General features: G+C 45.3%; 1 protein-coding gene across 1 annotated transcript; it reads right to left on the bottom strand.

Annotated features, from left to right (window-relative positions):
• Nucleotides 1-106,189: 106,189 nt before the first annotated feature.
• Nucleotides 106,190-240,704, bottom strand: LOC147596556 (transcription factor RFX3-like). The gene is made up of 16 exons (XM_086769576.1): nucleotides 240,588-240,704; nucleotides 229,149-229,246; nucleotides 194,943-195,198; nucleotides 154,975-155,049; nucleotides 148,593-148,774; nucleotides 147,240-147,359; nucleotides 133,948-134,069; nucleotides 132,553-132,665; nucleotides 131,612-131,727; nucleotides 130,963-131,117; nucleotides 116,551-116,648; nucleotides 116,088-116,237; nucleotides 112,725-112,933; nucleotides 111,553-111,706; nucleotides 107,195-107,234; nucleotides 106,190-106,431 (listed from the first exon to the last, which is right to left on the bottom strand). Exons 1-16 carry the CDS (start codon nucleotides 240,702-240,704, stop codon nucleotides 106,190-106,192), a joined length of 2,247 nt encoding a protein of 748 aa, XP_086625702.1.
• Between the last annotated feature and the right edge of the window lie 47,654 nt (nucleotides 240,705-288,358).

Below are 288,358 nucleotides of genomic sequence, written 5' to 3'. Positions count from 1 at the left end.
ATGGGATCCACCCGAGGGTACTGAGAGAGCTGGCGGAGGAGCTTGCCAAGCCACTCTCCATCATGTATCAGCAGTCCTGGTTAACAGGGGAGGTCCCAGACAACTGGAGGCTTGCCAATGTGACGCCCATCTACAAGAAAGGCCAGAAGGAGGATCTGGGGAACTACAGGCCTGTCAGCCTGGCCTCGGTGCCGAGGAAGATTATGGAGCAGTTCATCTTGAGTGCGCTCACCAGGCATGTGCAGGACAAGCAGGGCATCAGGCCCAGCCAGCATGGATTCATGAAGGACAGGTCCTGCTTGCCCAACCTGATCTCCTTCTATGACCAGGTGACCCGCCTAGTGGATGAAGGAAAGGCTGTGGATGTTATCTACCTGGACTTCAGCAAAGCCCTTGATACCGTCCCCCATGGCATTCTCCTAGAGAAGCTGGTGGCTCATGGCTTGGACAGGTGTACCCTGTGATGGGTTAAAAACTGGCTGGATGGCTGAGTCCAGAGAGTTGTGGTGAGCGGAGTTAAATCCAGTTGGCGGCCGGTCACAAGCGGTGTTCCCCAGGGCTCAGTGCTGGGGCCAGTTCTGTTTAATATCTTTATCAATGGTCTGGATGAGGGGATTGAGTGCTCCCTCAGTAAGTTTGCAGATCACACCAAACTGGGTGGGACTGTCGATCTGCTTGAGAGTAGGAAGGCTCTGCAGAGGGATCTGGACAGGCTGGACTGATGGGCCAAGGTGAACTGTATGAGGTTCAACAAGGCCAAGTGCTGGGTCCTGCACTTGGGTCACAACAGCCCCATGCAACACTACAGGCTTGGGGAAGAGTGGCTGGAAAGCTGCCCGGTGGAAAGGGACCTGGGGGTGCTGGTAGACAGCTGGCTGAATATGAGCCAGCAGTATGCCCAGGTGGCCAAGAAGGCCAACAGCATCCTGGCTTGCATCAGGAACAGTGTGGCCAGCAGGAGTAGGGAAGTGATTGTCCCTTTGTACTCGGCACTGGTGAGGCCGCACCTTGAATACTGTGTGCAGTTTTGGGCCCCTCAGTACAAGAAGGACATTGAGTTGCTGGAGCATGTCCAGAGAAGGGCAACGAAGCTGGTGAGGGGTCTGGAGCACAAGTCTTATGAGGAGCGGCTGAGGGAACTGGGATTGTTTAGTCTGGAGAAGAGGAGGCTGAGGGGAGACCTCATTGCTCTCTACAACTACCTGAAAGGAGGATGTAGGGAGGCTGGTGTTGGTCTCTTCTCCCAAATAACTAGTGATAGCAGGAGAGGAAACGGCCTCAAGTTGCAGCAGGGGAGGTTTAGGTTGAATATTAGGAAACACTTCTTTACTGAAAGAGTGATCAGACACTGGAACAGGCTGCCCAGGGAAGTGGTGGAGTCACCATCCCTGGAGGTGTTCAAAGAATGTGTAGGTGTGGCACTCCAGGACATGGTTTAGTAGGCATGGTGGTGTTAGGTTGATGGTTGGACTTGATGATTTTGGAGGTCTCTTCCAACCTTAAGATTCTATGATTCTAGGATTCTAATAGAAAATAATAAGGTCAGGCATTCAACTTCTTCCTCCTCATCTCTTCATCTTTGCTTTAGACCATTGCTTTTAAATCTCTCAAGTCTATTCCTGCTCTTCTTTTAATTTCACTTGAATACTTGTTCATAGGGCCCAGAGATAACGCTTATTATTGCAGCTATCTTGTTGGATGCAACATAGAGTCAGGTGAAGAGACAGTTCCTTAATAAAGGAAGGCTGGAAAGATTCATCTGTTGCCTCCTGAGTCTAAAACTTGCTCACAGTAAAAGCTCAGTATAAAATCTCATGTTATAGATTGCATTAATTATGGTCTGTTGAGTAATCCAGTAGCTATGTTTGGCTTACTCTGTAGGAATATATGTAAACAGCTTGATCTCATCCACAGTGCTGAATTGTACTTGTAAGACTATAAAATGAAAAAGACCTAAAATGGAATGTGATTTAAACAAAAAATACACAAGGGAGTCCATTGCAGCCTGGAGAGAGCAGTTGCAATTCCCAGGGAAGTCTGTGAATGATATAAATGTGTTGGACATTACGAAAGGGGATAAGTTGGCCAGAAAACTGATGCAAGAGGCAAATTTATTTAAGTCAAACCACTTGGACCTTGCATATGTGGGCAAAATGGATGTGCCAGAGTTGCTGAGTGCATGGAAAGTTGAATGAGGTATGAAAATCAAATAACAGGAAGGCATTAAATAAAACAACTTTCCTACTTTAACAGATGTCCACACTTTCAGAGTATTCTGGTAGCTAAATTCAACCCCCTCTGTGTGGATACTGAGCCTATAGGCTAGTGATTTTTCTGCATTTGTTTTCCATAGAATACAAAAGTGGAATGAGCCTTTTTCATTGTACATATGTGAGGATGCCAAAGGGATGGAAATTATATTATTTTGCTGCTTTCAATCATTTCCTTTCTACAGTGATCCAAGGAGAAAAAAATAAACCACTATTTATACTGCTGCTGAAGCTGTGCCCCTATCAGTCCTCTATAACACTGACTACTAGAACTTTGTTTATTCATGGGCAATCTGTTTACTATTAAATTGGTTTGCAAATTGCCTTTGCTGGCATCACAGTTTGGAAACTTTTTGTCCAAGGCAACTGTGAAAAATATAGCAGAACAGGAGGGTAGTTGATTTTTTAGAAGTTTTATAGGCTATGGATTGTTTAAGCCCCAGTGGTAACCACATTCCTTGATGGAGGGACATGGTTCAGGTGAGGATGATAATGCAGCATTTTCTCTTTGGTCTTTGGTCTTTTCCCTTGTCCTGTTGTCCTTTTCCAGTAACCTCCAGCAAGAACTCCTGAGTATTTTCTCTGCTCTACTCTGGAGCTCTGCAAAAGTCCTCCCATAAACATCGTGTTGGGTTCCTTGAAGGAAGGCACTGAACTTCAAAATCCTTTTGTGGTTTCCCTCTATCTCTTTTTGTTTTTAACTAAACTTTCTTTCTTTGTAATTTACCACTATGAGTTTGGAGTTGAAAGCTAGTATACTGAAAACATTGGTTCTCTGGTCCCACTGGTGAGTAGAGACTCTAACGGGATGTATATTTTGCATTCCAATGTTATAGATTTGACATTGCCTACTTAGAACCACTGGGCTTGTTGTGACAATGTAATATCAAGGAGGGATCTTAGTCCATGCATTCATGTACACTCCCTTTTCCTATAACTATGAGGAAAGAGGGTGGCTATGTCTTTCACTTTATGGACCTTGATAAGCCAAACAACAATGTAGAAGCTATTTGGATTTACTGATTATTGTCTACATATAAATCAGACAACAGTAATATTTGTATTTAGAAAAATTATTATTCGGTTTGCTTGTTTTTACTGAATGTCAGTCTCAATGGTAACGTCACTTTGATTTTTAAAAATAAATCTTAAACCCCAGAAGTAGCCATGATTTACACTGCAAAGGCTGGATAGCTACATATATGAGCATGTAAGTTAGGTACATGTGCAGATACTCAAATACCAGGGAGACATGCATGTGCCTCTGTAAACTCAGCCATTTTCTTCAGCTCATACAAGCAAAATGGTGCTTTAATGCAACATTAAAGTTTACATAGTAGTAAATACATACAAAAGGGACTAAGTGGTATTTGTTGCCAGATGTATAACTTCTAACATCTTGGCTTTTTCTTTTGCATTTCAACAGTAATGTTGCATTTAACATTTAATGTAACATCCCTGCCATATTATGTACATGTAATGTGACCAAGGGACAGAGGCTGTCACACAAGGACACACTTGGACAAGGAAGATAAAAGAATATGTGGATATAGAGCAAAATATAGAAAGATCACAGTTTTAATCATGACTATTACATTTTGAACATACCATCCCTATTATAGCAAGCCTTTTTTGAGGATCTCAAGGTATTGAACACTTTTTGTTACCTTAAAAAAACCTCCCTCCTTTGCAACTAGTTAAGAATCATCACCCTCTGTATTTACTACAAATGAGGCACACAGGTGTAGGATAGTTTTGCTGTTGGAGTGAGAGCTCAGAGAAATACAAGCAATATATAATCTAGTAGAAGAGGAAGAGTCTAATCCCCAACCCTGGAGGGCTATGCAGAGGATTTGATTCAGTAAGGCACTGATATCTAGGTCAGATGAAAATGCTAATCTGTAAAAAAATACAAATAAATTTGCAGTGATTTCACTGGCCAAACCAAAGACATTGAGTCAAGAACATGCTAGCAAAACATAGAAAGAACACATCAATGTCTCTCACCATTTTCCCAATCATCATAACATATGGTCCCAAGTACTTGTTTACTCCAAAGATGTCTAACAACCGTATATACACCAGTAAATGATGTTAACTCAGTATATTATTTGACTATTGCTCCAATGTTCTGGTTTTGTTAGTGAGGGGGGGGCCCTAAGGTGGCAGCTTCTGTAGGAAACTGCTAGAAGTCACTCCCCTTTGTTTAGTGGACTCGGCCAGGCCTAGGGCAGACCCACTGCTGGCCAAGGCTGAGCCAATTGGTAGCAGACTGTCCCGTGATAACACCTCTGCGATAACGTATTTAAGTAGGGGAAAACAGAAAAAAAAAGAGAAGGAGAAGATGTGAAGCAGCTGAGTGGGGGGCAGAGAGGGGGAGGTGCGAGCCTTGTGGGCCTTGCAGGCCTCACCCTCTGGCCTCCCCCCGTGCTAACAGCTGGGGTTAATTTACCCAAATTAGCCAAAGGGCTATTCCATCCCATCTGACATCATGCTCAGTATATAAGTGAGGAGGGTGCTAAAGGGAGGCCTCCTGCTATTTGGAAGAGACTGGCTGTGGAGATCTGTTGAGCTATTGTACTGTATTTGTGTTCTATCACTGTTTTGTTTTCTTCTGTCATTATTGTTAAATTTATTTTTTGTTCAATCTCAACCCATGTGTTTGTTTTTTTTTTTTCTGGTTTTCTTTTGTTTGCCAAATCTCCTCCTATTCTCTCGGAGAGTGGGGGGAGTAAGAGAGAGACTGTGTAGTCTGGTCCCCATCAGGGCTGAACTACGACATCCAGCATGGCAGATCTTGCAGACAGAGCACCATCCCAATGTGTTGGGGATGACGAGTATCAGAAGCCATGAGAATAAGAAACAAGAAGCCATGGGAATGAGAAACAAGGGACTTTCTGAGACAAGGAAAACAAGATAAAGGACACCTGGTGGTGGTTGGGCGATCAGAGGGTATATAAGCACATAAGCTGTAACAATAAATGATTTTTGCTTAGCATGCAGCGGGGGTCCATGACTACATTCCTACAAATGGTGCCTGAACAGGGACTTGTTAGAAGTAGTGAAGATTAGAAGACTGTGATTCTGGTGGGAACGCCTGGCCGATTGGTAGGAAGCCTGCGCAGCGAATTTGTTACCTCAAGGAAGGGAGGTAAGCGGCCGGGAACAAGGGGGAGCGCTGCTTCAAAAAGAAACCTAGCTGAACTGGGGAAGTCTGCGCAGTATCCGTTACCTCGACTAAGGGAGGTAACATGGCTAGGAACGATGAGAAGCACTGCTTCAAAGGAACATAAATCAGTTTTAACGAGTCTAACAAAAGTGTTAGAGGAACAGAACTGTGCTATTAATAACACTGATCTGAAGAGCTTGTTGGTTTGGGTGTCCACCCATGTATTGGATGCTAACACCTCTAATATATATACGGCGGGCACCTGGGACAGTTTAAGTGTTGAACTATGGGACTGTGCAACGTGGGGTGACCCTGCTGCTCAAAGGTTGTTACCAGCGTGGCGTGTAATGTTTGAAGCCTTAAAGAATCACATGCAGAAAGGGGATCCGACAGCACCTGTTACCCCGTCCGCTCCTCTGCCCGTGGAAACAAAGACTAACAGCGAGCCAGGAAAATCCCTTTGATCCAGGTCCCATAGATCCGGAAAAGGAGCCTTCAGTCTTTGGAGCTTCCTCGTTATAGAGGTGGTGTGTTTGTGTGTGTGTCCTTTGTGTCGATGGTGTCATATTTTTTCTTGTGTGTTTGTGTGTCCTTTGTGTCAACAGTGTCATATTTTTGTTACTGTTTGGTGTTGTTGGTGTGGACGTAAGCTCGTTCCAGCTGATCTGTATTTGTGCTATAGCTGAGTGTTCTGGTGTGTGCGGTGTCGCAGGTCGACCCCGTTAGATCAAGTGATACATCCAGGTTGGTATTGTTGCCGTGTAAGGCGCAGCGTTAAGTTATAAGATGTTTAAGTGGAAACGGACAGGCAGTGCGAACAGATGAATTAACAGATTATAGTCCGGAGGAAATTAAAATTTTCCTAGACAGGTATAGGCAGTCTGTGTGTGTGTGTGTCATGGAGTGAATGGTATGGAATAAGGGGTGAATACTGTCTTGGTTTTAGCAGGGATGGAGTTAATTTTCCTCTCAGAAGCTTTGGATTTTGTATGTGAAGAAAGTTGATAAAAATGCTCTGATGATACCAGTTGTTGTGAATGAGACCAAGGACACTGTCTGGCTTTCCAAGTCTCGCTAACGTGCAGGTGCAGGAAGCTGGGCCAAAGACAGACAGAGTATCGGTCATTTGGACATCGGGTGGTGAGAGATTGTACATTGTTCATTTTGTATATATTAATGTCCTTATATTTTGTTGTTATTGTAGGTTTCCTCTTAGTAAACTGCAGCATAAGGCAACGTGTGATTGGCTGACCGTGGCCCTCATTCCCTCTTCCCGCCCCCCCCCCACCCTGTCCAGCTCAGGGGGCGGGGGAAGGAGGTGGAGATGGTGTTAAGCCCGGGAAGAGGGAGGGGGAGGTTATCTTGTTCCCTTTCTCATTATCCTGCTTTGGTTTTAGTAATGAATGAATAGTTTTCCCCAGGTCGAGTCTGTTTTACCTGTAACGGTAGCTTTAAGAATCTCTTCTCCCTGTTCTTGTCTCAAACCTCAGGCCTTTTTTTTTCTTTTTTTCCTCTTATGTGCCCGGGACCGCGGCCGCCGCCAGGCGCCCCCCCATCCGGCGGGGCGGGGGCAGCTTACCCCAAAACTGCCATGGTTACAGATACTCCCGTCTGGGTCGACCAGTGGCCTTTAGCAAGAGAAGCTGCACCATTTGAATGAGTGAGTTGACGAGCGATTACAACTTGGACACATACAGCCTCTGGAATACACCTGTGTTTGTAATACAGAAAAAATCAGGATGCTCCATGAGTCACATTTTCTGTGCCTTCAATCAATGCGGGAGAACCTAATCGGTGGTATCATTGGATGGTACTTCCGCAAGGTGTGAAAAATAGTCCAACCATCTGCCAATGGTACATTACACAAGTCATAGCACCAGTAAGGCGCTTGCATAAGAATAGCCTCATTTATCATTATATGAATGATATCTTGATTGCAGCACCCGATGATTCTCTGGTGGACAGAGTTCTTAATGATATCACCAGTGCATTATCCAGATTTAAATTGGTTATTGCTCAAGAATAAATTCAAAAGGTATGTCCCTAGGAGTATTTTGGCTGGCAAATTATGGAAAGAACAATTGTGCTGCAAAAGTTAAAAATCCCTCAAACAGTGTTTACCTTAAATGATTTGCAGAAATTGCTGGGAGCTATCAACTGGGTATGCCTGGCTCTAGGCCTCTCTACTGAATTCCTTTATCCATTATTCCAAATACTTAAAGGAGACTCAGATTTAACCTCTCCTAGGAGACTGACTCCAGAAGCACAAACGGCATTACAAACAGTTTTGCTACAGATCTCCATTCATTGGCCTAAGCAACCAATGCTGCAATTTTTAGGAGAACTAATGTTGTATCCAGCAACTCATCTAAGTTACACTCCCATAGAAAATGCCTTAACAATATTTACAGATGGATCAGGAAAGATGCACAAATCTGTCATTGTTTGGAAGCAAGATGGTGAGTGGCATCATGACGTACAATTGGTAAAAGGTTAAACCCAAATTGTAGAACTTGTGGCAGTGGTATGAGCTTTGTATAAGTGGAAAGATTAATCCCTCAATATTGTCTCTGAATCTGCCTATGTGGTCAATGTAACACAATGCGCAGAACGGGCAATGTTAAAGGAAATTAATAACCCTTTGTTGTATGACCAGTTTCAACAGCTATTATCGGTATTACAAGTGCGGGATCATCCTTACCTTATTGTACATTTGAGAGCTCACACCCCGCTTCCAGGACCTGTCACAGAAGGTAACATGAGAGCAGATGCTCTCACTAATGTGGCCCTCGTTGCAAACACACTCATGCAAGCTAAGCTATCCCATGAATTTTATCACCAAAACTCTACAGCCCTTCAGTGACAATTTAAGCTGACACGGGAACAAGCTCGGGCAATTGTGTGTTCCTGTAGCAGCTGCCATAACACAATATGCCACTTCTATATGGGATTAATCCGCACAGTTTGTGCTCTCAAGAATTATGGCAGTCTAATATAACTCATGTCCCGTCATTTGGCCGATACAAATATGTGCATGTAACTACTGATACCTATTCCAGCTTATTGTTTGCCTCTGCTCATACAGGAGAATGTGCCCGAGATGTTTGCCAACATTGGATGTCAGTGTTTGCTTTCATGGGGGTTCCCATGCGTATAAAAACAGATAATGGGCCAGCGTATGCTTCTCGCGCATTCCAAACCTTCCTTGCTCTTTGGGGCATCGAGCATGTTACTGGTATTCCACATAACCCCCCTGGATGGGCCATCATTGAGCACGCCCATGGTACACTTTAAAATATCTTGTTAAAACAAGAAGGGGGAATGGAAGGGAAATCTGCAAACAAAAAGTTAGCGAAAGAAATGTATGTGCTCAATTTTCTAAATCGATGGAGTGACAATTCTTCCCCAATACAGAAGCATTTTGGATCATCTACTGTACATGAGGCCATCCAAGGGCAAGCTCTGGTGATGGTTAAGGACCTGGAAACAGGTAATTGGGAAGGACCATTCCCTCTTATGATGTGGGGAAAGGATATGCTTGTGTCTCTACAGGAGCAGTGAACAAGTGGATCCCTGCATAGAATCATAGAATGGTTAGGGTTGGAAGGGACCTTCAAAGGTCATCTAGTCCAACTCCCCTGCAAGAAGCAGGGACATCCCTGACTAGATCAGGTTGCTCAGAGCCTCATCCAGCCTGGCCTTGAATGTTTCCAGGGATGGGGCCTCCACCACCTTTCTGGGCAACCTGTTCCAGTGTTCTATAACTCGCATCGTAAAAAATTTTTTCCTAATTTCTAATCTAAATCTACCCCCCTCTATTTTAAAACCATTACCTCTCGTCCTATCGCAACAGGCCCTACTAAACAGCCTTTCCCCATCTTTCTTGTAGGCCCCCTTGAGGTACTGGAAGACTGCTATCAGGTCTTCCTGGAGCCTCCTCTTCTCCAGGCTGAACAGCCCCAACTCTCTCAGCCTGTCCTCATAGGAGAGGTGCTCCAGCCCTTTTATCATCTTCGTGGCCCTCCTCTGGACCTTCTCCAACTGGTCCATGTCCTTCTTGTGCTGGGGGCTCCAGAACTGGACACAGTACTCCAGGTGGGGTCTCACCAGGGCACAGTAGAGGGGGAGAATCACCTCCCTCGACCTGCTGGCCACGCTTCTCTTGATGCAGCCCAGGATGCGGTTGGCCTTCTGGGCCGCAAGGGCGCATTGCCTGCTCATGTTGAGCTTCTCATCCACCAGCACTCCCAAGTCCTTCTCCTCAGGGCTGCTCTCAATCCATTCCCCCCCAGCCTGTATTTGTGCCTGGGATTGCCGTGACCCAGGTGCAGGACCTTGCACTTGGCCTGGTTGAACTTCATGAGGTTGGCACGGGCCCACCTCTCCAGCCTGTCAAGGTCCCTCTGGATGGCATCCCTCCCTTCCAGCGTGTCGACGGCACCACACAGCTTGGTGTCGTCGGCGAACTTGCTGAGGGTGCACTCTATCCCACTGTCCATGTCGCCGACAAAGATGTTGAACAGGGCCGGGCCCAGCACGGACCCCTGAGGGACGCCACTTGTGACCGGTCTCCACCTGGACATTGAGCCATTGACCACCACTCTCTGAGTGCGGCCATCCAGCCAACTCCTTATCCACCGAGTGGTCCGTCCATCAAACCCATGTCTCTCTAGTTTAGAGAGAAGGATGTAGTGCGGGACAGTGTCAAAAGCTTTGCACAAGTCCAGGTAGATGATGTCAGTTGCTCGTCCCTTGTCCACCGATGCTGTCACCCCGTCATAAAAGGCCACCAAATTGGTCAGGTATGATCTGCCCTTGGTGAAGCCATGTTGGCTGTCACCAACCACCTCCTTGCTCACCATGTGCCTTAGCATGGTTTCCAGGAGAATTTGCTCCATGACCTTGCCAGGCACAGAGGTGAGGCTGACCGGCCTGGAGTTACCTGGGTCTTCCTTATTCCCCTTTTTAAAAATTGGGGTTATGTTCCCCCTCTTCCAGTCATTGGGGACCTCACCAGACCGCCATGACTTCTCAAATATGATGGCCAGTGGCTTGGCAACTTCATCCGCCAGTTCCCTCAGGACCCGAGGATGGATCTCATCAGGACCCATGGACTTGTGCACCTTCAGGTTCCTTAGATGATCCCGAACCTGCTCTTTGAGTACAATGGGCAGTTCTTCATTCTCGCAGTCCCTGCTTGCACCTTCTACAGCTTGGGCGGTGGGACAGGAACTCTTGTCGGTGAAGACTGAGGCAAAAAAGTCATTGAGAACCTCAGCCTTCTCCATGTCCTGGGTAACCAGGACACCAGTTCCCTTCCAGAGGGGGCCTACATTTTCCCTGGACTTTCTTTTGTCCCCTACGTACCTATAAAAGCTCTTCCTGTTACATTTTATATCCCTGGCCAGATTCAGTTCTGCCAGGGCTTTGGCCTTCCTTACCTTATCCATGGCCACTCGCGCAGCCTCTTTGTAGTCCTCCCAGGCTACCTGTCCCCACTTCCACCCTCTATAGGCTTCCTTTTTCACTTTCAGTTGGTCCAGGAGCTCCTTGCTCATCCATGCCAGCCTCCTGGCCTTTTTGCCTGACTTGTTTTTCATCGGGATGCACCTGTGCTGAGCTTGGAGGAGGTGCTCCTTGAATATAGACCAACTTTCCTGGGCCCCTCTTCCCTCCAGGGCCGCCTCCCATGGCACTTGGCCCATCAGGTCCCTGAAGAGGCCGAAGTCCGCCTTCCTGAAGTCTAGGGCAGAGAGCTTGCCGTGTATTTTCCTTGCTGCCCCGTGGATCTTGAACTCCACCATGTCATGGTCGCTGCAGCCAAGGCTGTCCTTTAGTTTCACATCCCCGACCAGTCCCTCCCTGTTGGTGAGCACAAGGTCGAGCATGGCACCCCTCCTTGTTGGCTCCTCTATCGCCTGCAGGAGGAAGTTGTCATCCACGCATTCCAGGAACCTCCTGGACTGCCTGTGCCCTGCCGTGTTGTCTCTCCAACAGATGTCAGGGTGGTTCAAGTCTCCCATGAGGACCAGGGCCTGTGACCGTGAGGCTGCTCCTATCTGCCTATAGAGCACTTCGTCCGCTCTATCCTCCTGGCCAGGCGGCCTGTAACAGATCCCTACCGTGACGTCCCCTGTCCATCCCCATCCTCTAATCTTGACCCATAAGCTCTCTGTCAGCTCCTCCTCCATCCCCAGGCGGAGCTCCACACACTCCAGCCGGTTGCTGACGTAGAGAGAGCGACACCCCCTCCTCATCTCCCCTTCCTGTCTTTTCTAAAAAGCCTATACCCCTCCATGTTGACGCTCCAGTCGTATGTGTCATCCCACCAAGTCTCTGTGATGCCAATGAGGTCGTAGCCCTGCTCGTGTGCGCGCATCTCCAGCTCTTCCTGTTTATTCCCCATGCTGCGTGCATTGGTATAGAGACACTTCAGCTGGGCCCCCAACAAAGCCGACTTGCTGGCTGGAGCTACAGGGGTGCTATTGCACCGCAGTTTAGGTTTATTTGCACTTATCTGTGATCCCTCCTCAGCTTCTGGACCCTCGGTGCTGGCACTGGCGCCATGCTGACAGCAGTGGGCTGAACTGTGCTCCCCCTCCCCCAGCAACACTAGTTTAAAGCCCTCCGGACGAGCCTGGCAAGCCTTTGTCCAAGGACACTCTTCCCCCTCTTGGTTAGGTGCACGCCATCCGCCCCTAGCAGCCTGGGCTTCTCAAAGCACGCCCCATGGTCTAGATACCCAAAGCCCTGGCTGTAGCACCACTCCCTGAGCCAAGAGTTAACCTGCCAGATACCTCTGGCCCTTTCAGGTCCCTGCCCTTCCACTGGGAGGATTGACGAGAATACCACCTGCGCCTCAGAGCCTTTGACTGTTGAACCCAGAGCCCTGAAATCCCTTTTGATGTTTTTTAGACTGCTGCCAGCTGTGTCGCTGGCCCCCACATGAAACACCAGCAGTGGATAATAGTCTGTGGGCCCTATGAGGCTAGGTAGTCTCTCGGTGACATCCCTGATACAAGCCCCCGGGAGACAGCACACCTCCCGAGAGAGCGCATCGGGGCGGCAGATGGGTGCCTCCGTACCTGTCAGGAGGGAGTCACCCACTACTACCACTTGTCTCTTTTTCTTGGTAGCGCTAGTTATTACATGAGCCGGGCGCGCTACCTCGCACGGCTCCTGTGCCTCCCCCGAGGTGCTGGGTCTTACTTCCTCAGTTTGCAGAGCAGCAAAGCGGTTCTGCAGGGGCACCTCGGGGTTCTGGGGAAGCTGCTGCTTCTTCCTCCTGCGCCTTGCCCTTGCAGCTTTCCATTCAGTGGCATCTTCTGCCTGCTTGCTTACGTCGTGTGTCACTGCGGGGGGGGGTTGATTGGTTCACTGGGTGCTGCGGTTCCGGTGCAGACTGTGCCTGGAACCAAGCATCCAGTTCCCTCTCAGCCTCCCTGATGTCCCACAGCCTCCTGACTGCCTCCTGCAGCTCAGCCACCTGCCGCAGGAGCTGCTCCACCTGGGCACACCTTCTGCAGCCAGGGCTGCCGCCTGCCCCTGCCCCGGGAGCAGGGTCCAGGCACTGCCTGCAGCCCGAGGTCTGCACCGCAGCCTCCCCCCTCGGCTGCTCCGTCTGCACGGAGGCATCGACCGCCGCAGGGGGTGCCGGTGCAGACCTCCCGGCCGGAGGTGCAGCCTTTGTTCTCAGGCGGGTGTTGGCCACGTCGCCCTGACAGGCGTGAATCACCAAGTGCCCCGGGGCAGCGCCCTCGCTGACGCGGACTGCCGCGCTAACTGCCGTGCCGCACTCCAGGTCGCTGGCGCTCCCTAGGCCCTGCTTTATATGGGGAGAGGGGCCGGACCGCCGGTGCCCCCTGGCTCCGCCCACGTCTCGTCAGCCGCTCTCGCGCGAGCTGCAGGCTCCTGGCGCCTCGCTTGGCTCCCCCCTGAGCTTCCCTGCCTCGGGAATCCCCTGGCTGCGCTGCGCTGTGCCGCGCCGCTGCGAATCGTGCCGAGTCCGAAGCTGTTGCCTCGGCCCACTGTCCATATCGCCGACAAAGATGTTGAACAGGGCCGGGCCCAGCACGGACCCCTGAGGGACGCCACTCGTGACCGGTCTCCACCTGGACATCAAGCCGCTGACCACCACTCTCTGAGTGCGGCCATCCAGCCAACTCCTTATCCACCGAGTGGTCCGTCTATCAAACCCATGTCTCTCTAGTTTAGAGAGAAGGATGTCGTGCAGGACAGTGTCAGAAGCTTTGCACAAGTCCAAGTAGATGATGTCAGTTGCTTGTCCCTTGTCCATGATGGGTACGACCAGTGCTCCAAGCTGTCTTGCATTCATCAGACTGTTAATAAGCTGTATGGCAGCTCCATGGACATCAGTCATGGAAAGAAGAAGTGTGTGGGTAACTATGGCTAATGCCACAGGACAGTACACCATTTGTCTGTATGTAAATAACCCTTTTAGAACATGCTTGGCCGACCTGCCAGATAACGGTGGGGCGGTGACTCTGTGTAAAACAACATCAGCCGCAAACGCTGAGCGCTGAACCACAAGAGATAGAACGTTTGGGATCAGTAAAGATGGACGTCTGTCTATTTTTTTAACTGTTCTGAAGCTAATGTTACTAGAGGGGTAGTGATTGTAAATGCTTCATACATTGCAATGACACAGTGTGGTGTAATCATGCGAGCACTAACCTATCAAAATCCAGCACTGCTCCAGTGGCCTCCCTGATGGTGTGTTTTTCATATATGGAGACCGTGCGTGGGCAGGGATACCCTCCCATATAAAAGGGGGCCCCTACACCATGGGAACCTTGGAGATGTTTATACCAAATAATACAGTGATTTTACAGCATAAAAGACCTAAATGAAGTACACATAGCTTTGAATCTGACTGCCAAGATAATATAGAGTTTTGGAAACCAAGTGAAATTATTGCCGCTTCAATCTTTGCACCTGATGTGGCAAGTGCCCAGGCGTTAGCTACGCTAAATAAATTGGGCTGTTGGCTTCCTAAGCAAACAAACGCAACTGCATTGGCACTATCAATGCTGCTAACTGATGTAGATTCTGTACGCTATGCTACTTTACAAAACAGAACTGCTGTTTGCCTGCAGAGCACATATTTGACAGGCCTTGTTGCGTGCGCTGGCCACGCGTGCAGCAACGTCTAGTCAGTACTCTTTCACTGAATCTGCTGAGGGATAAACAGAGGTGGCTCGGAGCAGGGAGAAGGGATCCAGAGCGCATGCTGCAAACAACAGGGGATGCCCTGAAGGTGCTGCGCCTGCCTCCTTTCTCTGCTCTGACCCGGCTGATAATCATCCTCTTGCTCAGCAGTGTCTTTGGCGTAGTCGGGTTGGTAACAGAATAGATCAGTAGTAGATTTTTTATTATTAGCACAAAATCATGGTTGTCAGGATTTTGATGGGCTTTGCTGCATGAATCTGTCTGATCATTCGGAATCTATTCACAAAAGTATTCAAAACTTGCAAAAAAGAGTGCAGAAACTGCAACAAAGTGATGGTTTTGATATATTCAGAAATCTTTTTGGTGGATTGATAAAAGCTTGTTACTAATAGCTGCAGGATGCTTATTCATTCCTTTTATATATGTATTTTGATCTGTATTCTGTGTGTGTGTTGAAATGTGTGCAAACTTTAATAGATAAAGCATTGAAACAAGCCTCTTCTCATAAACAAAAAAGGGGGAGATGTGGGTATTTTGCTGAGCCAGTACGGTGTCAGTGAAAGCAAACTGACCTCGGGAGAGGGATACAATCATGCTTGTTGGAAGAAAGCCATGGAATGAGAAGGGAAGCTTTAAGATACAAGACATTGTTAGCAGAATTTATGGCTTGTTTCAACAGAGGCCTGCAAAAAACTAGTCACTGGCTTTGTAGATAAGAAGGTTGCTGGAGTTGTTATGTCTGTAATAGGAGAAGAATGCTGTAGTAGAAAATTACTAGAAGGTAGTGAAACTTAGTTTTGCTTAGCAATCATGAATATGTATAACATGTGATCAGTAATTTTATTGGCTAAGCTTGTGTGTGGCATAACTGTTGATTGGACAAGAATGAAATAAGGATGGATTATGTTACTCTTGAAAGAAGCCATTATTATAATTATAGCATTGTTGACCATGGCATGTGTTCTCCCTTGTATTTCACGATGTCTACAAGAAGCCCTCACAAGAGCTTTTGATAGAAGCGCATACGCTGTGCTGTTAAAACAAGAAGGGGGAATTGTTGGGGACAACAAGTATCAGAAGCCATGAGAATGAGAAACAAGAAGCCATGGGAATGAGAAACAAGGGACTTTCCAAGAGAAGGAAAACAAGATAAAAGACACCTGGTGGTGGTTGGGTGATCAGAGGGTATATAAGCACATAAGCTGTAACAATAAATGATTTTCGCTTAGTATGTAGCGGGGGTCCGTGACTACATTCCCACATACCAATGAAAAACAGGAGAATACCTATGAGATTAGTAACATTCCAGTACTCCCGGAGTCAAACTTTTACTTTCTATAAGAGTTTCTCAGGCTCCAACATCAGTATCTAAAGGACACAGGACATGGAGAGGAAAGCAGCTGAGTTATCTTAATTAAAGCCTAAAGTATAGTAAATAGATATAAGCCACCCAGGCCAAAAGCAAAGCTGATAGACTTCTATCACATAAACACTTCATGTACTCTGATTTCATTGACAAGTCTTTCATTTTAGCCAGTCTTAGTCTGTATCTATTTGCAAGATACTTAAATAAAAGAGAAAAAAACCTTCTCTCTGTCACTCTGAAATCCCTGTGAAATTAGAAGAAATGCAATAAATTCTTTGTTTTCCAAATTTACTGATTTTGCTTAAAATTTTGTGATAGAGGGAGAAAGATAGAAAAGTAGTTAATACATTTAAAGACAACTGTCCCAAAATGTGTATCAAAGTGCCAAGAAATATTTAATGACCGTAAAGACCTTGATTTAGCATTTAATCCAGAAAAATACTTGCTACTACTCGAACATACATTTGGAAGTTCAGATCCACAGCTGAGAAGATAATCCATAAAAAATAAGTAATCTTACCTTATGAATTTATCATCATTCTATTTGCAAGATCATTTGGTAGACCTGATTGTTTTCCTGAATTACTGTTGAAACTATTTTTCAAGTGATTTCTATGAATAATTCCTGTCTTTTAGATAGCTAACAAGCTGTTTGTTATTTTAGTTTTCTATTTTTAGCCTGAGAACATTTGAGCAGACTCATACAGTTCCTTAAAAAGGTAAGTGCCATTCTTATAATTTGCTTATAATTTATTCTCAGAATGAATTTTAGGCTTGTCTTCTATGAAAAATCTCCAACATCTGCTTAGAAATCCATCACCACAAATGTTCTTGACTTTTTGGAAAGGACAATTTAGAGTGAGTGATTAGATAAAAATGGCACAAAGATTCCTGCCAGCAGTCTCCTACCTACTGAGCCAGCAGTGCTGCAGAGCCCTCCTGTGGCTACCACCTCTGTTTTCCTTGTTCTTTTGGTTAGTGAAATATAGTCATTATAGACCACACAATTAGTGCCTTTTCCTCTGTTCCTTTTATTTGTAATGTAGAGTTTCTGGTAGCATTTGAAAACTATCTTCAAAGTCTAACTCACTGTTGTAAGAGCATTTTTCCTCTAGTCCTCAAAAGCAGTTAAAAGTACATTTGCTGTGGAAAATACAAATGTAGATGGTAACAAATTTAGCCCAGGAGTACAAATGTGCTGGTTTAGCAGAAGTCAATAGGACTCATACCCACTCACATCAGGGCTGAATTTGGCCTCTAGTGTCATTGTGGAATAAATGCCTATTTGGTCAAGTGAAAAGGGTGCACTGGCAGTTAGGAATGGGAGAGACCATGAGGGAGATCCCTTGGGAGACCTCTAGGGAGTGCTAGCAACCAGGAGCACAACGAACAGGGTGGGCAAACAGGGCATGGCATCTCAACAATGGGCATGGCACAGCAGTTTGCACAGCAGTTTGAGTGGAAGGGCATGCAGGAAGGGCACTGCAACTCTGTCAGCTCAATCAGGGACCAATGGTATCCACCCAGCAGAAGGCTATGTCCTCTCTAAAATTTGCACCCGCCACAACTGACACAACTTAGCAGACAGAGCTCCTATGGGAACATGCTGCTACCCAGGTGTCAGGCTGCAGGGTGTGCCCTACTCTTATGCCAGTACTGGATGGCAGTAGTGAGTACACCTGTGGGAGGTGTGCCCAGGTAGAGGAACTCCTCAGCTTAGTGGCAGAGCTCCAGGAGGAGGTAAGTAGTTTGAGGAGTATCAGGGAGTCTGAGAAGGAAATAGACTACTGGAACCACACCCTTCCTTCCCTGGGACAGACCTGTCAGGTAGACAGGACACATGATACAGTGGAACCCCTATCCTCTCTCCACCCAGCAGAATGCAGTGACTTAAGGGACAGAGAGGAATGGTGACAAGTTCCTGCCTGGCACAGCAGGCGTGTCTCCTCTGTGACTACCCCACCTTCTCTAGGTGCCCTTGTATAATAGGTATGAGGCAAGTGTAACCAAATAATTATGAGGATGATGATTCATCCAGTTTGTAGGTGTTGCCAAGGTTAAGTTGGCCTATGCCCTGCACCAAAACCACTTGCATTAAGGAAAAAAAGATGAGTTACTGTGATAGGAGACTCTCTACTGAGGTGAACAGAAGGCCCAATATGCAGATCAGACTCACTCTTTTAGGGAAGTCTGCTGCCCTCCCTGGGCCCTGGGTTAAAGATGTGACGAGGAAACTTCATACCCTGGTACGGCCCTCAGATTATTATCCATTATTGCTATTTCATATAGGCAGTGATGAAGTTGCAATAAGAATTCCAAGGGCAATCAAAAGAGACTTCAGGGCCTTGGGACGACTGGTGAAGGGATCAGGAGCACAAGTGGGTTTTTCCTCTACTTGACTACATGACTGATATCACCAGCAGAATTTCTGTTTCTTTGATCATGGATCAGTCTACATGACACCAGGACTGCTAGCAACAGATGAGGTACATCTGTCTCAAAGGAGGAAAGGAATCTTTGCACAAGAGTTAGCAGGGCTTATTGAAAGAGCTTTAAACTAGATCTGAAGGGGTGTGATGGTTTAGCCCTCATCACCACACAGTTTCTTGCTCACCCTCCCCCTCCCCAGCACGAATGGGGGAGAGAAATTGGGAAGAAAGGAAATCTCGTGGGTTGAGATGAAGACAGTTTACTAGAATAGCAAAGGAAAACTACAATAATAGCAGAATATAAGGATATGAAAATACACAAAATGAACAATGCACGATTTCTCACCACCTGTCCCAATGACCGATACAGCCTGTCCCGAGCAGCAAGCAAAGGGGCGAAAGTGAGCCAGCAAGGTAGAGGGAATTATGTCAGCAAGCGAGAGATGGAAGAAGAATAGGATGTCCCCACCATGGGCAACCCCCACTTATATACTGAGCATGATGTTTATGGCATGGAATACTCTCTTTGGCCAGTTTGGGTCAATTATTCTGTCTGTCTTTCGCCCAGCTTCCTGCATCTGCATATTAGCGAGACTTGGAAAGCAGGACAGTGTCCTTGGTCTCATTCACAACAACTGGTATCATCAGAGTGTTTTTATCAACATTCTTTACATACAAAATCCAAAACACACTGACTACTGAGAGAAAAATTAACTCCATCCCTGCTGAAACCAGGACAAGGGGGAAAGGAATAAAACCAGACTCACTAGTAATAAACCTAGGGACAACACACCAGTGTTTGAGGAACAGTGTGCTAGCGAGGTCCTTCGGTCTGCTCCACAATGTGCTGGGTACACTGGAGCACATTTGCAATGTCTCTGTACTAATGCGTGCAGCACCTTAGCCATCTCAGTGGGGGTAGGAGGTGGAGATCCATGCAGCAGTAAAGACATAAGTTTTGTTGATGTGTTAGAAACCATGGAAGCATCTGAGAACAGTCACATAGGAATTAGGGCTTCTCCCCCAAAAAAGGTGGCAGGATCAATGGCCCGACTGAAGTGCATCTATACTAATGCATGCAGCATGGGCAACAAACAGGACGAGCTGAAGTCATTGTGCAACTGGAAAACTATGATATAGTTGCAAACACAGAAACATGGTGGGATGACTCACACAACTGGAGTGATGTAATGGATGGCTATAAACTCTTGAGAAGGGACAGACAAGGAAGGAGAGGTGGTGAGATAGCCGTGTCTGTTAGGGAGTGTTTTGACTGATGGCAATGAAAGGGTTGAGTGTTTATGGGTAAGAATCAGCGGGAAGGCCAACAAGGCAGATATGATGGTGGGAGTCTGTTATAGACCACCCAATCAGGATGACGAGGCAGATGAAATATTCTATAAGCAGCTGGGAGAAGTCTCACGATTGCTAGCCCTTGGTCTCATGGGGGACTTAAACTTACCAGATTTCTGCTGGAAATGCAATACAGCAGAAAGGAAACAGTCTAGGAGGTTCCTGGACAGTGTGGAAGATAACTTCCTGATACAGTTTGTGAGTGAGCAAATGAGGGAAGGCGCCTCGCTGGATATAGAATCATAGAATAGTTTGGTGTCGTAGTTCAGCCCCGATCGGGACCAGACTACGCAGTCTCTCACTCACTCCCCCCACCCTCTGAGAGAATAGGGAGAGATAATATAAGAAAAAAGGCTCAAGGTTTGAGATAAGGACGGGGAGAAATCCTTAAAGTTACTATCACGGGCAAAACAGACTCAACTTGAGGAAAACTATTCATTTATTTCTAAAACCAGCAGGAGAATGAGACAGGGAACAAGATAACCTCCCCCCACCCCTCCCTCTTCCTGGGCTTAACATTATCTCTACCACCTTCACCCCACCCCAAGCGGCAGAGTGGGGAAGAGGGAATGGGGGTTACGGTCAGTTCATCATGCATTGTTTTACGCCACTGCTTCATCGTCGAGGGAAGATCTCCTCACATTCCTCCTCTGCTCCATCATGGGGTCCCTCCCACAGGCCACAGTCCTTCGTGAAACTGCTCTGGTGGGGGTCATTTCTTCCACAGGGTGCAGTCCCTCCAGAACAGCTGCCCCAGCACAGGCACTCCACAGGCCACAGCCGCCTTCAGACTTCCACCTGCCCTGGTGTGGGGTCTTCCACGGGCTGCAGGTGGATCTCTGCTCCTCTGTGGACTTCCATGGGCTGCAGGGGGACAACCTGCTTCACCATGGTCATCACCACAGGCTGCAGGGGAATCTTGGCCAGGAGCTGCATTACTCCTTCTTCTTCACTGACCTTGGCATCTGCAGCCGTTCCTCTCACAAGAAAAATTCTTCACAACAGGCTGGCAGACGCCTCTCAGAATCTCTTCACATCATCCATCTCATCTCCTCTCCACTTCTTGCAGCCAGGCCGGGCCGAGCTGGGCCCAGTCGGCTGCCCGGCGGGAGGCCAGAGGGTGAGGCCTGCAAGGCCCACGAGGCTCGCGCCTCCCCCTCTCTGCCCACGCTCAGCTTCTTCACATCTTTTCCTTTTTTTTTTTTTTCTGTTTTCCCCTTCTTAAATACGTTATCGCAGAGACATTATCAGGGAACATTCTGCCACCAATTGGCTCGGCCCTGGCCAGCAGCGGGTCCGCCCTAGGCCCAGCCGAGTCCACTGAACAAAGGGGAGCAACTTCTAGCAGTTTCCTACAGAAGCTACCACCTTAGGCCCCCCCTCACCAAACAAAACCACAACATTTGGGTTGGCAGGGACATTTAAAGGTCATCTAGTCCAACCCCCCTGCAAAGAGCAGGGACATCCCTGACTAGATCAGATTGCTCAGAGCCTCATCCAATCTGACCTTGAATGTTTCCACAGATGGGACATCCACCACCTCTCTGGGTAACCTGTTCCAGTGTTTCTTCACAGTAAAGAATTTCTTCCTTATATCCAGTCTGAATCTACCTCCCTCTATTTTAAAGCCATTACCCCTTGTCCTATCACAACAGGCCCTGCTAAAGAGTTTCTCCCCATCTTTCCTGTAGGCCCCCTTTAGGTACTGGAAGACTGCTATAAGATCTCCCTGGAGCCTTCTCTTCTCCAGGCTGACCAGCCCCAACTCTCTCAGCCTGTCCTCATAGGAGAGGTGCTCCAGCCCTCTGATCATCTTCGTGGCCCTCCCCTGGACCCTCTCCAACTGGTCCATGTCCTTCTTATGTTGGGGGCTCCAGAGCTGGACGCAGTACTCCAGGTGGGGTCTCACGAGAGCAGAGTAGAGGGGAAGAATCACCTCCCTCGACCTGCTGGCCACACTCCTCTTGATGCAGCCCAGGATGCAGTTGGCTTTCTGGGCCCCAAGCACGCACATTGCTGGCTCATGTTGAGCTTCTCGTCCAACAGCATTCCCAAGTCCTTTTCCTCAGGGCTGCTCACAATCCATCCTCTGCCCAGCCTGTGTTTGTGCCGACCCGTGTGCAGGACCTTGCACTTGGCCTGGTTGAACTTCGTGTGTGTAGCGGATTTTGTCACTCACTGCGGTGGTGGCCCAACTCTGAGTTGCTGTGATTAAAGAGCATACCTAGTGTTACCCTGCATGTGAAATTTCCTTTTACAGTCATCGACGAACTTGCTGAGGGTGCACTCAATACCACTGTCCATGTCGACAACAAAGATGTTAAGATGTTTTGCACAAGTCCAGATAGATGTTGTCAGTTGGTCATCCCTTATCCACCGATGCTGTAATCCCGTTGTAGAAGGCCACCAAATTGGTCAGGCATGATCTGCCCTTAGTGAAGCCGTGTTGGTTGTCACCAATCACCTCCTTATTTTCCATGTGCCTTAGCATGGTTTCCAGGAGGATCTGCTCCATGACCTTGCCAGGCACTGAGGTGAGGCTGACTGGCCTGTAGTTCCCCAGGTCTTCCTTGTTTCCCTTTTTAAAAATGAGGGTTATGTTTTCCCTTTTCCAGTCAGTGGGAACCTCACTGGATTGCAATGACTTCTCAAATATGATGGATGTTGGCGTGGCAACTTAATCCTGCAGTACCTCAATCTTCTCCATGTTCTGGGTAACCAGATCTCCTTTTTCCTTCCGGAGAGGGCCTACGTTCTCCCTGGTCTTTTTATCCCCGACGTACCTATAGAAGCTTTTCTTGTTGCTCTTGACATGCCTGGCCAGATTTAATTCTGTCAGGGCTTTAGCCTTCCTAGCCTGATCCCTGGCTGCTCAGACAATCTCTCTATATTCCTCCCAGGCTACCTGTCCTTGCTTCCACCTTTTGTAGGCTTCCTTTTTGTGTTTGAGTTTGTCCAGGAGCTCCTTGTTCATCCATGCAGGCTGCCTGGTGTTTTTGCCTGACTTCCTCTTTGTTGGGATGCATCACTCCTGAGCTCGGAGGAGGTGGTCCTTGAACATTAACCAGCTTTCTTGGGACTCTCTTCCTTCCAGGGCTTTATCCCATGGTACTCTGCTCAGTAGATCCCTGAAGAGGCCAAAGTCTGCTCTCCTGAAGTCCAGGGTAGAGAGCTTGCTGCACTCCCTCCTCGCTGCCCTAAGGATCTTGAATTCGACCATCTCATGGTCACTGCAGCCAAGGCTGCCCTTGAGCTCCATATTCCCCACCAACCCCTTCTTGTTGGTGAGAACAAGATCCAGCATAGCACCTCTCCTCGTTGGCTCCTCTATCACTTGCAGGAGGAAGTTATCATCCATACATTCCAGGAACCTCCTGGATTGCTTATGCCCTGCTGTGTTGTCCTTCCAGCAGATGTCAAGGTGGTTGATAAGCTTAACTTGGTTTTTCTTTGTTCTGGCAGATTTACGGCATCATCCTGCTCTTTCAGGACCGTGTCTGCTGTGTTACTCTTTGCTTATCTTGGTTCTCCCTTTCCCATGCAGATCCTTGCTAACTTCATGTTGCTTTGACAATCATCCAGTTTTCGATACCTTCTGGGGCAAGTTGTTTCTTTTTTATCTGTCTCTCAGTTCAAGTGTTTAGTCGTTAGCAGGTGTCTTGGTTTCGGCTAGGATGGAGTTAATTTTCTTCTCAGTAGCTGGTGTGTTTTGGATTTCTTATGTGAAGAATGTTGATAAACACACTGATGATATGAGTTGTTGTGAATGAGACCATGGACACTGTCCTGCTTTCCAAGTCTCGCTAATGTGCAGCTGCAGGAAGCTGGGAGAAAGACAGACAGAATAATTGCCCCAAACTGGCCAAAGAGAGTATTCCATGCCATAAACGTCATGCTCAGTATATAAGTGGGGCTTGCCAGCGGGGCAAGGGGGGCATCTCCGGCATCCCTTTCTCTGTCCCTCTCACTCCTTTGCTTGCTGCTTGTTTTCGTTTCCATGATCACTGCTTGGGATGGGCTATATTGGTCATTGGGACATCGAGTGGTGAGAAATCATGCAGTGTTCATTTTATATATTTTAGTATCCTTATATTCTGCTATTATTGTAGTTTTCCTTTGCTATTCTAGTAAACTGTCTTCATCTCAACCCACGAGTTTTCCTTTCTTCCCAATTTCTCTCCCCTATTCCCGCTGGGTAAGGGGAGGGTGAGTGAGAAACTGTGTGGTGACTAGGGCTAAGCCATAACAGACGAGTAACTTGGGAGGAATAGACAGACATTGTCTGAGCATCCAGGAACACAGTTTGGAAAGCTAAAGCCCAAATGGAATTGAATCTGGCCAGGGATGTAAGAGGTAAGAAGGACTTCCATAAGTACATAGGTGACAAAAGAAAGACAGGGAAAAAAATGAGCCTATTGCTGAATGAGAATGACGATCTGGTTACACAGGACATGGAAGAAGTGAAAGTACTGAATGCCTCCCTCACTTCAGTCTTTACTAGTGTAGGGTGCAAGACTTTGTCACAGTAAACCAGGATAGTTCACCTCCTCCATACTTGTATGCGGAGTCCCAAGCACATCTTAACTTGTTGTCACAGTAACCCAGGATAGTTCACTTCCCTCCGTCTGCACATACCCTTGCACGAACATCAACATGGCGGCCAGCTGCGGATCTCAGAATTTGGACAACAGGACCCACATTACATCAGCAAGTTTGCTAATGGGCCAAACAAGACATTGCATAGGTAAGACATGTTAATTAGCGCAAGTTTTATTATCCACCCCTGTGGTGCTTTCCCTCAAGTTTCAGCCCTGAGCAGTGCTCTGCTGAGTCAGGTCCCCATATTTACTAGTATCAGTGTCCCGGAGCTCTCACCATGGAAACACTATGCTTTCAATAAAGCCAAATTTTTTACTTGCTGAGTGTTATGCGTCATCTCTGAAGGATCTGCACCTGCTTTTCGCCCATAACAACTAGTAAGACTGACCTTCAGGAATCCCATTTCCCAGAGACCAGGGAAAAAGTCTGGAGCAAGGAAGACGTGCCCATAGTGGAAGAGAATCAGGTCAGAGAATACTTAAGCAATCTGGACATTCATAAATCCATGGGGCCCTGATGGGATGCTGATACAGGGAATTAACAGTCTGCTAAATATTGCTTGATTTAGGAGACTAACTGTCTGCTAGAGAATGCCTAACAATCCTGTTTGCCTTGAAACTCACTTAAGCTTATCAGGGACTGGTATTTGTCAAGAAACTGGTATTTGTCAAGGACTAATATGTCAAGCAAAGGACGGAATGTTAGTTCCACCACAAATTCGGTCAGAAGTCGGGAAACTGCTGAAATCCCCAAGTGAAAGGAGAGCATGGGTGAATGGCTAAAGTTCATCTAGAGGAAGATCAGACCCCTGAAGAAGTAAACGACCACCAGAGACAGATCTGAAATGCTAACGCAAGTGTTTTTTTAATAACCCCGCCTCACTTATGCATATGTATGTCTGTATTGTGCAATCCTATGAATATGTACACCTGCACCGGATAAATTTTTGGTAAAATGTGCTGTCGGTGTGCGTGCTTTTGAAGGAGCGATCCCCCACGCACCCGACGTTGAATAAACATGCCTGCTTTATAACTCTCTCCGAGTTGTAGAGTTTGATCCACGCGTCAATTTGGCGACCCAGATGGGACCCTCTCTGCTCGACCGCAGGACCGGCTGAGAGTGGGACGTCTTTGGCGTGCCCCGAGAGCCTTCCTCGGAAGAACTCCCTCCCTCGCCCGATCACTGCGGGAGTTGACAAGGACCATCAGTGGACCAGGTATGTCGGAGAATGGGTACCTGTAAGTCGTGAGGAGACGTCTTACGCGAGGGAAAGGAGCTGTTGCTCTCCCCTGGGTAGTCCGGACCGAGGGGACTTTGCAGGAATCCCTGAGGGCAGTATGTGGGTCCCTGTAGTGAATTGAGTGCTTCTCACTGGAATAGTGGGAGCACTGTGTGGGATAGCTATCGTTTGTCTGTTGTAACCCATGGGAATTGGAATTTATATCATTGCAGCTATAATTGATTTATGATGGTCGTTACAAGCTGTATGCTTAAGAAGTTTTGTGTCCGGTACCACGGGTTGTGGGATAAGTGTTTTATTGTATTGTTAATGTTTTATGTTGCTGTCTGAAGTAAGCTGGGTGAGTGTTTGAGTGAGTGAGACGCAGTCTGACTGCGGAGCGAGCGTGGAGTCCTGATCCGCGGTTCCGTGTTCCCCGTGAGGAGAGCGCCCAGAGAGGGATGAAGCGTATGACAGACTTTGAGATCATGTTAGTCGAACCGATTGTTAACCCCTTATTGTCCTGTACATGTGCATCAGGATTTTTCATGCAATCCAATATATGTTTTTGAATGCTTTGGTTGTAAACAGAACGTTGAGGTACGGTTTGGGGATGACTTTTGTGTGGTGAATGTCAAGGGAACTGGTCCGACTGAGATAGGATTGAGTGTTCAGGCCAGCTTAAGCAGGTATTTGGTGGGAACTTAAAAGGTGTAAGGAATCAGTAAGAACGCCACTGGTATGTGGGAGGAAGTGTAGAGCGGAGTAGTGCTGGGTTCATTTGGTGTGGAGCACGGACGAGTGCCTGCCCGCTATTGCTTGTTTGTTCATGCTAAGTGTTTGAAGTGTCATAAGTACGTTATTTCTTTTAACGGGAAACAGGAATTTCGTCTTGAATTGAGGTGCGTTCGCTGTGGGGTGAGTACGCCCTTGTATCTTTGGCCTTGGCTAAGGTATTATTGTTGTCAATTTAATCAGGTTGTATTCTTTGGCTGAAGAATAAGCAGAGTGTCTGTTATGGGAGGCAAACAAAGCAGCGGAGTAGTGAAAAGGAGCCCTCTGGGCTGCATTTTAGCTCACTGGAAGGAGACAGGAGAGCCGCCAGGGGGAAGTACAAACAAAAAGACTTTATTAAAGTCTTTTTATTTATTCTATTTATTTATTTATTTATTTGTTTATTTGTTTATTTATTCTATTTATTTATTCTATTTATTCTATTAAAGTATTGCAATCAATGGTGGCCTTTGTATAAATTAGATGATGAGGAGAAATGGCCCTTTAACGGAACATTGAATTATAATACCTTGTTGCAATTGATGTCGTTTTTTGAGGAGAGAAGGGAAATGGGATGAGGTCTCGTATGCGGACATGTTTTTCACCCTCCAAAATCATCCCGAATATCACATGGATTGTGGATTAGCACCCCCACAGGACCCAATGGTGAGGGCTTTGGAAAAGGAAAATAAGAAAGAGGGAAAAGGAAAGCGAGGTACAGAGTTGGGGAAAATAAGGGGTCCTGGGATAGGAGACCTGCCGGAGCATCATAAACCACTGGTAGGAGCACAACAAGGAGGAAATGAAGGTTCCAATTCGGAAAACCCTCCCGATAGTCCAGTATCCTCTCACACCCGAAGTAAGAAAGAACAGATAGTGGTGCAGGCACCCCTCAGGGAGGCGGTGGGGCCAGAGGGAGGCCCTGTTTTAATAAAGGTCCCCTTTTCCTCATTTGATCTTGAAGCACGGAAAGCAGTAGCAAAAACCTACAGGAGTGATTCTGTAGGGGTCACTAAACATTTCCAGTTTCTAATAAAACAACATAATCCCGACTGGAATGATATCCAATTGCTACTGGAACACATAACAGAAACTGAAAAACAACTGATATTAAAGACGGCCCAGGACTTAGCTAGTGACCAAATTAAGAACACAGGGGAGGACATAAAAGATCACTTCCCCTTACAAGACCCACATTGGGACCCTAATAGAAGTGCCCATATGGAATTACTGAATAAATATAGGGATTGGGTCGCAAGAGGAATGGAATGTGCCATCCCAAAAACAATTAATTGGTCAGCCTTATATGCTGTTCGACGGCCTGAAGGAAACCCCCCCTCAGAATTCTTGAACAAGTTACGGGACACTATGAGGCGACACACTCCTCTGGACCCAGGGTCGGAAATAGGAATACAGCAGTTAGCATCTCTGTTTATAGGACAGTTGGCAAGTGATATTCGGAGGAAGTTGCAGAAATTAAGACTGACAGAGAGCAGAAATTTGGAGACTCTGTTAGATGAAGCTTGGAGAGTGTTTAGCAGTAGAGAAGAGGAGGATCAGAGGAAGGATAAACAGATGCTGGTAGCAGCATTACAAGAGAGTCAGGGATCTAGAGGTGTGGGACCCGGGAGACCTTTGGAAAAGGACCAGTGTGCGTGATGTAAACAAAGGGGACATTGGAAAAGTGAATGTCCAAAGAGAAAAGGGAGAGGAAGGATACAGGCCCACATCAAAGAAGATTGATGGGGAGCTGGGGAATCTACCCTAGCAGATCCACTGGTTATGTTGAACCTAGGGAAACAACAAGACAATATAGAATTTCTAGTTGATACCAGGGCAACATTTTCGGTTTTAAACCAAGCTTTAACACCTATGGATGATGACTTTGTAATGGTAAGGGGAGCTACTGGCCAAAGTGAGAAGGCGTACTTTTTGAAACCTCTTAAATTTAAATTGGGAAAACAACTGGGAATACACAAATTCTTATATATGCCTAACTCGCCAAAACCCCTATTAGGGCGAGACCTATTGGAAGAGCTAAAGCCAGAAATAAAATCTGAAAAAGGAAAAGTGGAACTCCGAGTGGGACATGACCAGCTAATTGAACTTTTGAGTCTGGCCCTCATAGATATAGATACTCCTGTTAACTCAGGAATACCTGAGGAAGTCCAGAACCAAGTATATCCAGGCATATGGGCCTCAGAAATACCAGGAAAAGCGAAAAATGCCTCCCCAGTAGCAGTCAGACTCAAACCAGGGGCGTGGCCTGTAAGAATCAGGCAATATCCCCTCAGAACAGAGGATAGGGAAGGAATCCGACCAATAATCAGCTGATTTATCAAACATGGGCTGTTAACAGAGTGTGAGTCGGAGCATAACACTCCCATTCAACCAGTCAAAAAGTCGGATGGTAGTTACAGAACAGTACAAGATCTCAGAGCTATTAATAGAATTGTTGAAGATCTGTATCCTGTCGTAGCACTTGAATTGGCCTGGTTTACCGTACTGGACCTGAAAGATGCCTTCTTTTGCCTACCCTTGAGCCCAGAAAGCCAGTTGCTGTTTGCATTTGAATGGGAAAACCCTGATTCTGGAAGAAGGACACAACTGACATGGACTGTGTTACCACAGGGGTTTAAGAATAGCCCCACTCTTTTCGGAAATCAATTAGCTAAAGACTTGGAACGGTGGGAGCGACCACATGGAAATGGAATAATATTACAGTATGTAGATGATCTATTGATAGCCACTGAAACAAAAGAACTGTGTATAATATGGACAGTCAGTCTGCTAAATTTCCTTGGACTTAATGGCTATCGAGTCTCTCCACAGAAAGCACAAGTGGCTCAGTGGCAGGTGACTTACCTCGGATACGAGATAACTGCTGGCCAAAGGACCCTAGAACAGCAAGAAAGGAGGCCATCTGTCAGACTCCTCGACCACAGACAGCTCGCCTATGGATATATAACTATGGACTCTTGGTAAGGCCACTCTATGAACTGTTGAAATCTAATCCAAAGAACCTCACCTGGAATGGAGAGGCAGAAAAAGCATTCCAGCAACTGAAGAGGAAAGTAATGGCTGCCCCTGCCTTGGGGTTACCAGATACTACTAAGCCATTCTGGCTGTTCTCTCACGAGAAGCAGGGAATAGCCCTGGGAATCCTAGCCCAAAACTTGGGGCCATATAGAAGGGCAGTGGTGTACTTCTCCAAACAACTTGATGAAGTAAGTAAAGGTTGGCCTAGCTGCCTAAGGGCGATAGCAGCATTGGTGTTAAACATCCAAGAAATATGTAAATTTACATTAGGCCAAAAGATGACGGTGTTGATATCTCATACTGTATCCACAGTATTAGAGATAAAAGGAGGGCACTGGCTCTCACCACAAAGGTTCCTTAAATACCAGGCCATTCTGGTGGAACAGGATGATGTGGAAATAGTGGTTACTAAGATTGTCAACCCAGTGTCTTTCCTCAGCAGAACCGCTATCGCATGACTGCCTGGAAACGATTGAAGCAGTCTATTCCAGCCGACCGAACCTGAAAGAGGAGCCGCTGGAAGATGCTGAAGACTCTTGGTACACAGATGGAAGCAGCTTTGTTCGACAAGGCGTCCGCAAAGCAGGGTATGCAGTAACCACTATGGATCAGGTAATAGAATCTGCAGCTCTTGCCCCAAATACCTCCGCACAAAAGGCAGAAAGAATAGCTTTAACCCGAGCGTTGGAACTAGCTAAAGACAAGAAGATTAATGTCTGGACAGACTCCAAATACGCTTTTGGGGTAGTCCATTCCCATGGGGTGATATGGAAAGAAAGGGGACTCCTATCCACCCAAGGGAAACATATAAAACATGCTGAAGAAATTCTTAGGCTCCTGGAAGCAGTGCAGCTACCCGAAAAAGTGGCTATCATGCATTGCAAGGCTCATCAGAAAGGAAATAACACTCAGGAACTGGGCAATGCTATGGATCAGAAGCCAAATAGCGGCTGAGAGGGGCGAATTAGAGGTGCAGTCTTTGGTCCCAGATGGTAAAATACAAATTGATTGTGAACCCAAGTATTCCAAAGAGGATCGAAAATCAGTTGAAGATTTAGGTGGAGAAATAGAGAAGGGTGGGTGGGCAAAGACTCCGCGAGGCAGAATAATAATTCCATTTGCATTGTTGTGGGCCGTAGTTATGGCAGAACACAGAAAATCCCATTGGGGAGCTGAAGCATTATATAAATACTTGAATAAGTGTATAGCTGCCTGGAACCTCTACACCACTGTTACACAAGTGACACAGCAGTGTGAAATATGTTTGCAGAATAATCTTAAGACAAGGCCTAAAGCCCAACTCGGACAAATAAGGAAAGGAAACTATCCAGGGCAGCAATGGCAAATTGATTCCTCAGAACTCCCAAGAAAAGGGGGGTGCCGATATCTGTTAGTCCTGACTGACACCTTTTCAGACTGGCCAGAAGCATTTCCTTGCTGAACCAATAAAGCTAGAGAGGTAACTAAAGCATTACTAGAAGAAATTGTACCGAGATTCGTGGTTCCTGCAACAATGTCCTCAGATAGAGGACCACATTTTATTGTAAAAATTGTTATAATGAATTAATTGTAGATGCATTAAACCTAGTTCAATCTAATGTTTCTAAAGCACTCAGTTGTATCCAGGCCCAATTATGGATACAGTCAATAGCAGCTGCAATCATCAGGGAAGGAGAGGACGGAATCCTGCCAAGAGAAATCCGAAAGGTAATTTGGGATAATGCAACTGAATTTGAAAGGAAATTCCAATCCTGGTGGCAGTTAGTTAATTTTACCGTTGACCCTACTAGCAACACAGCCACAGCTTTTGTACTAACTGTATCTAAAGCCTTGTTGTATAACATATATCTGATTGTTGCATTAGGATTAAATCACCATGGAACTGTACTTTATCCTGTAGAACATAGGGTATGGGCTATGAAAAATGGGAAGAAATGGCAAACCATTGATGTGGAGGCCTGTGCTGTGTGAGACCAGCAGGGATTTACTTGTGAAGGTAATACCATAAAAGCGCAGGATATTTGTCTGTATACGGAACAAAATGTTAATCACTTTGAGATACACCCCAGTGAAACCCTAGAAACCATTGTAATTGTTGTAATTTACAAGGATATGGGATGTGTTTGTTTAAGGACTCTGTGTGATTCTGTACAAGTTGATGACCTAATAGTGGACACGAGTAACCATTCAAATATTTGCATCTGTAATTTTGTTAGTCTCACAGGATGTGATTTTAATTATACTGCTCCTGTCATTACCTATCAATTGATACGATCTAGTAATGAACTGATTCAAGATTTGCAGCCCACCCCTATTGGAATGAATCTTGCTCTGGTAAGGGAGCTTCTGCATCATGAGAATTTAAAGAGGTTGATAAAGCAAGTCCAAGAAAGTGGCCAAAAGACTTTAATTGCTATCCAACATGATGCAGAAAGAACGCACCAAATAATGGAACGAGTGAAGTCAGAAAGAGAGCACTATTGGTGGCATGTATTCATGGGTTATTCCCCATCTGCTACCAAGATCTTAAACATACTGACCCACCCGATAGTGATACTACTGATAGTCATGGCAATGTTAATGGTAGTAAATCTTATCTTTTGGTATAAATTGAAGAAGCTTGCTGGACAAATATGGGCCTTAAAAACAGTAATGAAATATAATGAACCACTTTTAACAGCAAAAGAATTTGCTTAGGAGAAAGAAAAGGGGGGAATTGATACAGGGAACTAACGGTCTGCTAAATATTGCTTGATTTAGGAGACTAACTGTCTGCTAGAGAATGCCTAACAATCCTGTTTGCCTTGAAACTCACTTAAGCTTATCAGGGACTGGTATTTGTCAAAAAAACTGGTATTTGTCAAGGACTAATATGTCTAGCAAAGGACAGAATGTTAGTTCCACCACAAATTCAGTCAGAAGTCGGGAAACTGCTGAAATCACCAAGCGAAAGGAGAGCATGGGTGAAAGACTAAAGTTCATCTAGAGGAAGATCAGACCCCTGAAGAAGTAAACGACCACCAGAGACAGATCTGAAATGCTAACGCAAGTGTTTTTTTAATAACCCCGCCTCACTTATGTATATGTATGTCTGTATTGTGCAATCCTATGAATACGTATACCTGCACCATATAAATTTTTGGTAAAATGTGCTGTTGGTGTGCATGCTTTTGGAGGAGCGATCCCCCATGCACCCAGCGCCAAATAAACATGCCTGCTTTATAACTCTTTCCGAGTTGTAGAGTTTGATCCGTGCGTCAATGCATCCACAAGTGCTGAGGGAGCTGCGAGGCCACTCTGAATAATCTTTGATCAATCATGGCGACTGGAAGAAGTGCCTGAAGACTGGTCGAAAGCAAATGTCACCCTCATCTTCAAGAAGGTCAAGAAGGAGGACTAGATGACCTTTGAAGGTCCCTTCCAACTCTAACCATTCTATGATTCTATGATTCTAAGTATGGGCTGCATGAGCAGACAGTGAGGTGCATTGAAAATGGACTGAATGGTCAGGCCCAGAGAGTGGTGATCAGTGGCACAAAGTCTAATTGGAGGCCAGTAACTGGCAGGTTACCCCAGGAGTCAATACTGGGTCATGATCAACATCTTCATTAATGATCTGGATGTTAGGGCAGAGTGCACTCTCAGCAACTTTGCAGACAGCACCAAAACTGGGAGGAGTTAAGTATGCCAGATGGTGGTGCTGCCATCCAGAGGGACCTCAACAGGCTGGAGTATTGGGCCCTGCAAGGCAGCAACAAGGCTACAAGTGGGACTGCACATACACAGGAAGAACGGACTGCAACGATTCGCGTGCTTGCTGACACAATGCCTCGTGCTAGGCGCGGATAGGTACATGGCCGTAGGGGGCGGGTGCGTTCGCATGTGTAGCAGGTGTACGGGCTTGCGTAGCGGGCATATGGGTATATATTGTGATGTGACGCAGCAGTAAATTGAGAGCTGACTCCACGGCATCCGTGTCTGTGTCTCTCTCCCCGGGATGGGATCCCGGTGGGGGGGGGTCGGTTTGTTGTTGCGTGGCGACACTGGAGAAATGGGCTGACAGGAACTTAATGAAGTTCAGCAAGAGGAAGTACCAAGCCCTGCACCTGGGGAAGAACAACCTCAAGCACCAATATATGCTGGTGGCATCCACCTTGAAAGCAGCTTTTTAGAAAAGGACCTGGGGTCCTGGTGGAAACCAGGTTGAACAAGAGGCAGCAATGTGCCCTTGCAGCAAAGAAGGCTAATGGTATCCTGGGCTGCATCAGGCAAAGTATTGCCAGCAGGTCGAGGGAGGTGATTCTTCCCCTCTGTTCAGCACTGGTGAGGCCATATCTGGAGTCCTGTGTCCTGTTCTGGGCTCTCCAGTACAAGAGAGACATGGACATACTAAAGATGGTCCAGCAAAGGGCCACAAAGATGATTAAGGATCTGAAGCACCTCACATATGAGGAAAGTCTGAGAGAGCTGGGACTGTTTAGCACAGAGAACAGGCAACTCAGGGGGGATCTTATCAATGTATATAAATATCTGAAGGGAGGGTGCAAATAAGATGGAGTAAAGCACAAATGGAAACACAGGATGTTCCCTCTGAACATCAGGAAACACTTTTTAACTGTGAAGGGTTACTGAGCAACAGAATAGGTTGCCTGGGGAGATTGTGGAGTCTCCCTCCTTAGAAATAGACATGGTCCTGGACAACTGGCTCTAGGTGACCCTGCTTGAGCAGAGGGGCTTAAATCAAATGACCAATGATACTGGTAGTATGCTACCTAGCAGATATTTTAAAAAACCCAACAAACTAAAGTTGTCCATTCAAAGTAAAGGTGATGTTTTAACAATGCATGAGAAAGTAACTTTTCAAAAGAAACTTGTTCTATGGAGAAAGCATTTTGAAAATGGACGTGTGGAAATATTTCCAACGTTATATGATTTTGTTGCTCAAAATGGTGCAAGACCTCTAGAAGTCCCTCCCAACCTCAACCATTCTGTGATTCTGTGGTATGGTACAATGTAATTAATTCTGCCTTGGCACTATGGTCTTTCCCAGATATATTTTCAATCATTCTGCTGGATGCAAAGCAGTCCAGCCTTAGCAAATCACAAAGAATGTCCCTTCTTCTGTAGATGACTTCTTAATGGAAAAATTATATTGCTGAGATTTGGACAATACATCTACAAATGCAAGATATGTGTCCACGCTCATGGCAATTATATGCCATTTAAAATAATTTTATAATTCTAAATCCACCTATTTCCTATTAGGATAGATAGACAGGATATTTCAGCCCAGCTAGCTCAGCCGGTAGAGTATGACACTCTTAATCTCAGGGTCGTGGGTTCGGGCCCCAAGGTGTGTGCCAAAATAACTGTCGTAGTTTAGTCAAGCTTGAGACCAAGCTACACAGTCTCTCACTCACTCCCCCCACCTTCCAAGGGTATAGGGAGAGATAATATAAGAAAAACGGCTCGAGGTTTGAGATAAGGACAGGGAGAAATCCTTAAAGTTACCATTATGGGCAAAACAGACTCGACTTGGGGAAAGCTATTTATTTATTACTATTAATAAAACCAAAGCAGAATAATGAGGAAGAGAACAAAACAACTTCCCCTCACCCTTCCCTCTTCCCAGGCTTAACTTCATTTCAATTATCTCTATCTCCTTCTCCTCCCCAAGCGGCACAGGGAGGAATAGGGGTTATGGTAAGTTCATCACATGTCACTTTTCATTGCTCCTTCCTCCTTCTTCCTCAGGGGAAGAACTCCTCATATTTCTCCCCTGCTCCAGCGTGGGGTCCCTCCCATGGGCTACAGTCCTTCATGAACTGCTCTGGTGGTGGTCATTTTTCCACGGGGTGCAGTCCCTCAGGAACAGGCTGCCCCAGCGTGGGCCCTCCATGGGCCACAGCCTCCTTCAGGCCTCCACCTGCCCCGGTGTGGGGTCCTCCACAGGCTGCAGGTGGATCTCTGCTCCTCCATGGGCCTCCATGGGCTGCAGGGGGACAACCTGCTCCACCATGGTCATCACCACAGGCTGCAGAGGAATCTCTGCCAGGAGCAGCATTACTCCTCCCCCTCCTTCTTCACTGACCTTGGTGTCTGCAGCCATTTCTCTCACCAGAAATTCTTCACAATCAGGCTCAGGCAGACACCTCTCAGGTTCTCTTCACATCTCCTCTCTTCACTTCTTGCAGCTGGACTGGGCCGAGTCGGGCCCAGAGAGTCACTCAGTGGGAGGCCAGAGGGTGAGGCCTGCAAGGCCCGCAAGGCTCGCGCCTCCTCCTCTCTGTCCCCTGCTTCTGCTTCTTCACTTCTTCCTTTTTTTTTTTTTTTTACTTTTCCCCTTCTTAAATAAATTGTCACAGAAGCATTATTACTGAACATTACATCACCAATTGGCTCGACTCTGGCCAGCGGTGAGTCTGCCCTAGACCCGGTCAAGTCCATTGCACAAAGGGGAAATTTCTAGCAGCTTCTTGTAGAAGCTGCCAACGTAGCCCTCCTCCCCACTAAACAAAGCCAACACACCATGAGATGGTGGAGTTCAAGATCCTTAGGGCAGCAAGGAGGGCACACAGCAAGCTCACTACCTTGGCCTCCAGGATCTGCTTGGCAGAGTACCATGGGATAAAGCCCTGGAGAGAAGAGAGGCCCAAGGAAGCTCATTAATGTTCAAGGATCACCTCCTCCAAGCTCAGGAGTGATGCATCCCAACAAAGAGGAAGTCAGGTAAAAATGCCAGGAGGCCTGCATAGATGAACAGGGAGCTTTTGGACCAACTCAAATACAAAATGAAGCCTACAAAGGGTGGAAGCAAGGACAGGTAGCCTGGGAGGAATATAGAGAAATTGTCCAAGCAGCCAGGCAGGGATCAGGTTAGGAAAATCAAAGCCCTGACAGAAATAAATCTGGCCAGGGACATCAAGGGCAACAAAAAAAGCTTCTATAGATATGTCAGAGATAAAAGGAATACGAGAGAGAATGTGAGTCCTCTCCGGAAGGAAATGGGAGACCTGGTTACCTGGGACATGGAGAAGGCTGAGGTACTCAATTACTTCTTTGCCTCAGTCTTAATCGACAAAGGCTCTAGTCACATTGCTCAAGTCGCAGAAGGCAAAAGCAGGGACTGGGAGAATGAAGAACTGCCCAGTGTAAAAGAGCAGATTCGAGACCATCTAAGGAACATGAAGGTGCACAAGTCCATGGGACCTGATGAGATCCATCCGCGGGTCCTGAGGGAACTGGCAGATGAAGTTGCCAAGCCAATATCCATCATATTTGAGAAGTCATGGCAGTCTGGTGAGGTTCCCACTGACTGGAAAAGGGGTAACATAACCCCCATTTTTAAAAAGAGAAGCAAGGAAGATGCGGAGAACCACAGGCCAGTCAGTCTCACCTCTGTGCCTGGTAAGATGATGGAGTAGATCCTCCTGGAAACTATGCTAAGGCTCATGGAAAATAAGGAGGTGATTGGTGACAGCCAATATAGTTTCACTAAGGGCAGGTCATGCCTGACCAATTTGGTGGTCTCCTATGACAGCATTACATCGGTGGACAAGGGAAGAGCAACTGATGTCATCTACCTGGACTTGTGCAAGGCATTTGACACTGTCTCACACAACATCCTTCTCTCTAGACTGGAGAGACATGGATTTGAGGAATGGACCACTCGGTGGATAAGGAATTGGCTGGATGGCCACACTCAAAGATTTGTGGTCAACGGTTCAGTGCTCAAGTGGAGACAGGTGACGAGTGGCATTCCTCAGGGATCGATATTGGTACTGGCCCTGTTCAACATCTTTGTCAGTGACATGGACAGTGGGATAGAGTGCACCCTCAGCAAGTTTGCCAATGACACCAAGTTGTGTGCTGTTGTCGACATGCTGGAGGGGAAGGATGCTATCCAGAGCGACCTTGACAGGCTGGAGAGGTGGGCCCGTGCCAACTTCATGATGTTCAACCAGGCCAAGTGCAAGGTCCTGCACCTGGGTCGGGGCAATCCCAGGCACAAATACAGGCTGGGCAGAGAATGGGTTGACAGTAGTCCTGAGGAGAAGGACTTGGGGAGTGCTGATGGACAGGAAGCTCAACATGAGCAGGCAATGCGCCCTTGTGGCCCAGAAGGCCAACCGCATCCTGGGTTGCATCAAGAGGAGTGTGTCCAGCAGGTCGAGGGAGGTGATTCTTCCCCTCTACTCTGCTCTCGTGAGACCCCACCTGGAGTACTACGTCAAGCTCTGGAGCCCCCAACATAAGAAGAACATTGATCTGTTGGAGCGAGTCCAGAGGAGGGCCACGAAGATGATCAGAGGGCTGGAGCACCTCTCCTATGAGGACAGGCTGAGAGAGTTGGGGCTGTTCCTTCTGGAGAAGAGGAGGCTCCAGGGAGACCTTATAGTGGCCTTCCAGTACCTAAAGTGGGCCTACAAGAAAACTGAGGAGGGACTTTTGACAAGGACATGTAGTGATAGAACAAGGGGTAAAGGCGTTAAACTGGTAGAGGGTAGATTTAGATTAGAAATAAGGAAGAATTTTTTTACGATGAGGGTGGTGAGACACTGGAACAGGTTGCCCAGAGAAATTGTGAATGCCCCATCGCTGGAAATGTTCAAGGCTAGGTTGTATGGGGCTTTGAGTGCCCTGCTCTAGTGGAAGGTGTCCCTGCCCAGGGCAGAGGAATTGGAACTAGATAGCCTTTAAAGGTCCCTTCCAACTCAAATCATTCTATGATTCTATGGTTTATATCCACCTACACTCTTAAAATATACAAGAGTGGGTTAAATGTAGGGATGTTTGAGCAAGTAATATTTTGGCTCTGCAGTTGCGCCCAAATAAACAGTTTTTTCTCACCAACAAACTTTCACCTTTTTCTGTGGACATCCAATAGTTTCCAAAAACAATTACTTTTTTTTTTGTTCTGTGGCTGTTGCATTGAAAACTGTGACAAAGATTTCATGTCACAGACTGCCAGTGAAGAAAAAGATAGTCTGCCCTTTTCAACTACTAGCCTTTGGTTGCTAGCAGAATGTAAGTGGCCACATTGCTACTTCCTCCTCTGGTCAGGAGCTATGGAGGGAATTGAATCCCCATAAAAGCCATCTCCTAAATATCAGAGTGGCTTTTCCAGATTTTTTTTCCTTTTGGAATCACTTTATGATCATTTAATTATTGCAGTCAGTGAGAAAAGGGGAGTGTAGTCTTGCTGTTGAAGAGTTTACCTACTGCTACAATTTCCAGGCCTTGCCTTAATGAGTGTTCAAGTATATTTTATTTAGAGTGTGTTCTGCTTTTGTTAGTGGGGGGGGGCCTAAGGTGGCAGCTTCTGTAGGAAACTGCTAGAAGTTGCTCCCCTTTGTTTAGTGGACTCGGCTGGGCCTAGGGCAGACCCACTGCTGGCCAAGGCCGAGCCAATTGGTAGCAGACTGTCCCATGATAACACCTCTGCGATAACGTATTTAAGTAGGGGAAAACAGAAAAAAAAAGAGAAGGAGAAGAAGATGTGAAGAAGCTGAGCGGGGGGCAGAGAGGGGGAGGTGCGAGCCTTGTGGGCCTTGCAGGCCTCACCCTCTGGCCTCCCGCCAGGCAGCAGACTGGGCCCAACTCGGCCCGGCCTGGCTGCAAGAAGTGGAGAGGAGATGAGAAGTGAATAAGATGTAAAAAGGATCCTGAGAGGCATCTGCCAGCCTGTTGTGAGGAACGGCTGCAGACGCCAAGGTCAATGAAGAAGGAGGGGGAGGAGTAACGCGGCTCCTGGCCAAGATTCCTCTGCAACTCGTGGTGAAGACCATGGTGGAGCAGGTTGTCCCCCTGCAGCCCATGGAGGTCCACGGAGGGGCAGAGATCCACCTGCACCCTGTGGAGGACCCCACGCCAGAGCAGGTGGAGGCCTGAAGGAGGCTGTGGCCCGTGGAGGGCCCGCTGGGACAGCTGTTCTAGAGGGACTGCACCCCGTGGAAGAGATGACCCACGCCGGAGCAGTTTCACGAAGGACTGTGGCCCGTGGGAGGGACCCCACGCTGGAGCAGAGGAGGAATGCGAGGAGTTCTTCCCCCGACGATGATACAGCGGCGTAAAACAACGCGTGATAAACTGACCGCAACCCCCATTCCCTTTTCCACCCGCCCCGTGCCGCTCGGGAGGGGAGGTAGTATAGATAACGTTAAGCCCGGGAAGAGGGAGGGGTGGGGGGAGGTTATCTTGTTCCCTGTCTCATTCTCCTGCTAATTTTAGAAATAAATGAGTGTTTTTCCCCAAGTCGAGTCTGTTTTGCCCATAACGGTAACTTTAAGGATTCTCTCCCCGTCCTTATCTCAAACCTTGAGCCGTTTTCCTTATATCATCTCCTCCTATTCTCTCGGAGGGTGGGGGGAGTGAGAGAGAGACTGCGTAGTCTGGTCCCGATCAGGGCTGAACTACGACAGAGTGGTACAGCATCCATAGGAGGACCCAGACTATAAACTTCTTAGCAGTCATCCCTGTGCTTTGTTTCTTCAGGTACTGCCCTCAAGGGTGAAAACAGCAGCCCCTAGCGCTTTGCCAAGCCATGCAAAAGTATTAAGCTACTTGTGTAGCAGTACTTTTGAAGAAGCTTGTGTACTAGCATGGGCAGTTGTACTAAGATTTGACAGCAGTGTGGGACTGAGATGTGCTCCTGAAAGGGTGAAGTTACAGGTTCAGAGAGGGAAAGGGAGGATGTCACCTGTGGTCCAAAGGGCTGGTCTCTCGGGTGAAAGGGGTGCGGTTTCAGCATCATTTGATCTTTTTTTTTTTGTCAATTGAAAATTTTCAGGAATTTTCAGGACACTTGGATTGACAAAAAAAACCCCTCAAAATAAAATTAAGAAAAAAACATAAGCCCCTAGTTACACTGAGGGTTTTGTGGTTTCTATCATCTGAATATCCCTATCATTTTGCCATATTAACCACAAATGTTCAGTGAATGCTGCTGAGTCAAACCAAATTAATAAAATTTGCTGCTAATTAGTTATAAATAAGATCTAATAAAGAAATTCCAAAAAGGACATTAGATGACACTATCACTTGGCTTTTTGCAGTATAGTAGAAGGGATTCTTTCAGCTAGGGAGGCGTGTATCCAGTTCTGCCTGTCCAATAGGGTTTCTGCTGACTCAGCCGATACCCTAGAGGCTGACATAACTCAATATTGCTCTTAGTTTCCTTCAGGAGTGCTAAGGAAAGATCAGTATAGCTCTAGACCTGAACATTGCAATCCATTGTCACGCACAAACAGAAAAACAAATGCAATAATTTCCTTCTCTGTTTTCAGTAGATGAGAAGCAGTGATATGACTGGTTGTCTTACCTGTGCTGATAGTTATGGTCAATTTAATTAATTCTCTGGAGTATCCTTTAAATTAGCAACTGAAAGTAAAACCAGAATCCTGTGGCTTTTACACAGTGCAGAAATATTTTTCTATAGCAAATAGAACAAGACTAGAGATCCTGTTCTGTGAGGTGCTGAACACTGGAATAATTCTACCCAAAAGTCCCGAGCCCCTCTATGATTGCTTCATCTTGAGTCTTATACTGAGCACATAATTGTGTGCAATATGCAATTGAGAGATAAAAACTTCTGCTTGAAATACACATGTATGCAATAATCTCTCTGCAACAATGGAAGCTATGATTAAAATGTCCATGCATAAGATTGAATCATATTTTCTCTGATTTAAAATTTACTTGATGCAAGAAGTGGAGAGGAGATGTTAGAAGAACTTGAGAGGCATCTGCCTGCCGATTGTGAAGAATTTCTTGTGAGAGGAATGACTGCAGACATCAAGGTCAGTGAAGAAGGAGGGGGAGGAGTAATGCTGCTCCCGGCAGAGATTCTCCTGCAGCCCACGATGAAGACCATGGTGAAGCAGGCTGTCCCCCTGCAGCCCATGGAGGACCCCACGCCGGGGCAGGCAGATGCCTGAAGGAGGCTGTGGCCCGTGGAGGGCCCGCTGGGGCAGCCATTCTGGAGGGACTACACCCCGTGGAAAAAATGACCCATGCTGGAGCAGTTCATGAAGGACTGTAGCCCGTGGGAGGGACCCCACGCTAGAGCAGGGGAGGAATGTGAAGAGTTCTTCCCCCAACGACAAAGCAGCAGTGTAAAGCAACAAGTGATGAACTGACCATAACACCCATTCCCTCTTCCCCCTGTGCCACTCGGGGTGGGAGGAGGAAGGAGGTAGAGATAATGTTAAGCTCGGGAAGAGGGAGGGGTGGGGGGAGGTTATCTTGTTCTCTTTCTCATTATCCTGCTTTGGTTTTAGTAATAAATGAATAGTTTTCTCCAAGTCGAGACTGTTTTGCCCATAATGGTAACTTTAAGGATCTCTCCCTATCCTTATATCAAATCTCGAGCCGTTTTTCTTATATTATCTCTCCCTATTCTCTTGGAGGGTGAGGGGAATGAGAGAGAGACTGCATAGGTTGGTCCCGAGTGGGGCTAAACTACAACATGGTCATTGGGACATCAGGTGGTGAGAAATTGTGCATCGTTCATTTTGTATATTTTAGTATCCCTATATTTTGTTATTATTGTAGTTTTCCTTTGCTATTCTAGTAAACTGTCTTCATCTGAACCCATGAGTTTTCCTTTCTTCCCAATTCTCTCCCCCATTCTGCTGGAGAAGAAGAGGGAGAGTGAGAAACTGTGTGGTGACTAAGTCTAAACCACAACAGACCCTTAAAATTGAGTGCAACCATTAACCGAACACTGCCAAGTCCACCTCTAAACCATATCCCTAAGCACCACGTCTACATGTCTTTTAAATACCTCCAGGGATGGTGACTCAACCACTTCCCCGGGCAGCCTGTTCCAATGCTTGACAACCCTTTCACTGAAGAAATATTTCATAATATTCAATTTAAACTTCCCCTGGCGCAACTTGAGGCCATTTCCTCTCATCCTGTCACTTGCTACTTGGGAAAAGAGATCGACATCCACCTCGCTACAAGCTCCTTTTAGGTATTTGTAGAGAGCGATAAGGTCTCCCTTCAGCCTCCTTTTCTCCAGACTAAACAACCTCTTTTCCTTCATCTGCTCCTCATAAGACTTGTTCTCTAGACACTTCACCAGCTTCATTGCTCTTCTTTGGACGCACTCCAGCAACTCAATGTCTTTCCTGTAGTGAGGGGACCAAAACTGAACACAGTAACTCACCAGTGCTGAATACAGGGGGACGATCACTTCACTAGTCCTGCTGGCCACACTGTTCCTGATAGAAGCCAGGATGCTATTGGCCTTCTTGGCTGCCTGGGCACACTGCCAGCTCATATTCAGCCAGTTGTTGACCAACACCCCCAGGTCCCTTTCCGCTGGGTGACTTTCTAGTCACTCTTCCCCAAGCCTACCACGTTGCATGGGGTTGTTATGACCCAAGTGCAGGACCTGGCATTTAGTCTTGTTGAATCTCATACAATTGGCCTTGAGCCATCAATCGGGTCTGTCCAGATCCCTCTGCAGAGCCTTCCTGCCCTCGAGCAGATCAACACTCCTGCCCAACTTGGTGTGATTGGCAAACTTACTGAGGGAGCACTCAATCCCCTCATCCACATCGTTGATAAAGATATTAAACAAGACTGGCCCCAGCACTGAGCCCTGGGGAACACCGCTTGTGACCGGCCGCCAACTGGATTTAACTCCGCTCACCACAACTCTTTGGGCCCGGCCATCCAGCCAGTTTTTCACCCAGCGAAGAGTACACCCGTCCAAGCCATGAGGAGGCAGTTACTCCAGGAGAATGCTGTGGGAAACGGTGTCAAAGGCTTTGCTAAAGTCCAGGTAGATAACATCCACAGCCTTTCCCTCATCCACTAAGTGGGTCACCTTGTCATAGAAGGAGATCAGGTTAGTCAAGCAGGACCTGCCCTTCATGAAACCATGCTGACTGGGTTTGATCATCTGGTTGTCCTGTTATGTGCCATGTGATGGCACTCAAGATGATCTGCTCCATAACCTTCCCTGGCACTGAGGTCAGGCTGACAGGCCTGTAGTTCCCTGGCTCCTCCTTCTGGCCCTTCTTGCATCACATGTGCTAACCTCCAGTCATCTGGGACCTCCCTGGTTAGCCAGGACTGCTGATAAATGATGGAGAGTGGCTTGGTGAGCACTTCTGCCAGCTCCCTCTGTGCCCTTGGATGGATTCCATCTGGCCCCATAGACTTGTGTGTGTCTAAGTGGTGTAGCAGGTCACTAACCATTTCCCCTTGGATTATGGGGGTTTCATTCTGCTTCCTGTCCCTGTCTTCCAGCTCAGGGGCCTGGGTGTCCTGAGAAGAACTGATCTTACTATTAAAGACTGAGGCAAAGAATGAATTAAGTATCTCAGCCTTTTCCTCATCCTTTGTCACTATGTTTTCCCCTGCATCCAATAAAGGCTGCATATTCTCCTTAGTCCTCCTTTTGTTGTTAATGTATTTATAGAAACATTTTTACTGTCTTTTACTGCAGTAGTCAGATTAAGTTCTAGTTGGGCTTTGGCCCTTCTAATTTTCTCCCTGCATAACCTCACAACATCCTTATAGTCTTCCTGAGTTGTCTGCCCATTCTTCCAAAGGTCATAAACTTTCTTTTTCTTTCTGAGTTCCAGTCAAAGCTGTCTGTTCAGCCAGGTCAATCTTCTTCTGCACTGGCTCGTCTTTCAGCACTTAAGGACAACGCACTCCTGCACCTTTAAAATTTTCTTCTTGAAGAATGTTCAGCCTTCCTGGACTCCTTTGCTCTTCAGGACTGCCTCCCAAGGGACTCTGTCAACCAGGCCCCTAAAGAGGCCAAAGTCTGCCCTCCAGAAGTCCAGAGTAGCAGTTCTGCTAAACTCCCTCCTTACTTTTCCAAGAACTGAAAACTATCATTTAATGATTGCTATGCTTAAGACAGCCTCCAATCATCACATCACCCACAAGACCTTCTCTGTTTGCAAACAACAAGTTTCATTGGGAGCCCAACTTAAATGCCTCTATGCAAACACACATAGCATGGGGAATAAACAAGAAGAGTTAGAGACACGTGCAAGCCTGCAGGGCTATGATCTTATCGGCATCATGAAGATGTGGTGGGATTGGAGTGTTGGAATGGAAGGATACAGGCTCTTTAGGAAGGATAGGCAGGGGAGATGAGGAGGGGGTATCGCCCTCTATGTCAATGACCAGCTGGACCGCATGGAGCTTTGCCTGGGGATGGAGAAGGAGCTCAGAGAGAGCTTATGGATCAGGATTAAAGGGAGGGCAGGGACAGGTGACATTATAGTGGAGGATCCGCTACAGGTCACCTGACCAGGAGGATCAAGCAGATGAGGCCCTCTATAGAAAGACAGGAGCAGCCTCACAGTCACAAGTCCTGGTCCTTATAAGGGTCTTCAACCACCCCGATGTCTGTGGGAGGGACAACACAGCAGGGTATAAGAAATACAGGAGGTTCCTAGAATGTATGGATGATAACTTCCTCCTGCAAGTGATAGAGGAGCCAACGAGGAGAGGTGCTATGCTGGACCAGGTTCTCACCAACAGGGAGGGGCTGGTGAGGAAGGTGGAGCTCAAGGGCAGCCTTGGCTGCAGTGACCATGAGATGGTCGAATTCAAGATCCTTAGGGCAGCGAGGAGGGAGTGCAGCAAGCTCTCTACCCTGGACTTCAGGAGAGCAGACTTTGGCCTCTTCAGGGATCTACTGAGCAGAGTACCATGGGATAAAGCCCTGGAAGGAAGAGAGTCCCAAGAAAGCTGGTTAATGTTCAAGGACCACCTCCTCCGAGCTCAGGAGTGATGCATCCCAACAAAGAGGAAGTCAGGCAAAAACACCAGGCAGCCTGCATGGATGAACAAGGAGCTCCTGGACAAACTCAAACACAAAAAGGAAGCCTACAAAAGGTGGAAGCAAGGACAGGTAGCCTGGGAGGAATATAGAGAGATTGTCTGAGCAGCCAGGGATCAGGCTAGGAAGGCTAAAGCCCTGACAGAATTAAATCTGGCCAGGCATGTCAAGAGCAACAAGAAAAGCTTCTATAGGTACGTCGGGGATAAAAAGACCAGGGAGAACGTAGGCCCTCTCCGGAAGGAAAAAGGAGATCTGGTTACCCAGAACATGGAGAAGATTGAGGTACTGCAGGATTAAGTTGCCACGCCAACATCCATCATATTTGAGAAGTCATTGCAATCCAGTGAGGTTCCCACTGACTGGAAAAGGGAAAACATAACCCTCATTTTTAAAAAGGGAAACAAGGAAGACCTGGGGAACTACAGGCCAGTCAGCCTCACCTCAGTGCCTGGCAAGGTCATGGAGCAGATCCTCCTGGAAACCATGCTAAGGCACATGGAAAATAAGGAGGTGATTGGTGACAACCAACACGGCTTCACTAAGGGCAGATCATGCCTGACCAATTTGGTGGCCTTCTACAACGGGATTACAGCATCGGTGGATAAGGGATGACCAACTGACAACATCTATCTGGACTTGTGCAAAACATCTTAACATCTTTGTTGTCGACATGGACAGTGGTATTGAGTGCACCCTCAGCAAGTTCGTCGATGACTGTAAAAGGAAATTTCACATGCAGGGTAACACTAGGTATGCTCTTTAATCACAGCAACTCAGAGTTGGGCCACCACCGCAGTGAGTGACAAAATCCGCTACACACACGAAGTTCAACCAGGCCAAGTGCAAGGTCCTGCACACGGGTCGGCACAAACACAGGCTGGGCAGAGGATGGATTGTGAGCAGCCCTGAGGAAAAGGACTTGGGAATGCTGTTGGACGAGAAGCTCAACATGAGCCAGCAATGTGCGTGCTTGGGGCCCAGAAAGCCAACTGCATCCTGGGCTGCATCAAGAGGAGTGTGGCCAGCAGGTCGAGGGAGGTGATTCTTCCCCTCTACTCTGCTCTCGTGAGACCCCACCTGGAGTACTGCGTCCAGCTCTGGAGCCCCCAACATAAGAAGGACATGGACCAGTTGGAGAGGGTCCAGGGGAGGGCCACGAAGATGATCAGAGGGCTGGAGCACCTCTCCTATGAGGACAGGCTGAGAGAGTTGGGGCTGGTCAGCCTGGAGAAGAGAAGGCTCCAGGGAGATCTTATAGCAGTCTTCCAGTACCTAAAGGGGGCCTACAGGAAAGATGGGGAGAAACTCTTTAGCAGGGCCTGTTGTGATAGGACAAGGGGTAATGGCTTTAAAATAGAGGGAGGTAGATTCAGACTGGATATAAGGAAGAAATTCTTTACTGTGAAGAAACACTGGAACAGGTTACCCAGAGAGGTGGTGGATGTCCCATCTGTGGAAACATTCAAGGTCAGATTGGATGAGGCTCTGAGCAATCTGATCTAGTCAGGGATGTCCCTGCTCTTTGCAGGGGGGTTGGACTAGATGACCTTTAAATGTCCCTGCCAACCCAAATGTTGTGGTTTTGTTTGGTGAGGGGGGGCCTAAGGTGGTAGCTTCTGTAGGAAACTGCTAGAAGTTGCTCCCCTTTGTTCAGTGGACTCGGCTGGGCCTAGGGCGGACCCGCTGCTGGCCAGGGCCGAGCCAATTGGTGGCAGAATGTTCCCTGATAATGTCTCTGCGATAACGTATTTAAGAAGGGGAAAACAGAAAAAAAAAAAAAAGGAAAAGATGTGAAGAAGCTGAGCGTGGGCAGAGAGGGGGAGGCGCGAGCCTCGTGGGCCTTGCAGGCCTCACCCTCTGGCCTCCCGCCGGGCAGCCGACTGGGCCCAGCTCGGCCCGGCCTGGCTGCAAGAAGTGGAGAGGAGATGAGATGGATGATGTGAAGAGATTCTGAGAGGCGTCTGCCAGCCTGTTGTGAAGAATTTTTCTTGTGAGAGGAACGGCTGCAGATGCCAAGGTCAGTGAAGAAGAAGGAGTAATGCAGCTCCTGGCCAAGATTCCCCTGCAGCCTGTGGTGATGACCATGGTGAAGCAGGTTGTCCCCCTGCAGCCCATGGAAGTCCACAGAGGAGCAGAGATCCACCTGCAGCCCGTGGAAGACCCCACACCAGGGCAGGTGGAAGTCTGAAGGCGGCTGTGGCCTGTGGAGTGCCTGTGCTGGGGCAGCTGTTCTGGAGGGACTGCACCCTGTGGAAGAAATGACCCCCACCAGAGCAGTTTCACGAAGGACTGTGGCCTGTGGGAGGGACCCCATGATGGAGCAGAGGAGGAATGTGAGGAGATCTTCCCTCGACGATGAAGCAGTGGCGTAAAACAATGCATGATGAACTGACCGTAACCCCCATTCCCTCTTCCCCACTCTGCCGCTTGGGGTGGGGTGAAGGTGGTAGAGATAATGTTAAGCCCAGGAAGAGGGAGGGGTGGGGGGAGGTTATCTTGTTCCCTGTCTCATTCTCCTGCTGGTTTTAGAAATAAATGAATAGTTTTCCTCAAGTTGAGTCTGTTTTGCCCGTGATAGTAACTTTAAGGATTTCTCCCCGTCCTTATCTCAAACCTTGAGCCTTTTTTCTTATATTATCTCTCCCTATTCTCTCAGAGGGTGGGGGGAGTGAGTGAGAGACTGCGTAGTCTGGTCCCGATCGGGGCTGAACTACGACACCAAACTATTCTATGATTCTATATCCAGCGAGGCGCCTTCCCTCATTTGCTCACTCACAAACTGTATCAGGAAGTTATCTTCCACACTGTCCAGGAACCTCCTAGACTGTTTCCTTTCTGCTGTATTGCATTTCCAGCAGAAATCTGGTAAGTTTAAGTCCCCCATGAGACCAAGGGCTAGCAATCGTGAGACTTCTCCCAGCTGCTTATAGAATATTTCATCTGCCTCGTCATCCTGATTGGGTGGTCTATAACAGACTCCCACCATCATATCTGCCTTGTTGGCCTTCCCGCTGATTCTTACCCATAAACACTCAACCCTTTCATTGCCATCAGTCAAAACACTCCCTAACAGACACGGCTATCTCACCACCTCTCCTTCCTTGTCTGTCCCTTCTCAAGAGTTTATAGCCATCCATTACATCACTCCAGTTGTGTGAGTCATCCCACCATGTTTCTGTGTTTGCAACTATATCATAGTTTTCCAGTTGCACAATGACTTCAGCTCGTCCTGTTTGTTGCCCATGCTGCATGCATTAGTATAGATGCACTTCAGTCGGGCCATTGATCCTGCCACCTTTTTTGGGGGAGAAGCCCTAATTCCTATGTGACTGTTCTCAGATGCTTCCATGGTTTCTAACACATCAACAAAACTTATGTCTTTACTGCTGCATGGATCTCCACCTCCTACCCCCACTGAGATGGCTAAGGTGCTGCACGCATTAGTACAGAGACATTGCAAATGTGCTCCAGTGTACCCAGCACATTGTGGAGCAGACCGAAGGACCTCGCTAGCACACTGTTCCTCAAACACTGGTGTGTTGTCCCTAGGTTTATTACTAGTGAGTCTGGTTTTATTCCTTTCCCCCTTGTCCTGGTTTCAGCAGGGATGGAGTTAATTTTTCTCTCAGTAGTCAGTGTGTTTTGGATTTTGTATGTAAAGAATGTTGATAAAAACACTCTGATGATACCAGTTGTTGTGAATGAGACCAAGGACACTGTCCTGCTTTCCAAGTCTCGCTAATATGCAGATGCAGGAAGCTGGGCGAAAGACAGACAGAATAATTGACCCAAACTGGCCAAAGAGAGTATTCCATGCCATAAACATCATGCTCAGTATATAAGTGGGGGTTGCCCATGGTGGGGACATCCTATTCTTCTTCCATCTCTCGCTTGCTGACATAATTCCCTCTACCTTGCTGGCTCACTTTCGCCCCTTTGCTTGCTGCTCGGGACAGGCTGTATCGGTCATTGGGACAGGTGGTGAGAAATCGTGCATTGTTCATTTTGTGTATTTTCATATCCTTATATTCTGCTATTATTGTAGTTTTCCTTTGCTATTCTAGTAAACTGTCTTCATCTCAACCCACGAGATTTCCTTTCTTCCCAATTTCTCTCCCCCATTCGTGCTGGGGAGGGGGAGGGTGAGCAAGAAACTGTGTGGTGATGAGGGCTAAACCATCACACCCCTTCAGATCTAGTTTAAAGCTCTTTCAATAAGCCCTGCTAACTCTTGTGCAAAGATTCCTTTCCTCCTTTGAGACAGATGTACCTCATCTGTTGCTAGCAGTCCTGGTGTCATGTAGACTGATCCATGATCAAAGAAACAGAAATTCTGCTGGTGATATCAGTCATGTAGTCAAGTAGAGGAAAAACCCACTTGTGCTCCTGATCCCTTCACCAGTCGTCCCAAGGCCCTGAAGTCTCTTTTGATTGCCCTTGGAATTCTTATTGCAACTTCATCACTGCCTATATGAAATAGCAATAATGGATAATAATCTGAGGGCCGTACCAGGGTATGAAGTTTCCTCGTCACATCTTTAACCCAGGGCCCAGGGAGGGCAGCAGACTTCCCTAAAAGAGTGAGTCTGATCTGCATATTGGGCCTTCTGTTCACCTCAGTAGAGAGTCTCCTATCACAGTAACTCATCTTTTTTTCCTTAATGCAAGTGGTTTTGGTGCAGGGCATAGGCCAACTTAACCTTGGCAACACCTACAAACTGGATGAATCATCATCCTCATAATTATTTGGTTACACTTGCCTCATACCTATTATACAAGGGCACCTAGAGAAGGTGGGGTAGTCACAGAGGAGACACGCCTGCTGTGCCAGGCAGGAACTTGTCACCATTCCTCTCTGTCCCTTAAGTCACTGCATTCTGCTGGGTGGAGAGAGGATAGGGGTTCCACTGTATCATGTGTCCTGTCTACCTGACAGGTCTGTCCCAGGGAAGGAAGGGTGTGGTTCCAGTAGTCTATTTCCTTCTCAGACTCCCTGATACTCCTCAAACTACTTACCTCCTCCTGGAGCTCTGCCACTAAGCTGAGGAGTTCCTCTACCTGGGCACACCTCCCACAGGTGTACTCACTACTGCCATCCAGTACTGGCATAAGAGTAGGGCACACCCTGCAGCCTGACACCTGGGTAGCAGCATGTTCCCATAGGAGCTCTGTCTGCTAAGTTGTGTCAGTTGTGGCGGGTGCAAATTTTAGAGAGGACATAGCCTTCTGCTGGGTGGATACCATTGGTCCCTGATTGAGCTGACAGAGTTGCAGTGCCCTTCCTGCATGCCCTTCCACTCAAACTGCTGTGCAAACTGCTGTGCCATGCCCATTGTTGAGATGCCATGCCCTGTTTGCCCACCCTGTTCGTTGTGCTCCTGGTTGCTAGCACTCCCTAGAGGTCTCCCAAGGGATCTCCCTCATGGTCTCTCCCATTCCTAACTGCCAGTGCACCCTTTTCACTTGACCAAATAGGCATTTATTCCACAATGACACTAGAGGCCAAATTCAGCCCTGATGTGAGTGGGTATGAGTCCTATTGACTTCTGCTAAACCAGCACATTTGTACTCCTGGGCTAAATTTGTTACCATCTACATTTGTATTTTCCACAGCAAATGTACTTTTAACTGCTTTTGAGGACTAGAGGAAAAATGCTCTTACAACAGTGAGTTAGACTTTGAAGATAGTTTTCAAATGCTACCAGAAACTCTACATTACAAATAAAAGGAACAGAGGAAAAGGCACTAATTGTGTGGTCTATAATGACTATATTTCACTAACCAAAAGAACAAGGAAAACAGAGGTGGTAGCCACAGGAGGGCTCTGCAGCACTGCTGGCTCAGTAGGTAGGAGACTGCTGGCAGGAATCTTTGTGCCATTTTTATCTAATCACTCACTCTAAATTGTCCTTTCCAAAAAGTCAAGAACATTTGTGGTGATGGATTTCTAAGCAGATGTTGGAGATTTTTCATAGAAGACAAGCCTAAAATTCATTCTGAGAATAAATTATAAGCAAATTATAAGAATGGCACTTACCTTTTTAAGGAACTGTATGAGTCTGCTCAAATGTTCTCAGGCTAAAAATAGAAAACTAAAATAACAAACAGCTTGTTAGCTATCTAAAAGACAGGAATTATTCATAGAAATCACTTGAAAAATAGTTTCAACAGTAATTCAGGAAAACAATCAGGTCTACCAAATGATCTTGCAAATAGAATGATGATAAATTCATAAGGTAAGATTACTTATTTTTTATGGATTATCTTCTCAGCTGTGGATCTGAACTTCCAAATGTATGTTCGAGTAGTAGCAAGTATTTTTCTGGATTAAATGCTAAATCAAGGTCTTTACGGTCATTAAATATTTCTTGGCACTTTGATACACATTTTGGGACAGTTGTCTTTAAATGTATTAACTACTTTTCTATCTTTCTCCCTCTATCACAAAATTTTAAGCAAAATCAGTAAATTTGGAAAACAAAGAATTTATTGCATTTCTTCTAATTTCACAGGGATTTCAGAGTGACAGAGAGAAGGTTTTTTTCTCTTTTATTTAAGTATCTTGCAAATAGATACAGACTAAGACTGGCTAAAATGAAAGACTTGTCAATGAAATCAGAGTACATGAAGTGTTTATGTGATAGAAGTCTATCAGCTTTGCTTTTGGCCTGGGTGGCTTATATCTATTTACTATACTTTAGGCTTTAATTAAGATAACTCAGCTGCTTTCCTCTCCATGTCCTGTGTCCTTTAGATACTGATGTTGGAGCCTGAGAAACTCTTATAGAAAGTAAAAGTTTGACTCCGGGAGTACTGGAATGTTACTAATCTCATAGGTATTCTCCTGTTTTTCATTGGTATGTGGGAATGTAGTCACGGACCCCCGCTACATACTAAGCGAAAATCATTTATTGTTACAGCTTATGTGCTTATATACCCTCTGATCACCCAACCACCACCAGGTGTCTTTTATCTTGTTTTCCTTCTCTTGGAAAGTCCCTTGTTTCTCATTCCCATGGCTTCTTGTTTCTCATTCTCATGGCTTCTGATACTTGTTGTCCCCAACAATTCCCCCTTCTTGTTTTAACAGCACAGCGTATGCGCTTCTATCAAAAGCTCTTGTGAGGGCTTCTTGTAGACATCGTGAAATACAAGGGAGAACACATGCCATGGTCAACAATGCTATAATTATAATAATGGCTTCTTTCAAGAGTAACATAATCCATCCTTATTTCATTCTTGTCCAATCAACAGTTATGCCACACACAAGCTTAGCCAATAAAATTACTGATCACATGTTATACATATTCATGATTGCTAAGCAAAACTAAGTTTCACTACCTTCTAGTAATTTTCTACTACAGCATTCTTCTCCTATTACAGACATAACAACTCCAGCAACCTTCTTATCTACAAAGCCAGTGACTAGTTTTTTGCAGGCCTCTGTTGAAACAAGCCATAAATTCTGCTAACAATGTCTTGTATCTTAAAGCTTCCCTTCTCATTCCATGGCTTTCTTCCAACAAGCATGATTGTATCCCTCTCCCGAGGTCAGTTTGCTTTCACTGACACCGTACTGGCTCAGCAAAATACCCACATCTCCCCCTTTTTTGTTTATGAGAAGAGGCTTGTTTCAATGCTTTATCTATTAAAGTTTGCACACATTTCAACACACACACAGAATACAGATCAAAATACATATATAAAAGGAATGAATAAGCATCCTGCAGCTATTAGTAACAAGCTTTTATCAATCCACCAAAAAGATTTCTGAATATATCAAAACCATCACTTTGTTGCAGTTTCTGCACTCTTTTTTGCAAGTTTTGAATACTTTTGTGAATAGATTCCGAATGATCAGACAGATTCATGCAGCAAAGCCCATCAAAATCCTGACAACCATGATTTTGTGCTAATAATAAAAAATCTACTACTGATCTATTCTGTTACCAACCCGACTACGCCAAAGACACTGCTGAGCAAGAGGATGATTATCAGCCGGGTCAGAGCAGAGAAAGGAGGCAGGCGCAGCACCTTCAGGGCATCCCCTGTTGTTTGCAGCATGCGCCCTGGATCCCTTCTCCCTGCTCCGAGCCACCTCTGTTTATCCCTCAGCAGATTCAGTGAAAGAGTACTGACTAGACGTTGCTGCACGCGTGGCCAGCGCACGCAACAAGGCCTGTCAAATATGTGCTCTGCAGGCAAACAGCAGTTCTGTTTTGTAAAGTAGCATAGCGTACAGAATCTACATCAGTTAGCAGCATTGATAGTGCCAATGCAGTTGCGTTTGTTTGCTTAGGAAGCCAACAGCCCAATTTATTTAGCGTAGCTAACGCCTGGGCACTTGCCACATCAGGTGCAAAGATTGAAGCGGCAATAATTTCACTTGGTTTCCAAAACTCTATATTATCTTGGCAGTCAGATTCAAAGCTATGTGTACTTCATTTAGGTCTTTTATGCTGTAAAATCACTGTATTATTTGGTATAAACATCTCCAAGGTTCCCATGGTGTAGGGGCCCCCTTTTATATGGGAGGGTATCCCTGCCCACGCACGGTCTCCATATATGAAAAACACACCATCAGGGAGGCCACTGGAGCAGTGCTGGATTTTGATAGGTTAGTGCTCGCATGATTACACCACACTGTGTCATTGCAATGTATGAAGCATTTACAATCACTACCCCTCTAGTAACATTAGCTTCAGAACAGTTAAAAAAATAGACAGACGTCCATCTTTACTGATCCCAAACGTTCTATCTCTTGTGGTTCAGCGCTCAGCGTTTGCGGCTGATGTTGTTTTACACAGAGTCACCGCCCCACCGTTATCTGGCAGGTCGGCCAAGCATGTTCTAAAAGGGTTATTTACATACAGACAAATGGTGTACTGTCCTGTGGCATTAGCCATAGTTACCCACACACTTCTTCTTTCCATGACTGATGTCCATGGAGCTGCCATAGGGGTAATGGTCTTAAAATAGAAGGAAGCAGATTCAGACTTAATATAAGGAAAGAATTTTTTTTACAGTGAGGGTGGTGGAACACTGGAACAGGTTGCCCAGATTGGTGGATGCCCCATCCCTGGAAACATTCAAGGCCAGGTTGGATGGGGCTCTGAGCAACCTGATCTGGTTGGAGATGTCCCTGCTCCTCGCAGGGGGGTTGGACTGGATGACCCTTAAAGGTCCCTTCCAACCCAAAGTATTCTATGATTCTATGATAAAGCATGGGTCATTTTTCCCTTTCAGCAATATCTAAAGTCAGCTGTATGTCTTTCACCTCTGCAAACTGACTTGATTCACCTTGGCCTTCGGTGGCTTTTGCAACTCATTGTGTAGGACTCCACATAGCTGCTGTCCACTTTCGATGTTTTCCTGCAATACGACAGGACCCATCAGTGAACGGAGCATATCATCTCTCATTTTCTGGTAGATTATTATACGGTGGGGCCTCTCCAGTACGCGTCACCTCTTCCTCTGGTGGCATTCCAAAATCTTTGCCTTCTGGCCAGTCCATGATCACTTCCAAGATCCCTGGTCGATTGGGGTTTACTATTCAAGAGCAATGTGTAATCAGTGCAACTCCACGTAGCATCAGTTGCATGATGTGTAGAGGGAACCTTCCCTTTGAACATCCAGCCCAGCACTGGCAGTCGGGGTGCCAGGAGGAGCTGTGCTTCAGTACCAACCACCTCTGAAGCAGCTCCAACTCCTTCGTATGCTGCCAGTATTTCTTTTTCAGTTGGAGTATAGCAGGCCTCGGATCCTCTATATCCCCGGCTCCAAAAGCCTAGGGGTCGACCTTGAATCTCCCCCGATGTTCTCTGCCAAAGATTCCAGGTAGGGCCATTCTTTCCAGCTGCGGTGTAGAGGATGTTTTTCACATCTTGTCCTGTCAGGACTGGCCCAAGGGCTACTGCATGAACAATCTCCTGTTTAATTTGGTCAAAGGCTTGTCGTTGTTCAGGGCCCCATTTAAAATCGTTCCTCTTTCAGGTCACTTCATAGAGAGGGCTTACAACCACACTGTAATTTGGAATATGCATCCTCCAGAAACCCACAATGCCCAAGAAGGCTTGTCTTTCCTTTTTGTTAGTTGGTGGAGACATGGCTGTTATTTTGTTGACCACATCCATTGGAATGTGATGATGCCCATCTAGCCATTTTACTCCTAAAAACTGGATCTCTTGTGCAGGCCCTTTGACTTTGCTTTGTTTTATTGCAAAAACGGCTTTCAGAAGGATTTTGATTATTTTCTCTACTTTCTCAAAAACTTCTGCTGCTGTGTTGCCCCATACGATGATGTCATCAGTGTATTGCAGGTGTTCTGGAGCTCCACCCTTTTCCAGTGCAGTCTGGATCGGTCCACGGCAAATGGTGGGGCTGTGTTTCCACCCTGGGGCAGTCGATTCCAGGTGTACTGGACACCCCTCCAAGTGAAAGCAAACTGTGGCCTGCATTCTGCTGCCAAAGGGGTTGAGAAGAATGCATTGGCAATATCAATGGTGGAGTACCACTTGGCTGCCTTGGATTCCATTTCATACTGAAGTTCCAACATGTCTGGCACAGCAGCACTCAGTGGTGGTGTAACTTCATTCAGGCAAGGGTAGTCCACTGTTAACCTCCACTCTCCACTAGATTTTTGCACTCGCCATATGAGACTGTGAAAGGGTGAGCGAGTCTTGCTGATCACTCCCTGGCTCTCCAGTCAACAAATCAGCTTGTGGATGGGGATCCACTACCAGACTTCCCTACCCTCTAATTCCAGACTATTGGTCCCACTGTCCCAGCATCGGAGCAACCAGGTGACAAGTTGCTCACCTTGATTACAGCTGAAATATTTTTGCATATCTCGCAGCTCACTCAGGGATAGGGACCGGGTGACTGCCTCTGCTTCTGCCTCTCCCTGTTCTTGTGACGTCCCTGGTTCCTCATCATCTTTCAGTATGCCAACTGATTTTTTTGTGTGTATTTCTTCTGTACAGGGGCAACTGATACTGGCACGGGTTTTTTTTTTTTTTTTTTTGGTTTATTTGCGGTACTGCTTGCTGGGGTTTGAGTAGCCACAGTGCCTGTCATGGGGGCTGAGGTAACCGCAGTGCCCGTAGTGGGAATTGGGGTAGCTGTGGTGCCTGTCGTGGGGTCTGATGTGACTGCAGCATCTGTAGAAGGGATTGGAGTAGCCACAGTGTCTGTAGTGGGGACTGGAGTATCAGCAGTGCCTGCTGCCAGAGTTATGGCAGACATAGTATTCTTAAATAGTTGTTTAAACTTAATCAAGATCAAGATCTGAGATTCTGGCTTGCATCAGGAACAGTGTGGCCATCAGGAGTAGGGAAGTGATGGTGCCCCTGTACTCAGCACTGGTGAGGCCACACCTCGAATACTGTGTGCACTTTTGGGCCCCTCAGTACAAGAAAGACGTTGAGTTGCTGGAGCGTGTCCAGAGAAGAGCAACGAAGCTGGTGAGGGGTCTGCATCACAAATCTGATGGGAAGCAGCTGAGGGAACTGGGATTGTTTAGTCTGGAGAAGAGGAGGCTGATGGGAGACCTCATTGCTCTCTACAGCTACCTGAAAGGAGGATGTAGGGAGGCTGGTGTTGGTCTCTTCTCCCAAATAACTAGTGATAGCAGGAGAGGAAATGGCCTCAAGTTGTGGCAGGGGAGGTTTAGGTTGGATATAAAATATAAATAAAACCATAACAGACTGCTACAGGCATCACCTGTGGCAACTCAAATGGTACACCAACAGTAATATTGGACCAAAAGGGATTTGCTCCGTCCCATATACATCTTATCAAAGAGCTTGAAAGTCAAGGGGTGGTTACTTGAACCCATTCATCCTTCAACATCCCCGCCTGGCCAGTGTGGAAATCCAACAGGGAGATCAACCATAGACTACTGATGTTTGAATGAAGTAACACCACCCTTGAGTGCAGCAGTAGCAGATATGCTAGACCTACAGTATGAACCCGAAGTGAAGAATGCTGCCTGGCATGAGACCATTAACATGTTAACATGTTTTTCCTCAATTCCCCTGACACCTGAATATAAATGAGAGTTTGCCTATACTGGGAAAGGAGTACAATACACCTGGAACTGTCTGCCACAAGGATGGAAGCGTAGTCCCATGTGGTAGGTTGACCTTGGCTTCATTCTATGGTTCCCAACTCCTCTACCTCCCCTTCCCTTCCCCTGCCCCCCCAACCCCCACCCCACAGAGCAGCGCAGGGGGGATGAGGAACAGGAGGTTCATAACAGTAACTCTTGATAGAGTTGGCTCCAATTTAATGTAATCCTTGTGTGAAAATGTAAACTAATCTTGAGAGAAAGAATAGCAGCAACATATATTCTCTGTGATTTTGCCTGTTCGTTGGAGCAGTCATGGTGGAGCGATCCCCAGTGCTGCCCACTGCTGCTAATAAAGAATACCTGCTTAACAGTCATATTGGATTCTGACTGTTGAGTGAACTTCTTTGTTTCACTCTCTGCCACTCCTTCCTCCTCACACTTCCCCTGCTTCAGCATGAATCCTCTCCACGGGCTGCAGATCTTCAGGAAAAAAATCTGCTCCAACATGTTTTCTCCATGGGCCACAGTTCCTGCCAGGAGAACCTGATCCTGCATAGGCTCTTCCATGGGCTGCAGTTCCTGTGAGGAAAACCTGCTCCAGCATGGGCTTGCCACGGGCCACAGTTCCTTCAGGAAATATCCACTTGCTCTGGTGTGGTCCTCTCCATGCGCTACAAGGATACATCTACTCCATTTTGGTCTCTTCCACAGGCTGCAGGGGAATATCTTCTCTGGTGCCTGGAGCACCTCCTCCCCCTCTTTCTTCACTGACCTTGGTATTTGCAGTGTTGTTTCTCACACTTTTTTCCTCGCTACTCTCACACTGCCATGTGGTGTTTTACCCTTTCTTATGTGTTTTCACAGAGATGCCACCAGCTTCACTGATTGGCCTAGCTTTGGTCTGCAGTGGGTCTGTTGCCAAGCTGGCTGGAACAGGGCAGCCCCTTGCCTCTTCTCACAAAGACCACCCCTGCAGGCCTCCCACTACCAAAACTTTAACATGTAAACCCAATACACGTCACCATCTCTCACAGACTTATACAAAAGGTTTTAGAGAGGGCAATGCCCCAGATCACTTACAGTACATTGATGACATCATAGTATGGGGAAACACCACGCAAGTGGTGTATAGCAAAGGCAAACAGGTCACTGAAATTTTACTAAATGCAGGATTTGCGATAGAGAGGAATAAGAACCTGCACCAAGAAATAAATGCTCTAGGTGTCAAATGGCAAGATGAGTGCCATCTCATTCCTATTGACGTGATTGACAAGATTGTGACAATGGCACCACCAACCAATAAAAAGGAAACGCAATTATTTCTTGGAATGGTAGCATTTTGACAAATGCACATCTGCAGATACCAGTCAGCTTGTGAACCCACTGTACCAAGTCACCAGAAAAGATAACTCATTTGAGCGGGGAATCAAGCAACAAGAAGCCTTTGACCAGGTAAAACAAGAAGCAGCACATACAGTTGCCCTGGGACCCATCAGAACCAGCCCAAATGTCCAAAACATATTTACACATCAGCAGGGGACAAAACAAGCTAGTGGCAGAAAGCACTAGGAGAAACTAGAGGAAGACCCCTTGGATTCTGGAGCTGAGGCTACCAAGCTACTGACAAAAACTATGTCCCGACAGAAAAAGAAATATTAGCCGCCTATGAGGGAATGTGGGCAGCATCTGAAGCAGTGAGCACAGAACCACAATTTCTGCTGACACCTCAGCTACCAGTATTTCACTGGATGCTGAAAGGAGAAATGCCCTCGACTCATCATGTGGCAAGCGCTATCTGGAGTAAATGGACAGCCCTGATTACCCAGTGGGCTCAGAAACGTCCGGGTCTGATAGAAGAGCTGATGGAATGGCCTGAAAAATCGTTATTTTGGGGTCTCACCCAGGGTACTAACACATGCTCAAGAAGCTTCAGGATATGAAAAGCTATCTAAAGAAGAGCGCCAATATGCCCTGTTCAGACAGCTCTTGACGAATTATTGGCAACCAGAGAAGACAGAAACCTGCCATTTGGAATCCTATCCAATAGGTGATAAAAATGGATGAAGGTGAAGAATTGAGTCAGTTCGCTGAGGTCCAAGCCATAAGAATGGCCATGGATGTAGCATTAGAGAGGAAATAGCCTAGGTTATACCTGTATACTGACTCCAGGATGGTGGCCAATGCACTCTGGGGCTGATTCACACAGTGGAAACAGAGGAAGTGGCAGAGACAAGGAAAACCCATTTAGATGGCTAACTTGAGGGGAAACATCACACAGGATTTGGAAAAATTTCATGTGCCAGTGTGACACATTGATGTGTGTATTGGGTCTAGCTGGGATGGAGTTAATTTTCTTCATAGCAGCCCCTATGGTGCTGTGCTTTACATTTGTGACTAAAACAGCGTTGATAACACACTGATGTTTTAGCTACTGCTGAACAGTGTCAAGGTCTTCTTTGTTTCTCACTCTGCCCCCCTCCAGGAAGTAGGAGTAGGCTGGGGGTGGGCAAGAGGCTGGGAGGGGACACAGCTGGGACAGCTGACTGGAATTGACCAAAGAGTTATTCCATACTATATAACAACATGCTCAGCAGTAAAAGGCAGGGGGGAGGGGGTGGTGGTGTGAGGCTTTCTAAAGTAGCCGTTGCTTGGGAACTGGCTGGGCATTGGTCTGCTGGTGGTGAGTGATTGCTTTTGCATCACTTCTAATTTTTTTTACTTTCTCTCCCTGCCCCTTATTAAACTTTCTTTATTTTGACCCAGAAATTTTCTCACTTTGGCCTTTCCAATTATTTCCCCCAACACTTGGGGGAGTTGGGAAGTGAGCGAGCAACTGGGTAGGGACTTACCTGCCAGCTGGGGTCAACCCACCACAGTCCTTTTTGGCACCCAATGTGGAGCTTGAGGGATTTGAGATAACAACAGATTTGACTGTAGCATGCTAGATGGAATTTACAGTTGTTACATCTGTTTAGTTGTTGCTTGACAAATTGTTACTTGCTGTTGCTGGTCGCCATGTTGGCTTAATTGTTTTTGACACCGGTTTATTTATTCCCTTACCTGCTCCATGGCATACTTCCTCTCTTGCTGTACATCAAATTTGAGGGCTTGTTAAAGGATGGTTTTGGCTTCTGCAGTTTCCTGTGCTGTTCATCACTTTGTTGTGTTTTGCCTGGCAGAGTTATGATAAAAGCACTGGCCTTGAGCCTAATCAGTTATTTGGGCCCTGCATTGCTGCTGTCCCAGTACTTCGGGAGCCATCTGGTGGAGAGAATTAACAATTACACCTTTTTCCTCTTCTCCAAGAGACAATTTGTGGAGGAAACAAAAAATGGCACCTTCTTCTTCTCCTGTGGGGTAGATATTTTCTGCCTTGTTACAATGGCTCTTCAGTTTCTTGAACATCCTTGGGTAATCAGAATGCTCATATTGGTGCATGTCAATGTGATGGTTTAACCCTGTCTGGCAACCAAGCACCACACAGCTGCTCACTCACTTCCCCTCCAGTGGGGTGAGGGAGAGAATCAGAAAGGTAAATGTAAGAAAACTCATGGGTTGAGATAAGAACAGTTTAAGAGGTAAAGTAAAACCTGTGTAAAGCTGTGTGTGCAAGCAATCAAAATAAGGAATTAATTTACTACTTCCCATCGGCAGGCAGGTGTTTAGGGTCATCTCCAAGAAAGCAGGGCTCTATCACACATAATGGTTACTTGAGAAGATAAATGCCATCATTCCAAACATCTCCTCTTCCTACTTCTTCCCCCCAGCTTTTATTGCTGAGCATGACGTCATATGGTATGGAATATGCCTTTGGTCAGCTGGAGTCAGCTGTCCCAGCTGTATCCCCTCCCAACTTTTTGTGCACCTCCAGCCTACTCACTGGTGGGGAGGTGTAAGTTGTGGTGGATTGACCCTGGCTGGATGCCAGGTGTCCACCAAAGCCACTCTATCACTCATGTTTCTCCCCTGCTCCAGCGTGGGGTCCCTCCCACGGGAGACAGCTCTCCATAAACTTCCCACGGGCTGCAGCTCTTCACAAACTGCTCCAGCGTGGGTCTTTTCCATGGGATGCAGTCCATCAGGAACAGACTGCTCCAGCATGGGTCTCCCATGGGGTCACAAGTCCTGCCAGCAAACCTGATACAGCATGGCATTCTCTCTCTCTCTCTCTCTCTCTCTCTCTCTCTCTCTCTCTCTCCATGGGTTCCCAGGTCCTGCCAGGAGCCTGCTCCAGTGCAAGCTTCCCACAGGGTCACAGCCTCCTTCAGGCACACCCACCAGCTCTGGTGTGGGGTCCTCCATGGGCTGCAAGTGGATACCTGCTCCAATATTAACCTCCATGGGCTGCAGGGTAATCTCTGCTCTGATGCCTAGAGCATCTCCTCCCCCTCCTTCTTCACTGACCTTGGTATTTGCATAGTTGTTTCTCACACATATTCTCCCTCCTGTCTTCTGACTGCTGCTGGTGTTGCACAGATTGGGTTCCCCCCCCTTCTTAAATATGTTATTGCAGAGGCGCAACCACTGTAACTGATTGGCTTGGCCTTGGCCAGCAGCGGGTCCGTCTTGGAGCCGACTGGCATTGGCTCTATCATACATAGAGGAATCTTATAGCAGCTTCTCACAGAAGCCACCCTTGTGGCACCACTGCTACCAAAACATTGCCATGCAAGCCCAATACAGTAAGAAGCAGAAAAGGCCTTGACGCTGTGTAAGCACTGCTCAGCAGTAACTACAACATCCCTGTATTATCAAGACTGTTTTCAGCACTGTCACAGTCCACTTGGGACTCGTGATGGATCTTTTACTGCAATCTCAAAGTGCAAAATTACGGCGAACACGCCAAAGGGGTTGCTTTCAATCAAACAGCACAAACTTTATTATTTTTTCCGTAAAGCGGCACGCAATAGATAAAAGGGAGTGAAAAGGAAAGATAAGTAAAGATAGGAAAAAGGATAATAGCTACGGGTCCAAGGTGTCCCTATGGTCCCAGATCCAGGCAGCCTCCCACTGGTCTTCACGATCGATGTTGATGTCAATCCCTGGTGGGGAGAATTCTCAGGGGTCTCGTTTTTAGGGGTTGACCTTTTATGCCAAGTGGCAAACCTTGCTCCTCCTTTGCTTCAGTGATCTCTGCCTTTTCTCGGAACTCATTATCCTATCTCCACCTCTCCCAGGTGACACTGTTGTGCATGCCCTGAGGGGAGTGTCCAGGGCGTGGTTTACATCAGAGGCAGGTAGCCTTTAGGATGAAGGTGTGGTTTTGTATCATAATGACATTACAATGAGCAAAGTTCAGTTAAAGGGCACTTTCTCACCATTGTTATTGAGACAGCAGTTGTGATTCATCCTCCTCGATAGCAGCTGTGTGGTTATCTTTGCCAGTCTTGATAGCAGGGATGAGCCATGGCACCTCCACACCACTCTGTGCCCCGTTTCAAGGATGCCATACATTTTGTTATGCCAGAGTCAGCCTTGTCCATAGCAATCCCATTCTGTTCCCAGGAGCAGCAACTGCGTCTCGGGCAGACTGCTCACAGCAACTCATGTCAAATTGTGAGCCTAACTTTTAGGTCACATCAAATCCATAGTCTAACTGGAGGTGTCGTGTCCTTGATGAAAAGGTTGAGATAATACTGATCTTCTGACCGACACTTACACCACCCCATAGCTCAACATTGTCGTCAGGACCGCATGGTGGTAGTATAGTCCTCAAAGGGAGGCAGAAAAGAGAGAGAGAGAAAAAGAAAAAAGAAGAGAAAGAGAGAGAGAAAAGTAACAGCAGAATAATCACCATACAATTTGTAAAAGGTTAAATTGTTTCTTTAACATACACCAAAATCTTCTCATTTTATATAATTTTTCCTAGGCAATCTGCCTTGCATCAGCAGATTTAAGAATATCTATGTTGGGTGGAACAGATTGTGTGCATCAAGTACAGAAGTCAAATGTGTCAACTGATTCACCATTTTCCAAATTTTGACATACAGTATTGCTGATAAAACAAAACTTATTAAGAGCAGTATTAAGAGAACAACAATGGGGTGACACAATTTGTTCAAGATGCCTGTAGCAGTAGGTGACCACCCAAAAACTGTGTCCCACTATCTATGTTCTGCAACTTTTTCTACCCTTTCCAAAACACGGTGTATTTCGTCCACATCATGATGAACCGTTACTAAGGTTTTTTGTCCGTTTTCCCTGATCTTTCCCAGGATCTTGATCAAATCCTGGTGTTGTAATAATTTCTTTACCAAAGTGAGATTCATTCCAATTGGTGCAGGTAGCAGTTTGTGAATCAGTGTGTAATTAGATTGCAAGAGTTTGTGAGAGGTCACCGGTGCTGAGTAAGAAAAGTCACATCCAGTGATTTTAGTAAAATTACAAACACAAAAATTTGAGTGGTTCCTAGTATCTACAACTACATCACCTACGGATATGGAATCACAGTCCATAGGCATGCACAACCTTTGCCAATATATACAAGTATTGTCTCAGGGTTTTCGTCAGGACAAATCTTGAAATGGCAAATGTTTTGTTCAGTGTCAAGACAAATGTCTTGGGCTCTGATGGTATTGCTTTCACAAATGAATCCTTGTTGTTCCTGCACAATACATGCATCAACATCAATACTTTGCCATTTATCCCCGTTTTTCCGGGCCCATACTCTATGCTCTAGAGGATAGAGTACAGTTCCGTTGTGGTTCAGTCCTAGCGCAATGATTGGGTATATTGTATGTACTGAAGCATTGTGTATTAACACAAAAGCTGTGGCCATGCTGTTGATGGAGTTATAGGTAAAATTAACCAGATACCACCAGGATTGGAATTTCCTTTCGAAGTCAGTGGCACTGTCCCAAACTATTTTCCGAATTTCAGTGGGGAAAGTGCCGCCTTCACCTTCTCTTATAATTGATGCGGCTACTGATTGCATCCACAACTGAGCTTGGATACAACTGAGAGCCAGGGAGAGGTTGTTTTGGACCACACTGAGTGCATCTATAACCAATTCGTGGTCCTTTTCATTCACCTTCTCCCATTTTGGTAATATGTTTGATAACATCCATTGGTTAGTTCCCAAAGCCAATAGGGAAGATCGTAAAGGACGTTGCAATTTAGTCAGGTCACTAGTTGTGGTAGCCAATTTGTTCATCAATACCTCTGAATCAATAATATTTAGAACTCCCAATCCTGTTCCCAGAACACCAGTTAGGTCTCTCTTTGTTCATTTCTCGGAAGGGGTCTGTTTTTGCAGCCAGGTTGTCCATCCCTCATAAGAGGTTTTTAGGAAAGGTGAGCAAGCTGGCTGAATTTCCAAAGCATTATTTTTGCATCGACAGTTCAACTTGTTTGAGAGATCATGATGGATTGAATAACATCTGTTGCTGGCCCATATTTCTGATTACATATGGTCCAATTCCAAAAATTTTCGGGTTCAGTACAATAATTGGTTCGGTGGTAGGTGTTGCAACATTTATTCTGAGTTCCCCCAGTATCTCATGTTATCTTTGCCACACATGACCCTATGAGAGTCCTGTACAGTGGTTAAATTTAGCCAATAATCTTGGTTTTGACTTTTACATAACATGGTAGGGCCGTGTGGTCCAGTTCCATAACCGGTTAGGGGTTCAACGAGGGATTCAGTAATCAATCTGTATCATATTGTGATGTCGTCACCATGTACCACCGTAAAAGAGGGTATAACTTCATTTTTATCCATTTGGGTAAAGAGGATATCCGTGCCATTGTATGTGACAGGGGCATCCATTTACACCCCATCTGTCATTTACACCTTTGACAGCTTCCCACAGGCAAACATCCCAATTTCCTTCCTGTGGTTTCAAAAGTCGTTTTAACAGACCATTGGTTCTTTCTACAATACCATTAGCTTGTGGGTAATAAGGAGTGTGAAAAATCCATTTAATCCCTTAGCTTTGTGCCCAATCTTGTACTATTCTAGCAGTGAAGTGGGAACCGTTATCAGGATGTATTTCTTGTGGTTTTTGGAAAAGTTCCAAACCACTGTTGCAATGTTTTTACAGTGCTTTCTCCCGTATATAATATACGGGTCCAATATAATCTGCCTGCCACACATCCCACAAACCTTTACCCTCTCTTAGATGCAGGGGATCATCTTCTAAAGGGTGCCTTTCCAGTTGCCTACGACATTGCTTGCAGGCAGATATGCAGGTCTTGCATGTCGCTCTGGTGACAGGCCAGCCTCAAGCAAGGGCTTCACAATACAGATCTTTAGCTCCTGTGTGTTTACGCTTTACATGCAACCATTCCAACAAGCATTCCCGATCTTCTGTGATTTGGTCCTTTTGTACAGGGGCTAGCCTTTCTAACTCATCAGCTCTATTGTTCCATTCATCTGCTGAGCCCTCATCTACCTGATGAGAAGCTACCTATCCCACAGCAAAGTTCCCCTGGTTAGTGATGTTTAAGCTTTCTTGCCATTTTTCCTTTTGCCACACTGGGATTCTATTGACCTCCCATTCATTTTGTTCCCAAAAAGGGAGCCATTCAGTACAACCCTTAAACACAGCGTAGGAATCAGTATAAATGTGGACAGGAGAAGTGGCTTGGGCTTCACGCTGGAAAACACTCCACACTGCAATTAATTCTTCCACTTGGGCACTATCTACTTCCCCTGTAATAATTTGTTCATCGGAGGACGTATGGAGTGCTACTGCTCGGTATTTCCATACTTTCCCTTCTCTCTTTGCAGAAGCATCGGCAAACCAGGCACTCACTGCTTGATCCGGGGCAAAAAGGAGGGGCCACTTGGATGACAGAGGCAGGTTTATCTTGGCTGCCATCCAAGTTTTCCATTTCTTGTATAGCCAAGTGTTTTAAAGCTCCTTCAGTCACTGAGAAAATGTTACAATAGTGTTCAATCTGGGCATACAATTTTCGTACCGAGGCTTTCTGGGCCACCCCATTGGTGGGGGGGCGATCCCCAGTAGTAACTGCCTTTATCACTTTAAATGGGCCTCTCAGTACGATTGGTTGTTGGTGTGCAATTTTCTCTACTTCTATGAGAGCCAGGCTAACCACAAACAAACCTTTCTCCCAAGCAGTGTATCTCCTCTCGGCATCTTTATAGCCGCAAGAATAAAATCCCACAGGCCGAGTTGGACCCCCAGGGCCCCGTTGCCATATGTGTACTGATAATCCTGATATGGCAAATCCCCATTCCACCTGAAAAGGGTCTGTAGGGTGGATGGGGCCGAGAGCCTGGTGAGCTGTTGCTTCAAAAATTAACAATTGCATAGCTTCTTCCTGAGACGGGGTCCATTCCCATTTGACCCCTTTCCTCAGCAAATCATAGAGAGGTCTAGCAATAATGGAGAAGTCTGGAATATGTTTTCTCCAGAACACCAATAGTCCTAAAGCATGTTGTAAATCCTTTTTGATTCCAGCATTTTAATCTGATCTAAAGAAGTGAGAGTGTCCAGTGGGATACATGTCATTCCCCCTTTCCACCAGATTCCCAAAAACTTTACTTCTTGTGACAGCTTTTGGACCTTTTTGGGAGGAATTTGCAAACCCAAATTCTCCAAGTGAGAAATTATATTCTGGTGGGTTGTTTCCACCTCCTCTATTTCTTTCCCCCTCATGAGGATATCATCAATATATTGGTAAACAGCTACGTCTTGATGACAAGGTTGAGACAATGCTGATGATCTGACTGACTCTTACAAGAACAAATCCAAAATATAGCCCCATACAAGCTACTATGAAGAAAATTAACTCTTTGCAGACAAAATCAGCACAGTCAAGAATCTGTTTCTGACTTTTCTGGAAAAAGCAAAGTTAACTAACTATTTAGGAATATCACACACAGGGATGTGCCCTGACACAGTCTGATCATGGGTAGCAAGGCGCATGGGAGAATACAGGCAGGTAGCTAGAGCAGTTTTCAGCTCTGATGATCTGGGACTTCACTCCCAAACAAGTGCAGGAATCCTGATGAAGTAACAGAACACTTGAAAAAAGGATGCTCTGGCTATGCCAAAGAGATACAGCTTCTTGCACTGTGCTGGGGCCTGGCCTATGCCTAACGAGCCACTGTTCAGCACCCTCAAGGGAGCGAGAGGGTCTCTGGATCTGAAGACATATAAACGGACACTGTAGCTAAACCAGAGACCCAACCCTCAACTGTATCAGTCACCCGATAGTCAAGAAGAAACAGTGGAATTGGAAGTCAACTTGTTTAGTAAGGGAGGAAGAAGCTTTTTCTAAGAGGGAGTAGAAGAGAAAGAATCAGAAGAGGCAGCCTGTTCTGCAGCAGAGCAGTCACAAGAACAGGAGAGGGAAGAGACAGAAATCATAAACTAGTCAGAAACCACACAGTCTCTATCCCTGAGTGAGCTGCAAGATATGAAGAAAGATTCTGATCATCATCCAGGTGAGCAAATTATCACCTAGTTGCTCCGATGATGGGATAATGGGGCCAAAAGTAGGGATTAGAAGGTAAGGAAGCCCAGCAGCTGGGATCCTTTGCAAGGGACCGGGATATTGACAAAGGGATTGGAAGAGGGACACCAACTGTGGCTAGACTGGCCTGCCCTTTCTCTTCTCAAGGGATACTGTGGGCACACGCCTCATGCCACTCTGTGGTTCTATCTGTGCGACCACAGGGAGGACATGAGGAAGTGGGATGGTGCACCTACCTCGAACCTAGAAGATCAGATAAGTGACTTGCGAGGAAAAACAGCAGCCAAAAAGGGTCCATTCAGGAAGATTACTGCTCTGGTTGCTGTTGAGCAATTCCCCGGGCAGAGTAGAAGGACTGATCCTCCTTCTGATCCTAATGAAGGGATTTCTGGTTTGCAGTTACAGGAGTCAGGTAATGAATACTTCAAACAGGAATAGAAGAGTCCTGCCTCCAGCCAGGTGGAGGAAAGGGACAATTGGGTGTCAAGCTCCTATTTCGGATGAGAGGAAGGCCCCTTGCGTTCTAGCTGCCCTCAGACGAGTCTGGGAGGCTAGGGGCGGCTGGACCAACCTCTCACACACTGGAGCGTGGTTTTGGTCGTATTCTCAGGAACAGAATTAAGACTCAAAACGGAGTCAAGCACCACGTAACTTTATTTACCTGAGAACAAGTTCACAAATGCAGGAGAAAAGAGAGAAAGATAGGAAAGAGGGAAAAGAGTTTCGGTTGCAATAGCTACCACCACGGAGCTGCGGCGTCCTGACAGTCCAGTTCACTCGGTTGGGGAATGTTCCGTCCGATTTTGATTCCGATGTTGGTGCCGTCGATGTTGGTTCTGTCGATGTTGGTTCCCTTGATGTTTGTTCCCCCCGATTTTGGTTGGTTTTGTCCTTTTATTTTTCGTTTCATTGCATATTAATTGTATTCCAAGAGCTGGTTTGCCTAGCCGCACCCCTCACCTGGCAGTGATATGCATGCCCAATACCGTCTCCGGGCCCCTCTGTTTTTCTGGCCTCGGGTCTGGGCGCATGCCAGAGGGTAGGGCTAAATTTCTCAGAATCAGCTCTGCATTCAGGTTCGCAGGACAACAGGAGTTGGCTTGCAAGACAACGGGAATTGGCTTGCAAGATAACAGGAAGAGTAGTCCTATGGTTTAACTGAAGTTCCATTGTTCGGGTGGTGGTTTGATGTTTCGACAATGTTGAGACAAATATTCGACACAGTCTCTTACATCGGGTTTATTGGCCTGTATGGATTTGATGGCCTGGCACATCGGACCCATGGGAGTATAAGGCTCTGGTGGACGCCAGTGCACAGCGTACCCTAATGTCATCAGGGTACAAGGGAGCAGAATCCATCTGGACTTCTGGAGTGACAGGAGGATCCCAACAGTTGTCTGTATTGAAGGCTGGGGTGAGCCTAACAGGGGACAAGTGGCAGAAGCATCTTATTGTGACCAGCCTGGAGTCTCCATGCTTCCTTGGCATAGACTACCTCAGGAGTGGGTACTTCAAAGAACCAAAAGGGTACCAGTGGGCCTTTGGTGTAGCTGCCATGGGTACAGAGAAGATTAAACAGGTGTCTACCTTGCTTGGCCTCTTGGAGGATCCCTCCGTTGTGGGCTTGCTGTGGGTCGAAGAATAGCATGTGTTGATTGCTAACATGACAGCGCACCGGGAGAAATATTGCACCAACTGAGACTCCCTGGTTCCCATTCATGAGTTTTTTTTGCCATTGACTGGAGAACTAAGGAGTGACCAGCAAGACTCGCTCACCCTTTAACAGTCCCATATGGCCAGTGCGAAAATCTGACAGAGAGTGGAGGCTGACAGTAGACTACAGTGGCCTGAAAAAAGTCACACTGTCATCGAGTGCAGCCATACCAGACATGCTAGAACTTCAATATGAACTAGAGTCCAAGGCAGCCAAGTGGTATGCCACCATTGATATTCCCAATGTGTTTTTCTCAATCCCTTTGGCAGCAGAATGCAGGACACAGTTTGCTTTCACATGGAGGGGGGTCCAGTATACCTGGAATCGACTGCCCCAGGGTGGAAACACAGCCCCACCATTTGCCGTGGACCGATCCAGACTGCACTGGAACAGGGTGCAGCCACTCAACACCTGCAATACATCGATGACATCATCGTGTGGTGCAACACAGCAGAGGAAGCATTTGTGTTTCCTTCTGAAAGCTGGTTTTGCCGTAAAACAAAGTAAGGTCAAAGGACCTGCACAGGAGACCTAGTTTTTAGGAATAAAATGGCAAGATAGGCACTGTCATATCCCAATGGATGTGACCAATTGTCGTAGTTCAGCCCCGATCGGACCAGACTACGCAGTCTCTCTCTCACTCCCCCCACCTTCCGAGAGAACAGGGAGAGAAAATATAAGGAAAAACGGCTCGAGGTTTGAGATAAGGACAGGGAGAAATCCTTAAAGTTACCGTCATGGGCAAAACAGACTCAACTTGGGGAAAACTATTCATTTATTACTACAAACAGCAGGATAATGAGACAGAGAACAAGATAACCTCCATCCACCCCTCCCTCTTCCCAAGCTTAACATTATCTCTACTACCTTCCCTCCCCGAGCGGCACAGGGGGAAAGAGGGAATGGGGGTTGCAGTCAGTTCATCATATGTTGTTTTACGCCGCTGCTTCATGGTCGGGGGAAGAACTCCTCACATTCCTCCCCTGCTCCAGCGTGGGGTCCCTCCCACAGGCCACAGTCCTTTGTGGAACTGCTCCGGCGTGGGTGATCTCTTCCACGGAGTTCAGTCTCTCCAGAACAGCTGTCCCAGCGGGCCCTCCACGGGCCACAGCTGCCTTCAGGCATCCACCTCCCCCGGTGCGGGGTCCTTCACGGGCTCCAAGTGGATCTCTGCCCCTCCGTGGACCTCCATGGGCTGCAGGGGGACAACCTGCTCCACCATGGTCGTCACCACAGGCTGCAGGGGAATCTTGGCCAGGAGCCGCATTACTCCTCCCCCTCCTTCTGAACTGACCTTGGTGTCTGCAGCCGTTCCTCACAACAGGCTGGTAGGTGTCTCTCAGGATCTTTTTTACATCTCATTCACTTCTCATCTCCTCTCCACTTCTTGCAGCCAGGCTGGACCAAGTCGGGCCCAATCGGCTGCCTGGCAAGAGGCCAGAGGGTGAGGCCTGCAAGGCCCATGAGGCCTGCGCCTCCCCCTCTGCGCCTCTGCCCCCGCTCAGCTTCTTCACATCTTCTCTCCTCTCTCTCTTTTTTTTTCTGCTTTCCCATTCTTAAATACGTTATCGCAGAGGCGTTATCACGAGACATTCTGCTACCAATCGGCTCGGCCTTGGCCAGCAGTGGGTCCGCCCTAGGCCTGGCCAAGTCCCCTGAACAAAGGGGAGCGACTTCTAGCAGTTTCCTACAGAAGCTACCACCTTAGGCCCCCCCTTACTAACAAAACCACGACATTCCACCCCTCGCCTCTGCGAATTACGTATTTAAGAATTCTAATTAAAATACACACACATCAACATAAAAGAAAACAAGAACTCCCTGCACCAAGAATCAAAATAATATCCTCAAAACACCAATAGTGAATATACCATGCAATTTACACACAATTCACCACTTATCCCTTCACCACAATCAGAACATAAATTTCCCCTAATCATTTTGCTCTTTTGTCAAGTTCAATCCCTGTTTTGCCCGTTACCGCTCCCAATTAAACTCAATCCTTATCTCAGATTCCTCGAGCCCCACGTTGGGCGCCAAAATAACTGTCGTAGTTCAGCCCCGATCGGACCAGACTACGCAGTCTCTCTCTCACTCCCCCCACCTTCCGAGAGAACAGGGAGAGAAAATATAAGGAAAAACGGCTCGAGGTTTGAGATAAGGACAGGGAGAAATCCTTAAAGTTACCGTCACGGGCAAAACAGACTCAACTTGGGGAAAACTATTCATTTATTACTACAAACAGCAGGATAATGAGACAGAGAACAAGATAACCTCCATCCACCCCTCCCTCTTCCCAAGCTTAACATTATCTCTACTACCTTCCCTCCCCGAGCGGCACAGGGGGAAAGAGGGAATGGGGGTTGCAGTCAGTTCATCATATGTTGTTTTACGCCGCTGCTTCATGGTTGGGGGAAGAACTCCTCACATTCCTCCCCTGCTCCAGCGTGGGGTCCCTCCCACGGGCCACAGTCCTTTGTGGAACTGCTCCGGCATGGGTGATCTCTTCCACGGAGTTCAGTCTCTCCAGAACAGCTGTCCCAGCGGGCCCTCCACGGGCCACAGCTGCCTTCAGGCATCCACCTCCCCCGGTGCGGGGTCCTTCACGGGCTCCAAGTGGATCTCTGCTCCTCCGTGGACCTCCATGGGCTGCAGGGGGACAACCTGCTCCACCATGGTCGTCACCACAGGCTGCAGGGGAATCTTGGCCAGGAGCCGCATTACTCCTCCCCCTCCTTCTGAACTGACCTTGGTGTCTGCAGCCGTTCCTCACAACAGGCTGGTAGGTGTCTCTCAGGATCTTTTTTACATCTCATTCACTTCTCATCTCCTCTCCACTTCTTGCAGCCGGGCTGGACCAAGTCGGGCCCAATCGGCTGCCTGGCAAGAGGCCAGAGGGTGAGGCCTGCAAGGCCCATGAGGCCTGCGCCTCCCCCTCTGCGCCTCTGCCCCCGCTCAGCTTCTTCACATCTTCTCTCCTCTCTCTCTTTTTTTTTTCTGCTTTCCCATTCTTAAATACGTTATCGCAGAGGCGTTATCACGAGACATTCTGCTACCAATCGGCTCGGCCTTGGCCAGCAGTGGGTCCGCCCTAGGCCTGGCCAAGTCCCCTGAACAAAGGGGAGCGACTTCTAGCAGTTTCCTACAGAAGCTACCACCTTAGGCCCCCCCTTACTAACAAAACCACGACACCAATAAGATAACAGCTATGTCCCCACCAGATAACAAAAGAGAAACACAAGCTTTCCTGTTGACGCGGAAGTAACGGACACTGCTGACGACCAATATGATCAAGCAAATGCCGATTTATTGTTGATACATCCCGGTTAATATAGCCCTTCTAATTCTGTATCATGCGCAAGCTCTCTACTAATTGGTTAACTATATCATGCACGCGCTCCTAGCTAAAATATGATTCGTTAAGTCTCTATGTTCACGCGCACGGCTCTCTCCACCTGCACCCTGCTTCACGTTCAGCCCCCAGTCACGTATGCCAGCTGTTTTCCTTCTTCTCAAGGTTGCTTCATTTACTTTCTCACAGGAAGCTTCATTACTTTCTCACAGGCGGCTTCATTACTTTCTCACAGGTGGCCTCATTATTTTCTCACAGGTGGCTTCAGTACTTTCTTACAGGCAGCTTCAGTACTTTCTCACAAGAGGCTTCAGTGATGTCCTTGAGGCCTGCTGCTCACAAACATAACAATTCCATTCGGTCTGGATTGTTCACTAAGTGCCCCTGGTACTCCAGGTATCCAACAAATCCCCCTTTTTGTTTTGAACAATCCAGACCCACTTTCATCATACGTTCCATAGCTTTCACAAAGCATTTTAAAATATACCCCAAAATCATCAGTGTCAACAGCAAACCTGTCAATAATACCAACCCATAAACTATCAAATCTTTTAGCCAGCCTGTGACCCCCAAGGATTTCAACCAGTCTGTTAACCTGCTTTCCCCTTGTATTGCATGCATGTTGCATCATAACTCTGCCAACTGATAGTGTATCGACTTAGAGTGATCAGAAACATTCATGCAACACATACCTTCAAAATCTTCACATCCATGTCCATGCGCTAATAACAAAAAATCAATGGCTGCTAGATTCTGCAAAAATATCATGATGCATGCTATCCATGTCTTCTAATAATCCTGATAACATGCTAGAGGTTAAATTCATTTGCTTTTGTGCCCAACAAGCTAATTTATTTAAGTTAGCTAAAGTTTTTGCAGTTGCTGCCCAAGGAACAAATAAAGATAATGCTATCCGCTCAGCTGTACCCAACAGGGTTAAATTGCCGTCACAATGGGGAGTCAATACTTTTAGCGATCTTCTTGCTCGAGTATGATACCGTAATGTTCTCATAGGTGGAGCAAACACTATCAATTTTCCAAAATAACATGGTCCTCCTATAGCCCTTTTTTGGTACTCCTGACCTTATTTTACTACAATATCAACTAGGTTCATGGTTGTTTGGGTTTTGGGGGTGTTTTATTTTTATTTTATTTTTGTTTGTTTGTTTGTTGGTTTTTTTTTTTTTTTTTTTTTTGAGCCAGATTGTCTGTACTGACTTGTTAATCATTTTTTGCAAGCATGGTATGTTAATGATTATGCCTAGTATGATGCCTAGTATCACAATTCCGATTTTAACCAAGGACAGCAACCACCCAGTTATGCCACACACAAGCTTAGTTAATAAAATTACTGATCACACGTTATACATATTCATGATTATGAAGCAAAGCTAAGTTTCACTACCTTCTAGTAATTTTCTACTATAACATTTTTCTACTATTATAGATATAACAACTCCAGTAACTTTCTTATCTACAAGAGCAATTACTAGTTTTCTGCAGGCCTCTGTTGAAACAAGCCATAAATTCTGCTAACAATGTTTTGTATCTTAAAGCTTCCCTTCTCATTCCATGGCTTTCTTCCTGAGAGCATGATTGCATTCCTCCCCCAAGGTCGGTGTGCTTTCACTGACACCGTACTGGCTCAGCGAAATACCACATCTCCCCCTTCTTTGTTTATGAGAAGAGGCTTGTTTCAACGCTTTATCTATTAAAGTCTGCACACATTTTAAGACACAGAATATAGATCAAAATACATATATAAAAGGAATGAATAAGCATCCTACAGCTACTAGCAACAAGCTTATATCAAGTCACCAAAAGATTTGTGAATATATCAAAACCATCACTTTGTTGCTGTTTTTGTACTCCTTTTTGCAAGTTTTGAATACTTTTGTGAATAGATTCTGAATGATCAGACAGATTCATGCAGCAAAGCCCATCAAAATCCTGACAATCATGATTTTGTGCTAATAATAAAAAAAAAAAAATCTATTGATGATCTATTCTGTTACTAACCCAACTACGCCAAAGACACCGCTGAGCAAGAGGATGATGATCAGCTGGGTCAGAGCAGAGAAGGGAGACAGGCGCAGCACCTTCAGGGCATCCCCTGTTGTAAATAAAGTGTGCTCTGGGTCCGTCCTCTCCCCCCCGCTCCAAGCCATCTCTGTTTATACCCTCAGCAGATTCAGTGAAAGAGTCCTGACTAGGTGTTGCTGCATGCGTGGCCAGCGCATACAACAAGGCCTGACCAGACGTTGCTGCATGCGTGGCCAGCACATGCAACAAGGCCTGTCAAAATATGTGCTCTGCAGGCTAACAGCGGTTCTGTTTTGTAAAGTAGCATAGTATATAGAATCTACATCAGTTAACAGCGTTGATAGTGCCGATGAAGTTATATTTATTTGCTTAGCAAGCCAACAGTCCAATTTATTTAGCATAGTTAATGCCTAGGCACTTGCCACACCAGGTGTAAAGACTGAAGCAGCAATAATTTTACTTAGTTTCCAAAACTCTGTATTATCTTGGCAATCAGATTCAATGCTATGTATGCTTCGTTTAGGTCTTTTATGCTGTCTGGATTTTGATATGTGCTCGCATGATTACGTCATGCTGTGTCATTGCAATGTATAGATCTTAAAGCATTTACAATCATTACCCCTCTAGAAACATTAGCTCTTGAATAGTTAAAAAATAGACAGAAGTCCATCTTTACTGATCCCAAAAATTTCCATCTTTTGTAGTTTTAGCACTCAGCACTCGTGGTTGCTGCTGTTTTACACAGAGTTGCCGTCCTACCGGTATCTGGCAGGTCAACCAAACATGTTCTGAAATACCCGCAGACGATACAGACAGGGATCCACTTGTTTACTGCTCCTGTAAAGACATGAGCGTATCCCTTCCCCCATGTTATAAGAGGGAACGGTCCTTCCACTTATACAAAGCTCGACTCAGACAGGAGTATCTGTTAACCATGTCAGGGGCGGGGGGTGGGGGCGCCTGGCGGCGGCTGTGGCCCCGGGCATATAGGAGGAAAGAAAACTAAAACCCGAGGTTTAAGACAAAAATAGGGAGGGATCCTTAAAGCCACCGCTACAAGCAAAACAGACCATCACTAAAACCAAGGCAGGATAATGAAAAAAGGAACAAGACAACCTCCCCCCACCCCTCCCTCTTCCCAGGCTTAACACCATCTCTACCTCCCTCCCCTGCCCCCTGAGCGGGACAGGGATGGGGGGCGGGCGGGAAGAGGGAATGGGGGTTACAGACAGTTAATCACACGCCACTTTATTGATATCAATGGTTTAACTGCTGCACCTACAGCAGCAGCCATGACTGTAGCCTTTTCTTGTTCTAACATTCGCTCGGCAGCTTCCAGCAGTTGCCCTGTACTAGATCCTTTTGGCAGCACACTAAGGGCTCTCTTAGTTTTTTGGGGTTTTTTTTTTTTTTTTTTCCATTAGCATTATTAAAGGCAAGCATATCTAAGAACTTTGCTTTCATGTCATCATCCAGATCAGGGTGAACCATAATTGCAGTGTGCAACCGATCAATAAATTTCCCATATGGTTCTGTGGGACCTTGCCTTACTGACATAAAGGCAGGTCCGGACTTTTCATCGTACACCCTAGCAAGCGCTCTATAAGCCAAATCTTGGCCCAGTTGTAACACTTCAGTAGCAAATTGCGCTTGCCAATCAGATCGTGTGTAGGGTCCCACTCCCATCAGCATTTGAGTTTGCACCCCGAAAAATGGATCACCCTGTTGTCGAGGAGTTGCAGTCTGCCAGTCTGCTGAAAGAACTGCAGCTGCTGTGACGGTAGCAAAAGCATCGGGACAATCATTCTAATATCATAAGGAGTTAACAACTGTGACAAAAAAATATGCTGCAACACAGATTGAGTATATGATGATTTTAGCCCATACTGAGTAACTGCATTTTTAGCTTCCTTCAATATTTTCCAATCTAATGTCTGCCACACACCTCTCCCAGTATTATTGGTCACAACTGGAAATGCCATGGGCAAAGGCTCTCCTTCTATCAAAGCATCTCGAATCACCTCTTTCCACTGCACTATCGGATTCAAAACCCCGGCCCCTCCCACCGGCGTCCCTTGCAAAGGTGCAAAAAGACTGATCTCACCCGATGCTCCGTTCGGAACGACGCTGGCAGGTCTCGATGTGGCACAGGCGAAGGAGTTGACAAGTTTCCCAGCGACGCTTCTAGGCGAACCTCTAGGGCTTCTAGCCTTTTTAGTGTCTCTTGCAGCTGTGCATCCTTCAAGCCGGATGAATGTTCATCCCCCTCTTCCTCACGCCGTGGTGGCAGGGAAGAAGGTGGTAACGGGGGATAAACCGGAGCTGTTGGCGCCAGTGAAAAGGCTCGTGACTCTGAGCCTGCACTGGCGCAGTGTGGCGGGGTGCCTGGTGGTGGTACAACTGATGGTGGTGAAAAGCCTTTGGCAGTTTTTCCCTCTGGTGCCCGCATATCTATAGTTATAGGGGCTGTGGCTGCATTTCCTGGAGTCCTTGCTGGGACTCGAACGCCCCCACCCTCAGCACTAGCCGGGGCGGCGGCAGGGCTCGTTAAACCCGAGAACAGCATGCTGGTAGCGGAGGTGGACCCGCCGGCTGGAGTTAAGGCCGCGAAAGCAGACGCGACGACTGAACGTTCGGCTTTCATGCTTATCAATGTTTCATTAATTAGCCTCCACACGGTGGAGAGTTTGCTCGCCTCCTTTGATCCCTTACTTATTTCATCCCACAGCTCTTTTCCTATCTTTTCCCATGTCAGGAGTTCAAAAACATCATCAACTGTGGAGATTAATTCCCTTTTCTTTGCCCACTGCAGCAAAGCTTCTAGGATGGTCGAGTCACAAATCAGTCCTCTCATAGAGAGCATATGTTGGAGGAGCTTAACCACTGCTGACTCCTCTTTGGTCAGTGTGGACCCCATCTCCTCCCCGGCCGCTCGCCTGGCCAAGACGAGATTCCCTCCGTACCTTTTGTACCTTTTTGCGCTATAGCGACTTCCCGAGTGCCGGGGCAGCACTCGCCTTCGACCGGCTTCCACCCCCTCTTCTTTTCCTATTTCGGTTCCGTTGGGATGTCCAACGCCAATCTGAGGGTCCCTGTTCGGGCGCCACCTGTTGACGCGGAAGTAACGGACACTGCTGACGACCAATATGACCAAGCAAATGCCAATTTATTGTTGATACATCCCGGTTAATATAGCCCTTCTAATTCCGTATCATGCGCAAGCTCTCTACTAATTGGCTAACTATATCATGCACGCGCTCCTAGCTAAAATATGATTCGTTAAGTCTCTATGTTCACGCGCACGGCTCTCTCCACCTGCACCCTGCTTCACGTTCAGCCCCCAGTCACGTATGCCAGCTGTTTTCCTTCTTCTCAAGGTTGCTTCGTTTACTTTCTCACAGGAAGCTTCATTACTTTCTCACAGGCGGCCTCATTATTTTCTCACAGGTGGCTTCAGTACTTTCTTACAGGCAGCTTCAGTACTTTCTCACAAGAGGCTTCAGTGATGTCCTTGAGGCCTGCTGCTCACAAACATAACAATTCCATTCGGTCTGGATTGTTCACTAAGTGCCCCTGGTACTCCAGGTATCCAACACTTTCCTAGGCATTGTGAGTTTCTGAAGAATGCATATTCTGGGTTACAGTCAGATTGTGAGCCCTTTCTATTGAGTGACCTGAAAGAAGAACAGTTTTGGATGGGGCCCTGAGCAGGGACAAGCCTTTGATCAGATTAAACAGGAAATTGTTCATGCGGTAGCCCCTGGGACGGTCCAGACAGGACAAGCTGTGAGAACTTTCTAGAAAACTCCCCAGCCTTATCCGCCCCTCTGATTATTACCCTTTATTGATAGTTCAGGCTGGCAGCGATGGGATTGCTGATAGAAGCCTGAGGATTATAAAACATGATTTTAGGAGGCTGGTGAAGTTAGTTGATGGAGCGGGCATACAAGTAGTGTTTGCCAGTATTCCTTTGGTGGCAGGGACAAACACTGAGATAAGCAGAAAAAGCCATCTTATAAATGCATGGCTGAGAGGCTGGTGCAAACGCAAAAATTTTGGATTCTTTGATCACGGGGCGGTCTACTCGGCACCTGGCCTGAGGTCGGCTGATGGGAATTGCCTGTCTCCAAAAGGGAAACGGATACTTGCCCAGGAGCTGGCGGGACTTATAGAGAGAGCTTTAAACTAGATAGGAAGAGGGAAGGGGATAAAGCCAGGCCTGCTAGAGATCAGCCTGGGGAAGTGGTATTGGGATTAGGAGAGAGGCGAGGGGCTCAGCTGAGGTGCGTCTACACTAATGCATGCAGCATGGGGAACAAGCAAGAAGAGTTGGAAGCCATAGTGCGGCAGGCAAACTATGACCTAGTTTCCATAACAGAAACGTGGTGGGATTGCTCCCATGACTGGAGCGCTGCAATGGATGGCTACAAACTCTTCAGGAGGGACAGGCAAGGAAGGAGGGGTGGTGGTGTGGCTCTCTACGTTAGGGAATCCTTTTCTGCTACTGAGATTGTGACTGGGGATGATAACATTGAATCCCTATGGGTAAAGATCAGAGGAAGGGCTGACAAGGCAGACATCCTGGTGGGCGTCTGTTATAGACCGCCAAACCAGGATGAAGAGACAGATGAGGTATTCTACAAGCAGCTGGCACGAGCTGCACGGTCGTCAGCCCTTGTCCTCATGGGGGACTTCAACTTCCCTGACATATGCTGGGAGTACAGCACAGCACAGAAGAAGCAGTCTAGGAGGTTTTTGGAGTGCATAGAGGATGCCTTCCTAATGCAGTTGGTCAGAGAGCCCACGAGAGGAACTGCCCCGCTAGACCTGCTGTTCGCAAACAGGGAAGGTCTGGTGGGAGATGTGGAGGTTGGGGGCTGCCTTGGACAGAGTGACCATGAAATGATAAATTTCTCAATTCATGGTGGAGCTTGGAGGGGGAATAGTAAAACTGCTACCTTGGACTTCCGGAGGGCGGACTTTGAATTGTTCAAGAGACTAGTAGGGGGAGTCCCCTGGCATTCAGTCTTAGCGAACAAAGGGGTCCAAGAGAGCTGGTTGCTCTTCAAGAAGGGAGTCTTAAGGGCGCAGGAGCAGGCGGTCACCCTGAGCCGCAAAATGAGCCGGCGGGGAAGAAGACCGGCGTGGATGAATAGGGAGCTATTCTTGAGGCTCCGGGAGAAAAAGAGAATCTACTGCCTGTGGAAGGAGGGATGGGCAACTGAGAATGAATACAAGGAAGTCGTTAGGATGTGTAGAGGTGAAATCAGAAAGGCAAAAGCCCAGATTGAATTTAACCTGGCCACTGGGGTGAAAAGGAATAAGAAACTCTTTTATAAATACATTAACAGTAAGAGGAGGACAAAGGAGAATATCCACTCTTTGCTGGATGAGGCTGGGAATGTGACCACTGAGGATAAGGAAAAGGCGGAGGTTCTGAATGCCTTCTTTACGTCTGTCTTTAAAGGTCAGACCAGTTATCCTCAGGGTACTCCTCTCTCTGACCTGGTAGTCTCGGCTGGGGAGCACGCTAACCCCCCTGTGATTCTGGAAGAAATGGTCAGAGACTTACTACTCCAACTGGACTGCCACAAGTCCATGGGGCCGGATGAGATCCACCCAAGAGTGCTGAGGGAACTGGCGGAGGTGATAGCCGAGCCGCTTTCCATCATCTATCAGCGCTCCTTGTTGACTGGTGAGGTCCCGGAAGACTGGAGGATTGCCAACGTGACTCCCATTTACAAGAAAGGTTGTAAGGAGGATCCGGGGAACTACAGGCCTGTTAGCCTGACCTCGGTTACAGGGAAGGTTATGGAACAGATAGTCTTGAGGGAGATCATGCGGCATGTGCGGGATGGCCGGGGGATCAGGCCTAGCCAGCATGGGTTCATGAAGGGCGGGTCCTGTTTGACCAACCTGATCTCCTTTTATGATCAAGTGACCCATCTGCTGGATGAGGGAAAGGCTGTTGATGTGGTCTACCTAGACTTCAGCAAAGCCTTTGACACTGTCTCCCACGGTATTCTCCTGCAGAAGCTGGCAGCCCATGGCTTGGATGGGTACACTCTTGGCTGGGTAAGGAGCTGGCTGGAGGGCCGGGCTCAGAGAGTGGTGGTGAATGGAGTTAAATCCAGCTGGCTACCGGTCACAAGTGGTGTTCCCCAGGGGTCGGTGCTGGGGCCTGTCCTCTTCAATATCTTTATTGATGATCTGGATGAGGGCATTGAGTGCACCCTCAGTAAGTTCGCAGATGACACCAAATTGGCTGGGAGTGTGGATCTGCCTGGGGGTAGCGAGGCCCTACAGAGGGATCTGGACAGGCTGGAGAGCTGGGCTGAAGCCAATGGGATGAGGTTTAACAAGACCAAATGCCGAGTCCTGCACTTTGGCCACAACAACCCCAGGCAGCGCTATAGGCTTGGGGCGGAGTGGCTGGAGGACTGTGTGGAGGAAACGGACCTGGGGGTGCTGATTGATGCTCGGCTGAGCATGAGCCGACAGTGTGCCCGGGTGGCCAAGAAGGCCAACGGCATCCTGGCTTGCATCAAAAACAGTGTTACTAGCAGGAACAGGGAGGTAATTGTCCCCCTGTACTCGGCACTGGTGAGGCCGCACCTCGAGTACTGTGTTCAGTTTTGGGCCCCTCACTGCAAGAAAGACATTGAGGCCCTGGAACGCATTCAGAGGAGGGCTACGAAGCTGGTGAGGGGTCTGGAGCACAGGCCTTATGAGGAGCGGCTGAGGGAGCTGGGATTGTTCAGTCTGGAGAAGAGGAGGCTCAGGGGAGACCTTATAGCTCTCTATAACTTCCTGAAGGGAGGTTGTAGTGAGCTAGGGGTCGGCCTTTTCTCTCGTGTAGACAGTGATAGAACTAGAGGCAATGGTTTCAAGCTGCGCCAGGGGAGATTCAGGCTGGACATTAGGAAATATTACTTCTCGGAAAGGGTAGTCAGGCACTGGAATGCACTGCCCAGGAAGGTGGTGGAGTCACCGACCACGGGGGTGTTCAAGAAACGTTTGGATGTTGTGTTGAGGGATATGATTTAGCTGAGAAGTATTGGTGATGGTTGGACTGGATGATCTTTTAGGTCTTTTCCAATCTTGATAATTCTGTGATTCTGTGATTCTGTGATTCTGTGAACTGTGCTTTACAGCACAGCCAGGCAGCATGGCCCCACCTGGAGCTTCTCAAGGTCGACCTCTAGGGTTTTGGAGCTGAGGATATAGAGGATCTGAGGCCTGCTACACCTCAACTGAAAAAGAGATACTATCAGCCTATGAAGGGGGTTCAAGTCTATGTCCCACAGTGCCCCTGTCCCAAAGGGAAGTGCCACTGAAGTGCCACATCAAGTGGACCAAGCTGTTCAGGTTGCCACAATCGACAAAGACCTGGACTGGGAACATAAAAGGGGAGCTATTTGTAGCTCGATGGGCTCATGACACGTCAGGACATATAGGATGTCACCTATAGGAGGTCACCTATAACTGGCCAAGAAACCGAGGGATGGACTTGTCTAAAGATTCTATTATACAAATAACAAAGGACTGAAATTTGTGCATTAGTGAAAAAGCTAAACAACAAAAAAAATTGAGGCATGGAAGATGACATTTAAACCACCAATTTGGAGATGCGTGGCAAGTAGACTACATTGGACCTTTGTGCAGGACTACTAGGGGACATTGATAGGTCCTAGCCATGGTAGAAATGACTACAGGCTGGCTGGTCACCTAGTGACCCATGTCACCGCTAAAAGCACAGTAGTAGGTCTCGAAAACAAATTTTGTGGAGACATGGTACACCTGAAAGAGTCTGATGATGGCTGTCATTTAAAAAATGAAATGATAAAGTTAGGAAGAGCTGAACATGGAATTGACTCAGTATCTCATATTCCCTATTATCCCCATGCCTCGGAAAAGGTGGTGAGTGATTGCCTTTGCATCACTTGTTTTGTTTTGTTTTCTTTGTTTAGAATGCATCCTAAAGAATTGGCGTAAATTTGGAGGGTATCCCATGACTGAAGATAAATTAAAATGATATTGTAATCAATGATGGCTACAATATCAATTGGAGAATGGTGAAAAGTAGCCTGAAAATGGGTCTTTGAAATACAACACTATATTACAGTTAATGTTATTCTGACAGAGAAATGACAAATGGGAGGAGATACTTTATGTTGATTTGTTCTTTGCTTTATGAAATAATTGAGAAGTTAGAAAGAAATGTGGACTGGTGAATTCTAAACATCAAAATAGTATTTATTTTGTCAAAAAGAAAAATAGTTATTCTTGTTGTTTACAAGCTGTAAACCAAAAGGGAATGATATAGAGGAAAATGATGAAGAAATTCAGTTGTTAGTTGCACCTCCTGAAACTATGCCTCTGGTTCCAGTTAAGCTGGGGAATGAACAATAGATTTTCTAATTGATAGTGGGGCCACCCACTCTGTAGTAACTAGTTGTAAGGGACCATTAAGCAAGACTAAGATACGTGCTATTGGTGCGATAGGAAAAAGAACTTTAAGACCATTTTTGCAGCCTATGGAGCTCTCAATTGGAGACACTAAATTAACACATAAATTCCTCTATATGCCAGAGTGGCCCTTACCATTACTTGGACAAGATTTGCTTTGCAAGTTAAACACACAATTAACCCTCTCTGAAGATTCTGTTCAGCTACATATTCTCCCAGAAAACGTGTGGAGAGCCCAGATATGCTTGTTAACTGAAAAAGATCCTGCAAAAGAAGAAAATATTCCAGACAAAGTATTGGCTGCAGTAATACCTTTAGTATGTGCATCGGGAACGCCAGGAAAAGCCAGGAACATCAATCCAGTAAAGATCAAAATAAAACCGGGAGCACAGCCAATAAGAAAGAAACAATAGCCTATTAAATTGGAAGTTCGAAAGGGACAACAACCAGTAATAAACTCCTTTTAAAAACATGGGCAATTAAGGGAATATCAATTGGAATTTAATACTCCAATTCTGCCTGTAAAGAAACCTCACTCTCAGGAATATAGACTGGTACAGGACTTACAAGAGGTTAATGCAAGAATTGTAGACGTGCACCCTGTGGTTCCAAATCCATATAACCTCCTTGTCTCCATTCCTGATAGCAATACTTATTTTACAGTGCTGGACCTGAAAGACGCTTTCTTTTGCATACCAGTGGATGAACAGAGCCAGACCATTTTTGCTTTTGAATGGGAAAACCCGACTACAGGATGGAAGATGCAACTCTGTTGGACTGTCCTTCCCCAAGGATTCAAAAATAGCCCCACATTGTTTGGTAACGTATTGGCTGGAGCAATGGCACAGCAAATGCAACACTGTAACATTGTTACAGCATGTGGATGACTTGTTGATTGGATCAGATACCTATGAGGAATGTTTAGAAGCCACAATAAGCTTACTCAATTTTCTGGGTTTAGCAGGCTACCGGTTCTCTAAAAAGAAAGCCCAGATAAGAAAAGAGAGGGTCCAATATATGGGATTTGAAGTTACATAAGGACAAAGAGAATTAAGTGCTGAAAGAAAGGAGGCCATTTGCTGAATTGCTGTACCTACATCAAAGAAACAATTAAGAGGATTTTTGGGAATGGCTGGGTGATGTCGACTATGGATTCCTAATTTCGGACTGATTGCTAAACAGTTGTATGCTGCTATAAGAGGAACCAAAGGGGTTTTAGGCTGGACAACAGTGTCATAAAAGTCTTGATGAAATTAAGAGAAAATTGATGGGAGCCCCTACCTTGGAACTCCTGAATTGGAGAAAACCCTTTCAATTATATGTACATGAAAGACAGCAAGTGGCATTGGGAGTGCTGACACAAAAGTTGGGAACCTGGAAGAGAACACTGGGAGACTTTTCTAAACAACTAGATGAGGTCAGTAAAGGTTGGCCTGCCTGCTTGAGGACAGTAGCAGCAACTATAACCCTAATTGAGGAATCTCGAAAACTGACACTGTGTTCGTACCTCATGCTGTATCATCTCACCTTGAAAATAAGGGACACCACTGGATTTCCCCAAATAGTTGTCGTAGTTCAGCCCCGATCGGGAACAGACTACGCAGTCTCTCTCTCGCTCCCCCACCCTCCGAGAGAATAGGAGGAGATGATATAAGAAAAACGGCTCAAGGTTTGAGATAAGGACAGGGAGAAATCCTTAAAGTTACCGTTACGGGCAAAACAGACTCGACTTGGGGAAAAAAAACCACTCAGTTATTTCTAAAACTAGCAGGAGAATGAAACAGGGAACAAGATATCCTTCCCCCCACCCCTCTCTCTTCCCAAGCTTAACATTATCTCTACTACCTCCCCTCCCGAGCGGCACAGGGGGGAAAAGGGAATGGGGGTCGCGGTCAGTTCATCACGCGTTGTTTTACGCCGCTGCTTCATAGTCGGGGGAAGAACTCCTCGCATTCCTCCCCTGCTCCATCGTGGGGTCCCTCCCACGGACCACAGTCCTTCGTGAAACTGCTCCGGCGTGGGTCATCTCTTCCACGGGGTGCAGTCCCTCTAGAACAGCTGTCCCAGCAGGCCCTCCACGGGCCACAGCCTCCTTCAGGCCTCCACCTGCTCTGGCGTGGGGTCCTCCACGGGCTGCAGGTGGATCTCTGCCCCTCCGTGGACCTCCATGGGCTGCAGGGGGACAACCTGCTCCACCATGGTCATCACCACAGGCTGCAGGGGAATCTTGGCCAGGAGCCGCATTACTCCTCCCCCTCCTTCTTCACTGACCTTGGCGTCTGCAGCCGTTCCTCACAACAGGCTGGTAGATGTCTCTCAGGATCCTTTTTACATCTTATTCACTTCTCATCTCCTCTCCACTTCTTGCAGCCAGGCTGGGCCGAGTTTGGCCCAGTCTACTTCCCGGCGGGAGGCCAGAGGGTGAGGCCTGCAAGGCCCACAAGGCTCGCGCCTCCCCCTCTCTGCCCCCCACTCAGCTGCTTCACATCTTCTCTTCTCTTTTTTTTTTTCTGTTTTCCCCTTCTTAAATACGTTATCACAGAGGCGTTATCATGGAACATTCTGCTACCAATCGGCTCAGCCTTGGCCAGCAGTGGGTCCGCCCTAGGCCTGGCCAAGTCCCCTGAACAAAGGGGAGCAACTTCTAGCAGTTTCCTACAGAAGCTGCCACCTTAGGCCCCCCCCCCCAACAAAACCAGAACAATAGGTTAGCTAAATATCAAGCTGTGTTACTAGAACAGGATGATGTCACACTTTCTTTGACCTCCACCTTGAATCCTGCTACCTTGCTCCCAATCTCCGAGTTTGATGAACTGCAGCGTGATTGTCTAACCACTATTGAACAAGTATATTCCAGCAGGCCAGATCTGGCAGGGCTCTTCACTGACGGTAGTAGCTACATGTTGGAGGGAAAACGAAGAGCCAGATACACTGTGATAACAAATACCCAAACCTTAGAAACTGGGGCATTGCCTAGTAATACATCTGCTCAAAAGGTGGAATTGATAGCACTGACCCGAGCTTTAGAACTAAGCCATGGGAAAAGAGTCTCTCTCTCTATATATATACTGATTCCAAATATGCGTTTGGAGTGGTGCATGCACATGGGGCAATTTGGAAAGAAAGAGGACTATTAACCTCACAAGGGACCCCAACAAAATATGGAGTAGAAATTATGAAACTCTTACAAGCAGCTCTTCAACAAAAGAGGTTGCAATAATGGATTGTAAAGCTCATCAGAAGGGAAACAGTGAAGTTTTAAAAGGAAATTGAAAAGCAGATCGACTAGTTAAAGAGGCAACCCTAAAGGAGTCAAGCCTAGAAGAAGCCTTAATTCCAGGATCCCATTTAGAATTATTACCACCAAAATACACTGAGAAAGAAAAAAAGTTGGTGGAACAGTTAGAGTGCTTCAAAAATGATCAAGGTTTGTGGGTAACGCCACTAAAACAATTATTAGTTCCCAAGAGAATGATGGAAGTTCTGCTTAAAAGACTACATCAAGAAACGCATACAGGAGTGGATGCGTTAGAATTGACTGCTAAGAGAAACTTGAGAAACTTCTTTGGGCCAAAAATGCAGAGTATGGTAAATATTGTAGTTATGTAGATGTGATCAAAAGGTGGAACTGTTATTCTGAATTGTATAAATATGTAATGCTATTATAACCGGGTGTGCTAGCTTTGTGGATTTAACCCAGCACCCATCTCTGCACAGAAATGAAATAAACAAATACCTCTGGTCTGTGTGCATACTGCACACCGGGTAAACGAACCCAGATTTGGGACAACAGTCTCTTCTTCCACTTCTCCTTTGCTTATTAATTTTTATCTCAACCCATGAGTTTTCTTGCTTTTACTCTTCTTTTCCTCTTCCCCCATCCCACTGTGTGGTGTTTATCTGACTACCGGGGTCAACCCACAACAACTCCCTTCTAACTCTATGGTCCATGCTGGTAATATTTCATTTCCATTATATGCTTTTTGGACAGATTTATCTTACTTTAGCCTTGATACCCCTACCTACTCCTAATTAAGCACAAGCCATTTGCATACCAGAGCAACGACATAACCCAGTTAGTGCTCACACCATACTTCTGCCCTTGAAGAGTTTTCATCACACCTCTGGTTCCCATCAGAGGCCTTGGCTAGTTTTGAAGTCTAATATTCCAGTGGGACATCTTGCTCACAGCCTGTCAGAACAGTAGCTGAAGATAAGGTTCCAATTGTCAGGCCATGATTGGATGGGAAACATGATTTTTTGGGCTTAGGGAAAGGGAAAACACAAGGGGGGGGGGGGGATGGTAGTGTTTGCACATGGACTGGGACATACAGCATGAGTAATATTACAAAACAGAGGATTTAAATGTGCACCTACACACACACACTGACTGTCATTAACCCCCTGTGAACCTCATTATACACAGGAAGATGAACCCTATTTTGGTATGGACAGCAGTCTGGACTTTGATTTTAACAGTGGCACGAACAGCCACCCCCCAGTGCTGGTCACAAGCTACTACACCACTGTAGAATGAGAGGGAATCATATGAAATGAATTGTAACAAAAAATAAAAAAAAAAAAAAATTGGAGGATTCACAGTATGGTAGGAAATTGAAGGGGGATATGTTACTGTATAATAATCCATAATGATAATACAAGCCAGTTAAACTCAGAAGAGCAGCCAGAGCAGAGCAGGTAAAAATGAAGCCTGGTATGTAGGCTATATTAGTGAACATAAAGGACTTCTCACCAGTATGATGTCTAGACTTAATTGGACCACCAACTTCACAAGTATTTATAAATGTGCTCAAAACAATCTAAGATTAGAATTTAAATATGAGACCCTATCTAATGGAAGCAACACAAACCAACACTAGTGAATTAACCTCAATATTATCTTGGCAAAGAACATAGTGAACCCCACGATTTGTAACATCACCCTCCAATATGTTTACCATAGGCAAGTGGCAAATTTTACTTGGAGTAATCCAATAAGAGAAAGAGTACCATATCAAGTGGGACTGGAATATAAGTTGACACAATACCACCTGTGCACCTTTTATTATAAGGATTCAACATGCCATGGTCCCTGAACAAGGCATCCACAGAAGAACTAAAAGAGACATATCGAGAATACTAGGACTTGGAGGAGTTGCCCTAAACACCATGGATATCCAAGCCCTCCAAGCCCAGCTGCAACTGGTTGGATAACTAACCTCTCAGCACCTTGAGGAGCTAGCTAAAGCTGCTATCTGATTAGAAATGGCCCACCTCCACTTGCATTGAATAGAAAGACAGACCTAGGGAGTCATTAAAAATGTAACTAAGACTATTTCTACCGGTGTTCAGAATGACTCTTTGGACACTACTTGCCAAAGTATGCAACTGACCATTTTACTAATAATGAACAAGTATGGTTAATCCGTGAAGGAAAACATTGGGATAGCGGAGCACATATGTTACATCTTCCTAATACTTCAATAGGAGAAGTACTTAGCTGTGAGCTGCATACCTAAGATGCGAGGGCATTTCTAAGAATTAGGTGGAAAAAACAACCTGTGTGGGCTATATATGTCCAAGGAGTGGAATTACCAGTCATAATGGCTGGTCAGTTATGGATGCATAGCTTGACTTTTCCATGGCTATGAATAGACAGTGAACAAAACAAAATTGTCCCTGTAGATATTTGAGATAGGGTTCTATGCATTAATAATCACTCTTTCACAGAGGCAATAAATTGCCAAACTCCTTTATGTGGATACAATTATTGTATAGTAATTGATGTGTGTGTTTATTCTGTCCTGACCTAAACCATGACATTGCCTCTCTCTCTCTCTGTCTTTCTTTCTCTGCCCCTCCTTTCCCCCTCTCTTTATCTTCCTCTTCTCTCCCCCACCCTTCCCTCTCTCTCTCTGTCCCCGATGTTAGGGATTTCTGAATCCAACAGCCTGAGAGAAGTGAGGCTGTCACAGCTCCATGTCCCCAGGTCCAACCAGTAGTGAGGCTAACCATGTATTCCCAGTAGGCACACAAACAAACAGAGGTATACAATACAAATAAACATACAGACTGTGGTGGGTTGACCTTGGCTGGCTGCCAGACCCCCACCTAGTCACTCTTTCACTCCCTCTCCTCAGCAGGACAAGGGGGAAAATAAGATGGAAAAGCTCATGAGTCGAGACAAGAACAGGAAGATCACTCACCAATTACCATGATGGGCAAAACAGACTTGACTTGGGGAAAAATCATGTAATTTGTTGCCAATTAAAAATAGAGTAGGATGGTGAGAAACAAAGACAAAACTAAAAACACCTTCCCCCATCCTTCCCAGACTCAACTTCACTCCTTTGTTCCTGACTCTTCTACCTCCTGCCCCCATGGGGGGGCGGGGGGGGGAAGTGGTGGGGAATGAGGGGTTGTGGTCAGTACATAGCAGTTCATCTCTGCCACTCCTTCCTCACACTTTTTCCCTTGCTCCAATGTGGATCCTTTCCATGGGGTACAGTCCTTCAGGAATAGACTGCTCCATCATGGGTTCCCCACAGGCTGATCGTCCTGCTCTGGCATTGTTTTCTCAACATTTGCCACCCTTAAATATGTTTTTGCAGAGATGCTGTGAAGTCATCTGAGTGGTTCAGTACTGGTGCGCAGTCAGTCCGTTTTGTCTGTTGCTGAGCTGGCTGGAACTGGTTACATCCAGCACAGGGCAGTCCATGACCTCCTCCTACACAGGTCATCCCTGCAGCCTGCCCCTGCTACCAAAATCTTGCCAATTATGCCCAATACATGTTTCCAGCCCTTCCTCTATGCGCTAACCCCTCCAATCTCAACCCTCACCTCAACCGCAAATCCTCCACCCTACCCACTAACCCCTCCAAGCCCAACCCCTAGCATAACCTTCAAGGCCTTTAACTCCCAAACATACCCCAATTGCCAACTCATTCAAGCCCAAAACTTACACTAATAACCAATCACAACTCTTCCTCTACCCACCAACCTCTTCCATGCCCTGACAAATCCCCTAATTGCCAACCCCTCACCCTACCCATGAAGGAGTTCAAAGCCCAATACATCCAGGCTCATCAATCCCTCCAAGCCCAACCCTTACTCTGCCTACCAACCCTTCCAAACCCAAACCCTCAAAGCCCAACCCTTAACCTGTCTATCCATCCCTCCAATCCTAACCCCTACCCTATCCACCAAGCCCTCCAAGCTCAACCCATATCCAGAGGGTTAAGCCCTCAAAGATCTACCCTTAAACCTAGCTGCTCACCCCTCTAAGCTCAACCCTTCCAGGCCCATCCCCTAACCCTAAGTACCAAGCACTCTAAGCCCAAACCTTACCATATCCACTGTTCTGGTTTTATTTAGTGGGGGGGGGGGGGGGCTATGGTGGTAGCTTCTATAAGAAGCTGCTAGAAGTTGTTCCCCTTTGTCCAGTGGACTCGGCCGGGCCTAAGGCAGACCGGCTGCTGGCCAGGGCAGAGCCAATTGGTGACAGAATGTTCCCTAATAACATCTCTGCAATAACGTATTTAAGAAGGGGAAAAACAGAAAAAAAAGGGAGAAGATGTGAAGACGTTTAGCGGGGGCAGAGAGAGGGAGGCACGAGCCTTGCCGGTCTTGCGACTCTCGCCCTCTGGCCTCCTGCTAGGCAGCCATCTGGGCCCGACTCGGCCCAGCCTGGCTGCAAGAAGTGAAGAGGAGATGTGAGGAGAACCTGAGAGGCGTCTGGCTGAGATGATTGTGAAGAATTTCTTGTGAGAGGAACGGCTGCAGATGCAAAGGTCAGTGAAGAAGGAGGGGAAGGACTAATGCTGCTCCTGGCCAAGATTCCCCTGCAGTCCATGGTGCAGACCATGGTGAAACAGGCTGTCCCCCTGCAGCCCATGGAGGACCCCACGCCGGGGCAGGCGGATGCCTGAAGGAGGCTGTGGCCCATGGAGGGCCCACTGTGGCAGCCATTCTGGAGGGATTGCACCTCGTGGAAAAGATGACCCACACCGGAGTAGTTTCACAAAGGACTGTGGCCCGTGGGAGGGACCCCATGATGGAGCAGGGGAGGAATGTGAGGAGTTCTTCCGTCAACAAGGAAGCAGCGGCGTAAAGCCACGTGTGATGAACTGACCATAACCCCCCTTCCCTCTTTCCCTCTGTGCCGTTAGGAGGGGGAAGGAGGTAGAGAAAATGTTAAGCCCGGGAAGAGGGAGGGGTGGGGGGAGGTTATCTTGTTCTCTTTCTCATTATCCTGCTTTGGTTTTAGTAATAAATGAATAATTTTCCCCAAGTCGAGTCTGTTTTGCCCGTAATGGTAAATTTAAGAATCTCTCCCTGTCCTTATCTCAAACCTCAAGCCTTTTTTTTCTTATATCATCTCTCCCTGTTCTCTCGGAGAGTGGGGAGAGTGAGAGAGAGACTACATAGTCTGATCTCAATCAGGGCTAAACTACGACATCCACCAAACCCCTCTCAGCCCAACCTCTAGGCTAAACCCCAACTCCTCTAACTGCCAACACCTCTAACCACCAACCCTTTTAAGCCCATGGCCTAGCCACCTGCCAACTCCTCCAAGCCCAACCTGTACCCCTAGCTTAAAATCCAATCACTCTAACCCCAACTGAAAGCAGCTCAAACCCAACCCTCAGCCTAACACCCAACCCCTCTAAACACAAGGCCTAGTCTAACCACCAAATTTGCTAATACCAATGCCCTACCCTAACCGCATCCCTCTAACCAAAATCCTTACCCTAACTGCTGACCCCTCTGAGCTCAGCCCTCAGCCTGACCCCCCAACTCCTTTACCCAACCCAAATGCCAGCCTCTCTTACCCTGACCCTTCCCCAACCATCAAACCTTCCAAGCTCAATGCTTCCAAGTCCTGCTGCCAATCCCTCAAGCTCAACCCTTACCCTGCCCAGCAACTCCTCCAAGCCTAACCCTTACCCTGTCCCTCAGTGCCCAGTCCTTATCCTGCCTGTCAACCTGTCAAAGCCCAACACTTTCCCTAACCCTAAATACTCCAAGCTCAACCCTTTCCATGCTTGCCAACTCCTTCAACTCCACTCCTTCCAAGTACAGCCCTTCTCCTACCCACCAGTCTCTGCCCATCAAACCCTCCAAGCTCAAACCCAAATAGCTCAACCCTTACCCTAACCCCAAATCCCTCAAGCCCAATCCTTACCCTTCCCACCAACCCCTCCAAGCCCATTCCTCCCCAGCCCATTAACCATTCCACATCCAACCTCTCAAAGGAAGCCAAATCTCTCCAAGACCATCCACTCCAAATCCAATCTGTACTCTACCCAAGCCCTCCAGCTTCAACCCTTCTCCTACTCACCCACCCTTCTAAGTCCAGTCCTTTCCCTACTCACCAACCCAAACTCATAACCTACCAGCAACCCCTCTAAGATGAATCCTTATCCTACCCACCAAATTTTCCAAGCCCAACTGTGCTGGTTTTGCACAGCAAGAGGGGGATGGGTGGGGAGGAGGTTACAAGTGTCAGCTTCTGCAAGAAGCTGCTAGAAGTTTCCCCTTTGTCTGGTGTCAGCCAGGTCTAGGGTGGACCTGCCGCTGGCCAGGGCCAAGTCAATTGGTGACAGTGATAACACCTCTGTGATCATGTATTTAAGAAGGGGAAAATTAGAAAAAAAAAAGAAGAAGAGAAGAAGCAGAAGCATGGGGAGAGAGGGGGAGGCACGAGCATTGTAGGCCTTGTGGCCCTCACCCTCTGGCCTCCTGCTGGGTGGCTATCTGGGCCTGACTCAGCCCAGATGGCCTGGCCCAGCCAAGAGAAGAGAGGATATGTGAAGAGAATATGAGAGGCATCTGCCTGAGCCTGTTTGTGAAGAATTTCTTGTGAGAGGAATGGCTGTGGACGCCAAGCTCAGTGAAGAAGGAGGGGGAGGAGTAAAGTTGCTCCTGGCAAGATTCCCCATGGTCCATGGTGCAGACCATGATGAGGAAGGCTGTCCCCCTGCAGCCCATGGAGGTCCATGGAGGAGCAGAGATCCATCTGCAGCTCATGGAGAACCCCACACCAGAGCAGGCAGATGTGCCTGAAGGAGGCTGTGGCCCATGGAGGGCCTGCACTGGAGCAGCCTGTTCCGGAGGGATTGCATCCTGTGGAAAAGGACTCCACACTGGAGCAGTTCATGAAGGACTGTAGCCTGTGGAAGGGACTCCACGATGGAGCAGGGGAGGAATGTGAGGAGTTCTTCCCCCAAGGAGGAAGGAGCAGCGTAAAGTGACATGTGGTGAACTGACCACAACCCCCATTCCCTATTCCTCCTTATACCGCTTGGCGGGAAGGGGAAAGGAGGTGTGGATAACTTGAAATGAAGTTAAGCCTGGGAAGAGGGGAGGGGTGGAGGGAAGTTGTTTTTGTTCTCTCTCATTATCCTGCTTTGGTTTTATTAATAACAAACTGAAGAATAGAATAGAATAGAATAGAATAGAATAGAATAGAATAGAATAGAATAGAATAGAATAGAATGGAATGGAATAGAATGGAATGGTTAGGGTTGGAAGGGACCTTCAAAGGTCATCTAGTCCAACCCCCCTGCGAGGAGCAGGGACATCTTCAACTAGATCAGGTTGCTCAGAGCCTCATCCAACCTGGCCTTGAATGTTTCCAGGGATGGGGCATCCACCACCTCTCTGGGCAACCTGGGCCAGTGTTCTACCACCCTCAGTGTAAAAATTTTTTTCCTAATATCTAATCTAAATCTACCTCCCTCTATTTTAAAACCATTACCCCTCGTCCTATCACAACAGGCCCTGCTGAATAGTCCCCCCATCTTTCCTGTAGGTCCCCTTGAGGTACTGGAAGACCGCTATAATGTCTCCCCATGTGGAGGCAGAGAGTGCAGTACAGCTGTTTGATATTGACAAATTTGAGCTATGTCCTTGAACACCACTTGCTCAATAACAAAAAACAGCAACTAGAACAAGATAATGAAATACCAAAGGCAAAAATAGTAAAGACAACCAAAAACCTATTACCAATCCAAATGAAGCATAAGGCGCGTGAACAGTATATGGCTACCAATCAAATTAGATGATTAAGTGTGTGCACTTTGCGTGTAACTTAGGTAGACTATAAAAGACTATGATGACTAACAATAAAGGTCTCTGGAACACCATCCACGGAGTCCGTGTTTTTACTGCAACATCCCCGGAGCCTCCTCTTTTCCAGGCTGAACAGCCCCAACTCTCTCAGCCTGTCCTCATAGGAGAGGTGCTCCAGCCCTTTTATCATCTTTGTGGCCCTCCCCTGGACCCTCTCCAACTGGTCCATGTCCTTCTTATGTTGGGGGCTTCAGAGCTGGACACAGTACTCCAGATGGGGTCTCACCAGGGCAGAGTAGAGGGGCAGAATCACCTCCCTCGACCTGCTGGCCACACTCCTCTTGATGCAGCCCAGGATATGGTTGGCCTTCTGGGCCACAAGGGCGCATTGCTGGCTCATGTTGAGCTTCTCGTCCACCAGCACTCCCAAGTCCTTCTCCTCAGGGCTGCTCTCAATCCATTCTCCACCCAGCCTATATTTGTGCCTGGGATTGCCACGACCCAGGTGCAGGACCTTGCACTTGGCCTGGTTGAACTTCATGAGGTTGGCAGGGGCCACCTCTCCAGCCTGTCAAGGTCCCTCTGGATGGCATCCCTCCCTTCAGGCATGTCAACATCTTACTTGCTGAGGGTGCACTCTATCCCACTGTCCATGTTGCTGACAAAGATGTTAAACAGGGCTGGGCCCAATACCCACCCTTGAGGAATGCCATTCGTCACCGGTCTCCACTTGAACATTGAGCCGTTGACCACCACTCTCTGAGTGCGGCCATCCAGCCAATTCCTTATCCACCGAGTGGTCCGTCCATCAAATCCATGTCTCTCCAGTTTAGAGAGAAGGATGTTGTGCAGGACAGTGTCAAATGCCTTGCACAAGTCCAGGTAGATGATAACAGTTGCTCGTCCCTTGTCCACTGATGCCGTCACCCCGTCATAGAAGGCCACTAAATTGGTCAAGCACGATCTGCCCTTGGTGAAGCCATGTTGGCTGTCACCAACCACCTCCTTGCTCTCCATGTGCCTTAGCATGGTTTCCAGGAGAATCTGCTCCATGAACTTGCCAGGCACAGAGGTGAGGCTGACCGGCCTGTAGTTGCCTGGGTCCTCCTTGTTCCCTTTTTTAAAATTGAGGGTTATGTTCCCTCTCTTCCAGTCATCGGGGACCTCACCAGACTGCCGTGACTTCTCAAATATGATGGCCATTGGCTTGGCAACTTCATCCACCAGTTCCCTCAGGACCCGCGGATGCATCTCATCAGGTCCCATGGACTTGTGCACCTTCAGGTTCCTCAGATGTTCCCAAACCTGCTCTTCTGCTACAGTGGTCATCCCATGGTTTCCAGGAGAATCTGCTCCATGACCTTGCCAAGCACAGAGGTGAGAATGATGGACCTGTAGTTCACCGGGTCTTCCTTGTTCCTTCTTAAAGGGGATCATCATCCATTTGTTTTCTTGTTCCTCTAACTAAGCTACGACAACAGCTTCGGAAGCTTTAAGGACTTCCTAAGCTATGGAACAAAGATATTAGCACAAACTACTCTCAGCTAATTTGAGAAAAGGTGTTTGGTTTTGTCTCAGAAATATGCTAGTTGTACTCAGATCATCTATATTCACATGCCACTCACTATGGGGTATAGCAACTTCCAGCTGGAAAGAGAGGACAGCTTGGGACAGCATCTTTTTTAACACCACTACAGCTAGATCTGTGAAAGTATGTCTGACTATGCCCTAAACTTCAGTAGTGAAGACAGCTCCAGATTTTGGGTGCATAGTATTTCCTTGGAAAAACAGTTCTTTTCATAAAATTGTTCAGAATAAACTGTCAACAGCACCACATTGTAGTCAAGATTTTTTTTCTGTTAATTTATTTTTAATACTGTTAGGCTAGTTCAGTTATTGTGGAAGAATACATACAATGGTATTTAGTGAAATCTGGAATAAGATCAGAGATAACAGCATCAAGTCAACACAGCAACAATATTTGGCATACTATTAACAGTGCCAGAAATGGATAAAGGTTTGTTTGTCTTGGTTCCTTTCTGGAATAATAATTGGCTTTATATTTGTGATGACTTTTGTCACAGTTTAGATTATTGTGGTCTATATGATTTTTTACACATTAGAAGTGATTGCCTGAGGTGAGGCAAATTAAATACATTTAAAATAGTTTACTATAGAATGTAACTTACTTGATAATATCAACACTATGAAGAAAAACCACCTTGCAGAAGTAAGAAAAATGGTAGTTTGATATGTAACTGTCATAGTTTAGCCCTGCTTGGGACCAAGCTATGTAGTCTCTCTCTCACTCCCCTCACCCTACGAGGGAACAGGGAGAGATAATATAAGAGAAAAGGCTCGAGGTTTGAGATAAGGACAGGGAGAGATCCTTAAAGTTACTGTTACGGCCAAACCAGACTCAACTTGAGGAAAACTATTTATTTATTATTAAAACCAAAGCAGGATAATGTGGAAGAGAAAAAGACAACTCCCTCTCTCCCACTCCTCCCTTTTCCCGGGGTTAAACTTAATGTCAATTAAGGGGTTATGGTCAGTTCATCACTTGTTGCTTTATGCTGCTCCTTCCTCCTTGGGGGAAGAACTCCTCACATTCCTCCCCTGCTCCAGCATGGGGTCCCGCCCATGGGCTACAGTCCTTCATGAACTGCTCCAGCATGGGTTGTTTTTCCACAGGATGCAGTCCCTCTGGAACGGCTGCCCCAGCGTGGGCCCTCCACGGGCCACAGCATCCTTCAGGCATCCACCTGCCCCAACGTGGGGTCCTCCATGGGCTGCAGGTGGATCTCTGCTCCTCTGTGGACCTCCATGGGCTGCAGGGGGACAGCCTGCTTCACCATGGTCATCACCACAGGCTGCAGGGGAATCTCAGCCAGGAGCCGCATTACTTCTCCCTCCCTTCTCCACTGACCTTGCAGTCCCTCCTCTCAAAAGAAATTATTCACAATTGGCTCAGACAGACACGTCTCAAGTTCTCTTCATATCTCCTCTCTTCACTTCTTGCAGCCGGGCTGGGCCGAGTCGGGCCCAGACGGCCGCCTGGCAGGAGGCCAGAGGGTGAGAGTCTCAAGGCCCACAAGGCTTGCACCTCCCCCTCTCTGCCCCTGCTCCAGCTTCTTCACATTTTTTTTTTATTTATTTTTTATTTTTCCCCTTCTTAAATATGTTATCGCAGAGGTGTTATCAGGGAACTTTCTGCCACCAATTGGCTCAGCCCTGGCCAGCAGAGGATCCGCCCTAAACCCAGCTGAGTCCACAGGACAAAGGGAAAACTTCTAGCAGCTTCTTGCAGAAGCTGCTCCTGCGGCCCCCCCCCCCCAAGCAAAACCAACACAGTAACCCATATTATTCTGCTGTCTTCTTACAATACCTTGCATTTCCCTGAATTTCCAACATTTCTGCCATATTTTATGCTATGGGCTCTATATCACAGCACTGTGGGGCAGTGGAACTAAACTTTCATTTATTATTTAAATGATTAAGCTATTTTAATTAATATTAACAATAATAGTGACTGAATCTTAAACATTCTTTCTGGTAACACTGTTGCTGAAAAAGAATATAATAATATGACCAAATACTGTCAGTCAGGATGAAAGAAGATGTTTTTTACAGCTCCTTATCTACCAGATGTGTGCTGAACTTAACCCACTCAATCTCAACCAAAGCACCAGCTAGGACAGGAAGTCTCGGTCTTCAAACCAATTAGGAGGATTTTGTAAACATCAATCTGACTTGTCATCAGGGTATAAAGATTTATAATCTTGTCTGGTAGGAGTCAGTATTGTATTTTTAATAAGCTTTTGGACCTTAGTTGAAATAAACTGTATGAGATAGGCAACTGTGTTTGAATAAATTCAAACTCTAGGCAGCTTTCCTAACTTTTTTCTAAGTTTTATATGAAATATCTGTTTTGATCCTGGTATTCCAAAGTCATTTCAATGTTCTAGCATTCTGTTACTTGGTGAGTCTTTCCCAATTAAAATGGCATTCTACATTTTTAGATGCAGTCTGGAACACATATTAGAGATCCATGAGAAGCATGACTCGGTATGATAGAGACTTTATTCTTTGTTTTCAGATTAAGTACACTGAAATAAGTTAACGCTGCAAATATTTTCACAATTTTACTAAAGCAAAACTTGCAGTAGTAGGCTTTGGTGGTCATAACTTAACAGCAATGAAGTTCAGATGCCAAAGTCTTCTTGCTCCTAACAATCCCATTTTATCTAGCTAAATTTAGAATGGAAACTTATTCTTGATATTTAAATTAACTTATTATATTCTGCAGTTATTAGAAGCATGAACAGCTATTTAATCAAGTTGACACCTCAAATAGTAATAATCTCTTTTGCAGTCTGAGAAAGTGTTACTTTTTTACTCCTAACACTGCTACATAAATATTAACTGTCTTGTTTAAAAAGCAGAAGTTGAAATAATTTTTCTTTCAAAATCAATAGCATTGCATTTTAAAATATTTAATTATATAAACCCCAAAATAATTCAAATGTCAAATATTTGCAACAGGAAAACAAATGTATTTATTTCAGAAGACAATACACAATTTTGTTTTGAAAAACACAAGAAAACTAGCCTGAGTTCATGTCTGAAATATTCAGAAAAATCCTACTGTCTTTAGTATGTTCCAGTCATTATTTTTAAACAACACACTAAAAGTTAAGATATATTTTTATAATTATAAAAGTTTCCTAGTTGTTGTACAGTACACAATACAAATTGCCCACAAACTATTATTTAGCTCCTTCCAGTTTTGAGAGGACATGAGATACTACAAGATTTAGCATTTCTCACAAAAAAAAAAAAAAAAAAAAAATCACATCAGGAAATACATATTTACAAAATCAAATACATTATACAAAAAAAAAAATCTATCAAATTATTCTCTAAAGATATTTTCCTTAAATAATTAAAAAGTATGTTCAACTAATTCAAGAACTGCAAAACAACATTACATTATGCCACATGTACAGTCTACAAAAAAGTTGCTTTCTTAATTTACATAATGTATGCAGTAAATAGGAAAACAAAAGTTCAGTTTCTTCTAGTGTTATTACATTTCTGTGCCTGTGGGACTGAATAATGTAATCTGCCACTTACTAAGTGAAATTTAAATGATGGTGCTTTAAAAAAAAAAAAAAAATACAGTAGAAAATAAATGGAACCAACTAAGTTTCTTAGAAGGTGAGAAAGCCCTGAGTGATGACAGAATTATTGATTGGCAAGCTCTAGAATTTAGCTAACTACAGTTTACCACCTGAGGCAAAATTTCCCATTTCAAAGGCACTCAAAGTTTATTCAATAGCCTCATTGGTTATTACTGTAAATCCAAATTTCCAGTGAAGATGAGAAACTTGCTTTGGTAAAAAAAATTATATTTTTCTGACATTTTAAATTGCTTTATTGGGCTACTGTAATATGATATTTAATGTTTAAATACAAAACAATCTATTTAACAATGTATTTGGGAACCTTTTAGTATTCTTTGTGAAAAAAAAACAACAACAAAAACAAACAAACAAACAAAACAAAACAAAATAAAAAACCCCTCTTGTTGATATCAGTGATTCAAAAGATACTGGATTAGGTCCCTGGTAAACACCAATCAAGGTGAGGCTGTCCCTCCACAGTCTTAATTATTTTAAAATTGTTATTATTTTAGAGTAAAGTTCACCCAGTGTTGAAGATTCTTGCAAGACATTTGTACCACAATCAAGGAAGCACTTAAGAACAGAAGAGCATTTCCCCGATTCATATTTAAGTGAAAATCATTTTGATGCTCCTAGTCTTGTTATGGGCTTTCTTTTCTACAATTAATTTCAGCCTTAATGATCAATTTACAAGAATGATTTTTACCAAATGTTTAATTACTCAGGGCTTGCAATCCCAACATTTTAATTGCTGGGTTTCTTTTTTAAAAAGAAAAAAAAAAATCAGAATAAACCAAGAGAATTTAAATGATCAAACTAAGGCATATTTTGTTCAAACAAAAACTAGGCAGTCACTTTGTAAGTGGCTTTTACTATTTCTTAAGTAAAATGGGTAAATTAAACTCAGATCTGCTGGCATATAAAATCACTAGCAGCAATGTTCAAGGCATGCAAAGTGGAAGCATTTACAGTAAATCATGAATAAAATATTGTTAAATTAATACCCTTTGAGTATTGTGTTTTAATTATGCATGAATTTGTATTAACTGACTAAAAATCTTTGCAACTCACTTGTACTATACTATTGATGAAATTCCACTAGACAATGTAATGAGACTTTATGAGACTTTTTTTTTTTCCACTCAGCTAAATTTGAATAAATACATCTGCACCTAGTATTGCTGATTGCTACTGCAAGGAACCAGTAGAAAAGCTCAGTAAGTTGGTATTTCTATCTATAATTTTCAACAACTCTTTACTAGTTTCTTGAACTTGTTCTCTTGTTCTGGTGAGTACTATTTTTAAGAACAAAGGACTTTTTCAGCATAGCAGAAGGCAGGTGCAATTTATAAGTGTGTGTTTTTTTCTTTCTTTCTAAATTCTGACATTCAGTAAGAGTCATACAAACTGCATCCCTGTAGAGGATGCTGAATCTAGTACCTCTGTCTTTCCGTTACTTCACATCACAGTGACTGAATGTTAAAAGTAATATGAATGCAACAGTGTCCTTTTTCTCTATTTATCAGATGGACTGCAAGAAGTTTGATTGCAAACATACCAAGGGTTCTGTAAAATTAATTCTCTTGTTAACTAAGCAGTTTTGGATTTAAAGATTTTAATTTACAGTATCAGAGTATTTTAATATTACCCTAAAGAGATTTTCAAAATAGTACTAATATATTTTCTTTTCTAAACCTCCATCTTGTAAAGGCATCTTAAAGTAAACAACTGTGATGGTTTAGCCTGAATTACCACACAGTTTCTTGCTCACCCTCCCCCTCCCCAGCACGAATGGGGGAGAGAATTGGGAAAGGAAAACTCGTGGGTTGAGATGAAGACAGTTTACTAGAATAGCAAAGGAAAACTACAATAATAACAGAATATAAGGATACTGAAATATACAAAATGAACAATGTACGATTTCTCACCACCCAATGTCCCAATGACCGATACAGCCCGTCCCGGGCAGCGATCACGGAAACAAAACCGAGTGGCAAGCAAAGGAGCAAAAGGGAGCCAGCAAGGTAGGGGGAATTATGCCAGCGAATGAGGGAGAAAGATGAATGCCAGGAAGGCAGATACCTGCCCTGGCCAACCCCCACTTATATACTGAGAATGACGTTTATGGCATGGAATACTCTCTTTGGCCAGTTTGGGTCAATTATTCTGTCTGTCTTTCTCCCAGCTTCCTGCATCTGCACATTAGTAAGACTTGGAAAGCAGGACAGTGTCCTTGGTCTCATTAACAACAGCTCATATCATCAGAGTGTTTTTACCAACAATCTTCACATCTGAAATCCAAAACACACCAGCTACTGAGAGGAAAATTAACTCTATCCCTTCCAAAACCAGGACAACAACGTACGTCTGTAGAGACAAATATTTGATTTCTACAGATATTTATGCAATTATGAAAACAAAATAGCAGTAGTGTTTTGAACCAGACAGCACATGTTGATGGCAGTGAATAATTTAACCTAAATCTATTGAGCCTTCTGTAACAAAACAATTTCTGTCTAGTATGCAAGTATTTAATTCAGAAATTTAAAAAAAAATTCTACAAGTCAATCAGCTACTTAAATCTATAGAATATTTTCAGTGGTCTAATTAAATTACTTAAAAATTGTATCCTTACAATGCTCAAAGGGTTAATGCATTACATTAAATTAATTTTCTAAGGCTAAAACTAAGCACTTTGTATTTATGCTTCTATTCTTGTTTTTTTTTTTTTTTTTCTTTTTATCACCAAAGTAGCAAAGATACTAGAATATAATTCATTGACCTGTTTTTAAACCACAGATACGATAGTTTTCCTGTTCTACAGACACGGATGCAATTTTCAGAAATTTATACTGATATCTCAATTGAATGTTTTAAACTCTGAAATCATTGTCACATGAAGTACCAAAAATACTTACATTATTAAAAAAGTTAATTTTTCATCAATTTTTTTTTCATGACTATAAAAGGTTATTTTATTTTGTAAAACCACTCTATAAATTAAGTTAGATTGTAATGTAGCTCTAACTAATATAAATGTTTTTCTAAACAATGCTGATATAATTTGGTAAGAAACACAAACATATCAGCTCAGGTGTCCTCCCATGGAAAATATTTTGAACAGAAGCAGTGTTTCAGACATTTAAAAATGCTTCAGTTTACATTAAAATGTTTTGTAGACCTATACATTCTTCAGTGACAGTACACCAGCACATTATTTTACACCTTTGTGAACTAAAGGCAGAAATGCTGCACATCATCATTTTGTAAGTAAACAATTTAAAGAATATTCTCCAAATTTTTAAATGGAACATTAAAAAAAAGGTGCACAAAACATGCTACAGTACAATAATAAAACACAGAAATAGATAACTGAAAAGAGGAATTTTTTTAAACTGATTTACAATAAGAAATATGAAAATGTACCAACAACTTCTGATAAATATAAAACTTGTGAAAATTGGGCCCCATGTTTTGAAAAAGTAATTCAACAATATCCATTCTGCCACAGTGTTCACTAAGTTGTTTGTGCTAGTAGGGGAAGTGTCTCTAAAGTAATTATTTTGAATTTCACATCAAGATCAGTTAAAATCCACTACATAATTTGGACTGAGGTATCCATGTCTGTTCTTAAATCATTAACAATACCCATCTATTAACAAATATCAAAAGTGTGTAAATGGTTTCATATGTGTACATTTGATCAAAATTGCAGTAAATTTAAAAGCAAAGCACAAAAATCTCAAATCTGTAAGTATACACAGCAGCTTACAGCAACTTAATTCCTTTAACTATTTGTTGAAGTGGGGAAAATATTATTTCAAAATTTGAGAGAATAATCACTGGATAAGCATAGAAATACAAACTCCATTAAGTTATCTGAATCTGGGATAGTTCCAATTTGTTTTGATAACTGCTATTAGAATCCATGATATACATTCTATCTTTGTATGCATATATTTTGTTTTCTTTTTACACTACATGAACAGTGATCAACTGTTCAAAATATCAGTAAAAAGATATTCAGGTCTCACCTCTCCTTAGCAATCTAGATTTACATGTTACGACCATACTTTTCTCTCAGCAACAACAAATCCAACATTCTACCAATAAAGGACAATGACAAGAAAACATTTAAGGTTTGTCAACACAAAATTTGAAACCAGACAATACAGACCATCAGTACAGCATAGAACACCCTATGTTAAAATGAAAAATGCTGAATATTTCATTTTATTTTACTTGTTGAAATCTTATAATACAAAATAAAAGGGAGTAAGTATTTATCATAGGTTAGTTTTTATGAATTTTGTTGAAGGATGCTGATTTCTAAGGGAAAAAAAAAGGATGCAATGATATTTGGGAGAACAAAATCTGTGAGGATTCAGTGCACAGGTGAATTTAGAGATAAATGAACATAAACCTCATTTGCACTTTTTGCTGAGACAAAAAACATCTATTGACATCAGTAGGAATTGTGCCTACATAGAATGGAGCAGGATGAATTGGCCTCCAAATTCTGCTAAGCAATTTACAAATGATTTTGTACACTAAAAAAATGTTAGGACATCTTAGTTGATCTGTAACCATTCTTGGAGCATATGAAAGCTCTAGCAACAAATTTCTTTGCTAAAAATACACTGTTCATTTCACATGCTGTTCACTCATTTGGTATATATGACTTAAAAAAAAAAAAAAAAAATCAATCCACAGTCACACTAGATAAGAGACTCCCTAATTTTTTTATAGTCCTTTCTATAAAATTGATTTTTTATTCTCTTCTTCACTTTTTTGCTTTTATTTATTTTCACTATTTTAGCTTAGCAAATCCACGTGTCTAATTTAAAAAGAATGAAAATGCTTAAAATAATCAGAAAAGATCAGAGATATTTAATGTCAATTAATATGGACTGTATAAACTATCACTATAAGATGTAATCATCAAAACATAGCATCAGGGTGACACCCTACCACCTATACAAATTGAAAATATGTGCTGCATTATGTACCTGCTCATTTATATAGTCTGACTTTTAAAACTTAAAATCTAGCAAGGATTTAAAAATATATAACCATGCTTATGACTAGGGTCCATTTACTTTGTTAACAGCATTTGAAGTTGGTATTAAAGCTAGTTTTACTTTTCAAGTTCCCAAGCAAATTTTATTTCTAATAAAGTGAAATTCAGCTAGAAACAAGAAAAAAATATTTTTATTATAAATTTTAAGAGGGATATTAAAATCACTTAATAATAAAACCTCCTTTTATTTCATCGAAGACTATGTAACCTGCCGTTAATACTTAGGAAATTTGAAAGTCACAGGCACACCTTGTTGAATAAATTTTAAGAGTTATTAAGAATAACAAAAAATACTGAATCTTAGCTTCAGTTCTGTTTAAGGCACCATGTAATAGCCGAGGTATGATGATCCCTGATGTACATTCTTAAATGGCAACGGTCCATCTAGCCACCTATTCAAATTCAATGCAATTGGGAATAAGTACAAGTGAGGTGTGCCAGTTACACTACCTTATTAAATTTTTGTAAAAATTTAAATTCACTTTAATAATCAGGAAATATATTTTGAAAAGAAAATTATGCAGGTTGCTATATTACTTACATTCTATAAGTTATCATTTATGAAAGCAGTAGATTGAACTAGTAGTAGGAAGAGACCTGGAATAGAAGAAAGTCATCCAAAAGAAATGTTTTTCTGTATGTCCAGTTCAGCATAAGTAGCATGTACACTTAAAAAAAAAATCAAGTAACTTCTTTTTCTGATTCAGTTTCTATCAACTATAGTACCACTCAACAACCAAAAGCATCTGTGCAGTGGTCTCAAATATAGAATTAGTAGTCTCCAAAACCAGAGGAACTGGCATGCAAATAAAATCTGGAGCTGTTGACTTTAAAGGAAGCTTGTATTGTTTACATGATGATCAGATAATTAGGTATGCCTACAGTGTACACATTACCACATTGGTGCAATTCTATCACTCATTCTGCATTCGTAAATGCAGCGAAACACTTTTTCCTTACAGAAAGAAAACAGTAGATCTTCCCAACTCTCTAACATTATGATGAAAATACCTCCTGAATGCTCACAATTTCATCAAAATAGTATCTTCCAGTTCTATTCAATAAAAAGCACCTTTTATAACAAATTTGATGCATCTGCTGTCAAATGAGTATGTCAACAAAAGCATTTCTTTTTAATATTTCACAGAGGTGCATCTAATTAAAAACCTATGTATATGAAATCATTATGGCAAATAATTAACATTAAAATATTTTTAAATTATGAAAAAATAAATTATTTTAATTTTAAGAGGACAAAAGCATTAACATTAAAAGCATGGCAAAAATCTTCCTTGACACTTGAAACTAGGAAAACTCATAATATCGAGTAACCAATGTAAAATGATTTTGCTTACAAGTTTTTTTTTAAACATCTGGCAAAATGTGTACACTCATTTAATTTCACAACTCCAATAAAAGGTAATGTTCAGCACAGCTAAATTTGATACGTCAACTTTCAGACCTATTCTCTCTCCTCCCCACGTTAAGTCCAGCATCAACAGGGCTAATGTAGTTGGGGGAGTGCTTCCATATTAGACTGCAGTATATGTATTTCCAGTAGCACTGCATTGTCTGATAGTCTGAGTACTTGTAACAATGTGCTCATTATTAAGTGGGTTCAGGAGGCTCTGCTCTACTCCTCTCTCAAGCACTGGCTGCTGCATGCAGCCCACCTGAAATGCCTGGTTTAGTTCCGTTTTCTCCCTCTTGGCTTGTGGCTCTCCGTTTTCATCCAGCTCTTCTTCTATTTCGCTTTCAACTTCACTGACTTCATCTGCACAAAAAAAAAACAACCAAGAAAAAATAGCACAAAGGGCCTTTATTTTGCAAATAGCATGAAATAGGAAAACACAGGGAAGTGTAGCAACCTGATAAAATAAAAACTGAGAGCTCAACATTTTATTGGGAAAAGTCAATAAATACTACAGATAAATAGGGTAATGAACTCTCTCTAATGTTATCTCATTTTGTTAATAAGGAAATTGAACTGAAGAGAGGTTGACTTGCTCGTAATCATACAACCAGTGTAAGAATGGAGAACAAATTAAGCCTTCAATCTCAAAACAGGACATAAACTCATTTCTTACTATACCCTTCAGTAACAATTAGCTTATTTGGCAAGTGCTTGGACCCAATTTTGCCATTTTCACTTATCAAATCCATCATGAACTACAAATATAGATATATGTACATGCTCATCATATCTTCCCTTTTTCCAGCTGTCTATCCCCTTCAACTCTCTCACCAGGATATACAGCTAAATTCTGGGTGAAATTTTGAAAATTTCTTGTGGAAATAATAAACATTTAAAAAATATTTTCCTATTAAGAACCGAGAGTATTCTAGTCATAATTATATACTATATATCATGTATAGCATAGTGTACCCATATAATAGTAATATACACATAATTTAAATTATGATACAGCTTTAGATTCCACTGTACTATATTTTTTAAAAAATAAGGACTTGTTTTGCTCTAAGAGATACATTAGTTTTATAAAAAAATTATATATTGGAGAGATTTTACTACTTACCTTTATCCATTCCAGGGGATACAGCATTTAAATCACCAAACTGCAAAATAAACAATAAAAAGTGTGGACACAGTCCTACACAAACATGACCTTAGATTATCTATGATGAAGCCAGTACTATGCTCCAATGGCTTGTAGCTAGTATGAATGTGCATGCATGTGACTGCAGTCATGTCCATAGCACACCAGTTCATTTTCCATTCCATCATATTTGTGTTCATATTAAGGAAATTAACATTAAAATACAAAATCCTCAACAATTAAAACTATGGAACATAAACTTAAGCATATGTTTTTGCTTTTTTTAGGGTGATTTATGTCAAGGCCTTTGTTGCCTTGAGTGAGATATTTCTGATGCCTGAAAATATGACTGGTGTCCATTTTTAAACTGCAATATTTTAACAAAAATCTCTTTTAAAAGTTCCCCTGAGAAGGTGTGTCACTAAAGGCAGTTATAGTGTAGCAAAACTATATGTAAGGTAAATAAATGTCACTGCTGAAAATAGAGTTTATGGTTATTACAGCATATTCTGCTAACTAATTTACTTATACAGAAAACAAAGTGAAAGGTTGCTCACAAGTAAAAAACGCAACCTTCCTTCCTTCTTTTCCTTGTCTGAGTCATCTACTCTTCTCTTAAATGAGAAGCAGCAGAGCATAATTTGATGAGTGAATATCAAATGAAAGGAGTACAATATTTAGATAAATATATTTCTAACCATACCTGATTCAGTCCATTTCAGAAATACAGAAAGATAAAACTTCAGTGAACAATAAACCAGCATAAGCAGCAGCAGCCCTATCCTTCCAGGTTCCCTCACACATACTCCGTCCTCACCTCCTCATACCCATCTTTTCACCTTAAGTGTTCACATGGCCATGCAAAAAAACACGACAGAACTGACCCAAGAAAAACCCCCACAATTTTAATGGGGTTATTTTGCACAGAATGAGTTCTCTGATACAATTAACCACAGGACTGCCTAAATATTTGTGCCAGCATCAATGTCCAAAGCTAAGGGGATGGGAGAGAAGGAGACAGTGTTTTTCTCAGCTGCAAAGTCAGTTTATAATGGCTTCAAGTGTTTATCAAACTAGCCTTAGTCTTTCCCATTTTATTTCAGCCACAGTCAGTAAATGCAGAGAAACACAAGAAGCCATGCATTTAATAAATATTTACATCATCTTCCCCATTCCCCTCTCACCTCTAAAAGCTTTAGATTACATATTTTCTCTCTAAGATCATATTCATCTTAAATTTACCAAAACATTATAGGAAGTCCCACAGTACACCAAAAACATTACATTTAACATATACCATGTCTGTCAAGAAAACAAGAACGTAGTAATACTACGCTTTAGCAATACTTTACTATAAATGTAATGACAGAGTTGAATAAAATATCTAATCAGAAACAGTAATTTATTTTTTCTAAAACATGTCCTATCAATCCAACTACAAATTAAGCCAAGACTCCCCATCTGTAGCCGGTTCATAGGACTCCTATGCACAAAGTTCACCCAGCATATGATATTTAAAAGTACAACAGTATTTATTGCTCTATTATAGCCTTGCATAAGCAGTTCCTAGCATAAGCAGTTACAGTTCCTAGCATAAGCAGTTACAGTTCCTAGCATAAGCAGTTACCAGCGTATTGTTTTCCCTTTATGAGAGTCTTACCAACCCGACTATGCCAGAGACACCGCCAAGCAGGAGGATGATGATCAGCGGGGTCAGAGCAGAGAAGGGAGGTAGGCACAGCACCTTCAGGGCATCCCCTGTTGTTCACAGAGTGTGCTCTGGGTCCTTTCTCTCCTTCTCTGTGCTGAGCCGCCTCTGTTTATCCCCTCAGCAGATTCAGTAGCAGAGTACTGACCAGGTGTTGATGCACGCGTGGCCAGCGCATGCAACAAGGCCTGCCAAGTACGTGCCCTGCTGGCTAACAGCGGTTCCCGGATAGCAGCAACATCCTGCTCAATAACAACCCTCCTAGCTCCCCTCTCTGAGATAACACCCCTCCTAGCTCCCCTCTCCAAGGTCGCGTTCTCACAGCTGTGTGCAGCTTGTAATTTCCCACAGACCATCACTGAAATCCCTCACACACTATCTCTATGAAAAAGTACATATTTTTACAATAGTTAATGATACTATTTAATATATCCTGAGAGAAGAACGATATATCAAGTCATGCAAGGTTACTTACAACTTATCAGTAAGATAAAACATGATATAAGGATCATCAAGCATGAAAACATTAAGTTTCACTCTAGTCAACCATCTATCATATGTCCACATCTATCCATTTTCTAGCACTTTAAAAGTACAATTCCTTGATGATAATTCCCAAAAGAATGTAAATTCTTAAGCAACTCACATCAAATTAACTGTTAGGTGAGCTACTGAAATAAGAGGTTGTCCTGGTTCTGGCTAGGATAGAGTTAATATTTACCTGAGCTGGGTGGAGAACTGAAGCTGGTAGCCCCTATGGCTGGGATAGTTAACTAATTAGCTAACAGCTGGGGTTAATTTACCCAAATTAGCCAAAGGGCTATTCCATCCCATCTGACATCATGCTCAGTATATAAGTGAGGAGGGTGCTGAAGGGAGGCTCCCTGCTATTTGGAAGAGACTGGCTGTGGAGATTTGTTGTAAGGCGTTATACTGTATTTGTGTTCCATCACTGTTTTGTTTTCTTCTATTATTGCTGTTAAATTTACTTTTTGTTCAATCTCAACCTGCGTGTTTGGTTTTTTTCCTGGTTTTCTTTTGTTTACCAAATCTCCCCCTGTTCTCTCGGAGGGTGGGGGGGGAGTGAGAGAGAGACTGCGTAGTCTGGTCCCGATCGGGGCTGAACTATGACAGAGGTCTGAGGTGAACTTCAGTTTGCAAATACCATGGACACATAAAAACACAGTGGTTCTGAATTAAGACTTTTGCTCTGTTTATTTTAAACAAAAGACATTGAAATATAGGCATGAAAATATGCCATGTCCCAATCCTGCAAGTACTTCTGTCCTACTTTTATTTCATTCATGTTGTTGTCGGTTGGCCCTGGTTAATAGCCAAGCACTCATCTAGCTGTTTGCTTACTTCCCCACCCCTCATCCAGAGGGATGGGGGAGAAAATAGTAAGAACTGGAGTGAGAAAGTTGATGGATGAAGATAAAGACAGGGAGCTCACTTACCAATTACTGTCATGGGGAAAACAGACTCTACTGGGGGAATTTAAGTTAATTTATTGCCAATTAAAATAAATATTTAATTACTGATTTGAGTAGTGGGAAGCAAAAGCAAAAAAAAAGAACAAAAATTCAAACACTTAAGGAAAACATCTTTCTTCTCCTTTTCCCAGGCTCAACTTCACTCCAAGCACCTCTCTTCCCTCTGTTAGTGTCAAAAGTTGTGCTCAATCCCTTCAGTGAGGCAATGGGTGGTGTGGGGGTGGGGCTTGTGGTCAGTACATAGCAGTTTTTCTCTGCCATTCCTTCCTTCTCTGATCCGGCATGGGTTCTCCACAGGCTGCAGTGCCTTTGGGAATATCCCTCTGCTCTGGAGGTTCTCCACAGGCTGCAGGGAATATCCTACTGCTCTGACCTTGGTGTTCCCTCTGCTGTTTCTCACTCTTTTATTCCCTCCTCCTATGCTTTTCTGGCATTTTTCTGCCCTTTCTTAAATATGTTTTCACAGAGGCACCCAAAACTTTGCTGATTGGCTCAGCTTTGGCCTGTGGTGGGTCCATTGCCAAGCTGGCTAGAACTGGCTGTGTCTGGCACAGGGTGATCTCTTACCTCTTCTCATAGAGGCCACCCCTGCAGCCCCCATCCTGCAGCCTCCCCAAAAGCCTTGCCACATACAACCAATACACGTGAACACTACCATTGAAGCAAAACTAACTTCTGCACATGAGCCACCCTTCTGAAGTCAATGGGACTACTCATTTGTGTAAATATTTGTACTGGAATTTTAAGTATCTGTAAATATGTGTAAACAGATCCCTGAAAGCAATTTTCCAATTATTCTGTTCCTTTATTATTTTCATATAAGCTATTTAGTTTTCCAGAATTCAGAAAAGTAGTTTTTACCTAGTAGGCTGATCTGCAAATGAGCAAGCTCATTTGCAGAGAATCAGTGTTAGAAGTCATTGTGTTTTTAGTACTCTGAAAAACAATCAGCCAAGGAAACATGGATTAAGGTATATAACCCAAATTTGAAGATGCCAATGTATTTGCAACTCAATCTGCAACAGTTATATTACAAAATATCCCATAGCTTCATGGAAATATTAAAACAAATTGTGGATGCATATCCAAATTGATCACTAAATCCATCAATCTATTGTCTTGTATTATTATCTTACCTCTCCCATAACTGCGATTGGTGTCTCTCCTGTTGCCTGAGCAACACGATGTTCTACTAAGTAAAACATGTACTCATCATAAAGCAAGCGGATCAGATGAAAAGAGCCAAAGCTAGCAGCACTGCGTAAGGTTAAATCTCGAATCACCATAGAGCTATTTAAATATGGAGGAGAAAAAAAATATGAAATAAATATCACAATTCTTTAATAATTTTTTTCATATAGAATATGCACTTCAAGAATAATATTTTTTAAAGTAATGCTATCCACAAACAGCTGATTTATGGTGTCTTCAGAAAGAAATGTCTGGGAAAGACAATTATTTGCCTCTCCCCTTTTTCTGAAAGCATGATTAGAGACCACATTACACAACTAGAATCTAAATTTTCTAAAAGACAGGAAAGGTTTTAATTTTGTATATGCACAATTACCAATATGTGAATGCATGTAAAAACTGACTTTAGTGGAAGGAAGCTATTTGTTAAAATTTTAAATAATACAATTATATTAAGATTATTTAATTTTAAACAAAGTAGTAATTCAAATATTGTGTCTGTCGTGCTCATATTCCTAGTTCAAAGGTTTCAATTGGTATTATTTTTAAACTTGTAAAATTGAAATAAGTTTGTATATACCTTATAATAGAAAAATGCAGATTGTGAATGAAAGCATGATAACCTCAGAAACTAGATGCTACAATGTACCATTTTGAAACAAAACTAGCTTTACTATGATAACTGATACAGTAGCAGACGACATGGAATATTTGTTTTGATGTCCTTTACACACATTGAAAGATAAATTGTTTTCCCTACGTAATAAAAATAGAATCCATGGTATTTTAATAAATAATATTAAGAACGTTGGCTTTAAAATTGTATAGCTATTCAATCCAAAATGTTTCATAGCATATTTCCAAATCAGGATAAAATTCTAACCTCATTACACTTGCACAAGGCCTTTAAAATAATATACAAGGATCATTTCATCCACTGCTGAGTTGCACATAGCCCTATGTTTAATGTTAACAACACTAATCATTTGGGGGGGAGTTCTTGGGAGCTATTTCTTAGGAATTCTTGTCTGATATTAATTTTGTCAACATTATCGCAGCATACAGTTCAGCAAATAATAAAATAGCTAAAATAATTTAGAAGACTATTAAGAACTACCTGTAGAAAGACCATTTTAAAAGAAATTGCCGTGCTGCTTTAGGAAAGCTGGGTCTTCCTTCATATGGTTTCAATGCTTGCATCATTACATTATCAAGCCAGGCAGCCCACTGCTCCAGAGTGCTCTGCTGCTGAAGAGTCATCTTGAAATCTGTTTCTAGTCTTTGAACCATATTGTCATCACACTGACACACCCAGGAAGCCTGTTCCTGTTACAACACATGGCAAATACGAAAGCAAAAAAAAAGTAAATTGTTTTTAAAGATTGAACAATTATAATAGAATCATAGAATAGTTTGGGTTGGAAGGGACCTTTAAAGGTCATCTAGTCCAACTCCCCTGCAAGGAGCAGGGACATCTCTAACCAGATCAGGTTGCTCAGGGCCTCATCCAACCTGGCCTTGAACGTTTCCAGGGATGGGGCATCCACCACCTCTCTGAGCAACCTGGGCCACTGTTCCATCATCCTCAGTGTAAAAAATGACTTCCTAATATCTAGTCTAAATCTTCCTCCCTCTATTTTAAAACCATTATCCTTTGGTCTATCACAACAGACCCTGCTAAAGAGTTTCTCCCCATCTTTCTTAAAAGCCCACTTTAGGTATTTGAAGGTCGCAATAAGGTCTCCCTGGAGCCTTCTCTTCTCCAGGCTGAACAGCCCCAACTCTCTCAGCCTGTCCTCACAGGAGAGGTGCTCCAGCCCTCTGATCATCTTTGTGGCCCTCCTCTGGACCTTCTCCAACTGGTCCATGTCCTTCTTGTGTTGGGGGCTCCAGAACTGGACACAGTACTCCAGGTGGGGTCTCACGAGAGCAGAGTAGAGGGGCAGAATCACCTCCCTCGCACATTGCGGGGTCATGTTGAGCTTCTTTGTCCACCAGCACTCCTAAGTCCTTCTCCTCAGGGCTGCTCTCCATCCATTCTCTGCCCAGCCTGTATTTGTGCCTGGGATTGCCTCGGCCCATCTGCGGGTCCTTGCACTTGGCCTGGTTGAACTTCATGAGGTTGGCACAGGCTCACCTCTCCAGCCTGTCAAGGTCCCTCTGGATGGCATCTCTCCCCTCCAGCGTGTCGACTGCAAAAGACACCTTGGTGTTGTTGGTGAACTTGCTGAGGGTGCACTCTATCCCACTGTCCATGTTGCCGACAAAGATGTTGAACAGTGCTGGTCCCAGTACGGACCCCTGAGGAACACCAGTCCTCACTGGTCTCCACCTGGACATCGAGCCGTTGACCACAACTCTTTCAGTGTGACTATCCAGCCAATTCCTTATCCACCGAGTGGTCCATCTTTCAAATCCATGTCTCTCCAGTTTAGAGACAAGGATGTTGTGCGGGACAGTGTCAAATGCTTTGCACAAGTCCAGGTAGATGATATCCGTTGCTCGTCCCTTATCCACCAATGCTGTAACTCCATCATAGAAGGCCACCAAATTGGTCAGGCGTGATCTGCCCTTAGTGAAGCCATGTTGGCTGTCACAAATCACGTCCTAATTTTCCATGTGCCTTAGCACAGTTTCCAGGTGAATCTGCTCCATGACCTTGCCAGGCACAGAAGTGAGACTGACCGACCTGTAGTTCCCCAGGTCTTCCTTTTTCCCCTTTTTAAAATGGGAGCTATGTCACTCCTTTTCCAGTCAGTGGGAACCTCACCAGACTGCCACGACTTCTCAAATACGATGGACAGCGGCTTGGCAACTTCATCCACCAGTCCCCTCAGGACCTGTGGATGCATCTCATCAGGTCCCATGGACTTGTGCACCTTCAGGTTCCTTAGATGACCTTGAACCTAGTCTTCTCCTGCAGTGGACGTTTCTTCATTCTCCCAGTCCCTGCCTTTGCCTTCTGCGACTTGAGCGATGTGGCTAGAGCCCTCACTGGTGAAGACTGAGGCAAAAAAGTCATTGAGTACCTCAGCCTTCTCCATGTCCTGCGTAACCAGGTCTCCATTTCCTTCCGTAGAGGGCTCACATTCTCCCTGGTCTTCCTTTTATCCCCAACATACCTATAGAAGCTTTTCTTGTTGCCCTTGGCATCCCTGGCCGGATTTAATTCTATCAGGGCTTTAGCCTTCCTAACCTGATCCCTGACTGCTCGGAATTAAATGAACCAAGAAACCAAAGTACCATGGTTCCTATTGCTTTAAAGGAGTCAAGACCAAATACAATTTCAGTTTCATTTTTTATCACCTTTATAGGTAAAAAAGAGTTGTTGTGTTTATCCATAGTCTGTACATTGCTTGAAGAGTAATATAACAATTGGACAAGCACAGTCCATGTACAGTAATGAGCATTTCACAGTATTATCATGGAATGTGTACATGTATTACATTTTTAATTTTAAATAACACCAATAGGATGCTTCTGCTAAATAGAACTTAGAGAAAACCAGTATTGATTTAATATAGGCCATATTCTTAAACTCTAGCTATCACATGCCATTTTAACATCTCAGCATTCATAGACCCTATATCTTACCACAGAACAATATTTAATATACCATATATTTGGTCACATACTAAATCTTAGGTAGCTTACACACCATTATGCAATATAACTATATCTGTGTTAAATCTTATTTATTCAAAGGTCTTTGCAACAAGCAAAAATAATTTAACTGTTGCTAGTGAACTTATGAACTTCTGTTAAGATAAAAAAATTGTTAAAATGTTTGTTCATGAAAGAAGACAAATGTATGACTACCAGTAATCTGGACCATGTCAGTTAGCTGAGCAACAGGAAAAAAAAAAAAAAGTTGTTTCTTCTAAAGAGAAGAAAGAGGTAGAAGGGAAACCTTTTCCTAAACCTAATGAAAAATAATAAATTGATGTTTTACACGTAACTGGAAAATAGCTCTAATCAGTTACTTCAGAAAGGTTGGAAATGTAAACACAAACAATTAAAGAAAATATACTAATGATATTGTCTTTGAAATAAAAATAAATGTAATGAAGCAATCTGTACTAGAAATAGTGCTGTATGATCAATATTTTGTTATGGAAGATCATAAGCTATGCTACTATTAAAGATTTAATCTTCAGACATTGTTCATGCTGTTCATTATAAGAACACGTATACTCTACACTTTCATCTGCCTTAAATAAAAATTGGCAGAATGCATGATCTGGAAGATAGGAAACTTTCAGAGAAAATGGAAATAGATAATGGTTCTGAGGTTATATTTTCCTTACGGCCAAAGTATAAGCTGGAAAGCTTCAACTGAATCTCTGCATATATAAAAATCAGCAAAATGTTCCCACTTTGCTTTCTTGATGGAATAATAAGAACTAACAAAAAAAAAAAAAAGAAATTTTGTGCGAAATAACAATTTTTTAAAAGTCTGTTTTTTAAAGCCACAATTTACCTGTACATTGGCAAAATCAACACGGTTGAGATCACTGAGCATCTGGTTGATCTGAGAAGTGTTCTGAAGCACAGCCCGAGCTGCCTGAGCCAAGTGATTAAGAGATGTGTATCTTCTCAAAGTCTGGGCAAAGGCACTTACAGCAGCAACCTATGAAGAAATCCATTTGTCTTAACACGTACTTATCAACAGATCTTCTGTTTTGTCTATTTTAATTTTAAAATTGCTGTATTAATTTATGAGCCCTCAGATATTGCAATTCACATGTAATGGAACAAATACAGTTTTTCCTATTATTTTTTTTGGCAAAACAAAGTTGTTTCCAATCCCATGTTTCATGTTTGAAGTTCAACCTAAATATGACACTTAGCATAAAAGTTAAAATACTGCTACTTTTAGATCTTAAATGACATCTAGTGTACAATTGCATAAAATGAATAAAACTGCAGTAAACTTTGTTTACCTTAGTTTGTATCATTCTCTGTGGAATATTGTTCATGGCACTGGAAAGCCAACCTTCAAGGCTTTTTGCAAAATTGCGAATGGCTTGGGTCAAGGCACCTAAATATTAAAGAATAAAAATAAAATGAAAAAGATGACAAGGTGCCTGTCTTGAAATCTTTTGCATGCTCAGTATTTAAATATTCCACATTGAGATCTGCTGCATTTATTGGCTTATCCAGTCTAGGTTCAGATCCCTCCCAATATAAGAAGGATTTGATAAACTGGAGCAAGTTCAGTAGAGGGCCACTGACGTGGTCAGGGGACTGGAGAACATACGTTATGAAGAGAGGATGAGGGAACTAGGTTTGTTCAAACTGGAAAAGAGAAAGTTTAGAGGGGATCTAATAGCAGCCTTTCAATACCTACAAGGTATCAAGAAGACAGTCAGACTATTCACAATGATGCATTGGAAGGAGAGTGATAGACACCGGGCATAAACTGAAAAAAGAGAGGTCCTGACTTGATAGGAGAAATATTTTCACCTTGAGGACAGATAAGCAGTGCCAATTCATGAGCCTTCATTGGAGTCTCTCCAGTGTGTCCATGTCTTTCTTGTACTGGGGAGCCCGAACTGGACACAGGACTCCAGGTACACAGTACTCAACTGGTGCTGAATAAAGGGGAAGGATCGCCTACCTGGACCTGCTGGCAATACTTTGCCTAATGCAGCCCAGGATGCCATTAGCCCTCTTTGTGATAAGGGCGCACTGCTGGCTCATGTTCAGCCTGGTGTCCACCAGGACCCGCAAGTCCTTTTCTGCCAAGCTGCTTTCCAGATGGATGGCCCCCCCAGCATGGGGTTGTTCCTCCCCAGGGGCAGGACTTGGCACTTCCCCTTGTTGTAGTACATGAGATTCCTGTCAGTCCATTTGTCTATCTTGTCAAGGTCCCTCTGGATGGCAGCACAACCCTGTGATGTATCAGCCACTCTTCCCAGTTTTGTGTCATCAGCCAACTTGCTGAGGGTACACTCTGCCCCATCATCCAGATCACTAATGAAGACATTGAACAGTATTGGACCCAGTATTGACCCCTGGGGTACACTGCTATTTACTGGCCTCCAACTAGACTTTGTGCCACTATGACCATGGGATCCTCTTTGAGGATGGAGGACTGCTAGGGAGAGACAGGATCCACATGACCAAGTGGGGCACAAACAGCTTTGCCAACAGGCTAGCCAGCCTCGTAAGGAGAGCTTTACATGAGGAATGATGAGGAAGGGATGACCAACAGTCAAGTGAGGAGGTCATAGACTGGATGGGTGTCGTGGTTTTGTTAGTGAGGGGGGGCCTAAGGTGGTAGCTTCTGTAGGAAACTGCTAGAAGTCGCTCCCCTTTGTTCAGTGGACTTGGCCAGGCCTAGGGCGGACCCAATGCTGGCCAAGGCCAAGCCGATTGGTAGCAGAATGTTCCGTGATAACGCCTCTGCGATAACGTATTTAAGAAGGGGAAAACAGAAAAAAGAGAGAGAAGAGAAGATGTGAAGAAGCTGAGCGGGGGCAGAGGTGCAGAGGGGGAGGCGCAGGCCTCATGGGCCTTGCAGGCCTCACCCTCTGGCCTCTCGCCAGACAGCCGACTGGGCCCGACTCGGCCCAGTCCGGCTGCAAGAAATGGAAAGGAGATGAGAAGTGAATAAGATGTAAAAAAAGATCCTGAGAGACATCTACCAGCCTGTTGTGAGGAACGGCTGCAGACACCAAGGTCAGTGAAGAAGGAGGGGGAGGAGTAATGCGGCTCCTGGCCAAGATTCCCCTGCAGCCTGTGGTGCAGCCCATGGTGGAGCAGGTTGTCCCCCTGCAGCCCATGGAGGGCCACGGAGGAGCAGAGATCCACTTGGAGCCCGTGAAGGGCCCCGTACTGGGGGAGGTGGATGCCTGAAGGCAGCTGTGGCCCGTGGAGGGCCCACTGGGACAGCTGTTCTAGAGGGACTGCACCCGTGGAAGAGATGACCCACGCCGGAGCAGTTCCACGAAGGACTGTGGCCTGTGGGAGGGACCCCACGATGGAGCAGGGGAGGAATGTGAGGAGTTCTTCCCCCGACCATGAAGCGGCGGCGTGAAACAACGTATGATGAACTGACTGCAACCCTCATTCCCTCTTCCCCCCTGTGCCGCTCAGGAGGGGAAGGAAGTAGAGATAATGTTAAGCTTGGGAAGAGGGAGGGGTGGATGGAGGTTATCTTGTTTTCTGTCTCATTATCCTGCTGTTTGTAGTAATAAATGAATAGTTTTCCCCAAGTCGAGTCTGTTTTGCCCGTGACGGTAACTTTAAGGATTTCTCCCTGTCCTTATCTCAGACCTCGAGCCGTTTTTCCTTATATTTTCTCTCCCTGTTCTCTCGGAAGGTGGGGGGAGTGAGAGAGAGACTGCGTAGTCTGGTCCCGATCAGGGCTGAACTACGACAATGGGCAAGCAAAGGATGTGGGATAAACACGAGGGACCTCATAATCAACAAAACCGGGTTGAAAGTGGACCACTTCAAGCATATGCGCATAACTAAGGAAGTGTCAGGAGATCAGCATTATGGGAAAACTTTCGTGCCCTTTTGGGGAAATTGGTACGACTGGGTGCCTCTCTGAAGTGCCTGCATACTTATGCACGCAACATGGGGAAAAATAGGAGGAATCAGATGTCCGTGAGCATTTTCAGGGCTATGATCTCAGAGATCACAGAGCTATCTTGGGATGGCTCATACAACTGGAGTGCTGCAATGGATGGATACAGAATCTTTAGGGAAACCAAGCCAAGAAGGCACTCTATATGAAAGAGGAGCTGGAGTGCATGGAGCTTTGCCTAGGGATAGATGACAAGCCAGTTGAGAGCTTAAGCGTTCAGGTTAGATGACATACCAACATGGGTGATGTTGCGGGTATCTGATACAGGCTGCCTGATCAGGAAGTACATGAAGTCTTGTGGTGGGTGGACCTTGGCTGGCCGCCAGGTACCCACCAAGCCACTGTATCACTCCTCCTTCTCAACAGAACGGGGGAGAAAAATGTGATGAAAAGCTCATGAGTCGAGATAAGGACAGGGAGATCATTTAGCAGGCAAAACAGACTTGGCTTGGGGGATTAATTTATTGCCAATTTAACAGAGTAGGATAATAAGGAATAGGAACAAATCTAAAAACACCTTCCCCCCACTCCTCCCTTCTTCCCAGGCTCAACTTCACTCCTGACTCTTCTACCTCCTCCCCCTGAGCGGTACAGGGAGACAGGGAATGGGGTTTATGGTCAGTTCATAATGCTTTATCTCTGCCTCTTCTTCCTCCTCACACTCTTCCCCTGCTCCACCATGGGGTCTCACCCATGGGAGACAGTCCTTCGTGATCTTCTCCAACGTGAGTCCTTCCCATGGACTGCAGCTCTTCACAAACTGCTCCAGCATGGATCCTTTCCACAGAGTCAAAGGTCCTGCCAGAAAACCTGCTCCAGCATGGCTCGTCTTCATGGGCTGCAGAGTGGCAACATGCTTCACCATGGTCTTCACCACGGGCTGCAGGGGAATCTCTGGTCCAGCACCTGGAGCACCTCCTCCCCCTCCTTCTTCACTGACCTTGTTGTCTGTATAGTTGTTTCTTTCACGTATTCTCAGTCCTCTCTCCCAGCTGCTGTTGTGCAGTAGTTTTTACTCTTTCTTAAATATGTTTTCAGAGAGATGCTACCAGTATCTCTGATTGCCTTAGACTTTGACCGGCGGTGGGTCCATCTTGGAGCTGGCTGGAACTGGCTCTTTCCAACATGGGAACACCTTCTGATGCCTTCTCATAGAAGCCATCCCCGCACCCCCCACCTCTACCAAAACCTTGGCACATAAAGCCAGTACAGGTCATCTTCAGGCAACTGGAATAAGCCTCATGTTCACAGGCTCTGGTTCTCATGAGAGACTGTAGGGGATGGAGGCCCACATCTGCTGACCTGCTGTGTTGGGAGGTTTACTGCTTTCTGGGGGTTGGATCTGGGATGCTGTGGAGATGCTGCCAAGGTTTGTCCGACCCTCGGACTATTACCCCTTGCAAATCTTCACGTGGGCACCAACAATACTGCCAGAGGAGACCTGGAGCACATCAAGTGTGACTACATGCATCTGGAGGCAATGGTCAAGGGCATGGGGGCCCAGGTAGTGTTCTCCTTGATCTTTCCAGTGAGAAGCAAGGGCTTGAGGAGGAATGGAAGGATCCTGTGGGTCAACAGTTGGTTGCCCGGCTGGCGATGACAATCCATATTTGTATTCTATGACCATGGGGACCCTTCTTTAAGGACTGAAGACTGCTAGAGAGAGATGGGGTCCACCTGACCAAGTGGAGCAAAAACATCTTTACCAACAGGCTGGCCAACCTGGTGAGGAGAACTTTAAACTAGAAATGACAGAGGAGGGAGATGATGACCCATAATCAAGTGAAGGAGTGGTGGAATGGGTTGTCAAGCAAAGGGTGCAGGGTGTTATGGAAAAGAGAGCGAGCTTGTAATCAGCAAAACAGGGCTGAAGAGGAGACGCTCTGCTGGACGCAATTCTTACAAGCAAGGAAGTTTTTCTTACAATTCTTACAAACTGTTTGGTGATGTGAAGGTTGGGGGGCAACCTGGGCTGCATTGACCATGAGATGGTGGAGTTGAGAATTCTGAGAGGAGGGAACAAGGCAAATGGCAGGATCACAACTCCAAACTTCAGGAGAGCAGACTTTGGCCTGTGCAAGGACCTGCTTGGAAGAATCCCATGGGACACAGTCCTGGAGAGCAGAGGGGGTCTAGGAGACCTGTTTGATATTCAAGGATCACCTCCTCCAAGCTCAAGAATGGTCCATCGCAATGAGCAGGAAATCAAGCAAAGGTGACAGATCTGCATGGACAAACAAGGAGCTCCCGACTAAACTCAACATGAAAAGGAAGCATACAGGAGCTGGAAAAAGGGGCAAGTGACCCAAGAGGAATGCAGAGACACTGTCCAAGTGTGCAGAGATGGGGTTAGGAAAGCCAAAGCCCACCTGGAGTTGAAACTGGCGAGGAATGTGAAGGGCAACATTAAGGGTTTCTACAGGTACATCAGCAGCAAAATGAGGACCAGAGAAAACGTGGGCCTGCTGCTGAATGGGGTAGGGAATCTGATGACAAAAGACATGGGAAAGGCCGAGGTACTGAATGCCTTCTACACCTGAGTCTTTACTGGTAAGGATTGCCTTCAGGAATCCCAGGCCTCTGAGACCAGAGGGAAAGTCTGCAGCAAGGAAGAATTCTCCTCAATAGAGGAGGACCCAGTTAGGGAAACATTTAAATGAATTGGAGATGCACAAGTCCATGGGACCTGATGGGATGCACCCATGAGTGCTGAGGGAGCTGACTGATGTCATTGTGAGGCCACTCTCAATTATCTTTGAATGATTCATCGTTATCAGGGGAGGTTCCTGAGGACTGGAAGAAAGCAAATGACACTCCAGTTTTTAAGGAGGACAAGAAGGAGGATCTGGGTAACTACAGACTGGTCAACCTCACCTCTATTCCTGGAAGATGATGGAGAAAATAATCCTGGAAGCCATTTCCAAAGAAGGTGCTTGGTAGGAATCAGCATGGATTTACAAAGGGAAAATTATGCTTGGCCAACCTTCCAGCCTTCTACAAAGAGTCAACTAGCTTGGTGGATGAGGGGAGAGCAGCGGGTGCTGTTTATCTTGACTTTAGCAAGACTTTCGACACTGTCTCCCATAACATCCTCGTAGACAAGCTGACAAAGTACAGGTTAGATAAGTGAACAGTGAGGTGGACTGAAAACTGACTGAACTGCTGGACCCAGACGCTTGTGATCAGAAGCATAAAGTCTAGCTGGAGGCCAGCCTCTAGTGGTGTCCCCTGGGGTTGATGCTCGGTCCAATACTGTTTAATAACTTCATTAATGACCTGAGTGATGTGACAGAGTGCACCCTCAGCAAGTTTGCAGATGATATAGAATTGGGAGGAATGCTTGATAGACCAGATGGCTGTTGTGCCATTCAGAGGGACCTCGACAGTCCAGAGAAATGGGCAGACAGGAACCTCATGCGGTCCAACAAAGGGAAATGCCAAGTCCTGCCCCTGGGGAGGAATAACACAATGGACCAGTACAGGCTAGGGGCTGACTGGCTGGAAAGCAGCTTTGCAGAGAAGGATATGGGGGTCCTGGTGGACAACAAGCTGAACGTGAGCCAGTAACGTGCCCTTGCAGCAAAGAAGGTCAATGGTATCCTGAGCTGCATTAGGAACAGTGTTGACAGGAGGTTGAAGGAGGTGGCCCTTTCTCTCTACTCAGCACTGGTGAGGCCACACCTGGAGTCTTGTGTCCAGTTCTGGGCTCCCTGGTACAAGAAAGACATGGACATACTGTAGCAAGTTCAGCGAAGAGCCACTGCAGTGAGGAAGAGATCGGAGCATCTCCCACAGGAGGAGATGCTAAGAGAGCTGAGATTGTTTGGCCTGGAAAAGAGAAGGCTCAGGAGGGCTCTTATCAATGGGTCTAAATACCTGATGGGAGGGTGCATTGAAGAAGGAGCCAAAGTTTTCTCAGTGATGCCCAGTGACGGGACAAGAGGGAATGGGCACAAATTGAAACATAGGAAATTCTGTTTAAACTTAAGAAAAATCTTTTTTACTCTAAGGGTGGTCAAACACTGGACCAGGTTGCCCAGAGAGGTTGTGGAGTCTCCAACCTTGGAAATATTCAAAACCTGACTGGACAATGTCCTGAGCAACTTGCTCTGGTTGATCCTGCTTTGAGTGGGGGTTGGGAGGGGGTTTGGACTAGACAATCTCCAGAGATCCCTTCCAACCTCAACTACTCAACTATTCTATGGTTCTGTGATTACACTTGAGGTCACCATGGCAGAAGGTGTCATTTACAGTATCAAAAATAGCTTTGATAACTACAAGGATAGCTGAGGCTCTGTGTCTTAAAACATTAATCCAACTTTATAAAGTGATTATTGTTTGGTCCACATAAAGGATATAAAATTTAGTATTTACAAGGATTATACTGGATTGTAAATAGGAAATTTCTTTTTAATATTTTACACAACATACAAAACATGCAATAAATGCTTTAGGAAGGAATTTAAACTACAGGCACCACTTCCAGGAAGATCAGCCTGAATTTGCAACTGATAAGATGTTAAGCGGGGGGGGGATCCCAGACACCAAACTGGGAGGGATGCGGGAATTGACAGAACTATGCAAACCGATGAAGGGACTTGCAGGGGGAAGGGGAAGCAGGAAGAAACAAAGAAGGGGGATAAATAGAAAGGGGGCTAAAATGGGCTAGTCACGGGTAAAACGGGGCCGGTCAGTACGCTTGTCTGGCTGAGCTCTGCGCCTAATCACTGCAGTCTGTCCTATTTTCTTATATTTACTTTTAAAATAATTTCTTAACTATCGCTCTGCTTAATCTCACTCTCTGTCTGCTGTGTATGTGTGCTGCAAGGAACAGGTGCCAGCTGCTGGTGAGATCTGTGTGTGTGTGAGTGAAATTTGGTGCCCAGCTACTGGAGTCAGACTGTGGGGTGTAGGCACCCTGGGGCCTGTGGTGCCAGCTACAGGAGTGAGTGAGGGTCCTAACATCAGTAGTTGGAGGGGTCATAGCTCTCTGGATCATCATCATAGAATCATCATATGGTTTGGATTGGAAGGGACTTTTAAAGGCCCAACCCCCCCTGCCATGGGCGGGGACACCTTTCACTAGATCAGGTTGCTCCTAATGCACCCCAGGATGTGGTTTGCCCTCTTGGCTGTCAGGGCTCACTGCTGGCTCATATTGAGCCTGCTGTCAACCAGCACCCCCAGATCCCTTTCTCCAGCCACTCCTCTCCCAATCTATACTTGTGTCCAGCATTAATCTGTCCCAGGTGCAGAACCCGGCATTTGTTCTTGTTACATTTCATGCCACTGATGATTGCCCAATGCTCAAATCTGTCTAGATCCCTCTGCAAGGCCTCTGGTCTCTTGGAAGAGTCAACAGCACCTCCCAGTTTGGTATCGTCAGCAAACTTGCTAAGGGTGCATTCAACTCCTGCATCCAGATCATTGATAAAAATATTAAACAGAAATGGCCCTAGAATTGAGCCCTGAGGAACACCGCTGGTGACTGGTTGCCAGCCGGATGTAGCCCCATTCACTAGAACCCTTTGAGCTCTGCCATTCAGGCAGTTCTTCACCCAGCACACCGTGAACCTGCTCATCCCACAGTTGGACAACTTGTCCAGAAGGATGCTGTGAGGGACAGTAGCAAAAGCCTTACTAAAATCCAGAAAGACTACATCCACCGCCTTCCCTTCATCCACTAGGCGGGTGACCTCATCATAGAAGGGTATCAAATTAGTTAGGCAGGACTTTCCCTTTGTGAACCCACGTTGACTGTGCCTGATGATTGCATTGTCCTTTAAATGCCTTTCAATAGCACCCAGTACGATCTTCTCCATAATGTTCCCAGGAACTGAGGTTAGACTAACAGGTCTGTAGTTTCCTGGGTCTTCCCTCACGCCCTTCTTGTAAAGTGGTATAACATTGCCTAGCTTCCAGTCAGCAGGGACCTCCCCAGACTCCCAAGACCTTTGGTAGATGATCAAGGAGGGGTCCTGCTGTAACATCCCCAAGCTCCTTCAGTACTCTGGGATTAATCCCATCAGGCACCACGAACTTGTGAACATACAGCTGACACAGTTGGTCCCTTACAATTTCAGTGTCCACAAATGGAAAGGCACTGTTCCCACACTCGTGGTCCTCCGACTCAGGGGACTGGGCAGCCCAAGGTCTATCAGTATTATTAAAGACTGAGGCAAAACAAAAACATTGAATGCCTCTGATTTTTCTTCATCCCTATTAGTCAAGTGACCATCTTCAACAAGTATTGGTCCAATGTTTTCCTTAGACCTCCTCTTGCTATTAATGTGCTTTAAAAAGCCTTTCTTGTCATCTGACACAACACTGGCCAGTTTCAACTCTAATTGAGCTTTAGCCTTTTGTGTCTTCTCCCTGCATATATGAACCACAGCTCTGTACTCTTCCTGCAAAGCCTGACTTTGCTTCCAGAGACCATGCAATTTCTTCTTCCTCTTGAGCTCCTCAAGGAGTTCCCTGTTCAGCCAAGCTGGTCTTCTGCCCCGCTTGCTTGACTTTCGACACAATAGGGTTGCCTGCTCCTGTACTTCTAAAAGGTGCTTCTTAAAAACTGACCAGCACTTGTGGACTCCTAAGCCCTCAACAGCAGATTCCCAGGGGATTCTGACAAGTAGCTCCACGAGTAGCTTAAAGTTTGTTCTCTTGAATTCAGGGTAGCAACTCTGCTGTCCTTTTTTCTCATTATACTGAAAATTTTAAACTCAACCATTTCATGATCACTGTGGCCAAGACAGTCACCTACCATCACATCTCCCATGACTTCTCTATTCACAAACAAGCCTAGAAGGGCATCTTTCCTAGTTGGCTCACAGAGTACTTGTGGCAAGAAGTTATCTCCCACAAACTTCAAGAATTTCCAAGATCTGCTCGTCACAGCAGTATGATATTCCCAGTTGATGTCTGGGAAGTTGGAATCTCCCATAAGGACAAGGGCTACTGATCCAGAGATTTTTCCTAATTGCCTATAGGAAAACTCATCAGCGCTATCATCCTGGTTGGGCGATTGATCGGTAGTAGACATCCACTACAACATCTGCTTTGTTTTCCATCCTCCTAATTCTCACCCAGAGGCTCTCCACCACATCATCACTAACTGTAAGGGCTGTACAATCAAACCGCTCCCTTAACATACAGTGCAACACTTCCACCTTGTCTGCCCTGCCTATCCCTCCTGAACAGCCTGTAGCCCTCCATCCCAGCACTCCATTTGTGGGACTCATTCCACCAAGTCTCACTAATACCAATGATATCATAGTTCTGGGAACTAACCAACACCTCCAGTTCATTCTGTTGTTTTTTTTTTCTCATACTGCATGCGTTGGTGTACAAGCATTTCAGATATAATCCTGAGCCCTAAATCTAAATCTACGCTCTTTCAGTTCAAAACCATTGCCCCTTGTCCTGTCACTACAGGCCTTGGTAAAAAGTCTCTCTCTGCCTCCTTTACATATTTAAAGCCACAATAAGGTCTCCCTGGAGCCTTCTCTTCCCCAGGCTGAACAACCCCAACTCTCTCAGCTTTTCTTCATGGGAGAGGTGCTCCAGCCCTCTGACCATTCTTGTGACCCTCCTCTGGACCTGCTCTAACAGAACTGAGTGCCCCAGAGCTGGATGCAGTACTCCACGTGGGGTCTCACGAGAGTGGAGTAGAGGGGAAGAATTGACCTGCTGGCCACGCTTCCTTTTATGCAGCTCAGGATGCAATTGGCTTTCTGGGCTGCAAGTGCACATTGCCAGCTCAGGTCCAATTTTTCGTCCACCAGTATCCCCAAGTCCTTTTCTGTAGGACTGCTCTCAATCCATTATTCCTCAGTCTGCATTGATACTGGGGATTGCCCTGACCCAGATGCAGGACCTTGCACTTGGCCTTGTTGAACTTCATGAGGTTTGCACAGGCCCACCTCTCCAGCCTGTCCAGGTCCCTCTGGATGCCATCCCTTCCCTCTAATGAATCAACTGCACCACTCAGCTTGCTGTCAACTGCAAACTTGCTGAGGGTGTACTCAGTCCCACTGTCTGTGTCGTTGATGAAGATATGAAACAGTATTGGTCCCAGTACAAACCCCTGGGGGACAATATTTGTCACTGGTTGCCACTTGAACACTGAGTCGTTGACTGCAACTCTTTGGACGTGACCATTCAGTCAGTTCCTTATCCATCTAACAGTCCATCCATTAAACTCATTTCTCTCCAGTTTAGTGGCCAGAATGCTGTGGGGGACTGTAACAAAGGCCTTACAGAAGTCCAGGTAGATGACATCCATAGCTGTTCCCTTGTCCACTGATGCAGTTGCTCCATCGTAGAAGGCCACTAGATTAGTCAGGAATGATTTACCATTTGTGAAGCCGTGCTGTCTGTCTCTAATCACCTCCCTGTCATCCATATACCTCAACATATCTGCCAGGAGGATCTACTCCATGATCTTAGCGGGCATGGAGGTGAGACTGACTGGTCGGTAGCTGTCAGTGTGTAGTTGTTTAGAGCGTATTCCAGTTGATAGAGTGTAGTCCAGTTGTTAGAGCAAAGTCTCAGTCATGGTCTCAGACTCTACTGCAAACTAGGCAGAGAGCCCCCTATACTTACTGTTTCCATGCTTTTATACCCATAGTTCCTCTAACCACCACCAGGTGTTCCTTATCATCTACGACATCTTCCCACCACCAGGTGTCCTCAATTTTGCTTCTCTTAGAAAGTCCCTTATTTTTCAATCTCAGGGCTTCTGATATTCATTGCCCCCAACAGGTAGTTCCGAGGGTCTTCCTTTTTACCCTTTCTAAAAATGAGTGCAATGTTTCTCCCTTTTTACAATCACTGGGGATGTAGTCTGACTGCCATGACTTGTCAAATATATTGGAGAGTGGCTTGGCAACTACATCAGACAATTCCCTCAGGACTCTGGCATGCATCTCATCAGGTCCCCTGGACTTGTGCATGTTCAGGTTCCTCAGGTGATCTTGAACCTGATCTTCTCCTATGATGGGAGGAACTTCTTCCCCCTAGTCCCTGCCTTGAGGTTCAGGGGCTTGAGAGATGTAGGAAGAGAGATTGCCAGTGTCAGGGTGATTGAAGTCCCCCAGTAGGATCAGTGCCTGTGTGTGATGCTTCCTGTAGTTGGAATAGCAATGCTTCATCGACATCCTCCCTTTAATCAGGTGGTGTTGTAGTTCAGCCCCAATCGGGACCAGACTACGCAGTCTCTCTCTCACTCCCCCCACCCTCCAAGAGAACAGGGGGAGATGGCTCGAGGTCTGAGATAAAGACAGGGAGAAATCCTTAAAGTTACCGTTATGAGCAAAACAGACTCGACTTGGGGGAAACTATTCATTTATTTCTAAAACTAGCAGGAGAATGAGACAGAAAACAAGATAACCTCCCCCCACCCCTCCCTCTCCCCGGGCTTAACATTATCTCTACTACCTTCCCCCCATCCCGAGCGGCACAGGGGGGAAAAAGGGAATGGGGTTTACGGTCAGTTCATCACACGTCGTTTTACACCGCTGCTTCATAGTCGGGGGAAGAACTCCTCACATTCCTCCCCTGCTCCAGCTTGGGGTCCCTCACACAGGCCACAGTCCTTTGTGAAACTGCTCCAGCGTGGGTAATTTCTTCCACGGGGTGCAGTCCCTCCAGAAGGGCTGCCCCAGCATGGGCCCTCCATGGGCCACAGCCTCCTTCAGGCATCTATCTGTCCCAGTACGGGGTCCTCCATGAGCTGCAGGTGGATCTCTGCTCCTCCGTGGACCTCCATGGGCTGCAAGGGGACAGCCTGCCTCACCATGGTCTTCACCACGGGCTGCAGGGGAATCTTGGCCAGGAGCAACATTACTCCTCCCCCTCCTTCTGAACTGACCTTGGCATCTGCAGCTGTTCCCCTCACAATAAAATCTTCACAACAGGCAGGCAGATGCCTCTCAGGTTCTCTTCACATCTCATCTCCTCTTCACTTATTACAGCTGGGCTGGGCTGAGTTGGGCCCAGTTGGCCACCTGGCGGGAGCCCAGAGGGTGAGGCCTGCAAGGCCCACAAGGCTCGCGCCTCCCCCTCTCTGCCCCTGCTCAACGTCTTCACATCTTCTCTGCTTTTTCTTCCTGTTTTTCCCCTTCTTAAATACGTTATCGCAGAGGCATTATCAAGGAACATTCTGCTACCAATTGGCTTGGCCCTGGCCAGCAGCAGGTCCGCCCTAGGCCTGGCTGAGTCCACTGAACAAAGGGGAACAACTTCTGTCAGCTTCTTACAGAAGCTACCACCTTAGCCACCCTCACTAAATAAAACCAGAAGAGGTGGCCTGTAGTAAACACCAACCACAAGGTTTCCTTTGTTGACTTTTCCCTAATTTTTACCCATGAGCTCTCAACCTGTTCATCGTTGTTTTTCAAAGACAACTCTGTGCAGTCAATACATTTTTTCACATGGAGGGCAACCCCACCACCCCTCCTTCCTTGCCTGTGCTTTCTAAATAGTTTATAGCCATAGATTGCAGTGCTCCATTCATGCGATTCGTCCCACAAAGTTTCAGTGATAGCGATTAAATCATAGCTTTCCAGGTGCACAGTGGCTTCCATCTATTCCTGTTTGTTACCCATGCTGTGTGCATTGCTATAGAGGCACTTTAGTGGGCCTATCAACCTTGTCACCCTTTTTAGAGGTACACAGCCTAATTCCTTTGAGGCATTTCACAGGTGTTTCCCTGTTGGTTCCTAATATTTCTTTTATAATTTGCTTTAACATGTTATATTTATATATATATGTAATTATAATTCCTTTTTAACATTTAACATTACATACAAAACATGCAGTGAATGTTTTAGGAAGGAATTTAACCTTCCTGGAAACCAATTTAAAATCATTTACTGCCAGGTTCTGAGCAACCTGATCTGGTTGGAGATGCCCCTGCTCCTTGCAGGGAGGTTGGACTAGATGACCTTTAAAGGTCCCTTCCAACGCAAACTATTCTATGATTCTATAAAAGCAGCCATAAAAAAACCCCATGCTTGAGCAATGGGTACTACAAAATCAACTTTGAAAAGAAAGCTTTATTCCAACTGATGATGGTCAGTTGGCCATAATACTAGAATCGACTGACGAGTCCCTCATACTGGAAATAGAACAGAAAGTATAGTAGACTGGAATAATAAACAAGAATTAAAATATTTGACAATGTTAAGTTGGTTTAATAGATATCAGAACTGATAAGGTTTTAGCAACCACTGATAATATATAAATGTTTAAAAAATGAAATGAATGACAAAGCATATACATTTTGCTTTTTTAACAACTAGAACTTTTATATATGAAACTTAAACTGACGCCTACTGAACTCAGCGAAAAGACTGTCTGACATTAATGGACAGGCTCAGGGCCATAGTGCATTCACACAGCTGTCGGATAGACTAGAGTCAGTAGGAACCCATTTTTACCTTAAAATTAGAATTTTCAGTGACAAAAGCATATTCCATAGGGAGATATATTCTTAAAACTTCTAGAGACTTTTCTAAATGCAGTAAAATATTCACTCTCCTTTTCTTTAAATACAATGTTTACATCAACTTCAGTACACCTTCCTACTCAATAGAATTAAGGAAAGATGACACACACTCCATTTACATCCTTCTAGATCATTCCCTAAAGTTTCACGTGAGGCACCAAAAAATCACCACATAAAACAAAGCAAGACAAAACAAAACAAAACAAAACAAAACACAGTCTTACAAGATGTTATCTGTGTTTAACTTACTAGGAATAGGTCTAAGGACATCAGGAATGAGAATCTCCACCAAAGCCTGGTACATCACGTGGTCACAATTACCCATCCATTTCAGAATAGACTCATTTTTGCACAGAGTAATCAGTTTTCCTTTTGGAAGTCGACTTTCTATTTCACTCAGATTGCTGGTGTGAATAAAAGTAACAAATGAAAATGCATTTACATACAGATAAGAAAAGTACAACGGACCTTGAAATTGATTATTTAATAAAAAACATTATAAATGTCGCTGTTATATCCAATTGAAACTCGCTAACTTCTTCATATGAAACTGGGGAAAAAATGGCCTCCAAAATTCTGGTCCAGCCCATAAATTATGCAGTGGTATGATAAAAATGGTCCTTGCAATTTAAACAAACTGGACAGTATATTGTGAAAAGATACTTTGACTTTAGTCATCCAAACAAAGGAAAAACTAGAAGATGTATACAAGTACTACAAGGCTGCAGTTCGACATATACCACCAGTCTATATGTCAAATAGCAGACAACACAAATTTAACCTGAAAAACTACTGGTATCAGAAAAGGTTCTTAGCCTATATGTAAAACTAAGACTTTCTTTGATTTGACTCCTGCTGTATGATCGTGAACAGTAAACAAAAAGAGACATTTACTGACCTCAGTTCAATAATAGCTGTGTCGTCAGATGGAGCAGAGGGAGAATAGCGCCAGAAAGTTTGCCACAGTTTTTCTATCAGGCTAAACTGAAGATTCACAACAACATCCACTATTGCCTAAAAAAATAGAAAACAAGTGCAGATAGTCTTCTACCTCACTCCCCTGCCCACACCCCAACTCCTCCCAGGGGTATAAATTCCCCCTGGTCATTTTGCCGGAAAAAAATAGTAAAATGTATGTTTATAAATAAACTTTTGTTTATAATATCCTTTTTAATAACTTTTCAGCAACAAATTTTCCAGCTGTCCATACTAGTGTGGACAGAGACTCAGATCAAGCCAAGTGCAAATACAAGGAAGCCTCCAGAAAAGAGCCTAAGCACATATATCAGGTGAATTCATATAAATAGAACTTTTAACACTATTACAAACACAAAGGGAACCTGCTATTTCAAGAATTTTGTTACTTCATTACATGTTTTAAAGCACCTTCAACAATAATTTTAAAAAACCTTATTCAATATGAAATGTGACCTTAAGTTCTTAAACAACCTGCTTCTTTAAAATTTGAAGAAAAAAGTGAATTTCTTTTTAACATAAACATTATAAATAACAATTTAATCTAATTTCAACTCCTATAAACAAAAGCAAAACTCTGTATATATATATATATATTATCTAAAGTTCAATTTATCTAAAATTCTCAAAACCTACACATGACTACATTCCAGTACTGGTATTCTATTACATGAGAAATTCCAGAGAAGTCTTTTTGCAAATGTCCTTTCTGATGGAATAAGCAAAATATTTGAGCAGCACCTCAGATACAAATAGGCTGGCTGTAATGTGTTTTGTGTCAGTCATCCTGGTGTACTGATTCTCACTAGAAGACGTGAATTTTCAAAGAATGATGATTTATGTGAAATGCCTCTTTTCTCTTACCTCACAGTGCTCTCGATAAAGACTTTGCAGTGATTTTATGTCCTCAAGGGTAGTACCATCTGACAGAGAAGATATTTCAACTTCTCCAAACTCTGGAAGTACTCGAGATGCATCTGTTTCCATGACAACACAACAGAAGAAAGCTATTGTGAATGGTGCCAACTACAGTTCAATCAGAAAACATTTAAGGATGATGTAAAGAAATAAAGTCTAGAAGGTCATACTGCCCAAAGAGGAATGTCTTTCATATTTAATGTATTTTAAAGTTGCAATAAAATTGTGAACAAACCAGCCAGCTTTTTTTTAAGCAGAAGATGTTAAATTATTCTTGACAGATAGCAGATAAAAATGACTTCACATACATATTGTACCTGTATATAAAAAAAGTTAAGACACATTTTCAGAATATGACAGGATGAAGCAAAATATTCATGTCATTACATAAGGGATTAATATAATCTAATAGTTTTTGTTTTGATCAACTGAATAGTTTTTGCATTGTCATGAATGTTACTGTTTAGTAGACTCAGCAGCATGTATTTATTTGAAATTTACAGGACTTTCACCGATATCCAACATGTGCTTTTACTGTTTCTCATAAATGTTTCCAAGAGATACACTGGTATGGGGGAAAAAATGCACTGTCAACCAGGAGGGCAGTGGAAGGGAAAATTCAAAAACATGCTAACGATAGCCTAAGATTCCCAATGATTTCAGTAACAACAAGGTTAGGACTAAGCATGTGGTGCTTCAAAATCCCAATATATGAAATCAAAACTAAGTGTACAATTATTGCAATAACATATTTAATACGGGGGTTTTTTTTTACATCAGAAAATTACTAAATTACCATTTGCTTCCACAACTGAGAAATCAATATGCTTAGCTAAATCAATGAATGCACAAAATGCAAAATTTTTAAACATGAACCTTGGGTTTCTGGTTTTAACTATTTGGCTCTTTCCATTTATAATGTTGCAGTACAAACTCAATACATCTTCTTGTCAATGGCCAACACAATTGCAGTGCAAAAATACAATCTCAATTTATGTGCATATTTAAAAAATTGGGAAGCCAGTGGAAATTAATGAGCTTTTAGGGCAAGATTTTGTATAAAATGCTTAATCACAATTGCATTGCAATATATTTTAAATCTGCCATGCAAGTAGATTTTGCACATTTTTTCTTTTATATCTGCATGATGCATATTAAATATTGCAGAAAACTTACAGTATAGAACATAGAGCTTCTACGAGTATCTTTTTGTTCTGTTATAAGTGAGAGTTTTAAACAGGGCAACATAATTAAAAAATTATTGTATTTGTATGACTTGATGTTCATGGCGATACTGGGGTTTCTTTTATTTATACAACAGTATAACACATCTTTTCATACCTAAAAACTGTTGATGATGTTGACTTTGGGCAATTATAGCTTGTTCAGCAGATGTGCCTGTCTGTTGACCACTTCCTGTGAAACCATCTGCAACTCCATCCACTTTCTGCACAGGCTTGTACCTACAAAATTATCAAATACAAAATTATTCTTGATGTTCACTTTTTTGTAAGTGCATGTCGTAGTTTAGCCCTGCTCAGAAAAAAAAAGTTACGCAATCTCTCACTCACTCCCCTCACTCTCTTAGGGAATAGGGAGAGATAATACAAGGAAAAAAAAGGCTCAGGGTTTGAGATAAGGACAGGGAGAGAGCCTTAAAGTTACTGTTACGGGCAAAACAGACTCAACTTGGGGAAAACTATTTGTTTATTATTAAAAACAAAGCAGGATAATGAGACAGAGAACAAAAACCAACTTCCTGCCATCACTCCTTCTTCCCGGGCTTAACTTCACTTCAATATCTTCAACTCCTTCCCCCTCCCGAGCAGCATAGGGGGGAATGGAGGTTATGGTCAGTTCATTACATGTCGCTTTTCCACTGCTCCTTCCTCCTCCCACCCCGAGTGGCATGGGGGGGAAGAGGGAATGGGGGTTATGGTCAGTTCATCACACATTGCTTTATGCCGTTCCTTCCTCCTTGGGGGAAGAACTCCTCACATTCCTCCCCTGCTCCATCGTGGGGTCCCTTCCACCTTCATGAAACTGCTCCGGCGTGGGTCGTTTTTCCACGGGGTGCAGTCCCTCTGGAACGGCTGCCCCAGCGTGGGCCCTGCATGGGCCACAGCCTCCTTCGGGCATCCACCTGCCCTGGCGTGGGGTCCTCCATGGGCTGCAGGTGGATATCTGCTCCTCCGTGGACCTCCATGGGCTGCAGGGGGACAGCCTGCCTCACCATGGTCTTCACCACGGGCTGCAGGGGAATCTCTGCCAGGAGCAGCATTACTCCTCCCCCTCCTTCTTCACTGACCTTGGTGTCTGCAGCCGTTCCTCTCACAAGAAATTATTCACAACTGGCTCAGGCAGATGCCTCTCAGGTTCTCTTCACATCTCATTCTCATCTCCTCTCTTCGCTTCTTGTGGCCAGGCTGGGCCGAGTTGGGCCCAGTCGGCCGCCCGACGGGAAGCCAGAGGGTGAGGGCCACAAGGCCCACAAGGCTCGCACCTCCCCCTCTCTGGCCCTGCTTCAGCTTCTTCACATCTTCTACTACCTTTTTTATTATATTTTTCCCCTTCTTAAATATGTTATCGCAGAGGCGTTATCAGGGAACATTCTGCCACCAATTAGCTCAGCCCTGGCCAGCAGCATGTCTGCCCTAGATCAGGTCGAGTCCACCAAAGGGAAAACTTCCAGCAGTTTCTTGCAGAAGCTGCCACTGTAGCCCCCTCTCCACTAAATAAAACCAACACAACATGAGAAAGAAAAAAAACTGTCTAAGTTTTTCTGCAAATTTTGTTGCTTCCTTGTAGTTGTCATGCTGACAATATTCAAATATTTACTGAGAGTCACGATATTTAAAATTCAATTCAAGTACTTGCATAATTTACTGGTAGCCTCCATTTTCATTAAAAAGAAAGGCTTATAGTGTTCTGGCTTGCTGAAAAATAAACTCTAAGGGCTTTAGAAACAGAAAGCAAACTAGGCTCTAATAATGTATTCGGATTTTTTTCTTTTACTTTTATTCACCACAATATTTGATTTTTATATTACCTTTTTTGTGAGATCCATTTCCTACCGAACGTCACACCTGTGTTTGACCCAGAACTGATAATTTCAGGGAACTACAGGCCGGTCAGTCTCACCTCAGTCCCAAGGCAGTGATGGAGCAGCTAATCCTGGGAACCATTTCCAAACACATGAATCATAGAATCATAGAATGGTTAGGGTTGGAAGGGATCTTCAAAGGTCATCTAGTCCAACCCCCCTGCAAGAAGCAGGGACATCCCTGACTAGATCAGGTTGCTCAGAGCCTCATCCAGCCTGGCCTTGAATGTTTCCAGGGATGGGGCATCCACCACCTCTCTGGGAACCTGGAACAGTGTTCTACAACTCGCATCGTAAAAAATTTTTTCCTAATATCCAATCTAAATCTACCTCCCTCTATTTTAAAGCCATTACTCCTTGTCCTATTGCAACAGGCCCTACTGAACAGCCTCTCCCCATCTTTCCTGTAGGCCCCCTTTAGGTACTGGAAGACTGCTATCAGGTCTCCCCGGAGCCTCCTCTTCTCCAGGCTGAACAGCCCCAGCTCTCTCAGCCTGTCCTCATAGGAGAGGTGCTCCAGCCCTCTGATCATCTTTGTGGCCCTCCTCTGGACCTTCTCCAACTGGTCCATGTCCTTCTTGTGTTGGGGGCTCCAGAACTGGACACAGTACTCCAGGTGGGGTCTCACCAGGGCAGAGTAGAGGGGGAGAATCACCTCCCTCGACCTGCTGGCCACGCTTCTCTTGATGCAGCCCAGGATGCTGTTGGCCTTCTGGGCCGCAAGGGCGCATTGCCTGCTCATGTTGAGCTTCTCATCCACCAGCACTCCCAAGTCCTTCTCCTCAGGGCTGCTCTCCATCCATTCTCCGCCCAGCCTGTATTTGTGCCTGGGATTGCCATGACGCACGTGCAGGACCTTGCACTTGGCCTGGTTGAACTTCATGAGGTTGGCAGGGGCCACCTCTCCAGCCTGTCAAGGTCCCTCTGGATGGCATCCCTCCCTTCCAGCATGTCAATGGCACCACACAGCTTGGTGTCATCGGCGAACTTGCTGAGGGTGAAGGACAAGGTGATTTGGAGTAGTCAGCATGGATTCACCAAAGGGAAGTAATGCTCGATCAACTTGATAAACTAAACAAGCAGACAGTGAGGTGGATTGAGAACTAGCTGAATGGCTGCATTGGGTTTACGTGGCAAGGTTTTAATAGTGGGGGGGCCACAGGGGTGGCTTCTGAGAGGAGACACCAGAAGTTGCCCCCATGTCATCGAAGTGTAGATTCATAAAATAGTTTGGGTTGGAAGGGACCTTTAAAGGCCATCTAGTCCAACCCCCCTGCAAGGAGCAGGGACATCTCCAACCAGATCAGGTTGCTCAGAGCCCTGTCCAACCTGGCCTTGAATGTTTCCAGGGATTGGGCATCCACCACCTCTCTGGGCAACCTGGGCCAGTGTTCCACCACCCTCAGTGTAAAAAATGTCTTCCTTATATCTAGTCTAAATCTCTATTTAAAAACCTTTATCCTTTGGTCTATCACAACAGACCCTGCTAAAGAGTTTCTCCCCATCTTTCATATAAGCCCACTTTAGGTATTTGAAGGTCGCAATAAGGTCTCCCTGGAGCCTTCTCTTGTCCAGGCTGAACAGCCCCAACTCTCTCAGCCTGTCCTCACAGGAGAGGTGCCCCAGCCCTCTCATCATCTTTGTGGCCCTCCTCTGGACTCACTCCAACTGGTCCATGTCCTTCTTATGTTGGGGGCTCCAGAACTGGACACAGTACTCCAGGTGAGGTCTCACGAGAGCAGAGTTGAGCGGCAGAATCACCTCCCTCGACCTGCTGGTCACACTTGTTTTGATGCAGCCCAGGATGTGGTTGGCCTTCTGCGCTGCAAGTGCACATTACCAACTCATGTTGAGCTTCTCATACACTAGTACTCCCAAGTCCTTCTCCTCAGGACTGCTCGTAATCCATTCTCCGCCCAGCCTGGTATTTGTGCTTGGAATTGCCCCAACCCATATGCAGGACCTGGCACTTGGCCTGGTTGAACTTCATGAGGTTGGCACAGGCTCACCTCTCCAGCCTGTCAAGGTCCCTCTGGATGGCATCCCTTCCCTCCAGTGTGTCAAGTGCACCACACAGCTTGGTGTTGTCGGTGAACTTGCTGAGGGTGCACTCTATCCCACTGTCCATGTCACTGACAAAGATGTTGAACAGTACTGGTTCCTATATTCATCCCTGAGGAATATCACTCATCACCGGTCTCCACTTGGACATCGAGCCATCGACCACAACTCTTTCAGTGTGACTATCCAGCCAATTCCTTATCCACCGAGTGGTCCGTCCATCAAATCCATGTCTCTCCAGTTTAGAGACAAGGATGTCATGTAGGACAGTGTCAAATGATTTGCACAAGTCCAGGTGGATGACGTCAGTTGCTCGTCCCTTATCTACCAATGCTGTAACCCCATCATAGAAGGCCACCAAATTGGTCAGCCACAATTTGCCCTTAGTGAAGCCATGGTGGCTGTCACCAACCACCTCCTTATTTTCCATGTGCCTTAGCATGGTTTCCAGGAGAATCTGCTCCATGTCAGAAAGAGTCAGTTCAAGTCAGCTCCAAGACAGACCCGATGTTGGCCAAAGCTGAGACAATCAGTGACTTTCTTGTCACCTCTGTAATAATATATTTAAGAAAGGATTAAAAACTGCTGTGCAACAGCAGTCAGAAGAGAGGAGTGAGAATATGTGAGAGAAACAACTGTGCAGACACCAAGGTCAGTGAAGAAGGAGGGGGAGGAGATGCTCCAGGCCCTGGAGCAGAAATTCCCCTGCAGACTGTGGTGAAGACCATGGTGAAGCACATTGTCACCCTGCAGCCCATGGAGATAGATGGTGGAGCAGATAACCACTGTGCAGCCCATGAGGAACCCACACCAGAGCAAGTGCATATGCCCTGAAGGAAGTTGCAGCCCGTGGAGAACTCACACTGGAGCAGGTTCCTGGCAGGAACTACAGCCCATGGAGAGGAGCTGACATGGGAATAGGTTTTCTGGAAGGACTTGTAACACGTGAAGGACTCACGCTGGAGCAGTCTATTCCTGAGGACTGTACCCCATGGAAAGGACCCACGTTGGAGCAGTTTGTGAAGAACTTCAGTCCGTGGGAAGGACCTGTGTTGGAGAAGTTCATGAAGGACTGGCTCCCATGGGTGTTGCCCCATGCTGGAGCTGAGAAAGAGTGCGAGGAGGAAGGAGAGGAAGAGACAACATATAGTGAACTGACTGCAACATCCATTCCTCACCCCCCTGCGTCACTTGGAGGGAGGAGGTAGAAGAGTCAGGAGTGAAGTTGAGCCTGGGAAGAACTGAGGGTTGGGAGGAAGGTTTTTTTAAGATTTGTTCTTATTTCTCATTATCCGACTCTAATTGGCAATAAATTAAGTTAATTTCCCCAAGTCAAGTCTATTTTGCTTATGACGGTAATTGCTGAGTGATCTCTCTGTCCTTATCTCGACCCATGAGTATTTCATCATATTTTTCTCCCCCTGTCCTGCTGGGTGGCTTGGTGGGCACTTGGCAGCCAGCCAAGGTTAACCCACCACAATGCTCAAGCCCAGAGGGTGGTGATCAGTGGCAAAAAGTCTAGTGACTAGCAGTGTACTCCAGGGGTCAATAGTGGGTCCATTCTGTTTAACATCTTAATTAATGATCTGGATGATGAGGCAGCATGTACCCTCAGCAACTTTGCAGACAGCATCAAAATTGGGAGGAGCATCTGATACTCCAGAGGGTTGTGCTGCTTCCAGAAAAGGACCTGGAGGTCCTCACAGACAGCAAGTTGAACATGAGCCAGCAGTGTGCCCTTGCTGCAAAGGCGGCCAATTGTATCCTTGGCTGCATTAGTCAAAGCATTGCCAACAGGTGGAGAGACATGATCCTTCCCCTCTACTCAGCACTAGTGAGGCCACACCTGGTGTACTGTGTCCACTTCTGGGCAAGAGAAGAGAGACATGAGCATACTAGAGAGAGTCCAGCAAAGCACAACAAAAGTAATTAAGGGACTGGAGCATCTCTCCTATGAGGAAAGGCTGAGAGAGCTGGGACTTTTCAGCCTGGAGAAGAGAAGGCTCTGGGGGAATCTCATTAATGTCTCTGAATACCTGAAAGGAGGGTGTAAAGAAGACAGAGCCAGGATCTTTTCACTGGTGCCCAGTGAAAGCAGAATAGGCAATTGTGGTGGTTTAGCCCGAGTCACCACACAGTTTCTCGCTCACCCTCCCCCTACCCAGCAGGAATGGGGGAGAGAAATTGGGAAGAAAGGAAAACTCGTGGGTTGAGATGAAGACAGTTTACTGAAATAGCAAAGGAAAATGACAATAATAACAGAATATAAGGATACTAAAATATACAAAATGAACAATGCACGATTTCTCACCACCCGATGTCCCGATACAGCCTGTCCCGAGCAGCAATCATGGAAATGAAATCGAGCAGCAAGCAAAGAAGTGAAAGCGAGCCAGCAAGGTAGAGGGAACGATGCCAGCAAGCAAGCAAAAGAGATGAGATGGAAAAAGTGGATGCCCCCACCGTGGGCAACCCCCCACTTATATACTGAGCATGATGTTTATGGCATGGAATGCTCTCTTTGGCCAGTTTGGGTCAATTATTCTGTCTGTCTTTCTCCCAGCTTCCTGCATCTGCACGTTAGTGAGACTTGGAAAGCCAGACAGTGTCCTTGGTCTCATTCACAACAACTCATATCATCAGGGTGTTTATCAATATTCTTCACATACAAAATCCAAAACACACTGGCTACTGAGAGGAAAATTAACTCCATCCCTGCTGAAACCAGGACAGCAATAGGCACAAACTGAAACACAGGAGGTTCCCTCTGAACATCAGGAAACGCTTTTTCACTGTGAGGGTGACTGAGCACTGGAGCAAGTTTCCCAGGGAGGTTGTGGAGTCTCCCTCCTTGGAGATATTCAAAAGCCATCTGGACATGGTCCTAGGCAACTGGCTCTAGGTGGCCCTGCTTGAGCAGGGAGTTAGACAAGATGAGCTCCAGAGGTCCCTTCCAACCTCAACCATTCTGTAATTTTGTGATTCTGTAAATTCAATTATTTAAACATCCCGGCATTTCCTTCCTGTAAGCCATCTAGGAGCAGGCAAATCAGCCTTCCATTTGGAAGTCTGAGCCACACAGCAGCTCCAGTTGAAAGGCAGGGCTATTCCCTATATAGGTGAGGCAAGTCCCTACCTGTGCATTTTTTCCTCTTCTATTATAGTACAAAGGTGCTTTAAATCTCTTGATCTGTGTCTGTTCTGTCCAAGCTACTGTCCCAGCTGGGAGATGTGACTGTTAGCAATAGTCATCTGTAGTTTATGTTTACTATTTATTTATTTCTTACTGGAACAGAGAAGTACCACTCCCATAGCTCATATCGACCACAGCTGGGATGGGCAATGAGCAGCTCAAGGAGGCAAGCGGGAGGGTGTTATGGCCAGTACATAACAGTATCTTTCTGCCACTCCTTCCTTCTCACACTGCTTCTCTGCTCCGGCATGGGTTCTCCACAGGCTGCAGTTCCTTCACAAAATATTCAACTGCTCCAGCGTGGTCTGTTCCACAAGCTGCCATGTGAATACCGGTTCTGGTGCCATGGAGTATCTCCTCCCCCTCCTTCTTCTCTGACCTTGGTGTTTGTACTGCTGTTTCTCACTTCCCCCCCCCCTCCCCAATCCTCTGTGTGACTGGTGGTTTTTGCCCTGTCTTAAATATGTTTTTACAGAGGCACCACCAACTTTGTTGATTGGCTCAGCTTTGGCATGCATTGAGAAACAGCTGTCTCCAGCACAGAGCAGCCCCTTACACACTACCAAAAACCTTGCTACATATACCCAGTACAGTGTGACACAAGTAGAAAAGTTGCATGACCTTTCAATTAAGAAAGAATGAAGAAAAGTGATCTGTAGCATAAATTTAGCCTACACTGTTTGTCAAGAAGTCAAGAACTAGAAGTGTTTATCCAATTAGATGTGATTGATGAAGGGAGTATAAAACTGATACAACTGAACAGAAAATCTAACACAGTTGACTGCTGATTCTAAAGGACAAAAGATAAATAAAATTTCCCAGTTTGAGTAGCCAGAAGGGAGAAGGAAACATTTTTGATTTTCAGATTCTCTTTGCTCTGAATGTCTTCTTGTAAGATAATTACTGCACAGAGATTAAAACATTTTTTACTTTTTCAATAAAATTAGAAATATTAATAAAACCAGAAAATAACAAAAATTACTCCTAATGATCCAAACTATAGTATTAAGTCCCTTTTCTCATGTTACAACATGCTAGATTTGTGAATACTGCAAGATAAATTTTATACAAATACACCAATATATACCAAACTTCTCAAATATATACTAAGTATACTTCATAACTGTGGCAGAAGTCTTAGTTTGAAAATATACAGTGTTTAAAAAAACTGGGATGTAATTCAATGCATGCTTTTTGCTTGTTGTCATAGCTTAGCCCTGGTTGGGACCAAACTACAGTCTCCCTCTCACTCCCCCCACCCTCCAGTGGGACAGAAGGAAGAATTGGTAAACAAAAGGCAGCAAAAACACATGGGTTGAGATGGAACAACAACAACAAAAATTAACAGCAATAACAGAAAAAAAAAACCAAAACACTGATGGAAAACAAATACAGTACAATGGCTTACAACAAATCACCACACCTAGATTCCTCCCATGTAGCAGGAGGCTCCCCTTAACACCCTCCTCACTTATATACTGAGCAGGGTGTCACATGGGATGGAACAGCCCTTGGGCCAATTTGGGTAAATTAACCCCAGCTGTTAGCTAATTAGTTAACTATCCCAGCCACAGGGGTTACCAGCTCCTGTTCTCCTCCCAGCTCAGGTGAATATTAACTCTGTCCTAGCCAGAACCAGGACATTATCCACCCCTTAGTCCACACCATCTACATCATGCCCAGATCCTACACTTTCCAACTAATCATCAACTTTTTCTTTCTTTGATCTACTTATATACATACACACAGATGTAACTCCCTTAGTCTAGGGCCCATCCCTCCAAAACATCTGTTGAGTTTATCCAGTCCATAACTTTGGGCTCCATCTGTCATAACAGTCTCTCAGGGTAGGACAGACAAGGCAGTGTTTCCTCAGGTAGTGTACCTGGTGCGAGTGATTTAGCATGTTCATAGTCTGCAGACTGAAGATCTGTCGCTGGGTGCTAGTTGCTAGAGCTAGTTCTGGTTCCATCACTGGTGCATTTTTTTCCTGTTTTATCGAAGTTCATTCTTTGTTGGTCTAGGTGATTTTACTATAATACTTTTGATACAACATAAGTCTCTCAGGGCAGGGAGCAGGAGGAAGCAAAGAGGGACATGTAACAGCTAGATAATGACATACAGTACTATATAGTAATCGACATCAAGCACTTCAAATTATTGGCTGTTCTCACCTAAAATCACATCTCCTTGAGGTACACATCGGACTTCCCCATCCTCCTGCATCACCCACCAAGTACACCCAGGTCCTTGAGCAAAAGCAATCCCAAGGGTGGGTTTGCCTTTGCCCAGGGGAGGAATAACCCAGACTGTCTTCCCCAACATATTCCTTACATGCACCACAGGGACTTTATCCCCTTCTACACTATGTAGAAGTTCAGATTGGGCAGGGCCAGCTTGATTGGTGGATCCTTGAGTGTTGACTAGCCAGGTGGCTTTTGCTAAATGTGTATCCCAATGTTTGAAGGTTCCACCACCCATTGCAGTCAGTGTAGTTTTCAGCAGCCCATTATACCGTTCAATTTTTCCAGAGGCTGGTGCATGATAGGGGATGTGGTATACCCACTCGATGCCATGCTCTTTGGCCCAGGTGTCTATAAGGTTGTTTCGGAAGTGGGTACCATTGTCTGATTCAATTCTTTCTGGAGTGCCATGTCGCCATAAGACTTGTTTCTCAAGGCCCAGGATGGTGTTCCGGGCAGTAGTATGGGGCACAGGATATGTTTCCAGCCATCCAGTGGTTGCTTCCACCCTTGTAAGCACATGGCGCTTGCCTTGGCGAGTTTGTGGGAGTGTGATGTAATCAATCTGCCAGGCCTCTCCATATTTCTATTTCAGCCATCATCCTCCATACCACAGAGGCTTTAACTGTTTGGCTTGCTTGATTGCAGCGCATGTCTCACAGTCGTGGATAACCTGTGCAATAGTGTCCATGGTTAAATCCACCCCTCGATCACGAGCCCATTTGTATGTTGCATCTCTTCCTTGGTGGCCTGAGGTATCATGGGCCCACCGAGCTAAAAATAGTTCACCCTTATGCTGCCAGTCCAGATCCACCTGAGCCACTTGAATTTTAGCAGCCTGATCCACTTGCTGGCTGTTTTGATGTTCTTCAGTGGCTCGACTCTTGGGTACGTGGGCATCTACGTGATGTACTTTTACAACCAGCTTCTCTAACTAGGCAGCAATATCTTGCCACAGTGCGGCAGCCCAGATGGATTTGCCTCTGTGCTGCCAGTTGCTCTGCTTCCATTGCTTTAACCACCCCCACAGGGCATTTGCCACCATCCATGAGTCGGTGTAGAGATAGAGCACAGGCCATTTTTCCCGTTCAGCAATGTCTAAAGCCAGCTGGATGGCTTTCACCTCTGCAAACTGACTTGATTCACCTTGGCCTTGAGTGGCTTCTGCCACTCGTCATGTAGGACTCCACACAGCAGCTTTCCACTTCTGACGTTTTCCTACAATATGACAGGACCCATCAGTGAACAGAGCATATCGCCTCTCATTTTCTGGGAGGTTGTTGTATGGTGGGGCTTCTTCAGCATGTGTCACCTCTTCCTCTGGTGGCTTTCCAAAATCTTTGCCTTCTGGCCAGTCTGTGATTACTTCTAAGATCCCTGGGCGATTGGGGTTTCCTATTCAAGCCTGCTGTGTGAGAAATGTAACCTACTTGCTCCATGTAGCATCCGTTGCATGATGTGTAGAGGGGACCCTTCCTTTGAACATCCAGCCCAGCACTGGCAATCGGGGTGCCAGGAGGAGCTGTGCTTCAGTACCAACCACTTCTGAAGCAGCTCCAACTCCTTTGTATGCTGCCAGTATTTCTTTTTCAGTTGGAGTATAGCAGGCCTCGGATCCTCTATATCCCTGGCTCCAAAACCCAAGGGGTTGACCACGGGTTTCCCCTGGTGCTTTCTGCCAGAGACTCCAGGTAGGGCCATTCTCCCCAGCTGCGGTGTAAAGCACATTTCTTACCTCTCGCCCTGTCCGGGCTGGCCCAAGGGCTACCGCATGAACAATCTCCTGTTTAATTTGTTCAAAAGCCTGCTGTTGTTCAGGGCCCCATTTAAAATCATGGCCCTCCTCTCAACTTGTGCCAACAGAGACTTTAACGAGACTTGGAAAGCCAGACAGTGTCCTTGGTCTCATTAACAACTCGTATCATCAGAGTGTTTTTATCAACATTCTTCACACATGAAATCCAAAACACACCGGCTACTGAGAGGAAAATTAACTCCATCTCTGCCGAAACCAGGACAATACGTTATCGCAGAGGCGTTATCAGGGAACATTTTGCTACCAATTGGCTCGGCCCTGGCCAGCAGCGGGTCTGCCCTAGGCCCCGCCGAGTTCACTGGACAAAGGGGAAAAAACTTCTAGCAGCTTCTTACAGAAGCTGCCACTGTAGGCCCCCTCACTAAATAAAACTAACACAGGGATGAACAAAGACCTTCAAAACTAGTTTATATGTGTACTGTTGGGATGGAATAAATAAAGCAGATACTAACGAAAATAGTGTGTATCCAGTGAAAGGACAAAAGACAATGGGCACAAATTGAAATATAGGAAATTTTGCTTAAACGTAAGAAAATGCTTTTTTTTTTTAAAACTCTAGGAGTGGTTGAACACTGAAACAGTTTGCCCAGGAGGGCTGTGGAATCTGCATTTTTAGAAATATTCCAAACCCAACTGTACGTGGTCTTGGGCAATCTATTCTAGCTGATATTGCTTTGAGCTGGGAGAAGTTGGGACTAAACAATCTCCAGAGGTGCCTTACAACCAAATTACATTTCCTGTTTTTCAGTTTGTGCCCATTGCCCATTGTCCTGTCATTGGGCACTACTGAGAAGTGTCTGGCTCAGTCTTTTGCTCCCTCCCATCAGGTGTTTATACACATTGATAAGATCCCTGTGTTGTAGTAGTTGACCTCTAGCTCAGTCACAGCCATGCCTGTGGCTGGCTATGGATCCCATTGATCTGGACTCCAATCCATGGATTGGCTTTCTGGCTTGACCTTGGACCTGTCTTGCCACTAGGGACCTGCCCAGTGATCAGTGGATTGTTTCTGACCCTGGGTATCCTCACCAGACCTGAGTCTGATTTGTGGACTGATTTCCTGGCTTGACGTTGGATCTGCCCCATCACCACAAATTTATCTGATGATCTGAACTCTTGATTGAACCTGACTATCATCTCCATGTCTGCCCTGCTCGCCTCACTTGGATACGGTGGGACTGGGCCCAGGCTGGTGAGGCCCCTGTCGTGCGCATCATGGTGCTTGACTCCCAACTCCCTATACCTTAGGGAGAAATCAGCCCTCACTTGCTCCCTGACAGGAAGACAGTGTTGAAAGCCTTGCTAAAGTCAATATAGACAATATCCATTGCTCTCCCCTCATCTACTGAGCCAGTCACCTCATTGTAGAAGGCTATTGGGTTGGTCAAGCATGATTTCCCCTTCATAAGTCCATGCTGACAACTCCCAATCATCTTCTTGTCCTTCAGAGGAGGGCTTTGGCTTTCTTAACACCATCCCTGTACACTGAGACAGTCCCTCCATATTCCTCCTGAGTTCCCTGACCCTGCTTCCACCTCCTGTATACTTTTTATGTTTGAGTTTGTCAGGAGCTCCTTGTTCATCCATGCAGGCCTCCTGTCACCTTTGTTTGACTTCCTGCATGTCGGGATGGACCATTCTTTAGCTTCGAGGAGGTGATCCTTGAAAAATCAACCAGCTCTCCTGGACCCCTTTGCCCTGTAGGACTGTCTCCCATGGAATTATTCCAAGCAGAGCCCAGAAGAGACCCAAGTCTTCTCTCCTCAAGTCCAGGGTTTTGATACATCAGTTCTTGCCAGGAGGAGGAAATCAACACAAAGTTGAACCTAATCACAAACTCTTCCATCATTTTATATATGTGCTGCTTAAAGTAATGAAAATGAACAACAGAATTTGAAACTCAAAGCTCCTATTACTTTTTTTTCCAGCTTGTGATAAAATAACCCAAGACCACCAAGAAGTGTCTGTTCAGAAGAATTGCATCCTATTTTACTTTTATTATAACTTTTTAAAAATTTATGAGGTTTTAGGTATGTGCTCTCTCATGTCTACTGATATCAGACTCCAGAGATATCAACTGCAAATCTGACAAATCTTTATTTTTCACAACAGAAGTTAAACAATTTCCATTAGAGGTTCAACTTTGCCACAGAAATGAGGACAAGTAAGTCTCTAAGAACTAGAAATATTAAAAAGTAGTTTAATTTAACACTGTACCTCTGTTTCTGCTGCATGGGTTGCTGTCTCATAGCCATATATTGCATGTCCTCTTGCAGCCGATTAAGGGGAGAATCTGGTTTGACACGAATCCCATAATAATGGTATTTGGAGTTCCCCCTTTATGAAAGAACAAAAATAACATTAGTTTTATGCACATACATCATACTCACTTCACAATTTGCCTTGACTGGTGTCCTGGTTCTGGCTAGGATAGAGTTAATATTCACCTGAGCTGGGTGGAGAACTGAAGCTGGTAGCCCCTGTGGCTGGGGCACCCAGCTGGGATAGTTAACTAATTAGCTAACAGCTGGGGTTAATTTACCCAAATTAGCCAAAGGGCTATTCTATCCCATCTGACACCATGCTCAGTGTATAAGTGAGGAGGGTGCTAGGGGGAGCTTCCTGCTACTTGGAAGAAACTGGGTGTGGAGATTTGTTGTGAGGTATTATACTGTATTTGTATTCCATCACTGTTTTATTTTCTTCTGCCATTACTGTAAAATTTACTTTTTGTTCAATTTCAACCAACGTGGTTTCTTTTCCTGGTTTTCTTTTGTTTACCATTTCTCCCCCTGTTCTTGTGGAGGGTGGGGGGAGTGAGAGAGAGACTGCATAGTCTGGTCCTGATTGGGGCTGAACTATAACAACTGGAAAGCAGTACATAAAAGGTAGGCTTGACTCTCCTCTCATTCTAGTATAAAACTGGTATAACTCTACCAGCTTCTGGAAATCAGTTCACTTAAACTATATTTTCCAGCACTTCACCATTGGACTTCATTTAAATAGAATAAGAAAAGTAAAAACCAAATAAATTACTTATGCAGCCACAGTGAATAAAACAATTTCATTAATGGAGCATGCTTGTGAGTGAGTGAGGATTTGTGTATGTTTCACTAGTCAACTTCAGTCCTGATAGCTGGAGATGAAGAACAGAATTGGGCTATCTGCATTCATGTTTATCTAAGTGCTATTGGTGTTTATGTGGGTGCTGGTAAAGGCATTGCTCTGTGTTGGCTTGTGTGGTTAGCTCTGTTAGTGTCGTGTGTGTTTATCTGCATCTTTGGAATACATGTTCAGTCTCACTACTAGCTGGAACTGCAAATGGGAACAGCAGTAGCTGCATCTGTTGGACTGAGATGGAAGATATCTGGGTCTTAAGAGTACACAGAATCTGGCTATAGCAGACCAGGAGTCTCCTGGGTCCTGAAGTCCACTGGATTTGGCAACTTCCTTACTATTAAGGTTTTAAATGTTTTCTATTTGTTTGCTTGCTTTTTTAACATACAAGCTTCATATTCACAATTACTATTGATATTTTCTATTATACTTCAAGGTTTCATTAACACAAACCTGGTTCCCAGTCTTCTGGTCCGTAATCCCATGAAGATTGAACGTATGAGTTTTCCAAAGGAGGCAGCATTGACTGGATCTAACTTGTGCTCCTGACAATGACGTAAGTAATGGTTGTAAAGTGTACTTCTGGGGAGACTCACTCCTTCTGCAGTTTCATAGTTGTCTAAAAGCCATTGGAGCTGTATCAAATATGAAAGAGTGAACATAGGCAAATTCAGTATTACTCTACTTAAAAAAAAAAATCTTAACTGTACAACACAGATCTCTGAAATTTTTTAGACCACTCTTAAGGCCTGTTTAATACAGTGACTTTTTTCTTCAAGTAAATATAATCTCTTTAAATCCCTGAATTCTTTTACAATTACAAGGAAATAACAAAATTCATTGCACTTGTAACCTCAGATAGCTCTGCTTCTAAAAATATTTCAGATTCAGTACCATACATTAACATTTTATGAAGTTATTTGTGCTTTGGAGACAAATTGTTGGAACTCCAAGGAAATAAAATAGTCGACATAATTTATATTAATTGCAGTAAAAAATTAAAAGGAGTAAGTTAATATACTTTAATTTCTGGAATGTTATACTATTTCTCTTCACCTGAAATTAAAAAAAAAATACAAATTAAAAAAACCCAGTACTTCATTTAACTGAATAGGGTTTATTTTCTTCCAAATACAAAGAAGAAACTATCAAATATAAGGTAACAAGCAGTCTATGTGACATGAAAAATAACTGGTACATCTATAAAATATGAGTGGCCTGATTCCTTTCTGTTGTAGTCTGTTTTCCTTTGACTTCAAAGAGGAACAGAATTAGTAGTTTTTTTTTTTTTCCCGTGTAATTTAATGTAGAATTTTGTTGAGCAAATTTGGAAGCATGTAGGCAAACAGTTTCTAATACATCATTGTACCTTTGTATAGAACAAATAGTAACTAACATACACACAAAACCCAAGTAAAATGGTCACTTTAATGACATTTAACAGTATAGGAGAACAATAGAATAAACTCGAAATATTTTTATAGTGGTCATATGTAAATTCTGTGGTTTCAGGGTTTTGGGGATGCTACCATTTTACCTAGTTTACACCCTCCTCCCCCCATGGTTTCATATCCTTGAATTGCCCTTTCATTTCAGTTTGAATAATTCCCAAATTTTGTTTTCTGCTTGCATTTACTAATTAATTACTTAAGTAATTATACCAAAATGAATCAGCATGAACATCCAAGTTTTCCGGGTTCACAAATCTTAGCAAAAATCTGGGCTATTTGAGCATCCAATAAATCCCCAAGTCATGGATTTGGTTTTGTCATTTGGAACAAAATTTTACTCCAATATGCTGGAGCCTCACACAGTTGTATAATCCATTTCAATATAGTCTACCAAAGCAATTAATATAACCAAGATATTTGTTTAAAGTACAATAAAAGATATACTAAGTTTATGTGACATTTAATATGCTACTCTGCAAGGTTAATTACTAATATATCACTCAACAAATTCTGTTCTACTAATGTTCGATATAACTTGTCATTTAAAGAACATGAATATCAATATTTTAATGTCCATTACTCATGAAATGTTTCCACTTTGATCCTTTATTGCAGAACTACTAATAAAATTTAGATTCTAATGAGTACATTGGACATACAGTTCTGTTTATGTCCATTATGAGCAATTTACCTAACACAATACATGAAAAATGCAAAAAAAAAAAAAAAGGAAAACATTTACTCCAGACCTTTCAAAGACCATCTTCATGTTTACTTTCTTACAGAAAAGAAAGTAACTTTCTTTCATCACCAGAACTATCATGCTTAGGTTTCTAAACAAGAGCTCTATGTAAAGATGCAGGAGAAGCAAGATCTAACTGGTTCCAAGATGGATGCAGGTAATGTTGCACTTTGAATAAACATAACAAAAAAGTGCAGTTCATCATCCTTATATCAACTTGTAGATATAAACGCATTATTTAAAAATTCTTAACATTCACAAATGTATTTTATTTTGAGCATTTACAATTCTGAAATAAAGCTTAGGAAAATAATATTCTAATCTTTTACTGTTACTTGAGTGTATTAACAGAACCATTTCACTAATCACCTAAGTATATCTTAATTATATCTTCCAACCTTTCAATTTAATCTATACTAGTTAGATTATGGAATATGAGCTATTTCTGGTTTACCTCACAAAGAAAAAAAACATTGAAAAATAAACAAAATTATTTCCCAATTAACTTCTAAATAAAGCATTAGACTTTTTTTCCAGATGAATTAGAATTTTTAGGATTCATTTAAGTGCATTTTACTAATTATGTGTATTTGACAGATATTCTTTCCACCACAGCTTGGCATTAGTCAACAATGAGAAAGCAAAATCCAAGTTAAGTACAAAATAAGGATTTTTGCTCTAGGGTTGTCGTAGTTTAGCCCCACTCAGGACCAAGCTACGCAGCCTTTCACTCACTCTCTCCATTCTCTGAGGGAATGGGAGAGAGACAATATAACAAAAAGTTAGAGGCTTGAGATAAGGACAGGGAGACATCATTCCAGTTACTGTTATGGGCAAAACAGACTTGACTTGGGGAAAGCTACTCTTATTATTAATAAAATCAAAGCAGGATAATGAGAGAACAAAAACAACTTCCCTCCACCCCTCCTCTCTTCCTGGGCTTAACTTCATTTCAAATTATCCCCACCTCCTTCCCTCCCCTCCAGCGGCACAGCAGGGAATAAGGAATGGGGGTTACGGTCAGTTCATCATGTTGTTTTTCACTGCTCCTTCCTCCTTGGGGGAAGAACTCCTCATGTTCCTCCCCTGCTCCATTGTGGGGTCCTCCACGGGCTGCAGGTGGGTCTCTGCTCCTCCATGGACCTCCATGGGCTGCAGGGGGACAACCTGCTTCACCATGGTCTTCACCACAGGCTGCAGGGGAATCTCAGCCAGGAGCAACATTGCTCCTCCCCCTCCTCCTTCACTGACCTTGGCATCTGCAGCCGTTCCTCTCACAGGAAATTCTTCACAATCAGGCTCAGGCAGGCACCTCTCAGGTTCTCTTCACATCTCCTCTCTTCACTTCTCTTGGTCGAGCTGGGCTGTCTTGGACGAGTAGGGCCCAGACGGCCGCCCGGCAGGAGACCAAAGGGTGAGGGCTACAAGGCCCACAAGGCTTGCGCCTTCCCCTCTCTGCCTGTGCTTCTGGTTCTTCTCTTCTTTTTTTTTTTTTATTTTCCCCTTTTTAAATATGTTATCATAGAGGCGTTATCACTGTTGCAAATTAGCTTGGCCCTGGTCAGTGGTGAGTCTGCCCTAGACCTGACTGAGTTCACTGGGCAAAGGGGAAATTTCTAGTAGCTTCTTGCAGAAGCTGCCACTGTAGTCTCTCCTGCTATGCAAAACCAGCACAAGGGTGAAGATATTTCAATAACAAAAACTTGAAGTGATTAGTTGGTAGGTCACAGTCTGGAAAGAAAAGTGCCAATAGCGGAATATCATGTAAAAAGGTAAGTAATCTGTAGATATTATAAACAATCTTAAATATATTTTTATATTTGCAGAAATCTAATTCTAAAATTGAAATGTCCAGACTTTGATTTCTGACTTGTTGATTTATAATATTAACAACATTAGAATGGTATGAAATGGTTTATACAGAATGGGTAAATTGATTCCAACTTAATGAAAGTTCAATATTTAGAAAACATTAGGTTATAAATTAGTTAAGTCAGTCGCATACAGAAAGAAATCAGGAAAGGAAATAAAATAGAGGAAAATGACAAAAAAATCACTAAAATGAACAGGTATTAATTTAGGCAACAAACTGTCAGCTTAAGGAAGAAGATAGGACTAAAATCATATTTACTGTCCTTATTTAAGTCATAATTCAAGAAATGTTTTTAAAATAGGGAAAGCACCCTGTAAGTTTGTTCTGGGTTCCATTAATTTAATCAAAAATGACTGAGGCTATGAAAGAACAATTATTACAGCAAGATGAATGGAGGTCTTTTTGTTCACAGAATCAACAATAGATCCCTCTATTTGTCTTTCAGTAGTTTTGAAAATATCTCCAAACAGTTAAGAAACATCAGGGTAAGAATACCATAACAGACATGCAAATCTCATTATTAGGAAGATATTTTCATATAATCATAGAATAGTTTGGTATGGAAGGGACCTTAAAGATCATCTAGTCCAACTCCCTGACATGGGCAGGGACATCTTTAACTAGAGCAGGGCACTCAAAGCCCCATCCAACCTGACTTTGAACACTTCCAGGGATGGGGCATCCACAACTTATCAGGGCAATCTGCTCCAATGTCTCACCACTCTCATCGTAAAGAACTTTTTTCCTTATGTCCAATCCAAATCTACCCTCCTTCAGTTTTAAACCATTGTCTCTTGTCCTGTCACTACAGGCTCTGGTAAAAAGGCACTCTCTGTCTGTCTTATAAGTCCACTTTAAGTACTGAAAGGCCACAATAACGTCTCCCTGAAGCTTTCTCTTCTCCAGGCTGAACAGCCCCAACTCTCTCAGCCTTTCCTCATAGGAGAGGTGTTCCAGTCTTTTGATCATTTTTGTGGCCCTCCTCGAAACCACTCTATCCTACTATGTCATTGATGAAGTTATGAAATAATATTGATCCTAGTACGGACCCTTGAGGGACACCACTCATTAATAATCTCCATTTGGACACTGAGCCATTGACTGCAACTCTTTGGACGTGACCATTCAGTCAGTTCCTTATCCATCTAACAGTCCATCCATTTTAGCAACAGGAATGTTGTGGGGGGACTGTATCAAAGGCCTTACAGAAGTCCAGGTAGATGATGTCTGTAGCTCTTCCCTTGTCCACCGATGCAGTCACTTCATTGTAGAAGGCCACTAGATGGGACAGGCAAGATTTGCCCTTGGTGAAGCCATGTTGGCTCTCTAATCACCTCCCTCTCTTCATATGTTTTGACATGTCTTCCAGGAGGATCTGTTCCATGATCTTTTAATTAGTGCATGACACAGGAAATAGGGGAATACAGTTTTCTGATGTAGAAAAGCTTGTCCTTTAATTCTTATTGTTTTCAGTGTGAAGATTCTGGACTTCCTTGTCAGATCCAAGGCAGACTTATCAATTCTCTGTATATCTAATTTCTAAGACAGATTTATGTCATTTTGCAAAAAAAAAAATAAACCCATTAATGATGATATTAAAATAATGTTAGCATATTTCTTGGTTATCTTAACATTGAAACATTTATTTTAAAAACATCCAAAATTATCTAAAAGTCCTTGTTCACATTTTGCAGAATTCACTTTCTCTCACCCAATTCTAGCACTGTCTAAGAAAAGTAAATTCTCTTCCAAGAAATTGCACTGGCTCCTGCTGTCTTTTTCTACCATGATTATAAAATTTGACAAAACAATTTTGGTTTTCACCTCCATGTTACCATATTATTGGGGAGAGGGGATGTCAACAAATAAAAATAATTGTATAGCCTCTACCCAATATACTCATACATTAATATCACAATCAATATTTACATTTTTCTGGTAAATTAATACAAGAATCTGAAAAAATATGTGAGTTTATGTTGGTTAGTAAGGCTGAGAAGCAAAAAGGATGCAGTATGTATACAAATTTAGTAGCATTAAAAAATACAAAACTGTTTATACTAACTGAAGAAAAACATGCTGTTTACATAACATCTCAAGAAAGACTAGCACTGTTTAAAAACAAACTGAAAATTAAATTTAAATGCTTTCTCCTTTACCTAAAAGTTATGTTTAATGGCTTTACCACTGTATTTGCAACCATCTTTTTATGCAAACATCTTCAGCTTTCTCTTATGGAAAATTCCTAATTACAGGATTTGCAAAGACAGAACAAAGCAAGAGGCAGAAGAATAAAACATATTAGAGGCTAACAGATTGTTTTAATTTTTTTTATCTCATCAAATGGATCTTTAGGATTCTTATACTAAACTTATTAAGGATAATAGAAATATTTAGAGGAAATCTAAAGAACATTTTTTATTCAAAGTGTGTGCTGCTTCTTTCCCCCTTCACCTACTCCTAAATTATTATATCAGGTACACAAATTGTACTTAAGAATTATTTGATTATTAATTTTACATTTACACTAGGACCTACAGAACAGCAAATACGTTAAGCTGTGTTAACACAATACAGAACCTAGAAAATAAATGCACTCTACAATATGTCATGACACTTAATCTGACAAAATATAGTGACAAAAGATGTAGATTACAAGCAACTAAAATGGAAAGATTAAATGCAATAAATTAGAACAAACATTTAGAGGCAGGTTAAACATGCAGAACAAGCAAGAGATTAGCTTTCATGAAAGAAGAGACAACTTACATGGCTGTTGAGAAGAGAGCTTCTGTGAGTAGAAAGACCATCAGACTTTTGCAGTGTCTCAATCGCCATTTCAATCTGATAATAGATGTCATTAAAAAATGACTCAAGACAAGAGAGTAAAAAAGGCTGATCAGAAAAATTCTGATAGATTGCCTTAAGTTCAACAGAAATTTCTAGTTCAGTCACGGCTGAGGGATATTTTCTACTTAAAGGCCTCATCCTGAAGTCCCCATGAAGGTAAATCTCCCCAGTGAAGTCAGGGAGGCATTTTGCTTGCATATATGCTGCAGCATCCCACTTTCAAAGTACAATTTACCTTCCTTCTTGCTCATGAAATAAGAGAATTGGATTTACCAGTAAGCTACGTTGCAAACAGTAAAAATTACTGAACAATCAATGTTTTCAATAAAAGAAAAAAATTCGAAGAAAGGTCTCAACATTTCTTCCTCTAAGTATTTGAGAAAGACCTGTGCACACTTTGAATGTGAATTAGAAACAACATTTTTGCTCTCTGCAGCCATGGAGTAAAATCTCAATCATTCAGTAGGTTTTTTCTGTCATTATTTTCATTGGATAGGATATCACCCCTACAGCCTGTCAAAGCATTCTTTGAATATCAAGAGCTCTCAAAGTAAATGAAAAGATCCATCCTTAAAAAAAGAAAAAAAAATCAGATGGGTTCAGAATAATACTTTTATACGAAAAGGTATTATATACCACTAATTATATAGCAGTATTACTTCCAATACAAATGTGTAAAGACAACCATACCCATTCCCATTCTTACCCCCTATTAAAATATCTTTTGATTAATTCTGTAATGACAGTATTAAAAATAAAATTGCAGTCTAATTGTGGTTTAGATGCAGAGCTAGAATACCAAAAACATCAAAATTAATAGAGACAATGGGATGTACAGTAAAAGAAGGCACATAATTAGCCACATTAAACGGAAAAACCACAAAAGCAATGGAAAACCATCTATACGTTTAAAACCACTTCTTCTCCCTGTAGACAGTTTTAATAAGTCTTCCCTATCCTTCTTTAACTATTACAGTATTATACAAAGAGTTTATGCTGTTAAATTACACTACTGAAATGAGTTCACTCAATATACAACACAAAACTGGAAAATATTTCAGATTATGTTTCAATTAGTGCATAAATACAATTTGCTTTCCCCTTTTTATAAGCTAATCAAATAGTTTTTTTTACTGCAGTAATTCTCAATGAAAAATGAATGTTTTCTTACAGCTCTGTAATATTAGAAATACAAGCTTTTTTATAAAAGCATACAAGTATCTAATGAGCATGTGTCGTAGTTCAGCCCTGATCAGGACCAGACTACGCAGTCTCTCTCTCACTCCCCCCACCCTCCGAGAGAACAGGGAGAGATAATATGAGGAAAAACGGCTCGAGGTTTGAGATAAGGACAGGGAGAGATCCTTAAAGTTACCATTACGGGCAAAACAGACTCGACTTGGGGAAAACTATTCATTTATTACTACAAACAGCAGGATAATGAGACAGAGAACAAGATAACCTCCATCCACCCCTCCCTCTTCCCAAGCTTAACATTATCTCTACTTCCTTCCCCTCCCGAGCGGCACAGGGGGGAAGAGGGAATGGGGGTTGCGGTCAGTTCATCATACGTTGTTTCACGCTGCTGCTTCATGGTCGGGGGAGGAACTCCTCACATTCCTCCCCTGCTCCGTTGTGGGGTCCCACCCATATGCCACAGTCCTTCGTGAAACTGCTCCGGCGAGGGTCATCTCTTCCACGGAGTTCAGTCCCTCCAGAACGGCTGCCCCAGTGGGCCCTCCACGGGCTACAGCTGCCTTCAGACATCCGCCTCCCCAGATGTGGGGTCCTTCACGGGCTCCAAGTGGATCTCTGCTCCTCCGTGGACCTCCATGGGCTGCAGGGGGACAACCTGCTCCACCATGGGCTGCACCACAGGCTGCAGGGGAATCTTGGCCAGGAGCCGCATTACTCCTCCCCCTCCTTCTGAACCGACCTTGGCGTCTGCAGCCGTTCCTCACAACAGGCTGGCAGATGTCTCTCAGGATCTTTTTACATCTTATTCACTTCTCATCTCCTCTCTACTTCTTGCAGCCGGGATGGACCGAGTCGGGCCCAGTCGGCCGCCTGGCGAGAGGCCAGAGGGTGAGGCCTGCAAGGCCCATGAGGCCTGCGCCTCCCCCTCTGCGCCTCTGCCCCCGCTGAGCTTTCTTCACATCTTCTCTTCTCTCTCTTTTTTTTTTTTTCTGTTTTCCCCTTCTTAAATATGTTATCGCAGAGGCGTTATCATGGGACATTCTGCTACCAATCGGCTCGGCCTTGGCCAGCAGCAGGTCCGCCCTAGGCCCGGCCGAGTCCACTGAACAAAGGGGAGCGACTTCTGGCAGTTTCCTACAGAAGCTACCACCTTAGGCCCCCCTCACTAAACAAAACCACGACAGCATGTAAGAAAATATACTTCAATATTACAAAAATAATGTTTAAATCCAGATTTTTTTTCTTGATTCATTGGAAAATACTATTAGGTCAAGCTGTTCAATCAGACAGAAAAGGTCAAATTTAAAAGGATACAGTATGCTAAAAATTAAAAGGTTAAGATTTCATCATACTTAGATCAACTTACTATATACTGCAACCATAGGCTCTCTCATCTTAATATGATATTATAACATTATACATAATTTGAATTATAATCCTGAATCTTACTCCACTGTTTGACAATACCTTGTCTACAGCAGTACTACAGGACTGAAGTCCTGCCTCCTGCTGCTCATTCCAGCTACTATACTACCCTCTCACTTCACTGAGACAAATTTTTGTGGTCTGTTCAATGAACCAATCCTTTTAAAATCACAAATTAAGAATTTTTAGTTATATATAAAAACACTTCCCTGCTTTGGCAACAGCATAGCACTACAAACAGTTGAGAGAACAAGGCACTGGGGAATATATGTGAATATATATCACCGATATTGCCGCTGAAGGTAATATATCCATGGCCACAGATCTATAGATTTTAAAAACAGAGATCTTAATTATTATTATGATCAGCTTGTCTTATTTTTGAATAATGTAGATTAAGAAGTGTTCATTACGGCTAAAATTCACCATTATTTATTTCATCAATCTCATGAAGTATTACTGAACTAGAGCAGGTCTTTCAGAAAGACATCTTATCTATATTTAAAGTGATAAGTATTCACCATATTCTAGTGTAACCTGTTCCAATAGTAATTATTTTCATTATTAAACATTTTGTACATTATTCCTTGTCTAAATTTTGATGAGTCGCATTTTGAGTTTTACCTGCTACAGAAATATATCTTTACTATCAGAAATTTTTCTCCCATGCAGGCACTTAACCATAGACAAAGCATCTCTTAACCTTCTCTAGCATGTAAATAAAATAGGCTTAACTTGAAGGCAGATTTTCCAGACAGCAAATAATTTTGAAAACTTCCAGCTCCTTCTGGGTTCTCTCTCATTCCAATATATTTTATTTTTAAAAATCTCAAGCTTACAGTAGGCTTGGATCCTCAGGAATTCAAAATGTTCTATATGAAACAGGCCCTTGCATGTGCAGGAAGTGCCAGCTACTTTAATGGTAAGTTATTAATGTGCAGAATCTGTCCCTTCAAACTTTTAAGTTCAAAATTAGGGCCAGGGACTTAGACTTTGGTTCTGGAAAAAAATGTGCATGAACCTTTATTCAGAGTAGCATTTAAGCATATATCCCAAATTAAAAAGGGATTATCCTGAATAGTGTTGGTTTGTTTTTTTTTTTTTTAAATTGTAGCCTTGACATTTTGGGAAAAATTATGAAAAGAAATTTAACATTTTAAATTATATTCTACACATAGAGATTGCATTCCTTAAATTTCCAAGGACAAGTAGTCAGAAGTTACAGGCATATTTACAATTGGAGTGCTAAATGACAAAAAAACCCACCACATCCATCTGTTTGAATGTGTGATCATTCATATATTTTTTCTTTTTAAAAGACTAATTCAATATGGAAAGACATAATTTATTAAAATATTTTTACTGATAACTGAAAAAAGTTATCATTCCCACAGCAACCCCAACCAAACCATGTTAAAAATATCTGCATTACTAATTACTAGTGCATATAATTATCAGTGTACATATTAATATAAACATGGGGGGGAAATTACAGCATGATAATTATGGGAATTGTGATTTTAGAATTCTCCATCAGCTCACTCAGCTTGCCACCTAAAATGCTAATTTATTATCTACCACAGTCATTAATGGTTAAGAAGGGTATAACTTTTCTGTGGATAATAAATTCATGTCAACTAAATTCCACAATGTTCAGTTTTAATGTAATTTTACTAACTGTTCCTGTTAGTTTAAGTCTTCTTGTCCATTAGCATTTTATCAGATGAACATATACATAAATGTGTCAGATGCCTTTATAGTATATGCATAGAACAACACTTAACAATCTCAAATTCACTTTGAAAAACTGCCTTACTAAAAGTCAATAGCAAAGAAATATTACTTTCTTCATGATTCAAGTAATTGACACAAAATACTTAAGTTGTTCTGAGGAGGTCAGGACATAAGGAAAAAAAAATTCCTCAGAAGTTTAAGCTCTGAGGTACTGAAATTAACTTGGACATCCTCAAAATCATTATCTATATTTGTCTGTATTTCTAAATCCATCTTCACTGACAGTAAAACAGGCTGCTTTTGGTGATATCTTAAAGTTGAAGACATTTGCTATCTCATCTCCAAAAGAAGTCTATGTCTCTATCTACACAGACATCTATTTTAACTTTATCTGCTTCCTTTTATTTTTAACTGCAATATCTTTAGCACCTGTATAACTTTATCAGCTTCAAAAATGTTGCCATTGTAGACTTTAAACAAAGTGGAATACTAAAGAAGTTTTCATCAAGTGAAGAAATCCTTCATCATTGTGAAGAAATTACTAATCCATCAAATGTATATTAGAAAAATTAAATTCAGCACAGCTAATTAAGCCTTGGGTATTAGTAATAATTATAAATGTGTTTGCTGTTATAGCTTTGCCTTGTAACAATTGTTAATTTCTCATTGACAATCCTAAAACAAGGTCTATACAGATCACTATAATAATCAAGTGTTAAATTATACATGGATGAGAACTCCAGAGTGCTTTCCACTTATATTTCAAAACAGTGCATAAAATGCTACTGTCCTCTGAAGAGGTACTCCTGCCAGAATTGGGCAGATAAATTTGCCTAGAAGCAGAGACTTAAAAATGAAGCATCAGTGATCATATAAAGAGAACTCACAGTCCAACTTTTACACCCAGAAGAATGTGAAAGATTCTCATGAAAGTCCTCACAGATTAAGGAACTGTAATAGAGCTTCTACTAGGTTATATAAAATTTTGCTAAAGAGAATTAAAAAGTAATTGAAAGACTGTCGTAGTTTAGCCCTGCTCAGGACCAAGCTACACAGTCTGCCTCTCACTCTCCTCATCCTCCAAGGGAATAGGGAGAGATAATATAACAAAAGGCTTGAGGTTCAAGCCTTTATTATTAATAATAAAACCAAAGCAGGATAATAAGAGAGAGAGAATAAAAAGAATGTCCCCTCACCCCTCCCTCTTCCTGGGCTTAGTTCATTTCAAATTATCTCTACCTCCTTCACTCCCTCATCCCGAGTGGCACAGGGAGGAATAGGGAATGGGGGTTGCGGACAGTTCATCACGTGTTGTTTTCCGCCGCTCCTTCCGCCTTGGGGGAAGAACTCCTCACATTCCTCCCCTGCTGCAGTGTGAGGTCCCTCCCATGGGCTGCAGTCCTTCACGAACTGCTCCATCACAGGTCCTTCTCCACTTTCCATGGGGTGCAGTCCCTCAAGAACAGGTTGCCCCAGCGTGGGCCCTCCACGGGCCACAGCCTCCTTCAGGCATCCACCTGCCCCAGCATGGGGTCCTCCACAGGCTGCAGGGGGATCTCTGCTCCTCCGTGGACCTCCATAGGCTGCAGGGGGACAGCCTGCTTCACCATGGTTTTCACCACAGGCTGCAGGGGAATCTTGTCAGGAGCAACATTACTCCTCCCCCTCCTTCTTCACTGACCTTGGCGTCTGCAGCCGTTCCTCTCACAAGAAATTCTTCACAACAGGCAGGCAGACGCCTCTCAGGTTCTCTTCACATCTCCTCTCTTCAGTTCTCTTGACTGGATCGAGCCGAGTCGAGTCCAGACAGCTGCCCTGTGAGAGGCTAGAAGGTGAGGGCTGCAAGGCCCAACAAGGCTCGCGCCTCTCCCTCTGTGCCCGTGCTTTTCCTTCTTCTCTTCTTGTGTTTTTTTAAAATTTTCCCCTTCTTAAATACATTATCACAGAGGTGTTAGCACTGTTGCCAGTGAGCTTGGCCCTGGCCAGCATCAGGTCCGCCCTAGACCCTGCCAGGTCCACCGGACAAAGGGGAAACTTCGCGCAGCTTCTCACAGAGGCTGCCACTGTAGTCCCCCCTGCTACACAAAACCAGCACAATCACAGAAAAAAAGTGCAATTATTTTAAGATTTCAGGAAAAAAAAGAAGTTTTGTACATATATATTGTCTGATATTTTATGTATGCTAACTTTATAAGAGCTCAGAAAAGCTTTACAAGTGTTTGTGTTGGACTAGATGCACAAAGAACAGGAGGTAGCTCATATTCAAAGCAGGAAAAGAGAGAAAACAATGAATTACTGGAATAGTGCTAGCCACTTCAGAAAGAACACCAGTCTTCTAATGAAAATATTGACACTTAGGGGAATCCAGACAGAGTTAGACATAGTTGTGGTCTCTGCTACTGTATCACTTTTCATAATGTTTTATTTCTGTTTACTTTTAAAAACAAAATACTGTAACTAATATATGTATAATAATTAAGGAGAAGACAGAGAAGTTCAAGAAAATAATGGCCTCAAAAATTCACACTTTTTCCAGCTGGAATGTTTAATGAGGCTGAGGAGGCAACAGCTCCAGTGCCAGCACGATCCAATCTGCAGCGGAGCGTCCGAGCACGATGCAAGGGAGGGGGGGGAGTCCCGAACCCGGGGAGCCTCAGGGGGAGCCCAGAGAGCTGCCAGGAGCCCGCAGTTCACGCAATAGCGGCTGAGGACACCTTGGGGAACCAGGAGAAATGGCAGCCAAGCCCCCTCCCTCACATATAAAGGAAGCCCTTACGGAGCGCCAACGACTAGGGTGTGGCACAACAGTTTGCCCAACAGTTCACGCAAAAGGGTGTGCAGGGAGGGCACCTCTTCGAAGGAGGGACATTTCACTGGCCGAGTGGGAGACCTGAAGTACACATAACCCTGCAATTGCGTACTGTTCTGTGACCATGTGCACAGGTCAAGGGCACTAGTCCTACCTGACCCTCAAGGCAGAATGGTGGGCACTTGTTTGAAAGCAAAGGCTGCAGCTCCAGCTGGGAGGGGCTGCATCATCTACTCCAGTGGTGGCTGATGTTCCTCATGCAGACAGAGCTGCTGAAGGGAGAGGCTGCAGGAAGTGCCTGGACCTTTCTCCTGGGGTAGGGACAGGTGGCAGCTAGAACTGAGTAAGGCAGTTTGACCTGCTCCATGTAAAACAACCACTGCTATGACCAGCTGGAGGGCATGGAGCTCTGCCTGGGGATGGATGAGGAGCTGACAGAGAGCTTATGGGTCAGAAATAAAGGGAGGGCAGGGACAGGTAACATTACAGTGGGGGTCTGCTACAGGCCACTTGGCCAGGAGGACAGAGTGGATGAGGCCCTCTACAGGCAGATAGGAGCAGCCTCACGGTCGCAAGCCCTGGTCCTCATAGGGAACTTGAACCACCCCGATATCTGTTGGAAGGACAACACAGCAGGGCATAAGCAATCATAGAATCTTAAGGTTGGAAGAGACCTCCAAGATCATCAAGTCCAACCGTCAACCCAACCATGCCTACTAAACCATGTCCTGGAGCGCCACATCTACACGTTCTTTGAACGCCTCCAGGGATGGTGACTCCACCACTTCCCTGGGCAGCCTGTTCCAGTGCCTGACCACTCTTGCAGTAAAGAAGTGTTTCCTAATATCCAACCTAAACCTCCCCTGCCACAACTTGAGGCCATTTCCTCTCCTGCTATCACTAGTTATTTGGGAGAAGAGACCAACACCAGCCTCCCTACATCCTCCTTTCAGGTAGCTGTAGAGAGCAATGAGGTCTCCCCTCAGCCTCCTCTTCTCCAGACTAAACAATCCCAGTTCCCTCAGCTGCTTCCCATCAGATTTGTGCTGCAGACCCCTCACCAGCTTCCTTGCCCTTCTCTGGATGCACTCCAGCAACTCAACGTCTTTCTTGTACTGAGGGGCCCAAAACTGCACACAGTATTTGAGGTGTGGCCTCACCAGTGCCGAGTACAGGGGCACGATCACTTCCCTGCTCCTGCTGGCCACACTGTTCCTGATGCAAGCCAGGATGCTGTTGGCCTTCTTGGCCACCTGGGCACACTGCTGGCTCATATTCAGCCAGCTGTCTACCAGCACCCGCAGGTCCCTTTCCGCCAGGCAGCTTTCCAGCCACTCTTCCCCAAGCCTGTAGCGTTGCATGGGGCTGTTGTGACCCAAGCGCAGGACCCAGCACTTGGCCTTGTTGAACCTCATACAGTTCACCTTGGCCCATCAGTCCAGCCTGTCCAGATCCCTCTGCAGAGCCTTCCTGCCCTCGAGCAGATCGACACTCCCGCCCAGTTTGGTGTCACCTGCAAACTTACTGAGGGAGCACTGAATCCCCTCATCCAGACCGTTGATAAAGATATTAAACAGAACTGGCCCCAGCACTGAGCCCTGGGGAACACCGCTTGTGACCGGCCGCCAACGGGATTTAACTCCGCTCACCACAACTCTCTGGGCTTGGCCATCCAGCCAGTTTTGAACCCATTGCAGGGTACACCTGTCCAAGCCATGAGCCGCCAGCTTCTCTAGGAGAATGTTGTTGGAGATATGGTATCAAGGGCTTTGCTGAAGTCCAGGTAAATAACATCTGCAGCCTTCCCATCATCCCTCCTCTCTCAGCTCCCCTCCCTCAGTCCTCCCCTCTCAGTCCCCTCTCGCCTCTCACTTTCAGCTCCTGCTCTCAGCTCCTCCAGTCCTCTCTCCAGTCTTGGCCCTTGCAGGATCCTCTCTCAGCCCCTTCTAGGCACTAGAAGGATCCTTGCTCGGCCCTCTCTGCTTTTGCTCTCCTCTTTCTTGGTCCCTGCTTGGTTCGCACACCCCTCTCTTGACCCTTTTTCCTCGGCCGTTACTCCCTTCTTGCTTTCTTCTCTCTTGGCCCTCACTCCTCAAGCTCCTCCTCCCCTCCAGCCCTCTCTTCTCTTGCACATTTGTCGCTCTCCTCTCTCGGCCCTCACTCCTCTCATTCTCCCCACATTCTCCCCTTTCTTGGGTCCTGCTCCCCTTTCACCCTCCTCTTACTTGACCCTTGCCCTCCTTTCCCTCAGCCCTCCCTTGCTCCTTTCTCATCTAAGCTCTTGCTCCTTGCCCTTGATTCTCTGCTTCTTGCTCATCGCTCTTGCCTGCTTCTTGTTGCTCTCTCCCCCTACTCCTTGCACTCGCTCCTCATTCCTGGCTCTCACTCCTCACTCTCAGACTGTACTCCTCTCAGCCCTTGTTTCTCTTTCCTTTTGCTCCCCTCTCTTGGCTCTCACTCCTCTCCCGGCTCTTGGCCCTTGTTCCTCTGGCTCATCTTGGCTCTCAATGCCTCTCTTCTCTTGTGCCTTTCTCCTCATCCCCCTCTCTGCTCCCCTTGGCTTGCCTTTCCCCTTGGCTCTTGCTCTTCTCTCTTGGCCCTTGCTCTTGTCCCTCTCTCGTTCTTCACAGCTCTGTGCTCCTCGCTCTCAGTCTTCACTCCTGTTGCTCCCCCCACCACCCCCCCGACCTCGCTCCTCTGGTAATCCTCTAACTCCCCTGAGCTCAGTCCTCACTCCTAGCTTTCCTTGTTTCCCTCTCAGACAGCGTGCTTTGCTCCTCTTGCTCTCCTCTCTCTAAGCCTTCTCGCCGCCCGTTCTTCTCTGTATTGCCCTCTCATTCCTTACTCATTGCGCACCCCTCTCAGCCCTTGCCCCTCTATCTCTCCCCCCTCTCTCTCAGCCCTTGGTCCTCTTGTTCTCCCTGCTCTCATTTCTTCTCCACAGTGCTCCTCTCTTGCTCTCCTTTGTCTTGGTCTGTGATCCCATCACACGGACCTCTTCCTCCTTTCTCTCTCAGCCTGTTGGAGTTTAGCCCCACTCAGGACCAAACTGCGCACTCTCACTCACTCCCCCCACCCTCCGAGTGAACACGGAGATGATATAAGAAAAAAAAAGGCTCGAGGTTTGAGATAAGGACAGGGATAAATCCTTAAAGTTACTGTTATGGGCAAAACAGACTCGACCTGGGGAAAACAATTTGTTTATTATTAAAACTAAAGCAGGATAATGAGACAGAGAACAAAGTAACTTCCCCCACTCCTCCCTCTTCCCGAGCTTAACATTATCTCTACCTCCTTCCCCTTCCCAAGCGGCACAGGGGGGAAGAGGGAATGGGGGTTATGGTCAGTTCATCATGTATTATTTTACGCTGCTCCTTCCTCCTCAGGGGAAGAACTCCTCACATTCCTCCCCTGCTCCAGCGTGGGGTCCCACCCACGGGCCACAGTCCTTCGTGAAACTGCTCTGGTGTGGGTCATTTTTTCCACAGAGTGCAGTCCCTCTGGAATTGTCTGCCCCAGCGCGGGCCCTCCATGGGCCACAGCCTCCTTCAGGCATCTGCCTGCCCCAGCGTGGGGTTCTCCACGGGCTGCAGGGGGATCTCTGCCCCTCCGTGGACCTCCATGGGGAATCTGACAGGAGCAACACTACTCCTCCCCCTCCTTCTTCGCTGACCTTGGCATCTGCAGCCGTTCCTCTCACAAGAAATTCTTCACAATTGGCTCAGGCAGATGCCTCTCAGGTTCTCTTCACATCTCATCTCCTCTCCACTTCTTGCAGGTGAGCTGGGCTGAGTTGGGCCCAGATGTCCGCCCAGCAGGAGGCCAGAGGGTGAGGGCTGCAAGGCCCACAAGGCTCGCACCTCTCCCTCTCTGCCCCCGCTTCAGCTTCTTCACATCATCTTCTCTTTTTTTTTTTAATTTTTCCCCTTCTTAAATACGTTATTGCAGAGGCGTTATCAGGGAACATTCGGCTACCAATTGGCTCGGCCCTGGCCAGCAGCGGGTCCGCCCTAGGCCTGGCTGAGTCCACTGAACAAAGGGGAACAACTTCTGTCAGCTTCTTACAGAAGCTGCCACCATAGCCCCCCCCCCCACTAAATAAAACCAACACACAGCCCTAGATCCTCTTGCTTCTCCCTCCCTCAGCCCCCACTCCCCTCACTTCTCTCACTCCTCTCTTGCTCCCCTCTTTCTTAACGCTCAGATGTCACACTCCCCTCTTGCTCTCCCCCTCCTCAGCCCTCACTTCGCACCTCAGCTCTCCCCATTCTTGGCCCTCACTCCTTTCACTCCCCCTCTCTTGGCCCTCGCCACCCCCCGCCCTTTTTCCTCTCATTCACCTCCCTCTCGCATCTCACTCACCTCACTTCCCCTTTGCCATACCCTCTCTCAGCCCTTGCTCCCTTGTTCTCCTATCTCACAGCTCTTGCCCCCCCCCTCCCCCCTCCGGCCCTTTTGCCTCTGACTCTCCTCTTGTGTCCCCCCCCGCCTTGCCCTTGGTCATCTGACTCTCCTCCTGCTCTCCTCTCTCTTGGTCCTTGGTTCCATCGCATTAACCTCTTGCTCCCCTCTCTCTTGGCCCTCACACCTCTCGCTTCTTTCTCCCTTGACGCTCGCTCAGCTCTTACTCTTCTCTCTCACACCCCTCAATTCCCAGGCCCTCCTATCTCAACCCTCACTTCTTGCTCCCCTATCTCTTGGTCCTTGGTCCTCATGCTTTCCTCTCTCCTGGCCCTTGCTCATCTCGCTCTCCTCTCCCTTGGTCCCTACTCCTTTTGCTGTCCTCTTGCTCTGCTCTCGCTACTCTCTCCTCCCTCTCAGCCCTTGCGACTTGTGCTTGCCTCTCTCTTGTCCCTTACTCCTCTTGCTTCCCCCCCTCCTTGTACTCCCCTCTGGGCTCTTCCCCTCACTCCTGTCTCTCATCCCTCTTTCCCCTGGCTCCCCTCACACCCCTTGCTCTCCTCTCCCACACCTTGCACCTCATTCCCATCTATCTCATTTATAGTTTCTCTTGCTCCCCTTCCTCTCAGCTATAGGCTCTCGCTCCCCTCTGTCAGTTGTCGCTACTTGCTCCCCTGTCTCAGCTCGTGCTGAGACCACCCTCCCATGGTTCTCATTCCCCTCAATCTCACTCTGGGTTCTCAGCCCTTGCTCCCCCTGTTCTTGCTCCCCTCTCTTTCAGCTGTTGCCCTATGCTACTTGCTCCCCTCTGTTTTGATCCTCGCACCCCACTCCCCTCTATCTTGTCTCTTGCTCCCCTTCCTATCAGCCATAAGCTCTTGCTCGCTTATGTTGACTCTTGCTCCTCACTCCTCTCTTTTGGCTTTTGTTCTTGCTCTCTTTGCTCATGGCTCTTATGCCCCTTGCTCTTGGCTCTTGCTCATTGCGCCCCTCTCACTCCAGGCTCTCGCTCATCTCGCTTTTGGCTCTCATGCCTCTCGCTCAGGCCTCTCCCGCCCCTCCGTTGTTCCTCTCCCTCGTCCCTTGCTGTTGGCTCGCTCCCCTCATTCCTCATGATCCCAGCTCTTCCCATTGTTCTCCTCTCTCATACTCCTGGCTCCTGCCCCACCCCTGCCTGCAGCTCTCGCCCCCTGCTGCCCTCACTCCCACCCCATGCTCTTGCCCCTCGCTCCCTTCTCTCTTGCCTCACTCCCTTGCTCCTTCCTTTCCTCTCTTGCCTCTTGCTCCTCGCACTCCTTCCTCTTGTCCCTCCCTCTTTGCTGCCCCCCTCAGCTCTTGCCCCTTGCTCCCCTCTTGCAGCTCTCCCATCTCTCTCACTCCTCGCTCTCTCAGCTTTTGCGCCGTTGTAGTGGTTTAGCCTTAGTCACTACACAGTTTCTCACTCACCCTCCCCCTCTCCAGGGGGATGGGGGAGAGAATTTGGGAAGGAAAACTTGTCGGTTGAGATGAAGACAGTTTACTAGAATAGCAAAGGAAAACGACAATAACAGAATATAAGGATATTAAAATATACAAAATGAACAATGTACGATTTCTCACCACCCGATGTCCCAATGACCGATACAGCCCGTCCCGAGCAGCGATCACGGAAACAAAACTGAGCAGCAAGCAAAGGAGCGAAAGTGAGCCAGCAAGGTAGAGGGAACGATGCCAGCGAGAGAGAGAGGGGTGGATGCCAGGAAGGCCGATACCCGCCCTGGCCAACCCCCATTTATATACTGAGCATGACGTCTATGGCATGGAATACTCTTTTTGGCCAGTTTGGGTCAATTATTCTGGCTATATCCCTCCCAACTTCCTGCACCTGCACATTAGCAAGACCTGGAAAGCCGGACAGTGACCTTGGTCTCATTAGCAACTACTCATCAGTGTGTTTATCAATATTCACACCAGCTACTGAGAGGAAAATTAACTCCATCCCTGCCAAAACCAGGACAGTATCCACCCCTTATTCCATACCATCTAGGTCATGCTTTTATATATATATACACACAGATATCATTCCCTCAATCTATGGGCCTTCAAAATGTCTGTTGAGTTCATTTAGTCCATGACTTTGGGCTCCATCTGTCATAATGTCACCGAAATCGGGAATCAAACTCCTTAACACCAATGGAGCATTAAGAAGCAGGCATTCTTTATTGTGGCGCCGGATGCACGGGGGATCCTGCCACCTAGCATGCATGCTGGTCTGGAAATCCAAACGGAATATATTTAGGAATATATTTAGTGATTTCATGCATAATCATTAGTAATTCCTGGAATACTAATACATACTCATCAGTTTTCCTAGAAATCATTATCATATTCCCCACCCACTTGCGCATGCTCACTCTTTTGAGTCAAGGGTCTTCTGGTGGTCTTGGGGGTTGTCGGAGCGCCCCCTCCTTGAATTCATTGGTTGAACCCCTCCTTAAAATCTCCATACATGGTCTTGAGAACAGGTCAGGTTGCTCCTTGATTTTCTGGCTCCAAAGTGATGGCTCAGGGCCCATCTTCACAGCTGGTGTTTGAGGCCTATCTTTGTTCTACCACCTTTCTTAATTACCCCAGACATGCTAGGCTGACTTCTAACAAACGAGATGTTGTAACAGTTCTAAGACTCCCTGTTCCCTCTAAGGACAAATAGATTTCATATAAAATTTAACCCATGTAACTACAGTTTTTATAACTAGCAAGAATCACCTCATATTGATATTTAATTTTCAAAAATAATATTATTCTACAATTATATTGATTAAGCATTTTATCATAAATATCTTGCGTCTCTTCCTTGGTGGCCTGAGGTGTCATGGGCCCACCGAGCTAAAAATAGTTCAACTCTCTGGGCTTGGCCATCCAGCCAGTTTTGAACCCATTGCAGGGTACACCTGTCCAAGCCATGAGCCGCCAGCTTCTCTAGGAGAATGTTGTGGAAGACGGTATCAAAGGCTTTGCTAAAGTCCAGGTAGATAACATCCACAGCCTTTCCCTCATCCACTAGGCAGGTCAGCTGGTCATAGAAGGAGATCAGGTTGGGCAAGCAGGACCTGTCCTTCATGAACCCATGCTGGCTGGGCCTGATGCCCTGCTTGTCCTGCACATGCCTGGTGAGCGCACTCAAGATGAACTGCTCCATAATCTTCCCCGGCACCGAGGTCAGGCTGACAGGCCTGTAGTTCCCCAGATCCTCCTTCTGGCCTTTCTTAGAATCGTAGAATCATAGAATGGTTAGGGTTGGAAGGGACCTTAAAAGGTCATCTAGTCCAACCCCCCTGCAAGGAGCAGGGACATCCCTGACTAGATCAGGTTGCTCAGAGCCTCATCCAGCCTGGCCTTGAGTGTTTCCAGGGATGGGGCCTCCACCACCTTTCTGGGCAACCTGTTCCAGTGTTCTATAACTCGCATTGTAAAAAAATTTTTCCTAATTTCCAATCTAAATCTACCCCCCTCTATTTTAAAACCATTACCCCTCGTCCTATCGCAACAGGCCCTACTAAACAGCCTTTCACCATCTTTCTTATAGGCCCCCTTGAGGTACTGGAAGACTGCTATCAGGTCTCCCCGGAGCCTCCTCTTCTCCAGGCTGAACAGCCCCAACTCTCTCAGCCTGTCCTCATAAGAGAGGTGCTCCAGCCCTTTTATCATCTTCGTGGCCCTCCTCTGGACCTTCTCCAACTGGTCCATGTCCTTCTTGTGTTGGGGGCTCCAGAACTGGACACAGTACTCCAGGTGGGGTCTCACCAGGGCAGAGTAGAGGGGCAGAATCACCTCCCTTGACCTGCTGGCCACGCTCCTCTTGATGCAGCCCAGGATGCTGTTGGCCTTCTGGGCCACAAGGGCGCATTGCTGGCTCATGTTGAGCTTCTCATCCACCAGCACTCCCAAGTCCTTCTCCTCAGGGCTGCTCTCCATCCATTCCCCGCCCAGCCTGTATTTGTGCCTGGGATTGCCATGACCCAGGTGCAGGACCTTGCACTTGGCCTGGTTGAACTTCATGAGGTTGGCAGGGGCCACCTCTCCAGCCTGTCAAGGTCCCTCTGGATGGCATCACTCCCTTCCAGCGTGTCGACGGCACCACACAACTTGGTGTTATCTGCAAACTTGCTGAGGGTGCGCTCTATCCCACTGTCCATGTCGCCGACAAAGATGTTGAACAGGGCCGGGCCCAGCACAGACCCCTGAGGGACGCCACTCGTGATCGGTCTCCACATGGACATTGAGCCGTTGACCACCACTCTCTGAGTGCGGCCATCCAGCCAACTCCTTATCCACCGAGTGGTCCGTCCATCAAACCCATGTCTCTCTAGTTTAGAGAGAAGGATGTCATGCGGGACAGTGTCAAAAGCTTTGCACAAGTCCAGGTAGATGATGTCAGTTGCTCGTCCCTTGTCCACCGATGCCGTCCAAATTGGTCAGGCACGATCTGCCCTTGGTGAAGCCCTGTTGGCAGTCACCAACCACCTCCTTGCTCTCCATGTGCCTTAGCATGGTTTCCAGGAGAATCTGCTCCATGACCTTGCCAGGCACAGAGGTGAGGCTGACCGGCCTGTAGTTACCCTGTAGTTCCTGTAGATGGGCGTCACATTGGCAAGCCTCCAGTTGTCTGGGACCTCCCCTGTTAACCAGGACTGCTGATACATGATGGAGAGTGGCTTGGCAAGCTCCTCCGCCAGCTCCCTCAGTACCCTCGGGTGGATCCCATCTGGCCCCATAGACTTGTGCGTGTCCAGGTGGCGTAGCGGGTCAATAACTGCTTCCTCCTGGATTGTGGGGGCTTCGTTCCGCTCTCCGTCCCCGTCTTCCAGCTCAGGGGGCTGAACACCCTGGGGATAACTGGTCTGGCTATTAAAGACTGAGGCAAAGAAGGCATTAAGTACCTCAGCCTTCTCTTCATCCTTGGCGATAGTGTTCCCCTCCCCCCCGCATCCAATAAAGGATGGAGATTCTCTTTGGCTCTCTTGTTGTTGATGTATTTGTAGAAACATTTCTTGTTATCCTTAACAACAGTGGCCAGATTGAGTTCTAGCAGGGCTTTTTCCTTTCTAATTTCCTCTCTACATGATCTTATGAGCTCCCTGTACTCTTTTTGAGTTGCCTGCCCCTTCATCCAAGAGTGGTAGACTCTCCTTTTTTCCCCAAGTCCTAGCAAAATCTCCCTATGCAGCCAGGCCGGTCATCTCCCCCACCGGTTCATCTTACGGCACATGGGGACAGCCTGCTTCTGCGCCTTTAAGACTTCCCTCTTGAAGAATGTCCAGCCTTCCTGGACCCCTTTGCCCTTCAGGACTGCCTCCCAAGGGACTCCCTCAACCAGTGTCCTGAACAGGCAAAAGTCTGCCCTCTGGAAGTCCATGGTAGTGGTTTTGCTGACCCCTCTCCAATAACTGAAAACTCTTATTATTTCACGGTTGCTGAGCCCAAGATGGCCTCTGACCACCACATCTCCCACCAACCCTTCTCTGTTTGTAAACAGCAGATCGAGCGAGGCACCTCCCCTGGTAGGCTCACTCACCAGCTGTGTGAGGATCTTCCACACACTCCAGGAACCTCCTAGACTGTTTCCTCTCTGCTGTGTTGTATTTCCAGCAGATGTCTGTTAAGTTGAAGTCCCCCACGAGAACAAGGGCTAGTGATCGTGAGACTTCTGCCAGCCGCTTGTAGAATGCTTCATCTGCCTCTTCATCCTGGTTGGGTGGTCTATAACAGACTCCCAGCAGGATATCTGCCTCTTTGGCCTTCCCCCTCATCCTTACCTATAAGCATTCAACCTTATAATCACAATCGTTGAGCTCTGTACAATTGAAACACTCCCTGACATCTCCCGTCTGAAGAGCTTGTAGTCATCCATTGCAGCATTCCAGTCATGAGAGTCGTCCCACCACGTTTCTGTGATGGCCACTAAGTCGTAGCTATCCCACTGCACAATGGCTTCCATCTCCTCCTGCTTGTTGCCTATGCTGCGTGCATTGGTGTAAATGCACTTGAGCTGGGCTATTGATTTTGCTCACAATCTTGGTACGTCACCCCTAGGCTCATCTCTAGTGAGCCTGGTTGTATCCCCTTCCCCCTTCGAGCTTAGTTTAAAGCTGTCGTAGTTCAGCCCTGATTGGGACCAGACTATGCAGTCTCTCTCTCGCTCCCCACACCCGCTGAGAGAACAGGGGGAGACGATATAAGGAAAAACGGCTCCAGGTTGAGATAGGGACAGGAAGAAATCCTTAAAGTTACCGTTACAGGCAAAACAGACTCGACTTGGGGAAAAGTATTCATTTATTACTACAAACAGCAGGATAATGAGACAGAGAACAAGATAACCTCCCTCCACCCCTCCCTCTTCCCAAGCTTAACATTATCTCTACTACCTTTCCCCCCCCCGGAGTGGCACAGGGGGGAAGAGGGAATGAGGGTCGCGGTAAGTTCATCACACGTTGTTTTACGCCGCTACTTCGTCGTTGGGGGAAGAACTCCTCACATTCCTCCCCTGCTCCATTGTGGGGTCCCTCTCACGGGCCACAGTCCTTCGTGAAACTGCTCTGGCGTGGGTCATCTCTTCCACGGGGTGCAGTCCCTCTGGAACCGCTGTCCCAGTGGGCCCTCCATGGGCCACAGACTCATTCAGGCCTCCACCTCCCCCGGTGTGGGGTCCTTCACGGGCTCCAAGTGGATCTCTGCTCCTCCATGGACCTCCATGGGCTGCAGGGGGACAACCTGCTCCACCATGGTCGTTACCACGGGCTGCAGGGGAATCTTGGCCAGGAGCAACATTACTCCTCCCCCTCCTTCTTCACTGACCTTGGCATCTGCAGCCATTCCTCTCACAAGAAAAATTCTTCACAACAGGCTGGCAGACGCCTCTCAGGATCTTTTTACATCTCATTCACATCTCATCTCCTCTCCACTTCTTGCAGCCGGGCTGGGCCGAGTTGGGCCCAGTCTGCTGCCCGGCGGGAGGCCAGAGGGTGAGGCCTGCAAGGCCCACAAGGCTCGTGCCTCCACCTCTCTGCCCCTACTCAGCTGCTTCACATCTTCTTCTCCTTTTTTTTTCCTGTTTCCCCCTTCTTAAATACGTTATCGCAGAGGCGTTATCACGGGACATTCTGCTACCAATCGGCTCGGCCTTGGCCAGCAGCGGGTCCGCCCTAGGCCCGACTGAGTCCACTGAACAAAGGGGAGCGACTTCTAGCAGTTTCCTACAGAAGCTGCCACCTTAGGCCCCCCCTCATCCAACAAAACCAGAACCTCTCAATTAGCCCCACCAGCTCATGGACAAGAATCCTTCTCCCCCTCGGAGACAACCAAACTCCATCTGCCTCAAGCAGGCCTGGTGCCGCATAAACCTGCCCATGGTCAAAAAACCCCAAATTCCATCGATGGCACCAGCCCCTGAGCACGCATTAATCAGTTGAGTTTTCCTGTTCCTCTCAGGTATACTTCCCTGCCACAGATGGGATTGAGGAGAACTCAACCTGTGCTCCCCATCCTTCAAGCAATCGCCCCAGTGCCTGAAGTCCCTTTTGATCGCTCTTGGACTTCTCTCCACAATCTCATCGCTGCCAACCTGCACAACCAATAGTGGGGTGGACCAGACCAGGACATTCCTGGAATGCATGGATGATAACTTCCTTCTTCAAGTGATAGAGGAGCCAACAAGGAGAGTTACTATGCTGGACCTTGTTCTCACCAACAGGGAGGGGCTGGTGGGGAATGTGGAGCTCAAGAGCAGTGACCATGAGATGGTGGATTTCAAGATCCTTAGGGCAGCAAGGAGGGAGTGCAGCAACCTCTCTACCCTGGACTTGAGGAGAGCAAACTTTGGCCTCTTCAGGGATCTGCTGGGCAGAGTACCATGGGATACAGCCCTGGAGGGAAGAGGGACCCAAGAAAGCACGTTAATATTCAAGGACCACCTCCTCTAGGCTCAGGAGCGATGCATCCCAACAAAGAGGAAGTCAGGCAAACACGCCAGGAGGCCTGCATGGATGAACAAGGAGCTTCTGGACAAACTAAAAAACAACAAGGAAGCCTACAGAGGGTGGAAGCAAGGACAGGTAGCCTGGGAGGATTACAGAGAAATTGTCCAAGCAACCAGGGATCAGGCTAGGAAAGCCAAAACCCTGATAGAATTAAATCTGTCCAGGGATGTTAAGGGCAAAAAGAAAAGGTTCTATAGGTACGTTGGGGATAAAAGGAAGACTGGGGAAAATGTGGAATCTCTCCAAAAGGAGACAGGAGACCTGGTTACCTGGGACTGAGGCTGAGGTACTCAACAACTTTTTTCCCTCAGTCTTCACCACCAAGTGCTCTAGCCACACCACACAAGTCGCAGGGACTGGGAGAATGAAGAACCACCCCCTGTAGGAGAAGAGCAGGTTCAAGTCCATCTAAGGAACCTGAAAGTGCACAAGTCCATGGGACCTGATGAGATGCACCCACGGGTCCTGAGGGAACTGGTGGATGAAGTTGCCAAGGCAACATCCATCATATTTGAGAAGTCGTGGCAGTCTGGTGAGGTCCCCACTGACTGGAAAAGGGGTAACATAGCCTCTATTTTTAAAAAGGCAAACAAGGAAGACCCGGAGAACTACAGGCCAGTCAGTCTCACATCTGTGCCTGGCAAGGTCATGGAGCAGATCCTCCTCTAAACCATGCTGAGGCACATGCAAAATAAGGAGATGATTGATGACTGCCAACATGGCTTCACTAAGGGCAAATCGTGCCTGACCAATCTAGTGGTCTTCTATGGTGGGGTTACAACATCGGTGGACAAGGGATGAGCAACTGACATCATCTACCTGGACTTGTGCAAGGCATTTGACACTGTCCCGCATGACATCCTTGTCTCTAAACTGGAGACAAGGCATTTTAGAGACGGACCACTCGGTGGATAAGGAATTGGCTGGATGTCAACACTCAAAGAGTTGCAGTCAATGACTTGATGTTCAAGTGGAGACTGGTGTAGAGTGACATTCCGCCGGTGTCAGTATTAGGACTGGCCCGGTTTAACATCTTTGTCGGTGACATGGACAGTGGGATAGAGTGCACCCTCAGCAAGTTTGCCAATGACACCAAGCTGCATGGTGCGGTCGACGTGCTGGAGGGAAGGGATGCTATCCAGAGGGATCTTTTTATAAATCAAGCATTATCACAGAATCATAGAATAGTTTGAATTGGAAGGGACCTTCAAAGGTCTTCTTGTCCAACCCTCCTGCAAGGAGCAGGGACCTCTTCAACTAGATCAGGTTGCTCAGAGCCCCATCCAGCCTGGCCTTGAACATTTCAATTTTTTTCCTAATGTCTAATATAAATCTACCTCCTTCTATTTTAAAACCTTTACCCTTCGTCCTATTGCAACAGACCGGGCTGAAGTGTTTCTCCCCTTTTTTTCTTATAAGCCCCCTTTAGGTACTGGAAGGTCGCTATAAGGTCTCCTTGGAGCCTCCTCTTCTCCAGGCTGAACAGCCCCAACTCTCTCAGCCTGTCCTCACAGGAGAGGTGCCCCAGCCCTCTGATCATCTTTGTGGCCCTCCTCTGGACCCTCTCCAACTGGTCCATGTCCTTCTTGTGTTGGGGGCTCCAGAGCTGGATGCAGTACTCCAGGTGGAGTCTCATGAGAGCAGAGTAGAGGGGGAGAATCACCTCCCTCAACCTGCTGGCCACGCTCCTCTTGATGCAGCCCAGGATGCGGTTGGCTTTCTGGGCTGCAAGCACACATTGCTGGGTCATGTTGAGCTTCTCAGTTTGTATACCTCACCTCATTTTGTATACCTTACCTTTCTCATACGCTTGAGATTCTAAACCACTGAGCTGCCCTGTAGTTGATCCCCCAGATATGATACAGACTCAAAAGTCTCCCCAAAACCTTGTCACGCTTACTTAGAATTTCCAGAACAGGAACACTCCACTGAACGCCTAAGAAACACATAGCAAGAGCCATACACTTCGACAAGAGTTAGTCCCGTCAGGAAATCAGGATTGAGAAACAAAACAGAAAGTTCAGATATTTTTTAAAATTCAGCAAAAAATATGACAAGACAGAGTTGGCAAGAGATGAACTGCCACTTTTACAACAAACTAATTTAGACACACAGGAATTCTCTCCTCTAGAAAAGCTCTAACACTATTCCACTGAGAATTGGACTGTTATGATAGCATTCAGTTGTTGGATACCTGGAGTATCAGGGGCACTTAGTGAACAATCCAGACCGAATGGAATTGTTATGTTTGTGAGCAGCAGGCCTCAAGGACATCACTGAAGCCTCTTGTGAGAAAGTAATGAAGCCACCTGTGAGAAAGTACTGAAGCCACCTGTGAGAAAATAATGAGGCCGCCTGTGAGAAAGTACTGAAGCTTCCTGTGAGAAAGTAAACGAAGCAACCTTGAGAAGAAGGAAAACAGCTGACATACGTGACTGGGGGCTGAACATGAAGCGGGGTGCAGGTGGAGAGAACTGTGCGCGTGAACAAAGAGACTTAACGAATCATATTTTAGCTAGGAGCGTGTGCATGATATAGTTAACCAATTAGTAGAGAGCTTGCGCATGATATGGAACTAGAAGGGCTATATTAGCCGGGATGTATCAACAATAAATTGGCATTTGCTTGGTCATATTGGTCGTGTGCAGTGTCCGTGACTTCCGCGTCAGCAGGTGGCGCCCGAACAGGGACCCTCAGATCCGGTGTTGGACATCCCGACGGAACCGAAGAAAGAAAGAAGAAATGAGGGGGCGGAAGCCGGTTGAAGTCGAGTGCTGCCCCGGCACTCGGGAAGTTGCTATAGCGCAAAAAGGTACAAAAGGTACGGAGGGAATCTCGTCTTGGCCAGGCGAGCGGCCGGGGAGGAGATGGGGTCCACACTGACCAAAGAGGAGTCAGCAGTGGTTAAGCTCCTCCAACATATGCTCTCTGTGAGAGGACTGATTTGTGACTCGGCCATCCTAGAAGCTTTGCTGCAGTGGGCAAAGAAAAGGGAATTAATCCCCACAGTTGATGCTGCTTTTGAAGCCCCAACATGGGAAAAAAATAGGCAAAGAACTGTGGGATGAAATAAGTAAGGGATCAAAGGAGGCGAGCAAATTCTCCACCGTGTGGAGGCTAGTTAATGAAACCTTGAAAAGTATGAAAGCCGAACGTTCAGTTGTAGCGTCTGCTTTCGCGGCTTTAACTCCAGCTGGCGGGTCCACCTCTGCCACCAGGATGCTGTTCTCGGGTTTAACGAGCCCTGCCGCCGCCCGGGCTCGTGCTGAGGGTGGGGGGGTTCGAGCCCCAGCAAGGACTCCAGGAAATGCAGCCACAGCCCCTATAACTATAGATATGCGGGCACCAGAGGGAAAAACTGCCAAAGGCTTTTCACCATCAGATGTACCACCGCCAGGCACCCCGCCACGCTGCGCCAGTGCAGGCTCAGAGTCACGAGCCTTTTCGCCAGCGCCAACAGCTCCGGTTTATCCCCCGTTACCACCTTCTTCCCTGCCACCACGGCGTGAGGAAGAGGGGGATGAACATTCATCCAGCTTGAAGGATGCACAGCTGCAAGAGACACTGAAAAGGCTGGAAGCCCTAGAGGTTCGCCTAGAAGCGTCGCTGGGAAACTTGTCAACTCCTTCGCCTGTGCCACATCGAGACCTGCCAGCGTCCAACCTATTCGTTCCGAACGGAGCATCGGGTGAGATCAGTCTTTTTGCACCTTTGCAAGGGACGCCGGCGGGAGGGGCTGGGGATCCGAATCCATCAGTGCGGTGGAAAGGGGTGATTTGAGATGCTGTGATAGAAGGACAGCCTTTGCCCATGGCATTTCCAGTTGTGACTGATAATACTGAGAGAAATGTGTGGAAAACATTAGACTGGAAAATATTGAAGGAAGCTAAAAGTGCAGTTACTCAGTATGGGCTAAAATCATCATATACTCAGTCTGTGTTGCCACATATTTTTTGTCACCGTTGTTAGCTCCTTATGATATCAGAATGATTGTCCAGATGCTTTTGCTACCGTCACAGCAGCTGCAGTTCTTTCAGCACTGGCAGACTGCTTGTGATAGGGCACCTGCAACGCCTCGACAACAGGGTGATCCATTATTTGGGGTGCAAACTCAAATGCTGATGGGAGCGGGACCCTACACACGATCTGATTGGCAAGCGCAATTTGCTACCAAAGTGTTACAACTGGGCCAAGATTTGGCTTATAGAGCGCTTGCTAGGGTGCACGATGAAAAGTCCGGACCTGCCTTTACGTCAGTAAGGCAAGGTCCCACAGAACCATATGGGAAATTTATTGACCGGTTGCACACTGCAATTATGGCTCACCCTGATCTGGATGATGACATGAAAGCAAAGTTCTTAGATATGCTTGCCTTTAATAATGCTAATGAAAAAACTAAGAGAGCCCTTAGTGTGCTGCCAAAAGGATCTAGTACAGGGCAACTGCTGGAAGCTGCCGAGCGAATGTTAGAACAAGAAAAGGCTACAGTCATGGCTGCTGCTGTAGGTGCAGCGGTTAAACCGTTGATATCAATAAAGCGGCGCGTGATTAACTGTCTGTAACCCCCATTCCCTCTTCCCGCCCCCCCCGCCCCCCATCCCTGTCCCGCTCAGGGGGCAGGGGAGGGAGGTGGAGATGGTGTTAAGCCCGGGAAGAGGGAGGGGTGGGGGGAGGTTGTCTTGTTCCCTTTTTCCTTATCCTGCTTTGGTTTTAGTGATGGTCTGTTTTGCCTGTAGCGGTGGCTTTAAGGATCCCTCCCTATTCTTGTCTTAAACCTCGGGTTTTAGTTTTCTTTCCTCTTATATGCCCGGGCCCACGGCCGCCGCCAGGCGCCCCCACCCCCCCGCCCCTGACATGGTTAACAGATACTCCTGTCTGAGTCGAGCTATGTATATGTGGAAGGACCGTTCCCTCTCATAACATGGGGGAAGGGATACTCTTATGTCTCTACAGGAGCAGTAAAAAAGTGGATCCCTGCACCATGGGTATGACCAGCACTCCAAGCTGCTTTGCGTTCATTGGACTGTTAACAAGCTGTATGGCACCTCCATGGTCATTAGTCATGGGAGCGTGTTCTGAAAGGGTTGTTTGCAGTCTGTATCATCTGCAGGTAAGCCTTTCAGAACATGTTTGGTTGACCTGCCAGATAACGGTAGGACAGCAACTCTGTGTAAAACAGCAGCAGCCACGAGTGCTGAGTGCTCAACTACAAAAGATGGAACTTTTGGGATCAGTAAAGATGAACTTCTGTCTATTTTTTTTTTAACTGTTCAAGAGCTAATGTTTCTAGAGGGGTAATGATTGTAAATGCTTTAAGATCTATACATTGCAACGACACAGCATGACGTAATGATGTGAGCACATATCAAAATCCAGACAGCATAAAAGACCTAAACGAAGTACACATAGCTTTAAATCTGATTGCCAAGATAATATAGAGTTTTGGAAACCAGGTGAAATTATTGCTGCTTCAATCTTTGCACCTGGTGTGGCAAGTGCCCAGGCGTTAGCTACGCTAAATAAATTGGACTGTTGGCTTGCTAAGCAAATAAATACAACTGCATCAGCACTATCAATGCTGCTAACTGATGTAGATTCTGTACGCTATGCTACTTTACAAAACAGAACCACTGTTAGCCTGCAGAGCACATATTTGACAGGCCTTGTTGCATGCACTCTCCACGCATGCAGCAACATCTAGTCAGTACTCTTTCACTGAATCTGCTGAGGGGATAAACAGAGGTGGCTCGGAGCAGAGGGGAGAGGATGGACCCAGAGCACACTTTATTTACAACAGGGGACACCCTGAAGGTGCTGCGCCTGCCTCCTTTCTCTGCTCTGACCCGGCTGATCATCATCCTCTTGCTCAGCGGTGTCTTTGGCATAGTTGGGTTAGTAACAGAATAGATCAGCAATAGATTTTTTATTATTAGCACAAAATCATGGTTGTTGGGATTTTGATGGGCTTTGCTGCATGAATCTGTCTGATCATTTGGAATCTATTCACAAAAGTATTCAAAACTTGCAAAAAGGAGTACAAAAACAGCAACAAAGTGATGGTTTTGATATATTCAGAAATCTTTTTGGTGGATTGATAAAAGCTTGTTACTAATAGCTGTAGGATGCTTATTCATTCCTTTTATATATGTATTTTCATCTATATTCTGTGTCTTAAAATGTGTGCAGACTTTAATAGATAAAGCATTGGAACAAGCCTCTTCTCATAAACAAAGAAGGGGGAGATGTGGGTATTTCTTGAGCCAGTACGGTGTCAGTGAAAGCACACCGACCTTGGGAGAGGGATACAATCATGCTCGCTGGAAGAAAGCCATGGAATGAGAAGGGAAGCTTTAAGATACAAGACATCGGTAGCAGAATTTATGGCTTGTTTCAACAGAGGCCTGCAGAAAACTAGTCACTGGTCTTGTAGATAACAAAGTTACTGGAGTTGTTATGTCTGTAATAGTAGAAAAATGTTATAGTAGAAAATTACTAGAAGGTAGTGAAACTCAGCTTTGCTTCGTAATCATGAATATGTATAACGTGTGATCAGTAATTTTATTAACTAAGCTTGTGTGTGGCATAACTGGGTGGTTGCTGTCCTTGGTTAAAATCGGAATTGTGATATTAGGCATCATACTAGGCATAACATACCATGCTTGCAAAAAATGATTGACAACTCAATACAGACAATCTGGGTCAAAAAAAAAAAAAAAGGAGATTCAGTAGAGGCCTACATGAACCTAGTTGATACCGTAGTAAATAAAATAAGGTCAGGAGTACCAAAAAGGGCTATAGGAGGACCATGTTATTTTGGAAAATTGATAATGTTTGCTCCACCTATGAGAACATTATGGAATCATACTCGAGCAAGAAGATCACTAAAAGTATTGACTCCCCATTGTGACAGCAATTTAACCCTGTTGGGTACAGCTGAGCGGATAGCATTATCTTTATTTGTTCCTTGGGCAGCAACTGCAAAAACTTTAGCTAACTTAAATAAATTAGCTTGTTGGGCACAAAAGCAAATGAATTTAACCTCTAGCATGTTATCAGGATTATTAGAAGACATGGATAGCATGCGTCATGATATTTTTGCAGAATCTAGCAGCCATTGATTTTTTGTTATTAGCGCATGGACATGGATGTGAAGATTTTGAAGGTATGTGTTGCATGAATGTTTCTGATCACTCTAAGTCGATACGCTATCAGTTGGCAGAGTTATGATGCAACATGCATGCAATACAAGTGGAAAGCAGGTTAGCAGACTGGTTGAAATCCTTGGGGGTCACAGGCTGGCTAAAAGATTTGATAGTTTATGGGTTGGTATTATTGATGGGTTTGCTGTTGACACTGATGATTTTGGGGTGTATTTTAAAATGCTTTGTGAAAGCTATGGAACGTATGATGACAGGGGTCTGGATTGTTCAAAACAAAAAGGGGGATTTGTTGGATACCTGGAGTACCAGGGGCACTTAGTGAACAATCCAGACCGAATGGAATTGTTATGTTTGTGAGCAGCAGGCCTCAAGGACATCACTGAAGCCGCTTGTGAGAAAGTAATGAAGCCGCCTGTGAGAAAGTACTGAAGCCACCTGTGAGAAAATAATGAGGCCGCCTGTGAGAAAGTACTGAAGCTTCCTGTGAGAAAGTAAACGAAGCAACCTTGAGAAGAAGGAAAACAGCTGGCATACGTGACTGGGGGCTGAACATGAAGCGGGGTGCAGGTGGAGAGAACCGTGCGCGTGAACAAAGAGACTTAACGAATCATATTTTAGCTAGGAGCGCGTGCATGATATAGTTAGCCAATTAGTAGAGAGCTTGCGCATGATGCGGAACTAGAAGGGCTATATTAACCGGGATGTATCAACAATAAATTGGCATTTGCTTGGTCATATTGGTCGTGTGCAGTGTCCATGACTTCCGCGTCAGCATTCATTGACTGGTCATATTTGATCTACTTTACACATTTTCACAGAAAAAAAGAAAAGAAAGAGACAGTAATTCACCTCAGGGATTCTAAGGCATCTCAAATATTAAATTTTGCATATTTCAGAAACAAAAAAGTCATTGTGTTCCTTTGGCTAATTCTTAATGAGAAAAATACACTCAAATGTATTTTAATTCCAACAACATTTCAACTTGATTTGTTATATTTATCTACTGAAAATTATTAAATCAATTGTATCAGAGTTTTCCATAAGAGTGTATTTGGTTTACATGGAAAGATTTTGGTAGGTTCAGGTATGGCTTCTGAGAGGAGAAACCAGAAACTGTCCGCATGTCCGACAGAGATAGTTCCAATTGACTCCAAGACAGACCCACCACTGGCCAAAGCTGAGCCAATCAGCAATGTTGGTAGCACCTCTGTGATAACATATTGAAGAAATGGTAAAAAATGCTGCACAACAGCATCTGGGAGAGAGGAGTGACAATATGTGAGAGAAACAACTATGCAGACACTAAGGTTAGTAAAGAGAGGAAGAGATACTCCAGGCACTGGAGCAGAGATTTCCCTGCAGCCTGTGGAGAAGACCATGGTGATGCAGATTGTCCCCCTGCAGCCCATGGAGATCCATGGTGGAGCAGATATCCACCCTGCAGCCCATGGAGGACCCCACACCAGACAAGGTGGTGTGCCCTGAAGGAAGCTGCAGACCATCGAGAGGAGCCCACACTGGAGCAGGCTTCGGGCATGAACTGTGGCCCATGGAGAGAAGCCCATGCTAGGGTAGGTAGCAGGGGAAGAGTGTGAGGAGGAAGTAGAGGCAGAGACAAAGCATTATGAACTGACCACAAACCCCATTTCCTGTCTCCCTGTACCGCTCAGGGGGAGGAGGTAGAAGAGTCAGGAGTGAAGTTGAACCTGGGAAGAAGGGAGGAGTGGGGGGAAGGTGTTTTTAGGTTTGTTTTTATTTCTTACTATCCTACTCTGTTTAATTGGCTAGAAATTACAATAATTTCCCCAAGTCAAGTCTTTTTGCATGTGAAAGTGAGGCAGGTTGACCCTGGCTGGCCTCCAGGTGCCTACCAAGCTGCTCTAACACTCTCCTTCCATCAACAACACAGAGAGAGTAATATATGATGAAATGCTTGTGGATTGAGATAAGGACTGGGAGATCACTCACTAATTACTATCATGGGCAGAGCAGACTGTTGAGGAGTGGGAGTGAGAGCAGCTTGGTGGACGCTTGGTGGCTAGATCAACCCACCACAAAGAGTTATTTCAGAAACAATTTGTAATTAATACACTAAATATAACATGTTGATAGTTAATATAGGTATGTGATCTACTGAAAGACACATTAAGAGACAAAACTAGAAACAAAACACTAGGTGCTACAGGGCTTTTTGATTATTTTTTTTTAACACAAAAAGCTAATGGCTGAAAGCTAGAGAGAAATAAGCAACATAAGCAGATGAGGCCAGAATGTAAATGGTGCAAGTGTGACTGATCTTAGTCTCATGGGGATTTCCTGGACATACAATGCGGGCTGTATGAGGCTCACAGGGGCAGAGTAGAACATATATGTACTTCTATCTACTGTGCAACACTGAAACTTCTCTCTCTTTCTAGAAAGGCTAAGGAGAAGCCATGATGCTTCACAGCTATGGAGCAGAAAGAAGCAGGAGTCTTAAGGGACAGAGATTAATGAGTGTACAAGACTCCCAAATCCTCTAATCTTACCACCCCACTAGTTATTCATAACTGATCAACATTTTTAGCAGTGGTAGTAATTAACCAATTGAATGATTGATTAAACAGATTATTCACCTTCTTGTGTTTGGAAACCAAGACTGAAGGCCTTTTTTCACCAATCAAGTCACCGTGCTCAGAAGAAGATTTAAATAAAAATGTCAGACCTGTATGATTAAAAGGTCAGACTAGATAATTTAATATTCCAGTGTAACATAAATATCCATGCATCTCTGATTTTCATCTGAAGCAATTTGTTCATCCTAGGACAAATCCAGCCACATAAGTGTGCTGCTGATTACCAGAGGGGATAGGGAATAGACAAGGAAAAAAATTCCTTTACCTGGAAAGAGATTGACTGTTTGAATAAATAAAATCTCATCTCAAACTATTTTCCAAATCACAACCACTTCAGCATAAAATAAGGCTATGGAAGTTTAAACTTTTCGTTTTCTCTTGAAATAACTATAATACTTCCACTAAAATTATATTATCAGGATATGATATTATTATTGAGTCTATTTGTGGTTGTTATTCTTTTCCTCCCACTCAATTATTGGATGGTTTCTTTTAGGAAGGTATTACGGTTTCTTTTGCAAGAGGAGAATGCTGTACTTAGTACAGTACTTAGTATCAGAAGTATTAATTAATTAATTAATTAATATTAATTCATTCATTCATATTGTCTTTGGTTTTATTTCCATATACCTTTTGATCTGCACAAGCATGACTGAAACAGGATAAATTTCTGAGTCAAGAGTTCCTATAGTTAGTAATGACTGATGAATAACAGTGATTGCAGATCAATTGTAATGCTTGTTAGAAAAACAGAACTAATGGATGGGAGCTCCTCCTTGGCTGACAAGCATAATACATTTTTTAATTTAATAACTATATACACATTTTGAAAGTTCTGACATTAGGAAACATTGATCATATAATTCAAATTTTATCAGAACATTCCTTAAAACATTAACATATGGTAAAAAGTGCAGGGTGATTTAAATTCTACTATTTATAGGGCAGATAATTTTCTAATTAGTCTTTGCTGTAGTTGCCCGTCCTCTGACAGTAACTGTCAGTAATCCACCCAGACTCATCCTTCAAGTGGGATACAACACGTAATATAATTTCATATTGCCAACCAATTAGGGAAAATCACTCCTCCTACAATCTATAAGTACAATTATGAGGAAGAGGTAAAATCTTATCAATATTATGACTAATTTGCCAGTTACAAAAAATTAATTTTTTTATTAGTGAGGATGAATAAAACAAAATGAAGTTGTTTGTTGTAAACAGTGAAATAGAACTAAATCATAATATGGCAAAATTGTCAGAGGTTATAACAAGCCCATGTCAGGTTGATTTGTCTCCATGTGAAAAATTATCCAAAATTAATTCAAAATATTTTAAGGGCGAGGACTCCAGTCACATCGCCCAAGTCGCAGAAGGCAAAAGCATGGACTGGGAGAGTGAAGAACCGTCCACTGTAGGAGAAGACCAGATTCGAGATCATCTAAGGTACCTGAAAGTGCACAAGTCCATGGGACCTGATGAGATGCACCCACGGGTCCTGAGGGAACTGGTGGATGAAGTTGCCAAGGCAACATCCATCATATTTGAGAAGTCGTGGCAGTCTGGTGAGGTTCCCACTGACTGGAAAAGGGGTAACATAGCCTCCATTTTTAAAAAGGCAAACAAGGAAGACCCGGGGAACTACAGGCCAGTCAGTCTCACATCTGTGCCTGGCAAGGTCATGGAGCAGATCCTCCTGGAAACCATGCTAAGGCATATGGAAAATAAGGTGATTGGTGACAGCGAACATGGCTTCACTAAGGGCAAATCGTGCTTGACCAATTTGGTGGCCTTCTACGGTGGGGTTACAACATCGGTGGACAAGGGAAGAGCAAGTGACGTCATCTACCTGGACTTGTGCAAAACATTTTATACTGTCCCACATGACATCCTTCTCTCTAAACTGGAGAGACATGGGTTTGATGAATGGACCACTCGGTGGATAAGGAGTGGGCTGGATGTCAACACTCAAAGAGTTGCAGTCAACGACTCAGTGTCCAAGTGGAGACTGGTGACGAGTGGCATTCCCTCAGGGGTCGGTATTAGGACCGACCCTGTTCAACATCTTTGTCGGCAACATGGACAGTGGGATAGAGTGCACCCTCAGCAAGTTCGCCGACGACACCAAGTTGTGTGGTGCCGTCGACACGCTGGAAGGGAGGGATGCCATCCAGAGGGACCTTGACAGGCTGGAGAGGTGGGCCTGTGCCAACCTCATGAAGTTCAACCAGGCCAAGTGCAAGGTCCTGCACCTGGGTCATGGCAATCCCAGGCACAAATACAGGCTGGGCAGAGAATGGATTGAGAGCAGCCCTGAGGAGAAGGACTTGGGAGTGCTGGTGGACGAGAAGCTCAACATGAGCAGGCAATGCGCCCTTGCGGCCCAGAAGGCCAACCGCATCCTGGGCTGCATCAAGAGAAGCGTGGCCAGCAGGTTGAGGGAGGTGATTCTGCCCCTCTACTCTGCCCTGGTGAGACCCCACCTGGAGTACTGTGTCCAGTTCTGGAGCCCCCAACACAAGAAGGACATGGACCAGTTGGAGAAGGTCCAGAGGAGGGCCACGAAGATGATCAGAGGGCTGGAGCACCTCTCCTATGAGGACAGGCTGAGAGAGTTGGGGCTGTTCAGCCTGGAGAAGAGGAGGCTCCCGGGAGACCTTATTGCGACCTTCCAGTACCTAAAGGGACTCTTGCTTGTATGAGTTCAACTGCCCTGGCGGAACTCACAAGCCTGAGTGGGCCAGGTGAAAAGTAGAGTCAGGACTCTGAATTTTATGAGAGCAAACTTTTATTTGTTTAAGAAATTTTAAAGACATTTTTCTTAGAGCACAAGAGCTCTCAATTCCCACATGTAAGAAATCACAGGAAACCAGTGATGACCCAGTAAGGTATGTTGGTTTTGTTTAGTGAAGGCAGGCTACAATGGCAGTTTCTGTAAGAAGCTGCTAGAAGGTTCCCCTTTGTCTGGTGGACTTGACCAGGCCTAGGGCAGACCCACTGCTGGCCAGGGCCAAGCCAATTGGTAGCAGAATGTTCCGTGATAACGCCTCTGTGATAACATATTTAAGAAGGGGATAAACAGGGGAGGAAAAAAAAAAAAAAAGGAAGAAAAGATGATGTGAAGAAGCTGGAATGGGGGCAGAGAGATAAGAAAGACTTCTACAAGTACGTTGGACAGAAAAGGAATATAAACGAAAATGTATACTCCTAGGCCCCAATAAATAGTACAGAAGAACTGGTGACAACTGACTTGGAAAAGGCTTAGGTATTCAACTTTTTTTTTTACCTCAGTTTTCAATGAAAATGTCTCTTCCCGTATCTCTCAAGACCCCGAAACTCAAGGTAGGAACTGTGGGAAAATGTCTCCTGTCATAGAAGAAGGTCAGGTTTGAGACCACCTGAGGAATCTGAGCATACACAAGTTCACGGAATCCAACATAATGCATGCCAGGATCCTAAGGGAATTGACTGACTGTCGTAGTTTAGCCCTGACTGGGACCAGAATACGCAGTCTCTCTCTCACTCCCTCCACCCTCCGAGAGAACAGGGAGAGGTAATATAAGAAAAACAGCTTGAGGTTTGAGATAAGGACAGGGAGAAAATCCTTAAAGTTACCGTTATGGGCAAAACAGACTCGACTTGGGGAAAACTATTCGTTTATTTCTAAAACCAAATCAGGATAATGAGACAGAGAACAAGATAACCTCCCCCCACCCCTCACTCTTCCCGGGCTTAACATTATCTCTACCACCTTTCCCCCTCCCCGAGCGGCACAGGGGGGAAGAGGGAATGGGGGTTGCGGTCAGTTCATCACACGTTGTTTTATGCCACTGCTTCATGGTCGGGGGAAGAACTCCTCACATTCCTCCCCTGCTCCATCGTGGGGTCCCTCCCACGGGCCACAGTCCTTCGTGAAACTGCTCCGGTGTGGGTCATTTCTTCCATGGGGTGCAGTCCCTCCAGAATGGCTGCCCCAGTGGGCCCTCCATGGGCCACAGTCTCCTTCAGGCCTCCACCTGCCCCGGCGTGGGGTCCTCCACAGGCTGCAGGTGGATATCTGCTTCTCCATGGACCTCCATGGGTTGCAGGGGGACAACCTGCCTCCACCATGGTCGTCACCACAGGCTGCAGGGGAATTCTAGCCAGGAGCAGCATTACTCCTCCCCCTCCTTCTGAACTGACCTTGGCATCTGCAGCCGTTCCTCTCACAAGAAAAATTCTTCACAACAGGCTGGCAGACGCCTCTCAGGATCTTTTCACATCATCCATCTCATCTCCTCTCCAATTCTTGCAGCTGGGCTGGGCTGAATCGGGCTCAGACGGCCACCTGGCAGGAGACCAGAGGGTGAGGCCTGCAAGGCCCACAAGGCTCGCGCCTCCCCCTCTCTGCCCACGCTCAGCTTCTTCACATCATCTCTTCTCTTTTTTTTTTAATTTTTCCCCTTCTTAAATATGTTATCGCAGAGGCGTTATCATGTAACATTCTGCTACCAATTGGCTCGGCCTTGGCCAGCAGCGGGTCCTCCCTAGGCCTGGCCGAGTCCACTGAACAAAGGGGAGCAACTTCTAGCAGTTTCCTACAGAAGCTACCACCTTAGGCCCCACCTCACTAAACAAAACCAGAACACTGATGTAGTTGCCAAGCCATATTTGAGAAGTCATGGGAGTCAGGAGAAGTCCCCAGTGACTGAAAAAAGAGAAACATCACACTGATTTTTTAAAAAGGTAAAAAGAAGGACCCTTGGAACTACCGACCAGTCAGTCTCATCTCTGTGCTCAGTAATATCACAGAGCAGAACCTCCCACAAGATATGTTGAGGTATATGGATGACAGGGAGGTGATTAGAGACAGTCAACATGGCTTCACCAAGGGCAAATAGTGCCTGACTAATGCAGTGGCCTTCTACAATGGAGTGACTGCATGGGTGGACAAGGGAAGAACTATGGATGTCATCTACCTGGACTTCTGTAAGGCCTTTGATATGATCCCCCACAACATTCTGGCCGCTTAATTGGAGAGATATGGGTTTGATCGGTGGTCTGTTAGATAAATAAGTGTCGTAGTTCAGCCCTGATCGGGACCAGACTATGCAGTCTCTCTCTCACTCCCCCCACCCTCCGAGAGAATAGGGAGAGATGATATAAGAAAAACGGCTCGAGGTTTGAGATAAGGACAGGGAGAAATCCTTAAAGTTACCGTCACGGGCAAAACAGACTCGACTTGGGGAAAACTATTCGTTTATTACTATAAACAGCAGGATAATGAGACAGAGAACAAGATAACCTCCCTCCACCCCTCCCTCTTCCCAAGCTTAACATTATCTCTACTACCTTCCCCTCCCGGGCGGCACAGGGGGGAAGAGGGAATGGGGGTTGCGGTCAGTTCATCATACGTTGTTTTACGCCGCTGCTTCATGGTTGGGGGAAGAACTCCTCACATTCCTCCCCTGCTCCGTTGTGGGGTCCCACCCATATGCCACAGTCCTTTGTGAAAATGCTCCGGCATGGGTCATTTCTTCCATGGGGTGCAGTCCCTCCAGAATGGCTGCCCCAGTGGGCCCTCCATGGGCCACAGCCTCCTTCAGGCATCCACCTCCCCCGGTACGGGGTCCTTCACGGGCTCCAAGTGGATCTCTGCTCCTCCGTGGACCTCCATGGGCTGCAGGGGGACAACCTGCTCCACCATGGTCGTCACCACAGGCTGCAGGGGAATCTTGGCCAGGAGCTGCATTACTCCTCCCCCTCCTTCTGAACTGACCTTGGCGTCTGCAGCCGTTCATCACAACAGGCTGGCAGATGTCTCTCAGGATCTTTTTACATCTTATTCACTTCTCATCTCCTCTCCACTTCTTGCAGCCGGGCCGGACTGAGTCGGGCCCGGTCGGCCGCCTGGCGAGAGGCCAGAGGGTGAGGCCTGCAAGGCCCATGAGGCCTGCGCCTCCCCCTCTGCGCCTCTGCCCCCGCTCAGCTTCTTCACATCTTCTCTTCTCTCCTTTTTTTTCTGTTTTCCCCTTCTTAAATATGTTATCGCAGAGGCGTTATCACGGAACATTCTGCTACCAATTGGCTCGGCCTTGGCCAGCAGCGGGTCCGCCCTAGGCCTGGCGGAGTCCACTGAACGAAGGGGAAACTTCTAGCAGTTTTCTACAGAAGCTACCACCTTAGGCCCCCCCTCACTAAACAAAACCACAACAATAAGGAACTGACTGGATGGCCACATCTTAAGAGTTACAGTCAATGGCTGTGTCCAAGTGGCAGCCAGTGACAAGTCCCTCAGGGGTCTGTAGTGGCACCAATACTGCTTAATATCTTCATCAACGACATAATGGGATTGAGTGCACCCTCAGCAAGTTTGCGGATGACACCAAGCTGAGTGATGCAGTTGATTTGCTAGAGAGAAGTGATGGCATCCAGAGGGACCTTGACAGGCTGGAGAGGTGGGCCTGTGCCAACCTCATGAAGTTCAACCAGGCCAAGTACAAGGTCCTGCACTTGGGTCGGGGCAATCCCAGGCACAAATATAGGCTGGGCGGAGAATGGATGGAGAGCAGCCCTGAGGAGAAGGACTTGGGGGTACTGGTGCACAAAAAGTTGGACATGAGCCAGCAATATGCGCTCGTAGCCCAGAAAGTCAATCACATCCTGGGCTGCATCAAAGGAAGCGTGGCCAGCAGGTCGAGGGAGGTGATTCTGCCCCTCTATTCCTCTCTCGTGAGAACCCACATTGAGTACTACGTTCAGTTCTGGGATCCCCAGCACAGGAACAACATGAACCTGTTAGAGTAGGTCCAGAGGTGGGCCACGAAAATAACCAGAGGGCTGGAGCACCTCTCCCATGAAGAAAGACTGAGAGAGTTGGGGCTGTTCAGCCTGGAGAAGAGAAGACTCTGGGGAGACCTTATTGCGCCCTTTCAATATGTAAAGGGGGCTTCTAAGAAACATAGAGACTTTTTACCAAGGCCTGTAGTGACAGGACAAGGAGCAGCAGTTTTAAACTGAAGGAGGGTAGATTTGGATTGGACATAAGGAAGAAATTCTTTATAATGAGGGTGGTGAGACACTGGAACAGGTTGCCCAGAGATGATGTGGATGCCCCATCCCTGGAAGTGTTTAAGGTCAGATTGGATGAGGCTTTGAGAAACCTAATCTAGAGACAAATGTCCCTGCCCATGGCAGGAGTGTTGGACTAGATGATCTTTCAATGTCTGTTCCAACTCAAACCATTTTATGATTCTATAAAATGATAATAATGAAAGCAATTTTGTAGATTCCTACTTAATAATTTATCAACCAGAAATGCACTTTAATGTATTCTAATGCCTCATTTATGTAACTATTCACTATTTATAATACCTTAAAAATGGGAGGAAAACTATTTAATGGTAGAAACACAATTTTGGAATTGTAATTTAATTTTTAACTGTATTCCTTAAAAACTAGATATAGCAAAACAAAAATAATTCAGAACGTCATCATTAACAGTTTTTATTTAACACATGAACTAAGTGCAGATAATGAAGGTATATACCTTAAATTATGTTTGCATAAGAAATTATTTTTAGAATAAGCACAAAATGGACTTCAGTTATGTGTTAGTGTAAGGTAAAAGTTAGTAATTACTCTATAGAATTTCAGAGTATGTATTAGGATACAATTCCTTGTAAACATTGAAATATTTAATTTTGGAAAATTGAATTCTAGGTTCTAATTTTGACCCCAAAATTTAATCATCTTTTCATTTGCAAAAAATGATATGGAGTTTTGATACTATTCAAATGTTCTAGGATATCAAACTTCAAAGTCTACTACTCTTTCTGGATTGCTTGAAATTTGCTTCTGTTTGCTGACTGCATGTCGTCTGCACTTTGCATTTGCAATGCTACAGGCTTGGGGAAGAGTGGCTGGAAAGCTGCCTGGCGGAAAGGGACCTGCGGGTGCTGGTAGACAGCTGGCTGAACATGAGCCAGCAGTGTGCCCAAGTGGCCAAGAAGGCCAACAGCATCCTGGCTTGCATCAGGAACAGCGTGGCCAGCAGGAGTAGGGAAGTGATTGTGCCCCTGTACTCGGCACTGGTGAGGCCACACCTCAAATACTGTGTGCAGTTTTGGGCCCCTCAGTACAAGAAGGACATTGAGTTGCTGGAGTGCATCCAGAGAAGGGCAAGGAAGCTGGTGAGGGGTCTGCAGCACAAATCTGATGGGAAGCAGCTGAGGGAACTGGGATTGTTTAGTCTGGAGAAGAGGAGGCTGAGGGGAGACCTCATTGTTCTCTGCAGCTAACTGAAAGGAGGATGTAGGGAGGCTGGTGTTGGTCTCCTCTCCCCACTTACTTGTGATAGGAAAAGAGGAAATGGCCTCAAGTTGTGGCAGGGGAGGTTTAGGTTGGATATTAGGAAACACTTCTTTACTGCAAGAGTGGTCAGGCACTGGAACAGGCTGCCCAGGGAAGTGGTGGAGTCACCATCCCTGGAGGTGTTCAAAGAATGTGTAGATGTGGCACTCCAGGACGTGGTTTAGTAGGCATGGTGGTGTTGGGTTGACGGTTGGACTTGATGATCTTGGAGGTCTCTTCCAACCTTAAGATTTTATGATTCTGTGATTCTATGATCCTACACTAAATTAATTGTTTCCACCTATTGAATTCTATTATCAATTTTGCTTAACAACAAAAGATTGTCATCTGCAGATGACATGTTCTGATTCAATTGAGAAAAAAAGTTTATAATGTCTAAAGGTGATTTTTAATTCAAACATAAAGCAATTCATAACAACTAACATGATACAGGAATATTTATGTCATTTAAATATTTTAAAGAAACTTTACTTTTCAAGTTTACATCATTTTAGAAGATTCATTGCTTTTGCTTAGATAAAGCCACTCTCATTCTGCCTGCACTTTGTAATCATGTTCCATGAAATATTTTTCAAATGAGTGAAAATATTTTTACCTGATTATACAAAGTCAAGAAATAAGACAAAGTGTTGCTTTTGCTATTTACTATTTTTGTAATGGATTTTTACTCATTACACTGGTTTCAAAAAGTATAATTCTTTAATTTTAATAGCCTTTTGACCAAACAAACCGAATTAGAAAAACTTATTAAAAATAAGTGCTATTTGATCATCCTATACCTCAGTATCAGTCCCTTCATGACAGTTTTCAACTGTTGTTACTACAAGTATGGTAAGTTCTCTTGCACACTTTTTCCAAATCTCTGCAATGAGATCAGAATGTCATAAAAGGTTTGATAAGTGTTCATTAAGGCTATCCAGCAAAGCTAGAATAAGCATAAACCCATTTACATCCCTGGAATTCATTAAAAGAAAGGAACATGTTTGTCTTCATTGTTAGGTTTTTATAGTATTAACTATCATGGTTGTAAAAGAAGGCATTTTTTCATCCCCTAAGACATTTCAGTAATGACAGATCTTGAAATGGAATCGAGAACTCTCATAAGTAATGACAGTGAACTAATATTTTCTTAGTATTCTGAACAAGTAACAAATATCTTGAAATAAGCTACAAACCCCAAAATAATATGGAGTCAAAACATAAATTAAGTCAAACATCTCTATGATGAGCTATTTTATTTAAAGTTTATATTAGATATAAATTGTCTTAGTAGTATTTTTTTCTTTTTCAGAAAGAAAGATGAAGCATCTAAAAAAACTATTTCAGGCTCCAATCCTACAAATTTTCAGTGTCATCCACATTCTTATGCATGTGAGCATCCTCAGGGCACTGTGCTTGTTTTGGCTGGGATAGAGTTAAATTTCTTCATATTAGCTTGTATGGGGCTATGTTTTGTATTTGTGCTGGAAACAGTGTTGATAATACAGGGATGTTTTAGTTACGGCTAGGCAGTGCTTACACAGCATCAAGGCCTTTTCTGGTTCTCACACCACCCTGCCAGCAAGTAGGCTGGAGGTGAACAAAAATTTTGGAGGGGACACAGTTGGGACAGCTAATCCCAAATGATCAAAGGGATATTCCATCCATATGATGTCATGCTCAGCAATAAAAATAGAGGGGAGTTTGGTGGGGGGGGCGCTGCTCTAGGACTTACTGGGCATCAATCAGTTGGTGGTGAGCAACTATTTTCTTTTGCATCATTTGTCTTTCTTGGGTTTTATTTTTCTCTTTGGTTTTTTTTTTCCCCTCTTTTCATTACAATTTATGATTATTATTACTACCATTATTATTTATTTTTTAAAATTATTAAACTGTTTTTGTCTCAACCCATGAGTTTTCTTGCTTTTACTCTACCAAGTCTCTCCCCCATCCCACCAGGGAAGGAGTGAGTGAGGGGTTCATGGTGCTTAGTTGCCAGCTTGAGTTAAACCATGACAGCACTCAGTACTATTCACATGCACAAGTTAAACTACATGTAAATATTTGCAAGACAAAGACATGTATTACTGATTCTGAGAACATAATATGCTTTTTGCTACAGAAACATCTCAGCAGGCAGGAACATCATAGTGACTAAGAAACTATCCCCAAAGATTTAACATAGTTCTGAAGTACTTACTGTAGCTGGCGAGGCCCGCGTTGTATGAGTCACTGAATGACCAGAATTTTCCATTGAATTGCCAATCAGATAGGTCCCTCCTGAGCTGCTAATGAGCTGTCCTCCTGCAACACCCATCTGAATCCCTCCGGTGCCCACCATACTATGAGAGGAGACCACTGTTGTTGCCTGTGCAGAACTTCCTTGAGTATCGAAGTAATTCTCCCCAGTGTTTTGGTTATACATCTGGGTTTCTGTGTAATGATAAGTTGTTCGACTTCAGGAAAAGAAAACAAAAAAAGTAGTAGTTATTTATTTGAATTTTTAAGTGAGGGAAACATCATTGTAGAAAAGAGTGTACAGTTGCTATAAACAAACTAAATAGGATTGGCAAACAACCCCTGCCTCCACACAAAATAACATTTCATTATGTCAAAGTACTGAGTAATTAACTTGGACTCACTGTTAAAATAAGTATTCATTAAACTTCACAGACAATGTTTTCAGTCCCATCTGAACAGGGGTGGAGAAAAATATGACAAAAATTGAAGAGATGAGAGGAAGATTTCATTCAAGTATGAATACACTATATGGTAATTTATAAAACTGTTGTAACTTTTAAAATCCTACAGTCAAAGCTGGATTTTTATTTAGATGCCATTTATTTTGTATACTGTGTATGTTACAAAACTATAAAGATGACCAAAAAAAAATGTCAGCCAAGATGGTCCTATATACAAGAATCATAGAAATGTTTTGTATTGATTTTAAAATCACTGAAACTCTCTGGCTGAAGCTTGAAATTCTGAGTTCATTTGTATTTTAAGACATGCAGTTAGTTCAGCAGAGTGAAGTTTTAAATTGGACAACAATATGTACTGTGTTATGATGAAAAAGTAATAAAAATAAAATAGAACTACAATTTGTGAAGGGATTTGTGAAGGGATTAAAAAAGTCAAAGGTACAAGAGTAATTTAACTCAGTTCTTTCCAACTATTAAACGTTTGGGCCTCATTAACCAGTTAATCTTAAACTTTTAACTTAACTTATGAACCTTATGTCATTCTTCACTTCATGTTCATAATGACTTGAATCATTACCCTTTAACAGGTTAGAATCTTTTATTAGCTATTGAACATAGTGGATACTGAGGTACTAACTTGGACTTTCAAATTGATATAGCTCAAAATACAGAAATAAGTAAAACTCATTATCTTTTCTAAAAAGACTAATCTGGATTTTGCAGTAATTGAAAATTTTTAGCCAACATTTCAAGACCAACAAGCTTTATACCATGGTAGGTGTTACAATAAAATAGTCACATTATAAAAATTAGTTTATTTACCCAGATGATAATTTTGACATTTAATCATAAAATCCTATAATGCTTCCTAAAATCTACTGGCACCAAAATTTTGAACCCATAACAACAACCAAGTCAGAGCTTCTATGGTATATTAGCTATGGCCATCATGGATTCTGCCTTGTTCTTCAGAGACAGCAAAAACCTCTACAACGTTATTTTCATATCCTAAAAGCTTTTCAAGTTATATACTATGTTACTTGTTTACGCAGCTATTTAAGGTATTTTTTAATTTTTTGTTTTATTCTTGGTATTTCAAAAGCTTTAAAAGCAGCTGTGAGACATTCACAGTTAATCTAAAGGGACTGCAGTGTAGTCTAATGAAAACAAAATAATTAAAAAAAAAAAAAAGACGAGGAGAGGAGGGAGGGGAGAGGAGAAAGGCTCCAGAACCTGTATGGTCATCTAGTAGCACCTTCTTTTCAGAGCTAGAATAAAGTCTTTTTTTACATTGCAATAACACGTGTGCAGGCAAGATGGTTTGGAGAAATCTCCTTGGGTACACCTGATTTGATTTTATTAAACTAGGGCATCACTGAATGCCTCCAATGGATGATAAGTCAAGCATCTGCTACCAGATCAGATGTTATATATTTTTTACAACCAGTCGATTTAATAAACAGCCCTATTTAATAGAGGGTACTTAAGGATAACATGATGATGGAAACCTAGGGGAAATAGTTCAACAAGTATTTGCCAGGGGGGTGGAACATTGGAATTTTCCCCAACAGGGGAAAGAAAAAAACAGATATTAGTAAGATAAGGAAAAGAACAAAGGCATGAGATCATTGTTGACAGTAAAAATAGCCCTGGCCAAAGGAAATGGTACAAATTATATCTGCAAGACAAATGTCACTTGAAGAGATGGATTTGAAGAGGGGTCTTAGAAGTCCAAAAGATTAATGCAAATCCTAGATAATGCCATAATTTCTTCACTTTAGTTCATTTCTCCCTCTCTTCAATAGGCTGCAACTAACAATATTGAAAAGATTGCTCTGTCCAGCTGACAGGGAGTGCAGATTCAGGTTCCTAACTCTTCCAAAAATAGTTTAAAGTTTTATTCATGTTTCCAGATCTCATTATTCATTCTTCTAAACATATTTGTGTTTCATAAAATAGATTAGATGCCAAATTATCCTTTGTCTGAGGATGATATGCAGGAAAGATGAAATCTTAGAACTTAATAACACATAAAATATTAGCTAACCAAAATTTTGCTTATTTGTTTAATGGAAAATTAAAATAGTATATATTTTGAAAATTAAAACAGTATAATTACAATTCTGGGCTTGAGAAGAGCAGAGTCTGGCCTGTTCAGGGCCCTGCTTGGCAGAATCTCATGGGAAATTGCCCTGGAGGGAAAAGGGGCCCAGGAGAGTTAGCTGATCTTCGAGGACAGCCTCCACAGAAAACAAGAATGATCCAATCCAATGAGTAGAAAGGCAAGTATAGAATTTTAGAATCATAGAACAGTCTAGGTTGGAAGGGATCTCAAAAGATCATCTGGTCTAGCCTTTCATGGGAAAGGGAGTCTAGATGAGTTTATCTAGTATCCTGTCCAATCACATCTTGAAAACCTCCAGTGATGGGGATTCTACCATGTCCCTGGGGAGGTTGTTCCAGTGATAGATTATTCTCACTGTAAAAAATTTCTTTCTTATGTCGAGATAAAATTTCTCCCAGTACAACTTTTACCCATTGCACCTTTTCTTCTCCATGTGACTCCTTGTGAAGAGAGCGCCTCCATCCTCTTTGTAGCTGCCCTTTGCGATCTGGAATACTGTGATGACATTCCTGCTGAGCCTTCTTTTCTCTGGGGACAAAAGATCTAACTCCTTCAGTCTTTCCTCATAGGGCAGGTTCTCCAGCCCTTTGATCATCTTTGTGGCCCTCTTTCGAACCCTCTCCAGCCTGTGTGTCTTTCTTGAATTGTGGAGACCAGAACTGGACATAGTACTTCAGATGTGGCCTGACAAGGGCTGAGTAGAGTGGGATGACCAAGTCTCTATCTCTGCTAGTAATGCCCCTGCAGATGCAGACCAGGATCTGATTTGCCTTTGTTGCTACAGTGGCGCACTGCTGACTCATGTTCAACTTGTGTTCCACCAGCAGCCCCAGGACACTTTCAGCAAGACTGCTTCCCAGCTACACAGATCCTAGACTGTACTGGGGTCTTTGGTTATGTTGTCCCAGGTGCAGGAATTTGCATATCTTTTAAATTTCAAACTGGCAATCTTTCTTCCCACACCTCTCGAGATTTGGGACTGGAGAAGAGAAGCCTGGAGAAAAGAAGGCTCCTGGGAGACCTTATTGCGGCCTTCCAGTACCTAAAGGGGGCTTATAAGAAATACGAGGGGAGAAACTCTTCAGCAGGGCCTGTTGTGATAGGACAAGGGGTAATGGTTTTAAAATAGAGGGAGGTAGATTCAGACTTGATATAAGGAAGATTTTTTTTTTATGATGAGGGTTGTGAAGCACTGGAACAGGTTGCCCAGAGAGCTTGTAGATGCCCCATCCCTGGAAACATTCAAGGTCAGATTGGACGGGACTCTGAGCAATCTGATCTAGTTGAAGATGTCCCTGCTCCTTGCAGGAGGGTTGGAATAGATGACCTTTACAGGTCCCTTGCAACCTAAACCATTCTATGTTTCTATGATACTGTTCTCGCTAGCCCACTGTTCCAGTCTGTTCAGGTATTTCTGTAAGATGGGTCTCCCTTCTGACATGTCCACCTCACCAACCCTTGGTGAAGGTGTTTTCGATCCCGTCATCCAGATCATTTATGAAAATGTTGAACAGCATGTGGCCCAGTATTGATCCCTGGGGGACCCCACTTGTGACAGGCTGCCATCCTGAGTAAAAATCATTGATCACCACCCTCTGAGTGTGGCCTGTTAGTCAATTGTATCTTGCCAGTTTGTCCAGGAGAAAGTTGCAGGAAACAGTGTTGAATGCTTTGTGGAAATCCAGGTAAACAACATCCACTGCTCTCTCCACTTCGATAGAAAGTGTTACTTTGTTGTAGAAGGTGATCAGATTAGTCTGGCATGGTTTGCCTTTGGTAAATCTGTGCTGACTTTTCCCAATCACCTGCTTCATTTGGCTTGTGATAGTTACTAGGAGGACTCGTTCCATTATTTTCCCAGGGATTCAAGTAAGACTAATGGGTCTGTAGTTTCCTGGATCCTCTTTTGGGCCCTTCTTGTAGATGGGTATGACGTTTGCCCTCTTCCAGTCATCAGGGACATCCCCCGATCTCCATAACTTTTCAAGGGTTATAGATAGTGGCCTTGCAAAAATCTCAGCCACTTCTATTAACACCCTGGGATGGATTCCATCTGGGCCCACAGATTTATGTCGGTTGAGCCCTTGCAAAAGTCTGCAGACCAACCCTTCCTCCACTACTGGAGGAATGTTGGCACATGCTTTGTCGTAGTTACTTGATCCTGTGATCCAGCTACACCAGTAAAGACAGAGGCAAAGAAGGTATTGAGAACCTCTGCCTTGTCAGCATTATTAGTAACTAGTTTGGTTTGCCTGCCCTGTTTTAGCAACGGGCCTATGTCTTCCCTGTGCTTCTGCTTACTGCTCATGTATCTGAAGAACCCTTTCTTGTTATTCTTGACATCTCTGGCCAATTTCAGTTCTAGCTGAGTCTGACCCTTCCTGACTGCATCTCTGCATGCTCTAGCAAGGTTCTTGTAGTCCTCAATGGCTATTTGGCTGCCTTTCCATAGCCAGTATGCTTCTTTTTTGCCTTTAAGCACACCCAAAAGCTCATTGTTAAGACAGGGTGGTCTCTTCTTCTGCCTTCTTCCTTTCCCTTCATAGGGGATGGACTGTTCTTGTGCTTCCAGGAGGCTGGTCTTGAATAACCTCCAGCACTCACAAGTCCCTTTGCCCTCCATGGATGTTTCCCATGGAATCCCTCGCAGTTGGGCTCACGGGGGGGGGGGGGGGGGGCGGGACTATGGTGGCGCCATCTGCAAGAAGCTGCTAGAAGTTTCCCCTTTGTCCGGTGGACCCGGCTGGGTCTAGGGCAGACCCATCATTGGCCAGGGCCAATTGGTGACAGAATGTTCCCTGATAATGTCTCTGCAATAACGTATTTAAGAAGGAGACAAATAAAAAAAAAATTAAAAAAAAAAGTGAAGAAGCAGAAGTGGCAGCAGAGAGGGGGACATGCGAGTCTTGTGGGTCTTGCAGCCCACACCCTCTGGCCTCTTGCCGGGTGGCCGTCTGAGCCCAACTCGGCCTGGATGACTCAGCCTGGTCGCAAGAAGTGAAGAGAGGACACGTGAAGAGAATCTGAGAGGCATCTGCCTGAGCCAATTGTGAAGAATTTCTTGTGAGTGGAACGGCTGCAGACGCCAAGGTCAGTGAAGAAGGAGAGGGAGGAGTAAAGTCGCTCCTTGACAAGATTCCCCTGCCCATGGTGAAGACCATGGTGAAGCAAGCTGTTCCCCACTGCAGTTCATGGAGGCCCACAGAGGAGCAGATAACCACCTGCAGCCCATGAAGGATCCCACACTGGAGCAGGCAGATGCCCAAAGGAGGCTGTGGGCCGTGGAGGGTCCACACTGGGGCAGCTGGTTCCTGAGGGACTGCACTCCATGAAAAAATGACCCATGCCGGAGCAGTTCACGAAGGACTGTGGCCTGTGGGAGGGACCCCACGATGGAGCAGGGGAGGAATGTGAGGAGCTCTTCCCCCAAGGAGGAAGGAGTGGCGTTAAAGTGACAAATGATGAACTGACCATTACCTCCATTCCCTATTCCCCCCTGTGCCACTTGGGATGAGGGACTGAAGAAGGTAGAGATAATTTGAAATGAAGCTAAGCCCGGGAAAAGGGAGGGGTGGGGAGAAGGGGAGGAGTTACTTTGTTCTCTTTCTCATTATCCTGCTTTGCTTTTATTAATAATAATAAATAAATAGTTTTCCCCAAGTTGAGTCTGTTTTGCTCTTAACAGTAACTTTAACGATCTCTCCCTGTCCTTATCTCAAACCTTGAGCCTTTTTCTTATATTATCTCTCCCTGTTCCCTCTGAGGGTGGGAGGAGTGAAAGAGAGACTGCGTAGCTCAGTCCCGAGTGGGGCTAAGCTACGACAATTTAGTATGGGATTTGGTATAAGAAGAATGTTGATAATACACTGATGTTATGAGTTGTTGCTAAAGAGCCCAAGGTCACTGTCCAGCTTCCCAGGTTTCGTTGATGTGCAACTGCAGGAAGCTGGGAGGGATATAGCCAGTACGGTTGACTCAAACTGGCCAAAGAGAGTATTCCGTGCCATAGAGGTTATGCTCAGTATATGTGGGGATTGGATGGTGTGCAACTCTCCTGCTCTCGTTCTCTCGCTGCTTGGGATTGTTCCAAGATCACTCTCAGTTCCATTCCATGAAGACTACACGGGATGGGCTGTATCAGTAATCAGATTATTGAGTGATGAGCAATGGTGCATTTCTAAATTTTATTATCCTTATATTTTAAATTATTATTATAATTAGTAATATATATTATTATCTTTTCCTTTTCTGTCCTAGTAAACTGTCTTTATTTCAACCCACAAGTTTTCCTTTCTTTCTAATTCTCTCCCCCTGGGGATGGGGAGGGTGAGCAAGTGGCTGTGTGGTGCTTGGTCACTGACTAGGATTAAACCATGACACTAAGTCAGTTCAATATACCGGCAAAGATTTTCCTATCTTTTCTAGATCAGTGGATTCCATATCTTCCCAATAGGTTGTATTTATTGAAGAACATCCAATGACCATAGAAACCAAAGTCCTGGCGATGACAACAGCCACAAAGCCAGGTACTGATCTGCATGATGTGTCAACTTCTGCCTACATCCCTATCTCTGACTTGCAGGAGAGAGGAGAATATCATTTGGACACCTGTCCCTTTCACTTGGGCCTCCAGGGATCTCAAGTCCTGCTTGATTTATCTCAAATTTTGCTTTGCCATGTCACTAGTGCCCATATGGAAATGAAGTAGGGAAACAAGGAAGACCCGGGGAACTACAGGCCAGTAAATCTCACCTCTGTGCCTGGCAAGGTCATGGAGCAGCTCCTCTTGGAAACTGTGCTAAGGCACATGGAAAATAAGAAGGTGATTGTTGACAGTGAACATGGCTTCACTAAGGGCAAATCATGCCTGACCAATTTGGTGGCCTTCTATGATGGGGTAACAGCATCGGTGGACAGGGGATGAGCAAATAATGTCATCTACCTGGACTTGTGCAAAGCATTTGACACTGTCTCACATAACATCCTTCTCTCTAAACTGGAGAGACATGGATTTGACAGATGGACGACTCGGTGGATAAGGAATTCGCTGGATGGCCACACTCAGAGAGTGGTGGTCAACGGCTCAATGTCCAAGTGAAGATCAGTGATGAGTGGCATTCTTCAGGGGTCTGTATTGGGCTCAACCCTGTTCAACATCTTTGTCGGAGACATGGACAGTGGGATAGAGTGCACCCTCAGCAAGTTCGCCGACGACACCAAGTTGTGTGGTGCCGTCGACACACTGGTGGGGAGGGATGCCATCCAGAGGGACCTTGACAGGCTGGAGAGGTGGGCCTGTGCCAACCTCATGAAGTTTAACCAGGCCAAGTGCAAGGTCCTGCACCTGGGTCACGGCAATCCCAGGCACAAATACAGGCTGGGCAGAGAATGGATGGAGAGCAGCCCTGAGGAGAAGGCCTTGGGGGTACTAGGGGATGAGAAGATCAAGATGAGCCAGCAATGTGCACTTGCAGCCCAGAAAGCCAACAGCATCCTGGGCTGCAGCAAAATAAGTATGGCCAGCAGGTCAAGGGAGGTGATTCTCCCCCTCTACTCTGCTCTCATGAGACCCCACCTGGAGTACTGCATCCAGTTCCCTGCTAGCAGTATGCCAGCAGAGGGTGAGAGGCATCGAGGCACCCATCTGCTGGCCTGATATACAGTCAAGGGAAGTTTGCTGCTTGCCAGGAGCCAAGATGCAGGATGTCACAGAGACATGGCTAAAACTGCTAAGAAGTGGAAGCTACTATCATAGAATCAAAGAATCATAATCGTTTGGGTTGGAAAGAACCTCTAAAGGCCATCCAGTCCAACTCCCTTGCAAGGAACAGGGACATCTCCAACCAGATCAGGTTGCTCAGAGCCCCGTCCAACCTGGCCTTGAATCTTTCCAGGGATGGGGCATCTACAACCTCTCTGGGCAACCTGTTCCAGTGTTCCACCACCCTCATTGTAAAAAATTATTTCCTTATATCAAGTCTGAATCAACTACCTTCTATTTTAAAACCATTACCCCTCGTCCTATCACAACAGGCCCTAATGAGGAGTTTCTCCCTGTCTTTCCTATAAGCCCCCTTTAGGTACTGGAAGACCACTATAAGGTCTCCCCAGAGCCTTCTCTTCTCCAGGCTGCACAGCCCCAAATGTCTGAGCCTGTCTTTGTTGGATACCTGGAGTACCAGGGGCACTTAGTGAACAATCCAGACCGAATGGAATTGTTATGTTTGTGAGCAGCAGGCCTCAAGGACATCACTGAAGCCTCTTGTGAGAAAGTACTGAAGCCACCTGTGAGAAAATAATGAGGCCACCTGTGAGAAAGTAATGAAGCTTCCTGTGAGAAAGTAAACGAAGCAACCTTGAGAAGAAGGAAAACAGCTGGCATACGTGACTGGGGGCTGAACATGAAGCAGGGTGCAGGTGGAGAGAGCCGTGCGCGTGAACAAAGAGACTTAACGAATCATATTTTAGCTAGGAGCGCGTGCATGATATAGTTAGCCAATTAGTAGAGAGCTTGCACATGATACGGAATTAGAAGGGCTATATTAACTGGGATGTATCAACAATAAATTGGCATTTGCTTGATCATATTGGTCGTCAGCAGTGTCCGTTACTTCTGCGTCAGCATGTCTTCATAGGAGAGGTGAATAGGAGAGGTAGCTGTCATCTAGCTGAACTTCTGTAAGGCCTTTGATACAGTCCCCCACAACATTCTAGCCACTAAATTAGAGAGAGATAGGTTTGATGGATAGACTGTTAGATGGATAAGGAACTGAGTGAATGGCCATGTCCAAAGAGTTACAGTCAATGGCTGTGTCAAAGTGGCAGCCAGTATTGTCCCTCACGGGGTCCATACTGGGAACAAGGCTGTTCATGTATACCAGAGGCTTTAACTGCTTGGCTTGCTTAATTGCAGCACTTTTCACATTCGTGGATAACCTGTGCAATAGTGTCCATGGTTAAATCCACCCCTCGATCACGAGCCCATTTGTATGTTGCATCTCTTCCCTGATGGCCTGAGGTGTCATGGGCCCACTGAGCTAAAAATAGTTCACCCCTCTGTTGCCAGTCTAAGTCCACTTGGGAAACTTTACTCTTAGCAGCCTGATCCACTTGCTGGTTGTTTTGATGTTCTTCAGTGGCTTGACTCTTGGGTACATGGGCATCTACGTGACGTACTTTTACAACCAGCTTCTCTAACTGGGCAGCAATATCTTGCCACAGTGCAGCAGCCCAGATGGGTTTGCCTCTGCGCTGCCAGTTGCTCTGTTTCCATTGCTTTAACCACCCCCACAAGGCATTTGCCACCATCCATGAGTCAGTGTAGAGATAGAGCACAGGCCATTTTTCCCGTTCAGCAATGTCTAAAGCCAGCTGGATGGCTTTCACCTCTGCAAAGTGACTTGATTCTCCTTGGCCTTGAGCAGCTTCTGCCACTCGTCGTGTAGGACTCCACACAGCAGCTTTCCACTTTCGATGTTTTCCTACAGTACGACAGGACCCATCAGTGAACAGGGCATATCGCCTCTCATTTTCTGGGAGGTTGTTATACGGTGGGGCTTCTTCAGCACGCGTCACCTCTTCCTCTGGTGGCATTCCAAAATCATTGCCTTCTGGCCAATCTGTGATTACTTCTAAGATTCCTGGGCGACTGAGGTTTCCTATTTGAGCCCGCTGTGTTATTAGTGTGATCCACTTACTCCACGTAGCATCCGTTGCATGATGTGTAGAGGGGACCCTTCCTTTGAACATCCAGACCAGCTCTGGCAGTCAGGATGTCAGGAGGAGCTGTGCTTCAGTACCAACCACTTGAGTAGCCACAGTGCCTGTCATGGGGGCTGAAGCAATTGCAGTGCCCATAGCAGGGACTGGGTAGCTGTGGTGCCTGCTGTAAGGGCTGAAGTGACCACAGCATCTGTAGCAGCAATTGGAGTAGCCACAGTGTCTGTAGCGGGGACTGGGGTATCCATAATGCCTGTTGCCAGGGTTGGGGTATCTGCAGTGCTTGCTGTCAGAGTTACAGCAGCCACAGTATTCTTAAATAGTTGTTTAAACTTAATCAATACTGAGATCAGGATCTGAGATAGCTGCAAGAGACCTGCCAACACACACACGGTGGTTGGGGTATCCCAAGGATATCCAAAATTCTCAAAAGCTGTTGAAATTATCTTGGAGAAGTGGGGGAAGCTGTAAACAGATGTCCCGTCATGGATTGGTTTCCCAGACCAAAACAAGAGGTATAATTCCAAACAACACCCAATGAGATGGCTCCCAAAATACCTGGATGGAGCTGCCACTGCCTCTTCACTCTGTGCGCTGCCCGCCGGCACTGAGTACAAGAATGAAAGCGGTCCCATTACCAATGATCTCACCAAACCAACCAGTGCCGCACAGCACAGCAGAACGATACCTTTAATCCCAGAAAAGATAAGCCGTGCATAAACACCGACAAAGAGCAAATATGGCAAGTAGGGTGCTGCCCAATACAGCTCTAAGAACAGCTCTGAGAGCAAATAAAACAACACTGTGGCCAGCGATGACCAAACTGACAGAATGAGTGCTTGTAACAAATCTGTTTTCAACACACTGTGTTCAAACCTGTCCTTATCTCAACCCTTCGGGACTGACCAGGGGCTTGAACCTTGGATCCTCAGACTAAGGTCTGATGATCATAGAATCATAGAATCATAGAATGGTTAGGGTTGGAAGGGACCTTCAAAGGTCATCTAGTCCAACCCCCCTGCAAGGAGCAGGGATATCTCCAACCAGATCAGGTTCCTCAGAGCCCCATCCAGCCTGGCCTTGAACGTTTCCAGAGATGGGGCCTTCACCACCTTTCTGGGCAACCTGGGCCAGTGTTCTATAACTCGCATCGTAAAAATTTTTTTCCTAATTTCTAATCTAAATTTTCTAATTCTAATTTCTAATTTCTAATCTAAAGATCTCACGACTGATCTAGTGAGGCCCCTTTGAGCCCCACGCTGGGTGCCAAAAGAGACTGTGGTGGTTTAACTCTCATCACCACACAGTTTCTTATTCACCCTCCCCCTCCCCAGCGGGACAAGGGAGAGAATTGGGAAGAAAGGAAAACTCGTGGGTTGAGAAGAAGACAGTTTACTAGAATAGCAAAGGAAAACTACAATAATAAAAGAGTATAAGGATACAAAAATATACAAAATGAGGAGGACCACGAGTGTGGGAACAGTGCCTTTCCATTTGTGGACACTGAAATTGTAAGGGACCAACTGTGTCAGCTGTATGTTCACAAGTTCGTGGTGCCTGATGGGATTAATCCCAGAGTACTGAAGGAGCTTGGGGATGTTACAGCAGGACCCCTCCTTGATCATCTACCAAAGGTCTTGGGAGTCTGGGGAGGTCCCTGCTGACTGGAAGCTAGGCAATGTTATACCACTTTACAAGAAGGGCGTGAGGGAAGACCCAGGAAACTACAGACCTGTTAGTCTAACCTCAGTTCCTGGGAACATTATGGAGAAGATCGTACTGGGTGCTATTGAAAGGCATTTAAAGGACAATGCAATCATCAGGCACAGTCAACGTGGGTTCACAAAGGGAAAGTCCTGCCTAACTAATTTGATACCCTTCTATGATGAGGTCACCCGCCTAGTGGATGTAGTCTTTCTGGATTTTAGTAAGGCTTTTGCTACTGTCCCTCACAGCATCCTTCTGGACAAGTTGTCCAACTGTGGGATGAGCAGGTTCACGGTGTGCTGGGTGAAGAACTGCCTGAATGGCAGAGCTCAAAGGGTTCTAGTGAATGGGGCTACATCCGGCTGGCAACCAGTCACCAGCGGTGTTCCTCAGGGCTCAATTCTAGGGCCATTTCTGTTTAATATTTTTATCAATGATCTGGATGCAGGAGTTGAATGCACCCTTAGCAAGTTTGCTGACGATACCAAACTGGGAGGTGCTGTTGACTCTTCCAAGAGACCAGAGGCCTTGCAGAGGGATCTAGACAGATTTGAGCATTGGGCAATCATCAGTGGCATGAAATGTAACAAGAACAAATGCCGGGTTCTGCACCTGGGACAGATTAATGCTGGACACAAGTATAGATTGGGAGAGGAGTGGCTGGAGAAAGGGATCTGGGGGTGCTGGTTGACAGCAGGCTCAATATGAGCCAGCAGTGAGCCCTGACAGCCAAGAGGGCAAACCACATCCTGGGGTGCATTAGGAGCAACCTGATCTAGTGAAAGGTGTCCCCGCCCATGGCAGGGGGGGTTGGGCCTTTAAAAGTCCCTTCCAATCCAAACCATATGATGATTCTATGATGATGATCCAGAGAGCTATGACCCCTCCAACTACTGATGTTAGGACCCTCACTCACTCCTGTAGCTGGCACCACAGGCCCCAGGGTGCCTACACCCCACAGTCTGACTCCAGTAGCTGGGCACCAAATTTCACTCACACACACACAGATCTCACCAGCAGCTGGCACCTGTTCCTTGCAGCACACATACACAGCAGACAGAGAGTGAGATTAAGCAGAGCGATAGTTAAGAAATTATTTTAAAAGTAAATATAAGAAAATAGGACAGACTGCAGTGATTAGGCGCAGAGCTCAGCCAGACAAGCGTACTGACCGGCCCCGTTTTACCCGTGACTAGCCCATTTTAGCCCCCTTTCTATTTATCCCCCTTCTTTGTTTCTTCCTGCTTCCCCTTCCCCCTGCAAGTCCCTTCATCGGTTTGCATAGTTCTGTCAATTCCCGCATCCCTCCCAGTTTGGTGTCTGGGATCCCCCCCCCGCTTAACATCTTATCAGTTGCAAATTCAGGCTGATCTTCCTGGAAGTGGTGCCTGTAGTTTAAATTCCTTCCTAAAGCATTTATTGCATGTTTTGTATGTTGTGTAAAATATTAAAAAGAAATTTCCTATTTACAATCCAGTATAATCCTTGTAAATACTAAATTTTATATCCTTTATGTGGACCAAACAATAATCACTTTATAAAGTTGGATTAATGTTTTAAGACACAGAGCCTCAGCTATCCTTGTAGTTATCAAAGCTATTTTTGATACTGTAAATGACACCTTCTGCCATGGTGACCTCAAGTGTAATCACAGAACCATAGAATAGTTGAGTAGTTGAGGTTGGAAGGGATCTCTGGAGATTGTCTAGTCCAAACCCCCTCCCAACCCCCACTCAAAGCAGGATCAACCAGAGCAAGTTGCTCAGGACATTGTCCAGTCAGGTTTTGAATATTTCCAAGGTTGGAGACTCCACAACCTCTCTGGGCAACCTGGTCCAGTGTTTGACCACCCTTAGAGTAAAAAAGATTTTTCTTAAGTTTAAACAGAATTTCCTATGTTTCAATTTGTGCCCATTCCCTCTTGTCCCGTCACTGGGCATCACTGAGAAAACTTTGGCTCCTTCTTCAATGCACCCTCCCATCAGGTATTTAGACCCATTGATAAGAGCCCTCCTGAGCCTTCTCTTTTCCAGGCCAAACAATCTCAGCTCTCTTAGCATCTCCTCCTGTGGGAGATGCTCCGATCTCTTCCTCACTGCAGTGGCTCTTCGCTGAACTTGCTACAGTATGTCCATGTCTTTCTTGTACCAGGGAGCCCAGAACTGGACACAAGACTCCAGGTGTGGCCTCACCAGTGCTGAGTAGAGAGAAAGGGCCACCTCCTTCAACCTCCTGTCAACACTGTTCCTAATGCAGCTCAGGATACCATTGACCTTCTTTGCTGCAAGGGCACGTTACTGGCTCACGTTCAGCTTGTTGTCCACCAGGACCCCCATATCCTTCTCTGCAAAGCTGCTTTCCAGCCAGTCAGCCCCTAGCCTGTACTGGTCCATTGTGTTATTCCTCCCCAGGGGCAGGACTTGGCATTTCCCTTTGTTGGACCGCATGAGGTTCCTGTCTGCCCATTTCTCTGGACTGTCGAGGTCCCTCTGAATGGCACAACAGCCATCTGGTCTATCAAGCATTCCTCCCAATTCTATATCATCTGCAAACTTGCTGAGGGTGCACTCTGTCACATCACTCAGGTCATTAATGAAGTTATTAAACAGTATTGGACCGAGCATCAACTCCAGGGGACACCACTAGAGGCTGGCCTCCAGCTAGACTTTATGCTTCTGATCACAAGCGTCTGGGTCCAGCAGTTCAGTCAGTTTTCAGTCCACCTCACTGTCCACTTATCTAACCTGTACTTTGTCAGCTTGTCTACGAGGATGTTATGGGAGACAGTGTCGAAAGTCTTGCTAAAGTCAAGATAAACAGCACCCGCTGCTCTCCCCTCATCCACCAAGCTAGTTGACTCTTTGTAGAAGGCTGGAAGGTTGGCCAAGCATAATTTTCCCTTTGTAAATCCATGCTGATTCCTACCAAGCACCTTCTTTGGAAATGGCTTCCAGGATTATTTTCTCCATCATCTTCCAGGAATAGAGGTGAGGTTGACCAGTCTGTAGTTACCCAGATCCTCCTTCTTGTCCTCCTTAAAAACTGGAGTGTCATTTGCTTTCTTCCAGTCCTCAGGAACCTCCCCTGATAACGATGAATCATTCAAAGATAATTGAGAGTGGCCTCACAATGACATCAGTCAGCTCCCTCAGCACTCATGGGTGCATCCCATCAGGTCCCATGGACTTGTGCATCTCCAATTCATTTAAATGTTTCCCTAACTGGGTCCTCCTCTATTGAGGAGAATTCTTCCTTGCTGCAGACTTTCCCTCTGGTCTCAGAGGCCTGGGATTCCTGAAGGCAATCCTTACCAGTAAAGACTCAGGTGTAGAAGGCATTCAGTACCTCGGCCTTTCCCATGTCTTTTGTCATCAGATTCCCTACCCCATTCAGCAGCAGGCCCACGTTTTCTCTGGTCCTCATTTTGCTGCTGATGTACCTGTAGAAACCCTTAATGTTGCCCTTCACATTCCTCGCCAGTTTCAACTCCAGGTGGGCTTTGGCTTTCCTAACCCCATCTCTGCACACTTGGACAGTGTCTCTGCATTCCTCTTGGGTCACTTGCCCCTTTTTCCAGCTCCTGTATGCTTCCTTTTCATGTTGAGTTTAGTCGGGAGCTCCTTGTTTGTCCATGCAGATCTGTCACCTTTGCTTGATTTCCTGCTCATTGCGATGGACCATTCTTGAGCTTGGAGGAGGTGATCCTTGAATATCAAACAGGTCTCCTAGACCCCCTCTGCTCTCCAGGACTGTGTCCCATGGGATTCTTCCAAGCAGGTCCTTGCACAGGCCAAAGTCTGCTCTCCTGAAGTTTGGAGTTGTGATCCTGCCATTTGCCTTGTTCCCTCCTCTCAGAATTCTCAACTCCACCATCTCATGGTCAATGCAGCCCAGGTTGCCCCCCAACCTTCACATCACCAAACAGTTTGTAAGAATTGTAAGAAAAACTTCCTTGCTTGTAAGAATTGCGTCCAGCAGAGCGTCTCCTCTTCAGCCCTGTTTTGCTGATTACAAGCTCGCTCTCTTTTCCATAACACCCTGCACCCTTTGCTTGACAACCCATTCCACCACTCCTTCACTTGATTATGGGTCATCATCTCCCTCCTCTGTCATTTCTAGTTTAAAGTTCTCCTCACCAGGTTGGCCAGCCTGTTGGTAAAGATGTTTTTGCTCCACTTGGTCAGGTGGACCCCATCTCTCTCTAGCAGTCTTCAGTCCTTAAAGAAGGGTCCCCATGGTCATAGAATACAAATATGGATTGTCATCGCCAGCCGGGCAACCAACTGTTGACCCACAGGATCCTTCCATTCCTCCTCAAGCCCTTGCTTCTCACTGGAAAGATCAAGGAGAACACTACCTGGGCCCCCATGCCCTTGACCATTGCCTCCAGATGCATGTAGTCACACTTGATGTGCTCCAGGTCTCCTCTGGCAGTATTGTTGGTGCCCACGTGAAGATTTGCAAGGGGTAATAGTCCGAGGGTCGGACAAACCTTGGCAGCATCTCCACAGCATCCCAGATCCAACCCCCAGAAAGCAGTAAACCTCCCAACACAGCAGGTCAGCAGATGTGGGCCTCCATCCCCTACAGTCTCTCATGAGAACCAGAGCCTGTGAACATGAGGCTTATTCCAGTTGCCTGAAGATGACCTGTACTGGCTTTATGTGCCAAGGTTTTGGTAGAGGTGGGGGGTGCGGGGATGGCTTCTATGAGAAGGCATCAGAAGGTGTTCCCATGTTGGAAAGAGCCAGTTCCAGCCAGCTCCAAGATGGACCCACCGCCGGTCAAAGTCTAAGGCAATCAGAGATACTGGTAGCATCTCTCTGAAAACATATTTAAGAAAGAGTAAAAACTACTGCACAACAGCAGCTGGGAGAGAGGACTGAGAATACGTGAAAGAAACAACTATACAGACAACAAGGTCAGTGAAGAAGGAGGGGGAGGAGGTGCTCCAGGTGCTGGACCAGAGATTCCCCTGCAGCCCGTGGTGAAGACCATGGTGAAGCATGTTGCCACTCTGCAGCCCATGAAGACGAGCCATGCTGGAGCAGGTTTTCTGGCAGGACCTTTGACTCTGTGGAAAGGATCCATGCTGGAGCAGTTTGTGAAGAGCTGCAGTCCATGGGAAGGACTCACGTTGGAGAAGATCACGAAGGACTGTCTCCCATGGGTGAGACCCCATGGTGGAGCAGGGGAAGAGTGTGAGGAGGAAGAAGAGGCAGAGATAAAGCATTATGAACTGACCATAAACCCCATTCCCTGTCTCCCTGTACCGCTCAGGGGGAGGAGGTAGAAGAGTCAGGAGTGAAGTTGAGCCTGGGAAGAAGGGAGGAGTGGGGGGAAGGTGTTTTTAGATTTGTTCCTATTCCTTATTATCCTACTCTGTTAAATTGGCAATAAATTAATCCCCCAAGCCAAGTCTGTTTTGCCTGCTAAATGATCTCCCTGTCCTTATCTCGACTCATGAGCTTTTCATCACATTTTTCTCCCCCGTTCTGTTGAGAAGGAGGAGTGATACAGTGGCTTGGTGGGTACCTGGCGGCCAGCCAAGGTCCACCCACCACAAGACTTCATGTACTTCCTGATCAGGCAGCCTGTATCAGATACCCGCAACATCACCCATGTTGGTATGTCATCTAACCTGAACACTTAAGCTCTCAACTGGCTTGTCATCTATCCCTAGGCAAAGCTCCATGCACTCCAGCTCCTCTTTCATATAGAGTGCCTTCTTGGCTTGGTTTCCCTAAAGATTCTGTATCCATCCATTGCAGCACTCCAGTTGTATGAGCCATCCCAAGATAGCTCTGTGATCTCTGAGATCATAGCCCTGAAAATACTCACGGACATCTGATTCCTCCTATTTTTCCCCATGTTGCGTGCATAAGTATGCAGGCACTTCAGAGAGGCACCCAGTCGTACCAATTTCCCCAAAAGGGCACGAAAGTTTTCCCATAATGCTGATCTCCTGACACTTCCTTAGTTATGCGCATATGCTTGAAGTGGTCCACTTTCAACCCGGTTTTGTTGATTATGAGGTCCCTCGTGTTTATCCCACATCCTTTGCTTGCCCATTGTCGTAGTTCAGCCCTGATCGGGACCAGACTACGCAGTCTCTCTCTCACTCCCCCCACCTTCCGAGAGAACAGGGAGAGAAAATATAAGGAAAAACGGCTCGAGGTCTGAGATAAGGACAGGGAGAAATCCTTAAAGTTACCGTCACGGGCAAAACAGACTCGACTTGGGGAAAACTATTCATTTATTACTACAAACAGCAGGATAATGAGACAGAAAACAAGATAACCTCCATCCACCCCTCCCTCTTCCCAAGCTTAACATTATCTCTACTTCCTTCCCCTCCTGAGCGGCACAGGGGGGAAGAGGGAATGAGGGTTGCAGTCAGTTCATCATACGTTGTTTCACGCCGCCGCTTCATGGTCGGGGGAAGAACTCCTCACATTCCTCCCCTGCTCCATCGTGGGGTCCCTCCCACAGGCCACAGTCCTTCGTGGAACTGCTCCGGCGTGGGTCATCTCTTCCACGGGTGCAGTCCCTCTAGAACAGCTGTCCCAGTGGGCCCTCCACGGGCCACAGCTGCCTTCAGGCATCCACCTCCCCCAGTACGGGGCCCTTCACGGGCTCCAAGTGGATCTCTGCTCCTCCGTGGCCCTCCATGGGCTGCAGGGGGACAACCTGCTCCACCATGGGCTGCACCACAGGCTGCAGGGGAATCTTGGCCAGGAGCCGCATTACTCCTCCCCCTCCTTCTTCACTGACCTTGGTGTCTGCAGCCGTTCCTCACAACAGGCTGGTAGATGTCTCTCAGGATCTTTTTTTACATCTTATTCACTTCTCATCTCCTTTCCATTTCTTGCAGCCGGACTGGGCCGAGTCGGGCCCAGTCGGCTGTCTGGCGAGAGGCCAGAGGGTGAGGCCTGCAAGGCCCATGAGGCCTGCGCCTCCCCCTCTGCACCTCTGCCCCCGCTCAGCTTCTTCACATCTTCTCTTCTCTCTCTTTTTTCTGTTTTCCCCTTCTTAAATACGTTATCGCAGAGGCGTTATCACGGAACATTCTGCTACCAATCGGCTTGGCCTTGGCCAGCATTGGGTCCGCCCTAGGCCTGGCCAAGTCCACTGAACAAAGGGGAGCGACTTCTAGCAGTTTCCTACAGAAGCTACCACCTTAGGCCCCCCCTCACTAACAAAACCACGACACCCATCCAGTCTATGACCTCCTCACTTGACTGTTGGTCATCCCTTCCTCATCATTCCTCATGTAAAGCTCTCCTTACGAGGCTGGCTAGCCTGTTGGCAAAGCTGTTTGTGCCCCACTTGGTCATGTGGATCCTGTCTCTCCCTAGCAGTCCTCCATCCTCAAAGAGGATCCCATGGTCATAGTGGCACAAAGTCTAGTTGGAGGCCAGTAAATAGCAGTGTACCCCAGGGGTCAATACTGGGTCCAATACTGTTCAATGTCTTCATTAGTGATCTGGATGATGGGGCAGAGTGTACCCTCAGCAAGTTGGCTGATGACACAAAACTGGGAAGAGTGGCTGATACATCACAGGGTTGTGCTGCCATCCAGAGGGACCTTGACAAGATAGACAAATGGACTGACAGGAATCTCATGTACTACAACAAGGGGAAGTGCCAAGTCCTGCCCCTGGGGAGGAACAACCCCATGCTGGGGGGGCCATCCATCTGGAAAGCAGCTTGGCAGAAAAGGACTTGCGGGTCCTGGTGGACACCAGGCTGAACATGAGCCAGCAGTGCGCCCTTATCACAAAGAGGGCTAATGGCATCCTGGGCTGCATTAGGCAAAGTATTGCCAGCAGGTCCAGGTAGGCGATCCTTCCCCTTTATTCAGCACCAGTTGAGTACTGTGTACCTGGAGTCCTGTGTCCAGTTCGGGCTCCCCAGTACAAGAAAGACATGGACACACTGGAGAGACTCCAATGAAGGCTCATGAATTGGCACTGCTTATCTGTCCTCAAGGTGAAAATATTTCTCCTATCAAGTCAGGACCTCTCTTTTTTCAGTTTATGCCCGGTGTCTATCACTCTCCTTCCAATGCATCATTGTGAATAGTCTGACTGTCTTCTTGATACCTTGTAGGTATTGAAAGGCTGCTATTAGATCCCCTCTAAACTTTCTCTTTTCCAGTTTGAACAAACCTAGTTCCCTCATCCTCTCTTCATAACGTATGTTCTCCAGTCCCCTGACCACGTCAGTGGCCCTCTACTGAACTTGCTCCAGTTTATCAAATCCTTCTTATATTGGGAGGGATCTGAACCTAGACTGGATAAGCCAATAAATGCAGCAGATCTCAATGTGGAATATTTAAATACTGAGCATGCAAAAGATTTCAAGACAGGCACCTTGTCATCTTTTTCATTTTATTTTTATTCTTTAATATTTAGGTGCCTTGACCCAAGCCATTCGCAATTTTGCAAAAAGCCTTGAAGGTTGGCTTTCCAGTGCCATGAACAATATTCCACAGAGAATGATACAAACTAAGGTAAACAAAGTTTACTGCAGTTTTATTCATTTTATGCAATTGTACACTAGATGTCATTTAAGATCTAAAAGTAGCAGTATTTTAACTTTTATGCTAAGTGTCATATTTAGGTTGAACTTCAAACATGAAACATGGGATTGGAAACAACTTTGTTTTGCCAAAAAAAATAATAGGAAAAACTGTATTTGTTCCATTACATGTGAATTGCAATATCTGAGGGCTCATAAATTAATACAGCAATTTTAAAATTAAAATAGACAAAACAGAAGATCTGTTGATAAGTACAATGTGTTAAGACAAATGGATTTCTTCATAGGTTGCTGCTGTAAGTGCCTTTGCCCAGACTTTGAGAAGATACACATCTCTTAATCACTTGGCTCAGGCAGCTCGGGCTGTGCTTCAGAACACTTCTCAGATCAACCAGATGCTCAGTGATCTCAACCGTGTTGATTTTGCCAATGTACAGGTAAATTGTGGCTTTAAAAAACAGACTTTTAAAAAATTGTTATTTCGCACAAAATTTCTTTTTTTTTTTTTTGTTAGTTCTTATTATTCCATCAAGAAAGCAAAGTGGGAACATTTTGCTGATTTTTATATATGCAGAGATTCAGTTGAAGCTTTCCAGCTTATACTTTGGCCGTAAGGAAAATATAACCTCAGAACCATTATCTATTTCCATTTTCTCTGAAAGTTTCCTATCTTCCAGATCATGCATTCTGCCAATTTTTATTTAAGGCAGATGAAAGTGTAGAGTATACGTGTTCTTATAATGAACAGCATGAACAATGTCTGAAGATTAAATCTTTAATAGTAGCATAGCTTATGATCTTCCATAACAAAATATTGATCATACAGCACTATTTCTAGTACAGATTGCTTCATTACATTTATTTTTATTTCAAAGACAATATCATTAGTATATTTTCTTTAATTGTTTGTGTTTACATTTCCAACCTTTCTGAAGTAACTGATTAGAGCTATTTTCCAGTTACGTGTAAAACATCAATTTATTATTTTTCATTAGGTTTAGGAAAAGGTTTCCCTTCTACCTCTTTCTTCTCTTTAGAAGAAACAACTTTTTTTTTTTTTTCCTGTTGCTCAGCTAACTGACATGGTCCAGATTACTGGTAGTCATACATTTGTCTTCTTTCATGAACAAACATTTTAACAATTTTTTTATCTTAACAGAAGTTCATAAGTTCACTAGCAACAGTTAAATTATTTTTGCTTGTTGCAAAGACCTTTGAATAAATAAGATTTAACACAGATATAGTTATATTGCATAATGGTGTGTAAGCTACCTAAGATTTAGTATGTGACCAAATATATGGTATATTAAATATTGTTCTGTGGTAAGATATAGGGTCTATGAATGCTGAGATGTTAAAATGGCATGTGATAGCTAGAGTTTAAGAATATGGCCTATATTAAATCAATACTGGTTTTCTCTAAGTTCTATTTAGCAGAAGCATCCTATTGGTGTTATTTAAAATTAAAAATGTAATACATGTACACATTCCATGATAATACTGTGAAATGCTCATTACTGTACATGGACTGTGCTTGTCCAATTGTTATATTACTCTTCAAGCAATGTACAGACTATGGATAAACACAACAACTCTTTTTTACCTATAAAGGTGATAAAAAATGAAACTGAAATTGTATTTGGTCTTGACTCCTTTAAAGCAATAGGAACCATGGTACTTTGGTTTCTTGGTTCATTTAATTCCGAGCAGTCAGGGATCAGGTTAGGAAGGCTAAAGCCCTGATAGAATTAAATCCGGCCAGGGATGCCAAGGGCAACAAGAAAAGCTTCTATAGGTATGTTGGGGATAAAAGGAAGACCAGGGAGAATGTGAGCCCTCTACGGAAGGAAATGGAGACCTGGTTACGCAGGACATGGAGAAGGCTGAGGTACTCAATGACTTTTTTGCCTCAGTCTTCACCAGTGAGGGCTCTAGCCACATCGCTCAAGTCGCAGAAGGCAAAGGCAGGGACTGGGAGAATGAAGAAACGTCCACTGCAGGAGAAGACTAGGTTCAAGGTCATCTAAGGAACCTGAAGGTGCACAAGTCCATGGGACCTGATGAGATGCATCCACAGGTCCTGAGGGGACTGGTGGATGAAGTTGCCAAGCCGCTGTCCATCGTATTTGAGAAGTCGTGGCAGTCTGGTGAGGTTCCCACTGACTGGAAAAGGAGTGACATAGCTCCCATTTTAAAAAGGGGAAAAAGGAAGACCTGGGGAACTACAGGTCGGTCAGTCTCACCTCTGTGCCTGGCAAGGTCATGGAGCAGATTCACCTGGAAACTGTGCTAAGGCACATGGAAAATTAGGACGTGATTTGTGACAGCCAACATGGCTTCACTAAGGGCAGATCACGCCTGACCAATTTGGTGGCCTTCTATGATGGAGTTACAGCATTGGTGGATAAGGGACGAGCAACGGATATCATCTACCTGGACTTGTGCAAAGCATTTGACACTGTCCCGCACGACATCCTTGTCTCTAAACTGGAGAGACATGGATTTGAAGGATGGAACACTCTATGGTGTCCTGGTTTTAGCAGGGATGGAGTTCATTTTCCTCTCAGTAGCCAGTGTGTTTTGGATTTCATGTGTGAAGAATGTTGATAAAAACATTCTGATATTATGAGTTGTTGTTAATGAGACCAAGGACACTGTCCGGCTTTCCAAGTCTCGCTAATGTGCAGATGCAGGAAGCTGGGCGAAAGACAGACAGAATAATTGATCCAAACTGGCCAAAGAGAGTATTCCATGCCATAAACGTCATGCTCAGTATATAAGGGGGGCTTGCCCATGGGAGGGGGCATACAATCCATTCCATTCCATTCTGGCACCCATTCAGGCACCCTTGGCATCCTTTTCTTCTCTCCTGCTTGCTGGCATCGTTCCCTCTACCTTGCTGGATTGCTCTCCCCCCTTTGCTTGCTGCTCGGTGTCGTTTCCGTGATCGCTGCTCAGGACGGGCAGCGTTGGTCATTGGGACATCGGGTGGTGAGAAATTGTACATTGTTCATTTTGTATATTTTGTATCAAACTCCTGCTACAAATGCTGCAGCTACTACAGCCCCTACAGCAGGCACCGCAGCTCCCCCAGCCCCTGCTATGGGTACTGCGATTGCTTCGGCCCCCACGCCAGACACTGTGACTACTCAAACCTCGGCAAGCAGTACCAAAGAGAAACCGAAAAACCAATCTACACCAGTATCAGTTGCCCCTGTACATAAGAAATACACCAAAAAATCAGTTCGCATAGCGAAAGATGATGATGAACCAGGGCCATCACAAGAACAGGGAGAGGCAGAAGCAGAGGATGTCACCCGGTCCCTATCCCTGAGTGAGCTGCGAGATATGCGAAAAGATTTCAGCCATCATCAAGGTGAGCAATTTGTCACCTGGTTGCTCCGATGCTGGGACAGCGGGGCCAGTAGCCTGGAATTAGAAGGCAGGGAAGCCAGGCAGCTGGGATCCCTGTCTAGGGAATCAGACATGGACAGGGTGATTGGAAGAGAGTCAGCAGCCTGCAGCCTCTGGAGGCGACTCCTGTCAGGCGTGAGGGACAGGTATTTCTTTAAGGAACATATTGTATGCCACCCAAGCAAGTGGACCACCATGGAGAGAGGTATCCAGTTTCTGAGGGAATTAGCTGTTCGGGAGCTGATTTATCATAACCTGGATGACCCACGGACATCCGTAGATCCAGATGAAATTGAATGTACCCGACCCATGTGGCGGAAATTTGTACAGAGTGCACCATCATCGTATGCCAACTCATTGGCAGCAATGAGTTGGAAAGATGATGAGATGCCACCAGTACGTGCAGTTGCTAACCAGCTCCGACAATATGAAGACAATCTCTCTTCCCCGATGCGGGCCTGTGTCTCGGCTGTGGAAAGACTGACTGAGAAATCTGAAAGCCAGTTTGAAAAACTGTTAGAAAACTATCTGAGGTGTGTCAGAAACTCGAAGAGGATAGGACTTACTCCCCACCTGCATGGACCAATATCTCAGCTATTAGAAGAAGACCTCATCCTCCTCCTGCTCAAGGGAGACGGTACACCCCACAAGGTGACCAATGGTTTACCTTGTGTGACCAAGGAGAGGACATGAGGAAGTGGGATGGAAAGCCTACCTCGGCCCTAGAGGCACGTGTACGTGAGTTGCGAGGTAAAACAATCACAAAGGGAGGTTCTCCCAGGAAATTTGCTGCTCTAGTCTCCAGTGGGCAGTTCCCCAGAGAGCGTAGAAGGGCTGATCTCACCTCTGATCCTATGGAAGGAACTTCTGATTCATATTCACAAGAAGTGATTAGATAATATTATAAACAGGACTAGAGGGGCCCTGCCTCCAGCCAAGTGGAGGAGAGGGACAACAGAGTTTACTGGACTGTATGGATTCCATGGCCTGGCACATCAGATCCACAAAAGTATAAGGCTCTAGTAGACACCGGTGCACAGTGTACCCTAATACCATCAAGCTATAAAGGGGCAGAACCCATTTGTATTTCTGGAGTGACAGGAGGATCCCAACAGCTGACTGTGCTGGAGGCCGAAGTGAGTCTGACTGGGAATGAGTGGCAAAAGCACCCCATAGTGACTGGCCCAGATGCTCCATGCATTCCTGGTATAGATTACCTCAGGAGCGGGTATTTCAAAGACCCAAAAGGGCACCGGTGGGCTTTTGGTATAGCCACCGTGGAGACAGAGAAATATAAACAGCTGTCCATCTTGCCCAGACTTGCAAAGGTCCCTTCCCTTGTGGGGTTGCTGAAGGTTGAAGAACAAAAGGTACCAATTGCTACCACCACAGTGCACCGGCGGCAATATCGCACCAACCGAGACTCCATAATCCCCATCCGCAAGCTGATTCGTCGACTGGAGAGCCAGGGAGAGATCAGCAAGTCCCACTCACCCTTCAACAGTCCCATATGGCCAGTGAGAAAATCCACTGGAGAGTGGAGACTCACAGTGGACTATCGTGGCCTAAATGAGGTTACACCACCAATGAGTGCTGTCATGCTAGACATGCTAGCATTTCTTCCAGTACCTCAAGGGGGCCTACAAGAAAGACGGGGAAAGGCTGTTTAGTAGGACCTGTTCAATAGGATGAGGGGTAATGGTTTTAAAACAGAGGGAGGTAGATTTAGATTGGATATTAGGAAAAAATTTTTTACAATGCGAGTTATAGAACACTGGAACAGGTTGCCCAGAAAGGTGGTGGAGGCCCTATCCCTGGAAACGTTCAAGGCCAGGCTGGATGAGGCTCTGAGCAACCTGATCTAGTCAGGGATGTCCCTGCTCCTTGCAGAGGGGTTGGACTAGATGACCTTTGAAGGTCCCTTCCAACCCTAACCACTCTATGATTCTATGATTTTATGCTAGAACTTCAGTATGAACTGGAGTCAAAGGCAGCCAAGTGCTACGCTACCATCGATATTGCCAATGCGTTCTTCTCCATCCCTTTGGCAGCAGAATGCAGGCCACAGTTTGCTTTCACTTGGAGGGGGGTCCAGTACACCTGGAATCGATTGCCCCAGGGGTGGAAACACAGCCCCACCATTTGCCATGGACTGATCCAGACTGTACTAGAAAAGGGTGGAGCTCCAGAACACCTGCAATACATTGATGACATCATCGTATGGGGCAACACAGCAGAAGTTTTTGAGAAAGGGGAGAAAATAATCCAAATCCTTCTGAAAGCCAGTTTTGCTATAAAACAAAGCAAAGTCAAAGGGCCTGCACAAGAGATCCAGTTTTTAGGAATAAAATGGGTAGCTGGACATTGTCACATTCCAATGGATGTGGTCAACAAAATATGAGGTATGGCTCCACCAACTAACAAAAAGGAAACACAAGCTTTATTGGGCGTTGTGGGTTTCTGGAGGATGCATATTCCAAATTACAGTGTGGTTGTAAGCCCTCTCTATGAAGTGACCTGAAAGAGGAATTATTTTAAATGAGGCCCTGAACAACGACAAGCCTTTGACCAAATTAAACAGGAGATTGTTCATGCAGTAGCCCTTGGGCCGGTCTGGACAGGACAAGATGTGAAAAACATCCTCTACACCGCAGCTGGGGAGAATGGCCCTACCTGGAGTCTCTGGCAGAAAGCACCAGGGGAAACCCGAGGTCGACCCCTTGGGTTTTGGAGCCGGGGATATAGAGGATCTGAGGCCTGCTATACTCCAACTGAAAAAGAAATACTGGCAGCATATGAAGGAGTTGGAGCTGCTTCAGAAGTGATTGGTACTGAAGCACAGCTCCTCCTGGCACCCCGACTGCCAGTGCTGGGCTGGATGTTCAAAGGGAAGGTCCCCTCTGTGCATCATGCAACTGATGCCACGTGGAGTAAATGGGTCGCACTGATCACACAGCGAGCCCAAATAGGAAACCCCAATTGCCCAGGAATCTTAGAAGTAATCACAGATTGGCCAGAAGGCAATGATTTTGGAATGCCATCAGAGGAAGAGGTGACGCGTGCTGAAGAAGCCCCACCATACAACAACCTCCCAGAAAATGAGAGGCGATATGCTCTGTTCACTGATGGGTCCTGTCGTATTGTGGGAAAACATCGAAAGTGGAAAGCTGCTGTGTGGAGTCCTACACGACGAGTGGCAGAAGCCACTGAAGGCCAAGGTGAATCAAGTCAGTTTGCAGAGGTGAAAGCCATCCAGCTGGCTTTAGACATCGCTGAACGGGAAAAATGGCCTGTGCTCTATCTCTACACTGACTCATGGATGGTGGCAAATGCCCTGTGGGGGTGGTTAAAGCAATGGAAGCAGAGCAACTGGCAGCGCAGAGGCAAACCCATCTGGGCTGCCGCACTGTGGCAAGATATTGCTGCCCGGTTAGAGAAGCTGGTTGTAAAAGTACGTCACGTAGATGCCCACGTACCCAAGAGTCGAGCCACAGATGAACATCAAAATAACCAAAGGGTGGATCAGGCTGCTAAGATTAAAGTTTCCCAAGCGGACCTAGACTGGCAACACAGTGGTGAACTATTTTTAGCTCGGTGGGGCCATGATACATCAGGCCACCAAGGAAGAGATGCAACATACAAATGGGCTCGTGATCGAGGGGTGGACTTGACCATGGACACTATTGCACAGGTTATCCATGCATGTGAAACATGCGCTGCAATCAAACAAGCCAAGCGGCTAAAGCCTCTTTGGTATGGAGGACGATGGCTGAAATACAAATATGGAGAGGCCTGGCAGATTGATTACATCACACTCCCACAAACCTGCCAAGGCAAGCGCCATGTGCTTACAATGGTGGAAGCAACCACTGGGTGGCTGGAGACATATTCTGTACCCCATGCCACTGCCTGAAACATCATACTGGGCCTTGAGAAGCAAGTTCTCTGGCGACATGGCACTCAGACAACGGGACTCATTTTTGAAACAGCCTCATAGACACCTGGGCCAAAGAGTACGGCATTGAGTGGGTATATCACATCCCCTATCATGCACCAGCCTCTGGAAAAATTGAAAGGTACAATGGACTGCTGAAAACTACACTGAAAGCAATGGGTGGTGGGACCTTCAAAAACTGGGACAAACATTTAGCAAAAGCCACCTGGTTAGTCAACACTCGGGGATCCATCAATCGAGCTGGCCCTGCCCAGTCAGAACTTCTACATACTGTAGAAGGGGATAAAGTCCCTGTGTTGCATGTGAGGAATATGTTGGGGAAGACAGTCTGGGTTATTCCTCCCCTGGGCAAAGGCAAACCCACCTGTGGGATTGCTTTCGCTCAGGGACCTGGATGTACTTCATGGGTGATGCGGGAGGATGGGGAAGTACGATGTGTACCTCAAGAAGATGTGATTCTAGGTGAAAATAGCCAATAATTTGAACTGTATATAATTATGTCTGTAGTTCTTTTATGTTCTATCAGAGGTATTGCAGCAAGAATCACCCTCATCGGTGAAGAACAAGCTTTGATGAAACCAAGCGACATACAGCAGTGATGGAACCAGAACCGGTGCCTAACAACTCCCTCGAGATCAACATCTTCAACTCGCAGACCATGGATGTGATACACCAGCCGCGCCAGAGGTACCAGCTACGAGTTCCAGATGCAGTATGTAACAACTTCACACTACATACCATCTCTTCTGCCCTGAGAGGCTGCTATGATAGATGGAGCCCAAAGTCATGGACTAAATCAACCCAACAGACTTTGGAGGGATAGCTCATAGACTGAGATAGTAATATCTGTGTGTATATCTATAAGCATGACGTAAATGGTATGGAATAAGGGGTGGATACTGTCCTGGTTTCAACAGGGATGGAGTTAATTTTCCTCTCAGTAGCCGGTGTGTTTTGGATTTCATGTGTGAAGAATGTTGATAAAAACATTCTGATATTATGAGTTGTTGTTAATGAGACCAAGGACACTGTCCGGCTTTCCAAGTCTCGCTAATGTGCAGATGCAGGAAGCTGGGCGAAAGACAGACAGAATAATTGATCCAAACTGGCCAAAGAGAGCATTCCATGCCATCAACGTCATGCTCAGTATATAAGTGGGGCTTGCCCATGGGAGGGGGCATTCCATTCTATTCTGGCACCCATTCGGGCACCCTTGGCATCCTTTTCTTCTCTCTTGCTTGCTGGCATCGTTCCCTCTACCTTGCTAGCTTGCTCTCCCCTCCCTTTGCTTGCTGCTCGGTGTTGTTCCTGTGATCGCTGCTCAGGACGGGCTGCGTCGGTCATTCGGACATCGGGTGGTGAGAAATTGTACATTGTTCATTTTGTATATTTTGTAGATATTAATATCCTTATATTCTGTTAGCTTTGTAGTTTTAGTATTTTTAGTAAACTGTTTTTATCTCAACCCATGAGTTTTCCTTTTTTCCCAATTTCTCTCCCCTGTCCCGCTGGGTAGGGGGAGGGTGAGTGAGAAACTGTGTGGTGATCCGGGCTAAACCACCACAGGTGGATAAGGAATTGGCTGGATGGCTGCTCTGAAAGAGTTGCGGTCAACGGCTCAATGTTCAAGTGGAGACCAGTGAGGACTGGTGTTCCTCGGGTCAGTATTGGGACCAGCACTGTTCAACATCTTTGTCGGCGACATGGACAGTGGGTGTCCTGGTTTCAGCAGGAATGGAGTTAATTTTCTTCTCAGTAGCCGGTGTGTTTTGGATTTTGTGTGTGAAGAATGTTGATAAAAACATTCTGATGATACAAGTTGTTAATGAGACCAAGGACACTGTCTGGCTTTCCAAGTCTCGTTAAGGTCTCGTTAACGTGCAGATGCGGGAAGCTGGGCGAAAGACAGACAGAATAATTGATCCGAACTGGCCAAAGAGAGTATTCCATGCCATAAACGTCATGCTCAGTATATAAGTGGGGGTTGCCCATGGGAGGGGGCATCATTTTCAGTTATTCCTTTTCTTGTCGGGTATCCGTTCAGGCACCCTTGGCATCCTTTTCTTCTCTCTTGCTTGCTGGCATCGTTCCCTCTACCTTGCTAGCTTGCTGTCCCCCCTTTGCTTGCTGCTCGGTGTTGTTCCTGTGATCGCTGCTCAGGACGGGCTGCGTCGGTCATTCGGACATTGGGTGGTGAGAAATCGTACATTGTTCATTTTGTATATTTTGTAGATATTAATATCCTTATATCCTGTTAGCTTTGTAGTTTTTAGTATTTTTAGTAAACTGTTTTTATCTCAACCCACGAGTTTTCCTTTCTTCCCAATTTCTCTCCCCTGTCCCACTGGGTAGGGGGAGGGTGAATAAGAAACTGTGTGGTGATCCGGGCTAAACCACCACAGTGGGATAGAGTGCACCCTCAGCAAGTTCGCCGACAACACCAAGCTGTGTGGTGCCGTCAACACACTGGAGGGAAGGGATGCCATCCAGAGGGATCTGCTCTGGTGAGACCCCACCTGGAGTACTGTGTCCAGTTCTGGAGCCCCCAACACAAGAAGGACATGGACCAGTTGGAGAAGGTCCAGAGGAGGGCCACGAAGATGATAAAAGGGCTGGAGCACCTCTCCTGTGAGGCCAGGCTGAGAGAGTTGGGGCTGTTCAGCCTGGAGAAGAGTAGGCTCCAGGGAGACCTTATAGCAGTCTCACAGTATCTAAAGGGGGCTTATAAGAAAGATGGGGAGAAACTCTTCAGCAGGGCCTGTTGTGACAGGACAAGAGGTAATAGTTTTAAAATAGAGGGAGGTAGATTCAGACTTGAGTTAAGGAAAAACATTTTTACAGTGAGGGCAGTAGAACACTGGAGTAGGTTGCCCAGAGAGGTGGTGGATGCCCCATCTCTGGAAACATTCAAGGCCAGGTTGGATGGGGCTCTGAGCAACCTCATCCAGTTGAAGATGTCCCTGCTTCTTGCAGGGGAGTTGGACTAGATGATCTTTAAAGGTCCATTCCAACCCAAAGTATTCTATGATTCTATTTGATCTTTGTAGGCCCCCACTGTTCTTTTGGTGCTCTCTCAGCCCTCTTTCATCTTGGCCCTTGCATCTAGACTCTCCCTCGCCTCTTCCTCACTCCTCTCTGGTCTTTCTCAGAGTGCTCTCTGCTCACTTCCAGATATCTGTTGCCTTTATATCTCTCTCTCGGCCCTTGTTTCTTTCTTGGTCCTTGTTCCTCTCTCGGTTCTCCTGCTCCTCTCAATCTCATGTCTCCCTTGCCCTCCCCACCCCCTCCCCATGTCTGTCTCAGTCCTCACTCAGCCCTTGCTACTCTCTTGGCATTCTTGCAGCCAAGTTGAATATGAGCCAACAGTACTTTGGCTCTTTGTTAGATTTGTGTGTCTACCACCATACTTTCTTCTTTCCATCCACTGGTCCTTGAAGAAAAGAAGAACAAATGCATCCTGGGCTGTATTATCAAGAGTGTAGCCAGCAGGTTGAGGGAAGTGATCCTTAACCTCTGTTTAGCACAGGTGAGACCGTATCTGGAGTCCTGTGACCAGTTTTGAGCTCCCCGGTACAAGAGAGACATGGACATACTGGAACGGGTGCAGCAGAGGATCACCAAGATGGTCAGGGGGCTGGAGAATACAACATATGAGGAGAGCCTGGGAGAACTAGGCCTATTCAGCTTGGAGAAGAGAAGGTTTAGGTGATACCTTTTTTGCTCTCTACAAACACCTGATGGGAGGATACAGAGAAGACAGAGCCAGAGACTTCTCAGAGGTGCACAGCAATAGGACAGGAGGCAATGAATGGAAGTTGTTATATAGGAAGTTATGATTAGATATTAGGAAAATACTTTTTTTTCCATGAGGGTGGTCAAATACAGGAATAGGTTGCCCAGAAAGGATGTGGAACCTCTGTCCTTGGAGGTGTACACAACTCGATGGGACAAGCCCCTGAGCAATCTGATCTAATTAGACCTGCTTTGAGCAGAAGGTTGGTCTAGATCACTCCTGGAGGTCCCTTACAACCTAAATTTCTCTATGGTAAATTATCAACCATACTAAAATAGAGTTTACTGGTGGATGAAATAGCACTACAAGTTATGTTGTGTCAGCCAGCTCCTCCTTCCATCTCCTTTTAAGGTACTATCTATAAATGAAATAATTAGCAGTTATATCAGGAAAGTCATATAGGCATCATCTCCTGTATGGAGACAGCTTTTCTGGGCTGTTTATCTGGTCAGTGTTTTTATTTTTGTTTTGTTTTTTAAATTTATTTTTCCCAGACAACCTTGTGTTTTGGCTCTTTGTTAGATTTGTATGTCTGCCACCATACTTTCTTCTTTCCACTCACTGGTTCTTGGCTCTTGCCTTTCCAGTTACTTCCACCAGCTCTTTATCTAAGACCAGAACCCTTTCCCACTTACTGGATCACAGTCCCAGTCTTCTTAACCAGCCAACTCATGTTTTCCTTTCCTCCTCACTGACTGGCCCTAGTTGCTGTTTTCATGTGTAAATGACCTCTTGGGAGGGCTTGAGGGCTGTGTTAGAATCAGACTAGCACATGGCCATAAAAGGAGAATGAAAGAATATCCATGTTAATAGTCATAAAACATTTTTCATTTCAACCACAGGTTTAGTACTTGCTCCTTTCTCTGTTTTAATAGGATTGCTTCCTTCAACCATATATCCTAGGCCCTGTATATGGAACAGAATAGATTCTTTGTTCATAGATTAGATACTAAAACCCAGTAGCTGCAAGGAGATGCCCCATTTAGGACCATCTAGAGCACATCCATTGGTCCTTTGGTCTTAACATATAAATAGGGTAAAACAAACATAATCTTCTGCTTAATATATTTGAGCTATAAACTCAGGCATAATTTCATGAACTGTAATAAACCACACACTCCCAACATCACCGCTCAGTTTCAAGTCCATAAATGAAAGAGTAGAAGTACTAGAGCTTTTAAAATAAACACTTATACAAAAGAAAATATATTTTTTCATTCACGCTGGTCTCAACAGTTCAATGTCTTTGGCTGACATTTTCCAAAAACAAGTTAGCCTGATAAGGCATTCTGCACAGAAATTTTCAATCTCTGATTACAGTTTGACAATGTTATGAGTGACTTTCAGTTTTTACAGTATCTTAAACAAGGATGCATTCTTAATAATAAACACGTCTTAACAGACTCATTTAGGACAGAAGCTTGATTAGATATTATAAGAACAAAGAAAATCAGGCAACAGGAGAGTGTGTGGGAAAAGGTTAACTGAAGAATGAATTTTGCCAAATATGCCAGTGGAGAGGATGCTGCAAGTGTTAACATCAGTCTCTGAACCCAATAGTGGTTTTGACTTTTTTGTGTCAATGCCAGATTATAATCTATAAATACATATTTGCTGGCACCAAACAAGTTTTCTACATGCCTTTTGCTTCTTCCTTAACCTTATAACACATCGAAAGTGTCAAGGGGATATATTTAGAGGTAACTATAACTGGAAAAAGAGGGAGGGAAGGTCCCTAACTTTGAAGTTAGCCCTGCGCTGAGTGTGTGAGAGTTGTACCATATAACCTCTAGAGGTCTCTTTTGACCTAAATTATTCTAGGATTTTAAGTTTGTACATGGGAGAAAGGAACTTGATGGCAGAAAAACATGTTCATTGAAGCAAGAAAGCACAGGAAATAGAAAAGTCTAAGACAGAAGCAAAAGGACATATTCTCGTTTCTCTCCCTTTCTTCCTTCCTTTGGAAAAAAAAATCTCATTGCACTAAACACAGTAAAGAAATTACATAATTGTTTTCTGTAAGTAATGACTGCAGCTGCCTCAGCAATTTAGGAAATTGCCAGTAGAATTTCAACTAGAAGAATAGGAGGCCCACATGAAGACTTCTTTATTATACAGATGATCATATTATGACAAATTTAGATAATCCTTCCTATCAGAATAACTTAAAACTTGCCCATAAACTTAAGTTTTTTCCCCAAACGACAAAATGCTGCATATATAGCTTCACACTATGTTCAACTCGAACAATTATCTGAATTAATTTTAGGTGAATTCAACTTTTTTTTCACCCAAATAATGATTTAAAATGACAAAAATTAAAATTTTTGTTCAAATATTTTTCTTTGCTACTTAAAATACAGTAGCCCATATGATGTCATTAGAAGAATGTGCATTTAACTTCATATTTTAGTAAACATTCTAATTTTGATTAATAGCCAACTTACATAGTTCCATTTGTGTAGACTGTGTCACCTCCCTCTACATACTGAACCTGGGCTGGGTAGACATGCTGTACCTGTTGCACAGTCTGTACTTGCTGTACCTGTAAACAAGAACACCAGAAATACAGGATAGTTTACCTTATAAAAAGAATTACTAGTGCTTCAGTGCATCTAATGGTTTCTAAACAATACTCTCAGTCATGGGACATACCTGGTCTTACAATTACTAAATAACACAGAATGTAATATTGTGCTGTAAGTCTGTAACATTGGAGATGTATGCCCTTGAGAGTACGGGTATTTTCAGTGTCAAAGACAGAACCATCTTGAAACCACAAGAACAAGAACTGTATGCTTCACATCAAGCTTAGGAAATATATTTAATAAAGAAGAAAACTTCATTTGGTCACCTATATGCTACTTCTTTTTTTTTTTAACTCCAATTTGACTCTATACAATACAAGTCTCCAAATCACAACTTAAATGTGCTGTTAAAAGGCAACCTTTGATCTGTTAGAGGAGGTTCTAAAAAGCTTCAGTGTAACACTAGAGGAGTCTGGTTCTCCTGCAATGCATCATCTATAAGAGCTCTTTAAGAACGTTTTAGTTAGAACACCTTCATCATCCTCCTCCTCATCATTTTATAAAATTCATAGAATAGCTCATATTGGAAAGAACCTTTAAAGGCCATCTAGTCCAACCCCCCTGCAAAGAGCAGGGACATCTTCAACCAGATCAAGTTGCTCAGAGCCTCATCCAACCTGGCCTGGAATGTTTCCAGGGGTGGGGCATCTACCACCTCTCTGAGTGTCCTGGTTCTGGCTAGGACAGAGTTAATATTCACCTGAGCTGGGAGGAGAACAGGAGCTGGTAACCCCTGTCGCTGGGGCACCCAGCTGGGATAGTTAACTAATTAGCTAACAGCTGGGGTTAATTTACCCAAATTGGCCCAAGGGCTGTTCCATCCCATGTGACACCATGCTCAGTGTATCAGTGAGGAGGGTGCTAAGGGGAGCCTCCTGCCACATGGGAGGAAACTGTGTGTGGAGATTTGCTGTAAGCCATTGTACTGTGTTTGTATTCCATCACTGTTTTGTTTTCTTCTGTTATTGCTGTTAAATTTACTTTTTGTTCAGTCTCAACCCACGTGTTTTTGCTGGTTTTTTTTTTTTGTTTACCAGTTCTCCCTTCTGTCCCACTGGAGGGGGGGGGGAGTGAGAGAGAAACTGGGTAGTCTGGTCCTGATCGGGGCTGAACTACAACACTGAGCAACCTGTTCCAGTGTTCCACCACCCTCATTGTAAAACATTTTTTCCTTATATCAAGTCTGAATGTATCTCCCTCTATTTTGAAACCATTACCCCTCGTCCTGTCACAACAGGCCCTACTGAAGAGTCTCTCCCCATCTTTCCTGTAGGCCCCCTTTAGGTACTGGAAGACTGCTATAAGGTCTCCCTGGAGCCTCCTCTTCTCCAAGCTGAACAGCCCCAGCTCTCTCAGCCTGTCCTCACAGGAGAGGTGCTCCAGCCTCTGATCATCTTCGTGGCCTCATCTGGACTTGCTCCAACAAGTCTATGTTCTTCTTATGTTGGGGGCTCCAGAGCTCAGCAGAGTACTCCAGGTGGTGTCTCACGAGAGCAGAGTAGAGGGGCAGAATCACCTCCCTCGACCTGCTGGCCATGCTTCTCTTGATGCAACCCAGGATGCGGTTGGCCTTCTGGGCCACAAGGGCGCATTGCCTGCTCATGTTGAACTTCTCGTCCTCCATCACTCCCAAGTCCTTCTCCTCAGGGCTGCTCTCAATCCATTCTCTGCCCCGCCTGTATTTGTGCCTGGGATTGCCATGACCCAGGTGCAGGACCTTGCACTTGGCCTGGTTGAACTTCATGAGGTTGGTACAGGCCCACCTCTCCAGCCTGTCAAGGTCCCTCTGGATGGCATCCCTCCCTTCCAGCGTGTCGATGGCACCACACAGCTTGGTGTCATCGGCGAACTTGCTGAGGGTGCACTCTATCCCACTGTCCATATCGCCTACAAAGATGTTGAACAGGGCTGGGCCCAACACGGACCCCTGAGGGACGCCACTCATCACCGGTCTCCACTTGGACATTGAGCCGTTGACCACCACTCTCCGAGTGCAGCTATCCAGCCAATTCCTTATCCACCGAGTCGTCCATCTGTCAAATCCATGTCTCTCCAGTTTAGAGAGAAGGATGTCGTGCGGGACAGTGTCAAATGCCTTGCACAAGTCCAGGTAGATGATGTCCATTGCTCGTCCCTTGTCCACTGATGCTGTCACCCCGTCATAGAAGGCCACCAAATTGGTCAGGCACGATCTGCCCTTAGTGAAACCATGTTGGCTGTCACCAACCACCTCCTTGCTCTCCATGTGCCTTAGCATGGTTCCCAGGAGAATCTGCTCCATGACCTTGCCAGGCACAGAGGTGAGACTGACCAGCCTGTAGTTCCCCGCGTCCTCCTTGTTTCTCTTTTTAAAAATGGAGGTTATGTTACACCTTTACCAGTCAGCAGGAACCTCACCAGACTGCCATGACTTCTCAAATATGATGGATGTTGCCTTGGCAACTTCATCCACCAGTTCCCTCAGGACCTGCGGATGCATCTCATCAGGTCCCATGGACTTGTGCACCTTTAGGTTCCTCAGATGTTCCCGGACCTGCTCTTCCAGTACAGTGGGCGGTTCTTCATTCTCCCAGTCGCTGCTTGTGCCTTCCGCAGCTTGGGTGGTGAGACAAGAGCCCTTATCGGTGAAGACTGAGGCAAAAAAGTCATTGAGTACCTCAGCCTTCTCCATGTCCCGGGTAACCAGGACACCCATTTCCTTCCAGAGAGGGCCTACATTCTCCCTGGACCTCCTTTTATCCCTGACATACCTATAGAAGCCTTTCTTGTTTTTTTTTGACAAACCTCATGGATTGCTTATGCCCTGCTGTGTTGTCCCTCCAACAGATATCGGGGTGGTTCAAGTTCCCTATGAGGACCAGGGCTTGTGACTGCGAGGCTGCTCCTATCTGCCTGTAGAGGGCCTCATCCACTCTGTCCTCCTGGCCAAGTGGCCTGTAGCAAACCCCCACCGTAATGTCCCCTGTCCCTGCCCTTCCTCTAATCCTGACCCATAAGCTCTCTGTCAGCTCCTCCTCCATCCCCAGGTGGAGCTCCATGCACTCCAGCTGGTTGCTGACATAGAGAGAGTGACACCCCCTCCTCACCTCCCCTGCCCTGCCCTGTCAACAAGTACCTCAACCTTCTCCATTTCCCAGGTAATCAGGTCTCCCGTTTCCTTCTGGAGAGGACTCAGATTCTCCCTGGTCTTCCTTTTATTCCTGAAGTACCTAAATAGGTTTTTCTTGTTGCCCTTGACGTCCCTGGCCAGATTTAATTCTGTCAGGGATTTAGCTTTCCTAACCTGATCCCTGTCCACTCGGACCATCTCTCTGTATTCCTCCCGTGCTACCTGTCCTTGCTTACACCCTCTGTAGGCTTCCTTCTTGATTTTCAGTTGGTCCAGGAGCTACTTGTTCATCCATGCAGGCCTCCTGGCATTTTTGCCTGACTTCCTCTTCATTGGGATGCATCTCTCCTGAGCTTGGAGGAGGTGGTCCTTGAACATTAACCAGCTTTCTTGGGACTCTCTTCCTTCCAGGGCTTTATCCCATGGTACTCTGCCCATCAGGTCCCTGAAGAGGCCAACGTCTGCCCTCCTGAAGTCCAGGGTAGAGAGGTTGCTGCACTCCCTCCTCGCTGCCCTAAGGATCTTGAATTCGACCATCTCATGGTCACTGCAGCCAAGGCTGCCCTTGAGCTCCACATTCCCCACCAGCCCCTTCCTGCTGGTGAGAACAAGATCCAGCATAGCACCTCTCCTCGTTGGCTCCTCTATCACTTGCAGGAGGAAGTTATCATCCATACATTCCAGGAACCTCATGGATTGCTTATGCCCTGCTGTGTTGTCCTTCCAACAGATATCAGGGTGGTTCAAGTCCCCCATGAGGACCAGGGCTTGTGACCGTGAGGCTGCTCCTATCTGTCTATAGAGGGCCTCATCTGCTCTGTCCTCCTGGCCAGGTGGCCTGTAGCAAACCCCCATTGTAATGTCGCCTGTCCCTGCCCTCCCTTTAATCCTGACCCAAAGCTCTCTGTCAGCTCCTCCTCCATCCCCAGGCAGAGCTCCATGCACTCCAGCTGGTCATTGACATTGAGGGCGACACCCCCTCCTCCTCTCCCCTGCTTGTCCTTCGTAAAGAGCCTATATCCCTCCATTCCAACTCCCCAGTCATAGGAGCCATAGGAGCCAAATTCATACTCCTCCTTTTCCATCATTAACTTATATACTTGGAAACAAGATTCTAAACTTGATTTTTAACCTAATGTACTGGTTTTGGCTGGGATAGAATTAAATTTCTTCATAGTAGCTGGTATGGGGCTATGTTTTGGCTTTGTAACCAAAACAGTGCTGATAACAGTGTTGATGTTTTTGTTATTGCTGAGCAGTGCTTACAGAGTCAAGGCCTTTTCTGCTTCTCACGTCACCCCACCAGTGAGTAGGCCGGGGGTGCACAAGAAGTTGGGAAGGGACACAGCTGGGACAGCTGACCCCAAGTGACAAAAGGTATATTCCATACCATATGAAATCATGCTCAGCAATAAAACTACAGGGGGAGGTTTGTGGGAAGCCACTGCTCAGGGACTTGCTAAGCATCAGTCGGCTGGTGGTGAGCAATTGTTTTCATTTGCATCACTTGTCTTTCTTGGGTTTTCTTTTTCTCTCTCTTTGTTATTTTTTTTCCTCTTTTTGTTACAATTTATTATTATTATTACTCCCTTTTAATTATTAAACTGTTTTTATCTCAATCCACAAGTTTTCTCACTTTTACCCTTCTGATTCTCTTCCCCCATCCCGCTGGGGGGGGGAGTGAGTTAGCAGCTGTGTGGTGCTTAGTTGCCGGCTGCAGTTAAACCATGACACCTAAAGAAAAATGGCCAAGTGCAAGGTCCTGCACCTGGGTCGTGGCAATCCCAGTCACAAATATAGGCTGGGCAGAGAATGGATTGAGAGCAGCCCTGAGGAGAAGGACTTGGGAGTGCTGGTGGACAAGAAGCTCAACATGAGCAGGCAATGCGCCCTTGCGGCCCAGAAGGCCAACCGCATCCTGGGCTGCATCAAGAGGAACATGGCCAGCAGGTTGAGGGAGGTGATTCTGCCCCTCTACTCTGCTCTCGTGAGACCCCACCTGGAGTACTGTGTCCAGCTCTGGAGCCCCCAACATAAGAAGGACGTGGACCTGTTGGAGAGGGTCCAGGGGAGGGCCACGAAGATGATCAGAGGGCTGGAGCACCTCTCCTATGAGGACAGGCTGAGAGAGTTGGGGCTGTTCAGCCTGGAGAAGAGGAGGCTCTGGGGAGACCTTAGAGCGGCCTTCCATTACCTAAAGGGGGCCTACAGGAAAGATGGGGAGAGACTCTTCAGTAGGGCCTGTTGTGACAGGACGAGGGGTGATGGTTTCAAAATAGAGGGAGGTAGATTCAGACTTGATATAAGGAAAAAATGTTTTACAATGAGGGTGGTAGAACACTGGAACAGGTTGCCCAGAGAGGTGGTGGATGCCCCATCCCTGGAAACGTTCAAGGCCAGGTTGGACAAGGCTCTGAGCAACCTGATCTGGTTGGAGATGTCCCTGCTCCTTGCAGGGGGGTTGGACTACATGACCTTTAAAGGTCCCTTCCAACCCTATCGATTCTATGATTCTATGAAAATTTATATGAAAACCTTAATTCTGAAAAAAACTCACATTACTTTGGATAAGACTCTTCAAGTGTAATAGAAAACCAGATTTTTCTGTCAGTCAGTAGTAATGTGATGTACTCTTTTTGACAGTTAAATAGAAAAATCAGCAGTTTGCTGATTTCCCATGTGAACATAAATTGACATTGGCCTGCCATCCTTTAACAGCGTTCCTGAAATATAATTTCCCAAGTACAAGTACTAATATGCTTAAGAGAAAAATACCAAGGTAAAATAAGAACTTATAAACCTAATTTAAAATTAAAAAATATAATCAAGTGCAGTGCCAAAAAAAAAAGTTGGATATGCAAAGCTTTCTGTTCTCAGAGAAAAAAAAAATTATCTTAATACATTAATTAGTCTGGAATACTTTTGGAAAGCAGTGCATGCTGTAATGTTGATATTTAGATAAATGACTGATGCACGTTCATGACTATGTTTTTCATATATTAAATCTGATTTTGCATTAAGCTTCAATTTTGGTTAGGAAAAGTGTGTATGTCCAGTTTAATGATATAGTTATTTCTGAATGCTATGGTCATAGTCTATGCTGAATAGGAAGATTTTTTTTTGTGTAACTTCTGATGCATGGATACACCTTCTAAAATCAATTAGACACTTATTTTTAATTTTACTCTTTGAATTCTTCTGTATTGCATGACATAAACCATAAGGTCATTGAGATGAATTTAAAATCCTTATAAGCTTGCTATGTCATGCTTAAGAGTGCATGTTAAAACAGGAATGATATATGAGTGGAAAATCATATTTGAGGAAACATAAGCCTAAGAAAAATTCTGCAGGACATTAAATGGCATTTAATTATGCTCCTCACTTTTTGCCCTTACTTTTACTACTTTTTATTTGCATATAGGTTTCTCCTTTCATCATTCAAGGTGCCAAAAATTACAATTGCTGTGTTGCTTGAAAACACCTGTGAAACTACTGCCACTACACTCAGAAGGGAATCTTATTTTTTCATTAGGGACTTTTTTATTTTTTTCTTCTTCATTTGGAGCACCATATGAGACTTTCATGAAAGCCATAGTTATATTGTCAGTGTGCAAAGAAAATATTTATTTTAGCAGAAAATAATTTAGACGTTGAGAAATTATCCCACTCATAATTACAGGAAAGGATTTTAAAAAATAACTTTTTTTCTTCTGAATTTTTCATCTTTAGGTAAAGTAGTCTGCTCCTAAAGCATGTGTACATAAATTCAAAATTAAAATTTAAGCAAATATATAATATATACAGTTAATTTTTCAGAGCAAAACCACTCTTCTTCATCCAAGAGATTGTTTTAAAGCCTGATAGCCCTTTCTTTTCCTACAGTGGAAAAGCACCTATCTTACTTACATTTTTCTTCACATTTCCTAGGGGTATACTAGATTCACATCTTTATTCTTCCTTTTCCTTACCCTACACATTCAATTCCTTTAAAATTCTTGACCTTTTCTCAACATCAACATCAACATCATCTATCCTTTTCTCTCTAAACCAGTATCTCCTTCATATCCTGTCTCAATCACTGCAGAATCATCTGCTTTCACAACATATGCATCACCTCTTCAGTCTATACAAAATATTGCAGCAAGCTCCTCTTCCTTGGCCAGGCTGATCTCCTAACTTTCCTTTCCGAAACTTTACATGACTTCTACTTTCAAAATAAGACTCAACTGAAAAAAATACAATCCAATATAATCACAAAATAGTCCAAAATACAAATTAAATATTCAGTGAAACAGAATTATTGGAAATAGTAACACTGAAAGATAAGTAATATCTTATTGAAAATATATGCTGATATAAACTATATCTAGTTTTTAAAAGATTTAAGCAAAGCCTAAAAAGAGTTAACTACACTAAGCCTCCTAGAAAGCTTAACTAAGTCATCACAGAAGCTTCATTTGCAAAGTTAGTATAATATTAGAAAGACCTTCTTATCCTAATGGGCCCTGATAGGATGCACCCATGAGTGCTGAGGGAGCTGTCTGATGTCATTGTGAGGCCACTCTCAATAATCTTTGAATGGTCATGGCGATTAGGAGAGGTACCCGAGGACTGGAGGAAGCAAAAATCACTCCTGTCTTCAAGGAGGAGGACCCAGGGAACTAAACGCTGGTCAGCTTCACCTCAATCCCTGGGAAGGTGATGGAGCAACTAATCCTGGGAACCATTTCCCAGCACATGAATTACAAGAAAATAATCAGGAGTAGTCAGCATGGATTCACCAAGGGAAAGTCATGCTTGACAAACTTAACCTTCTACAATGAAATAACTGGCCTGGTAGACCAGGGGACAGCAGTGGATATAGTCTACCTAGACTTCAGGAAGGCCTTTGACACTGTTTCTCATAAGGTCCTCATAGAGAAGCTGATGAAGTATGGACTGGGTGATCAGATAGTGAGGTGGATTGAAAACTGGCTGAATGGCCAGGCCCAGAGATTGGTGATCAGTGGTACAAAGTCTAGTTGGCCAAGAGAGCTGGAGTTGTTTAGCCCAGAAGCTCAGGGGGGAATCTCATTATGTGTACAAATACCTGAAGGGAAAGTGCAAAGAAGATAGAACCAGGCTCTTTTCAGTGGTGCCCAGTGAAAGCGCAAGAGGCAATGAGCACAAACTGAAACACAGGAGGTTCCTTCTGAACATCAGGAAACACTTTTTTACTGTGAGGGTGACTGAGCACTGGAACAGGTTACTCAGAGAGGTTCTGGATTCTCCCCTCTTGGAGAAATTCAAAAGTCCTCTTGACATGTTCTTAAGCAACCAGCTCTAGGTGATCCTGCTTGATCAGGAGGGATGACCTCCAGTGGTCCCAAGGTGGGAGGAGTGGCTGATACACCAGAGGGTCATACTGCCATCCAGAGAGATCTCAAATATCTGTAGAAATGAGCTTACAGGAACCTCATGAAATTCAAAAAGAGGAAGAACAAAGTCCTGCACCTGGGAAAGAATAACCCCATCCACCAGTACAGGCTGGGGCCTGACCAGCTGGAAAGTAGCTTTGCAGAAAAGGACCTGGAGGTCCTGCTACCTGCAGTCTGGAGGAAAGTGTCATTTAAAGGTTAAAGGCATCACTCTAAATGCAACAAACAGAGAAAAGATCAATTTTGAGGCACTGAGGGATCTTGTGTTGGATTACAGCACAAATCCAAACAGTGATGACCCTAAAAAGGCAGCAGTGCTCTGTTGTCAGGAATAAGCAGAAATGGGCAATAGAAATCAAGCCCCTGCAGAAGACACAGAAGGTGGTTTACAGCAAAAGGGTACTGACTAAAAATTTTAACAGCCTCTCCTATGGCTTTTGATCATGGGCATGCACTAGAAACACCCCTTTTCTACTATTCTGGCAGGGCCTAGCAACTGCACGGAAAGTTATTTTGTAAATCTCTTTTAGAGAATCTCATGTACTACAACAAGGGGAAGTGCCAAGTCCTGCCCCTGGGGAGGAACAACCCCATGCTGGGGGGGGCATCCATCTGGAAAGCAGCTTGGCAGAAAAGGACTTGCGGGTCCTGGTGGACACCAGGCTGAACATGAGCCAGCAGTGCGCCCTTATCACAAAGAGGGCTAATGGCATCCTGGGCTGCATTAGGCAAAGTATTGCCAGCAGGTCCAGGTAGGCGATCCTTCCCCTTTATTCAGCACCAGTTGAGTACTGTGTACCTGGAGTCCTGTGTCCAGTTCTGGGCTCCCAGTTGAGAGAGCTGGGACTGTTCAGCCTAGAGATGAGAAGGCTTGGGGTCAGGGGAATATTATCAATGTATATAACTACCTGAAGGGAAGAGGCATAGAAGATGGAGCCAGGCTCTTTTCAGTAGTGCCCACTGACAGGACCAGAGGCAATGTGCACAAACGAAAACACAGGAAGTTCCATCTGAACATCAGGAAAGACTTTTTCACTGTGAGGGTGACTGAGCCCTGGAGCAGGTTTCCCAGAGAGATTGTGGAGTCTCCCTCCTTGGAGATATTCAAAAGCCATCTGGACATGGTCCTAGGCAACTGGCTCCAAGTGGCCCTGCTTGAGCAGGGGGATAGACAAGATGACCTCCAGTGGTCCCTTCCAAACTCAACCATTCTGTGATTTTGCGATTCTGTGATTTCACCCAATTATTAACTTAGTAGGGATGAACTTTGAGCAAGTACACAAAGATAAGCATTTAAATTCATGTTAAGTGCCCAATGCTTAAATGTTTTCCTGAAATGCTGGGGGTTTTTTGTTGAGTGGGAGTGGAGAGGTGAGGTGTGTTTAAAAAAAGAAAAAATTAAAAAGGTAAATGTATTCCGAGGTACAGTAGAATATAAGTAGAAGTGATATTAATAAAATTATGAGACATTATGAATTGAGTCTGTATACCAGGAAAAAATAATAGTGAAATGTATGAGGTAGTTAAATAGCATTGCAAAGAACATGCAGAAAAATTCATCACCTTAAATTTTAAAACTAAACTTAACAAAATGCTAGAAATTTTAATTTAGACAACAATGATTCACTAGCACAGACAGAGACTTACATAATTTAACAAGTTATTCTCAGTTTTAATATTGTTGATTTTGAAACTGTTAAGCCAATTCATGTTGAAACAGAACATCAAATTTCACCCAAAGAACCTAAAACACTGACAGCTGAATGAACGGGAAGTGGAGAGGGAGGTGCTGATCTCTTCTCCCTGGTATCCTGTGACAGGATGCATGGGAATGGCTCAAAGCTGCACCAGGGGAGGTTCAGACTTGACATTAGGAAACATTTTGTTAGTGAGAGGGTGGTCAAACACTGGAACAGGCTTCCTAGAGAGGTGGTCAATGCTCCATGCCTGTCAGTGTTCAAGAGGTATTTGGACAATGCCCTAAATAATATACTTTTAATCAGCCCTGAAGTAGTCAGGCAGTTGGACTAGATGGTTGTTGTAGGTCCCTTCCAATTGGAACAAATAATTAAAAAAAAAAAAGAAAAAAAGCTAAATTACACATACTAAAGGAATCTTGGACAAAAGTCATGGCTTTTCACATTCATTTCCTGTTTTCCAACTCCACTTCCCTCCTTAATTTTCCCATGCACCACTTCCTCTAATGTTGGTGGGGCTGAATAGGTGATTAATCATGTCACAGAAGTGTGTGCTGAGCTGGCTGCTTCAGAAGCCCCTTTAATTCTCTAGCAAATACAAATTATGCATTGCATATGGTTTTATATCAAATATCTTTCTGCAGTTGTGCAAGAACCTGCAGGGAGTCCAGCTTAGAAGTACAAAATTACACTGCTTATATAATTTTACATCTATATTGTATTTATTTAAAAAATTCCTTATCAATCTTTCAAAGGAATAAATGTGGCTATTCAGTAACTTAAATGAATGTAATTTTTATGAGATATTGCACACATTTCATAGGAATCTAGTTTTGGAATCATGCATATGTATTTTTGGTGGTTGCCAGATATTCTAGTTAAAGAAATAAACACTGAAAACTGTATGTCTGCTTATGTAGCTATTTTAGTTCCAGCAAAATAAAATTTAATAAAACAGTGATAAAGAGTTGCTTTTGCAGTCTTGTACAAATTCAGTTCTTCACTACACCTGTTGAAATGCATCATTCTGTCTTGCCAGGGTTTTGTTTTCCCAAAATTAACAGACACCTACCTGTTGCTGAACCGGTACTTGCTGTACTACCTGTGTGGGCACTGCTGCCTGGCCAGCCACAGATGCCTGTAAAGTCACAGTCGAACCTGTGTCCGACCCAGTCTCTGATGTCTGCATCGTGGTCTCTGAATAAAATTAAAATGTAAAATTAAAAGTTCAGCACAAACTTCTTGGTTTTTGATACAAAAAAATCGTCGTAGTTCAGCCCCGATCGGGACCAGACTATGCAGTCTCTCTCTCGCTCCCCCCACCCTCCGAGAGAATAGGAGGAGATGATATAAGAAAAACGGCTCCAGGTTGAGATAAGGACAGGGAGAAATCCTTAAAGTTACCGTCACGGGCAAAACAGACTCGACTTGGGGAAAACTATTCATTTATTACTAAAACTAGCAGGATAATGAGACAGAGAACAAGATAACCTCCCCCCACCCCTCCCTCTTCCCAAGCTTAACATTATCTCTACTACCTTCCCCCCCCGAGCGGCACAGGGGGGAAGAGGGAATGGGGGTCACAGTCAGTCCATCACACATTGTTTCACGCCACTGCTTCATTGTCGGGGGAAGAACTCCTCACATTCCTCCCCTGCTCCATTATGGGGTCCCTCCCACAGGCCACAGTCCTTCATGAAACTGCTCCGGCGTGGGTCATCTCTTCCACGGGGTGCAGTCCCTCCAGAACAGCTGCCCCAGTGGGCCCTCCACGGGCCACAGCCTCCTTCAGGCATCCACCTGCTCCAGTGTGGGGTCCTGCACGGGCTGCAGGGGGATCTCTGCTCCTCCATGGACCTCCATGGGCTGCAGGGGGACAGCCTGCTTCACCATGGCTGCAGGGGAATCTTGGCCAGGAGCAGCATTACTCCTCCCCCTCCTTCTTCACTGACCTTGGCATCTGCAGCCATTCCTCTCACAAGAAAAATTCTTCACAACAGGCAGGCAGACGCCTCTCAGGATCTTTTTACGTCTCGTTCACATCTCATCTCCTCTCCACTTCTTGCAGCCAGGCTGGGCCGAATTGGGCCCAGTTGGCTGCCTGGCGGGGGGCCAGAGGGTGAGGCCTGCAAGGCCCACAAGGCTCGCACCTCCCCCTCTTTGCCCCTGCTAAACGTCTTCACATCTTCTCTCCTTTTTTTTTTTGTTTTCTCCTTCTTAAATACGTTATCGCAGAGGCGTTATCACAGAACATTCTGCTACCAATTGGCTCGGCCTTGGCCAGCAGTGGGTCCGCCCTAGGCCTGACCGAGTCCACTGGACAAAGGGGAACAACTTAGAATCATAGAATCATAGAATGGTCAGAGTTGGAAGGGACCTTCAAAGGTCATCTAGTCCAACCCCCCTGCAAGGAGCAGGGACATCCCTGACTAGATCAGGTTGCTCAGAGCCTCATCCAGCCTGGCCTTGAACGTTTCCAGGATGGGGCTTCCACAACCTCTCTGGGCAACCTGTTCCAGTGTTCCACCACCCTCACTGTAAAAAATTTTTTCCTAATATCCAATCTAAATCTACCTCCCTCTATTTTAAAACCATTACCCCTTGTCCTATCGCAACAGGCCCTACTGAAGAGCCTTTCCCCATCTTTCTTGTAGGCCCCCTTGAGGCACTGGAAGACCGCTATCAGGTCTCCCCGGAGCCTCCTCTTCTCCAGGCTGAACAGCCCCAACTCTCTCAGCCTGTCCTCATAAGAGAGGTGCTCCAGCCCTTTTATCATCTTCGTGGCCCTCCTCTGGACCTTCTCCAGCTGGTCCATGTCCTTCTTGTGTTGGGGACTCCAGAACTGGACTCCAGGTGGGGTCTCACCAGGGCAGAGTAGAGGGGCAGAATCACCTCCCTCGACCTGCTGGCCATGCTTCTCTTGATGCAGCCCAGGATGCGGTTGGCCTTCTGGGCCCCAAGGGCGCATTGCCTGCTCATGTTGAGCTTCTCATCCACCAGCACTCCCAAGTCCTTCTCCTCAGGGCTGCTCTCAATCCATTCTCCGCCCAGCCTGTATTTGTGCCTGGGATTGCCATGACCCAGGTGCAGAACCTTGCACTTGGCCTGGTTGAACTTCATGAGGTTGGCACGGGCCCACCTCTCCAGCCTGTCAAGGTCCCTCTGGATGGCATCCCTCCCTTCCAGCGTGTCGACTGCACCACACAGCTTGGTGTCGTTGGTGAACTTGCTGAGGGTGCACTCTATCCCACTGTCCATGTCGCCGACAAAGATGTTGAACAGGGCCGGGCCCAACAGGGACCCCTGAGGGATGCCACTCGTGACCGGTCTCCACATGGACATTGAGCCATTGACCACCACTCTCTGAGTGCAGAGAGAGTTTACAGTGTGCTTTGTAACAGCAAATATGTTTATCAAGTTAGAAGCAAGGTGTACACAAACCTACTTTCTGCTTTGAGGTAAAGAACTTTTAGAAAAAAAATCCATTCACAGGCCTGATTCTTCTCCAGCTACACTTGTATACGTTAGCTGCAACTATTGTCAAATTTTGAGAGGAGACTCAAAACCTTATACCATATTAAGACAACACACTTTAAGCTACCTGTATGCACAAACATAATTAATTCTAGAAGCTGCACATATAAATGTTTACTTCTTAATTAAGCATGCCTTCACAAAAAGTCTTGCAATAATCAATGCAATTAAACTGAACACTGGAAACATTTCATACTAACTCATCACAATTCTAAAGAACTAGAAGAGTAATTTCTATAGTAATTACAATACAAGTAAATTATAGTACCTCCAATATTGTAAGCTTTCAGAAAGAACTAACATACACTGAATAAAGTGTACTGTAAGAACACAATGGGTAAAATATGTAATACCAGAAAGAAATTTCTCTCTTCATTTTCTTCCCTGAAATGGTTCAAATCCTTATGTACTGAAATATTCAAAGTTTTCTCTTACCTCACTTGCACTCAAAATATCTTATTTAATAATGTAAATTAACAGAAACTTATTTATGTGACTTCGGGAACAACTCATAAAAATCAGAAATAAGTCAAAGTCCTTGCATCAGCTTGTAAATGACTACCCATTCTTCAAAGCTATCCTTCCTCTGTTTTACTGAGTTGCACTATAGATTCTTCATATTCAAATGTCGAGTTAAAGCTCTAGCAGGTGATAGAATGAGGGGCTTCAACCTGAAAAGATGACCCTGAAAAGCATTTTAAACATCATAGTGAAAAAGTGACTCAAGTAAGCTTGCTTTACCAGAAAGTGTTAATGTAATCACTGGAGTTATAAACAGGATTTTACCCCTATTAAAATAGCGAGACATATGCTGGAAAAGTACATGAGGTTGTGGCCCTGACATTTTTAAGAGGAATATTCAAAATCTGGATAGAGCACAGAAATGGTCTAACAACAAAGGAAAATGACTTACAAAGAAAACCTATTTAGATTATTAGAAATAAGACTGAGGATGACATACATACTAGGAATTGGAGAATTCCTCACTTTTGTGCAGAATCACAGAATCGTTTAGGTTGGAAGGGACCTCTTGAGATCATCTAGTCCAACCCCCCACTCAAAACAGTGTCACCTAGAGCAAGTTGCTCAGGGCCATGTCCAGTTGGGTTCTTAATATCTCCAAGGATAGAGATTCCATAACATCTTTGGACAACCTGGTACAGTCCTTGACTAATCTCACAGTAAAAAAGAATCTTTGAGTGTTCAGATAGAATTTCCTGTTTTTTTCCATTTGCCTCTTCTCCTGTCAATGAGCACCACTGAGAAGAGCCTTGCTCCCTCATCTTCATTCCCTATCAGGTATTTATACACAATGATGAGATCCTCCCTGAGCCTTCTCTTCTCCAGGCTGAATAGTCCCAGCTCTCTCAGCCTCTCCTCGTATGGCAGATGCTCCAGTCCCTTAATCATCTTTGTGGCCCTTTGCCGGACCTGCTCCAGTAAGTCCATACTTTTCTTGTACTGGAGAGCCCAGAACTCAACACAGTACTCCAGATGCAGTCTCACTAGCACTGACTAGAGAGGGAGGATCTACCTTGACCTCCTAGCAATGCTTTTCCTAATACAGCTAGGGATATCGTTGGCCTTTTTTGCCATGAGGGCACATTGCTGGCTCACGTTCAGCTTCTTGTTCACCAGGACACCCATTTCCTTCTCTGCAAAGCTACTTTCTAGCTAGTCAGCCCCTAGCCTGTACTGGTGCCTGGGGTAAGTGCTCCCCAGATGCAGGACTGCATTCACACTTGTTGAACTTCATGAGATTCTTCTCTGCCCAGTTCTCCAGTCTGTCAAGGTCTCTCCAAATGGCAGCACAACCATCTCGTATATCAGTCACTCCTCCCAGTTTTGTAACATCTGAAAACTTGTTGAGGGTGCACTCTGTCCTATTTTCCAGGTCATTAATGAAGATAGCAAAAAGTATTGGCCCCATTACAGACTCCTGGGGGACACCACTAGTGACTTGCTTCCAACTGAAATTTGTGCCACTGATCACAACCTTCTGGGCCTGGCCATTGAGCCAGTTTCAGTCCACCACACGGTCCATTAAACAACATCTACTGCTCTCCCCTCATCCACCAAACTAGTTGCCTCACTGTAGAAGGCTTATCAGATTGGTCAGGCATGATTTCCCATTCATAGATCCATACTGACTCCTACCAAGCACCTTCATGTCCTTCAGTTTCCAGGATTATTTTCTCCATCATCCTCTCAGGAATACAGGTGAGGCTGACTAGCCTGTAGTTCCCTAGATCTTCCTTCTTGCCTTTCTCAAAGACTGGAGTGATACTTGCTCTCTTCCACTGTCCTGGTTTCGGCTGGGATGAAGCTAATTTTCCTCTCAGTAGCCACCGTGCTTTGGATTTAGTATGTGAAGAATGTTGATAACACACTGATGTTATGAGTTGTTGCTAATGAGACCAAGGACACTATCTTCCCAGGTTTTGCTAATGTGCAAGTCCAGGAAGCTGGGAGGGTTATAGCCAGAACAGTTGACCCAAACTGGCCAAAGAGAGTATTCCATGCCATAAATGTCATGCTCAGTATATAAGGGGGGGTTGGTCGAGGGGGGAGGCACATCTCTCTCTTGCTCCTTTCTTACTGCTCAATTTCATTTTCCGTGATGGTCTGTATTGGTCATTGGGACATCAGGTGGTGAGAAATTGTGCATTGTTCATTTTGTATATTTTAGTATCCTTATATTCTGTTATTATTGTCATTTTCCTTTGCTATTTCAGTAAACTGTCTCCATCTCAACCCACGAGTTTTCCTTTCTTCCCAATTCTCTCCCCCATCCCACTGGGGAGGGGGAGGGGGAGCGAGCAACTGTGTGGTGACTAGGGCTAAATCACAACATCCACTTGTCAGGAACCTCTTCCATTCACTATGACCATTCAAAGATAATCAAGTGTGGCCTTGCAATGACATCAGCCAGCTTCCTCAGCACTCATGGGTGCAATGCATCAGGGCCCATGGACTTACAGATGTTCAGTTTGTATAAATGCTCTTATATATGGTCCTCCTCCACGGAGGGTAAATCTTCCTTGCTCCAGACTTTCCCTCTGGTCTCAGGGGCCTGAGAATCCTCAAGGCTGGCCTTACCAGTAAAGACTGAGGCAAAGAAGGCATTGAGTACCTCGATCTTATCCATGTCATTTGTCATCAGTTCCCCCACCCCATTCAGCAGCAGGCAACATTTTCTCTAGTCTTCCTGGGCCTACAAGAAAGATGGGGAGAGGCTGTTTAGTAGGATCTGTTGTGATAGGACTAGGGGTAATGGTTTTAAAATAGAGGGAGGTAGATTTAGATTGGATATTAAGAAAAAATGTTTTACACTCAGGGTGGTAGAACACTGGAACAGGTTGCCCAGAGAGGTGGTGGAAGCCCCATCCCTGGAAACGTTCAAGGCCAGGCTGGATGAGGCTCTGAGCAACCTGATCTAGTCAGGGATGTCCCTGCTCTTTGCAAGGAGGTTGGACTAGATGACCTTGAAGGTCCCTTCCAACCCTAACCATTCTATGATTCTATGATTCTATTTCTGTATTTGTAGAATCCTTTCTTGTTGCAAATGTATCTATCAATCAGCATTACATTTTGTACTGGGCCTGTCTGGGAGAGAGTTAACTTTCCTCATAGCTGCCCATATGGTGCTGTGCTTTGCATTTGTGGTTAGAAGAGTGTTGATAACAGATCAATGCTTTGGTTATTGCTGAGCAGTGCTGGCACAGCATCAAGGCTTTCTCTCCAACCAGAGAGAAGAGGAAAGGGGGAGGAGAGTGATGAGAGGAGAAATTAAGATACTAGAAGCTAGACTACAGATGAGAGAGATGTGATGGGAAACAAGACAAGAGACAAGCTGACAGAGGAGAGAGGAGGAGAGAGAGACCAGATGAGAGAGACCAGATGAGATACGAGAGGCGAGACAAGAGAGCCCTGACATTGTGAGAGTGAGTGGCTGTGTGGTGTTAAGCTGCCTACTGGGGTTAAACCACGACAATCCTTTTTGGCACCTGTACTGGGTTTACATGGCAAGGTTTCGGTAGCCAGGGGGAGGGAGGGCTGCAGGGGTGGCTTCTGTGAGAAGAGATCAGGAGCTGCCCCCATGTTGGACAGAGCCAGTTTTAGCCAGCTCCAAAATGGACCCACTACTTCCCAAGGCTGAGCCAGTCAGCGAAGCTGGTGGTACTTCTGTGATAACATGTTTAAGAAAGGGTAAAAAATGCTGTACAGCAGCTGTGAGACATGAGGTAAGACACTAAAGGGGAAAATGAGACAAGTGATGAGAGGAGACACAAAATGAGAGACAATACACGAGACAAGAGAGGCAAGCCAATAGACAAGATGAGACAAGATATGAGAGGCCAGGCAAGACAAGAGTGGCCAAACAGAGACATGACAGACAAGGTGAGAGACCAGATGAGATCAGACAAGAGAGCCAAGAAGAGAGAGGGATTGGGGAGGCAGTATAAGAGAGGGGCAGGAGAGGAGAGACGAGGGAGAGGGAAGGGAGGGGACAGAGGGAGGCGCAAGATGAGGCAAGATGAAAGAGATGGGGCAGGGGGGAAGAGTGGAAAGATGGGAGAGAGAAATGAGAGGTGAGATGAGAGAAAGACACAAGGCAAGATGAGAGGAGAGGACGAGACATGAGACAAGAGGAGAGGTGAGAGAAGAGAGGAGAGACAAGGTGACTGATGAGAGGAGGAGAGAAATGAGAGGAGACAGAGATGAGAGATGGGAAAATCGGGAGAGAGATGGAAGATGGAGGATAGATGGGGAGAGAGGAGAGAAAGAGGAGGCGAGACAAGACAAGAAGCAATGCGATGAAACGAGACAGGAACACAAGACAATAGGACATGAGACAAGAGAGATTATGTGAGGCAAGAGAGACAAGAGCTGATGGGGAGAGGAGGAAAAGATGAGAGGCAAGAGGCGAGAGGCAGGAGACAAGCAGAAAGAGACAAGAGAGGTGAGGCAGTGAGAGAGGGAGGAGTGGGAAAGGGAGGCGAGAGGTGCACGTGAGAGATGTGGGGAGAGGGAGGGAGCAAGAATCACAGAATGGTTAGGATTGGAAGCGACCTTCAAAGGTCATCTAGTCCAACCCCCCTGCAAGGAGCAGGGACATCCCCAACTAGATCAGGTTGCTCAGAGGCTCATCCAACCTGGCCTTGAACGTTTCCAGGGATGGGGCATCCACCACCTCTCTGGGCAACCTGTTCCAGTGTTCTACCACCCTGAGTGTAAAACATTTTTTCTTAATATCCAATCTAAATCTACCTCCCTCTATTTTGAAACTGTTACCTCTCATCCTGTAACAACAGGCCCTACTGAAGAGTCTCTCCCTGTCTTTCCTATAGGCCCCCTTGAGGTACTGGAAGACTGCTATCAGGTCTCCCTGGAGCCTCCTCTTCTCCAGGCTGAACAGCCCCAACTCTCTCAGCCTGTGCTCACAGGAGAGGTGCTCCAGCCCTTTTATCATCTTCGTGGCCCTCCCCTGGACCCTCTCCAACAGGTCCACGTCCTTCTTATGTTGGGGGCTCCAGAGCTGGATGCAGTACTCCAGGTGGGGTCTCACCAGGGCAGAGTAGAGGGGCAGAATCACCTCCCTCGACCTGCTGGCCATGCTTCTCTTGATGCAGCCCAGGATGCGGTTGGCCTTCTGGGCTGCAAGGGCGCATTGCTGGCTCATGTTAAGCTTCTCATCCACCAGCACTCCCAAGTCCTTCTCCTCAGGGCTGCTCTCCATCCATTCTCCGCCCAGCTTGTATTTGTGCCTGGGATTGCCATGACCCAGGTGCAGGACCTTGCACTTGGCCTGGTTGAACTTCATGAGGTTGGCACGGGCCCACCTCTCCAGCCTGGCCCACTTCTCCAGCCTGTCATGCAGGACAGTGTCAAATGCCTTACACAAGTCCAGGTAGATGATATCCGTTGCTCATCCCTTGTCCACCGATGCTGTCACCCCGTCATAGAAGGCCACCAAATTGGTCAGGCACGATCTGCCCTTAGTGAAGCCATGTTGGCTGTCACAAATCACCTCCTTGCTCTCCATGTGCCTTAGCATGGTTTCCAGGAGAATCTGCTCCATGACCTTGCCAGGCACAGAGGTGAGGCTGACCGGCCTGTAGTTCCCTGGGTCCTCCTTGTTTCTCTTTTAAAAAATGGGGGTTATGTTACCCGTTTTCCAGTCAGCAGGAACCTCACCAGACAGCCATGACTTCTCAAATAGGATGGCCAGCGGCTTGGCAACTTCATCCGCCAGTTCCCTCAGGACCCGTAGATGCATCTCATCAGGTCTCATGGACTGTATCGGGTCCTGTATCCATGGGCTGTATGAGCTTTGGTAGTCTCTTAGTAACATCCCTGATATGAGCCCCCAACAAGCAGCACACCTCTCTAGACAGTTCGTTGGGTTGGCAAATGGGTGCCTCCGTACCTCTCAGAAGAGAGTCACTCACTGCTATCACCCGTCACTTCTTCTTGGTTGCACTGGTCTTTATACGAGCAGGCTGGGCTGCCTTGCTCAGCTCCAGTGTCTCTCCTGATGTGCTGGGTCTTACTTCTTCAGCCTGCAGAGCAGTGAAGCGGTTCTGCAAGGGCACCTCAGGTTTCAGGGGAAGTCTCTTCCTCCTGCTGCCCCTTGCCTTTGCAAGCTTCCATTCCTCAGCATCATTGGCCTACTTACCTTCTGCGTGTGTCAGTGGGGGGGGTGGCTGTTTGACGGGGCGCTGTGGTTCTGGTGCAGACTGCACTTGGAACCAAGTATCCAACTCCTTCTCAGGCTCCCTAATGCTACGCAGCCTCCTCACCGCCTCTTGCGGCTCAGCCACCTGGCACAGAAGCTCCTCCACCTGGGCACACCTTCTACAGGCAAGGCTGCCACCCATCCCTGCCCCAGGAGAAGGCACTTCCTGCAGTCCAGGGTCTGCACTGCTGCCTCCCCTTTGGCTGGAGGCATCGGCCACCGCTGGGGTAGCTGGTGCAGACCTCCCAGCTGGAGCTGCAGCCTTTGCCCTCAGGCGAGTGCCCACCATTCTGCCTTGAGGGTCGGGTAGGATGAGTGCTTGTCGTAGTTCAGCCCCAACGGGGACCAGACTACGCAGTCTCTCTCTCACTCCCCCCACTCTCCGAGAGAATAGGAGGAGATTTGACAAACAAAAAAAAAACCAAACACGCGGGTTGAGATTAAACAAAAAGTAAATTTAACAGTAATGACAAGAAAACAATAGAGTGATGGAACACAAATACAGTATAATAGCTCACAACAGATCTCTACATCCAGTCTCTTCCAACTAGGAGAGCCTCCCTTCAGCACCCTCCTCACTTATATACTGAGCATGATGTCAGATGGGATGGAATAGCCCTTTGGCTAATTTGGGTAAATTAACCCCAGCTGTTAGCTAATTAGTTAACTATCCCAGCCATAGGGGCTACCAGCTTCAGTTCTCCACCCAGCTCAGGTAAATATTAACTCTATCCTGGCCAGAACCAGGACAGTGCTCTAGGCCAGTGCCCAGATGCTGGGTTGTGTGTGTCTCAGGTCACCCTCTCACCTAGTGGAATGGCCCTCCTTCGAAGAGGAGGCGCCCTCCCTGTGCACCCTGTCACGCTAACTGCTGCGCCATGCCCTTCCTGCTGTGCCATGGTCGCTGGCACTCCCTAAAGGCCTCCTTTATACCTGGAAAGGGGCTGGGCCACTGGTGTCCCTGGCTCCACTCAGGTCTCATCAGCTGCTCTCCCGTGAGCTGCGGGCTCCTGGTGCCTCTCTCAGCTCCCCTGAGCTTCCCCGGTTTGGGAAACCCCCCTGTGCACTGCGTTGGGACATGCCACTGCAGATTGTGCTGGCACCAAAGCTGTTGCCTTGATTACTGAGATGTGAGAGAGCCAGGAGAGGGGCAAGGGAGGAGAGAGCCAAGAGCGAGCTGAGGGTCAAGACAGAGCGAGGAGAAGGCTGAGAAAAGTGCCGAGAGAGGAGCAAGGGCCGAGAGATGGGCGAGAGTCTAGAGAGCCAAGAGAGAGCTGGGAGATGGGTGAGGGAGGGGAGAGCTGGTGGGGGGGGGGTGGTGAGAGAGATGGGAGAGACCCAAGAGAGTGGCAAGAGCCTAAAAAGCCAAGACAGAGCCAGGTTAAAGACAAGGGAGGAGAGAGCCGAGAGAAAGCTGAGAGGAGCCAGGGCCAAGAGAGAGCTGACAAAGAACAGAATAGAATAGTCCCATTGGAAGGGACCTACAACGATCATCTAGTCCGACTGCCTGACCAATTCAGGGCTGACCAAAAGTTAAAGCATGTTGTTAAGGGCATTGTCCAAATGCCTCTTGAACACTGACAGGCATGGGGCATCGAGCACCTCTCTAGGAAACCTGTTCCAGTGTTTCCTAGGAAACCTGTTCCGGTGTTTCACCACCCTCACGGTAAAGAAACGCTTCCTAATGTCAAGTTTGAACCTCCTCTGACGCAGCTTTGAGCCATTCCCATGCATCCTGTCCCTGGATACCAGGGAGAAGAGCTCAGCACCTCCCTCTCCATTCCCCTCCTCAGGAAGCTGTAGAGAGCAGTGAGGTCGCCCCTCAGCCTCCTTTTCTCCAAACTAGACAAAGCCAGAGTCCTTGGCCGCTCCTCATAGGACATGCCTTCCAGCCCTTTCACCAGCTTTGTTGCCCTCCTCTGGATGCATTCAAGGACCTTAACATCCTTCTTAAATTGTGGGGCTCAAACTGCGCACAGTACTCGAGGTGAGGCCGCACCAACGCTAAATACAGCGGGGATAATCTCCTCTTTTGACTGGCTGGTTGTGCTGTATTTGATGCAGCCCAGGATGTGGTTTGCCCTCTTGGCTGTCAGGGCTCACTGCTGGCTCATATTGAGTCTGCTGTCAACCAGCACCCCCAGATCCCTTTCTGCAGGGCTGCTCTCCAGCCACTCCTCTCCCAATCTATACTTGTGTCCAGCACTAATCTGTCCCAGGTGCAGAACCTGGCATTTGTTCTTGTTACATTTCATGCCACTGATGATTGCCCAATGCCCCAAAGCATTGAATGCCTCTGCTTTTTCTTCATCCCTATTAGTCAGGTGACCATCTTTAACAAGTATTGGTCCAAAGTTTTCCTTAGACCTCCTCTTGCTATTAATGTGCTTTAAAAAGCCTTTCTTGTCATCTGACACAACACTGGCCAGTTTCAACTCTAATTGAGCTTTGGCCTTTTGTGTCTTCTCCCTGCATATACTAAGGAGCAAAAGCCTAGAGAGGAGTGAGAGTAAAGAGAGAAGTGAGGGCTGAGAGAGAATTGAGAGGGGCAAAGGCTCAGAGCGACATAAGGGGTGAGAACATGCATGAGAAACACACGAGAGACCCGAGAGCGAGCGGAGAGTAAGCCGAGAAGTCCCAAATGGGAGCGAGGCAGAGCCAATAGCTGAGTGAGGCCCAAGAGGAGCAAGGGCCAAGTAGCGAGGGGGGGCAAGAAAGCCAAGAGGGAGCCTGGGGGGGGGGGGGGGGGGGGGGCAAGAAAGAGCCAGGAAAGGGGCGAGAGCTGAAAGAAAGCCAAGAGAGGGGAGAGGGCTGAGAAAGGGACATGAGAGGTTCCAGGGAGGGGAGAGGGAGGAGAAAAGCTGAGACAGAGCCAGGAGAGGGACAAGGGCCAGGAAAAAGCCACGAGAGAGCCAGGAGAGCTGTGAGAAGGGCAAGGACATAGAGAGCTGAGAGAGTGCCTGGGGAGGGGAGATAAAGGAAAGCCGAGAGAGACCACTGGGTACAAGGCAAGGGCCATGCACAAGCTGATAAGTGGCAAGGGTTGTGAGAAAACAGAGAGGATTGAGTGCCAAGAGAGGAGCAAGAGCCAAGAGAGAGCCAGGAGAGGGTCAAGGGCTGAGATAAAATGGATGGAGAAGCGTGAGGCAAGAGAGCCAAGAGAGAGATGGGACAGTGGTGAGGGCATAAAGAGCTGAGAGTGCTGAAAAGAGGAGCAAGGGCCAAGAGAGTGCCAAGAGATGAGCGAGGGCAAAGGCAAAGGCCGTGAGAGAGCTGTGAGAGGGGTGAGGGCCTAGAGAGACAAGATAGAGCCTGGAGAGGGGAGAGGGAGGAGAGAGACAAGTAAGAGCTGGGATAGAGGTGAGGGCTGGGAGAAAACAGAGAGAGGAGCAAACACCAAGAGAGAACTGATAGAGGTGCAAGGGCTGAAGACCAGGAGAGAACTGGGAAAGGAACAAGTGCCGAGAAAGAGTCAGGAGGGGAGCAAGGGCCAACAGGGCCAGGAGAGGGTCAAGGACCGAGAGAATGTTGAGACAGTCGACAGAGGAGAGAGAACTAAGAGAGGAGCACAGACTGGGAGAGAACTGGGAAAGAGTTGTGAGACGGGCAAGGGCCTAGAGAGCTGAGAGAGAGTCTAGAGAGGGGAGGGGAAAGAGAGAGCCAGGACAGGGGCAAGGGCCCTGAAAGAAGTGAGGAGCAAGGGCTGAGAGTCAACAGAAAAGCTAAGGCCAAGAGAGAGACAGAAGCATGGCGCGGGTCTACAGAGTTGGGACAGAGCCAGGAGAGGGGCAAGGTAAGAGAGAGACAGGAGAGGTGAGAGGTTTGAGAGCAAAGAGAGGGGAGGGTCAAGAGAGGATGGAGAGAGGAGCACATCTTGAGAGCAGAGTGAGGGGCAAGAGTTGAGAGAAAGGAGCAAGGAGCAAAGTGCAAGGAGCCGATAGGAGCAAGATAGAGGAGTAAGGCAAAAGAGAAGGGAGCAAGGAGCGAGAGATCGCTGAGGGTGAGGGGGGCAAAGAGAGAGTGAGCCTAGAGCAACAGGAGCGAGGGATGAGAGCCAAGAGAGGGGGGCAAGAGGGGAGCAAGGGATGAGAGGGGGGTAGTGATGGGCAAGAGAGGGGTGAGGCCAAAGAGGTAGCTGTGAAAGAGATCAGAGGGGGATAAAGACTGAGAGAGAGCCAAGAGAGGAGCGAGCAATGAGAGACAGAGTAGAGCTGGGAGAAGAGTGAGGGCCTGGAGACCGAAAGAGGGGCGAGGGAGGAGAAAGCCAAAAAGAGAGCAAGAGAGGGGCCAGAGAAGAGCAAAGGTTGAGAGAAAAGCGAGGGCTGAGAGCCAAGCAAAGGCTTAGAGAAAACCGAGAAGGGAGCAAGGGCTAAGATAGAGGTGAGGCCTAAGAGAGAATCATGAGAGAAACAAGGGAGTGCTGGGAAACGAGGGAAGGGCCAGGGAGGGGAGTGAGAAGAAATGGACTACAGGTGAGCAAGAGGGAGGGGGTGAGGGTTGAAAGAGGGAAACAAGAGGGGAGAACCAAGACAAAGGGGAGCAAGGGGCAAGAGCTAAGAAAGAGAACAAGGAGCAAAGGGCAAGAGCAAGGGTAGCAAGGGGAGAAAGGAGCAGGAATGAGGAATGATGAGGAATGAGGGCAAAGTGGTGAAAGCCATGAGCAAGAGGGGCAAGAGCAGCGAGATCCAAGAGCAAGGGGCGTGGTGATACAGGGAATTAACTGTCTGCTAAATATTGCTTGATTTAGGAGACTGTCTGCTAGAGAATGCCTAACAATCCTGTTTGCCTTGAAACTCACTTAAGCTTATCAGGGACTGGTATTTGTCAAGAAACTGGTATTTGTCAAGGACTAATATGTCTAGCAAAGGACGGAATGTTAGTTCCACCACAAATTCGGTCAGAAGTCGGGAAACTGCTGAAATCACCAAGGGAAAGGAGAGCATGGGTGAATGACTAAAGTTCATCTAGAGGAAGATAAGACCCCTGAAGAAGTAAACGACCACCAGAGACAGATCTGAAATGCTAACGCAAGTGTTTTTAATAACCCCGCCTCACTTATGCATATGTATGTCTGTATTGTGCAATCCTATGAATATGTATACCTGCACCGGATAAATTTTTGGTAAAATGTGCTGTCGGTGTGCGTGCTTTTGGAGGAGCGATCCCCCACGCACCCGGCGCTGAATAAACATGCCTGCTTTAGAACTCTCTCCGAGTTGTAGAGTTTGATCCGCGCATCAGTGGGAGCAAGGGGAGTGAGATTCACAAGCAAAAGGAGCAAGAGCTGACAGAGGGGAGTGAGAGCCTACAACTGTGTACTGGCTTTGGCTGGAATAGAGTTCATTTTCTTCAGAGTAGCTGGTATGGGGATATGTCTTGGACTTGTAACCAAAACAGTGCTGATAACACACCAATGCTTTAGCTATTGCTGAACAGTGCTTGCACAGCATCAAGGCCACCTCTGTTTCTCACACTGCCCTGCCAGCAAGTAGGCTGGGGGTGCACAAGAAGCTGGGAGGGGACACAGCTGGGACAGCTGACCCCAACTGACCGAAGGGATATTCCATACCATATGACATTGTGCTCAGCAATAAAAGCTGCAGGGAAGGAGGAGGAAGGCGGAATGCTTATCTTCCCAAGTAACCATTGTGTGTGATGAAGCCCTGCTTTCCTGCAAATGGCTAAACATCTGCCTGCTGATGGGAAGTAGTGAATGAATTCCTGATTTTGTTTTGCTTGTGCATGCAGCTTTGCTTCATCTATTAAATCATCTTTATCTCAATCCATAAGTTTTCTCGCTTTTACCCTTCTGATTCTCTCCCCCATCCCATTGGAGGGGGAGTGAGTGAGCAGCTGTGTGGGGCTTAGCTGCCTACTGGGATTAACCCACAACAGGCTGAGAGGAAGGGGAGCAGGGAGCAAAGGCAAGATGAGTGAGAGCCCAGAGCAAGAGGTATGATCCTTTGCTTGCTGCTCGGTTTTTGTTTCCGTGATCGCTGCTCAGGACGGGCTGTATCGGTCACTGGGACATCGGGTGGTGAGAAATCGTGCATTGTTCATTTTGTATATTTTAGTATCCTTATATTCTGTTATTATTGTAGTTTTTCTTTCGCTATTCTAGTAAACTGTCTTTATCTCAACCCACGAGTTTTCCTTTCTTCCCAATTTCTCTCCCCCATCCCGTTGGGTAGGAGGAGGGTGAGTGAGAAACTGTGTAGTGACGAGGGCTAAACCACTACAGTCTCTTTGGTGCCCAACGTCGGGCACCAAGGGGCCTCACTAGATCAGTCGGGAGATCATCAGCCTTTAATCTGAGGATGCAAGGTTCGAGCCCCCGGTCAGTCCCGAAGGGTTGACATAAGGACAGGTTTGAACACAGTGTGTTGAAAACAGATTTGTTACAAGCACTCATTCTGTCGGTTTGGTCATCGCTGGGCACAGTGTTGTTTTATTTGCTCTCAGAGCTGTTCTTGGAGCTGTATTGGGCAGCACCCTACTTGCTGCTGTTTGTCGGTGTTTATGCACGGCTTATCTTTTCTGGGATTAAAGGTATCGTTCTGCTGTGCTGTATGGCACTGGTTGGTTTGGTGAGATCATTGGTAATGGGACTGGTTTCGTACTTGTATTCAGTGGTGGTGGGTGACGCACAGAGTGAAACAGCAGTGGTAGCTCCATCCAGGTATTTCGGGAGCCATCTCGTGGGTGTTGATTGGAATTATACCTCCTGTTTTGGTCCGGGAAGTAAGGCCGCAGGGGAGACATCTGTTTACAGCTTCCCCCACTTTGGCAAGCCAATTTCAACAGCTTTTGAGAATTTTGAATACCCTTGGGATACCCCAACCACCACATTCATGTTGGCAGGTCTCTGGCAGCTACCTCAGATCTTGATCTTCATTAAGTTTAAACAACTGTTTAAGAATACTGTGGCTGCCATAACCCTGGCAGCAGGCACTGCAGATACCCCAGTCCCCACTACAGACACTGTGGCTACTCAAACCCCTGCTACAAATGCTGCACTCACTTTAGTCCCCACGACAGGCACCACAGCTACCCCAATTCCTGCTACAGTCACTGCAGTTACTTCAGCCCCTACGGCAGGCACTGTGGATACTCAAACCCCAGCAAGCAGTACCAAAGAGAAACCGAAAAACCAATCTACACCAGTATCAGTTGCCCCTGTACATAAGAAATACACCAAAAAATCAGTTCGCATAGTGAAAGATGATGATGCACCAGGGCCATCACAAGAACAGGGAGAGGCAGAAGCAGAGGATGTCACCCGGTCCCTATCCCTGAGTGAGCTGCGAGATATGCTAAAAGATTTCAGCTGTAATCAAGGTGAGCAACTTGTCACCTGGTTGCTCCGATGCTGGGACAGTGGGGCCAGTAGCCTGGAATTAGAAGGCAGGGAAGCCAGGCAGCTGGGATCCCTGTCTAGGGAAGCAGACATGGACAGGGCGATTGGAAGAGAGTCAGCAGCCTGCAGCCTCTGGAGGCGACTCCTGTCAGGCGTGAGGGACAGGTATTTCTTTAAGGAAGATATTGTATGCCACCCAAGCAAGTGAACCACCATGGAGAGAGGTATCCAGTTTGTGAGGGAATTAGCTGTTCGGGAGCTGATTTATCGTAACCTGGATGACGCACGGACATCTGTAGATCCAGATGAAATTGAATGTTCCTGATTCACGTGGCGGAAGTTTGTACAGAGTGCACCATCATCATATGCCAACTCATTGGCAGCAATGAGTTGGAAAGATGATGAAGCACAACTGGTACATGCAGTGGCTAACCAGCTCCGACAATATGAAGATAATCTCTCTTCCTCACTATAGGCCTGCGTATCGGCTGTGGAAAGACTGACTGAAAGATCTGAAAGCCAGTTTGAAAAACTGTTTCAGAAACAGAAGATAGGTCTTACTCCCCACCTGCACGGACCAGTATCTCAGATATTAGAAGAAGACCTCCCCCTGCTCAAGAGAGATGGTACACGTGGCGAGGTACCCTGTGGTTTACCTTGCGTGACCAAGGAGAGGACATGAGGAAGTGGGATGGAAAACCTACCTCGGCCCTAAAGACACGAGTACGTGAGCTCTGAGGAAAAACAATCGCAAATGGAGGTTCTCCCAGGAAAATTGCTGCTCCGTGGGCAATTACCCAGACAGGACAAAAGGGCCGATCTCACCTCTGATCCTATGGAAGGGACTTCTGATTCATATTCACAAGAAGTGATTAGATAATATTATAAAAAGGACTAGAAGGGCCCTGCCTCCAGCCAGGGGGAGGAGAGGGACAACAGAGTTTATTGGACTGCATGGATTCCGTGGCCTGGCACATCAGACCCACGAGAGTATAAGGCTCTAGTAGACACCGGTGCACAGTGTACCCTAATGCCATCAAGCTATAAAGGGGCAGAACCCATTTGTATTTCTGGAGTGACAGGAGGATCCCAACAGCTGACTGTGCTGGAGGCCGAAGTGAGTCTGACTGGGAATGAGTGGCAAAAGCACCCCATAGTGACTGGCCCACATGCTCCATGCATTCCTGGTATAGATTACCTCAGGAGCGGGTATTTCAAAGACCCAAAAGGGCACCGGTGGGCTTTTGGTATAGCCACTGTGGAGACAGAGAAAAATAAACAGCTGCCTACCTTGCCTGGTCTCTCAGAGGACCCTTCTGTTATGGGGATGCTGAGGGTCGAAGAACAAAAGGTACCAATTGCTAACACAACTGTGCACTGGCCGCAATATTGCACCAACCAAGATGCCCTGATTACCATCCACAAGCTGATTCGTCGACTGGAGAGCCAGGGAGTGATCAGCAAGTCCCACTCACCTTTTACCAGTCCCATATGGCCAGTGAGAAAATCTAGTAGAGAGTGGAGGTTAACAGTGGACTATCGTGGCCTGAATGAGGTAACACCACCAATGAGTGCTGCCGTGCCGGACATACTAGAACTTCAGTATGAACTGGAGTCAAAAGCAGCCAAGTGCTACACTACCATCGATATTGCCAATGCGTTCTTCTCCATTCCTTTGGCAGCAGAATGCAGGCCACAGTTTGCTTTCACTTGGAGGGGTGTCCAGTACACCTGGAATCGACTGCCCCAGGGGTGGAAACACAGCCCCACCATTTGCCATGGACTGATCCAGACTGCACTGGAAATGGGTGGAGCTCCAGAGCACCTGCAGTACATTGATGACATCATCGTATGGGGCAACACAGCAGCAGAAGTTTTTGAGAAAGGAGAGAAAATAATCCAAATCCTTCTGAAAGCCAGTTTTGCCATAAAATGAAGCAAAGTCAAAGGGCCTGCACAAGAGATCCAGTCTTTAGGAAATAAAATGGCAAGATGGACGTCGTCACATTCAATGGATGTGGTCAACAAAATAACAGCTATGGCTCCACCAGCTAACAAAAAGGAAAGACAAGCCTTCTTGGGCATTGTGGGTTTCTGGAGAATGCATATTCCAAATTACAGTATGATTGTAAGCCCTCTCTATGAAGTGACTCGAAAGAAGAATGATTTTAAATGGGGCCCTGAACAACGACAAGCCTTTGAACAAATTAAACAGGAGATTGTTCATGCAGTAGCCCTTGGGCCAGTCCGGACAGGACAAGGTGTTCAAAACATGCTTTACACTGCAGCTGGAGATAATGGCCCTATCTGTAGACTTTGGCAGAAAGCACCAGGGAAGACTCGAGCTCGACCCACAGGGTTTTGGAGCCAGGGATATAGAGGATCCGAGGCCTGCTATACTCCAGCTGAAAAAGAGATACTGGCAGCATACGAAGGAGTTTGAGCTGCTTCAGAAGTGATTGGTACTGAAGCACAGCTCCTCCTGGCACCCCGACTGCCAGTGCTGGGCTGGATGTTCAAAGGGAAGGTCCCCTCTGCACATCATGCAACTGATGCCACGTGGAGTAAATGGGTCACACTGATCACACAGCGAGCTCCAATAGGAAACCCCAATCGCCCAGGGATCTTAGAAGTGATCACAAACTGGCCAGAAGGCAAAGACTTTGGAATGGCACCAGAGGAAGAGGTGCTGAGTAGGCTCCACCACATAATAATCTACCAGAAAATGAGAGGCGATATGCTCTGTTCACTGATGGATCCTGTCGTATTGTAGGAAAACGTCAGAAGTGGAAAGCTGCTGTGTGGAGTCCTACACGACGAGTTGCAGAAGCTACTGACGGCCAAGGTGAATCAAGTCAGTTTGCAGAGGTGAAAGCCATCCAGCTGGCTTTAGACATTGCTGAACGGGAAAAATGGCCAAAGCTCTATCTCTACACTGACTCATGGATGGTGGCAAATGCAATCGACAGAGTTGGCTCCAAGTTAATTAATAATGTGTTCCAATTGTAACCACTCTGTCCTGCATAGCAATGTAATCCTTGTGTGAAAATGTAAACTAACCTTGAGAGAAAGAACAGCAGAGTCGTAAAATTTAACATAACAAAGCATAACAGAGTCAGACAAGGGGACTCATTTCTGAAACAGCCTCATAGACACCTGGGCCAAAGAGCACGGCATCGAGTGGGTATATCACATCCCCTATCATGCACCAGCCTCTGGAAAGATTGAACGGTACAATGGACTGCTGAAAACTACACTGAAAGCAATGGGTGGTGGGACCTTCAAAAACTGGGACAAACATTTAGCAAAAGCCACCTGGTTAGTCAACACTCAAGGATCCACCAATCGAGCTGGCCCTGCCCAATCTGAACTTTTACATACTGTAGATGGTCATAAAGTCCCTGTGTTGCATGTGAGGAATATGTTAGGAAAGACAGTCTGGGTTATTCCTCCTCTGGGCAAAGGCAAACCCACCCGTGGGATTGCTTTTGCTCAAGGACCTGGGTGTACTTGGTGGGTGATGCGGGAGGATGGGGAAGTCCGATGTGTACCTCAAGGAGATTTGATTCTAGGTGAAAATAGCCAATAATTTAAACTGCATGTCATCATTTCTATAGTTGTTATATGTCCTATCAAAGGTACTGCAGCAAGAATCACCCTCATCAGTGAAGAACGAGCTTCGATGAAACTGAACGAGGTGCAGTGGTGATGGAACCAGAGCTGGCACCTAACAACTTCCTTGAGATCAACATATCTCTTCCAACCCTAACCATTCTATGATTCTATGATTCTAAGAAAGGCCAGAAGGAGGATCTGGGGAACTACAGGCCTGTCAGCCTGACCTCGGTGCCGGGGAAGATTATGGAGCAGTTCATCTTGAGTGCGCTCACCAGGCATGTGCAGGACAAGCAGGGCATCAGGCCCAGCCAGCATGGGTTCATGAAGGACAGGTCCTGCTTGCCCAACCTGATCTCCTTCTATGACCAGCTGACCTGCCTAGTGGATGAGGGAAAGGCTGTGGATGTTATCTACCTGGACTTTAGCAAAGCCTTTGATACCGTCTTCCACAACATTCTCCTAGAGAAGCTGGCGGCTCATGGCTTGGACAGGTGTACCCTGCAATGGGTTCAAAACTGGCTGGATGGCCAAGCCCAGAGAGTTGAACTATTTTTAGCTCGGTGGGCCCATGACACCTCAGGCCACCAAGGAAGAGACGCAAGATATTTATGATAAAATGCTTAATCAATATAATTTTAGAATAATATTATTTTTGAAAATTAAATATCAATATGAGGTGATTCTTGCTAGTTATAAAAACTGTAGTTACATGGGTTAAATTTTATATGAAATCTATTTGTCCTTAGAGGGAACAGGGAGTCTTAGAACTGTTACAACATCTCGTTTGTTAGAAGTCAGCCTAGCATGTCTGGGGTAATTAAGAAAGGTGGTAGAACAAAGATAGGCCTCAAACACCAGCTGTGAAGATGGGCCCTGAGCCATCACTTTGGAGCCAGAAAATCAAGGAGCAACCTGACCTGTTCTCAAGACCATGTATGGAGATTTTAAGGAGGGGTTCAACCAATGAATTCAAGGAGGGGGCGCTCCGACAACCCCCAAGACCACCAGAAGACCCTTGACTCAAAAGAGTGAGCATGCGCAAGTGGGTGGGGAATATGATAATGATTTCTAGGAAAACTGATGAGTATGTATTAGTATTCCAGGAATTACTAATGATTATGCATGAAATCACTAAATATATTCCTAAATATATTCCGTTTGGATTTCCAGACCAGCATGCATGCTAGGTGGCAGGATCCCCCGTGCATCCGGCGCCACAATAAAGAATGCCTGCTTCTTAATGCTCCATTGGTGTTAAGGAGTTTGATTCCCGATTTCGGTGACATTATGACAGATGGAGCCCAAAGTCATGGACTAAATGAACTCAACAGACATTTTGAAGGCCCATAGATTGAGGGAATGATATCTGTGTGTATATATATATAAAAGCATGACCTAGATGGTATGGAATAAGGGGTGGATACTGTCCTGGTTTTGGCAGGGATGGAGTTAATTTTCCTCTCAGTAGCTGGTGTGAATATTGATAAACACACTGATGAGTAGTTGCTAATGAGACCAAGGTCACTGTCCGGCTTTCCAGGTCTTGCTAATGTGCAGGTGCAGGAAGTTGGGAGGGATATAGCCAGAATAATTGACCCAAACTGGCCAAAAAGAGTATTCCATGCCATAGACGTCATGCTCAGTATATAAATGGGGGTTGGCCAGGGCGGGTATCGGCCTTCCTGGCATCCACCCCTCTCTCTCTCGCTGGCATCGTTCCCTCTACCTTGCTGGCTCACTTTCGCTCCTTTGCTTGCTGCTCAGTTTTGTTTCCGTGATCGCTGCTCGGGACGGGCTGTATCGGTCATTGGGACATCGGGTGGTGAGAAATCGTACATTGTTCATTTTGTATATTTTAATATCCTTATATTCTGTTATTGTCGTTTTCCTTTGCTATTCTAGTAAACTGTCTTCATCTCAACCGACAAGTTTTCCTTCCCAAATTCTCTCCCCCATCCCCCTGGAGAGGGGGAGGGTGAGTGAGAAACTGTGTAGTGACTAAGGCTAAACCACTACAACGGCGCAAAAGCTGAGAGAGCGAGGAGTGAGAGAGATGGGAGAGCTGCAAGAGGGGAGCAAGGGGCAAGAGCTGAGGGGGGCAGCAAAGAGGGAGGGACAAGAGGAAGGAGTGCGAGGAGCAAGAGGCAAGAGAGGAAAGGAAGGAGCAAGGGAGTGAGGCAAGAGAGAAGGGAGCGAGGGGCAAGAGCATGGGGTGGGAGTGAGGGCAGCAGGGGGCGAGAGCTGCAGGCAGGGGTGGGGCAGGAGCCAGGAGTATGAGAGAGGAGAACAATGGGAAGAGCTGGGATCATGAGGAATGAGGGGAGCGAGCCAACAGCAAGGGACGAGGGAGAGGAACAACGGAGGGGCGGGAGAGGCCTGAGCGAGAGGCATGAGAGCCAAAAGCGAGATGAGCGAGGGCCTGGAGTGAGAGGGGCGCAATGAGCAAGAGCCAAGAGCAAGGGGCATAAGAGCCATGAGCAAAGAGAGCAAGAACAAAAGCCAAAAGAGAGGAGTGAGGAGCAAGAGTCAACATAAGCGAGCAAGAGCTTATGGCTGATAGGAAGGGGAGCAAGAGACAAGATAGAGGGGAGTGGGGTGCGAGGATCAAAACAGAGGGGAGCAAGTAGCATAGGGCAACAGCTGAAAGAGAGGGGAGCAAGAACAGGGGGAGCAAGGGCTGAGAACCCAGAGTGAGATTGAGGGGAATGAGAACCATGGGAGGGTGGTCTCAGCACGAGCTGAGACAGGGGAGCAAGTAGCGACAACTGACAGAGGGGAGCGAGAGCCTATAGCTGAGAGGAAGGGGAGCAAGAGAAACTATAAATGAGATAGATGGGAATGAGGTGCAAGGTGTGGGAGAGGAGAGCAAGGGGTGTGAGGGGAGCCAGGGGAAAGAGGGATGAGAGACAGGAGTGAGGGGAAGAGCCCAGAGGGGAGTACAAGGAGGGGGGGAAGCAAGAGGAGTAAGGGACAAGAGAGAGGCAAGCACAAGTCGCAAGGGCTGAGAGGGAGGAGAGAGTAGCGAGAGCAGAGCAAGAGGACAGCAAAAGGAGTAGGGACCAAGGGAGAGGAGAGCGAGATGAGCAAGGGCCAGGAGAGAGGAAAGCATGAGGACCAAGGACCAAGAGATAGGGGAGCAAGAAGTGAGGGTTGAGATAGGAGGGCCTGGGAATTGAGGGGTGTGAGAGAGAAGAGTAAGAGCTGAGCGAGCGTCAAGGGAGAAAGAAGCGAGAGGTGTGAGGGCCAAGAGAGAGGGGAGCAAGAGGTTAATGCGATGGAACCAAGGACCAAGAGAGAGGAGAGCAGGAGGAGAGTCAGATGACCAAGGGCAAGGCGGGGGGGGACACAAGAGGAGAGTCAGAGGCAAAAGGGCCGGAGGGGGGAGGGGGGGGGCAAGAGCTGTGAGATAGGAGAACAAGGGAGCAAGGGCTGAGAGAGGGTATGGCAAAGGGGAAGTGAGGTGAGTGAGATGCGAGAGGGAGGTGAATGAGAGGAAAAAGGGCGGGGGGTGGCGAGGGCCAAGAGAGGGGGAGTGAAAGGAGTGAGGGCCAAGAATGGGGAGAGCTGAGGTGCGAAGTGAGGGCTGAGGAGGGGGAGAGCAAGAGGGGAGTGTGACATCTGAGCGTTAAGAAAGAGGGGAGCAAGAGAGGAGTGAGAGAAGTGAGGGGAGTGGGGGCTGAGGGAGGGAGAAGCAAGAGGATCTAGGGCTGTGTGTTGGTTTTATTTAGTGGGGGGGGGGGCTATGGTGGCAGCTTCTGTAAGAAGCTGACAGAAGTTGTTCCCCTTTGTTCAGTGGACTCAGCCAGGCCTAGGGCGGACCCGCTGCTGGCCAGGGCCGAGCCAATTGGTAGCCGAATGTTCCCTGATAACGCCTCTGCAATAACGTATTTAAGAAGGGGAAAAATTAAAAAAAAAAAGAGAAGATGATGTGAAGAAGCTGAAGCGGGGGCAGAGAGGGAGAGGTGCGAGCCTTGTGGGCCTTGCAGCCCTCACCCTCTGGCCTCCTGCTGGGCGGACATCTGGGCCCAACTCAGCCCAGCTCACCTGCAAGAAGTGGAGAGGAGATGAGATGTGAAGAGAACCTGAGAGGCATCTGCCTGAGCCAATTGTGAAGAATTTCTTGTGAGAGGAACGGCTGCAGATGCCAAGGTCAGCGAAGAAGGAGGGGGAGGAGTAGTGTTGCTCCTGTCAGATTCCCCATGGAGGTCCACGGAGGGGCAGAGATCCCCCTGCAGCCCGTGGAGAACCCCACGCTGGGGCAGGCAGATGCCTGAAGGAGGCTGTGGCCCATGGAGGGCCCGCGCTGGGGCAGACAATTCCAGAGGGACTGCACTCTGTGGAAAAAATGACCCACACCAGAGCAGTTTCACGAAGGACTGTGGCCCGTGGGTGGGACCCCACGCTGGAGCAGGGGAGGAATGTGAGGAGTTCTTCCCCTGAGGAGGAAGGAGCAGCGTAAAATAATACATGATGAACTGACCATAACCCCCATTCCCTCTTCCCCCCTGTGCCGCTTGGGAAGGGGAAGGAGGTAGAGATAATGTTAAGCTCGGGAAGAGGGAGGAGTGGGGGAAGTTACTTTGTTCTCTGTCTCATTATCCTGCTTTAGTTTTAATAATAAACAAATTGTTTTCCCCAGGTCGAGTCTGTTTTGCCCATAACAGTAACTTTAAGGATTTATCCCTGTCCTTATCTCAAACCTCGAGCCTTTTTTTTTCTTATATCATCTCCGTGTTCACTCGGAGGGTGGGGGGAGTGAGTGAGAGTGCGCAGTTTGGTCCTGAGTGGGGCTAAACTCCAACAGGCTGAGAGAGAAAGGAGGAAGAGGTCCGTGTGATGGGATCACAGACCAAGACAAAGGAGAGCAAGAGAGGAGCACTGTGGAGAAGAAATGAGAGCAGGGAGAACAAGAGGACCAAGGGCTGAGAGAGAGGGGGGAGAGATAGAGGGGCAAGGGCTGAGAGGGGTGCGCAATGAGTAAGGAATGAGAGGGCAATACAGAGAAGAACGGGCGGCGAGAAGGCTTAGAGAGAGGAGAGCAAGAGGAGCAAAGCACGCTGTCTGAGAGGGAAACAAGGAAAGCTAGGAGTGAGGACTGAGCTCAGGGGAGTTAGAGGATTACCAGAGGAGCGAGGTCGGGGGGGTGGTGGGGGGAGCAACAGGAGTGAAGACTGAGAGCGAGGAGCACAGAGCTGTGAAGAACGAGAGAGGGACAAGAGCAAGGGCCAAGAGAGAAGAGCAAGAGCCAAGGGGAAAGGCAAGCCAAGGGGAGCAGAGAGGGGGATGAGGAGAAAGGCACAAGAGAAGAGAGGCATTGAGAGCCAAGATGAGCCAGAGGAACAAGGGCCAAGAGCCGGGAGAGGAGTGAGAGCCAAGAGAGGGGAGCAAAAGGAAAGAGAAACAAGGGCTGAGAGGAGTACAGTCTGAGAGTGAGGAGTGAGAGCCAGGAATGAGGAGCGAGTGCAAGGAGTAGGGGGAGAGAGCAACAAGAAGCAGGCAAGAGCGATGAGCAAGAAGCAGAGAATCAAGGGCAAGGAGCAAGAGCTTAGATGAGAAAGGAGCAAGGGAGGGCTGAGGGAAAGGAGGGCAAGGGTCAAGTAAGAGGAGGGTGAAAGGGGAGCAGGACCCAAGAAAGGGGAGAATGTGGGGAGAATGAGAGGAGTGAGGGCCGAGAGAGGAGAGCGACAAATGTGCAAGAGAAGAGAGGGCTGGAGGGGAGGAGGAGCTTGAGGAGTGAGGGCCAAGAGAGAAGAAAGCAAGAAGGGAGTAACGGCCGAGGAAAAAGGGTCAAGAGAGGGGTGTGCGAACCAAGCAGGGACCAAGAAAGAGGAGAGCAAAAGCAGAGAGGGCCGAGCAAGGATCCTTCTAGTGCCTAGAAGGGGCTGAGAGAGGATCCTGCAAGGGCCAAGACTGGAGAGAGGACTGGAGGAGCTGAGAGCAGGAGCTGAAAGTGAGAGGCGAGAGGGGACTGAGAGGGGAGGACTGAGGGAGGGGAGCTGAGAGAGGAGGGATGATGGGAAGGCTGCAGATGTTATTTACCTGGACTTCAGCAAAGCCCTTGATACCATATCTCCAACAACATTCTCCTAGAGAAGCTGGCGGCTCATGGCTTGGACAGGTGTACCCTGCAATGGGTTCAAAACTGGCTGGATGGCCAAGCCCAGAGAGTTGTGGTGAGCGGAGTTAAATCCCGTTGGCGGCCGGTCACAAGCGGTGTTCCCCAGGGCTCAGTGCTGGGGCCAGTTCTGTTTAATATCTTTATCAACGGTCTGGATGAGGGGATTCAGTGCTCCCTCAGTAAGTTTGCAGGTGACACCAAACTGGGCGGGAGTGTCGATCTGCTCGAGGGCAGGAAGGCTCTGCAGAGGGATCTGGACAGGCTGGACTGATGGGCCAAGGTGAACTGTATGAGGTTCAACAAGGCCAAGTGCTGGGTCCTGCGCTTGGGTCACAACAGCCCCATGCAACGCTACAGGCTTGGGGAAGAGTGGCTGGAAAGCTGCCTGGCGGAAAGGGACCTGCGGGTGCTGGTAGACAGCTGGCTGAATATGAGCCAGCAGTGTGCCCAGGTGGCCAAGAAGGCCAACAGCATCCTGGCTTGCATCAGGAACAGTGTGGCCAGCAGGAGCAGGGAAGTGATCGTGCCCCTGTACTCGGCACTGGTGAGGCCACACCTCAAATACTGTGTGCAGTTTTGGGCCCCTCAGTACAAGAAAGACGTTGAGTTGCTGGAGTGCATCCAGAGAAGGGCAAGGAAGCTGGTGAGGGGTCTGCAGCACAAATCTGATGGGAAGCAGCTGAGGGAACTGGGATTGTTTAGTCTGGAGAAGAGGAGGCTGAGGGGAGACCTCATTGCTCTCTACAGCTACCTGAAAGGAGGATGTAGGGAGGCTGGTGTTGGTCTCTTCTCCCAAATAACTAGTGATAGCAGGAGAGGAAATGGCCTCAAGTTGTGGCAGGGGAGGTTTAGGTTGGATATTAGGAAACACTTCTTTACTGCAAGAGTGGTCAGGCACTGGAACAGGCTGCCCAGGGAAGTGGTGGAGTCACCATCCCTGGAGGCGTTCAAAGAACGTGTAGATGTGGCGCTCCAGGACATGGTTTAGTAGGCATGGTTGGGTTGACGGTTGGACTTGATGATCTTGGAGGTCTCTTCCAACCTTAAGATTCTATGATTGCTTATGCCCTGCTGTGTTGTCCTTCCAACAGATATCGGGGTGGTTCAAGTTCCCTATGAGGACCAGGGCTTGCGACCGTGAGGCTGCTCCTATCTGCCTGTAGAGGGCCTCATCCACTCTGTCCTCCTGGCCAAGTGGCCTGTAGCAGACCCCCACTGTAATGTTACCTGTCCCTGCCCTCCCTTTATTTCTGACCCATAAGCTCTCTGTCAGCTCCTCATCCATCCCCAGGCAGAGCTCCATGCCCTCCAGCTGGTCATAGCAGTGGTTGTTTTACATGGAGCAGGTCAAACTGCCTTACTCAGTTCTAGCTGCCACCTGTCCCTACCCCAGGAGAAAGGTCCAGGCACTTCCTGCAGCCTCTCCCTTCAGCAGCTCTGTCTGCATGAGGAACATCAGCCACCACTGGAGTAGATGATGCAGCCCCTCCCAGCTGGAGCTGCAGCCTTTGCTTTCAAACAAGTGCCCACCATTCTGCCTTGAGGGTCAGGTAGGACTAGTGCCCTTGACCTGTGCACATGGTCACAGAACAGTACGCAATTGCAGGGTTATGTGTACTTCAGGTCTCCCACTCGGCCAGTGAAATGTCCCTCCTTCGAAGAGGTGCCCTCCCTGCACACCCTTTTGCGTGAACTGTTGGGCAAACTGTTGTGCCACACCCTAGTCGTTGGCGCTCCGTAAGGGCTTCCTTTATATGTGAGGGAGGGGGCTTGGCTGCCATTTCTCCTGGTTCCCCAAGGTGTCCTCAGCCGCTATTGCGTGAGCTGCGGGCTCCTGGCAGCTCTCTGGGCTCCCCCTGAGGCTCCCCGGGTTCGGGACTCCCCCCCCTCCCTTGCATCGTGCTCGGACGCTCCGCTGCAGATTGGATCGTGCTGGCACTGGAGCTGTTGCCTCCTCAGCCTCATTAAACATTCCAGCTGGAAAAAGTGTGAATTTTTGAGGCCATTATTTTCTTGAACTTCTCTGTCTTCTCCTTAATTATTATACATATATTAGTTACAGTATTTTGTTTTTAAAAGTAAACAGAAATAAAACATTATGAAAAGTGATACAGTAGCAGAGACCACAACTATGTCTAACTCTGTCTGGATTCCCCTAAGTGTCAATATTTTCATTAGAAGACTGGTGTTCTTTCTGAAGTGGCTAGCACTATTCCAGTAATTCATTGTTTTCTCTCTTTTCCTGCTTTGAATATGAGCTACCTCCTGTTCTTTGTGCATCTAGTCCAACACAAACACTTGTAAAGCTTTTCTGAGCTCTTATAAAGTTAGCATACATAAAATATCAGACAATATATATGTACAAAACTTCTTTTTTTTCCTGAAATCTTAAAATAATTGCACTTTTTTTCTGTGATTGTGCTGGTTTTGTGTAGCAGGGGGGACTACAGTGGCAGCCTCTGTGAGAAGCTGCGCGAAGTTTCCCCTTTGTCCGGTGGACCTGGCAGGGTCTAGGGCGGACCTGATGCTGGCCAGGGCCAAGCTCACTGGCAACAGTGCTAACACCTCTGTGATAATGTATTTAAGAAGGGGAAAATTTTAAAAAAACACAAGAAGAGAAGAAGGAAAAGCACGGGCACAGAGGGAGAGGCGCGAGCCTTGTTGGGCCTTGCAGCCCTCACCTTCTAGCCTCTCACAGGGCAGCTGTCTGGACTCGACTCGGCTCGATCCAGTCAAGAGAACTGAAGAGAGGAGATGTGAAGAGAACCTGAGAGGCGTCTGCCTGCCTGTTGTGAAGAATTTCTTGTGAGAGGAACGGCTGCAGATGCCAAGGTCAGTGAAGAAGGAGGGGGAGGAGTAATGCTGCTCCTGACAAGATTCCCCTGCAGCCTGTGGTGAAAACCATGGTGAAGCAGGCTGTCCCTCTGCAGCCCATGGAGGTCCACGGAGGAGCAGAGATCCCCCTGCAGCCTGTGGAGGACCCCATGCTGGGGCAGGTGGATGCCTGAAGGAGGCTGTGGCCCGTGGAGGGCCCACGCTGGGGCAACCTGTTCTTGAGGGACTGCACCCCATGGAAAGTGGAGAAGGACCTGTGATGGAGCAGTTCGTGAAGGACTGCAGCCCATGGGAGGGACCTCACACTGCAGCAGGGGAGGAATGTGAGGAGTTCTTCCCCCAAGGCGGAAGGAGCGGCGGAAAACAACACGTGATGAACTGTCCGCAACCCCCATTCCCTATTCCTCCCTGTGCCACTCGGGATGAGGGAGTGAAGGAGGTAGAGATAATTTGAAATGAACTAAGCCCAGGAAGAGGGAGGGGTGAGGGGACATTCTTTTTATTCTCTCTCTCTTATTATCCTGCTTTGGTTTTATTATTAATAATAAAGGCTTGAACCTCAAGCCTTTTGTTATATTATCTCTCCCTATTCCCTTGGAGGATGAGGAGAGTGAGAGGCAGACTGTGTAGCTTGGTCCTGAGCAGGGCTAAACTACGACAGTCTTTCAATTACTTTTTAATTCTCTTTAGCAAAATTTTATATAACCTAGTAGAAGCTCTATTACAGTTCCTTAATCTGTGAGGACTTTCATGAGAATCTTTCACATTCTTCTGGGTGTAAAAGTTGGACTGTGAGTTCTCTTTATATGATCACTGATGCTTCATTTTTAAGTCTCTGCTTCTAGGCAAATTTATCTGCCCAATTCTGGCAGGAGTACCTCTTCAGAGGACAGTAGCATTTTATGCACTGTTTTGAAATATAAGTGGAAAGCACTCTGGAGTTCTCATCCATGTATAATTTAACACTTGATTATTATAGTGATCTGTATAGACCTTGTTTTAGGATTGTCAATGAGAAATTAACAATTGTTACAAGGCAAAGCTATAACAGCAAACACATTTATAATTATTACTAATACCCAAGGCTTAATTAGCTGTGCTGAATTTAATTTTTCTAATATACATTTGATGGATTAGTAATTTCTTCACAATGATGAAGGATTTCTTCACTTGATGAAAACTTCTTTAGTATTCCACTTTGTTTAAAGTCTACAATGGCAACATTTTTGAAGCTGATAAAGTTATACAGGTGCTAAAGATATTGCAGTTAAAAATAAAAGGAAGCAGATAAAGTTAAAATAGATGTCTGTGTAGATAGAGACATAGACTTCTTTTGGAGATGAGATAGCAAATGTCTTCAACTTTAAGATATCACCAAAAGCAGCCTGTTTTACTGTCAGTGAAGATGGATTTAGAAATACAGACAAATATAGATAATGATTTTGAGGATGTCCAAGTTAATTTCAGTACCTCAGAGCTTAAACTTCTGAGGAATTTTTTTTTCCTTATGTCCTGACCTCCTCAGAACAACTTAAGTATTTTGTGTCAATTACTTGAATCATGAAGAAAGTAATATTTCTTTGCTATTGACTTTTAGTAAGGCAGTTTTTCAAAGTGAATTTGAGATTGTTAAGTGTTGTTCTATGCATATACTATAAAGGCATCTGACACATTTATGTATATGTTCATCTGATAAAATGCTAATGGACAAGAAGACTTAAACTAACAGGAACAGTTAGTAAAATTACATTAAAACTGAACATTGTGGAATTTAGTTGACATGAATTTATTATCCACAGAAAAGTTATACCCTTCTTAACCATTAATGACTGTGGTAGATAATAAATTAGCATTTTAGGTGGCAAGCTGAGTGAGCTGATGGAGAATTCTAAAATCACAATTCCCATAATTATCATGCTGTAATTTCCCCCCCATGTTTATATTAATATGTACACTGATAATTATATGCACTAGTAATTAGTAATGCAGATATTTTTAACATGGTTTGGTTGGGGTTGCTGTGGGAATGATAACTTTTTTCAGTTATCAGTAAAAATATTTTAATAAATTATGTCTTTCCATATTGAATTAGTCTTTTAAAAAGAAAAAATATATGAATGATCACACATTCAAACAGATGGATGTGGTGGGTTTTTTTGTCATTTAGCACTCCAATTGTAAATATGCCTGTAACTTCTGACTACTTGTCCTTGGAAATTTAAGGAATGCAATCTCTATGTGTAGAATATAATTTAAAATGTTAAATTTCTTTTCATAATTTTTCCCAAAATGTCAAGGCTACAATTTAAAAAAAAAAAAAACAAACCAACACTATTCAGGATAATCCCTTTTTAATTTGGGATATATGCTTAAATGCTACTCTGAATAAAGGTTCATGCACATTTTTTTCCAGAACCAAAGTCTAAGTCCCTGGCCCTAATTTTGAACTTAAAAGTTTGAAGGGACAGATTCTGCACATTAATAACTTACCATTAAAGTAGCTGGCACTTCCTGCACATGCAAGGGCCTGTTTCATATAGAACATTTTGAATTCCTGAGGATCCAAGCCTACTGTAAGCTTGAGATTTTTAAAAATAAAATATATTGGAATGAGAGAGAACCCAGAAGGAGCTGGAAGTTTTCAAAATTATTTGCTGTCTGGAAAATCTGCCTTCAAGTTAAGCCTATTTTATTTACATGCTAGAGAAGGTTAAGAGATGCTTTGTCTATGGTTAAGTGCCTGCATGGGAGAAAAATTTCTGATAGTAAAGATATATTTCTGTAGCAGGTAAAACTCAAAATGCGACTCATCAAAATTTAGACAAGGAATAATGTACAAAATGTTTAATAATGAAAATAATTACTATTGGAACAGGTTACACTAGAATATGGTGAATACTTATCACTTTAAATATAGATAAGATGTCTTTCTGAAAGACCTGCTCTAGTTCAGTAATACTTCATGAGATTGATGAAATAAATAATGGTGAATTTTAGCCGTAATGAACACTTCTTAATCTACATTATTCAAAAATAAGACAAGCTGATCATAATAATAATTAAGATCTCTGTTTTTAAAATCTATAGATCTGTGGCCATGGATATATTACCTTCAGCGGCAATATCGGTGATATATATTCACATATATTCCCCAGTGCCTTGTTCTCTCAACTGTTTGTAGTGCTATGCTGTTGCCAAAGCAGGGAAGTGTTTTTATATATAACTAAAAATTCTTAATTTGTGATTTTAAAAGGATTGGTTCATTGAACAGACCACAAAAATTTGTCTCAGTGAAGTGAGAGGGTAGTATAGTAGCTGGAATGAGCAGCAGGAGGCAGGACTTCAGTCCTGTAGTACTGCTGTAGACAAGGTATTGTCAAACAGTGGAGTAAGATTCAGGATTATAATTCAAATTATGTATAATGTTATAATATCATATTAAGATGAGAGAGCCTATGGTTGCAGTATATAGTAAGTTGATCTAAGTATGATGAAATCTTAACCTTTTAATTTTTAGCATACTGTATCCTTTTAAATTTGACCTTTTCTGTCTGATTGAACAGCTTGACCTAATAGTATTTTCCAATGAATCAAGAAAAAAAATCTGGATTTAAACATTATTTTTGTAATATTGAAGTATATTTTCTTACATGCTGTCGTGGTTTTGTTTAGTGAGGGGGGCCTAAGGTGGTAGCTTCTGTAGGAAACTGCCAGAAGTCGCTCCCCTTTGTTCAGTGGACTCGGCCGGGCCTAGGGCGGACCTGCTGCTGGCCAAGGCCGAGCCGATTGGTAGCAGAATGTCCCATGATAACGCCTCTGCGATAACATATTTAAGAAGGGGAAAACAGAAAAAAAAAAAAAGAGAGAGAAGAGAAGATGTGAAGAAAGCTCAGCGGGGGCAGAGGCGCAGAGGGGGAGGCGCAGGCCTCATGGGCCTTGCAGGCCTCACCCTCTGGCCTCTCGCCAGGCGGCCGACTGGGCCCGACTCGGTCCATCCCGGCTGCAAGAAGTAGAGAGGAGATGAGAAGTGAATAAGATGTAAAAAGATCCTGAGAGACATCTGCCAGCCTGTTGTGAGGAACGGCTGCAGACGCCAAGGTCGGTTCAGAAGGAGGGGGAGGAGTAATGCGGCTCCTGGCCAAGATTCCCCTGCAGCCTGTGGTGCAGCCCATGGTGGAGCAGGTTGTCCCCCTGCAGCCCATGGAGGTCCACGGAGGAGCAGAGATCCACTTGGAGCCCGTGAAGGACCCCACATCTGGGGAGGCGGATGTCTGAAGGCAGCTGTAGCCCGTGGAGGGCCCACTGGGGCAGCCGTTCTGGAGGGACTGAACTCCGTGGAAGAGATGACCCTCGCCGGAGCAGTTTCACGAAGGACTGTGGCATATGGGTGGGACCCCACAACGGAGCAGGGGAGGAATGTGAGGAGTTCCTCCCCCGACCATGAAGCAGCAGCGTGAAACAACGTATGATGAACTGACCGCAACCCCCATTCCCTCTTCCCCCCTGTGCCGCTCGGGAGGGGAAGGAAGTAGAGATAATGTTAAGCTTGGGAAGAGGGAGGGGTGGATGGAGGTTATCTTGTTCTCTGTCTCATTATCCTGCTGTTTGTAGTAATAAATGAATAGTTTTCCCCAAGTCGAGTCTGTTTTGCCCGTAATGGTAACTTTAAGGATCTCTCCCTGTCCTTATCTCAAACCTCGAGCCGTTTTTCCTCATATTATCTCTCCCTGTTCTCTCGGAGGGTGGGGGGAGTGAGAGAGAGACTGCGTAGTCTGGTCCTGATCAGGGCTGAACTACGACACATGCTCATTAGATACTTGTATGCTTTTATAAAAAAGCTTGTATTTCTAATATTACAGAGCTGTAAGAAAACATTCATTTTTCATTGAGAATTACTGCAGTAAAAAAAACTATTTGATTAGCTTATAAAAAGGGGAAAGCAAATTGTATTTATGCACTAATTGAAACATAATCTGAAATATTTTCCAGTTTTGTGTTGTATATTGAGTGAACTCATTTCAGTAGTGTAATTTAACAGTATAAACTCTTTGTATAATACTGTAATAGTTAAAGAAGGATAGGGAAGACTTATTAAAACTGTCTACAGGGAGAAGAAGTGGTTTTAAATGTATAGATGGTTTTCCATTGCTTTTGTGGTTTTTCCGTTTAATGTGGCTAATTATGTGCCTTCTTTTACTGTACATCCCATTGTCTCTATTAATTTTGATGTTTTTGGTATTCTAGCTCTGCATCTAAACCACAATTAGACTGCAATTTTATTTTTAATACTGTCATTACAGAATTAATCAAAAGATATTTTAATAGGGGGTAAGAATGGGAATGGGTATGGTTGTCTTTACACATTTGTATTGGAAGTAATACTGCTATATAATTAGTGGTATATAATACCTTTTCGTATAAAAGTATTATTCTGAACCCATCTGATTTTTTTTTCTTTTTTTAAGGATGGATCTTTTCATTTACTTTGAGAGCTCTTGATATTCAAAGAATGCTTTGACAGGCTGTAGGGGTGATATCCTATCCAATGAAAATAATGACAGAAAAAACCTACTGAATGATTGAGATTTTACTCCATGGCTGCAGAGAGCAAAAATGTTGTTTCTAATTCACATTCAAAGTGTGCACAGGTCTTTCTCAAATACTTAGAGGAAGAAATGTTGAGACCTTTCTTCGAATTTTTTTCTTTTATTGAAAACATTGATTGTTCAGTAATTTTTACTGTTTGCAACGTAGCTTACTGGTAAATCCAATTCTCTTATTTCATGAGCAAGAAGGAAGGTAAATTGTACTTTGAAAGTGGGATGCTGCAGCATATATGCAAGCAAAATGCCTCCCTGACTTCACTGGGGAGATTTACCTTCATGGGGACTTCAGGATGAGGCCTTTAAGTAGAAAATATCCCTCAGCCGTGACTGAACTAGAAATTTCTGTTGAACTTAAGGCAATCTATCAGAATTTTTCTGATCAGCCTTTTTTACTCTCTTGTCTTGAGTCATTTTTTAATGACATCTATTATCAGATTGAAATGGCGATTGAGACACTGCAAAAGTCTGATGGTCTTTCTACTCACAGAAGCTCTCTTCTCAACAGCCATGTAAGTTGTCTCTTCTTTCATGAAAGCTAATCTCTTGCTTGTTCTGCATGTTTAACCTGCCTCTAAATGTTTGTTCTAATTTATTGCATTTAATCTTTCCATTTTAGTTGCTTGTAATCTACATCTTTTGTCACTATATTTTGTCAGATTAAGTGTCATGACATATTGTAGAGTGCATTTATTTTCTAGGTTCTGTATTGTGTTAACACAGCTTAACGTATTTGCTGTTCTGTAGGTCCTAGTGTAAATGTAAAATTAATAATCAAATAATTCTTAAGTACAATTTGTGTACCTGATATAATAATTTAGGAGTAGGTGAAGGGGGAAAGAAGCAGCACACACTTTGAATAAAAAATGTTCTTTAGATTTCCTCTAAATATTTCTATTATCCTTAATAAGTTTAGTATAAGAATCCTAAAGATCCATTTGATGAGATAAAAAAAATTAAAACAATCTGTTAGCCTCTAATATGTTTTATTCTTCTGCCTCTTGCTTTGTTCTGTCTTTGCAAATCCTGTAATTAGGAATTTTCCATAAGAGAAAGCTGAAGATGTTTGCATAAAAAGATGGTTGCAAATACAGTGGTAAAGCCATTAAACATAACTTTTAGGTAAAGGAGAAAGCATTTAAATTTAATTTTCAGTTTGTTTTTAAACAGTGCTAGTCTTTCTTGAGATGTTATGTAAACAGCATGTTTTTCTTCAGTTAGTATAAACAGTTTTGTATTTTTTAATGCTACTAAATTTGTATACATACTGCATCCTTTTTGCTTCTCAGCCTTACTAACCAACATAAACTCACATATTTTTTCAGATTCTTGTATTAATTTACCAGAAAAATGTAAATATTGATTGTGATATTAATGTATGAGTATATTGGGTAGAGGCTATACAATTATTTTTATTTGTTGACATCCCCTCTCCCCAATAATATGGTAACATGGAGGTGAAAACCAAAATTGTTTTGTCAAATTTTATAATCATGGTAGAAAAAGACAGCAGGAGCCAGTGCAATTTCTTGGAAGAGAATTTACTTTTCTTAGACAGTGCTAGAATTGGGTGAGAGAAAGTGAATTCTGCAAAATGTGAACAAGGACTTTTAGATAATTTTGGATGTTTTTAAAATAAATGTTTCAATGTTAAGATAACCAAGAAATATGCTAACATTATTTTAATATCATCATTAATGGGTTTATTTTTTTTTTGCAAAATGACATAAATCTGTCTTAGAAATTAGATATACAGAGAATTGATAAGTCTGCCTTGGATCTGACAAGGAAGTCCAGAATCTTCACACTGAAAACAATAAGAATTAAAGGACAAGCTTTTCTACATCAGAAAACTGTATTCCCCTATTTCCTGTGTCATGCACTAATTAAAAGATCATGGAACAGATCCTCCTGGAAGACATGTCAAAACATATGAAGAGAGGGAGGTGATTAGAGAGCCAACATGGCTTCACCAAGGGCAAATCTTGCCTGTCCCATCTAGTGGCCTTCTACAATGAAGTGACTGCATCGGTGGACAAGGGAAGAGCTACAGACATCATCTACCTGGACTTCTGTAAGGCCTTTGATACAGTCCCCCCACAACATTCCTGTTGCTAAAATGGATGGACTGTTAGATGGATAAGGAACTGACTGAATGGTCACGTCCAAAGAGTTGCAGTCAATGGCTCAGTGTCCAAATGGAGATTATTAATGAGTGGTGTCCCTCAAGGGTCCGTACTAGGATCAATATTATTTCATAACTTCATCAATGACATAGTAGGATAGAGTGGTTTCGAGGAGGGCCACAAAAATGATCAAAAGACTGGAACACCTCTCCTATGAGGAAAGGCTGAGAGAGTTGGGGCTGTTCAGCCTGGAGAAGAGAAAGCTTCAGGGAGACGTTATTGTGGCCTTTCAGTACTTAAAGTGGACTTATAAGACAGACAGAGAGTGCCTTTTTACCAGAGCCTGTAGTGACAGGACAAGAGACAATGGTTTAAAACTGAAGGAGGGTAGATTTGGATTGGACATAAGGAAAAAAGTTCTTTACGATGAGAGTGGTGAGACATTGGAGCAGATTGCCCTGATAAGTTGTGGATGCCCCATCCCTGGAAGTGTTCAAAGTCAGGTTGGATGGGGCTTTGAGTGCCCTGCTCTAGTTAAAGATGTCCCTGCCCATGTCAGGGAGTTGGACTAGATGATCTTTAAGGTCCCTTCCATACCAAACTATTCTATGATTATATGAAAATATCTTCCTAATAATGAGATTTGCATGTCTGTTATGGTATTCTTACCCTGATGTTTCTTAACTGTTTGGAGATATTTTCAAAACTACTGAAAGACAAATAGAGGGATCTATTGTTGATTCTGTGAACAAAAAGACCTCCATTCATCTTGCTGTAATAATTGTTCTTTCATAGCCTCAGTCATTTTTGATTAAATTAATGGAACCCAGAACAAACTTACAGGGTGCTTTCCCTATTTTAAAAACATTTCTTGAATTATGACTTAAATAAGGACAGTAAATATGATTTTAGTCCTATCTTCTTCCTTAAGCTGACAGTTTGTTGCCTAAATTAATACCTGTTCATTTTAGTGATTTTTTTGTCATTTTCCTCTATTTTATTTCCTTTCCTGATTTCTTTCTGTATGCGACTGACTTAACTAATTTATAACCTAATGTTTTCTAAATATTGAACTTTCATTAAGTTGGAATCAATTTACCCATTCTGTATAAACCATTTCATACCATTCTAATGTTGTTAATATTATAAATCAACAAGTCAGAAATCAAAGTCTGGACATTTCAATTTTAGAATTAGATTTCTGCAAATATAAAAATATATTTAAGATTGTTTATAATATCTACAGATTACTTACCTTTTTACATGATATTCCGCTATTGGCACTTTTCTTTCCAGACTGTGACCTACCAACTAATCACTTCAAGTTTTTGTTATTGAAATATCTTCACCCTTGTGCTGGTTTTGCATAGCAGGAGAGACTACAGTGGCAGCTTCTGCAAGAAGCTACTAGAAATTTCCCCTTTGCCCAGTGAACTCAGTCAGGTCTAGGGCAGACTCACCACTGACCAGGGCCAAGCTAATTTGCAACAGTGATAACGCCTCTATGATAACATATTTAAAAAGGGGAAAATAAAAAAAAAAAAAAAGAAGAGAAGAACCAGAAGCACAGGCAGAGAGGGGAAGGCGCAAGCCTTGTGGGCCTTGTAGCCCTCACCCTTTGGTCTCCTGCCGGGCGGCCGTCTGGGCCCTACTCGTCCAAGACAGCCCAGCTCGACCAAGAGAAGTGAAGAGAGGAGATGTGAAGAGAACCTGAGAGGTGCCTGCCTGAGCCTGATTGTGAAGAATTTCCTGTGAGAGGAACGGCTGCAGATGCCAAGGTCAGTGAAGGAGGAGGGGGAGGAGCAATGTTGCTCCTGGCTGAGATTCCCCTGCAGCCTGTGGTGAAGACCATGGTGAAGCAGGTTGTCCCCCTGCAGCCCATGGAGGTCCATGGAGGAGCAGAGACCCACCTGCAGCCCGTGGAGGACCCCACAATGGAGCAGGGGAGGAACATGAGGAGTTCTTCCCCCAAGGAGGAAGGAGCAGTGAAAAACAACATGATGAACTGACCGTAACCCCCATTCCTTATTCCCTGCTGTGCCGCTGGAGGGGAGGGAAGGAGGTGGGGATAATTTGAAATGAAGTTAAGCCCAGGAAGAGAGGAGGGGTGGAGGGAAGTTGTTTTTGTTCTCTCATTATCCTGCTTTGATTTTATTAATAATAAGAGTAGCTTTCCCCAAGTCGAGTCTGTTTTGCCCATAACAGTAACTGGAATGATGTCTCCCTGTCCTTATCTCAAGCCTTGTCCTGGTTCTGGCCAGGATAGAGTTAATATTTACCTGAGCTGGGTGGAGAACTGAAGCTGGTAGCCCCTATGGCTGGGATAGTTAACTAATTAGCTAACAGCTGGGGTTAATTTACCCAAATTAGCCAAAGGGCTATTCCATCCCATCTGACATCATGCTCAGTATATAAGTGAGGAGGGTGGTGAAGGGAGATGCCTTGCTACTTGGAAGAGACTGGATGTGGAGATCTGTTGTGAGCTATTGTACTGTATTTGTGTTCCATCACTGTCTTGTTTTCTTCTATCATTACTGTTAAATTTACTTTTTGTTCAATCTTAACCCATGTGTTTGGGTTTTTTTCCTGGTTTTCTCTTGTTTGTCAAATCTCCACCTATTCTCTTGGAGAGTGGGGGGAGTGAGAGAGAGACTGCGTAGTGTGGTCCCCGTTGGGGCTGAACTACGACAAGCCTCTAACTTTTTGTTATATTGTCTCTCTCCCATTCCCTCAGAGAATGGAGAGAGTGAGTGGAGGGAAGTGATCATGCCCCTGTACTTGGCACTGGTGAGGCCACACTTCAAATACTGTGTGCAGTTTTGGGCCCCTCAGTACAAGAAAGACGTTGAGTTGCTGGAGTGCATCCAGAGAAGGGCAAGGAAGCTGGTGAGGGGTCTGCAGCACAAATCTGATGGGAAGCAGCTGAGGGAACTGGGATTGTTTAGTCTGGAGAAGAGGAGGCTGAGGGGAGACCTCATTGCTCTCTACAACTACCTGAAAGGAGGGTGTAGGGAGGCTGGTGTTGGTCTCTTCTCCCAAATAACTAGTGATAGCAGGAGAGGAAATGGCCTCAAGTTGTGGCAGGGGAGGTTTAGGTTGGATATTAGGAAACACTTCTTTACTGCAAGAGTGGTCAGGCACTGGAACAGGCTGCCCAGGGAAGTGGTGGAGTCACCATCCCTGGAGGCGTTCAAAGAACGTGTAGATGTGGCGCTCCAGGACATGGTTTAGTAGGCATGGTGGTGTTGGGTTGATGGTTGGACTTGATGATCTTGGAGGTCTCTTCCAACCTTAAGACTATGATTCTATGAGGGCAAGCCAAAAGTCAGGAGCAAGTGGAGAGAGAGTGCCCAGAGTGCCAAGTGACTTCCCCAAGAGATCCAAAGATCAAGAGAGTAATAAGCAGAACAAGAGACAAGAATGGGAACACCAAGAGTCAAGAGCGCGGAGAGTCGAGAGCAAACCAAGAGAGTGACCAGAGTGGACAGAGCTCTGCGTGAGCAGACAGAGCACTCAGAGAGCCATGAGAGAACAGAGAAAGAGCCAATAGCCGAGTGAGAGCCCCAAGACAGTGTGCTGAGAGCCAATGTCAAGAAAGGGAGCACTAAGAGTTGAGAGATTGTGTGATTCGACAGATGGGGCACCAAGTACGTTGAGAGACACAAGAGTCTCAAGAGTTGACAGTCAAGAGAGAGTTGAGAGGGAGAGCTGAGAGTCAAGAGCAGAGCATTGAGCGAGCCAAGACCTGAGAGCAATGAGAATAAAGAGTGTGCCAAGAAGAGAAAGGGTGTGCTGAAAGGAGAGACGGAGAAGAGCAGATGTGCTGAGTGAGCTGAGAAGGCAGGTCCAGTGAGAGTGTTGATAGGATCGAGCTAGAAAGTCAAGCAAGTGCATCAATTGAGCGCATTGAGAGCGCACACAGAGAGGGAGCAAGTGAGCTGAGAGACAGTGCCCAGAGAGTGAAGGGTGTCATGATGGCAAGTGTCAGAGTCAAAGAAAGACTAAGAGAACTCAAAGAGTAGGTATTAACAATAAACATAACCATTCACCTCCATGCTGTTGGTCCAAATCTGTTCTAATTGAAAGGACAAACTATATCATCTGTTTGATGTCTTGTGTTCTAGACCAATTGACTCCAAAGAGGAGTGCATGCTCCCCATGGGGGTGCACAAGATGATCCATTGGAATGGGGGAAGAAAATACTAGAATTTATATTTATTTAAAACAAATAAGAAAGATTAAGCTTTACTAATACTTAATATATGGATTGACACTGGTGCCCTCACTCGGTCTGTATGTCAGGCGGTCATGTGTCACATACTCTATGCAAGGTATCCTTGATGGGAGCAGCCATAAAGATGACCTGGTTATAAGGGGAAAAATACTGAACAGAAGATGTCTGCTGAAATAACGACAGAGAAAATGCTTGCCAGCCTGGGAACTAGGCCTGTGAACCAGAAGCATCTTTGAGAAGCGCAACTGGCATCTCTGAAGTGCAGCTGGGTACCCAGAAACTGGAGACATCCTGAGACATCATTGATAAGCACAAAACCAAGAAACTGTAACAGCAACTTATTGCTTGGAAAGGTGAAAAATAGTCTGGAAAAGAGGGAAAACATCCTGAAAAAGAAGAAATCTGTAACTGTCATTGGTTGTTTGAACTGCAAGAACAGGAAAACAGTCTGGAAAAATAAAAATTAGTCTGAGAGATTAGGAAAACATCATTACTTATGGACCATCCCAGGTGAAAAATAGAAATTAGCAACATCTATTGGCTGCTCCAGATGGTGGTGTCCTACATCCCCTTATGTCTCTGCGATTGTGGTGGGTTGACCTTGCCTGGCTGACAGGTGCCCACCAAGATGCTCTATTACTCCCCCTCCTCAACTGGATAGGGGGAGAAAAAAAAAATATTTCAAAGAGCTCATAAGTTGAGATAAGGACAGGGAGATAACTCACCAATTACTGACCAATCACTCCTGACTTTTCTAACTCCTCCCCTCGAGCAGCACAGGGAGACAGGAAATGGGGGTGCGGTCAGTTCATTATGCGATGGCTCTGCCTCTCCTTCCTCCTCACACTCTTCCCCTGCTCCAGCATGAGGTCCCACCCACACGATACAGTCCTTCATGAACCTCTCCAATGTGGATCCTTGCCACAGGCTGCAGTTCTTCAAGAACTGCTCCAGCGTGGGTTCTTTCCATGGGGTAGTCTTTCAGGAACAGACTGCTCCAGTGTGGCTCCCCCACAGGGTCACAAGTCCTGCCAGAAAACCTGCTCCAGTGTGGGCTCCTCTCCACGGGACCACAGGTCCTGCTAGAAGCCTGCTCCATCACAGGCTCTCCACAGGTGCACAATCAAAAAGTTTGGAGGCCACTGTTCTAAACTACCAGGTGGATACAGAAGTGAACCTGGAAGTTTTCTTGTTTGTACAGGGGAAGACCAAAAGCACAGTAAAATAATATCTTCAGGAGTGGTTTTATGATCAAGTTTCTAGGATGTTTGATCACTACCATCAATTAATTGAGAGTGGACTCTTTTTAAATTACGGACCAAATATGTGAAAAACAGCATTGTATTATTTAGCCTAACATTCTTAAGAGCTTTAAACTAAGAAGTTAGGAAAGAAGGTTGGGAAAGATTCATGTAATTTCCACTCATGATTTTAAGTAAATGAAATCAGGTAAACAGGTGAGTAGAATGAAAAATAGTAAAACGTTACTATTGATAAGAATAGAAGTCAGAAAAGTGGCAGATAATCGAAGGACTATCTCGAGTCTGATTAGAAAACTGGATGGAGATAATAAATGCAATATTTGTGTAACAAACATCAAGGATTTGGGACAAAAGAACAGAAGGAAAGGAGCTACTTTGGTTAAATTACTGAAACTTGATATGAGAACTGAAATATAGTAGCATAGCCATCATTACTGAAAAATAGGTATTTTCTGAAATAGATTTTATCACAAGACAGCAATAAAGGTAGTAAATGTTTCACCAATGTTATTAAGAGAGATTGTAATGATATAATCAAGTGTCGCATAGATAAAAGGGAAACTTGATCTAATTCTCTGGAAAAAGTTGGTTCAAGAAGCACTTTTGAGAACCTGCTAGAGGGCAACAGATTAAGAATGAGTCTGGATAAAGATCTATGTGACATTTCAGAGATCTATAACAAGAACAGTTTCCTTTAGTATTTGAGATTAATCGTTTCTCAGATATAGGTTAGAAAACAACAGTTACAAATATCAGTAGGACTCGCATATTTCTAGTTATTTCAAATGACACATTTCATCTTCTTTCTTTCAAATACTTAAATGGGGCTTATAAGAGAGATGGGGCCAGACTTTTCAGTAGGGCCTGTAGCGATAGGACAAGGGGTAATAGTTTTAAACTAAAAGAGGATAGATTCAGACTACATATAAGGAAGAAATTTTTTACAGTGAGGGTGGTGGAACACTGGCCCAGGTTGCCCAGAGAGGTGGTGGATGCCCCATCCCTGGAAACGTTCAAGGCCAGGCTGGATGAGGCTCTGAGCAACCTGATCTAGTCAGGGATGTCCCTGCTCCTTGCAGGGGGGTTGGACTGGGTGACCTTTGAAGGTCCCTTCCAACCCTAACCATTCTATGAAATTAAAACCTAAATCAACCTGAAGTATCTGATGCTATAATCTCTAATGGTTGTGCAGAATCTTGTTGTTGGTTTGGTTTTTTTTTTTATAGAATATTAGTCTAAAACTGCCACTGGGAGATAAGAATATTTCATTATGAAAACCAGTTTAATGTGAGTATTGTTTGAATTTGGCAGGTATATTTGCCATACAACTTCTATGACCCATTCATCCAAACCAGGGTACATAAACCCTCAAATACATACCCCGCAAGTGACAGACACTTTGTAAATGCACACAGGGAAGTAGAAAGACCAGAAGGTGAGTCTTGCACTAATTGTCATCTTCTCCAACTAGGAAGTGTATATCTCAGAGCTGTAAAGTTCTGACAGGTATATGGTAGCATGCATCTTTTCCCTCTGAACTAGTTTAAGAAAAAAGACAGACTTGACTAAAGTCAATATACAGAAGTCAAACTTCTTGTAGAAGAACTGTATTGTCTCAAGATGAGCTGCAGTCCACCATCCATCTCTGTGATCAGAAAACAACTCAAATCAAGTTAATTCCACTGAATTTCTTAAACACTTCTTCCACAGGAAAAAGTAAGTCTTTTTAAGCAGGCTCTTATGAGAAAGGTCCCCAAAATGAGGGAGGGATATGAACAGAAGAATAGGGTTAAAATATACCAAAATTTTCTTGCACTATTTTTAGGATTTACCTTTCCATGGTGATACAACTCCAGCTACTGAATAGTGAGGCATAATCTCCACAACAGAAAAAGGTGAATTGTACTAAAAATGTAATACAAGTTTAATACATCACACCAAATGTAAGCTGTTGTGCTAAAAACAATGATACAATCAACCTGTTTGCACAATGAAGTTCAAAACTTCTTTTCTTACATTGATATTTGATAATGTTAAGGGTCACTGTGAATTGAAGATAAAGATGAAGACATTGACATCTGAGTTCCAAAACTTTTCTTGGAGACTGATCACTCTAAAGGACTTTAATCATCAACATAGCATCTTTCATTTATTATTGACTAGAATATGGTCAGTTTAGTATGAACAAACTATTTTCTTCAAATGTGAGATTCCCAACAAAACTCAAAACCGTTTCCCCCTTACAAGTGTTGGGGACAGGAGCGACGATGTGACAAAAGGCATACAAATCCCAGTCATTTCCCTTTAAATTGATGTCGTACTTTAGCCCTGCTCAGGACCAAACTACGCAGTTTCTCTCTCACTCTCCCCACCCTCTGAGGGAACAGGGAGAGATAATATAAGAAAAAAGGCTTGAGATAAGGTCAGGGAGAGGCCACAGTCCTTCATGAACTGCTCCGGCGTGGGTCATCTCTTCCACGGGGTGCAGTCCCTCTAGAACAGCTGTCCCAGCAGGCCCTCCATGGGCCACAGCCTCCTTCAGGCATCCACCTGCCCCAGTGTGGGGTCCTCCATAGGCTGCAGGGGGATCTCTGCTCCTCCATGGACCTCCATGGGCTGCAGGGGGACAGCCTGCTTCACACCATGGTCTTCACCACAGGCTGCAGGGGAATCTCTGCCAGGAGCTGCATTACTCCTCCCCCTCCTTCCTCACTGACCTTGGCATCTGCAGCCGTTCCTCTCACAGGAAATTCTTCACAACTGGCTGAGGCAGATGCCTCTCAGAATCTCTTCACATCTCATCTCCTCTCCACTTCTTGCAGCCAGGCTGTCCTGAATCAGGCCCAGTCGCCACCCGGCGGGAGGCCAGAGGGTGAGGGCTGCAAGGCCCACAAGGCTCGCGCCTACCCCTCTCTGCCCCCGTTTCAACTTGTTCACTTCTTCCTCCTTCTTCTTTTTCTTTATTTTTCCCCTTCTTAAATACGTTATCGCAGAGGCGTTATCAGGGAACATTCTGCCACCAATTGGCTTGGCCCTGGCCAGCGGCAGGTCCACCCTAGGCCCAGTCAAGTCCACTGGATAAAGGGGAAAACTTCTAGCAGCTTCTTGCAGAAGCTGCCACTGTAGCCCCCCCTCACTAAACAAAACCAACACAATTGATCAATTTTTATACCAGAGGATGAACCAGAATATGAAATCATATACAAGGTATTAACAAAGAAGAAATCTTTATTATCTGAGCCCAAATAATTTGCTCCAGACCAGACAATACACACAATCTGTAACATAGATCAACCAGATTAATCCAGATTAACACTCTCATTTCTGGACTTTCTTTCCTTTCAAAATAAAAGTGAGAAACACTCGAGATAACCATACAAAATACAATAATGTACATCATTACAATCAAGAAGGAAAAAGAAGGAAAAAGAAGGAAAAAGAGAAAGAAACAGCCCAGTTTTGAAGGAAGAAAGTTGAAGGAAGTTTCATTTAAAAAAAAAATATTTTGTAACATATTAGTCAAAAACAAAGAATGAGTATATTTGGTAATAATCACTCCATACTACATAGAATTAACATTTCTCATACCCTCCTTTCTCCTACCCTTAATTCTGATAATTTTGATCCTAGTCTCCCTTTCTTTTTTTCCACTTTCACCTAAGGTATGTATTTGTCAGAACTCAAATCTCTCAAATCTCCATCCTCTCTTCAAAGTCAGTCCAATGGTTCTATCCCTCCCTGATATCTGCTTCCACACACCAGCAGTCTTTCTTCTATACAAACTTTATTTTTTCAATAAATGTTTTCCCTGTTCAAGTTCCTGTTCATTTTAACTAAGTACCAGTAAAGGAAATGGAAGATTCATTTCTTAGTACAGGAAAATAAACCAATTTGCCAGTTAATCTTTTTTAAATTTAAAATACTAATTTTTATTTTGGCACTGTTTGCTACAGAGTTAGTTGAAGAGAGCTCACAATGCTTGAATCCTTTGAAATTTCAGCCTTTTGAAATCATTAATATTATTTCAGATGTAGGTATACAATGCACAGTGGAAAAAAACACAGTGAAAGTAAAGAACTCCATCTTTAAAATTATCCCTTCTAGCACTCACTACGTCTTAACTCAGTCAAAGACTTTTGACTAAAAGTCTTTTATAGAAGCATAACTACTAAAATTCTCATTGACTACTTCTCTAGTTTTCTTCAGCCACTTCATTATAAACATAATCCAGAAACAGTGGGATCACAGTGAATTGTCTTTATATTACTATGCACATTCTGACATCAAATTCAAAGCTGTTTTCCATGACAAATACACAAGAAGTTTTAAAACCTTTCTAAAGCCAGTACACAGAATTTTAAAAAACAGAAAGGCAAGTAAAATCTTGAGATATCCACAGAGAAAATATGATCAAATAGTCCTAAAACTAACAACTGGGTGACTATTAAACATACATAATATTAGTTTATATCGACAGATTTAAGTTCAAGTTAACTTGTAACAAATGAATACGTACAGAAGTTTGAGTCCAACTGAATTATATATTGAAATGGAACTTCAATGCTTTTACAGGACATTATACTGATTCCAGAATACGTAGCTGGAGATGCACACTCATGCTTTTTCTCCTCCTAAATGGACTAATTCCTGCTAGAAACTAGTTAAACTATATTTTGTTATTTTTATGTGTATATCACAATAATAGTAATTAAGGACTGTATCTTTTCCTCTTGTTGAGTTGCATATAACGATTCAGGCAGAGAGATAAGAGATAAGGTCAACAAATGCCTACAAAAACTTAATCAACTTTCCATTAAAGATATCACAAAATTTAAAACAATAGGAACAGTTTAATTACATTTCAGATCTGAAAATAGAAGGAAGTAGAAAACCACTGCAGAACATGCTAAATAAGAAGAATGAAACAAGAAAAGAAAAAGAAAAAGTCTTTTTCAGGAAACACAGGAAGAATCCACTCTAGAATTAAAATAAGTCAATAAGGTGGCAGAGACAGAAAAACAGTCACCAAATTTTCTTTAGCTATATTAAGACAAACATCTAGCTTTAATATCACTTCACCTAGCAACATGACAAAAGATGGTAAGAAATAAAACTTGAAAAAAGATACTAATTCATCCACTATAGTTCATTTAATATGTTTACAATCTTGTATAAGGGTCATAGAATCATAGAATGGTTTGGGTGGGAAGGGACCTTTAAAGGCCATCTAGTCCAACCCCCCTGCAAGGAGCAGGGATATCTCCAACCAGATCAGGTTGCTCAGAGCCCCGTCCAGCCTGGCCTTGTATGTTTCCAGGGATGGGGCACCCACCACCTCTCTGGGCAACCTGGGCCAGTGTTCCACCAACCTCAGTGTAAAAATTTTTTTCCTAATGTCTCATCTAAATCTACCTCCC

The sequence above is a fragment of the Chlamydotis macqueenii genome, chromosome W (assembly GCF_036417535.1).
Source record: "Chlamydotis macqueenii isolate bChlMac1 chromosome W, bChlMac1.mat, whole genome shotgun sequence".
Classification (NCBI taxonomy): Eukaryota; Metazoa; Chordata; class Aves; order Otidiformes; family Otididae; genus Chlamydotis; species Chlamydotis macqueenii.
Note: the sequence above shows the minus strand (reverse complement) of the source record. Positions and strands in the feature narration are given on the sequence as shown.

Excerpts from the sequence above, each read along its gene's own strand:
- LOC147596556 (XM_086769576.1), bottom strand. The coding sequence starts at position 240,704 with ATGCAGACATCAGAGACTGGGTCGGACACAGGTTCGACTGTGACTTTA. Across the intron at positions 148,775-154,974 it reads GCTCTCTTCTCAACAGCCAT|CTCCAATGGCTTTTAGACAA; the intron begins GTAAGTTGTCTC and ends TATTTGATACAG. Across the intron at positions 131,728-132,552 it reads TTTATCGAGAGCACTGTGAG|GCAATAGTGGATGTTGTTGT; the intron begins GTAAGAGAAAAG and ends CTATTTTTTTAG.